The following is a 288,358-nucleotide window of genomic DNA, read 5'->3' on the forward strand; positions in this document are numbered from 1 at the left end:
CAGATTTTTCTTAACTTTCTGCAGCATTAATTTAAATGTAAGAATATGGGCAAAGAATTCAGCAAGGATGGTACATTATATAAAAACTCAGGAACAGAGAAAACTGAAAGGAATTAACAGATTTTACCAAATCAAAATGAAAACCTTATTTGAAAAGTAAAAAAATACAGTAAAATAGATTATAAAGCTCAGAGTGTTTATATGTCTTATACAAAAAGATCTGTAATAAATGTATAATAAAAGTACTTTATAGGAAAACCAGGTAGAGGATATGAACAGAAGAGGAAATGTAAATGGCCAATAGACAAATGAGAAGATGCTCTAATTTATATCAAAAAGGTAACAAAAAACAATATGGAGGTTCCTTAAAAAACTAAAAATAGAGCTACCATATGATCCAGCAATCCCATTCCTGGGTATATATCTGGAAAAGATGAAAACTCTAATTCAAAAAGATTAGTTTTTAGTTAAAACTAATGTGTTTACATCAATGAATTAGGTGCTAAATTGAAATTTACTCTTATACTCTGGAGATACGCTATCCAATATGGTAGACAATATAGTCACATGTAGCTAATGAGCACTTGAAATGTAGCTGGTTTAATTTGAGATATGCTATAAGTGTAAAATGCAGACCAGGTTTAATAATTCTTTATACATATTTCATGTTGAAATAATAACATTTGGGGTATACTGTGTTAAAGAAAATCTATTATTAAAATTAATTTCACCTGTTTAAAAAAATGAATTAGCTGTGATAAATATACTACAGAATTGAAGATTATAACAGGGGAAACTGTGTTCAGGTTATATTATATAAGAACTATCTGTATCATTTTCACAACTTCCTTGTAAATATAAACCTTTTATAAAGTATAAGGTTTATTAAAAATGAATCGCTTATTCCACTTAAAAAAAAAAGATACATGCACCCCAATGTTCATAGGAGCACTATTTACAATAGCCAATACATGGAAACAACCCAAGTGGCCAAAAACAGATGATTGGCTCAGGAAGATGTGAGATATATATATTACCATCGTATATCATATTATATTACTCAACCATAAAAAAATAAAATATTGCCATTTGTAGCAACATGGATGGACCTAGAGATTATCATACTAAGTGAAGTAAGTCAGAGAAAGACAAATATTATATGATATTAGTTATATGTGAAATCTAAAACATAATACAAATGAATCTGTATACAAAACAGAAACAGACTCACAGACATAGAAAACAAACATGGTTACCAAAGAGGGAAGAGGGGGAGGAATAAATTAGGGGTATAGGATTAACAGATACAAACTAGTATACATAAAACAGATACGTACCAAAGACTTACTATATGGCACAGGGAACTATATTCAAAACCTTATAATAACCTATAATGGAAAACAATAAAATATACATATATATATCTGAATCACTTTGCTGTACACTTGAAATGAACACAATATTATAAATCAACTATATTTCAATTTTTAAAAAGATGATCAGTGAAATGTATACTCCACAAAATACTGCTTTTCACTCATAAGTCCAGCAGATCTTTGTTTTGAAAACGATAACATCCAATGATGTTGTGGTCGTGGAGAAATAGAGTTGCAAATAGAAACTGGTGCCATCTTCTTGGGTGTTAATTTTGCAGTATTAATGAAGATCAAAATGTAGATGAATTATGGTCCAGACACCCCACTTATAAGAATGTACTCAACAGAAAGATACGTAAAGATTTTTTACATATATAATGGTATGTAAAATATGTTTAATGAGGCATTGTAATAGCAAAATGATAATAATAATAATAATACCTGAAACAAGCAAATTACCCATAAGGGAGAGGTAGAAAAATTATGTTGCATTCACGCACTGGCATACTAAGCAGGACTTAAAAGAATCAAGAAGATCAATATTCAACGATCTGGAAAGAAGGATGTCTATATATGCTAAAAACAAAACAAAACAAGACAAAAACAGTTGCAGACCAAACGTATGTCTGCAAAGACATGTCTGTTATTGACATAAATACATCTGCATTATGTGGGGGAAAGAGGAAGTTCGCATCCCAAACGGCTGCCTGAGATCCCTTTGGACCATGAGCCTGGATGGCCCAGGTGCAGGCAAGGGACTCTCCTATCTAACGTCACAGAATCATGCCCACCATTCCAGAACAGCAGGGGATCACAGGACATTTTAATTTTTGGTGGTTTTCTCTATTTTTCAAATAAATGTTTAAAATCTTCTTACCATAGTACCTGGCACAACACAGATGTTCAAGAGAGTAGCCATTATTTTGACCATTATTGTGTTTTGTGCAAGTAAAATTTCATTCTTCTATAGCATACATGTGGCTGGCTGCTGTTTTCCAAACACTACTGTCTTCTTAGTGACAGGCAAGGGTGAATTTCCCACTTCTCCCTGAAGACACTCAGTCTCCAACTTAAGGCTTTGCTTCCCCTTCTCCATCCCCCACCACCCACAGAGTTGGTGTGTTTCCTTTCCATATATCAGAAGACACAGGAAACAATTGGTGGCGTCCATGACTTTGCTAGCGTCTTCATGTCACGTTGGCGGCAACCTTTAGGAAGACAGCCAAACTCCAGATGACAGCAACAAGCTCTGACACGCAGAGACTTCGAGCAGCCAACGACCCACCTCTTTGGGCTCTTGCTTCTGAGGCTTCCTGGGGCACTAGGGTGACCAGCACATCCCAGTCGGCCCTAGACGTTCACCGTTTTAGCACTGAAAGTTCCACCACCCTGGCACCCCTTCAGTCCCATGCCAACCTGGGCGGCGAGTCATCCTTTTGGACACCCATTATATCTGGCTCCGTGCTAAGCACGGGAGGTGGCTACAAAGGTGAACAACCTCAAACTGCCTGGTCCTCTGAACAAGCAACCCCTTCTCGTCGGGAATCACCTAGTAGAGGCACACGTGACGTGCCCTGGAGAGAGACCACAAGCAGGCTAACTCTGCCTTCTGAGGCCTGGTCTCTCCCACGGTCCCCTCCCACTATAACCTCTTCCTCGTGCTGGCTCAGCTCCTGGGACCCTCCTGCCACGGCACCTCAGGCCCTCGGAGAACAGCTCCTCCAGTAAAGCCAGCTGCTGCCTGTTGGAGAGAAAGGGGGTCAGGCCCCAGGGGTCACTGCAATAGTCCCAGATTTCTAGGTGTCTCCCTTTGAGGGCCACCCTAGGGATGATGCCTTGAAAGACTGGTCCCTGAGCTCCAAAATTTCAACTGGTCCAGCCACACCCTCCTTACCCTCTCCCTGGAAGCCTAATTAAGTCATTTGCATCCCCTCCCAGGGTTCAAGACCAACTTTCTTTAACAGGCACGGTCATCTCTTAGAGACAATCGTCCCAAATTCATCTCCCACCTCTTCCCTGTGTTTGCCGCCCCTCCCCGTCACTTACGCATTAGCAGCAATTCTCAGCCCTGGGCATCCCCCACCCCCACCCCCAACCAATTAAATCCGAATCTCAGGAAAGGGGTCGAGGCATTGGTATGGCTGAAAAGCCTCCCAGGTGATTTTAATGTTCAGCTAGGGCTGAACTCATTGCCTAAAGCTCTTCTGCTTTGTTAAAGGGTAAACTGTCCAGGTGTGGTGCCTACAGTGCTATAGGGCAGTGGTTACGCACCTTGGCTCCTCCTGTTCACTAGACGATTTTGAATGCTGTGTCTTCTCGTCCATAAAATGTGGCTAATGCCAGCATTTGCCATGAAGGATGGTCAGGAGTGTTAAACAAAATAATGGAGGTAAAAATACCTAGCACAGTGCCCGACACACGATCAGCACTACGTTAGCTATCAGTCACTTACTCTTTAGTATGAATAAGTGTGTGACCCTTTCCTGACAGATGATCTTGAAAGGGGGAGGGGGAATGAGGAGCCTGTGTGTCTTAGGGAGGCAGCATCCCAATCAGGGAAAAGGTGAGGCAAGGACCGAAGCCCAGCTTTGCCGATGTCACAGGTTTGGCTCAAGGATGTCATGTGCAGTGATTTGCTTTGTCACCTTTTTGTGTCACCTTCCTCTCTGCTTCTTTCATTCTTGAAGGTAATAGTATTCCTGAGGTAGAGAAAATGATGAGAACCAATGTCTTTTCTAAGGAGAATTAATAGCAGGTCTGCGCTGGTGGGGGCTTCTCATTTCTCATTTGTGAGGTCATTCATATGGACAAAGAGAAGAAACCAGAACTTGGCCTGCCAGAGACCTGGAGGCACCAGGCCAGTTCTGAGCTCAGTTTAATTTGACCAGCAACGAAACTTTTTCAATGTCGTCCAACACATTACAGGCACTTGATGAATATTAAACAATAACAACAAATCATTGTCTTCCACCTATAGAGACCCCTTTCAGCGCCAAAGCCAGAACTCGGTCGAGAATTTTTGTAAGCAAATCCTGCTTATATATTTGTCTTCCCAGCGCTCCACCCAGGGGCAGAGAGCTCCCAGGCTACGGGGATTACAGACCACAGCCTTGACCCATGCTGGACAGGGGCCAGCCTCTGCAGAAGTGGGCAGGCACCCAGGGAGGAAAGAGAAAGAAGCACAGCAACGACCACAAGGTCTGCTGCCCACGACCAGAGCCTCTTGGTCCCGTAGTCAGTCCACGAACCCCACCACCATCAGCCAGAATGCCTCCTTCTGCCCAGCCGCCATTTTGCCCCGGCTTCCCCACCATCCAGCGTGGCCGACTCATTTCATCTCACCTGTCGATGCTGATCCATCACTCATGGTTGCCCGGGGAGCTGGATCAAGAAAGACTTTGGAAGAAGCTGTTGGTGGTGATTTCCTTGGGGAGGGGTGTGGGGTGGCTTGGGAAGCCAGGATGATATCAAGCAGGACCCAGTGGGGCTCTTGGGGACAAAAGCCTTTCTGTGTCCCCCATTTCTTTGATTACAGGAAATAGGCTTCATTCAGTCTCCATGACCAGTTGCTAATTAGGGGAGGGAGGGGATGCGAGACGAGGGAGGAAGAGTCAAGAGAAACATAGTGCAGGCTTGGGGCAGGGTCCTGGTTCCCCATCGAGGGAGACACACAACAATATCTTCGAACTGTTCTGCAGACACTGAAAACCCCAGAGAAGTTCACAGTAAACGATGGGTACGCTGCCCACAAGCAGGTAAACCAGACCAGCTGGAACCAGGTTGATGGTGCTGACTTCCACTGGCCTCACCACCAACCCCTCAGAAGACTGTCCGCGAGCTGGTCGTGCCTCCCTCTTTGAACCATTACTGTGAGACTCCTCACAACCCTCTCCGGGTGGGGACACGCAGTTTTGAGGGCATTAGCTCACTGTGGCCCCCTTTGCCTGGCAAAGCAATATAGCTATTCTTTTCTACTTTATCGAAAACTCTGAGATTTGATTTGGTGTTAGGGTACAGAGGCGAGGTTTGGCTCCAAGGAGGGCAGAAGTCCCTCTTCCCGGCATGTCCTTTTGCATCTTGTTGAGGTTTGCGTTGTTTGCATGTATTCTCTCTCAAAAAAGCTAAAATTCAAAGGCTTTAAAGAAAGGATGGAGAAGTCGCCTTTAAGACAGATGAGACAGAGAACTGTGTTCTGTTACAAAGCCAGCCATTGTGGGGTGAGGGGGCAGAGATTCGCTGAATTTTATGTTCTTCTTAATGGTTAACCTGAAAAAAATCCTGGTTGAGCTACAAAAGGCAAGGTGTGTTTTATCTTAGATCCCACCCCCGTCGTGTGCAGACGTGCAAATCACTAGACTTGTCACCCATCACTGATGAAAGTACCCCACCTCTGCCCGGTGTTTCTGCTTCTCCCTCCATGCTCAGGAGAATAAAGGATAGAAGAAATATTCCAAACAGGGAGACGAAAAAATAAAAAGGTTCAGAAGAGGCAGGAAGCGAGGGAGACCAATGTTCAGAGTTTAGAAAATGCAAGAATGTGTCACAAAGAAGCAAAGGAAAAAAAAAAAAACCCAGTGCCCTAAGGCATCAGCCGCATGTAGTGAATTCACTTCTCTCCTCTGCACCCGGAATGGTCCTAGTTATGAACCAGCCTGAGCAGAGTTGAGAAAATTGTCACTCAGATCACTTCGTGTGTTCTGTGGCTCCCAGGAGGAACCCAGCAGAGAGGGGCTGCATGAGAATGTCCAAATAAGCAAACGGGGCTCATCCACACGGGACAAACCCAGACCTTCCCTAGGAGCAGGGGGCCACGGGACAGAAGCAAGGGTGACAATTACGGAACTGTCACTCCTCTAATGAATGTAGTTATTTATGTCTCTTTAGGCTTCCTCTGTGTCTCCTCTAGACTAGAAACTCTGTGGGAAAAGGCCTTGCTCACTGCGAATCCCCCAGCACCGAGCCCAGCACAGGGAACACAGGAAGAGTTAAGTAAATGCTCATCCGTGGAGATGAACAATGGTCTGGCATTGGCACATCTGAGGAACACAAGGATGCTCGGTGTTGCTCAGCTGAGGGACCCAGAGAAACCCATTTTATAGATGCGAAAATGAGGCCAGATATATAAAGCAGTCTCTCTCCCCTCCAACTAGCCAATGAGCGCCTTGTAGATGGTGACACATCCCCTAAACCCAGCCAGCCCTTGGCATCCACCTGTGTCAGTGGGACCTGTAGGACATGAGGTTCAGGGAGAAATCCAGGGAGAGGGACGTGGCCAGGGGCATCACCGTGATCTTGGATGGAGGTGACGGATGGAACCTCAGGCAGCTCGGCCAAGGCCAGGGAAGAGCCCCTAGAAGAGTCCAAGGGGTGAGAGGAATTCCTGGCCCCCATGGCCCTTCCGTGAGCCCCACATACCTCCCTTTCTGCAGACCTTAAGTTTCGGGTGCTATAGAAAATGAGCTTTGGGCTGGGTGTGTGTGGGAGAGGCCCCAGGCTCAGGCGCTTCTCCCCAGGATGTCAACGCCGCCCAGGCAGCAAGACAGCCCCCGTGGGAAACCAAGGAGCCTGCAGGTGTGGTTGAAAGGAAGGGTGTCAGGGAAGATGAGGCCCCAGAAGGACCCCTGTGTGAGGGAGTGGGACTCAGCTTGTGGGGGGCTGGTGTGGGGCAAGACAGCCTGAGAAGTTTGCTGAGATCAGAGTCAGGCAAGTTCAAAACTGACCTGGATTTGACTCCTGAAAGTCATGCCGTGGCTGTGTGATGAGGATGGACAACCTGGGGACAAGGCGGGGTGACTGGGAGCCCGAGGCAGGCAGAGGGACACAGCGGGAGGACCTGGCTGGGCCCTGCCAACGAGCCAGCCCCGCGGGAGGAGCCTCTCTTCAAGCCCAGACACACCCGCGGGACTCACTGACCCTGGCCAGGCTCAGTGACGAAGGCAGCAGAGACGATTTTTCTCCCTGTTTTACAGATTTGAAAACTGAGGCCCTGAAGGGTGAGATAATCTGCTCAAGGCCACCTGGCCAGCAAAGAGTAACCAGGAACACAGGCCTGGGGTCCCTGGTCCCCGCCCTCCTGCGGGGTCTCCCTGCCCCTCGGCCTCATCCCCTCACCCTATCCCCACCTCCATCCAGCAGACACTTCCAGGGTGCCTCCGGTGCCCGGCACCCCCTACCCAGTGGATGGGTCACCCAAAGCCCATCAGCCGCCGTGGGCCTGGGCTTAGAGCAGCAGGAAGTCCCAGTGGCTCTCAGCCCACAGCCCTTTGGAGTCGACCTGATGGGAGCTGTCCCACCCTCTACCCAGAGCTTAGGGTCCCTCATTCTCGACCCAGGGAACTCAGGACATGGCTCCTCCCCACCTACCTTCAGCACCTGGGGCAGATGTGGCCCTGGGAAGCCCCAGCTCAAGGGTGCACACAGGGCCCTATCAGGGGCGCCTTTGCCCCCACAGGCACAACCAAGGACCTGTGTCTTGATTACCAGGCCCTGAAAGGCCACATGGGGCTCCCCAATCTGGGGCTCTCCCAGAAGTGGGAGCTCAGACCAGCTCTCAAGGGCATCCCCTGATGCCCCACAATCCTGTTGGCAGGAAAAGGGTCCTTCCCTGTTTCTGAAGGTCACACTCTCCTTAAAGGGATTGCGGTCTCTGACACAGAAGCAATGCCTCAGGAGGACGCAGGCTCCCAGCCAGGCCACCCGACCACAGGCTGGGGCCACAGCCTGTGTCCCTCACCCTCACCCCTTGCCCCACTGGCCAGAGTGATGGAGTCACCTCTGAGCTCATTCTGTCACCACCTACCCTTCCCTGGTGGCCACGATGAGGTGTCATCTCAGCTCTCCCAGCTCCCAGGAGACACTGTGTCCAGTTCATCTCTGCTCCCCATCTTAGCTGGTCCATAAGCACATAAGGATGCCTATTAAAGAGGATCCTGGGAAACTTCAGGTGATAAAGAGAAGGGAAGGCTGGCAAAGCTGTGTATTCATTAAGTTCTTTCTAGGTACACGATGAAAAGCCCTTTGTCCTCGTTCAGTTGTCCTGACAATTTATTGACGGGGGACTGCTCTTATCCGCATATTGGGAGGAGAGAACCAAGGGAACGACACACAGATAGGAAGAGCCTGGGCCGGGGTTCACAGCCAGGCAGCCCAGCCCCAGCTCACATGCTCAGCCACACACCATAGCCCTGCTTTTCCTGCCAAACAAAGGACAGATTCCCGGGGGTCTGTCTTTTTCTAAAAATAATCATGACTCTGATTCGTTTTAATTTGTCTGGCACACAGTAGGTGTTCTTTGTATATCTATGAAAGATTAATAAATGAATGACATAAACGTGGACACAAAAGCAAACACTGGGGGAGGAAAGAAACTAAATATATACAGCCTCCGTTCTGAAACTTTCACAGCAACACCTCCCTCGCTTTGTGCTCTGTGTGTGTGTGTTATATACATGTGTGTCTCATACACAAACACATGCACACACACACGTCTATGATCTCAAATTTGAGAAAATGAATATTAATCACTTCTACATACAAAAAATATTAGAGACACCTCCATCCTTCAAGTTGTGCTTGGAAAATGTTCCCATAGTGAAATTCAACATTGCCTATGCTAATCTTGCTAAGTGGACTAGAGCTAATGGCTCTAAACCTCTGCTGTCTTTATATAGTGGCATCCAGGTCTCGGCAGAACTGCAGGAGGTGAAGGCCCAGGGCTTCTCCGCAGGCCTCCGTGGGATCTGTCGGGCTCCTGCCCTCTCCATCTACCTGTGGGAGCCCAGTAAGGCCCGCAGCATCCGGGGACCATGGCTCATACCTGCACTGTGAGGCTCACAGCGGACCCCTTCAGGTTGAGGGAACTCTATGCTCCCATCGTGTGGGGGTGTGTGCATGTGTGCACGTGTGTGTGTGTGCAGTGCCTGCATGTCCCAAGGAGTCCAAATTAGTCCCACATTTAAATATTCTCTCTTGGACTTCCCTGGTGGCACCCTGGTTAAGAATCCGCCTGCCAGTGCAGGGGACATGAGTTCGATCCCTGGTCCGAGAAGATCCCATATGCCTCGCAGCAACTAAGTCCGTGCGCCACGGCTACTGAGCCTGTGCTCTTGAGCCCGTGAGCCACAACTACTGAGCCCACACACTGCAACTACTGAAGCCCCCGCACCTAGAGCCCGGGCTCCATAACAAGAGAAGCCACTGCTCACCACAACTAGAGAAAGCCTGCGTGCAGCAATGAAGACTCAGTGCAGCCAAAAACAAACAAACAAACAAATAAATAAAAGTTTATAGCAACATAAAAAAATAAAAAATAAAATAAATATTCTCTCGCCATTCCCTTAAATATGGCCATGCATGTCAGAAACATATATCCAAATTTGGGGTTCAGCAATGGATCGCTGCCCCCACTGGACTGTGTAACATCCTCCCCCCTCACTCTATGCATACTTAAACCGTTAATAGAGTTTTAAAATGGGGACAAGCAATCTATAAAAGCAGAGCCCCAGGAAAAAAAATTCAGACAGAGGGGGAGGCGGTAGTTCTGGAATTCTCCAGGACAGCGCTCACTCAGCATCTTCCAGGTCGAGGGCCACCGGGGAGGTCTGACTTGGCCACTCAGAGCTCCTTCCAAGGGCCTCTTCCCCCGCTTCGGAACGAGCACCCTGTCTCCTCACTCCCTCCCAACACTGATGCTCTGGAAACAGAGATCTTTCCTCTCCCTTTTTAAGAGGTTTGTAAACGCGAAGTTCATGTCACTCTGCCCAAACTCCTACTTGCTCCCTTTTGCTCCCTTTGACTAGAGCCCAGCTTCCTGTCCTGACCCTGAAAGGCCAGTAAGAAGCTTATGGCACTCCGCCACCCTGTGGCCACTTGGAGAACTGCACTTTCCACGCAGGTCCGAAGCCGGCTCTGGAACAATGAGGTCTCAAAGCCGAAAACAATTTTTTAATCTATCATAGAGACGAGCACCTCCTAAAAGGCTCCACTGTAGTTATTAATTGGACTAGAAATTGCCTGTTTTCGTACAATTATCCAAAAATATTCTTGCGTTGAAAGGGACCAATTCGTCTCTTTCTGAGTGCTTTGTTCTGCAGAAGAGTATGGTTAGAAGCCACCTCCAGGGTCTGTCCAGTTAATCCTCCTGCCTCAGGGAAGGATGCCCTTCAACCTTTCCAGGAAGGCCATTTTCTGAGGAGTATCTGGAGGGAATGTCACAATCTCCTGCTAACACACACGCATGTGAAGGGCAGGGAGTCGGAGGTTTTCTCTGAAGTCAAACCCAAACGTGAGCAATCCTTTTTGAATCAGATTACGTGAGTTCAGGTCAGCGTGTCAGCACTTACCTGCTCTGAGCCTTGCTCTTCTCATCTGTGAAGTGGGAGGGGTAAGCGTTGTGCCTGATGGTTGTATCAAATGACATGTGTGCAAAAGTACATCGTAAAGCGCAGAGTGCACTGGACACGAGGCTCCTGGTCATTCCCATCAAATGTTTCAAAGGGGCAGAAGTAATTCATACAGGGGTGGGTGGCTCAAAATTAGGTCCTCAAACACAGAGCCGGGAAAAACAGAGAATGGAGGAGACATGCATCACAACCTCCTGCTTACAGAGCGTGCTGAGGGGGAGCCCGCCGACCAGCCAGTGACCTGTTAATTAGAATTCTCAGTCAAGAGGAATCACTCTCACCCATAAAACGCCAATGTGGAAGCAACACTGGCAGGGGGCAGGGAGACCCAGAGGCTCTGTGACAGAGAGCTTGCCCTGATCAGGGAAAACATCTGTTCTGGATTTTCTGGAGTCCTGGTCTCAGATATTCCAGTCTATTGCTCCCATAAGGATGTATGTGTTTGCAGGGGTCTGGCACTTGTCATGCAGGAAATACAGTCCCCAAAGCCATGGGATCTGTCATAAGTTATCCTTGCAGTGCCCTTTTGAAACAAAGAGACAGAGACAATCGAAAATGAAAAACCCTCATCGGGGTTTCTGAAATCCCAGTCCTGAAGTATAGGGCTCTCACAGACCCCACACTCCTCAGGGAGTCAGAGGGTGACTTCTTGGGGGAGCCCTGAACCCCAGGCTGGACCCAGAATCCTCCCAAGTCTGTAGCTGGCCCCAGCTATCTCCTTAGACCAGGATGAGAAAAGACCCCTGCTTGGAGCACTGGCGCAGCCGGTAGCTGGGCGCTCTCTAGTGGAAGATGAGGGAAAGACAGGCTGGAGAGATGCAAAATGAAACCTAACCCTGGCAAGCCAAGAGAGTTTTTCTCCCAGATTTTCTTTCCTCTGCTACAGAATTGCCAGCACACATCTGCTTCCACGTTGACTGGTGAGCGGACTCCGGTGCCTCCTACGATCCAGTCCAGGGAACGACCTTCAATTCATAACAAATCACAGAAACCTTGGAAATTTTTCTGAACAGCAGCTCTCTCCACCTCCAAGAAAAACAATGAAGTTGGGTTTTGGGAAGCCTGGCTGCCTTGATGTGTTTCTCACATGGTTCTCCTGGTTCAGGGAACTTTCAAGTCTGGGCATCAAATCCAGGCACAGCCCTTTCAAATAGGAGGTCTGAAAACCGAGACAAATAGTGGCTGTTCTTTTTAAAACGGATCACTTCATTTGCAAAGCGTTTTGGTCTTTTTATTAGTCCTTTTAAAGCATAAAATCCACTCTGCAGGGCGCACCCAGTCCTGTGAACTTGCTTCCAGTAATGCTTCAAGCAGATGCACCCTTCCTATTTTGTGGGCATGCACAGAGGTGGGCCTGCATTTTCATGTAAGCTTAGAATTGTCATCAAAATGGAATTATTTAAGCAGTAGGTAAGGGTTATTAATCTTTGTTTATTATATATTTTTGCAGTTAATTTTTGTAAATTAAATGTAATAAAAAAGTATTTGAATATGGATATTTAACAGGAATATTGGGTCAAATTATAAGATCAAAGACCACTAGGATTTAATTATTAGCCATCTTATACTTGGTTCCTCCAAGCACTGAGCACCTTGCCAGGCAGACACATTACATACACAATCTCGTTTAACCTTCCCAACACCTCCATGAAGCAAGTATTATTATTTGCATTTTATTGCTAAAGACACTAAACAGAGCCACTAAATAACAGTGCAGGGATTCACACCCATCTGGTAGAAAAGCCTAGGATCTTCCCACTCTGCTTTACTGCCTCCTGTGTAAACGCTATCAATGCTGGCAAGGACAGCCTACTTCCAAAGTACCCTAAATCAGGGACTTCCCTAGTGGTCCAGTGGGTAAGACTCCTTGCTCCCAATGCAGGGGGCCTGGGTTTGATCCCTAGTCAGGGAACTAGATCCCGCATGCATGCCTCAACTAAGAAGTCCACATGCCGCAACTGAGAAGTCCACATGCCGCAACTAAACATGCCGCAAAGAAGATCCTGCATGCTGCAACTAGGACCCAGTACAGCAAAAATAAATAAATAAGTAAACTAACATTAAAAACAAAAACAAGTCACCCTAAGTCAGAGGATGCTGACTGGACAAAAAATATTTTTTAAGACAAATAGAATTTCAAACCAGAAAAGTCAAATTAAATTCTAATCCGACCACAACAGCATGAAACTAAAAATCAACTACAGAAAAAGAAATGAGGAAAAAATGATTACATGGAGACTAAATAACATGCTGCTAAAAAAACCAGTGGGTCAACAATGAAATCAAAGAGGAAATGAAAAAATACCTTGACAATGACAATGAAAACACAGCCATACAAAATCTATGGGACGCAGCAAAAGCAGTTCTTAGAAAGAAGTTCATAGCAATAAAGGCTTTCCTCAAAAAAACAAGAAAAATCTCAAATAAATAACCTGACCTACCACCTAAAAGAATTAGAAAAAAAGAACAAGGAAAACCAAAAGTCAGCAGAAGGAAGGAAATAATAAAGATCAGAGAGGAAATAAATAAAATAGAGATGAATAAACAATAGAAACAATCAATAAAACCAAGAGCTTGTTCTTCGAAAGGATAAAAAAAAGTGACAAATCTCTGGCCAGGCCTACCAAGAGGAAAAGAGAGAGGACCCAAATAAGCAAAATAAGAAATGCAAGAGGAGAAATAACAACCAATGCTGCAGAAATATAAAGTAAATGCTTAAAAGGAAAAGATTGTAGCAATGACATTCAGCAAAAGGTCTTCACAGAGAGATGTCTTCAGACAAAAGATGTCCTAAATAGTGTCTCCAATCCAAATTACACAAATACACTTGAAACCTTGAAGATCAAAATTAAACTGTACACGAAACAGTGGTACGTATTCCCAGGAGGACACAGCATCCAACTTTACCAAAAACACAGCTTTTGAATAACAGATTTGAAAACACAAATAGATGGTCTTTGCACAAAGAAGACTTTGGCTTTTCTTTGGAGCACTTTCTAAAACATTATAAATAATGTAAAAAATAACTTAACATGATTAATTAATCTTAAACTTCACCTTTCCTAAAATTAAATGCCTCCAGCCTAAGGGCCTGGCTGCTTGATCTGGGAGGAATTTCGTTAGCATTTATAAACTGTCAGTGTAAATAGCTCTTCAAGAGACACATATGATTATTTTAATTCAAGAAGCCAATTCAGCGTTTATAAAAGGTAACTAAATCCGTCAGCATGCCTGTCCATTTTCTTTTTGCATTAGTAAGACTGTGCTTCCTAATTTAATTCTGAAGTGTACAATTCAAGTGTGTTTAGATTAACGATAATTACGTACATATTAATATATACGTTTACTTTATGGCAATAGGGAAACGTTAATCTCAAAATTTCAAGAGCAATGAAAATGAGGAAGTTTCGCTACACCTGATTGTTCTTCCTTACCTTGGTGCCCCCCTTAGGCCCAATGGCCCAGATGAGCAGAGACTGGTTACTCCTGCGTCCCCAGGCCAGTGCAGGGTTTCATACATGGTTAGCGCTCACTGACTGTTTCTTAACTGACCTGTGCTAACAACTTCTGGGTTGCCGTTTTGATCGCTCATAAAGTCTCTATATGTCACTAAGGACAAACATACCTGCCATTCTTTGGAATACCTCCAAGCTCATTGCAGCCAGGGCTCTTTACTCCTGGGTTAAACCACTCACCCCACCAAAGGGCTGGCAGGGCTTTTGGAACCAACCTGTCTGGTCCCCATCCGGTAGACAGGCCCGGAGAGGTGAGGGCAGCCCTGAGACCCTACCCAGGCTTTCCCACTGCACCCCGGTGCTCCTCTCTTACGACTGTGCAGCTGGGGCCCCAGGGCATGCCCACATCCCACAGAAGCAGCATCTTCAAGATAAAGGCCAACAGCTCTTCTCTTCCACAATAGCTAGACAGCTGCCACATTCTCCGAGTGGGGCAGTGCAGGCAAACACAACAAGCAGGGTGGCGGGCCTCACTTCATGCTGGGGTAGGTGAGTGCAGAGTCTCTTCTCAGCATCTGGGAACTGGGAAAGGGGGCAGATTTAAAAAAAGGGAATTTGAGGGAACCGAAGTGAAAATCAAAAAGTGCAATCGAATGCAGGTAATGGAGATGTGTCGGAGCCACCCCTAATCACAGCCTCCACCACAGCCTTGTGTTGGGCTGGGTCTCCTGTGTGGGTGATCGGCCCCATGAAGACAAGACCCATTCTGGAAACAGACGTGCAACGTTTCTTTATGTGAAGGCACTCCACGTATTTCTGTCCCGGGAAGAAGAAAAGACATGGCAAGCTTCCTCAGAGAGCAAATGAGGGGAAGATGATCTTCCTACAGGAGGCCACATTATCCGTGTTTATCTCTGTTTTGACAAAGACGTTGAATCAAAAGCAAACATTTCTAGAAGCAACAAGCTAACTGCCCAAAGCCCTGGTTTCTTAATTAATTAATCGGCTCAGCCCAAAGACATGTCTGTTTCAAATATGTGGGTTCTGCTTTCGAAGAGGGAAATTTCCAGTGGAAATGTTTAAGCAGTGGCTAAACTGAGATATGCTTGGGGCTGGGCTGCCAACGTAAATGCTGATGAGGGCCCGCAGAAGGTCAGGAGCTTTCGGAATTCAAACCAGATTCCGGTCAGGCCATACTAGATCCAGAAATATTTTCTTACCCAGAAAACCTCCTTAGCGTGGAGCGCCGAAGTGATTCAAGCCAGGCCTCTGCTCTATCAATGAAATTAAAAAGTTAGGTAGAGCTAATTAAGAGTGTAAAGTATCACTTAAATTACCTTTCAAGCATTCTCAATTACCCTAGAAGCAGCAATTGACAATCGTTTGCTATATGAGATATGAATCAACTTTAATTCATTAAAGTAGGTCCCTCAGAGCCCTGGCCAGACCATACTTTGATAGCCTAGTTTAAGTGACTGAACCATTTGTACCTGAAAGTAAAAGAATTGACTTTCCTTAAAGATCGCCTTCCGCACAGGCTGACTTTGTGTATATGTATTTCATTTGACAGCATATCTATCTTCAAGGAAACCAGTTCCCGCGTGATGTGTAGTAGCAGACGTCTGACTTCTTTTCCGGGTTCCCCTGGGCAGGCCCGCCTCCCCCGGGACTGAATTTTTCGCTCTGTAAAACGGGGGGCCTCATCTCCCAAGTTCACGGCTCCCCTGTGTTGCAGCTGCCGTCCCACGTCAGGATCAGAGCCAGCCACTCTGCTGCAAGACCCTCAAATGTCAGAAATCTCTAATGCCAGCTTCTCCAAAATGTCAGAAATCTCTTGGGAAGATCGATTTCTCTGGAGGAAAAGAATATCTGTCCTGACGGCCAGTGTTTGGGGAACGTGAGGAAAGGAGGAGACGCAGGCTGGGCTCTGCTTCGTTAAAAATGTTCGTTCTTCCTGAACTCCCTGTTTTCCGTGTAGCACCTCAAACTGAGGTGAATTTCCCCAGGGCACTAACTGCCTCACCCATCACACTTCGGCACACCTGCCTCCTTCAAAGTCCGGAGAAAGGAGATTAGCTGGCTGTGGGAGGCTGGAGAGGAGAGATGGGGACCTAATTACTCATTTTAAGACTTTCAGTGCATCCTCCTCTATTCAGTTCCAACCAAAACGCGGCCTTCTTTTCTTTTTAGAATTAATTAATTAATTGGCTGCGTTGGATCTTCATTGCTGCACGGGGGTTTTCTTTCGTTGCAGTGAGTGGGGGCTACTCTTCGTTGTAGTGGGCAGGCTTCTCATTGCAGTGGCTTCTCTTGTTGTGGACCATAGGCTCTGGGCGTGTGGGCTTCAGTAGTTGTGGCACGTGGGCTCAGCAGTTGTGGCTCACGGGCTCTAGAGCGCAGGCTCAGCAGTTGTGGTGCACGGGGTTAGCTGCTCTGCGGCATGTGGGATCTTCCCGGACCAGGGATCGAACCCATGTCCCCTGCATTGGCAGGCGGATTCTTAACCACTGTGCCACCAGGGAAGCCCAAAATACGGCCTTCTTTACTCTATAAGCTTCCCAGTGTTCCTCAGTGTAATTAGCTGCTCACTACTCTCTGGCATCCTCCCAGTCCCCACGAAACCATCCAAGTGTCAGCCCTATCCAGTTTGCTAAACCAGTTATGGTCAAATTGTCACTTCTCCAGGGCTGTCCTCCCCTTGTAGGTCTGTTCCTTTCTCGTTCCTTTGCTGTTATCTGGGTGGGGGGAGGGGGGAGAACAGCTCCATGCACGGCTCCATCTTGCTTTGTTTAAACAGACATCCCCAGAGTGGGGTCCATTATGTATCTGGTCCTTCCCCTCACTCCTGCTTTCCCTCCTTGACATGTGCGAAGACCCAGAGTCACTTCAACATTCTCTGTCTCCCCCAGCAGCCTCCCCTCTCACCAGGAGCCCCACTTGCAGGTCAGTCCTTTCTTTAGAGAATGCATGGGGCTCCGTGGAGAGAGAAGGCCCTTCCACATTCTGAGCTCCCTTCATCCAGGGCTGAGGGCGTCCAACTTCCCCAGCTGTGCTAACAATTCTTCAGTCCAAATATTATCACGGCCACCAGGCCATGCTTTTCTTCTCTCCCTCTTTCCTTCCTCCCTTCCTTCCTTCCTTTTAAATGTGAAATGTTTTGTGTATATAAAGTGAGAAAAATAATCTCGTAAATACGCGTGTCCTTATTACCTGGATTGAACAGTTATCAATATTTTGCCATTTTGCTAACAATCTATCTTTACTTGTGAAGAACAAATCATTGCAGATATAACTTTCTGGGTTCAACTTCCTGTTTCTTGAAGATCATCCTTTAGTAAATTTAAAAAAAGGATCTGAAAGTGGACAACTTATTTTTCCTGAAAATGGGATTTAACCCTCATTCTTCAACAATAATTTAGCTGATTAAAGGCAACTAGGCACACAGTTGTTTTTCTCTCAACAGTTTGTAGATATGTCCTTGCCTCCAGGATACTATTGTTGCAAGTTCTGCTAATTGTTGATCCTTGTCAGTCATCTGTTTTTTCTGGTTGTTTTTCAATTTTTCTCTTCCTACTTGCACTGCTATAGTATCAATCCAATGTGCGTTAGGTTTGGATTTATTTTTATTTACCCTGCTCTGGGCTCACTTTGTTTCCTGCATTTATCAAATCAAATACTTCTTAAATTCTTCTGGAACACCAACCATTTCTCTATTCTCTCCTTTTAGGACTTAGATTAGGAATACATTGGATATTCTGTCTGTCCTCAAGGTTGCTTAACTTCTGTTTTATATTTTCCATTTCTTTTTCTCTGCTGCATTCCAGAACATATAGAGTCAGATCTATCTTCCAATTCACTAATTCTTACTTTAACTGTGTTTAATTTACTACTGTGGCTGTCCACTGATTTTTTTTTTATTTCAATGATATTTTTCATTTCTAGAAGATCTATTTGGTTCTCATTCTAATTTGCCTCTTTTTTTAAAAAATAGTATTCTGTTTTTAACCCTTCTTTTAAAGGATATCCATTTAATTTTTTTTATTAATTTATTTATTGACTGCATTGGGCTTTCATTGCTGCACATGGGCTTTTTTTCTCTAGTTGCAGCAAGCCGGGGCTACTCTTCATTGAGGTGTGCTTCTCTTGTTGCAGAGCATGGGCTCTAGGCGCACAGGTTTCAGTACTTGTGGCACACGGCCTTCAGTAGTTGTGGCTTGCAGGCTCTAGAGCACAGGCTCAGTAGCTGTGGCTCATGGGCTTAGTTGCTCCACATCATGTGGGATCTTCCTGGACCAGGGATCCAACCCATGTCCCCTGCATTGGCAGGTGGATCCTTAACCACTGCACCACCAGGAAAGTCACCATTTAATATTTTTTATTGGATATTTCTTTTTCTAGCTTCTTGGTAATTTAATCCTACTCTTTTGTTGATTTGGTAAAATAACCCATGCAAATTAATCCACATGGGTAACATTTACAATCCTTTCTTCAAAGCAAGGAGTCCAACAAAATTTCAGATGACAGGGCTGGGCAGCAGGAGAGTCTTCTGAGTGGGTGATTGTCTTAGTCCATTTGGATTGCTATAACAAAAATACCACAAACTGGGTGCCTTAGAAGCAATAAACTATTTCTCATCATTCTGTAGTCTGGGAGTCCCAGATAATGGCACCAGGAGATCTGCTGTCTGATAAGAGCCCAGTTCCTCACAGACAGGACAGTGCAGGAAGCGGGCAAGGGGTCTATTGAGGTCTCTTTCATAAGGGCACTAATCTCACTCATGAGAGCTGCATCCTTGTAACCTAATTCCAAAGGCCCCAACTGCTAATGCCATCACCCTATGGGTTACAGTTTCGACATCTGAATTTTGGGGACTGAACATAAACATTCAGCCCATGATAGGGTTATCTCATGGGGAGTCCAATTGGCCTGGTGCTGCGTGATGACTGCATTACACAGCCTGTATCCTCAGACAACAAAAGGGCACTGCTGAGGGTGTGGCTCTGAGAAATAAGAGCAGGATTCCATTTTCACAGCAACAGGCTGGCTCTAGACTAGGCCTTTTCTCTTCACAGGCCATCCAGGGGGCTTGTTTTAGCCCTCTGCCCTCTCTATACCAGACCATTCTCACACACAACTAGCAACACTGTTGCACACTTCCTCTTCTTTTTCTATTAAAGGCTTTGTGATTAAAAAAAAAAACTCATTGATCATTAAAAATATATATTTAATTTCTATGGGGATATTGTGGGAAAGAGGGAATAAGAACTCTTTCAAGTAACACATCTCACACTTCAAACTAACAATGATAAAATCCATCACTTCGTTCATATCTGTAAAATCTGGACAGAGCCGATAGGCAGATCTGGCCCAGAGGTCTTATTTTCAAATGAAGAAATTGAGGCTGAGAGAGGTAAAGGTGGTTTTTTCAGGGTCTTTTGATTTTTAAATTTATAGTACCACACAAATTCACTCTTACTTTTAGTAAAAGAGATAAAAGGGAGAACAACATTTCTTGTATAAGTAAAAGTTACAAGAGTAATAAATTATAATCATGAGGAAAAGTAGTACAATAATGGGGACATTTTACTTTATGTAATTACTTTAATAGGTTGGGATACTTATTACTGTTAGAAAGGTAGCAGAAAACATGGGATTGCCCAAGGACCACTCTGCCTAAGTTGTCTCTGGCAACACTCATTCAGATCAGGTACCATATCTGAAAGGGACACGGATGAACTGTTGTATTTAGGGAAGGGCCATCAAGATTGTGGGATGGCCTGAACTTAGGTCTAATCAGGGATGGTTTAGGTAGAAAGAGATGAGAACTTGAAGACTTACATGCTTTACTGAATGAATGGCAGGACATGAGGTCAGCCTTCAATTCTATCACTCAGTGCTTCCATATACAGGCTTCCATTCATACAAAGTTGTTGTTCTAAAGAATCACTTATTAAAGGTTGGGTGGTCTTATCCAAGGTCAAGAAGATGGTATATATAATTTCGTAAAGATTCTATGGTTCTATAATGAAAGACTTAAAATATCTGTGACAGAAGGGACTTCCATCACTCTTACAAAATTAACAGAGTTACTAGGTAGGCTCAGTATCCAGTATTTAAATTAAAGCCACTGGATTTATAGCTAGAATTAGGTCTTTAATTTTTAATTTACATAGTTGAAGGTTTTCACCTATTTATGTGGGACTAGAGAGAGTAAATGGTTTCCAAGTCTTCAATTGTAAAAATAAAAGTTCTCAGAGTTTAATAAACATTCTCTCACGGAAAACAAAACTTTTATTTCTTCTCTCTGAACTATAAATACATGTGCGCTCTGAGGGGAATGCATCCCATGAGAAGGACATCAGCCAGGAGAGGAAAGAGCAGTTATAACTGGACTTTAAATAAAAGGTCATCCTTACTCTGCAGGCCCCCAAAACTGGGACTAAGTTCAATGGATGGCAGCCACAGGAAGACAGATATATGCTTAATATAAGGATCTTCCAACCATGGACTATTTTTTTTAAAACTTCTGTTTTTACTTATTTTTTTAATTAATTAATTTGGTTGTGCTGGGTCTTAGCTGTGGCAGGCAGGCTCCTTAATGTGGCACATGAGCTCGTTAGTTGCAGCAGGTGGGCTCCTTAGTTGAGGCATGTGAACTGTTAATTGCAGCATGATCTAGTCCCCTGACTAGGGATCGAACCCAGGCCCCCTGCTTTGGGAGCACAGTCTCAACCACTGTGCCACCAGGGAAGACCCCAACCGTGGACTATTATAATTCTATGAATTTAAGTGCAACTAAAACAAAGACCCCCAAGGGAATTATTTTCTCCAAAAAAATGAGTGATAATACTGATTAAAAATTAATCCACTTGACATAAAAGTAAGCATTATTGGTGCTTCTAAAAGAGCTGCATTATAATTTAACATTAATTGATTGAGTCATTAGTTTTCAATAGAATGGGCGATATATTCTCATTCATCAGTCTGTGTCATGGGTAATCAGCCTTTATGGCCCTTACAGAAACAACGTTTTCAATAGTATCCACTTACCATCTGGATTGTAATAAGTCATGCAAAGTTTCCACTCCGTTCATTTGGGGTCAGCTCCAAAGGAGCATTTTCTAGGTCTCTAAACTTTAAACCAAAGGAATCTTTTACATGGACAAGCAGTTATTTCCTGCAATGTATGTGCAGTCAATAATTCCAGATATATTAAAATGTCACAGAGACCTTACAACTGTTCCAGAATCTCTCAGGAGTATGACTCCCTTATCTTGGCTTAAAGGAAAAAAAAAAAAAAATCTGCTACTTTTATTACACAGCTACTGATATTCAAATGACTGCAGAGTCCAGGAAATCTTTAATGAAAAAGTTAACTCAGCTATACTCTAATTCATGCCCCCCTCCCTTCTTTCCCCCACTACTTTTGAAAGTGTGAATCACCCAGAATTGAATGAAGTAAGGAAGATTTGATCAGAAGTGCCAAAGTAGGTTAAGAATCTCTAAAAGAGCTCCATAGGGAACGGAGATGTGCCCTGTTCAAGTGTGGCTTCTTAATTTAAACCATCAATAAGTGCCTGCTGAACTGATTCACAGCAGCATCTTCTGGTGAAGCTGAACTGTTATAGCTTCCACTCGAATTGCAATCTTTCAACACCTGCTCATTTGTTACATTATTACTCTTTAATATGACCTACTGTGCTTAAAAAAATATAACTTCTTCCTGTGAGCCCCTAGCTAGCTGGGATAAAATATGCATCTTGGGCCTTTTTTTCATGGCTCTGACATCAGTAGAACTTTCTAATCGCTTGATTATGGTATAAGGCCATAACCACATATTTGATTCTTTGTTCTGACTGTGTGTTAGAAATAGAGACAAGTTTTAGGTCCTAGCCAAAATGTTCATTTCTTGATTTTCACACCTCAAAAGCTATATGTTAGTAAACTGTCACAGTAATACTAGATCATATGTAAGAATTCTCTAGAGAAAAAAAAATTCAGACAAAGGGCTGGTTTAGATTTCAAGTGTTACTATGGGAAGTGCTTGTGTCACTGTTAGACCTAAAATACAGAGGAGGAGAAAATACACAGATAATGTTGGGAGAAGGGTACACAGTTCTAAAAGAAATCCAAGAAGCCAGCATCGGCCGTGTTCATTCAATATTGACACAAGTATCCTCATTTCTCAGAAGAAAGGGAAAGATCTGGAAATAAGACAGAGAAGCTGGTAGGTGTTGAATCCTAATTTCTGCATGCATCTCACCATAAGATCTTGGATCAATCATTTAGTGTCTTGTTTCTGTCTCATCTGTAAGATTAGTTATATAGTATAACATAGAGGCTGATGGACTTCTGTAAAGTTTCGGGAGAGTGAACATTTTAAATTTTGCTGGCCATATTGTCTCTGTCACTATGACCCCTTTCTGCCACTGTACTGTGGGAACAGCATTAGCAATGCAAATGAATGGCTGTAGCTATGTTCCAATAAAACTTTATTTACACTCCCTCTGGCAAGAGCACCAGAATTACAACTAACTACTGAACAATCATCGACAGAAAGACACTGGAACTCAACAAAAAAGACACCCCACATCCAGAGACAAAGGAGAAGCCACAATGAGACGGTAGGAGGGGCACAATCGCGTTAAAATCAAATCCCATAAATGCTGGGTGGGTGACTCACAAACTGGAGAACAGTTATACTGCAGAGGTCCACCCCGTAAACTGAAGGTTCTGAGCCCCATATCAGGCTTCCCAACCTGGGAGTCCAGCAATGGGAGGAGGAATCCCCAGAGAATCAGACTCTGAAAGCCAGCAAGATTTGACTGCAGGACCTCCACAGGACTGGGGGAAACAGAGACTCCATCCACTCTTGGAGGACACACAAAAAAAGGTGCTCACCAGGACCCAGGGGGAAGGAGCAGTGACCCCATAGGAAACTGAACCAGACCTACCTGCTGGTGTTGGAGGGTTGCCTGCAGAGGTGGGGGGCAGCTGTGGCTCACCGAGGAGGCAGGGGCACTGGCAGCAGGGGTTTTGGGAAGTGCTTATTGGTGTGAGCCCTCCCAGAGTCCGCCATTAGCCCCACCAAAGAGCCTGTGGGCTCCAGCACTAGGTGGTCTCAGGCCAAACAACCAACAAGGTGTGAACACAGCCCCACCCATAAGCAGACAAGCAGATTAAAGCTTTACTGAGCTCTGCCCACCAAATCGGATTAAAGCTTTACTGAGCTCCACCCACCGAGCCCTACCCACCATCAGTCCCTCCCATCAGGAAGGGGAAGCACCCATGAGCCTCCTAGACAGCTTCCTCCACAAGAGGGCAGGCAGCAGTATCAAGCAGTATCAGCAGTATTTCATCTTGTGGAACTGAAAACCACAGCCACAGAAAGATAGAGAAAATGAAAAAGCAGAGGACTTTGTACCAGATGAAGGGACAGGATAAAACACCAGAAAAACAACTAAATGAAGAGGAGATAGGCACCCTTCCAGAAAAAGAATTGAGAATAATGATAGCGAGATGATCCAGGACTTTGAAAAAAGACTGGATGCAAAGATCGAAAAGTTTACCAAAGACCTGGAAGAATTAAAGAGCAAACAAACAGAGATATGCAACACAATAACGGAAATGAAAAATACACTAGGAGGAACCAATAGCAGATTAACGGAGGCAGAAGGGCGAATAAGTGACCTGGAAGACAGAATGGTGATAATCATGGATGCGGAAAAGAATAAAGAAAAAAGAATGAAAAGAACTGAAGACAGCCTAAGAGACCTCTGGGACAATGTTAAACGCACCAACATGCGCATTATAGGGGTCCCAGAAGGAGACGAGAGAGAGAAAGGACCTGAGAAAATATTGGAAGAGATTATAGTTGAAATCTTCCCTAACATGGGAAAGGAAATAGCTACCCAAGTCCAGGAAGCACAGAGAGTCCCAGGCAGGATAAATCCAAGGAGAAACATGCCAAGACATACAGTAGTCAAGCTGACAAAAATTAAAGAGAGAAATGTTATTAAAAGCAACAAGGGAAAAACAACAAATAACATACAAGGGAACTCCCATAAGGTTAACAGCTGATTTCTCAGCAGAAACTCTGCAAGCCAGAAGAGTGACACGATATATTTCAAGTGATGAAAGGGAAGAACCTACAACCAAGAATACTCTACCCAGCAAGGATCTCATTCAGATTGGATGGAGAAATCAAAAGCTTTACAGACAAGCAACAGCTAAGAGAATTCCGCACCACCAAACCAGCCTTACAACAAATGCTAAAGGAACTTCTCTAAGCGGGAAACAGAAGAGAAGAAAAGGACCTACAAAAACAAAAACAAAACAATTAAGAAGATGGTAATAGGAACATACATATCAATAATCACATTGAATGTAAATGGACCAAATGCACCAACCAAAAGACACAGACTGGCTGAATGGATACAAAAACAAGACCCATATATATGCTGTCTACAAGAGACCCACTTCAGACCTAGGGACACATGCAGACGGAAAGTGAGGGGATGGAAAAAGATATTCCATGCAAATGGAAATCAAAAGAAAGCTGGAGTAGTAATAGTCATATCAGATAAAATAGAAGAATAGGACCTACAAAAACAACAACAAAGCAATTAAGAAAATGGTAATAGGAACATACATATCAACAATTACCTTGAATGTAAATGGACTAAATGCACCAACCAGAAGACACAGACTGGCTGAATGGATACAAAATCAAGACCCATATATATGCTGTCTACAAGAGACCCACTTCAGACCTAGGGACACATACAGATGGAAAGTGAGGGAATGGAAAAAGATATTCCATGCAGATGAAAATCAAAAGAAAGCTGGAGTAGCAATACTCATATCAGATAAAATAGACTTTAAAATAAAAAATGTCACGAGACAAGAAAGGACATTACATAAAGATCAAGGGATCCATCCAAGAAGAGGAGATAAGAATTATAAATATATATGCACCCAATAATAGGAGTACCTCAATACATAAGGCAAATGCTAACAACTATGAAAGAGGAAATGCAAGGCAGAAATAGACACACAGGTGTAGAGAACGAACACATGGACACCAAGTGGGGAAAGTGGGGAGGGTTGGGGGGGGAGTGAATTGGGAGATTGGGATACCAAATTGTGCCCTCTAAGTATATGCTGTTTATTGTCTGTTAACTGTATCTCAATAAAAGTTCTTAAAAAAAAACACCTTTATTTACAAGAACAGATGATTTGGCCCATGGGCTGTAGCATGCCAATCACTGGTATAGTATCTACTTGATAAAGAGAATTCAATCATATCCAGAGAGGTGCCATTCAAAAGATAAAGAAAATAACTGTATAAAGAAGGAAGGCTTAGAAGATGACAACAGAGGAAAGTAGTGCAACAGAAAAACTAGTATTATAAGGTAAAAGTTTTCTATAAAAATAAACAATAAAACCCAAAGACCAAGATCTGAAATCTTTCTTTGATGAAAATTACTTATCATGGAACTTAAATCACAACAGGGGAACTTGAAGCATTATAGTCAATCTCTGGAGAAGTCACTTGGTTATTCTTCAAGTTAAAAATAATACTAAAGAATTACATCTTCTTTGCAAAGTGTTCACTATTATCTTAGTGGATACGATCAACCTAGAAGATCATACTGACTTATTTCATTAACATTCTAATTATTTTCGCACCAGAGGTCAGTTCCAAAAACTTTTTATCCACCAGATATTTACTTAATGAATGCACAGGGGACAGAAATCATGACTATGCTCCTCTCTTTTGTGTTTTTTCTCCTGAGTTGTCATGAATTTTTATGATCCACCATCATACGGCAATGTCTCGGTCTCCTCTATGTTGACACCAATTACTTTGAGCACTTTATCAAAACAATTCGTCAGCATAACCCAAACGAAACACTGATATGATCTGAAGAGGGAAGAAAATCCTGTTGTTCCTCATGGCTTCTCCTATAGTTTATGACGTTCCCAAAATTCAGGAAGTAACTTTAATAAACTGATAATTTTGAGGTTATACAGATCTACAACTTCTTATCTGAAACTCTTGGGACCAGATGTGTTTCACAATACAGAATTTTTCAAATTTTAGAAGGGCAGTATGGTTCATGGACCACAGAGCTTGTAAAGTCTGGAGCAGCACCTCATAATCAAGGATATTAATTCTGCTACAGCCAAAGTCATTTACACAAATAGAATAAAGACCACACGTAGCCTCAGTCAGTTCAGTTCACATTTTGCTGTCAAATGTCTTTGCTGCAAACTTATAAAAGATCTTTTGGCTTTCAAAGCTTTTTCAGTTTTTGAATTTTGGTTAGAGACTGAGGCCCCGTGGTATGTAAAAACAAAACAAACAAAAAGTTTTTCCGAAGGCTTTTTCAGTTCAAAGAGACACACTCAATGTTGAGTATTTGAATGATACAGCCTTGCAACTGAAGCATAAATTCAAGAACAATAAGCCTAAATTCTATTATAGGTGCAATTACTGAGAAAATGGGCTCCCTCTGTTCCAGGGAGTCTCAATTTCTTTTCAGAGCCAATACACACATAGCACACAGAACCCACTTTCATCAGTATTAACCCTCATTCTCGCAGCGATTCTCAACCAAAAGTGCTTGTCCCTCAGGGATAGATGATTTTGATGCGAGTAATCACCTATCCCTTAAAAATCTTTGGTTTTCTCCCCAGTAAAAAGATGGTTCTTCTCGCTCTGGCAGTAATTGTGATTCTGTCATTTAAGTGCAGAGCGCTTCAAGGGTTTGACTACTTTAAATCCAGAGCATTAGTGTTTTAGTCCCAGCTGTACCTTAGAAATACACATGGAGCTCTGTCAAAAATACAGATGTCCAGGCAGCACCACAGCAGTACACTTAGAGGCCCACAGCACCAAAAAGGTGACAGGCTCCTCCCTTCTATATAATTCAAAATAAAAGCAACACTAAATCATGAAATACATGCAAAGAAATCCATCCGAGATCAGATTTTTCTTATGAATCTTTGATTTTTTTGTCCTTTTTTTTTCTTTTCATTTTGATGCTCCTGTTTGGCTACATTTCTCAGCTAGTGCCTGTTCTTCCTACTGGATAACCCAGTACCGGGAAAGCCTTCAGACTTGTATTCTGAGCTCCCAGTGGGAGGGGGTGGAGGGCGTGAGACAAAAAAACCGAGACAGAGACAGATTGGGTGGAAGCCTCCCAGACTGCCATGCAGTCTAAAAACGGTTCTGCAAGGCCACTGAGGAGGCTTCAAGCCGAAGTCAGGTGTCAGAGGAGCTCCTCATCTCCCAGGAGTGCGGCCTGCCCCAGGATCCTTGCCATACACAGTTAGCGACTGACAGAATGCATGGAACATATGGTAAAATGCAGCCCCAAAATCAAAGTGGGGCAGCTGGGTCCATGGCCACATCTGTCTCTGTTTCTCTCAGTATTGAAGATCTGTGCTACCGATCTCCAATGTGGTAAAGGGGCTCCATACCCACAGGAAAAACCTTTTCCTGCCTAGCATCTTTTAAAGCTCTCTGGAACTATATTCAATATCCTGTGACAAACCATAATGGAAAAGAATACAAAAAAGAATATACATATATATATATACGTATATATGTGTATAACTGAGTCGCTTTGCTGTACAGCAGAAATTAACACTGTAAATCAACTATACTTCAACACAATTTTTTAAAAAGCTCTCCATAACTATGAGTCTAATTTCTCATAAGTGAAAGCAGTATTACTGAATATGTAACACAAACCCACAAAGTCTTCACATCTGTAAACAATGCACCAAATGTTTTATTTCTCTCAGTAGTTCATATGCAAGCAGTTGACTCTCAAAGCATTGAAAAAAAACACAATAGACATTATTACACTTTACTAATGAATTACTTCTGTCCCAGGGGATTAAATCAAATAAAAATGGTACAAATATCTGGAAGTTTATTTCTAAGCCAAATGAGACAATGAATTTATGGGTTTCTATAAATTAATTGTTCTTAGTTCAATGTTTTGTATCTGCCATCATTCCAATATAGTTACCTAAATATTTTGGATATTGTCAATAGCTGTGATTCATATGAAAAATATAATTAGATATCTCAGATTTCTGATTAAGTCAGTTTTAAAGACAAAAAATATTAGTACACTTGAATAAACTGCAATTAACCATTGATACAGAAATTCTGCTTAAAGCTAGAAGTTTTGAATATAATACTTTTCTTGACAGAAAAAAAAAAGTGATGCTGAAAAGGCAAAGTGATCCACTATTCTCTATCAAATATTTAGGGCATTAGTTATTATACCCTTTGTTTTGGAGTCAACAGTAAATTTATAACTAGGAAATTTTTTTTAAAGTTTTAAGCCCAGTCTTAAAAAGCATGAATAAGGATGGTAGAAACATTACCTCACGTATCAACAAAAACAGAGCAAACCAAGTTTGTGCACAACTTCATTTCATCACTAATTCGGTGATTTGAAGTAAATGCCATGTTCAAAACCATGAGCAATTTGAAGATTTATCCAAAGAAATTAAGTACCTATGAGCATTTTTAAAAAAGCATTAATAGGCAGTGCATCTCTGACCAGCATAAATGAGATGCGGCAGAGAGAACAAAAATGAGAGTGTACTGAGCTGATTCTCACAGGCCCACTCGCTCAAAGAACACAATGATTTTCTACAGTGTTGTTAGATGCCTTATTTTTTATATATAAAGCAACTAGGGAGTTTTCATTCTTCCTACTATTTAAAATACATTTCTAGGTATGCATTAAAATTAAGTGTTAATTTATGATGCCCTTAAAAGTCTTTCAACTTATAAAAAAATTCTGGAAATATAAAAATATTGAATTCTTCATATTTCTGACTCTTGAAAAACCTAAAGTACAATATTTTCCTGCATCAGCACATTATAATTGTGCCATATAACTTCATCTTGAAAGAGCATGTAGATAATTTCTAAAACTTCTAGAGAACAGAGTATAGGTATTTTAAGGTTTGATTTTCCATTTGTCTCTATATTACAGTGCAAAGAGGAATAATAAGTATCAAATCAAAACATATTTTTATTAGGAGAAAATAGGAAACATGTCATTTCTCCCTTCGTGGTTTTTCTTAAGTCAATCACCTGGTTTACCAAAAATGTTGTATCAGTTCAATTATTGACCAAAATATACGACGTTTGTCCAAAGACTTGTCCAAAAAGCTCTCAGAGAACATGAGTCATTCGAAGCTCCTTTCTTATTTTTCAGTAAGGACTTTAATTAAAAACAAGCTCATTACCCTTTGTCCACAATTTTAACATGAATGGAAATTTCACTCTGAGTTTGAAGTGGCGTTTCTTTAAGGGTCTGGCCCATCCAGGTGGCAGGGTAGAAGTGGACGGCTATCATGCACGCAGCTACAAAATCAGAGCCAAAACTAAGGCAGGGAATGGAAAATCCAAAACCAACTACTCTAGAAAAAAATTCCAAAACTGAAGGATTCCTTGAAAAAGTCTCTTCAGCACGATAAAGAAGAATGGTTTACAGACAAGACTGTGATTGTTTTTTCTCCCCGCAGCAGCCCCCTGGGATCTGTGATTAAGATGGTATTTGGGGCCTGAGAAGTTTCAGTGATGACTGCTTCATCAATTTTTGCTGATGTCTTGTTGACTGTGCATCCTCAATGGCACGACATGCTCTCTGGAAAACAAAATATTTACCATGGATAGTAAAGACAAGTACAGGCTCACGTGGTGGAGGAGAAAGACACAAAACCAAGAATATGAGCTCTCCACGCAGGTCCAAAGACAAGAATACACAGTCAATACACGTCATGCTAAGACCCTTCTGCCCTATTAAGCTCACAACATGTTATTTTAGGCTTATATATCCATCTGAAGCTATAACTTGAAGATCTTTTGGGAGACGTAATGAGTATTGTTGATTATAACAGATTTTTTCTTTCATCTTTCAGCTAAAAAAAATGAGGGGACGTTGTTTAAAATAAATCGTTTACCTCTGCTGTGGCGGGATTCTGCAGGTAAATTTTCTGAACATAGCCTTGATTAGCACTGTCTTTTTTTTGGAACAGACCTTGTTTCTGTTTCAAAACAAACAATGACAGAAAAGAAATTATTATGGGGAAGAAAAAAAAATCATAACATTTAATTGAGTGCTTAAATGTCAACTCTATTTTATAATCAGTGGACTAACCAAATACACATATTCAGGTATAATAAGAAATAAATCATTTTGGTACAAGGATAGTGGTTCCACATGTGAGTTGTTAGAATTTATGATACTGGATGAGTATATATCTATCTGCATAAAACGATGCCTTTCTGCAGGCAATGATAAATAGCCTACAGAAATACCACTTGATACCTCATCACATCTGACAAATCAAAAAACCCCTCCTTCATTTCCTTGGCCGATAGATAAAATTCTTACATAATGTAAAATACATTGAGTCAATTCTCACCACTGATGTGAAAGAAAAGTGATAACTGAGGAAACTGTATTATATATGCATAGTGACAGTCTTTCCTAGTCTGAAAACGCTGTTTCATGTACCAAGGCACTCCTTAAATTTTGAAACTCTACAACGAGGTAAGGCTGAAATACAAAATGGCATGGTTTCATGGTAGTTTCTTTTACTTGTAAACTTCTATGAAAAGAAAGTAAATGTAAATTAAAGGATAATAGTACTAACATCTCTACTGAATTTTATGATAAATATTTTTCATATAGTTTCAGTAACAGAGATAACAATTATTGTTTAGGAAAAATACAGAAACTATCATCTTTGGAATAATAATTTCTAGTTTTTTTAAAGGGGGAAAATACATTTATATCATATATAATAAAAATTATACATTTCAGTATAGTGAGTCTGTGAACTAACAAAACACGGGTTATCATTTTTGCTAATTACTTGCTATATAATTAAAGTGTTTCCATAAAAAATGGAGAGGAGACATGAAAGAATTATTACATACTTAAATTGTAAACAGCCTTCTATAAATGCAAATATTATTCAATGTGAGTGTTTTAGACATAATATATATAATAATCTCCTAAAAGCCTAAAATGGGGAATCGTTCCAGAAGTATCTAAGAATATAGCAAAATAGTATCCATATGAAGTAAAAAAAAAAAAAAACCAAAACCCAAAAAACCTTCTATTCACTAATGCTTTATTCTACCAAAAAGGAAGTATCAGCAACCTATTTCTTTTGGTGAACAGACTTAGTATTTTACTCAGTGCAATCAAGGACTGTCAGAAAATAAAGTACAGTAACACACAGATTACATCTTTCCTTACTTTTCAGCTTATAATAATAATAATAATCCTTCAAACATTTTATGCAGAGTTAACTGTAAAACAGAGTCAGAAAGCACTGGTTTCCAATTATTTAACAAATTCTTGGCTCTAAAGGTGTGATTCATGTTTTCTTACCTCAACTGAAATTTTGAGCAGATTTCCATCGACAACAGGAGGCCGTACAAAATCTTCAAATGGATACTGCCAGTCTATGGACATATGGCCTAGGATTTCAACTTCCTTTATACACAACACTCGCCTATTTAGCAAAAGGAAACAAAAACATAAAGACAATTAACTATTCTAATATTTCACTCTGCTGGATGTCATAGTTATTACTTGCTCAGTAAGCAATATAACCTGGCACACTAAAAAATCTAGGCTTCACATTAAAAAAAAAGAAACTGTCAAATAAAGAGCAAACATGGCACAACTAACAAAGCAGACCTTCAAAAATCCCCTTCTGCCAATCTTGCAAAATTCAGAAAAGTGTCATTTTTTTTAACTGACCATAAAACTGAAATCGTTCTCTTTAAAACACGTAAGGCACTGGCTATACTCTCACCTGGGAAGCAACAAAGGCAGAAGCCCCTGAAAATGTTTTACTTGGAAAATTATTAATTGCTTTTTACTGTCAATCACGTATACCTTCTAATCAAGAAAAAAATGTCACCAACCTCAAATGTCAGCAAAGATTCACTGATATTTATTAGGCCTACTAAGAAATATCAGGTTTGAACACTTTAATACTGATGTACTATATCACAGAGTGAGTATCCCATTTTACTCAACAGCAATTAAAAAAAAAATCACAGAATCCTTAAAGGGCACCCACATTGATTTCCCAGTGTATGATTTCAGATTAGTTACTGATATAACTATATTTGATTCTAAAGTTTCTATTACAGAAAGCGAAACTAGGAAAGCAGAACTGTTCATTCTACGAATGTGTATGGTGCTGGGTTTCTGCTGGAGAGGTATGCATAGGCTAGAAGGGGAAATAAACATGCAAATAAATGCTACAGTGCAGTTAGATAAGTACAATAGCAGCGTGTGTGGAAAATTCTTTTGGCACAGAGAGAGGGACTGACCGTGTTGATAAAGCATGTAGCGTTAAGAGCTGATTCTCCAAAGGAAGAAATTCTCTAGGTAGGAAAGGGAAATTATACTCTAGATAAAGGAAATAGTGCATTCACATATATAGGAGTACAAAAAAGGGAAGATTCATCTGAGGAATGTGGAGGTCTGTAGCTGGAGTACTGGATATATACAGAGGTGAGAAAATTAGCTTAGCACCAGATCTTGAAGGGTTTTTTTTGGGGGGGGCGGGGGCGGGGGAGAGGCTTTTAAGAAATTTTGACTTCAACCTACAGATGATGGGAACGACACGATAAACTTTCTTATTGAAGAGTCATGGCCAGTGGAGGAGAGATCGGGTAGACAATCAAGGTGGGAAGTAACTGCTCCAATTGGGAAACAGTGAGAGCCTCAATTAAGGCAGTGACTGTGAGAAGAGGAAAGAGCTAGATTCCAGATGTTTACAAGGTAGAGTTGAATGAACTTGGTGACCAATGGGGCGAGGACTGATGCAGACCCTTGGCACTGTATTTTTCAGCACAGGTGCTACTGAAATTACGGGCCTGTTTGGGACCCTGTTGTGCACTGTAGGAAGTGCAGCATCCCTGGCCCCAGCCTACTAAGTGCCTGCAGTGCCTCCAATCACTGCGACAACCTTCAACACCCCTACACATTCCAAACAGTCTCTAGGAAGTGGACTCCAACCCCCACACCTCCTGCCCGGTAGAGAATCACATGACAGAGCTAAGAGTTAAGGATTACTATTACAAATCACTGTGCCAAACGCAATTCATCATTCTCATTGTCTTGAATACCCTTGACCATTCCAACAATATTATTGTTCTCTTGCCACCTTCAATCTCCTTCAACTTTCTTCCTCCTGCACCATGTTTGCCAGAGCTCAAATCTTGGTCTTCTGTTGAACATATTCTCTCAAGATGGTCTCTCAGATCTCAACTCCAGATCTTTATCCAAGCTCCAATTATCTATACCTATACCTGTATCTATATGTCTCCCTGACTACTGAGGCACCTCTATTTTGATATCTCAAAGCTACATCAAACTCATTAAGTTCAAAACAGAAACATCATCTTTTCCCTCAAATTACTGTAAATGGTACTCAAGCCAAAAACCAAAACAAAGTCATCTTGTATTCCCTTTTCTTCCATATTTGGTCACCCAACCCTGATCTCTTAAGGCTACCCCCTCATTATCTAAGGGAGATTGTCATTGCACTGGTCAGGAACATTATTTTTCTAACTGCCTCCTGAAAATCTCTAATTGATAAGATTTCAAATTACTATGATTTTTCAATTTACTTGATGAAAAACAGATGTATAATTTACACATTAATATTCCTACCAAATGCCTGAATCAAACAAGTACTAAAGTATTACATATTACCAAAAAAAAAAAAAAACCTGATTTCCATTGTTTAGTGCTGAATTACATAAAAAGTATAAAAGCTATAAAACTATAGTGTTGAATTACATAAAAGTATAAAAACTAAAAAGTTCACAATCTAAAACATTTTAGATTGTTTTGCGAATATTTTTACTTCTTAAGTAATGGGCAAATCAGAAGACTATTTAACTCTCTCTTAGAAACAGCTTGTAGGTTTAAGCTTGAATCCTAATGCTTTCCTTTCTCTCCTTCCCACCTAGATATATTTAAATGCAGTAGTAAGGAATCTAATGCAGATGTTATCTACTGTAAGTGCTTTGCCTTAGCCTCACAAAATACATAACTTGGAATGTTTTGAAAATTATTAATCTATAATTAGAATCAGCGATGTAGGGTACATTTCAGGAAAATAAATTCAGTAGTTTAGTCCAAGTTCTTTTATTGGGAAAAATTATCTACTGCTCCCAAAGTACTTATGAAAAAACTGGAACACAAAGAAATAATACCACCCTTTTAAAAAAGGTATGCTAATCATCCAAAATAAAACCTGGCGAGAAAAAGTGACTCATGAATCACCCTCCATAACTGGATTTATAATTCACATATAAAGGTATCACTACTGCACTTACAAAGTCTATTCTAGACTCTGTCTCAGAAGTTGTGTAACTTGGTTAAGCCCCCAAACCATGCTGAGTCTCAGTTTCAACATCTCCAAAATGAGAGGGTCAGAACAGATGATCTCAAAGGACCTATCCAGATGTGTACTTCTGTGATTCTATGACAATGAACATTCTGCAGTTGAAGCACAGTTCTCTAAATCCTCTGCCATTTTAATCTCCAAAATTCTTATAATCTATCTAGTTAGCATTTGAAAAAATGCCACTTGAAGTCAATACCTATTTGTAACCATGAGGTTTGTATTCTTGCTTCCAGGAATAGCACAGTGGTATCGATAAGTCTCTCCTTCTAACTTTTTGATATGATTCTGAAAAGAAAAGAAGACTCAAGATTTGGGTTGTACATGCATCCAAATAGCCTTTCCAATACTCTATATTAGCTAATCATAGTAACAGTGCCAGTAAAGGAAAAATTATTAAAACCAAGAGCACAATTCTACAGATTGGCACATGAAGCTGGGAAAACATTCATAGCATATTTATAAATTAACTTTCACTGCACCTTAAAAGACAAATAAGTATTAAACACTTACTAAGTGATCTTCTAATAAAATACATGTTGTTGCATGATAACTCAAAAGCTTTGAAATATGTACCAGAAATAATCACACATTTTCATTAATATGAACCTACACTAACATAAAACTGGACATCAACATTACAGGGGTCCTTCACCTGGGGTCCATGCAAGGACTTGAGGAGGCCTATGAACTACCATAAAAGAATATAAAATTTTGAAAATGTGTTTCTGAACTTTTTGCAGAGGACAGTTCATGTTTTTCATCAGATTTTTTTAAGGGGTCTGTGATCCTTCTCAAAGGTTAAGAACCACCGATTTACAGAGACGTAGATATACACATAGTAAAATTCCAAGATAACTGATATTTAATATTTTTGAGTATTTGGTCTTATACATTCAACATACATGAGAAGTACAAGTGTGTATTGAATTATATTCCTGGTAGAAAAGAAAATTTAATGACAATCAATACAAACATGAAGAATTTCTAAGATTTCAAATAGCTGGCACAACTTATTACTAAAGACAATTACAAGCATATAATAATTCAAGTATAAATAGTAGCACGTTAAAATACATTTATTTTTTTAGCTATCTCAAAACTATTGTGACTTTAGTCAACACATATTAAAAATCAAGTTATTTTTATAATTAATGCTAATGAAATACTGGCATTATATACAATGCAAAATTAAAAATCAGATGAGATAACATATATAAAATATAAAAAATAAACATACCTAATAAATAAAATATTAATTTTATAACCAAGAATACAGCATCAATATTATCAAAAGGATAATATAATCAATAATAATCACAGGCAGAGAAAGCATACTTGTTATTATTTCAATACTAAAATACACATTTTTTTTTAAAGATCCTTGGTTCCTAATCATTCCTTGACAATTACAAAAAGCCATGAACAAGGAAGATGAATCCCCAAAGAACGGGGTCTCAACCTCAAAAGGAGTCTCAGAGAAAAGTGGAGTTTATAATAGTCACTTGTTTCACATCTTCCCTGTGTGAATTAGCTAAAATCTTTTAACATTTATACCTTAATTCCTTTAAAGAGAATATGGGAAATGAATATAAGAATTTAGTACATTTATTTTCAGCTTTGAAATTTAAATGTTAAAATATTTAGATTTGAGATGAAATGTACGAGAAATACTATCCACTTTCCATCTCGTATACATTTTCATTAGTTATCAAGCGTTGCAGTTAAAGAAAACTGAAGCTTTTAAAGTATATTTTATCACCATAACACATTATAGATACCTGGTTTTCAGAACTTCTAAAACCCAATACACTCTGAGATTCAGTCTCTGTGACAGATTAGTTTACAAAATACTCACTCTTCCTCCCCAAGATACAACTTGAAGAATTTACAATATTTAGCAAAAGCATTCAATTTTTTCAAGTAAATTCTAAGGAAATAATACAAGATATGAAAACAAAGATGTATAATGATGTTTACCACAGCATTATTACTGTTAGTAAAGTAACAAACAACTTCAATGTCAAGAATTGGGAACGGTCAAATATATGAGGTAAAGTTACCTCAACAGATGGTAATGCAAGAATTAAGAATAAAGCATTTCTAAGAACATGGAAAAATATAAAAATGAAAAAGCAAGAACACCATTTTTAATATTATACAATCATAACTGTGAATCAAGATGAACATTAAATAAAAACTGGCAATGTATATATAAATATCACATATGTCTGTGTGTAAATATATCTATGTGTGTGTAAATGCTAATTATTCTAGGAGAACAGAGGATAAGTATAAGAGTATATCCTATGAAAACACAGTATATAATTCAGCAACTTTCAAAGCTCGGTATTAAATTAAAGAATACAGAGCAATGCTCAGGAGAAAAAGAAAATGGGGTAAATCAAAACATTCCCAAATCAATTATTTAGAATGTACCCATATTACAGTAAGTACTACGAGGACATAATTTACCCTCTAATGCTCTTTAATATTTACACATTTTGTTATACTTGGTCCCTTAAGGACAGAAGTCTCATTTCTTTTGTATATTCAGCACAGTCTAGATAATCAAATACTTTGTACCCAACTAACTGATTATAGCAAGATGGGCAAGGGATGAAACAGCCTAAATTTCTTAATTGTCCATGCCTACCTTTACTACCCATGGAAGAAAATTACCAAGTTCTCTCAATGCATGATCATTCTATTTCTTCCAGTTCTTATATCTTAACAAAAATTACTAAATCAGACAAGATGACTACATTTAGCTAAAATAATAAAGCTTCTTAAAGTTTTGTGTTTACTGACATGCAGTTGTAAAAAGGGAAATCATGAGGAAAAGAATAACAGAAAGAGCTAAACAATCAAAAAGTAAACAATAAAGAAAAATTTTTTAAGAAGTTATAAGATTTCCCAGAATCCTCATTAAAACTGTAATATATCCAGGAAAATTAAAAACCATTACTTGTACCTAAGAAGGAAGAATAATTATGAGTGATGATTGAAGACAGAATCCTGAATTAGATATTGCGTGTGATTCTCAGACACTGTACATGGGGCAACATTTCTGCCAACCCTCAATTATCCAGGCACAAGAAAAGTTTGTCAGCTACAGTTTTAGGCTAGTCTTTGGATGTTATTCTTTCTTCTTTAAAGTGCTTGTTTCAAAAATGAAGCATTCAATTTATTCTTTGGATAACTATAGTTTAAAAATTACATAATCCAACTGAGCAGTTGTATGTTAACGGCTTCATTCTTGTTAAATGTACAACATATTAAATCTAAGTCTGTACTTTGTTTTCAATTTTGGGAGGAAGCATGAAAGTTGCTAGATAAAACACTGCTAAATCAAACATTTCTATTATTTGTAAAAAAGAGAAATCAAAACATGTTATACTGAAAATTAACTATGGGGCCACTAATTTTAAAATGATGGTTTATAATTTTTTTTGTTTTCATTAGGATAATGAATCCTCTCGCAGGATTTAAAAGCAAAAGGTGTTGGTTTTTGAAAATAAAGACATCTATAAATTCAAAAGCCACATAAGCAATCTGCTTAATTACACGTTCAACTTCTATTTACATTAACTAAAACTAATAATTGTGAAATAAGCATAACCAATAAGGAGACAATTTTTAAAAAGTATAAATGCTAAAGGCTAAGAATGTATACAACATAATTAGAAAACGACTGCCATTTATCTAGCAAGAGTACCAAGGAGTGAAAGAAGAGAAAGAGATTAAAGGAACATATTCTCAAAATTCATGTGCCAACTCTTATTTGAGGTCTAGGGACAGACCCAGAGCAACTGATACTTCATTTCTTAAAACATATGCCCCAGGCAATAGTTCTGTAAATTGAGTAAATTTAGGGTGATCTGTAAAACATAGTTATGTAATTCTATCAGCAGGACTCACACACATAAAGAACACATAATAGACTGGACATAAGAATTGCTCTTTTTTTTTTTCCAACTTTACCAGAAATGCGCATGAATACCGTAAGAAAAGATAAAATGCTCAAAATGCGAGTAAAAGTATCCACTTGTGAGTTCAATAAAGTGTTCCTCAAACTAAATGTAAAAGAGAGTTGATTTCTCGCATCCTTTCACTTTTTATATCGACCTCTTATTCCTGTACAGTATTACCAGGAATATCACAATTTTTAACTGTAGTCAAGCCACTACTAAAAAGTTCAGATAGAGGTGAGAAATGTAAAGAAAACTTCATTAAAAGGGACTCTCACTCTAAATAAATCAGGACAGTCAAGTAATACCACAGTTTGTTTTGATTTTTAAGGATGAAATCAAGTAGTAGTATAGAAAACATTTACTCCTGTATTTCCAGTTCTTGCTGTGTAGGCAGAAAAAGAAAGAAAATAAAGTTAGAAGCATGCAGAAAGATAAAATGTAATTACATACTACAAAAACCAAAGGCTAAGAACAATGAAGAGTCATTTTATTTTAAAGTCAAAGAAGGAAAATATTAATATTTTTATTTTGGAGGAAAGCTAGTCATGGGAAAATAGCATTTTACATATGTGTATATTATTTAAATACAGTAAAGTTAAAGCTAAAATAAAAGCCCCCAAAAAAATCCTTAAAAAAGTTTTTAAGGTTTAACAAGATTATAATTGTACATAATCTTTTTTTCTCTCCTCCAGCTTCTGTTTCGCTAAATAAATCTAGATTTACAATACAGTCCAAATACATTAATATGGTTGGGAGAAAAGGAAGCAGTGAAATTCCAATAATTAGCTACAAAGCAGGAGACTGAAGTTAACAACGTAAACTAAAGGAGCTACCATACAAATAGCAATAAAGCTTCCGACTTCCTTAACATTATCCTTTCTGCACTAAAAAGCTTTGATCCTGTACAGAAAAAAAAAAAAATCATGCGTTACTCCCATTTAATACATTACGCTAATATAATTAAACAAATAAATAATCAAATTCTACCCTACAAACCATTGTTCCCTGAGTAATCCCTAAAGAAGTTCACGAATCAGGAACTTTAGGAACCACCCATGAAATCCTGATCCTAGAAGTCTTTAAAATTAAATCTCACTCACGACCATGAAGAACAGAACTTATACCTCAAACAAATCATAGCCCTCGGATTCCTGTCTGTCATACGGGCGGATGATGCCGTCCTCACGGATCAGGCGAGGGGTGCGGAGCCTGGCCACTTCCTCGGCTGATTCCGCCACCCTGTGTAAGGCGGCAGAGCGAGTACATACGAGAAAACACGTGACAATCTTTCAAAACACTACAAATATACGTGTTGACTAAACACTGTACTACGTAGCACAGTATATCAATATTTGATAAACACACAGTAATTTTAAATAACTTGCCCCAAATCATGTGACAAATATCAAAACCAAGTCAGTTTGACTCCAACATCCCCCACCTTTTTTTAAAGAAAAGAAAATGTCAACATAACAAAGGCCATCGTCCACTCTCTGTATGCGTGGTATCTAGCACAGTGCCCGGCATACAGCAGGCACCAATAAACATTTGTTGGATAAAAGAGAAACTGGGCCGTAAGAAACGTCCCTTCTTACTCCTTTCTGGGGGCGCTCTACCTTGTGAACCCATCAGAGCTTCCAATCAGACTTTAAGGTCCTTAAGAGCAGGCAGAGTATTTAAGCTACCATGCACTCCCAGCACAGGGAGCACGCGGACACACAGCTGGCACACGGTGCGCACTCAGTTACCTCTGGATTCCCTGGAAGGTGCTGCTGGCCATATCTACGATTCCGCCGGTGGGGCGAGCCACAGCACCCACGAGCCCTTTCCCAATTCCTTTAAAGAATCCAGCAGCTCCCTCCTTTCTGGCACCTTCACAAAACCAAAGACAAGGATTTTAAAATAAGCAACTTTGAACTCAACAAAAGCCCAAGTCAAATACTGAACTCTTTTACCCAGGAAGCTCCTAGAATTTGACTTTTAAAGAAGTTGAATTTAATCCTAACATGTGATACAACAGCAGTTTTCAAAGTGTGTTAAAAATGCAAAGTATTAGGCCCCGCTCCCAGCCAGTAATCTGTGCTTTAACAAGCCCCCAAGATAACCCCAAGGCTCAAGTTTTACAACCACTGATTCAGTTTAGTCAGTACCTATGACTGGAAGATTTAAGAATGGACCAGAAAATACTTTTTTTTTTTTTTTTTTGCAAACCATCAAGAGATTTTTCAAGAGTTCACTTTTTAAAACGATATAAGAACTTTATTAAAATATAATTCACATACCTCATAATTCACCCATTATACAAGTTAAATGTTTTATAGTATATTCAGAATTGTGCAATTATCAACATAATCAATTTCAGAAAATCTGTATTATCTCAAAAAGAAACCCCATGCCTATTAGCAATCATTCCCCATTTCCCCATAAAGCCTCTTCCCAATCCTATGCAATTTACCTCCTCCCTCCCCACCCTGCAGACCCAGGCAAACATTTATGCACAAGTTTTTGAGCAAACACAGCTTTTCAGTTCCCTTGGGTATATACTTAAAAGTGGAACTGCTGGGTCACACATATAAACTCTATGTTTACATCCAGCTGTCCCAGCACCATTTGTTGAAAAGGCTATTCCTTCTCTATGGAATTATCTTGGCACCCCTGTCAAAAATCAACCTACCATAAAAGTAAGGATGTATTTCTGGAATCTGAATTCTATTCCATTGATCTATATGTGTATCTGTATGCCAGGACCACCTGTCTTAGCTACTTTAACTTTATAATTGGGTAGTGCGGGTCCTCCAATTTCACGCTTTTTTTCCCAGATTGTTTCGGTTGTTCAGGGTTCCCCTGAAGTCCCCTGAGAATTTTAGAATCAGCTTGTCAACTTCTGCAAAACACCTAACTGGGATTTTGATAGGGATTGTACGGAATCAAGTAATGTGCTTTTTTTAATAGGATAAAAAACAGAATCAATTGGAATTGAGGGCCCAACGGGTCCAGTCTAACTACGGCCCTGTTGAAAACAGCACCCAGAGTCTGACACACAGTCTAATACTTAACCTCTCCACATTCTGAGGGAAGTATGCTCACTGAACAACACTTCACCTCTGAACATAAAACTACTCAGAAACCTCTCACGAACCTACTAACAGTAACGTCTATTATGTTTACCACGTATCAGCTCTTCAGACTTTGTACAGGAAGGAAACATCCTCAACTCACCTTCCACCGGCTTTGTAATTATCCCAGTCACTCCACCGACGACTCCCTGAGGGAGAAATCAACCAAGTCAAGCTCACGAGCAAGGTGCTTAATTTTAAACCAACCACTAGAGGTCTCTACAGACACGCTAGACATGGCTGTTTTTAATGAGTACTTGACAGAGAACAGACATGCACCTATAAATGAGCACTATGATTTTTAAAATACTACATCACAGCAAATTTTAAATTTAGTGCTTTGTAAAAGCAGAACTTTAAAACAGACAGAAGAGTAGAACAGGTGAGTTTTCTACATCTGACTGACACCAATCAGCAGTGGATACAATCTGTTTAAGCCTCAGTTTCCATATCAATAAAATAAGAGAGTAGGGAAAATTACAGATCTAATTATAAGTTCTAATGAGATAGCTCTATAATTCAGTGAAAATGTGGAAAACTGAAAATCAAGGGACCTCTGAAGGATAGCAAATAACCTGACAAATAAAGCACTTAAGAGGAGACAATATACAACATTACACATCACTGGCACCAACACAGCAGTTACAGTCTCCTGAATTAGTTCCAAAATTTAAACAATAATGCTTGCACGTTCTTTAAATAACTGTCAAGTAATGGTAGGAACTAAAAATACCTGCATATTATAAAAACACACAGAAAAGGAACTGAAGGACATATACTCTATTGAAAAGATTAAATGCCTCCTGGAAGAGGTGAGGGGTAATCAGAGTACCTTTACAGCCTTACCTATGTTTCCATTACTTGTTTGAAAAAAAGAACTTATAAGTTCCTATAGTTACTTATAAGGAGGATAGTCATATATCACCTGTATAATTAAATCGTATTCGTATATAATTTACAATACCTATATAATTTTTAAAGTCCTAAAAAGTAGTGAAACTTGACACATAACCTGTACACCTCACCTCCATAGAAACCGACGGTTTACGATGACCTGAAGAACTCCTCCTCCCTCCAGTCACCCCCCACGTTGCTCTGCTCTACTTCCTCCCCTTCCACACTAGTGCTAACCTGCTATCCTTACCGTTTTTCACTCCAGCCCCAGAGCCAAACTGAGTCTAGGATTTGGGCGGTAGATCTGATGGTGATAAAGGGGAAGGAGAACAAAAAAGAAACAAAGTCCACAATTTATCACTACTGCTACCCTGACAGACCTTTACTCACAAACAGTATTCCAAGTGTCAAACAACCAGTACGTATTCTAAAGTGTATATAAAAGTTAGCATTTCTTAAAGATTCAGCAGGAGACTTACACGTAAGAAGCCCTTTCCGCCTCTGGCCAGGCTGTCACCAAAATCTTTAGGCTGCCGGCCCATCTCTTCTCTTCTTTTTTGCTGATACTCTTTGTCCATTGTAATTGCTGCCAAACCTTTTCCAACAGAACCAGTGATTCGAGATACAACTCCTGCTGCGCCACCTATCAAAAGGCCCAGAGAAGTAAGCCACACTGTTTCTTCAAAGAGCATTTCCACAATACACAGCATGCAGCTGCTTTAAACTAACAGGCGCTTAAAATTCTGTCTCATATACAAAAATGCAGACATTTATTTTTTCCATTTCCCACTTAGCAAGAAGAGGAATAACACTATTTAAATTACACTGATTCAGGACCTCCCTGGTGGCATAGTGGTTAAGAATCCACCTGCCAATGCAGGGCACACAGGTTTGATCCCTAGTCCGGGAAGGTCCCACACGCTGCAGAGCAACTAAGCCCACGCACCACAACTACTAAGGCTCAGTGCTACAACTACAGAATCCCACACACCTAGAGCCTGTGGTCCCCAACAAGAGAAGGCACTGCAATGAGAAGCCTGAGCACCCAACAAAGAGTAGCCCCCACTCGCCACAACTAGAGGAAGCCCACGCGCAGCAATGAAGACCCAATGCAGCCGATGAATATATAAATAATAAACTTATTTAAAAAATTACATTGATTCAACACAACAAAGACATATTAAAAAAAACTCAGTAGGTGAGTGTTAAATTATTTTCCATTTTAGAACAAGGGAAGGCATCTTTTAAAAGGATTATTATAAAACAAATCCCTCTTTTATTAAACATAATCATTTGTTTTCCATAAACAATGCATTTTAAAATAACTATAATAATACACACACACACACACACACAAATATGTGACACATACCTACTGTGTGTCCAAAGAGACTTCTTACTCCAATTACTAACCCCTCAGCAAACTCTTCAGGGCCTTGAACAGCACCCTGGCCGAAAAAAAAAAAGTTTGGTACTTAAAATTTAAATAAGTTTAAGACTTTGAATCTAGTATTTCAGGGTTTCCACGAAGATACGGAATCTGTAAAGATACATTAAACATTGTGGTGACAGTTGTCACCTTCTAACCCAAATACTGATGGAATACCTATTGTGTCTGAAGATACTTTCAACCCACACAATCTCAGCAAACCCTTTAAGATGACAAAAATTGGAGAGGAGTAAATCACTGGCTTCTGTCACAATCTGAAGCTGGCCTGCCAGGACCAAGTGCCAACAGACTGCTAAAGCAAGCTGCACTGACAAGACTAAGAGCCCACACAGTTTTGGCTCTCTTGTTCTCCCCATTTATTCTCTTTGCTTTGTCCTTCTAAAACCCTCACCACACTGGGCTCCTGGATCCTTAAACGGAGGAGAACAGGTTAGAGGAAAGCTTGACTATGAAATAAAGTCAGCTTTTAATGCCCCATTAGTCCTTTCCATAGTGGTGAAACAGCCTTGAAATGGTCTCAATCTACCTAGCACTCTTCCTTACAACTACATTATATCCTAGAAAACGTGGGGATGTTTTATTACCCAGACACTAGAAGTGCTCAATTAATTCTAAAACAATCTTTTAATGTCATCTCTAGCAATTTAAAAACATATATGTAAAATTGATGATATATTTGTTACTTGAACATTATCCAGTTCCCAGATAAAATTAAAATACAAATTATTTGTCACAAAACATAGAACATCCATTTTTCTATACTACACTTAAAATAAATAAGAGATCAATACCTGGAAGGGTTCATAGAATAAAGCTTCAAATCCTTCGGACAGACCTCTAATTAATCCAAATGGGTTTCCAAGCACATCTAAGCCCAATACAAGGACATACATCTGTTTCAAGAACTATAGGGGAAAAAAAAATGAAGTCCTTTGCAACTACTGTAAGAAACAACATCATGGTGAACTAAGAATAAAGTGGGATACTGACTAAATTAAGTTGTTAAAGGAAAGCTCTGCAGAATAACCAACCATTAACTGATCTTTCACTCTGTGCCAGGCATTATGTTAGTACTTTACATGGATCTTTCAAATTGGACAGAACAGGTCTGAGGCAACGTCTGCCATTTGGCAGTTACATAACCTTGGACAAGTCACTTAGTCTCTACAGGCCTTCCTCTTCTCATCTATAAAATGGGACATCTATTACATTGACCTTGCATGGCTGAGTATGCATATTAAATTAAAATATATTTGATTAACTGGTACTTATTTTTGTTACGTTATTATCACTACTGCTGTGAACTACATGGGTTAATAACCAAAACAACAACAAAAAAGAAAAAATATCCTTATTTGAATATGTAAAAAACATAATGTCTATACAGCATAAAAGAATGGACCTTCCAGCACAGGAAGGAAAGAGGAATGTCACCGTGGAGTTCCACAGTATAGCAATGGAGCCCTACTGCCCCCAAACAACGACTATGTCTGTGCACAGAACTCGGATCACAGACTAAGAGGCACAGGGAGGAACCTGGCTTCCCTGCAATTCTACTAGACTGTGCTTAGAAACTGCAGTCACTGCAGGAATAAAAGGTAATGACTCCTAAATCACTGTTCTCTCCCAAAGTAGTAAATGTATAATTTGCAAAGGGAAAAAACACGAAGGGAAACTTTTTTTAAAAGTTAATATTGGGGGGGGGGGGAGAACTAGAGAAATAGAAATTAATCATGCAAGGAAACTACTAAGTAATGAGATTGTGAATTGCAGTAAATTCGGTAAATGTCACACACTGTACAATCACATACAAATGTTTTGTTCTGATACTTTATGAAGTATATTCCTTATGAGTTACTATGACAGGAAATTACCTGTTCACTGTAATGTCTAACAACACTCCACATGAGCTGATCTCTGTTGTAAAACTGATACCGAATTTCATAATAAGCAAGTCTGGGAGGAGAAAAAGTCAAAAGTACTAAGATTATTTTTTGAAAAAAGAGACATTTTAAAATTTCAATGATAAAGTAATCATTGCTAATTCACAATTAGGTTTGTACATAAAATTTGAGATCTTAAATAACAGGATAACAAAACTATTATAAAAATAGTGCATTCTCATGCAAATCTTTCATAAACACATGAAAAGTAAAAAGGTTTAAAAAAGTTGACCATAATCCCACCACACAGTGGATTTTTTAAGTTTTTTCTTCTCATTTCCACTTTGAATTCTTTTTTTTCTCTTCTGTGCAACTGAAAAATATCAAAACACTTTGTATGCTTTTTACATTCAACATTGTAGATAAATATTCTCCTATGTTTTCAAAATTCTACGTAACCATTTTTAATAACGCATAGCATTCCATCATGTGGATGTGTCATAACAATTTTTCCACGGTCAGACATTTCTAAATTTTGACATAATAATTAATGTTGCTATGTGTATCCTGAATACAACTTTGGCTGCATTTCAAGATTATCTGTTGGACTGAATTCCCGCCCCAAATAATTACTGAGTGAAAGACTACAAAAATTTAAGGCTCTTGATATATATCCCTATCCACTCATACAAATAGTAAAAAAAAAAGTACCCATTTCTTAGATCCACCCCTCTCTAGTATTAGGATTTCTCATATTTTGAAATCTTTGATAATTTGTTTTACTTCGTATATATTCTTTGATAAATAATAAAGCTAAATATTTTAATATCTACTAGCCACGTATCTTTCCTTTCATGAATTATCTCACATTGTCCTCTGGCACCTATGACATTGTAATTTTTAGGTTAAAAATTAAGACTATTAATCTTTTGTTAAACTTGTCATCAGATTTTTCCAGTTCTTTGTTTTTTAATTGTTTTCACTAATTTTGTTATGAGTTTAATTTTTTATGTAGTTAAATCAACTTTATATTTTTCCATTGGGATTTTTTCCATTGCTTTTAAACACAGAAGGTTTCCTTTTATTCAGAGATTTGAGAGCAATTAACTTCTATTTTTCCTTAGTCTTTGTTTTTCTATTTAAATTTTATGTTTAAGCCTTCCATTCCTATGAAATTTGATAGTGTACAAGTGAGACGAATATAATATTAATGAATTTTTCTCCAACACCATTGCTGAATATTCAATTCAACAAACATTTATTGAATTTATATGTGTCTGGCACACACAGATATTCTTATATTAAACGCAGCAAGGAGCTATTATCTATACTTTGCAATATAATTATACTGAAATCTAATCCTATTGCTACATATTTCTAAATATAATTCTGTTTAAAACATGGTCAATTTATAATGTACTACTAAAATAATTCAATGTTTATACAATATTCATGTATTATCTCGATACCAATAACCTTATCTTTATGAGTAAAATAAAGTATACCTAAGTATACATAAAAAGCATAATTAGAAAGGGACCAAACTATTCAAGTATAAGTAGTAAGAATTATCATTTTTCTAAGTTAACATTCTAGCACAAATGGAGAGAATTAACATCCAGAAACATCATCCTGGTATAAAAACCTCCCAATACACTTTACCATAACTCTTACTTGAATATAAGGTCATCCACATCAGTCAGAGTAGCACCTATGCTTTTCAACAGCAGATTGACAGAATGAATTGGAATCATTTCCTGTTTTCCTTGGTTTGACTCTTCATCACCAGAACCCAAAGACAAACTCAAGTGCAACTAAAAGAAAATAAGTTCAATAAATGAAAATGAAAAACAAAAAAATTTACATACATAGAAGCCAGATCGTCCAGATACAAACAAATGTTGTATCTTACAATTAGAGTCCTAAAGAAAACTATTATTTGCTACTCTACATACTCCACAGAACAGCTCTGATTCTCACATTTACTTTTTGATAAAATACAAATCAGTCTGTCCCAAAAACTGAACAATAATTTTATTTAAAGTCTATAAATACCATTGTGTTTACATGGAGGAGACCAAAACAATTTGCAAAAATAGCATAATCATTTTAAGAAAAAAAACATGTCAACTGGCCCACAAGTAGTCTAATACTCAAAATAATGGATAATCATTTATTTTAATCCAATAAGATAAATAACTTTTGGTAACAATTAACAACAACTGTGGTATTATTATGCAATAATAACAAGTAAAAATAACATGACAATTATGACAACAGTTAGCAAGTTCTAAATAAATTTTTAGAAGAGTAATAAGGTTTTCAGCTTCCACAGACCCTTCAACTCAGTATTTAACCATGAGATTTTCACATTTCCATTTAGCTTCTGCTACTTTGTGCTGCATCATCGTTAGTGCAGCAGTGCCGGAAGGCAACACTGCCAGAAGACATAGGCGGAAGGTATTCAACCTGCGTTAAGTAAAGCAGATAACTCTCACTTCTCATCCTGCCATTCTCCAGGCCCTCATTCAATAGAGAGGACCTGGGGTAAAGCCAGGAAAGCCTGTTGTTGGTTTTTTTTCTCTGATGTGGACTTTTGCCCATTTGCAGTCAGAGAGATCTGGGATCCAGGGACAGGTAATCTTAGGTGAAAAGAGATCCAGCCTTTTCCTAGGGCAAAGTCACCACAGAATAAGAAAATGACCATGGTTCACAATCCTAATTATTCAACTTCATGGCACAATTCCCCGTGCACCTAAAAATATGTATAGGTAAATTATCAGTCTTTAATACTCCCTAGATTATAAACTCCATGAAGTCATTTTACACCTTCCACAGCAACTCTGATAGCAGGCCTTCAGTAAATAATTTGTTGAAGGTATTGTTTGATCTCATAAAGAACTGACTTTCATTCAATAATGAAAGAGAAATTGTGCATCACCTACCACATAAAACAATACCAACTTTAAACCTAACACTATGGATATGTCCGATACCACCAAACTAATGTATCAATTTAAAATAATAACCGCATTTTATAAATCTATTCATTTAGCTGAATGGATTGGTGAATGCAACTGAAAATAATGTGCTGTAAACAGTTTCTGAGAATGTAAAGGATCATCAATATTTTTAAAGAGTTACTTAATTGTAAATCTGGCCCATTACACAAGTTTAGAGCTCTATGGTTGACAGCATTTGTGAAATCTCTAAGCAGTCACCTTCCCCTATAAAAGCTAAAAAGAATAACAAAAGGAGATAAGGAAATGGGTTCTTAAAGTACAAAATCAGGCAAGTGAAAGGTATCTAATTTTCCACTCCCTTAGTTACAATCAAATTTTGCAAGGGTGAAAAACACCACATCAACAGTATAATACCTACTTCAGCGTTTTCATATTCTGGTTAGGGCACCCATTATAGCTTTCTGTTCAGACAATGACAGTCGTTACAAAGTGCAACCAAAACATTAAACCTTGGCGAGCACTTCTTTGCTTAATTAAGAAATGCTTTTGTCAGCTTCTTCCTTGAAGAAAGGGGTTATTAATTCAAGACTAGAGATCATGCTCTGGTGGTTTCTCTGTGGGAATTATGGTTGTACATATGTCACAGAGAATTGTCTTAATTATTTCAATTAATCAAACAAAATCCCCACCAAATACTTGATGCAACAAATTAAAACCCATGTTTGTATACAAATCCTTTAAAAGTTCTACAATACTGATGTCAAATTTTTAAAATTAATAATTATAACAAACCTTAATAGGAGAAATATGGAAATGTTCAAAGAAACTAAGAATGGATGTGTCGGTCACTGAGGTCTCCACTAATTCTGTGTTTATAGCATCAGATTCTTCCTGGATTAATTCTGTCTGAAAAAAATTAATCAAGAATTTCTATTTTAATTTTTTTCCTACTACAATTAGTGTAAAGAACGTCTGATTTAATTTTCTTATTTTATAATCTTCCCGAGAAATAAAAATTATTACCCATTTTCTTTCGACTTCAGGGTGAGCTGTTGGGGTAAACAGTGCAGTAATAGCTCCTAGAAACCCCTGATCAACTTTTAAGGCCATTTCCTGAATGAGAACCATAAAATACCTGAGGAGAAAAAAATTTTTAAGTGGAAAAGGTTTTTTAAAGATGGAGAAGGCTGTCTATCAAACCTTGTAATTTTCCATGTTAAAACTGGTTTTGTTCCTTGATCTCTAAAAAGAAGGGTTATGCCAGTAAGATCAAAGTCCACTTAGACTGAGATTTCATTTGAGGTAATACTGCTGTATTAACACTTAGCATTTAAAGTCCCAAATTCCATATTTATCATGTTATAGAACAGACAAAAACAAAGATGATGCAGCATGTATTATCTAATTTTTAAAGTCCACAGGAATTGCTTTAAAGAACACACCTCACAAACATACTTGTAATTTCTATTTCGCTGACTATTTTATATTCTAATGGAAGTTACAAAGGGGAAAAGTGGTTGAAGGAATTTTACACTTTAAAATATATATTATTTAAAATAAGTTTCAACACAGAAAATCACTTCATCAAAAGTAGATCGATATATTCAGGTGGAAAATAATTTTTATATAGAAGTCACTTTCAAAAGACTAAAACTTACTTTCGAAATAGATTCTCATTTTAAATTCCTTTAGATAAATAAGGGAATCTTTACTTACTTGAACTGTAAGACTTTACTGTACTCATTAAATCTTGTGATGACACTCACATCAATGAAAGGTTTGGGCTCTAAAAGGAAGAAAGAAAACAGATAAAAGGCAATCAAGCTTTATAGTAGGTCAAAATAATGTCTACTCAACTTTTATATATAGGGTATATCTCAATTTAATTTTTTTTTACCTGAATCCAAAGCAACAGATTTTGGAGGAGCCACAGGATGAAATACAACAGGGAACACTGTACCTGGTAATTGACTATCAACCTGGGGTAAAAAACAAAAAGAAAACTGATTCAGCAGAACTTAAAATAATTTAAATTTAAGCTTTTGTTTCAGAGACAACATTATAGAAGATGCCACTAATTACATCATAAATAAATGCATGTATGTGTGCTACTATTAAAAGTTTCACTTTAAAATTCTTATATATCTCACCAAGAACAAGCTTTTACATAAAGGAATATATAAATATGCTCATAATTGCATTAAAATTGTGCAGCATGAACACCATTTATGTGAATATTTGTACCTACGGATCATGTGAGATTTCAACTATCTATAATTTAAATAAAAATGTAAGTGTAGACTGGATATGAAATTAGAGGTTAGGTATTAAGAAAAAAATTAAAATGTCCTAAATAGTGGTAATCAGTTGTTAAAAGCAAGAGATGGTGGAAGGCAGACAGGGAGCAAGCAAACAAGCAGACAAAAATAGCCTCCAATAAAGCCCTGCTCATTCCCATAAAGAAGGACAAAAGAAAATCTTATTTTGGGATTCTGCAACAAATTCAAAGGAATATTAAAAATAATAATTTCAGTGTAAGAAAACACTCTGGCAGGCTAACTGGTCACATTAAATCTCAACAGTCATTTAGCCTTGGATGGTAAGTATGGTAAATCTACAGGACATGTGGGAAAAGGAGAATAAATATATAAACAAGAAGAAAGGTACCAATTATGAGGCATGATAGAACTTTGCAAAAAAAAAAAAAAAAAAAAAAAAAAAAAACTCAGACCCAAGATTCCCAAACTGATTATTTATATCTATTGAATAGGATGATAATGTTACCTGAAGCCAATACAATCTGGCCCTTAAACTTCTTTGGTGAGGAGACTGCTTAAATTCAACCTGAATTCCTGATAAAAAATCTCGTTTTATAGGGCACCGAAAAGGAAGGCGAATTTCCATTGGGTCTTTGCCAAAATTTACCTGGAAAAAAAAGCACACGTGTTTGTGATAAACTGCTATTAGCGGTGTAGCCCATTTTAAATATCCACTTACAAACTGAAGAGGAATAATATCTTAATCTCTAGGTCTCATCAAAAGATCTACCTTAAGATGATCTACAGCTGAGATATCTGAAGCGGAATCATCACTTTTCTACCAAGGTTACGAGGAAAACAAGAAAACAGTTGGAGAACTTTTCAACTATATAAACTGTACTTAAAAGAAATAACCCATGCTTCTTATTTTTTAAAAACCTCAATAGTTATGGATAATTCTAGATAATACTTAAACTTTGTTTTAATGAAGTTAAACAATGAATAGTTAATAGCTTATTTATGTCTGACACTAATTGTATAGTGTTTTTTCACTTGAGCATGACCAACACTTTATAGGGATGGGGTGGGGGTAGGAAGCATATCTGGTGACAATGCAAACTCCACCATCAAAGACAAAGAGTAACCCAACTGTATGACTGAACCTGCGGTCAAGCTTCTGGGGTCTTCTAGGAGCAAAAGTGACTTTCAGTTTCAACACCGTAGGGGCCTGTGTAGAGTACATGTTTATTTGTGGACATCTACTCATGTCCTACAATCATTCACATTTAATGAATTTCATTAAGCAAGTTTTCTATAGGGTTTTCATCACTGAGATATACAATTTAGCAGTATATATATATATCACTCAGAATATAACAGGAAAAGTTTCAATAAGCAATCTTAATTTCTCCATAATCTTCCTAAAAACAAGTTACATGAAACTATCTGCTTTGCCAATAAAGGACACTATAAAAATGCAGATAAGAAACATTTAAAAAATGTTTAATAGTATACAGATTCAACAATATACTTTAATTTAAAATGTACTAATAAATTTTAGTCATGCCAATCCTGCTAATAAATTAGCTTCTGCATACACATTTTTACTTGGATAGTGAAATTTTATTTACTACCACCAGCAGTGACAAAATACATGTATAAGACAAAACAAAATAATTTTGGCATACCTCAAAATTATCATCTAGTTTAATCCAGCCAAGGTCTCTTGATTCTAGATATTTCTTATAGGACTTTTCCAATAAAATTATCTGCTTTTGACTAAATGGCTTCCATTTCCGTTTTGGTTTCATCTCCCAAACAACACCAGAACTAAAATAATTCACAAAGAAAATTGATTAAATTAAACACATATTTAGGTTGTGAAATTGTCATTCAACTCCAAACTGTTGCAACTGTCAATCTCCTATGAAAATCACATTTATACAAGAGTTTTTTTTAAACACCAACATATATCTGTGTTATAAAAGTGCATAAGGAAAAGAGGCAGGAGAAAAAGTTTTTCTATCACACATTGACATCAATGAACTAAGTTACTGGCAAACTTTTTTCATATGGGGATATTTTATAGACTTTGTGGGCTGACACAAAATCAAAGTTATTATGTAGGTACTTAAATAACAAGAGAGAAAAAATACTTCTACACATTTTTTAATTGATGAAATTCAAAATGTAAAAATGGCTACAATGGCTACAACTGGCTACAATTTTTAAAAACAAGTCTATTAACCAGAAAAACACTTTCTGCGTCCCTCTCTCTCTCTTCTTTTCTCCCTCCCTCCCTCCCTCCCTTTTTATCAAGGTATAGCTGACATATAACATTACTTAGTTTCAGATATACAACATAATGATTTGATATTTGTATATATTATAAAATGATCACCACAATAATAGTTAACATCTGTTACCATACATAGTTACAAAAAATTTTTTTTACACTTCTTTTGTGGGGGTGACAACTTTTCACTTAATTAGGGCTCAGTGTTAGTGTTCCCTATTATCAAAATCTATTGCAACTGTTCATCTGTTAATGCTGATCTGTAATGAGTATCTTTGAAAATGTCCTTTCACGCAGAGATATGGTCAAATTCTGATCTCAGTCTAAGAATATTAGTTTAACTGAGGATATGTATCACTTGTAATGCATTTGTAAAATTCTATTCTACATTAGACAAATTCTAGATCTAATTTTAAATTCTGTTTCCTACTCTATTAGATTCTTCTTTTGATTGTTGCCTTTTACCATGTCATTGCATTACAAATCAATCACTTCCAATTGAAGGTTAGGTAGAAGCTCTTTCATTAATAGTTAAATGAATTTTGAAATGTGGAAATTTTCTTTGTACTTGCTTTGAGGTTGAAAAAAATGCTGTTGGGAGTGTAGTTGCAGGTCATAGAATGTATTCACCAGCTCCAAACCTGTGTTGGGTTGGAGATCTCACTTCTTGTTTTAACTTTGGACAGCAGAGGACGTATATAAAATAGACTGACATTACTTGTGATTCAAATGTTAGTTTGTCATCAAAATAACTTTGCTGTTTTACTCTCTGCTTTTTGGTTCAATTTGCTATCATTCTGCAGCAAAAGCTAATTTCCAAAGCCAGTCAGTGTTCAATAAAAGTGGCTGAGGGTGGCTCTTTTTATTTAGAAAAATTTTAGTCTTAACCCGGAACTCAAAAAAAGTACAATGGAAAATATTACTGTTACACAGTCAAATTGCTGTGTGTTAAGTCAGGACATCCAGCTTCTATTTCTGACCAAAAAAATCGCTGAACTAATGATGCTTAAGTCCACAAGAGTGAATGAAATTCCTTTTTGGGCACTAATGGTTTGATAACAAATGATCAATTCAAATATTTTCTACAAAATACCTGCTGACAAACAACATAATGAAACTATAGACATTCAACACCACATTTTCACAAGCTCTGTGAATCTGTCCAACTGTGTCTTTTTCTGTTCCACACATTTTTTTCTCGTCATTAGCTGTAATATATTTTAGAAGATTCCACTTCATGTACTGAATTAGTATTTCTTCAACTTGTTTGAAAATATTCTCACCTGTAGTTGTTCTATGCCGACTATTTATAGAGGCTAACTCTTCATTCATTCACTTTCAAACTCACTACTGGCTTCTCAAATATACAACTGAAAATATTAGTAACATGCATTCACTCATCAAGAGCTAAGGAAAATCACTCAAAATTATTTGCCTGTTTTCTAATCAACTATTGATGTTGCTCTAAATGTCCTCAATTCAAGGGACATACCATGTTCTTGGATTGGAAGAATCAACATTGTGAAAATGACTGTACTACCCAAAGCAATTTACAGACTCAACCAATCCCTATCAAATTACCAATGGCATTTTTCACAGAAAGAGAACAAGAAATCTTACAATTTGTATGGAAACACAAAGACCCCGAATAGCCAAAGCAATCTTGAGAAGGAAAAATGGAGTTGGTGGAATTAGGCTTCCTGAATTCAAACTATACTACAAGGCCACAGTGATCAAGACAGTATGGTACTGGCACAAACATAGAAAGGAAGATCAATGGAACAGAATACAGAACTCAGAGGTAAGCCCAAGCACATATGGGTACCTTCTCTTTGACAAAGGAGGCAAGAATATACAATGGAAAAAGGACAGCCTCTTCAATAAGTGGTGCTGGGAAAATTGGACAGCATTCTTTTACATGTAAAAGAATGAAATTAGAACACTTCCTAACACCATACACAAAAATAAACTCCAAATGGATGAAAGACCTACATGTAAGGCCAGACACTATAAAATTCCTAGAGGAAAACATAGGCAGAACACTCTATGACATACATCAAAGCAACATCCTTTTTGACCCACCTCCTAGAATCATGGAAATAAAATCAAGAATAAATGAATGGGACCTCATGAAACTTAAAAGCTTTTGCACAGCAAGAGAAACCATAAACAAGACAAGAAGGCAACCCTCAGAATGGGAGAAAATACTTGCCAATGAAGCAACGGACAAAGGATTAATCTCCAAAATATACAAGCAGCTCATGCAGCTTAATACCAAAAAACCAAATAACCCAATCCACAAATGGGCAGAAGACCTAAATAGACATTTCTCCAAAGAAGACATACAGATGGCCAACAAACACATGAAAAGATGCTCAACATCACTCATCATCAGAGAAATGCAAGTCAAAGCCACAATGAGGTATCACCTCACACTGGTCAGAGTGGCCATCATCAAAAAATCTAGAAACAACAAATGTTGGAGAGGATGTAGAGAAAAGAGAACTCTCCTGCACTGTTGGTGGGAATGTAAGTTGGTACAACTGCTATGGAAAACAGTTTGGAGGTTCCTTAAAAAACTAAAAATAGAACTACCATATGATCCAGGAATCCCACTACCGGGCATATACCCAGAGAAAACCATAATCCAAAAAGAAACAAGTAGCATAATGTTCATTGCAGCACTACTTACAATAGCCAGGACATGGAAGCAACCTAAATACCCATTAACAGATGAATGGATAAAGAAGCTGTGTCACATATACGCAATGGAATATTACTCAGCCATAAAAAGGAATGAAATGGAGCTATATGTAATGAAGTGGATAGACCTAGAGTCTGTCATACAGAGCAAAATAAGCCAGAAAAAGAAAAACAAATATTGTATGCTAACTCATATATATGGAATCCAAAAAAAAAAAAAATGGTACTGATGAACCCAATGACAAGAATAAGGATACAGATGCAGAGAATGGACTGGAGGACACGAGGTTGGGGGCACGGGGGGTGAAGGGGAAGATGGGACGAAATGAGAGAGTAGCATAGACATATATATACTACCAACTGTAAAATAGCCAGTGGGAAGTTGCTGTATAACAAAGGGAGATCAACTCGATGATGGGTGATACCTTAGAGGGCTGAGATGGGGGAGGGGGGGAGTCACGGGAGGGAGGGAATATGGGGATATGTGTATAAATACAGCTGATTGACTTTGGTGTGCCTCAAAAACAGGTACAAGACTGTAAAGCAATTATATTCCAACAAAGAGCTAAAAAAAAAAAAGAATTCAAAATGATTATAGATAAGCTCCATCCGACCTCACCAAGCATTTAAAAATAATAATAATAATAAAAAATAAATGTCCTCAATTCTTCAAGCAACTGTTCTCACCAAAAGGCTAATGCTCCTAAGTTTATATTCTCTGGACACATTTCTTTAGCTGCTACAATCAGACAAGACTGAATTAATCCACCATTGCTAAAAGGCTTTCTCTGCATGGCTAACAAATGGGTCACTCCAAAACTAACTTTGGTTGCAGCTTCACTTTTTTTTTTTTTTTTATCTTATGAAGAAATTCTTTTGTGATGAGATATTTTGTCTTATATTTTCTAATTTTTCTGGCCATTGATTTCCCATGAGTTGGATATATTCTGATGTGTACTTAGTTTGGAAATGTCAATATATATTGTATTCTTTTACTACATATATAGTGTCATTACATAATAAAATAATGCTTTGCCATTTCATTTGATAACTGTGTCCTACAGGAGAGACATTCAAAGTCCACTTTTCTCTTCTTGTTTTGACATGATGACTCTGCATTAATAATAAAACATAAATAAAAGCTGCAGTAGAGCTATATGTGTAGCACTCAAACATTCTCAAGTTACACCTACATCACTGTCATTTGTTACATACTAAGCAGCAGTACAAAAGCAGTAACAGACATGCAAAAGAACAAACAAGGCTATTTTCTAATAAAATTTTCCTTATGGGCAACAAACTCTGAATTTCATATACTTTTCATGTGCTACAAAATATTATTTTTCTTTTCATTTTTCTATCATTGAAAAGCGTAAAAAAAAATCACTGTTAAAAAGACACTGACAAAAAAAAATCATTGTTAGGTCAAGGGCTATACAAAAACAGGCAGCAGACTAGATTTGGCTCTCAGGCCATACCTTCCTGATCCCTGACTGGAGAATGTTTGCATAATGATAAAATATAACTCCATAATGCTTTAACTTATATAGCTTGTTGATACTAGTCATGATAGTGTTAATAATGTCCTCACTACACAACATGTTTAAGGGACACCAGCCAATGAAGGTAACAAATAAACTATCTACTATAAATTATATACATTCAACATGACAAAAGCTTCAAAAAACTAGGAAGAGAGGGGAACTTCTTCAACTTGATAATACTTAATGGTAAGAAACTAGATATTTTCTTGCTAAGATCAAGAACAAAGTAAGGAAGTCCACTCCCACCAGTCCTAGTTAACACTGTACTGGAGATCCTAGATAATGTAATAAGACAAGAAAGTGAAATAAAAGGTACACAGATTAAGAAGAAAGACATAAAGAACTGATAACTTTATTCTTAGATGACACAAATGTCTATGTAGAAAATCCCAAAGAATCAACCAAAAAACTCCTGCAAATAGTAAGTTTCAAAATACAAGGTTAATATAAGAAAGCCAAATACTTTCTTATATACCAGCAATAAACAATTGGAAAGTGAAATAAAAAACACAATAATGTTTACATTAGTACCAAATAAATGAAATACTTAGGTATAATAAACAAAATCTAACAAATCTGTATAAAATCTACATGAGGAAAACCATAAGAGTCTGATGAAAGAGATCAAAGATCTAAACAAATCAAAATATCCACGTACATGGATATGAAGACTCAATATTGTCAAGATATCAGTTCTTCCCACGTCAACCTATAGATTCAATGCAATCCCAATAAAAATTCCAGCTAATTATCTTATGGATGTTGACATGCTGATTCTCAAGTTTATATGGAAAGGCAAAGACTCAAAATAGCCAACACAAGATGAAAGGAGAAGAATAAGTTGAAGGACTGACACTACCTGACTTCAAGATTACTATGAAACTAGAAAAATCAAGACAGAGTGATATGGATCAAAGAACAGACAAACAGATCAAGAGAACAGAATTGAGAGCCCAGAAATAGACCCAACCAGTCAACTGATTTTTGAAAAGGAGCAAAAGCATTTCAGTGGAGAAAGAACAGTCTTTTCAACAAATGGTGATGGAACAACTGGAGATTCACAAGCCAAAAACATGAATCTAGACAAAGAGATTACATATTTCACACACACACACACACAAAACCCCTCACAATGGATGACCTAAATATCAAACACAAAACTATAAAATTCCTAGAAGATAACATAGGAGAAAATCTAAGTAACTTTGAGTTTGGCAATGACTTTTAAGATATAACACCAAAAGCACAATCCATGAAAGAAAAAATAGATGTGGGACTTTATTGAAATTGAAACTTTCTGCTCTGTAAAAGATACCATTAAAATAATGAAAAGACAGGCCATAGGCTGGGAGAAAATATTTGAAAACACATATCTGATAAAAGACTGATATCCAAAATATACAAAGAACTCATAAAACTCAATAATAACAAACAATTTCAAATTGGGCAAAGATCTGAACCTCATTATAGAAGATGTTCGAGTGACAAATAAGCATATGAAAAGATGCTCAACATCATACGTAATTAGGTAACTTCAAGTTAAAACAAGGAGATATCGCTACAGACCTATTAGAATGGCCAAAATCCACAACACTGACAACATCAAATGCTGACAAGGATGCGGAGCAACAGGAACTCTCATTCATTCCTGGCAGAACTGCCGAATGGTGCAGCCTCTTCAGAAGACAATTTGGCAGTTTCTCACGAAACTAAACACACTCTTACCATATGATTCAGCACTCATGTTCCTTGATATTTACCCAAATGAGGTGAAATCTCATATCCACACAAAAATCCTGCACATGAATATTTATCGCGGCTTTGTTCATAACTACCAAAACTTGGAAGCAACCAAGAAGTCTTTCACTAGGTGAATGGATAAATCAACTGTGGTACATCCACACATGCTACATTACTCAGTGATTAAAGAAAAAAATCAGCTATCAGAAAAAGACATGACTAAAAGGATATTACTAAGTGAAAGAAGTCAATTTGAAAAGGCTACACGTACAATTCCAGTGATATGATATTCTTGAAGGCAAAACTTTGCAGACAGTAAAAAGATCAGTGGTTTTCAGGTGTTCGAGGGGAGGGAGGGAGGAATGAATAGGTGGAGCACAGGTGATTTTTAGAATAGAGAAATTATACTACACGATCCCGTAATGGTGGATACATGTTACTATACAGTTATCAAAATCCATAGAATCTACAACACAAACAGCAAGTGCAAACAACCTAAACAATAGACTTTAGAAAATAATAATGTATCCATATTAGTTCATCAATAGTAACAAGATGTTACTAACAGGTGAAACTGGGGTGGTGGGTAGGAGGAAAAGAGAAAATAGGAACTGTGTACTTTACATTCAATTTTTCTGTAAACCTAAACCTGTTTTTTTAAAAGTCTATTTTTTAAAATTATGTAACTGTCTTATTTTCCTCAGTACACATCCTACTGAACATGTACTGAATGTGTAGTGTGTCAGAAAAAGGTAATAAGTCCTTTTAGATGAAATTTTAAAATGTCCTTATAAATAAAGGTCAATCTAACAAAATATACTAGCATATATAATATTAGAGGAAAAATAAGTTATATCAAAGAACAGGAGAGTGGAGAAAACTGGATTTATATGACTTAAAACAGATTTTCATATTTAGTTCAAAATACTATACAATAATAAAATGTACAGCCAAGAGAATATACTACTCATATATACATAAATGTATTAATATTACATTAATGGTATGTGTAATACCATTTATTGAACCCTTAATTTCTTAGGTGTTGTGAAAAAAGCACCACATACATGATCTCTTTATTTACTTAGTTTTCTGCATCACTGAACACATGATGATCGATAGACCCTACGATGGTTATACTCGGTAACCATTCCCTGCAACAGCCTCCAAAGAAGAATGAGTCTTTTACCAAAGTTAGTGTGATTGAAAAAACAAAATAGATAAATTCAAATATTTTTCTTAAATAGGCATAAGCAAAATCAGAGGAAATAACTGGTTCCATCGTTATTAAACAGTTCTAAGTAACCACCCAATAAAGATTATGTACCCAGTCAAATACTGCCTCCTCTATGAACCTTTTTCCAATTTATGTGACTCATTGTTGTTGGCTTCGCCACCCACACCAGTTTCTCCAGCCTCTACAGCACCACTGCACCTGCACATACTTCTCTGTAGCTTTTCTTGGTGTGTTTATAATTCATTTTAAAAAATACATAGGAACAACAAAAAGAAAAGCAAACCTCTTTCCTCCCCCACAAACTATTGAGTCCTGTAAGGGCAAAGATATGTTAGCCATCTTTCTATCTTAGAGGCTTTTCAACTAGCAGTGAAAACAATTATTCAGTAAGTTTTGCTGAAAGAATAAATTCAGAACAGGTATCTGTCTATACTCATCAGACTTGATATTATGAACTCAATGCCTTTTAAAGATTTCTAATACCTTATCTTCCTTCTTCCATACCTGGTTATACCAATATATGAAACTTCTTGCTTGTTTTCATTGTTAACCAGTGAAAGCCCAAGACTATGGAGAGAAAAAGTTATTTCATGATTGGCCTGCTCCATTTCTTCTGCCTGCAGTGCTTTGGAAACCAAGGCAACATCATCGGTGAAAAGCAAAACTCTCTGGCGCCCATCTAGAAATGATACCCAGTGTATCTGGATGTTTGCATCATATGGAAATTGTCCACATTCATCCTGCAGGAAAGAGAAACTTCATATTAAATCACAAACAGTAAGCTTTTATTACATAAAGCTGAACTGCAATAGCTGAGAAAGCATGACTATAAATCAGAAAATTATCAAAATAACAAATTAATTACAGTTGAAAATCTATTTTAAAACATACCCAGATATTCCAACCTAAATGCCCATCAACAGATCAATGGATAAAGAAGATGTGCCACATATATACAATGGAATATTACTCTGCCATAAAAAGGAATGAAACTGAGCTATTTGTAGTGAGGTGAATGGACCTAGAGTCTGTCATATAGAACAAAGTAAACCAGAAAGAGAAAAACAAATACCGTATACTGACTCATAGATATGGAATCTTAAAATAAATAAAAAAAAGGTACTGATGAACCCAGTGACAGGGCAAGAATAAAGATGCAGGTGTAGAGAACAGACCTGAGGACACAGGGTAGGGGGCAAAGGGGAAGCTGGGATCAAGTGAGACAGTAGCACTGATATACACTACCAAATGTAAAACAGATAGCTAGTGGGAAGCTGCTGCATAACACAGGGAGATCAATTCGATGATGGGTGATGACTTGGAGGGCTGGGATAGGGAAGGTGAGAGGGAGTTGATGGAGGGAGGGGATATGGGGATATATGTGTAGATGCAGCTGATTCACTTCACTGCACGGCAAAAACTGGCACAACAGTGTAAAGCAATTATATTCCAATAAAGGGCTTAAAAAATAAAATAAAATAAAATAAACATACCAATTTTTTCAAACAGTAACAAAGATTAATAGTGCTTAATCTTTTTAAAACTTAGTTTGAGTTACCTAGTAAGTGCTCAAAGGGCACTTAGCAGGAACAAGAGTATCCTTCAATAGCGCCAATGCCTAAGATGCTTACTTGTCTCCCAGGTGGAGAACAGAATGATTTAGAAGTTCATTGGAAATGTAACCTCAGGTAAAACTAATCTAGTTTATTTTTTGGTTTTAATAATTTATAACACTCCAAATACTCATATAAATCACACTGTCAAATAATCAAACCATGGTGATCAGTCTGTATTGTTTCATGTCTTCAGAGATTTAAATAATAATTTTTCTTCATTCTGGACTTATAAATACAAGAACAGTTCATTTCAACAGGGAGTATAAATACTTAATATGTGCTTTTCATTTCATGCATTCTTGGACAACAAAAGTCAAAAACAAATAAATAAAGGATGTTACTAAAAGCATAGGAATGGTTGGCATTTGCTGTCTAAAATTTATCTATTGCTTCTAACATATGTCAAAGTAGACTGTCTAATTTTTTTACTCTAACGTGATCAAATTTTGTAAATGTTTCAGAGATACCTACTAAGAAGGTGAATTCTCTTCTTGTAAACTACAAAATTTGATATGTATCTTGGTTCAGTCTTAGTTACTATTCAAATATTCTCTAATCCCATTTGTTTTTCATCTATTTAATCTGTTAAAAATTAAATGAGGTGTGTGAAAACATCCTTAGGCAATTGTGTTTCAGTTGACTTCCAACATTTTAAGTTTCACATTTTGATTCAGTGTTACTCACTGCATGAAGGTTTATGGCTATCGGGCCTTCTCTGTCACATTCTCATATTCTATTTAATGACTTCTGCTCTGAATTATTGCTCAGAAATTAAAATCAACAACCTTCCTTTCTTTTTGCTTTTGTTTGCCTGTTAAATCTTTATCATCTCTTCATGCTTTTAATTTTTTGTATTGGTTTGGTTAAAACAGATCTCATGTAAGTAGCATTTGGTTAGAAACTATTTTCTAACTTAATCTGAATGTGGTCTTTTAATAGGATAATTTAAACCATTTTCATTTACTGATATAATTGATGGGAAGCATGGTTTAGTGGGAAAAGTCCACGGACTGTGGAGTCAGACAGACCTGGTTTTGAATTCTAACCCGCAGTTCTAAGTTCCAATTATAAGAATTAGTGATACTATACGACAAGCATTAATACACGATATACACTCAATAAAAGGTATTAACCACTTACTATCTACTTCCTTAGGTTTCCTTCTTTTATTATAAGAGCAAATTTTTATTTTCATTTCCTCAATTGTTTTAGAATTCTTTTATCACTGGTTTTAGTTCTACTAATTGGCATCTTTATTAAAAAAACATCATCTTTGATTTATATTTCCCTAATTAAAACTTAGGATTAAATGGTGTTAATATACTGTATTCAGAATATATTGTTTCTCTGCTCCCCTTTCATTTTATTTTGTTGTCTTTGTCTTTTATTTCACCGTCTTTCTCCTATTTCATAGTTGTTATATCTTTATAACTTTGGGGATCTCAGACATACATTCTGAAAATTTTCTCTGGTCCTCCTTGCAGTAAAAAAATTTTCGTAAGTATAATCGGCCTCCAAATCTTCAGGATAATGTTACGTTTTTCCCCTGGACTATTTTTTTTTCATAAACTCCATTTTTTTTCCTGTTTATTCACATTCAATGAGGAAAGTACTTTCCAATACTGTGTGGATTTTCTTTGAATTCCCTTCTCACGTCCACCTGGGTCTGAGCAGAGTTTCCTTCTCAGAACAACCTGGGGGACAAGGAAATGGATATCTGCCTTGCTTCTAGCTCAATTTTCATAATCTGGCAGACTACCTGCTGATGAGGCACAATTACCTACTTTTCTTACTGCTGATTCTCTAATACCAAATAGAATAGAGACATTTAAAACCACAATCCTGTGAATACACTATTACCAGGATTCTTTATGATTTTGCATTAATTTATAGACCTTGATATCCTCCTTCAGGATGGCCTCACCACTTTCTCTCCAGTGCCTGTGTACCACTTTCTGGGAGTTGTGGTTGCTGAGAGGCATGAAATGTGAGGAGAAGAAAAGTAACACCAGCATAGTACAGGGATCCCTGGTTGAGCTACCATGTTTCTGAGCCAGAAACCTAAGAGTAACAGAGAGTTTAAGCTTCTCTCTACCACTTATAAACCTTGAAGTTTTCTCTGTTGTAAAAAGTAAAGTGTAAGCAGGCAATAGAGCTCCATCAAACTATCATGGCGAAAATCACTCCAAGAATCTCATAACTATCAGTCTGATTTTTCAAAGGTGGGTAAGACTATCTCTTTCATGGGTATTTCAGAGGGAATACAGGAGAGGATAATTCAGTCACTATTGGCCAATTACTATTTCAAATAACCATTTTTTAACAACTAGCATTATCAGACAATGGAATATGACACTGTATGAACTTTTCAGCATAAAACATATTCCTACAGAAACTGGGTGCCACTCATGGAGGAGCAATGCCTCTATTGGAGGGAGGCTGGCAGATGAATTCTTAAGCCCTTCCCAAAGTCTAGGAGTCAAGGAAACAACATATTTAATTAATTTAGCTACCTAAATATTGTTTCAATAAATACTGCATTAAATTTCTTATACGGGATAATTTGGATACTGTCAGACTCCTTTAATTAACAAACCATACGGCTTTGACAAGGAAAACATGCTTAAAAAATCTCACAGCTAACAGTGGTATGCATATGTTCAAAATAAAGCTGTTTTCCACTTGGCTTCAAAATTCTTTCCTTTTAAAAAAAAAGTAAATAAAAAAGTACTTTTCTGGTCATAGGCAAGCTGAAACAGACCTATTTTTTTTCATTGTAAATAAAGTATTTTGACTGATCTAGGACAAAATACTGGCATGAACTATTTGTAATCTAAAGCCCAAAGGGAACTTATTTTGAAAATACTTTCAATTCATTTTTAGTTCAGTAAAGACAAAGGTGACTGTGCGAGGCTAACTTGTCTACTTCCTTTGTTCTCGGGTGCTTCACACAGCACTCATTCACATCAAATGATACCTTTAACAGATCATGTTCCCCAACATTTGCTGCATAACTCCATGTAAGTTTTCTGGTACCAGTGGGATCTGCCCAGGCGAAGAGTCGAACTTGTCTTGGCAGCAATACCAGTTCTTCCTGTGACCCACTGAAACACAAGCAACAGAGGGAAGATTAAAATATCCTGGCCTTGAGAAACCGAGAACTGTGGTTTATTCAGGAAGGGACTGGCGCAAACATCTCATAGAACCAACTTTGTTAATAAAACACAACTCTGCCTAAAAATAGGTTCCCTAAAAGGTCCAATTAAGTAATGACTTGGAAGCTTGAGGGAACAGTATACCGCCCTTGCTGAAGCTGCGGTATACTCTGAACTGATCCAGGCAAGATCACACTAACGACATTCATTAAGTAAACAGACTGGTACATAGAGCTCATATATAGAAAAGGCTGTGAATAGTACATTTTTTAGTAGCATAAGAACTTTACTTGGTGCTCAAATTTAAGATTTTAATCAAATGCAATGAATAAGAAATAAGTCTCGGAGGAAAAAAGAATTGGGTCCGTACCACTGCTACTCAAAGCGTGGTCTGTGGACCAGTAGCATTAGCGTTACCGGGAAGCTGGCTGCAAAGTGCAAAATTCTGCCCGCCCCCCATAACCTACTAAATCAGAATCTGCATTTTAACCACATTACTAAGAGATCTCAATATTGATACTTAAGTTTAGGAGGTATTGGTCTAGATAATACAAAAGACTTTCCAGAGAACGAAAATAAAACAAAAAGTAACCCAATTAGGGTTTAACACCAATCTATGCTTTTAAATCTGTCAGCAGATTCAAGCCATGTGAGTTAAGAATACATTAAATCTGCAAGGCATTATTTTATATACATATGTGTGTATATATATATATAATGTACATTGTTATTTTATATTTTATATATATATAATACAATGCCTTGAAGATTTATAACAATAATTCTTTGCAAATATATATTACATATTTTAAGGACTTAAAGCTATCTGTTATATCATTATTTAATGGCCTCACCCAAGCCAAATGATAGCACAGACAAGAACAACAAAATTCTTATCAGCCTGTACTATATATAATACGTTCAACACCACTATTTAATCTTCTACTTTAATCTTTCTTTAATCTTCTGCCCTCTTATTTAATCTTCTACTATTCCTACCAAAAAAACTAGATACGGTTTATAGGGAGGGGTTCACTGAGCATCACCAGACTAAAGAATGATAATGCTTAAACATGTTCACAATTCCTTATATACAATTCTGAAATTTAAAAAGCTCCAAAAGTTCAAATATTTTTCTCTAAGTTTGGTGTCAAAAGTCATATGGGAGATGGAGCTATATGTAATGAGGTGGATAGACCTAGAGTCTGTCATACAGAGTGAAGTAAGCCAGAAAGAGAAAGACAAATATTGTATGCTAACTCATATATATGGAATCTAAAAATGGTACTGATGAACTCAGTGACAAGACAAGAACAAGGAAGCAGATGCAGAGAATGGACTAGAAAACTCGAGGTTTGGGGCGGGGGGTGAAGGGGAAGCTGAGACGAAGTGAGAGAGTAGCATAGACATATATATACACTACCAACTGTAAAATAGATAGCCAGTGGGAAGTTGCTGTATAACAAAGGGAGTTCAACTCTATGATGGGTGATGCCTTAGAGGACTGGGATGGGGAGGATGGGGAGGAGTCGAGGGAGGGAGGGAATACGGGAATATGTGTATAAATACAGATGATTGAACTTGGTGTACCTCAAAAAAAAAAAATGAAAAAAATGAAAAACTGTGACTTTAAGCATAATATATAGAAAAAATATATATAAATAATTTATGACCAAAAAAAAGTCACATGGCAAGGAGATCAACTTGAGGATGGGTGATGACTTAGAGGGCTGGGATAGGGAAGGTGGGAGGGAGTCGCGGGAGGGAGGGGATATGGGGATATATGTATAAATACAGCTGATTCACTGTGTTGTACAGCAAAAACAGGCACAAGAGTGTAAAGCAATTATATTCTAATAAAGAGCTTAAAAAATAAAGTCATGTGGCAGCAAAACTTAACCTGAACTGATATGAAACTATTAATAGTTTCATTTATTCCACTCATCATGAACGTTCACAAGTTCTGCTGCAGGAATACTAATGTGTTTAGTTACAGAGTACTACCTCAAAACCTACTAAGGGTATTAGCAATAAACATCATGTGTCCCTATTACCTTTCTGAAATCTGAAAACATGTGGAATGTGAAATGCGTCTAGCTCCAAGTATTTCCTAGAAGGGGTTGTGGACCAGTAAAAGCAAATCAGATTTTCTAAGAACTCTTTTTTTTCTCATACCTTTGTTTATATGTGAGGACGTCCCATGGTGTGTGGTTTACTATTAGGGCAGGTGCAGATCCCTCGTGGTAATCAGAAAACCTTACGACAGTTGAATGTGGAGCAGTATCTACATCCACCAAGATACCCCCATTCTATTATAGAGAAAAACAGTATGTTTGAGGTACTAATTTAAATTGCATTTAGAATTTACATTTAGAATTTCAACCACTTATATAGATATTTAAAAGATTGTTTTCTTAACTTATTACTGAAAAGCACACTGGCTCTGATCGCTTATAAATATACGTACAGTATTATATATTGATATAGTTAGTATACCTTCAATTAAGTATCAGTATATTTTATAATGTCTTAATAATTTGAAGCAAACTTTAAAAATCAAAGACATTTTATTTTAAAACAGGAAAACTTACCAGATCTTCTAAGCTCAATAAAGTGCCATTATCCCGCTGGTTATAAAAGAATGGCCTGGAGGATCCTTCACAGCCCACCACTCTCACACAAAGTTTGCCTGCAAGTTTTTCAGGCCAAAATGGAAGGTACTGAAAATATAAAAGTTAATATCCGTCTTAAAACAATACTATGGTATAAATAAAACAGTGGCTAATAAAGTTTTCAATTCTAATTCAGATCATGATTCAATTATTACTGTTTCTTAAAACACTCCCTCTACAGCTCTTATTAAGATTATTGACAATATAAGGATTATTTATGAAGCCAAAGAAACTCCATCAGAAGAACAGACATATTAGTCTTCTCATACTTATGGAATAATTACACTATGAGAAACCGAAGTGCTATTAAGAACATCTCAAGTATCTTAAATATTCAAAAACTGTAATCTCAATAACATTTGCTTTTATGTATATCCCATTTTAATTCTTTAATGCACTATGAATTCTTTCACAGAGTATCTTATCCTAGATAAAACAGAAGACAAATGAACGCAGAAGACCGTGCTGGAAGTCCTGACACTATCCTCCTAGCTGTTTGATCTTAATTAAATTGTGAACCTTTTTGAGCCTCGATTTCCTTATTTGTAAAACTGAGATTTTAGTTCCTAAACCAAAAGTTTCCTCTGTTATAGAATACTGGGTAAATTCTATTTCTGAAAAAAATACTACTGCTATCAAACTCACATCAAAGATAAAAAGATAATGAGTATTTACTTGTTGCCAAGTCTACGGAGATCAGTTTGTGGAGATCATTCCCGGTGCCTTGGGAAGCCCATGCCTCTTAGAGGCCTAACTTTGTTTGTATTGTAATTGGAATCCCTCCTCTTAAGCTTTTTGCAAAGTTGTGTGTGTGTGTGTGTGTGTGTGTGTGTGTGTGTGTGTGTGTGTGTGTTTTGAAATATTTATTTCTTTATTTGGCTATGCTGGGTCTTAGTTGCAGCACGCAAGATTCTTTTAGTTGTGGCTTGTGGGCGGGCTCTTAGTTGCAGCACGCAGTATCTAGTTCCCTCACCAGGGATCGAACCTGGGCCCCCATGCATTGGGAGTGCAAAGACTTAACCACTGGACCACCAGGAAAGTCCCTAAGTATTTTTAAAAATAATTTTAGAACTTTTTTTTTGAGATGTACAGAATTCCTTATGTCAGCTGGTTTGGTTGAAAACTTGGGCAAACTCAAGCACTAATGCTTGTCTTTGCACCTGTCCTCTCCCCGACTCTTTGCTTATTCTCTTCACCTTACATCTTGTTGAGTCTGCAAAGTTTAGTTCAAATGCCAGCTCTTCTATGAAACTTTTTCTTGTGATCTAGACCACAATGATTTCAACCACCAGTAACTTTACTGACCTAAAAAAGTATGAGATTCAATTTCCTTCTCTGTAAAGTAGAAGGTGGTTGATTTTTGGAATTTTTCAAGGGAACTTCCAGCTCATCTATCCAGAGTGTCTATAACCACCTATACCTTACCATATACTATCTTCTTCTCCATGTATTAATTTACATGAGTCTTAAGCCTTCCAACAAGATTAGATTCTTCTTGAATACAAGGACATTTTCTTGACTATTGACAGAATACATAGTACATTATCTTCATGTACATTTTACAGTACATATCCATGTTTACACATGTAGGAAGAACTAGAGAATGAGTGTTAACAGTCTAGACTGAGTTAGTGGTAAATATTGGCAACAATTTTTTTCTTTTTTAGCATATGCTTATAGTATGAAAGAAAATTCTTTCAAAACTGGCTGTCATATTTTAACACACAAATACAGTAGCAAAGTAAGTATGACAAAGAGAGATATATAATTCTTATTTATATGTCTACATTTATTTGTACATTTTAGGAGCCAGTTGTATTAAAGGAAAATATTACCTCTGAAGAAGCAACATAGTTCCATTTATTAGTTGGCATTGAGCCATCAGATGCAATTTCACCAACTTCTAGTTCTAATGATGACTTGTTTTCAATGGTATAAAAGGGCGTTAAAGTAACTATTCGTGTAAGATTAAAACTGCTCATTTTGATGCTAACACCAACCTGTGGAAAGGAAACAAACAAGCTTATCATTTCCCAGTACTTTACATATAGCTTGAAATACACACACACACACACACACACCCATTCACATACAGGCTTCTTGAAATACTTTAAAATAAGATTTCTTAAATAAAGTAATTACTAAGAGCCATATTCCATGACTGATTATCTTCTCACTGAGCAGAAAAATTTTGGTTTCTTAGTTTGGCTCCATCAGAAACCAATTCAAGGAATATCAATCAGTAATTTAACTGATGATGACTTGTAATAATAAACTTAATTTTAAAAAATCCTTTACTTTTTAACATTTCAAAATAAATTGTTTTAAAATCACTGTACAGGCTCAATTTCTGCTGCTTCATTATCTCTGCTATCAATAAAATAAAATAAAAATTTCAAGATGGTGATAAAACAAGTCAACTAATATCAGATGATTCAAATTTTCACAGTCAAATTTAAGACTTAAGAAACATTTGGCAGGGGGAGGTACAGAATGTGGATTCTAGCATATTCTGAATATTTACCAAGTTGCTTACTTGTATGGATTCCACTCACTGTCTTAAACTTTGACAAATTTAGGTTTTGCTTTGATACTAGCAGTCCTAGAAAACAGTCCTCCACGTAACACTTTGAATTCATGTTTCTGTACCCCTTAGGATCCAGCTCATCTACTGGAGAAAAGGTGAATGAAATCAGAGGTAAATAAGCAAGCAAAGCCTTACCAGGTATTCCATATTGTTGGCAGGACACTTGACACACCCATAACTTCCCACTGTATCCAATGAAAAACCACTGGACCACGAACTAGTGGAAATTTTTAATTGCACCTATGCCAGAGAACACAAACAATCATATAAGAAATCTAAAACACTACATTAATTTTATTTGATGGAAAGTTGCGAGACCACTAGAAATTTATTTAGTAACATGAGACACAGAAAAATATAATCAAAGGCATGCTGCAAATGAGTAACAGAACCACAGAAACTCTAGGGGACAATATAATAAAAGCAGAGCTCCTCCCATTCACCCATGTGATAAGTACACTGAATTTAAAGATGTATGCCAATGAGACCTTCTGTTACCTAAAAAGGAATTATAATGTAAAATGATATTTTCTACTCTTAGACTTTTGATACAGAGCTAACGAATTCTTAAAGTTTTAGCACACAGAGAATTTATGCTTTTAATATTATTCAACAAACAATAAATGAAAAGTGTTTTGATAAGCAGAATGGAAGACACAATTCCTTTCTTCGATGAGGTTCCAACTAAACAGAGAGAAAGGAAATACATACTAATAATTAAGATGCAAGACTCTATGTGATAACAGCCATATAAGAGGGGTAAAATGCTGTCCCTAAGGTGCGAGGGTAAGAAGTTTACTTCTAGTTATGGGATTCAAATAAAGTTTTATAGAAGAGATCTAACTCTGCTCCTGTATTAACCTCCATCTACCCAAGAGACTGTAAAAAACCCGAGTACAACCAGAGGTCAGACACATAAACAGGTACAATATCAAGCATTAATGAACACTCTAAGACTGGGGTTCTCAAAGTGTTGTCCCTGGACCAGCACCAACAGCGTCACCTGGCAATCTATGGAAAATGCAAATTCTCAGACCGTACTCAGACCTACTGAATTGAACTATGGGGGTGTGACCCAGCAATCTGATTTCAAAGCCCTCTAGGTGATTCTAAAGCACACTGAGATTTGAGGAGCACTGCTCTAAGGGAACATGGATGGGATATCTAGCCCCACTTTAGATGGTCAGAAAATCCTTCACACGTCAGGCTGGAGCAGAATGCCAAAGGATGAACAGTGGATAACAGAAAACATGAGGCAGACAGGGAAAGCATAGGGCAAGAGGCATTAAAGGCAGAAGTGCAGCAATACAAAGGCCCAGAGGTAAGCAATACCAAAGTCTGAAAAGTCTGAAAAGGAAAGAAGGGACCAGAGCATAAGGGATCAGGCCTTAGGCATGAGGTTTCTCTCTTGAAGGCCTGCCTTAGTGCTTCACACATAGGAACGCTCAGTTAAAACAAATCAAATTCAACTGCACTATCTTTCGAAATGCCATGGCATCACTGGTAACCTACAGAAAATCAAGCTTTCTACCTGACACTATGTCAAGAACAGAAGTAATTCTAGGGGCACCAGAGAAAAAGGTAACAGCCTTGGGACACTACTGATGTTAGTTCCTCATACCCCATTTGACGATGTGTTCCTTAAAAGCCTCTTGGACCTAATTCATACCAATGACACTGAGCAAAGGGGTAAGCATGGCATTAGATACACAATAAATAGGTAATTTGTTTTATCAACAAAAACACACCTTATTTTTACTAAAAATGTTCTTCTTCTTGAAAGAGAATAAAATGATTTCCCTAAAATCAGCCGGATGTTTCACATGAATATCTTCTGAACGATACTGGAGAACCCGAGAAGTCTTGTTGATTAGCCAATAGGGACTAAAGATGGATAGCTCCATCTGGCTGCCAATTCGCTCGACATGTATTGACAGGTCAACTGTCAATGCCTCTGTGGAGTCAGAAGAAAAACACACAAGAAAGAATTCGGGAAGTGTATCACATATACGGAAATGTCCATTCCAGTTTTTGCCCTGATATTTCACCAGAACTAATTCCATTATTTCTCCACTGATTCTCGAATGTAGAATATTGGCAGCACTGCCTTCTGCTAGCTCATGAGTTTCTGCTGTTCCCTAAAAACAAACAAACAAAAACTAAATTTGCTTACCAATTTTTTAAAATCTCTGCAATAACATCCATATTTTACACAAATACTAAGTAACCTATAAGATTTGCTATAATCGACAAGCCTTCTAGGTACCATCTTTACACATTATGAATATCCAATAATTACTAAGCCTAAAAAGAAAACACTATATCATAGCCAAAGGCAGAAATTGTCTTCTGGCTATTAGCAGGCCAATGGCTGTAAGTTTTGAGAAAAAGTCAGACATGTGCCAAGAATCAAAGGCCAGATTCAGGAACACTGGCTGTTCTCCATTAAGAGCGATGTCATTAAATGAGCCACTTAACTGCCTGGGCTTCAGTTTCATCCTTTATTCACATACTACACCTAATGGTTCTCATACAAATAGAATAAGAAAAGTGATATCAAACTATTTTGACAAGCTATCTAAGGTGGAACTACTTTAAAAATGAGTAACAGCAACATAATAAATTAGGCTTCCTTACTGAAAGCTTCTCTTGTATAAATACTATTTAGTTCACCTAATTTCATTCTTCACAACTCAGGGAAGGCTCATTGTCAGATAAAGAAAAATAATTTAGGTTCTGAACTCTTTCCAGATTTTTGTATTTGGAAATGTTGTGGCATGTACAAATTTAAAAGTATTTATCATATTTCATTACTAGAAAATGTTCCCTAATATTTCTTAAGACAGCAATTATATCTCAGTTCAACAGAAACTTGATCCAAATAATCATTTTAAAACAAAAACTTTAAAATTAACTTCATAATAAATTAAGATGAAGTGTTTTCTCACTGGTGTTTCTGCTATACTTTCGCTAAGAAAATTATACTTAGATAATAAAGAGACTATTATAATTATTAATTTATAGCAGATACAGCAGAGTCCAGTGGTGGAGAACAAGGAACCAAACTGCTTAGGTTCAAATCCCAGCTCTACAATTTATTAGCTGTGGAATCCTGGGCCTGTCACTTAACCCCTCTATGACTCAGTTTCCTCATCTGTAAAATGGGTCTAATAACAGTACCTTCTTCAGGAAGTGATTTTAAGGACTAAATATGTTAATACATGTAAAATACATGACATAGTGGCTGGCACAAAGTAGATGCTATACCAACTTTTGCTATTATTAATATTATTAAAGCATTACAAGTATCTGATGTAAAACACTGACCTTGACTTAAAATACCATAAAAAAAAACTAGAATTCACTCCATGCAATAATAAAAGTCAAACAAAATGCAAGAGACATACCTCAAGTAAATATCTTAGAGAATATGGTAGAAAATTCCGCAAAGTGACAGTAGGGTAAAGATGAATGATGTAGGCTGGATCCCAGTCTTCCCCATGTGCACATATATAGCTTAATTCATCAGGCACAGCAACTGTACTGACTATGAGAGGTAAGAAGTTGGCCTCTGTTGACGGACACTGCAGCATGCATCTGACTTCCATGCTCCGATGAAGTTCTTCCTTCCAGGAAATATAAGTGGTGGATTCTTTGTACTGATTCTCTAAGATACCAGCTGGCTTAATGAACAACTGACATCTACAGAAGTAGAAAACAGAGGGGGAAAAAAGTTTTTATTGAGAACTTAAGAAAAAGAATCTCATTAACTCTTCTTGATAACTCTATAAGTACTATTATTGCTATTTTTACAGATGAGAAAAACAAGGCTAAGAAAGCTTAAGAAACTTGCCCAAAGTCACATAGTTGACTCATGGAGGCACCTTTTGGGAAAAAATATTCTGTAAAAAATGACAACTAAAAAAAAAAGTCATTTCAAATACAAAGACAATCTAACAAAAATCAGTCTCAGAAAATTCTAAAACATCAAATACACAATAAGAAATTTTCATCTGGTAAATTCAATAATAATATAAATATATTTCCCTATGTGTCTTAAAACTGGCTTTTATTGATCTTTAGATAAGAATTATTATTATGTAGAATATAGACACTTTACTTTTTTCTAGAATATAGATCCTAATTCACAGAATTAAAAATATATATTATGAACCTTTTATAGCTTAATATCAGTATGTTCAAGGAAGTATCTACCTATACGAATCTAAGGGAACATGGAACTCCTCTTCAGGTCTGGCCACTCCAATGCACTCCAGTAGCTTCACATTCTTAACACATTTATAGATGAAGAAAGCAATAGAGAAATGGTTTTTAATCTGTTGGACAAAAAAAAAATATACATTGTTTGAAAAGATGCAGACGTTCAAAAGAAAAATGTGAGCCTCACACAATTACTTTTTTATTTTTTTATTTTTTTTTTATTTTTTACTATTTTGGGGGTACACCAGGTTCAATCATCTGTTTCCATACACACATCCCCGTACTCCCTCCCTTCCCCGACCCCCCCCTCGAGTCCCCCCAACCCTCCCTGCCCCAGTCCTCCAAGGCATCTTCCATCCTCGAGCTGGACTCCCTTTGTTATACAACAACTTCCCACTGACTCTCACACAATTACTTTTAGATCTAAAAAGTTTCAAGCCCAATATTGGAAGATATCTTTATGGCTATTGAAAAATTTTAAGATATTTAACTGCTATATATTGATATATGAAACTTGATATTTAAGTGGAAGTTAAAAATTATTAGGATATTCACATGTTCATATATTACACACTGATTTTCTTAGTGCACATTATCTTTCAAATATGTATTAATCTTTGAAGATTTCAGCCATAATATTTTCTTCATTACAACCTTCCTCAGTGCACCATACGACTACACAGAAAAGGACAGCAAAGAAAATATGAAGTAAATGAATATAGCACAATCCTTCCTTAACTACAATGCAATATAGGTTGGAGCTAATACCAAATTCAGGCAATAAATGAGCCAAGTTTGAAATCCTTTCATTTTCCTCTGAGGTTACAGGTGGGAAGAAATGTTCTTTTGCTGACCATATGCTGAAATCTGTAATATCGCGCAGAAGAAGAAAAATCGATAAAGCCTCAAAGGTGGAAAAAATATTTATACCGATTAACATACTAAAATTTTTTTTTCTTGGGAGATCATTCCAACATTCCTTCACACGTACTTGAAAAATACACTACAAAGAGGATGGAATGTTATCCTATTTGACAACCAGCTATTATTATAATATTCCTCAGTTCTGAATCTTTAAAGGAAAAGACAGAAAGTTTCATTAATTGTAAATCCAGGAGACAACAAAAATTGTCTTCAAATTAACAAGGGCATTTCATGAGACATTTAAAATGAAGAATATTACAAAAGAAAGTTGGGCAGGAAACAGTATCCAGTTCAAACTATTATTTATTTCTGAACAATCAGTACTGACCTAATGAAGTTTTATTATATTCCTATATTCAGCCAAATGATTTAATATTTCTTGATATTCTTAAAGGAACACCGTTCACTTTAATGCATTACCTGCAGAGGAGAACGAAGGGTAATTACTTTATTCCCTTCAGTTGCATCAATTTGTACCACGAGTGAGTCAAAATGACTGGCATTGGGATTCCATACGTTATATAATCGCCGTCCAGGTCTGGAAACAGGGACTTTCGCAACTTCTGTATATCCATGAGGTGCTAAGGCAGAGCATAAATAAGAAGCATTCCAAATACTAATTTACCTACATTTTTTAAAGATAGAATCAGCAGCAGCACCTCAAAATAATGACAAGAGGAGTCTTCCTCATGACTAGACGTGATGACTACACAAAAGCCTTTTCTAAGACACAGGAGCTAACAAAGAAAGGACACTAGTTATCATTATAAAATTCTTTGACCCAAAACAATTTCTCTTGGGGTTTTAAATGTCTTAAAACAAACAAAATCCAACTTGTTCCTCATTTTCTCAACTATATAACAATAAGAAGCGCCTTTTTTTGAAATGATGATAAATACTGTCAACATTTTAAGACTTCTGAATATAGTTATTTTCTCTCCTCACTGAACTCCAGTCCTTTCTGAAGCATACTACACACTGTACTATTTAGGCACAAAGAAATAACCTAGTTTTCTAAGGTAATTCTTAAATTAACCAAGTTTATTTTTCTCAAGTTTAGAGGAAGAAAACAAAAAAGTTTATCGACTATTTGTTTCAAACCTTTAGAAATGCTGTCTCTCAAAGTATCTGCAGCAAAGTATTTTTCCATATTTGATCAAAAATAAGCCAACACCAATAATTCCCAAGATACCCTTAAAAATAAATACAGCATACCGAAGGTCAGAGAGAAGAGGGAGCTCTCCTGACGGCTCAGTATAGACAGTTTCCCTTGATGTGAGGGTTCCATGCTGGCATATTCCAACTCCAAACTCTGACCGGCATCAACATCACACGCATCTCTTTTCTCAAGTGAGCCCATCACTCTGAGATTATGATTGGGCTGCACCTTAATGGGAATACCTACAGAATTTGTTACTGTAAAAGGAGCCCTGTCTTTCAAAGAGTAGTCAAAAGTAGAAGCTGTCCCCTCTGAAAAACCCTGAAAAGGAACACAACAGCACAATGACATTTTTGCAAAATTCAAACTTTTTTTCAAAAACTAAATGATGATTACACATTTTTTAGAAACTAATGTTGATGACATTAGTAAAAAATACTGCACACATTTCAATTTAAAATTCCATTTGAAATAGCACAAGCAAGAACCAAACATACTTTGGCCAAATTGTTGAAAACATTAAGACAGCTTTTGGATATTGTTATATTCATTGTATCGCATGAAGAAATATCAACTTCTGTTTGTGGCTCAGGAAGTAGAATAAAATAATCTCCTGGCATCAAACTTTTATCCTGGACTGGATTCTTCTTTACCTATGAGGATAAATACATAACAAATTTATGAGCCAATGAATAATAAAATTAAAATATTCTCGACAGAGTTACATTCTCTTAATCTCGTCACTTTACCTTAAGGCTCCCGAAAAGTCTCATTTTCAAAATTATTCAGTGCTTCACCTTGGTTTAGCACAGATCAGCATTCTTTGTTTTGGTGTGTAGTCCGTGCATAGGGAAATGTTTAGAACTGTGCCGTGGAAGCACGCCAAGTGAGTTACAATATTTGTCTCTTGTGCATTCCCCAGCCTCACCTGGTCATTTTATGTTGATGAGCACTCCAAGAGGACCCTGAAGTCTAAACTGATCCTCATTGGAAGTAACATTTGGAATTCCTTCTACTTTATACCAGTAACATCTATAAATAAGTAATATGATGGGCTTTCAACCAGCCATCAGATCCCATCATAGTTTTGGTTCTAAAGGCATTTCAAAAATCTTGTAAAATATTCTTTGTTAGCCTGCCTATTCCAAAGAGAGGTAGGTCAGAAATATTAATGAAAGGAAATTGGGACACAGGTTAAGTGACTTCTCATCTTTAAAATAAAAATCTGCTGAGTCAATGTCAATGCCTCACACTTGAGTCAGGCTGCCCCAGAGAAGTGTGCTCTCGTGAAGGGTATAGAACTATGTTCCTGTTAATCTACGAAGATGTGCTTCAGTATCTAGGACTCTGAAGGGTTCTCAAGAAGTACCATAAAGAGATCAAACAAAGAATTCATGAACCAGAATAGCAGTTCTTGAAATTTTGGTCTCTTAAAACGATTGAGGATTCTAAAGAGCTTCATTTATGTGGGTTATTACCTATCAATATGTGCTCTGAGAAAATTGAGAAAATTTTAAACATTCATTTAAAACCAACAATTACATGTTAACATAAATAATATTTTAATAAGAAATAACTAATAAAAATACATAGTGAGAAGAGGAGCATTTACAGGTCTCTTTAGTGCAAGCCTGAAGAGAAGACAAGACATGTGGACTCTCATTTCTAATTTTGTATTCAATCTGTTGCAAAATTACATAGACTCTGGAAAATTCCACTATATGCTCATGAGAGAATGAGAATGAAAATGATATAGAATGTCTGAATAGAATACTATTATGAAAAGAATTTTGATCCCACGATCCTCTTAAAGGGACTCAAGGATCCTGGACTACATCTTGAGAATCTCTGAACAAAAAAAAAATATGTAAAAGCGAATGTACACAATGACATTTTATGATTTCCTTACAGCAAGCCTCAAATTCCACGGTCTCTTCCCCTCCACTTTCTCAATCAGTGGCTCCCAAACAGCATGGGTCTCATTGTAATAATGAACCTGGAAAAGCACAGAATTATAAGGAGAGTTTTAAACTTTAACTATGTATTTCTAGAACCAGTAGGAAAAAATATTACATGTCAATAACCATTTTAACAACACAAGACACAAAGAATATACATAAAGAGGGTGCATTTTATTTTACTCTTACTTTGCTCCATAAACAAATCACCTCGCAAAAGAACTTCTAAAAAGAAATGACTAAATAAATAATACTATACATCAACAAATTAAATGTTAGAGTGTATTATCTATTCATATATATACTTGCCATGGTCATGCACACACAAAAAAGCTCACTTCTTAATTCTTCAATTGTACTTTTAAGAAGCTGCCTCTGGAGGTAGGTAATAATTCATGTGGTCATACCTCTAGTGTCATGTCCGCAGAAGCAGCCATTAGGGAACTCCAATTTTTAATACTTCCTGAAAACTTAGACTCTGCCAGTAATAAAGGTACAGTTCGATGCCCAAGGCCACATTCTAAGGTAACTTGAACTGACTGGACAACAATAGCACAATTTTCCTCTATCAATGGATTTTCAGTGCCTCTGAAATTTTCTGTTATTTCTGTGGCCATGTCAACACCAAGAAACCAAGTGTTACAATCACTAATAGATTTGATAGCCCAAAGATCTTCCGTTTCCTTAGATGTATCTTTGGATTCATCTTCTTTTGTCTTCGGAGACAGAGCAGCCATTATTGTCAGCACAGTATTAAGAATTATGGGTGAAATCTTTAAACAAAGAAAGCAGAAAAAAAATTAGAATAAATTATTTCCCAGAAGAGAAGAATTAATACATAATACGCAAAATTTAAAGTAACTAATTAAAATTTTAAATATATGAGGGTTAGTCAAAAATTATCCACACTCTGGCTATAGAATTTATAGAAGTTTTAATATAACTGGGGCACAGATAATTTTTGACTCACCCTCGTATTAAATTCACAACTAAGGAAAACAAAACAGAACACACAAAATCATGTGTCAAGTCAGCTAACCTCAAAACTGTGATTTCTGCCCAGGTTATTCTAGAATTCAGTAACTAATGTGCACGTCAATTGTTGAAAACTAAAGTTAAATCAATTAATTCAGTGAGATAGTGTTGTGTGAACAGAAAAATGTAGAAGTGTAACTGAATTTTTCATTTTTCAACCAGCTGCATTAAGTAAGCCAAAGCATGGGATCCTCATCAAGATACATACACACGGTTTTCACTGTCTTACTGAAATAGGACACCTGAGAATCACCACAGACCTCCTTTCACCGTAAGATTTGAAAATTCCACCTCCTATTATCTTTGGATAGTATCTTTGCTCACCTCTTCATCCCTACCACTGTGCCTTAGTTCGTAGTAATGATGATGTCTTCCATGTCCGGTCAGCACTGTCTTGGCCCATCCCCCACATGATTCTTCTGAAACCCAAATCTGAGCATGTCATTCCTATGCTTAAAATCTTCAGCAACTCCCTGTAACTTTCAGGATAAGATTCAAACTCTCTTTAGCTTAGCACACGAATTTCTTTGTGACCTGATGCCTAATCAATTAGTTACCCATGGTTTCCCAAAGTTTGAGCAATACTGGGTTAAATAAATTAAGTGGATTCCTTTATTGTTTACTTCTCACAACCCTTACTTGCTTAATATGCTAAAGAGATATGATTAAATCACCAAAAGAAGGATCTAGTACGCAGTGCTTCCCAAACTTACCTGTCAACTGAATCCTTTTTTGCCTTGCCTTATTAATGCCACATATAATGAGTGCTCTCGGTCCTACAACTTCACCACACCACTCTAATGGGATTGCCCCTCCAAGTCCTTAAAGGATTTTTCAAACCTTTGCCTTAATGCATATTGTTGGTTCTGTCTAGATAACCCTTTCCCTTTCTCTCTATCTAACCTCCCTCAGATTTTCAAAACTTAGTTCAAGTAGCCCCATTGCCAGACAGCTTTCCCTGGTGTCCTAGTCTGAGCTGGAGGCTCCTGTCTGCACCCCCTACACACCTCATGTGTGCCCCTAGCACTCAAAGCTGTAATCATTGATTTACTTCTTTCTCTCATATAAGTTGTTAAGTTTTTTGAATGTAGGGACCATGTACCCCCCAATGCTTTGTACAGGACATTCTTCATACATAGTAAAGGCTCAAAAAAAGGCTTGCTCAATAAATAAGTGATATACAAAGAGATGGGAAAACAATCCCTCAGCACTAAACCCAGTGTTTCAGACAAAGTGCATACAAATCCAAGTTTTCTCCCCATTTAGCATTTTAAGTCTTTAGAAAAATAAATCTGTTAACAAAATACCATCTAAGACAGACTAGCATTTTAAAATATTGAGAGAATATTACATTGTTATTTACATGGTAATTCAAATGACATTATTTTGAACCTTGGTTTAATCACTATTCATTATTTACCCACATAATACAGCCACTATCTGAATTACTATTAACCACCTCAATTTTGTGTCCTTTGGACAGACAGAGAAATAGATTTTGGAAAGTATTCTGTATCTTCCCTTTGTAATTGGCCATAAAGTCATAGTTAGAGAATATGAAAGCCATTGGAGAACAGATTGCTTTTTCAATACTTCAAATGTAACAGATTAAAAAATTCTAATAATTTATTTCTAGCATACATCTGTCATCATAAATATTTTATAAGCCAAATAAAACACTGAATCACATAATTCTTAAATTCAACCAAACTGCACCTCAAATAAAAGCCTAAAAATAACATCGAAAATAAAATAACAACCTCATTTTTCCATCCTTCCTTCCCTTCTCTTCCCACTTCATCTCTGCCTCCCCCCAAACCCAATCTGCAACACACACATAAATATACTAGTTAAAAACTACCCTGATCATTTGTATACATTTAAAAGTACAGTTCACTCTGAACAATAATGGGTTTGAACTGCGGGGGTCCACTTATATATGGATTTTTCTTCCATAGTAAATATTATGGTACTTCACTATCTGCAGCTGGTTGAATCTGCAGATGCAGAACCTCTGACATGGAGGAGTGCAGATTCTGTGGAACTGCATATACCAGGGCTGACTACTAAAGCACTCCTCATCCCCGCACTGCTCAAGGTTCACTGGCACTCTTTCAAAGAAAACAGAAACAAACATTTGCATTAAAGAAAATATATTTTGGACTTCCTAGGTGGCGCAGTGGGTAAGAATCCGCCTGCCAATGCAGGGGACACGGGTTCGAGTCCTGCCCCAGGAAGATACCACATGCCGCGGAGCAACTAAGCCCGTGCACCACAACTATTGAGCCTGTGCTCTAGAGCACGTGAGCCACAACTACTGAGCCCATGTACCGCAACTACTGAAGCCCATGCGCCTGGAGCCCGTGCTCTGCAACAAGAGAGGCCACCGCAATAAGAAGCCTGTGCACCACAAGGAAGAGTAACCCCCGCTCGCCGCAACTAGAGAAAGCCCGTGTACAGCAACAAAGACCCAATACAGCCGATAAAATAAATAAATAAATAAATAAATTTATAAAAAAAAAGAAAAATGTATTTTAATATTAGAGCTATTTACTGATTACTAAACATGTGACTAGCATTAACGCTCTATATATGAGAGTCATCAAAAGATAAGAAAAATAAGAATTGACTTTCACCCAAATAATAATAGGCACTAACCTTAATTATAAATTCTTTGACTTCAATATTTATATCTTCTTTTCCTGAAGCTAGTGTACATTTTTTCATAAATAGAGAACAGGGCTGTAAGACCTAGAAACAAATAAATGAAATTTACTTATGAACGTGTCTTACTTAATTTGAGATCTTTAACTATAGCCTACTACTAAAAGCAAAAAGGCAAATTAAATTATCTGAGAATCTCTTGTGAGGGCTCCTCCAAACTATGAAGTCTAATGACCTCGTAAAGGACTTTAAGCAGTTCTGATGAGCTCCTTTATGCCAAATTCTTAAGTAGTAATGCACATTTACTATTAGAAGTTTAAAATGTTTCCTTTTGCTAAAATATCTTTTAAATGATGCCCTGTGTAAAATACACTTTTAAGATATCTTATAAAAACGAGCTAAGGATTATGGTAAGGTCTTACATTTGCCAAGAGGTAAATGAGGAAATGGAAATGATTATAATTTTTATGATCACTAAATCACTTAAAATTGTTATTCTAAACAAACAGTTCTGTTTGTTACACCTGTTACAGTTCTGTTAACACATTTTTTAAAAAAAGACTATAGTAAGGTAGGTAAATGAACAGTTTCCAGATAATTAACTAGTCAGTCTTGAATTTCCTGTAAGGTCCTTATCAGAAGAGATTTCAAATCTTCAAACTCAACAGTTTATTAAAACCATGAAGCCTATATTATTAAATATCATTAAAGAAACAAATAAAATGCACCTGAACTGAATGGGGGATTGAGTACTGTATAACTTTCATTTTTAAAAAATTAGGATGAGCTTTAAATGGAATGATTAATATAACTTTCTGTGACATGTCAAAAGAAAATGATCCTACTAAAGAATGTTTTATGATAAAGTATAGATTAAGCTTACCACTGAATTTCTTTTTCTTTTTTTTTTTAATATTTATTTATTTATTGGCTGTGTTAATATTTATTTATTTATTGGCTGTGTTAGTTGCAGCACACAGGATCTTTCATTGCAGCATGTGGGCTCTTCACTGCAGTGCGAGGGCTCTCTAGTTGTGATGCAAGGGCTCCAGAGCATGCAGGTTCAGTAGTTGTGGTGCACAGGCTCTCTAGTTGTGGCACTCGGGCTCCAGAGTACGTGGGGTCTGTAGTTGCAGAACACGGGCTCAGTAGCTGTGGCATGCAGGCTTAGTTGCCCTGAGGCATGTAGGATCTTAGTTCCCCAACCAGGGACTGAAACTGGCGAACCCTGCACTGCAAGATGGATACTTAACCACTGGACTACCAGGGAAGTCCCAGCACTGCATTTCTTTACGCAAGTCACTTTGTCCACAAATTTTTTTTAATTTAAAAATAACACTGCAAATGAGTCACATTATATAATGATGCTCTTTAACATAAAATTATCAATTTAATATTAAAAAACAGGGACTTCCTAGGTGGCGCAGTGGTTAAGAATCTGCTTGCCAATGCAGGGGACACGAGTTCGATCCCTGCTCCAGGAAGATCCCATATGCTGCAGAGCAACTAAGCCTGTGCGCCACAACTATTGAGCCTGTGCTTTAGAGCTCGTGAGCCACAACTATTGAGCCTGTGTGCCGAAACTACTGAAGCCCACGCACCTAGAGCCCATGATCCACAACAAGAGAAGCCACGGCAATGAGGAGCCTGCTCACCACAACAAAGAGTAGCCCCCACTCTCCACAACTAGACAAAGCCTGTGTGCAGCAACGAAGACCTAGCACAACCAACAAATAAATAAATTTATTAAAACAAACAAACATTAAAAAACGTTTGGTACAGGGACTTCCCTGGTGGTTCAGTGGTTAAGAATCCACCCTCCAACGGAGGGGACACAGGTTCGATCCCTGGTCAGGGAACTAAGATCCCACGTGCCTCGGGGCAACTAAGCCTGTGCACCGCAAGAATGGAGCCCATGTGCCACAACTAGAGAGCACATGTGCTGCAACTACAGAGCCCACGCACTCTGGAGACCATGGGCCACAACTAGAGAGAAGCCTGTGTGCCACAACTAAGACCCAACGCAGCCATAAATAAATAAATAAATAAATAAATAAATAAATAAATAAAACATTTGGTACAATAACTAATTAACTAAAATCATATTTTTCAACTATAATGTGGAAGCACAACTGAAGTAATTTGTAATAAAGCGAAACATAATCTCTTTTGGGCACATGACTCCAATGAAGTTTTTGGTTCATTTATCCATTCACTCATTGGATATATCGTGGTGAACAAAAGCAACAGCTGAAAGGAATGCTGATTTGCATTAAAATACTTTTGTTCAACAAAAGATGGTACAATGAAAGTGAGTCTGGAGGTAGTCTACAGTTCTGTCACTACAGACGTGGCTAACTCATTTAATGTCTTTGGAATTCAACATGCTCATCTGTAAAATCTCAAGCTGGAGTAAATACTCTCTGAAGTCCTACAGAGCTTTCACATTCTAGGATTCCATTAATCAATCACTTCTGCCATCCTTCAATCCAAGCTTAGGATATAAGGTTATGCTTACTGTGGTAATGTTTTCTCCTCTCTTTTCTCTGAGAAAAGGGCAAGCAAGCACTTTAAGATCTCCCACAGAAGCTTTCATTATCTGCTCAAGTTTGGATGTTGACAGAGAGAGGTTACACTGGAATGAGGCTGTGAGAGCAGGAGCATCAGCCTTTGTCAGGTTGGCAACAAACACCACTTCTGGGTCTGTGATCTTGGCGTTTAAAGTCATATTTGGTCTTACAGAGTCATCTGAAGAAACAAAAATAGGAACCATAAACATTCTGGTAAAGTAAATCTTGTCACCTGGGTACATGTTACCTGTAAGTTGCTAAGTTGCTTCTAATATCCAGCTATTGCGGATATGGTAAAAGTAACAATATTAATAACTGACTGATTAAGACTAACAATAAATGATTACTAACAAATGCTGAATAAGTGGGATAATGCAATCCTGATCCCTGCTGTAAATAAGTAGATCATTCCCACTTTGACCTAACAAAAATAATCTTGTTTTGAAGTTCTTTTTGCCAGAATTAATGCGTATATGCAATGCAAGTATATACATCTGAGTGTGTACTATGCTATGTTGCAGGAACAAGGAAGGGAAAATAGGCGAGGGGAGTATCAGGAAGAGGACAGGAGACCCGGATAAAGTACACAGACCATTATTACTTGTTTACTTTGATTTCACCCTAAAGCGTATAGTCAGTGTCATACAATCTACAGTATAAATATAATGTATTTATATTTTATCTACAGTCAGAGTGTGGATAATTTTTGACTCACCCTCGGATATATGAAAACAGAGATATCATATGATTACTGTTTAAGAAAGGTAAATGGAAAAATAAAATTCTGACCTTGCCAGTAAATGGCAGTTTTCTAATCTTGCTGAGTTGTACATTAGAGAGAAAAATGCCTGACCTTAGACAATTACAACTTAACAGAGAAAATCACTGATCTATTTGGCAATGCTGGAATAAATGATTTATGGGTCAGGGAGTGGCATGAACACACAGGGAGACCAGACCTGTGCAAACCCTCTGCTAACTTTAAGGAATCTAAGGTGATGCCCAGGGGTGTCATGTTGGGTCCTCCAATAACCCCACCCTCTGCTTTTATCTGTTTAATTGCTCTTCAATATGCTTTAATTCATCCAAATATTTTCTTTGAATAAAAGATTCCCTTTCTATAAAACAGGCTATATTTCTGGATGAGTAAAGAAATGCTAATGGCAGAGCTGGAAACCAAAGCAGAGCTTTCTTCGCCCCTGATCTGATACATATTCCTACTCCACCTCTCTCTCAAAAAAGTCTAGGCTTACTAAGGTTTTTCTACTGAATACATTTAAATTTGAAGGAGTAATTTTACATTCTTAAATTCTCCATTTCTCTTTTTTCCTGTTTGTAATTTTGATAAAATATACGACAAGTTGTCATCTACAACAGATAAATTCTGCTAACCTTTCTCCATCTTGATTTTGGCTAAGGCAGTCTGTCGCAGTTGAATCTGTGATTCTTTAGCCATATTTTCTGGACTCTGAGGTACAGCTTTGATAAAGAAATCTGCCACAGTCATCAAAAATTCCACACTGGCACATACATACAGCTTGTCAAGAACAGCATCAATATGACTTGCATTTTTATCTTGTTTGTAACTTATGTCAATCATAGACCTATTGTTATCTTGGCCATTCTTCTTATCAATCATTCTGAAAAAAAAATATATATATATTCATTATTTTATTCCTGCTAAAACAATTAAAAAGATGAAAAATTTCCTATACATCTTAATAATTTTCTTTCACCTTTCAGTTTCCAATCTGAATAGAAAACAGATCAGTGTTAACTGGTAGAGTGTGATTAGCTAATCAGCAACAAAGACATGGTCACCTCATCTTCACAGCAAGGTTCATATTACTAAGTAATTATAGAATATTTTATAATTATAATGCAATACTAGAAAAACAAATCAATGACTGCTAAAAGGAAGTTCAGCAATTAACAAAACACATTAATATGGCCCCACAAAATTTAAAAGACAACCTCTTTATATTATTTTACAAAATAAAACCTCCCCAAAGGAATTTATCTCCAAAGATCATCCTATGCAGCTGGCTCCCAAATTATTCAATGTATTTCAAATCAGGCCCTGTTCATCAAAGATATGCAATGACAGCTCCCACACATTCTCATGTGTACTGCAAACAGCAGGCTATGAAACAGAAGGATGGCCTTTATCACCCTTGCCTACACTGCTACCCCAAGACATGAAATTTGCAAATTAGAAAAGCTGGTTGCATGACAGCACTCTTTCCTCATTTATTTATCTCTTAGAAAAACAAAGGGCTCAGAAGTATTCAGTACAAATTCAACAGAGTCCAACTTCAAGTAGCAGAATAGTCTTTCTCCAAAAACCATCAAGGACAAAAATATTACGTGAATCATTATTTGGGAAAGGAATAAAAATATAATCAGGCTACTGAGTTGGATTTTTCTTAATTATAGTAGTGTGATATAAATTAATCTTTCAAAAATGGGTTGAATAATGTGAAAACTAGGGATTCCATTTCTACTAAAACTTTTTTTTTTAATACTGTAGGGTCTTTTTTTTTTAAAGTATAGTTGATCTAGTAAAATTTTTAAAGAAATTTCACAGAACTGTTTAAAAATATATAGACAGGACAAAATGAAGATCCATAACTTTAAGGCTTTTTGGAAAAAGGATTCTGCCTGCTGGGAACAATTTAGAAAAATATATCACCAACGAACCATCTCATGTGGATTTAACTATCAAAACTCTTACATTTTCTTAGTTCCCACTTTTAAGACAATATTTTATTATTAAACCTGCCTTTAATTCAAACTTTAAAGCAACTGAACCTGAAATTAGCACTACTTCTTGACACACTTTAAACTGAAATATGACCAAAGACCTCTTTTGATAATCGTAAGGAACAGAATCCAAAAAAGATGATCAAAAGACCCCTTCTGACAATCTTAAGCTGAGCAATCAATGCCTGGTAGCAATGTCAAGTGCCATGTTAACCTTATATAATGTGTGGCAAATTCAGAGATGACAAACCTTGATGTTGCTCTCTCAATTCCTTCTCTGAGATCATCAAGGGTGCATGTCTTAAGTTTGATATTGACATCCATTGAGCCATCCTTAAACATCTTCCCTGAAGAGGCCATAAGATGTAGTCTGAGTTCACCAAGTTGGAAACTGTCATTATGTAATGAAAGTTTGGATTCCTGTGGTACATTTTTTCGAGCAAAAGAATCAGTTATCTTCAGGTGTTATGTAATTACTTTTAAACACATTTCTTCACTCAGAAATTAAAAGCAAATCCACACCACAAATTTTTAAAGTATGGGCACTAAAACTGGAACAAAGAATAATTTGCATGTTTGTGATTGCATATGCAAATACAAATAAATACATAAGTGTGTGTGCTGATATTCAACAAGGGTTAATACACAAAAATTTGATTTACGATTCAATGCAAATAAAAAATTCAGGAAATTGTCAATCAGTCATTCTAACATAAATATTTAATGAGCTCTTCTGTAAAACACTCTGTGAAAGGAACTAAAGGCTTTATGAGAAAGGATAAGGCATGGCAGGTGATCTCAGTGAGCTTGTACTCTAACTGAAAAAGCACAATTGAGATACATTACGAGGAACATCACAAGGAGATGCTATAAGTTGTAAATAATTTAAAAATGATATCCTGTCACTTATTTGTTCATACTTATATCTTCCCATATTCCATAAAGGATATTAAGTAATTACATAAAGAATATAAATAGCAAAAGCTCATAGGATCAAAGAGATCATTGTGGGCTGGGAAAAATTCATGAAGAAGGTAGAACTAATTGAGCTTCAGGGACTGAGTGGAATCAGATAGGCTAAGAGGGGTAGAAGACATTCTAGATGGGGGAAAAAAGCAAACAATTCAAGATGCTCTGAGGGCACAAGGTACATACCGGCTGGCATCTTAGTCTTAAATATTCCAATAAAAAAAGGTACAGAATGATGTTTGGAAAGAAATGTGGAGGCCAAATCATGGTCTCAAATCCCAAACGAAAGATTTAAATTTTAAGGAAAAAGAACCTCAATCTTTATCCACCATAACACACAGCTCCAAATTCTGTAGGTGTCCTGAGACATTAAAAGAACAAAACCCACTCAACCAACCAACCAACCAACCAACCAACCAACCAACCAAACAAAACACTTCTTCAGGGAAGTAAAGATTACCAGTTCAGTCATTTGCTCACTACAGACCGTGGTACTGATACAAGAGTAGTGGTGATGGTCAGTTCTCTGCACAGTGGTTGTAGCTCCCTATCTTCTCTCACTCACAAGAGTACAATACATGTAAGTGAGTCAGGATGAAATCATCACTGGAAAACTTGGAATGCCTTTAATTTATAAACATGTAAATAATTTACAAACTCGTGATCTGTATTAATAGAAATGAGCAGTGACACATCTACTGATCACAATATAATAGTGTTTGTGGTATGGTTACTGATGTAGAAAATTTGGAGTGACCGAATTTTTTTTAACAAGTTAAAATTCACATAACACAACACTGAATGCTTTCTAAGTGTAGAATGGTAAGTTGTAAATGGCTACATGAGATTAACTGAGGAAACTGAACTTGGGCCAGTGTCCAGGATGGATGAAAGGAAAAAGAGCAACAAACAAGGAAGACACTTCAGTATTGTGTGAGCTGAGAAGTTTCTAATAAAGCAGCAGTGAGAAATGCCAGGAAAGAACAAATGTTCACTCAAAGGAAAAACTGACAGTACTCAGTGTCTAAATGAATAAAGAAGGTCAACAAAGAAGGAAGTAAAAGAAGACACCAAGATTCTAAGGCTGGGGAACCTGCAGGATGGTAGTACCTTAATCGAAATGAAGAATACATTTAACTGTTCATTTTCCATTATGTCATTTTCTGATCTTTTTATTAACATTAAACATTAGAAATTAAGGCAGTCACCTCACACTGGTCAGAAAATGTCTACAAATAACAAATGCTGGAGAAGGTGTGGAGAAAAGGGAACCCTCCTACACTGCTGGTGGGAATGTAAATTGGTGCAGCCACTATGGAAAACAGTATGGAGGTTCTTCAAAAAACTAAAAATAGAGTTGCCATATGAGCCAGCAATTTCACTCCTGGGCATACATCCAGACAAAACTATAATTTGAATAGATACACACACCCCCATGTTCGTAGCATCACTATTCACAATAGCCAAGACATGAAAACAACCTAAACGTCCATCAACAGATGAATGGATAAAGAAGATGTGGTATATACATACAATGGAATACTACTCAGCCATAAAAAGAATGAAATAATGCCATTTGCAGCAACATGGATGGACACAGAGATTATCATACTAAGTGAAGGAAGTCAGAAAGAGAAAGACAAATACCATATGGTATCACTTATATGTGGAATATCAAGTATGACACGAACACATCCACAAAACAGAAACAGACTCACAGTTATAGAGAACAGATTTGTGGCTATCAAAGGAGAGGGAGGGTGGGGGAAGGAAGGATTGGGAGTTTGGGATTAGCAGATGCAAACTATTATATATAGGATGGATAAACAACAAGGTCCTACTGTATAGCACAGGGAACTACATTCAATACCCTGTGATATATCATAATGGAAAACAATATTAAAAATATATATTTGTAAGACTGAATCACTCTGCTATACAGCAGAAATTAACATAACATTGTAAATCAACTATACTTCAATAAAATCTGGAAAAAAAAAACTGAGGCAGTCCATTGCACAAATGACAGATTTTAGCTCAAGGCCCAATGGTAACAATATATGAATATTGTATAAGTTCAGAAAACAATATGAAACATAAGAAAACATAAATGGACATAAACAACAGATATAATACTTATCAGAGCATGTTATGGGTATTATCATATTATATGTATGAGTATTATGATATATTAATTGATATAATCAAAAACATTTATTAGAAGATACTATCTATATAATAAAAAATTAACTTTCTAAAATATCAATGACAGGGCCTTCCCTGGTGGCACAGTGCTTAAGAATCCAGCTGCCAATGTAGGGGACACGGGTTCCATCCCTGATCTGGAATGATCCCACATGCTGCGGAGCAACTGAGCCCGTGCACCACAACTACTAAGCCTGGGCTCTACAGCCTGTGAGCCACAACTACTGAACCCCTGAGCCGCAACTAGTGAAGCCTGCACACCTAGAGTCCATGATCCGCACTGAGAAGCCCATGCACTACAACAAGGAGTAGCGCCCACTTGCCGCAGCTAGAGAAAGCCCGTGCGCAGGAATGAAGACCCAACGCAGCCATAAATAGTAAGTAATAAATAAGTAAATAAATAACTATAAAACAATGACACATTATGTGGTTCAAATCATAATGGCATTAGACCTTGGTTCCTCAATTCACTATCCTTAATATATATCTACTGCACAGACAATTTATTCAGGAGAAATCTAACTAATGCTTGTATATCATGGATGATCGTGAGCTTAAAAGCAATCCTCCAAGGCTCCAAAGCCACCACCACATCATCTTCCTTAAATAAATACACACGTATATCTAGCTATGTACTAAAGTTGCACAATTAACTACTCAAATATAAAATTCTTTTCCTAGTGACAGGGAGATAGGTCTAAGAGTTTTAGTGCTGACATTACTTGGAAAAAAGTAAAAACTTTTCCTGAGCCTAGTAAGATTAAAAACACTGATAAAGTGAAAACAGAGAGCAAGACCCACGTGCATTCTGTAGGTCAAACAGAATTTAACAGACATATCCATTTTGAGAAGAAAAGTCACATCAAAAAAAATGACAACATTCTAAAGTTGAATATCAAGAGCTAAGGACTTCTTCCTAGATACAGACATTAACTACATACCTGGCTGGGGTCACTGTTATAAAGTACAATAGAAAGAGATTCAAAGTGAAAGTCAAACCGGAGAGTGACATTCTGGTCCAAAGAAAGCTTTGAGCCTGTCACATCTTCTTGTTCTGATGGTTCAAACATAAATATGAAAATTAACACTTTGTTGTACAGTAGAAAGTAACACAACATTGTAAAGCAACTATACTCCAAATAAAAAAAATAAAATAAATGAAAATTTAAAAGATTGTAAGTATGTACATGACTTTATTCATATTTTAAAAGCTAGGATAATAATTTATTATTCTAAGTTTATATCATTCTTTCAAGGATTCTTTAAATTATTATGAGACAATTAGCAAAAATGGCAATGTATTCCATATATATTTAGTACAGGGCTTAAGTGACAAAGGCAGACTATCTATATTAAAAATAAAAAGAGACAGGGCCCTGCAAAGAGTATCAAGACAACTTTTTTAAAAAAGCAGAGCAAGACTACTTCATCATAGTTTACAATTATCAAAGGATTTCACTTAACTGGTTACAAGCTATTCTCAAGAGATTATGAAATTGGAGGCAGAGAAAAGTAAAACACTTTGTCCTAGAACAGACAGCTAGTCAGTAAAAGATCCCCTGCTACTGTAGTTCACGTCTCGCTATCTTTAATTACCTATATCACCCAATCCATTACCTTTACAAGAAGAACAATATAATTCAAAAGCAGAGTTGAAGAGAGCTCAAATATAACGTGGGACAGGGAGCCTACAGAATTCTGAGGTGAAAGAGACTTCGAGAAGTAATTCAGTCTTTTCCCTCATCTTTAGGCAGAAACTTTTTAGACAAAGAGGAATAGATATTGCTTTCAATCACTCCTACAAAGTGATTCTGCAGTCTCTTTTGGAGACTGATTCTATTCCTTTGGTCATTTACAGGAAAGTCTATTCTCATTGTACAAGTTACTGGAAAAGCAAATGCTGCACAACTTTAACCACATAAAGGCTACTCCAAGTTGGAAAACTCTAGGGTTTTTTCCTTTACTTTTCCTGAAAATAATTTACATCCCAATCTTCAACATCTTTGTAGCTTTTTCGTCTGAACTCACAAGTTTTCCCAAGTACCACATTAACCCTATAGCTTGAACCAGAGACACGAATGGACCATAGCTGAACATAATGAGATCTTCAATCACATAAAGCTTGTCTGCTACAGTTTATTCATCTGTACATAGCTCCTGTCTAACCAGAGCAACCATCTACTTATCTAGCATTTGTCTATACAGTGGCATGAACTCAACCTGGGGAGAAGATGCTGGCCTTACTAAATTCAAGTAGTACTCACAACTGTCCTGAACCAAAAACCTTATTTTTCACACTGCTCTAGTCTTTGTTTCGTGATTTCAAAATACACCAGACCTAACTATAGGAGAAGCAGTGCTGGTTTAGTATTATTAACTGGCAGTTTTACTGACTGTTGTCATAAGTAACACCTGAGCATTATAAAAGCACAGCAGTCTGGGTCCATTTATTAAATAGACAAACACTTCATCTCTTTTTAGCCATGGAAATACTAAACTATTCACAGCCTAAAATAAAATGTATGATATTCACATAACAATTTTAAATGATGAAAAAGTGAAATTATAAAATTATTCCATATAATTGTTCAAGAAAGCAAAAAGGAACCTTATATTTTAGAAAAGTTTCCTTTTAAAAATGGCTGAATATATAAAAGGTTCAGTGCTTTTGAAAGATTCAATTTTAATAATCTGGAAAACTCCCTTATGTATCTGACTATATCACTCCCCAATGAAGCCAGATTAGCACAGCTCTTACTAAACAAGAATCTTCCTATTTCACGGACCAGTCATCTGAGTATGACCCCAAGGTCCTTTTCTCTCAATTATTTTGGGACCTTACTATGCTGCATGCCTACTTTGCTTTTTCTCTCAAAGTATACCACATCAATGCTCCTTGAATTGGGAAAATTCAGCTTTCACAAATAAAGGGCAAACACACATCACGCAGGCAACAAGAGGTGGGCCTTCCCCATAGAGCAATGAGCCCACCTCCTTCCCCTGGGGGCTTCAAGGCAGTCCCAGCCCCAGCTGATTTTCCACAGTAAATAATGCAGTATTGCATCAGTTCGCATCACATTATGCTGGACAACTAAAATATAACACTGTAAATAAATATGGCATTAACACTAATTTTTCTCTATAATCAAAGCAAAAATCTCCATCAATTTATACCTTTGAGGTGGTCAGGTCTACTGAAAATGTCTTTTCTTACTCTTACAGCCTCCTGGGCAGACTGTGGAGGGCTTGGCTCTGAAGAAGCTTCTCCAAGATTCTCTAGCAAAATTTTCATTAAAATTGTTAAGTCATCTTTACTGAGAGCAACCTAGAAATCAACAATAGGTTGTTGTTAATACAAAGTAATAAAAAATGCAAAATATAATATCTATGTCTTAATTTATGGTCCCTCAAATTAAATAACTGTACATTTAACTAAGGAAAAAAAAAGTGAGTTGGGGCCATAAATACCAGTATAAAAGTATTTCATCTTGTATAGTATTAGACATTACTACTGTGTGTAAACACGTTTCTGCCTCTACTCATATCCAAGGCCCTGCCTTAACTGTTACTATCTATCTCGTCCTATTCCTGGACCTGTGTCCCTCTCCCCTCACCCTAGCTCCTCATCTCCACTCTGCTACTCTCTCTTCTCATCCACTACCGGCTTCCTCCTCCACATTATTTACTCTCCACCAAACTCAATACAGGAAGAGTGCTGTTTAGTTTGCAGTCTCTACCAAGCAGGAAAAAGATGCTCTCCTGCAACGTAGCTCTTATACTCAGAACATCCGCATCTGCAAATACTTAAATAATTTGTTTAACTTACCAAGATGATGCCTCTGAGAACAACAAATACATTTACAAGGAATTTTTAAAAACCAAAACACAGACCAGGATATGAGTATCTTGCTAATCTCCAACCTTTATAAAGGGGGATATGTGGCAAAAAGGGAAAAAAAAAAAAAAAAAAAAAAAAAAGCAAGAGCTTTTGAGTCAGGCAGATCTATATCAACTATACCACTTTCAAGCTGTGCTGCTGGCTGTTTCTTAGCCTCGACTCAAGTTTCTTAATCTTTAAAATAGGAATAATATCATCTTTCTCATAGGTGGCTGCAGAACAACATGAAGCTGCTAGAACAAACAAGGATGCCACTGGCTGCTAAGATCCATTAAACCTTTTAATCCATCTTTTGTGCACTTCCCCTACACATATAGTGGTTCAAAAGGCCTTTTTCAAGTACCTAAACACAAATTCACACAGGTGCATTCACAGCACCTTTTCTTCTGAACACCACACTACCCTATGTCCCCCAAATTAGGCCCCTACCACCGAGGAAACTGCCTGATTCCCAGCCTAAATGAAACGGGAAATATTTTAGCATGAGATAATGACCAGGGATTTCTTATTTGCAACAAGCTCCAGTCCTCAGATAACAGATATCACTTTAATTCCCTAGAACTTCTCTGTATATTCATTCCTACTTGTGATACCAACCAAGATATCACAGCTGCCTGAAGAACAGCTAACTTCACCACCTCCTAATATTTGGAAAGGATCAAATGTTAGTTCTGGGATCTAATCTTAGCAAGGGAGAATTTAAGAGAATATTCCCATATTCTGGAATAGAAAAGTCTCAGTCAATCCCCTAAACAGATGCTCTTCTTCATATAATGTATCTACTTATACTACAGGCAGGGATCTTTCATTCCTACAGCAAATTTCAATTTTAACATCTTCCCTAGCAGAACTCTGCTCCTTTGACCCTTCTTATCTTAGAACTAACTCCGAAATAATCACAGATATCAAAACGTACTAACTACTAAATTTCTTTCACACATTCTGTTTAGTCACTCTCCCTCCCTTACCCTATCCCCTACTGTTTGGCTTCAATAGTTTCACACATAGGTACACAAGAATCATAAGATTCCTAAACTTCCACAACCATCTTCAACCAGTATCATCTCTTTCTGTGAGCCTACATATGACCTGCTAACTACAGTATTAAAAATACTGCCATTTATACACTTACCAAATAAACATATTCACCTATTAAAAAGTTCACTTTTCTAATTAAAAGAGTGTTTCTATATGTTAAAAATACTACTAAGGTACTTTGAATGTGGTACCTAAATATCACTTTACAGTGTCTTATAATTTAACTGCCTTAAAACTTTAATAGAATTTTCTAAAATTATTAAAATATTTTCAGTAGACTCCATAGCTTTTAACCTCAGAGTTCATGCTGGCTTTACCAAATATCCGACTAATATGAAATAAAGAAAAGTTTGGGAAACGAGGATAACTTCATTTTCGGTTAACAACACATTCCCTTTAAATGTATCATCACTTCTCAGGTACACTAGAACTACACTCTGAGCAACAATAAAAGCCTATCTAGCAATTTTCACGTATTTTATACATATACTTACCTGCATAGGTTTTAGTTTTCCTTTTATCTCCATCCCTGGAATTTGCACATACCATGATGCTGCTAAATTTCGCTGCACAGATAAAAGCATGTTGACTGGTTTTAAAATTTCAATGTCCTGTTGCGGTAAGTCAGCCTGCAAAATTGTTCTGAAAGATAAACAAGTATTTTATATTTCTAAAATCTACATCTTGAAATGAAGACTATCATATTGTGTAATAGTTTCCACATAGCATTTTTCTAAATACTAGAGGCTGCCATCGGAATTCTTTTAGAACATGCTTCTTTTCACAAATCAATCTGAATCAGAATGAATCAAGTTTACATGCAAAGCTATGTAAACAAAGCCTATATAATACTGATTCCACAGAGACAAATTCAAGAAGTATGACTACTGCACTATTTATTATCTTTCACAAGGACTATTTAATAATAGCAACTAGCCCAATGTCAAACAAATGAATGTTACATCCTCCTAAAACTGACAAAGTGATACTCTACTTAGCCCTTAGGTTTATGTCATTAGTACTTCTCCAAACTCAAAGGGAAAAACTCACCAAACCTAGAAGTTAAACAAGCATATTGTAATGGTCATTTCTAGCCTGTCTGCTAACAAATATTTGAATCACCAAATAATTTACTCTTGTCATTCAACAGAACCAACACTTTCCCATTTGGATTTGATAATCTATTAGATATCTCCCTGAGAATTCCTAAATGTGACAAGGTTTAGAAATGAGAAATAAATCTTAAATTTTATTACATTTTAAGAAGTCTCTGTCCATGTACAGAAATGAAAAGAGCTATGTGTAAATAAACTAATAAATATAAATCTAAATTAAGTATTACTGAGTAAACTATAATTTTATAATAGGAAATTTTTATAGAGTGAAAAAAATGCTATAAATTTACTAAGACAAAATGTAGATTCTGTGAGGTCCACCACTATCAACCACTAACCAAAACCCGACAGTCAAGGTTTCATAAGTATAAGAAATAAAGAATAAGAACTATAAATCACCAGAGTGTTTTACCCTTGGCAAAGATTTTATGAAAACTCTATTTCTAGTAAGTAATTCACCACTGCATTATTTATTTTTACCTGGACAGCTTCAGCTGAGTGAGTTGGATGTTCATTTTATCGATGACTGGGGGAAGAGAATATTGTTCCACAGAAACTACATTAAATTGGTTTTCAACTTTGATTAAACCCAGATCTGCTATAACAGCATTAGGTGATAGTGAAGACTGAGGAATGATAATAACTGGTGCTTTCAAATTGATATCCATCAAAAGGCGGAAGCTCTTTTCAGCCAAGTCTTTCATGCCAGAAGCAGCTCTTTCTGCAGCCTGGACTGTAGCTGTGCTCAAAGCTTCTTTGGCAGTTTGAAAATTGTTGAGGAAGTTCTGTTAGAATATAACTGGTATTTAGAGTTCCCCTCAAAACAGGATTTATTTTTAAAAGGAAAAACTTTAAAAAAGAAAAACTAAATAAAAGAGGTGATATAAAAGAGATGTTATTTATGATTGTGTACATGGAGTGAAGTCTAGAAAGATACACTCTGAGATAATTAACAAGTGGAAGAAAGAGTCCTTTAACTTTCACTTTATTTATTTCAGAACTATTTGTTTTTTGACAAATTTTAGTAACAATTCTTTTTAAAATCTCCCTTTTACTCATGAATGTTGGTCATTTTAACTCAAATGTAAATAGAAAGATGGAGGAGAACTCTTTACGCCCCCTAAAGTAGCTCCAATTCTGTACCTCTAGGTTACAGGAATAAAGTCTAGTTTTAGAAACTAAGGTTTTGCTTATTCCTGAAGATTCTTTTCTTAAGGGTACTCCAGCACAAACAAAGGTGCTTAAGTGTTTGTAATACTGCAATCATTAATAACTCAAAAATTCTTTATTTAGAGTAAGATACCTTTCACCTCAATTTCAACTAAAAACAAAGATTTTTCCCAATGGAGAAAAGAACTGGAAGCAATATTCTTCCATGAATAACACAAATGGTTTATTTAGTTTATTAAACTAACCCCCTCCAAATAAATTACTTTCCAGAAAAATAAAACACGATAGTTTAGGTAGAAATCCATGACTTGAAAGATTTGATTAACAGCCCTGCTAAAAGACACAGGCAAATTTAACTCTTCAGCCCATGACACTTACACATAAATAAATAATTAAAAGAATTTTATGGACTTGTTCATCGTAATTATAATCAAAAGCTGTAAGTTCCAGTATTAGTCTTCAAATACCTGATGACCTCCTTAAAAGACTGTTTTAGCTAAATACGTTTTAAGGGTATCTCATAAAACAACACTGAAAAGTCCTAATTAAAACATCAGAAAGTACTTTCAAAATACATAACGATGGAAATGTTAAAGAATGACCATTCACAGGTTCAAAATAACGACAACAAAAATTCATTTAATTATCCACCATGTAGAGGATTTCCTTAACTGTAATATTCTGTTCAGCATTTGGAGTTTATCGCACAGCCCTATTAGTAAAGGTTTTGACTATCTAGATTCAGATGTATAGGCAAAGATATTTAGGCTTCAATGAGAACTAAACATATTTAAAAAATAAACTTACCAAAAGAGACATGAAGAATTTATGAACATAAACAACTTGAATACAACCCACTTTGAGACTAAGTTTGCCATCTACTTTAGACATATCAGCATAGGCCTTTCCTTCTGTGGCGTCTGGATAAAGAGTCATTTGGAACCTAAAGACTTCATCTCCCAAAATAGAGACAGCCTAAAAGTATTAAATTAACTGGTTATTACATCAAAAGAGCTGTATCACTGTATTATAAATGTTTCCTTGTTACAGAATCCCTGATATGTAAAGAGGCATCATTTAAATTCAACCTCCAACAAATTATTAGTTAAAAACATTTAACCTGACAATAACTTTTTCCTAAAGCTATTTAAAAAAAAAAGTTTTATCAATGGCAATATCAATCACTTAATTGGTTAGAAATAACTTCTATAAATCAAGTAGCCTACATACAATGTGAAAGCAGATGATGGCCACATTCATGGCCAATCCCTAACAAAATGCATGACAGACAATAAATACACACTGAACAAATGATTAAAGGCATCTGAAGCCTGAAAAACAAACATACATTTCAATATAGAGATGTATTTTTTAATTACCTTTTTGTGAATGGAAGTCACATCAGCATCCCTAACTATGATATTCTTAAGTCTGGCAAACATGTCGGTCTGCTTTGGCCTCACAGAAACAGAGGCATCCATTCCTGTGGGAAACAGGACACTTTTCATGTAATCCACGTGAACTAATTCAGTGGTATTTAAATTCAATAATATACTACCAAAATAGAGAATAGGTAAAAATTTCTCACTGCAGACATATTAAAGGTAACAACTTCTATGTATGAGATACCTAAGAAAGATTATTATACCTTTAAGGGCTAGAAGCATCTCATACATAAAATCTGTGGAAATTTTAAAAGAAATCAAATTTCAAAGAAAATTAATCACAGGTCTCCCAACACAAGTATCCTGTGCATTAGTAGCAAAATCAGAATTGGTCATTTAGGACAACGCCTAACATTTGTTAAAGTCATTTTATAAACATTATGAATGAAAATTATTAGTCTGAAAACTAAGCATAAATAAGCATAATTTGATGAATACTATTCTCCGTGCAATAAAATGTATCTAAAGCACAATCTTTTAAAATTTCTCTTCAAAAAAAATGTTTGTCATTCTCATGATCTCTAAAGGCATGATTTCTAAAACCACTCCTCAGAGTGAATGAGAGAATACCTGCAGCTAAGCCTTAATAATGAACCCAAATCATTACCATTTTACCCATAAACAGGTACTCAGTAATATCTGTTGAATGGAACTGATTTTCTAACCCCCTGTTAGCTGCTTATTATGTACATATCAGGTACTTTTCTTAACATATATAAATCTGTAAACTTAATCCTCACAACAATCCCATGCATAATTATAACTATCTTCATTTTATAGAGGAGAGAACTCAGGCACAAAAGGTTAATTAATTTGCTCAAGGTCAGTCAGTAAGTGTTAGAGCCAAATCTGAACCTTGGCAGGCTGGCTCCAGAACCTATGTGTGATCTGAACTCATCTTTGTATCAAGCTGCTGATGAGTAAAGCTTGCAAAATTTCTTTTAGAAACCTCTTTTTCTGAAACTATATACGCACAAAAGACAAGGGAAATTGGATAATGACATTTTCTTTACTCAGTGAGATGTTATGATATTCATTTCTCAGTTTAAAGTTATATTATTTTGAAAATGCAAACAGAACATAAGAGATTAAGCCTTGGACTGATTCTGAATATTTTTTTAAAACATAAGGAATGTCCCACATCAGTCATGAATCATAACAAATTTACTTTTAACATTTCAAAGCACATCTTCGAAAAGTTTGCAGGAATCTTCAATACAAGTAAACCAAAAGATGACTTATGAGAAATCTACCATGCAACAAGCTCATTCTTCCTGAAGATCTATGTAAAGACACAGAAACACCTACACCAAGGAAAAATTACTTACCATGTATTCTAATATTTGCAATGTTACACTTCTGATCACAGACAAAGACATTAAATGCATTTAATTCAGCTTCGACCTTTAAACCAAACACATCGTCTTGAGAAGCGCTGCTGGATACTGAAAAGTCATAGAATCCTTGTGATTAGCAAAGTGCAAAGATGACAAAACACATAAAGTAATCTCAAATTCACTAAAATAAAAATACATTATGAACTATGAAGAACCAAAAAGGTCTCCATTAAGATTACATACAATATTATTTTTAAATCAATTTTCAAATGCCAATCAGATAAAAACGAGCATGTTTCCATTCAAATTAAAAATAAAGGCAACCTTCACTGGCACCTTATAAGTATAATTTTGCTAGATGGAAATTTTTCTTCTGGGAAAAAAGAAAACCCCCTATATTAGAATTCTAAGATTCCATCAGTGCCAAATTTTGATTTGGAACTCCTTTTCATATCATATATTAGATCAAAGAAAAAAATTCATGAATAATTGAAATAGTGATGAATTAGTAAAATATGTATTATTAACTATGACACATACATGTTATTAACTATAGAGCCAATTTCTCTAGATTGTATTAAGTTTCTCCATGAAGAATCTTAAAGTTTATAAGAAATGAACATAAAGGACTACAGTTAAGAAAAAAAAAAATTACCTTATAATGTGTATTTGTATCTGTGTACATGTGTATAAGAATCACAATTAAATGGATTCCCTTAATCTACTTTAGTCCAGGTCCTGGTTCATAAATTTAAGATATGATTTCCTACAGATTTGTCTTGACTGAAGGAAACACTTTTTCCTATAAAACTTTAAAGTATGGGCACATCAGTCCTTAATAATCAAGATGATAAAAGGTCTTTTATCTCCCTTAAGATTTAAAGTAGCAAAATCAACCCATAAAAAAACAACTATACAGCATAACTAGAAGACTGTTTCTTTGGATTAGTATTTTTTGTAGTTTACTGTGAATTTAAGCATTGCTTTTTCATTCATTCAACTCTGTGCGTGTGTGTGTGTGTGTGTGTGTTTGTATGTATATGTACATATACGCTATGTATTTTCATGGATATTAATGTAACAAGTACATTAAAGAAAAAGAAGGTAAAACTCTTTTACTCTAGTTTATAGCAAAAATATTGCTCTGCTCCCTCGTTAAAAAAATTAATAGCTAATGGTCTGAAAATTAAATTACCAGATGTTAGATACTCACATCATATGACATCAAAGAAAAATAATTAAAATGATATTTAGCTTAAAAACAGGCCCATGTTCACTCAGGCTACACCACATCTAATACGTCGTGGCATGTGCCCATATCTGTATGTGCCTTAAATACAGTTTTGGTTAGAGACCAACGTGAGTCTGTCTCTTCCATGAGATTGTTCCTTTTTTGTCTTGCAAAGCTGAAAACTGTTGAGCACAAGATAGCTTTAACTGACTGACTGAAATGGGCCTCCGTTACTACACATGATTGTGTTCGTATTTTAATTTCTTCTTTTCTCACTTTCACTGGAGTGAAGGCTACAGAGACATCAATGCAAAGTACATACAACTTTATTTTCCATAAAGCTAGGCAGTGAAATCAAATATAAATACGTGATTAATATTAAACACTTATTTAAAATCTCTCACTAAATTACCATATTATACCATAGGGATAAAATCTGCTTTCTTCTGAAACCAACCTAATCTGTCAAAGCAGCTAAAACATTAAGATGCTAAATAGTTATCTTAGCTCGAAAATACAAGCTACTATATGATTATTAAAGTTCAGATGGAAAGTATTAGACCATGACTCAAAAGTTAATACCAGTTTTGGCAATGATGCTTCTGGACTCCCCCATAAGTGGTTTCAGCTCCGATTCCTTCTTAGAAGATTCAGAGGATGGAACAGCAGATGATAAAAAATCCATGAAGGACAGTAAAGCTTCCAAATGAAGAACTAAGTCTAAGGATGAAAATGAAACCTAAGATAATGAACAATTAGAGAGGCAGATTTCAGATATGGAAACATTTTTATGTCAAACTTCATTCAACATATATAAGTAGCACAAGAATAGTCCAACTAAGGACTTTTCATTTGAAAAAGAACTCACTATTACTTTGTTAACCTTTATCAGACAATAAAACAACACTGCCCACTCCCACACCTGACCATAATTCTAACCTCAATGGAACTTGATGGGCTTTAAGTAAAGATACAGGAAGTATTATCAGCCTTAGGTCGGTCCCCTTACAGACAGTACCGAGACAGACTATACACACTCAAATGGACTGTCAGCAATCTCTGTACTAAGCCATACTTTTAGCCTTACTTTTAATTTTTTTTTAATCCTAAAGCCAATTAACAATTCAAATGTTTAATGCTTCCATCCACACGACGCCAAATAACCACAGTGAATACAATTTCCTTAAAAAATATACTATTTCGTATACAACAAGGAATCATTAATTCATATCTGGGAAACAAATAGTTATCTTAGGAAATCAAATCAATTTTTGTAGTAATTTTATTTAAACTCTATAGCCATTTCTTTTATCTACAAAATTACCTCTATTATTATTACCACCTTTATTCTAATTTTAGAACTCACAATCTCACAACTGAAGATGGCTTTGAAGCTAGATTTAAGCATTACTATATAACCTGGCCTTATAGTGAATTAGAAAAGATTTACCTGAAGTCTTTGTTTGGTATTCTCATGAATGGTTTTAAATTCTGGTCCATCACTGTCTGCCTACAAATAATGATGGATTAAGCCACTGAGTTGCAAACACTAAAAATTCACACATTGAAAATATATATATATATTCTTTACTTTTCAAAGTATGCTATGAAAACACTATAAACATATTTCTAAAAGGCAAAGAAGAACATGCCAAAAACATGACCACATAAACATTTTTCATATTCTACAGAAGCAAAAACCCAAACTCCTTATCTTACTTGGGAGGAAATGCTAAAGGTAGAGGAAACTGTGTGTATCTAGATTATAACAGATTTTGCTTCAAATTACAATGGAACTTTGTATACATCTACTTATTCAAAAACATAGTGTTAACTCAGAAGTTTATTGAAATTATCCAGGATTGTCAGATGCTTGCATAATTCACTACAATCAACCAGTTTTAGGATGAAAAATTTTAGGGGAGAAAACAGATATTATATACAGGGGAATTTCATAACTTTATATATACAAATATTAAAGAATCCTAGAAACAAAACCAGGTACCTTTTTCAATAACATTTTCAGAAGGGGTTCATCTGTTACATTAGAAGAGTTAACAATGTGAAGAGGTTCTCCTTTAGAGTCTAAAAGAGAAAAAGAAAGGCTACATTCATTAGATAGTTTAGACATTTCAAACGTGTTTAAAAACAGACCAGCGAGTTACACAAATATACATATGTCACACTCAGTTGTACGCTAAAAAGGGTGAATTTTACTGTATATAAATCAAATCTCAATAAAACTGGCTTTGAAAAAAAAAGTACACAACTTCCCAAAAAGAACCCCCAAAAAACCAGCACCGGCCAATTACAACTGCTGTAACATATAACTAATGGTGTTACTTATTTGAACAAATCAGAATATATTAAAGAACAAAGCTATAAAATACTCAAACTAGTGATTATTCTCAATACAAGTTTGCTTTACCTAAAGTTACCCCACAGAGTTCCTATAAACTTTAAACACCCATACCAACTTTAAAAGTTGGTTTGGGGCAATTAAGAACGTGAATTTGAAAGGCTGGAGAGACTACAAGGTGATGTTAAGTTTTTCCTCTACATACTTCTGGACTGTTTAATTTTTATTTTTTGCAAGTATATATTAATGTCACTAAACACAAATAAAAAACATGATGCAAGTTTTAAAATAAATAAAAAACCAAAGGAAAAAAGTTACTTCCTAGTAAATTAACGCACCTCTCACAAAGGGTCCCTGTGCTCCACATCTGGGTATTGCACTTGGTTCCTAACATATCAGTTCTCAGAGCACAGTTATAATGTAATACTGTCTTTTATAAGTACTCAAGTGTTATGTACTGAAGACATATGCCTCATTTTTCTTTTAGATATATTCTACTTTGTGCTAAATATTTAGATATAGACTTTATGATAAATAACCACATAATGAATTTTAAATATCAAATTACTTCATATTAATGTAATAAATTTAAACTAAATAATTATTGTGACACTACTAAATATGTTTAATGTTGATAAAAAGGTAGGGACCATCTGCCTATTACACGCACAATATACAGAGACTATACTTCACACTTACCTATGAACTCAAAGCACCGCATACTAATTTTTTTTAGATAAGCTTCAGCAATCAGGTCATAGGCTTTAACTCTAGCTTCCAGTCCAAGCTGCAGGACATTTAGTTCATGTAAAGGCCTTCCTTTCTTTTCTGCTTTTTCCATCAAAGTAATCACAACCTAAAAAAGGTACCAGTATTACCACAAACTATTTCACTAATATACAATGAAGATAAGTGAATAATTTAAAAACCATCCAGAATGATATTATCAAAAAATTCACACAGTGTAAAAATGTTCACTTCTACTTGTGCCTGGAAATTACCAAGGGTTATTTACTTTGGAAGGCACACTTACTTGTTCAGACTTTTAAAGCACTGTCACTATATTCTAGTGGGTTTCAAGATAGTTATGAAAAAGAAAAAAAAGTTGTTCTGCCTAATTCCCAGAAGTCCTAGTCTGATGGACAGTGTCAGACTAGATCTGAAAGTCTGAGATAAACAGTCAATTTTTAAACTACTCCTAAGGCGAGCTTTCTCAATCCTGGCACCACTGCCATCTGGGGCTGGAAAATTCTTATAATTCTTTCCAGTGGGAGTAGTCCCATGCACTGCAGGCTGTTTAGTGCATCACTGGCCTCTAGCCACTGGTTGCCAGCAGTCCCCTCTCTCTGGATAGTACCAACTGAAAATGTCTTCAGACTATGCCAATTATCAGCCTGAGGGGAGAATGCAAATTGCGCCCCCCCCCCCATCCTACTCACTCTCCTAAGGGAAGGGAACTGTAATTATACGTGTTACAAACGATATTAAAAGGGACTTACAGGCCTTCCATGTACACGTGTTAATGAAGCCCACTTGTAAACAGAATAATTCCTCTACCAATGTTTCTTTTTTTCTCCTTTTAAAAAGAATTTTATTGAATATAACGGGCATACAATAAACTGTATATATTTAAAATGTACAATTTGCTATTTTTTTCTTCTGTCACCTATTTATCAATGTTTCAATTATCAAAGCCTAAAAATCTTCAATAACTAACATTAACCAGAAAAACAGCAGAGGTTTAACATGAAGGAAGTTAGTTTCAAAGCATATATTTCAGATCAAAAAAGTAGCACTAATTTATTTAAAAGTTTATTATTTATTTTTTAAAATAATTTTATGTATGTATGTATGTATTTATTTTTGACTGCATTGGGTCTTCGTTGCTGTGTGTGGGCTTTCTCTAGTTGTGGTGAACAGGGTCTACTCATTATTGCAGTGCATGGGCTTCTCACTGTGGTGGCTTCTCTTGTTGCAAAGCAGGGCTCTAGGCATGCAGGCTTCAGTAGTTGCAGCACATGGGCTGAGTAGTTGTGGTTTGCGGGCTAGTCTAGAGCGCAGGCTCAGTAGTTGTGGCACACAGGCTTAGCTGCTCCGTGGCATGTGAATCTTCCCAGACCAGGGATCAAACCCGTGTCCCCTGCATTGGCAGGCAGATTCTTAACCACTGCACCACCAAGGAAATCCCAAAAGTTTATTATTTTTAACTCAAAGATAGAACATAACCGCTACACAACTATTTAACAATGAAGGGATTTTGGAGGAAGTTCTTGTAAGTCCCTGTATCTACGATGCTTTCCCTCATACACACACATTTATGCCTGTTCCTCTTTCTACCCTGTCCCAACTCCTTTCCTGAACCCCTTTCTCAGGCTGTATCTTCTTCTTCTTTAAAAACTCAACTCAAAATTCACTTCCTCCAGGAAATCTTCCGAGACCTTTTCAGACTGCTTAGATGCCCTCTTCCTACCATCACTGCCACGAGCTCCCTGGACACATTTTTAATGGGAGTACTTATAAAAATTTCAATTGTTTTCGTGTTTGAGTTCAGAGTTTATGCCTTTTACCTCTGTATCCTTAGCACTTAATACATGTAATGAATATCTGTTATGTGTGTGAACACAGAAGAGGAAAATTCATTTACTCTTTCCTTAATCTGCAGATGGAAAGCAGATAATGGTAATATAACATTTTTTAAACGCACACATATTATGTTTTATTCTATTAATGATTTCTAAAATTTGCCAAGAATTTCTTTGTTATTTTTTCCTTTCCTGCCTTTCCTATATACAATCCAAAACAGGCCACATTCCAACTATCCTAAAATCATTTGAAAAGCCTGTTATAGGGCATATTATCATTTTCTCTATAAAATATTATATCCCCCAAATATAACTCATCTTTAAAAAACTCTCAAATTTTTAAGCATTATTTCTACATACAAATAGCCAAAGGTTTTTTTTATCCATATCAATAATCTACAAGTTTACTTTAGTAGATGTAATTCCAAATATCCATTATTTATTCACCTCATTTTATAAAAACAGATGAAAATTACACACCTCTTTGATTTCAAATTTCAGCAGCATGTTAATGATGTCTACAGATCTAATTTCTTCCGCGCCAGCTGTTAAACTATCTTGTGAAACATGCACATCTTGTTTTAATGTAGAGATTTCAAGTGGCTCTTTAATTTCACCTAAAGATGTTTAAAAGAAATTCATTCACTTTCTGTTTCTTACATGAATACTCAACAAGGACTTTTACAAGTACTCTGGACCTGTATAAGTGCAGGCATTGAAAATTCACAAATCAATAATACACAGCTCCAGCCCTTAAAAAGCTCAGGGCTTGCTAGAAGAGGCATATATATTTAAAATACAATGAGAAGTCTCCACCTAGTCACATTAAATGGACAAATGTTAATAGTCTTCATGCAAGGTACACAGAAAGCACAGAACTAAGCATGACATTGTCATGAGAAGGTCAAGAAAGTCTGAATAGGAGAGTTATCATTCAAGCACAACTGAAGGATGTCCTCACACAGAGAAGAATAAAATAAGAGGTAGTAGAAAACCAGAGAGAGAACACATCGGGATAGGTTTTGCAAACAGAATGGAGTTTGATATGGTTAAATCCTAAGGAGCATAATAAGAGCTAAGGCTTGATATGAAAGAAGGGGGGTGTGGGGGAGTTAAAGCCTCTTACACCATACTGAGAATCAAAAGTAAAACCATATGACCTTGTTATCCTGAAATTCACGCACCCCGAAATGCAGTAAAACTGCTTTCTAAACTGTAATACACAACACTAACAATAGCTATCACTTGCTAAGTACTTACCTCTGTGTTGGATGCTGTGCTACCAGACAACATGGACTATCTCATTTAACTCTTATAACAATACTCTGAGGTAAAACCTTTCTTGTCCTCATTTCACATGTGAGCAAATTGAGGTCCAGACAGATTCAGTACCTTGTCTAGTGTCTTCCATATGGAAAACCACTGCTGTTAATTATTACCTTTGAGAAAGCAACGCACAGGGCAAGGTTTCTTAACTATCACCTTATTTCACCACTGTTCCAAATATAATGTGATGCAGGGAAAACAATTCTAGCAAATATTTTGCTTTTACAAAACAATTCCTGGAATAGGCAAAGATTTCTTAAATAGGAAATAAAAAGCTCTGATCATTTTTTAAAACTATGTATGAATTCATTAAAATTAACTCTGTTAAAAAAAGACCCATTAAAAGAGTGAAAAGGTAAACCACAGATAGCGAGAAGATATTTCTACACATATACTAACATGCATACTTAAAACAAGTATAACCAGCAAAGGGCTCCTAACCAGAACGAATAAAGAACTCCTAACACCAATCAGAAAAAAGACCACACCTCAAGAAAAATAATAGTCAACAGACTTGATCATGTCACAAAAGAGGATATCCAAATAGCCAATAAGCATGTGAAAAGGTTTTCAATTTCATTAGTTACCAGGGAACAAATAAAAACCATAGAGAATCTACTACATAACCACCAGGATGGCTAAATTTTACAAGACTGACAATAGCAAGTACTGGTGAGTATGTGAAACAAATGCAACTCTCATACATTGCTGGTAGGAAACTAAATTGGTTCAACCCCTTGGAGAACTGTTCAGTATAGCCTGGCATAAGTTACTGAAGCTAAATGTAAGCTAACATATGACCCAGTAAATCTACTCCTAGCTATATGTCCAAAAGAAAACAGTATATACAAGTGTGCCCAAAGACTATACAATGACATTTGTAACAGTCAAAAACTGGAAATAGGAATAAAAACTAGCACTACATACATCAACATGGACAAATCCCACAAACAAAACGTTGAATGAAAGAAGCCAAAAATGAAAGAGTAAATTCTGTATGATTCCATTTATGTGAAATTCAAAAAGCGGCAAAACCAATTTATGTATGATTTTACAAATTAGAATGGTAGTTACTTCTGGGTGGATTTGGGGGCAGGGTGGATATTTGATATTGACTGGTAAAAGCATAGGGAGGGCTCTAGGGTACATACTGCAAAAAAAAGGTTTTTCGCCCCTAGTTTTTTTATTGTATTTTTTTTGAGACATATATAATATTACATTAATTCCAGGTAAAAAAGTTTTTTTTAAATTGAAAAAACACAGTGAGATACCATTTTTCACTCAGTAGCAAACTGGCAAAAATTTTTTAAATTGATAATATACTGTGTTAGAAAAGGCACAGAAAAACAACCTGATGGGAACACAAAATGAGTGTAAGTTCTATGGGGGGTCAACTGGCAGATCTGTCAAAATGTTAATGAAATTAATTATATTAAATGTATTGATTAAATTATTATTTTAATTTAATAAAAACTAAATACCCTTTAATCCAGCAGTCCTGGTATTTCCCCTACAGATAAACACGCACTTGTAAAAGTGTATGTACAGGGATATTTAATGCAACATGATAAGAGTGAAAGACTGAAAATAACCTCAAATGTCCATCAGTAAGGACTTGGTGACTGAAGTATGATACTTCAACAGAATTTAATACCAAGCAGCCATCAAAAAGAATGAGTTGGCAATGATGGGTGATGCCTTAGAGGGCCAGGACAGGGAGGGTAGGAGGGAGTCGTGGGAGGGAGGGGATATGGGGATATATGTATAAATATAGCTGATTCACTTTGGCTCTTAAAAAAAAAAAAAAAAAAGAATGAGTTGGGCCTATATGCAGCATATATATAGATAGGGAATGAACACCAAGATACACTGTATGTGTGTATAATACATACATAAGACAGCTTAAAAATACGCCTGGTAGTTACTTTGCCTTTAAGTCAGAGCCATTGTACCTAATAATTTAAATACTATTTGCATTTTTATTGCCGTACAATTTTTTCAGTATCTTTGTTCAGTGGTAATTTATCAACCACTTCAGTCTGTACAGCTAAAAATCAGATCAAGGGACTTCCCTGGTGGTCCAGTGGTTAGGACTCCAAGCTTCCACTGCAGGGGCATAGGTTCAAGCCCTGGTAGGAGAACTAAGATCCTGCATGCTGCATGATACGGCCAAAAAATTGTTTTAAAAATTAAAAAAAAATCAAATCAAGTATCAAGTATACTACATAGCCTAGTGCCAACTTAAAGTGTTTTTTTTTTCTATACATGCAGATTCAAAAATTATTCCAGGAATTCACCATTGATCTCAAACACTTCTTTATGGTCTCCTCCTAACTCGTGCAACTTAGAAATAACTGACGTTGCTTAACTTTAAAGCAAACTATGGTTTTATTCAATAGCATTTTATTTGTTTTAGTGGTAACACAAATGCAATCTGTAAATATATATTTGTTTACTTCATTTTTATAGTTTGTAAAAAACATGCATTGCACCACCTACCGTCAGCCTCTTACCTGTCTCTTGCATTCTTGGTTTCACTTTATTCAAGTCTTCAGTAGCCTCACCGAGATTTTCTGCTAGTATTCTAAATAAAAGATTAAGATCTTCTTGATTTAGTTTAACCTGTGAAATATGATGTTCCAAGAAAAGATAAAGATATTTCATTTTAAAATGAAACAATTTTAATACAGAAGATAAATCCTTAGTAACAAAACACTAAGGACAGGATACTCTTAACACTGACTAAACAGTTATATAATCACTATACACTCAAGTATTTCACTACTTATTTCATGTTAAAAATTTCATTTTCAAAGATAAGAAGTGTTTGGAGAAAAACAATGTGATTTATGGGTCAGTATTAGTTTCATCTACTTAACCAATATATCCTTAGTGAAAGTTAATAATTATTAAAGAAATTAGATCACTTTTTTAACTAAGTGACTTTCAGAATACTCATAAATTCCACTTTTTAAACAATAACAATTTCAGTGTAATAAAAAGGCCATCTTCAATATGAAAAATAGGCATGTCACTCAATGCTATAATTATCTTAGGAGTAATTACACATTCCTAAAATTAAAAGGGTGTGTATATAATATACAGAATGAGATATAATTATTATATACTAAAAACAGATCTCTGCTAGCATCTACATATAACAAATTTAAAAGCTAAGTAACACTTAACTGAATATTAAATTCTACTAAAAATAATACAGATCCTGCTGGCAATATCACACTGAAATTTTTCTTACAACAATCAGTAAAAAATCCACATTTCATGTGGATTTATAATGAGAAAGTCTTCAAAGCCTGAATTTTCAATAATAAAGTTTTTTTCACTCATATACTCACATTCATTGACTCAAGATGCCCATTAATTTCCACAACAGGCACCTTGTGGTACCAAGATGCAGCTAGATTTCGATTTACAGAAAACTCCAAGTTAATTGGTTTCAACAGCTGAATATCAGGATGGGAGATACCTGGCTGGATCACTGTCCTAATAAAAAATATAATTGATATACATGTATAAACATAGGGGTAAAGGCAACATATCATTAGAAAAAGACAAAGTCCAAAGTTGCTGCTCTAAACACTGATTTGAAACAGTGCTGTTTCACCATTTTCTAAACTTGGTGTATATAATTAATTTAATCTACAATACACTAGCATGGACAGATTAAAATAGATTAAAATACAGCTGAACCTTGAACAACACGGGGGGCTAGGGGTGACAACCCTCTACAAAATCATGTAACTTATAGTTTGCCCTCCGTATTTCAGTTCCTCAGTATATGTGGTTTCTTCATAACCACGGTTCCAAACAACCACAGATTGTGTAATACTGTTTATTTACCACTGGAAAGAAATCTGCATATAAACAGAACCATGCAGTTCAAACCGGTGCTATTCAAGGGTCAACTGTGTATGATATACGATTAGGCTTTAAGAAAAATTTTTTCTTTAAACAGAAGATAGATGACAAACAATAAATTTTTAAAAGAAATTGATATTATTGAAGATATGGGGGAAATCATCAATACAGTTGATCAAGGACTGATATATGCGCTGGTACAGAGATTAGAGAAAAAATGGCAAGATGAAAAGTAAGCTATTTCTAAGTTTATGAAGCTCTTCACCAGGATTCTTTTCTGGACTTGCCTTGTAATCATTCCTTTTTTATCCAAGATAATTAAATCTCCTTGGATGGGGCAGAAAATGATTTAAAAATGAATGTACACACTCTCAAATGTCCTCTGGTGTGAGCCCTAGAGATACAACATTACTTACACAGCATTCCTGCCAAAAAATGTATAAGCTCAATTAAATCATGAGGAATCACTCAGACAAAACTAAATTGAGAGTTGTTCCATGAAACAACTAGGCTGCACTCTTCAAAACTGTCATCATCATGAAAAACAAAGAAAGGCTGAAGAACTATTCCAGAATAAATGTCTATCAGTACAGAAACCCCCTCACTAGTATAGGATATAATTAAATGCCACGTCATCCTGGATTAAGGGAAAAATTCTTGGAACAACTGGTAAAATCTGAATATTGCATGCATATTAAATAATAGGTTATATCAATGTTAAATTTCCAGAATTTGATAATTGTGGTCATTATGTAAGAGAATTAATGTCTTTGTTCATAGGAGACAAACGCTAAAGCATTTAGGGGCAAAGTATAAGATATCTATTCTCAAATGGTTTAGCAAAAAATTTTTTAACTTCCAGTTACAAAATGAACCTTGGGGATGTAATGTATAGGATGTTGACTATAATTAATAATACAATGTTGTATATTTGAAAGTTGCTAAGAGAGTAGATCTTAAAAGTTCTCATAGCAGGAAAAAAAATTTCTGTAAATATGTGTGGTGACGGATGTTAACTAGACTTCCTATGGTGACCATTTTGCAATACATAACAAATGTCAAATCATTATGTTGTATATCTGAAACTAATATAACATTATCTGTCAATTATATCTCAATAAAAATAAATTTTTAGTTTTAAAATATTTAAAATAATAACATGTATATACACAGAGTTAAAGCAAAGGTAAATAACTGGTGAATCCAGGTGAAGGACTGTAAGTATACTCATGGTACTATTTTTGCAATTTGTCTGCAGGCTTCAGATTTTTCAAAATAAAAAGTTGATTTAAAAAACTGTTCTGTGCAATAGAAGTATGTTGAGCATGAATTTCAATAGTCATAAAATTTCACAGACAATATTAACTAATATTTAAATACATAATTATTGAAAGAGTGTACCTAGAAAGCTTAAGCTTTGTTAGCTGCACATCCATTCTATCAATTACTGGAGGATCTGAGTAGTCTTCACCAGATACCAGACTGAACTGGTTCTGAACTCTGATTAACCCAAGATCTACCACTACTGCATTGGTGGAAATGGAAGACTGTGGGATGACTATAACTGGTGCTTTCAAATCAATATTGATAGAAACACGAAAGCTTCTCTGGGCAAAATCTTTCACACTTGTGGCAGCCTTTTCTGCAGCCTGAGCAGTGGCAGCACTCAGAGCCTCTTTGGCTGTCTGGAAATTGTTCAGGAAGTTCTGTGGACATAAAATAAAAGGAGAAATTCAAACACAAGGACAAGCACCTCATTTCTAACACCACCTTTTTATTTATGTGCTAATTTTTTTCCAATAAGTAACTGTCAGTTGAGTCCTATTTTTCTAGAGTGAGGAAAGAATTACTGATTATGCATCCATATTTATGAGCTACCTGACAAGGGCTAATTATAATTAGAGTTATATGACTGAGGAACAGAGAAAAAAACATTTTTAATAGTTTTTGCATTTGGGAATTTGGATTCATTATGTTCTAGCAAAAATAATTCCAGTTCTAGACAATGTTAAACAAAAATCATTAAATGATTCAGATTTCAACTGTGAAAGAGAGGTTTTGACCTCTACATTAATCCATAAATACCATCAATAATTATATCAATGCACGCCCTAAAATTCAAAGTATTAAGATTTGCAATCATAATTATCAGACTTACTTAAGTATTTCTAAGTCAAAAAAGCCTATATATAAATAATGACTTTACCAGAAGTGACATGAGGAATTTATGGAGATAGACAATCTGAATACAGCCAACGTTCAGTGATACCACACCATCCACTTTGGACATGTCAGTATAGGAATCCCCCTCAGTAGCATCCGGATACAAATCCAAGTTAAAATGAAAGACTTCATTTCCCATTATTGACACAGCCTGAAAAGCAGAGATTTGAATGCACTCCATTCAGTGGACAATGACAATACAAAAGAAAATCCTAATTTAAAAGGGTTTATATTTATAATCATTATAGAGACATTTTCTACTAAAATAATTTCATTAGAATTTTTAAAATACCTTACATTCGCTCATCAAAAAATATTAATGATTTACTATCACCTACTTTTTTATGAACTGTCTTAGGATCAACATCTGTGACAATAATATTTTCCAATCTGGCAAATAGTGATTGTTTTCTTGACTGAAGAGAAAGGGAAGAATCAAGTCCTGAAAAAAATTACATTATTATAATTTCTATAGATACCATAATAAGATCTCAGGATTTTTCTTCCATTGCAGAACTTTATTTTGTAGGTGATATTTCTATAAATTTAGCAATGTTTGAACTCCCAAGTGATAAGTGCAAATATTAGATATTTTTAGTTTTATAAACAATGAAATCTATAAATTCATTAAAAAATTATCTGAATTTTCAACCTTGTGAAAAAACTACGTCTAGTGCAAACACATTATCTTAGGATTTTAGTAAATTCTTTATGCCTTATATCCAGTCATTCACATGGAGACTATAAAAGTTTCATGAATCAAATTCAGACTAGTAGATGCACTGACAGTTTAGAAAGGAACAAAGAAAAATCCTAGTTTTCTGGGTTTTAAGTTCTTCAAGAATTTTATTAAACGTATTCTTTACCTTTACCAGATCACGATGAGCTGGTAGAGATAGAGTCAGAGGAAAAAGCTAGATTCATTTTAGCAGCTTTTGCCTAAAAGAACATAATGGGCTCATAGGATTTGTTCTTCATGACAAGGTTGTTTTGCATTTGTACCAAGATAAAGCGTATTCACAGACTTTAAACTGAATACTGGGTTGACATTTATTTCAGCTCATCAACAGATCCCTACACTGACATTAGTATTCCTTTCACCTCTGAGACAACTCTGAAAAAGGTCCAAAACACCAGTATGTGTGGTTCAACTCTCAAAGAGTTAAGAAAGCACGCAGTCCGATTATGTCATAAAATAAAATAATACAATTTTCACTGTTCAGAGCCTTCTATTTGTATATATGCTTTAACACTACAAAAAAAAGCTTATCTTTTAAACAATTTTTAATATCATGAGAACTTTTACCTTGAATCTTGATTTCAGCAATATTGTTCTTCTCATCGCAAACAACAACACAGAAAGCATTCAACTTGGCAAACAGCCTGAAGTGAATAATGTCACTGTCTTTAGAAGATACAATCACTGCAAATAAGCAAAGCAATTCTATCACAGTGGCATTCTAGTAATATATACTCTACTAAGGTTTCTTCTCTATATTAAGTGAACTGCAATTCTGCAATTATGGTCCTCAAGTTCTCAAAGATTTCAAATACTTTTTTTTTTTGCTTTATATATTCTGTAGTTTGTATTTTTAATAATGAGATGTGTTACTTTTATAATATAAAAGCAAGAAAAAACGTAAATAAAGATAAGAACATTGAAACTCAAGGAAGTTAAATAATATGTCTGTGGTCCCATAGTTTAAGTAGCAGAGTCAAGATTTGAACTGAGTGCTTTCTGATCCAAAAGCCAGACTCATCCAATTTGACACTGTCCCTGCACCCTGCCCCTCATATCTCTGGGTCTTGATTTCCTTATCTGTAAAATGTTAGGGAAGATTAACCCTCTATGGAGCTCTTTCGGGAGCCACTGAGAGAGGAGGAAGAGCTCAGAATAAAAACAGGTCTTCTCCCCCCAACACCCACAGAAAGGAATCCCATCAAAACAAGAACAAAAGCAGACATTTTTTTAAAAAACAACAGTATTTAATCACATTTATCTTACATATCAGACATGCACATGTGACTTTGAAGGAAAGAACAAAAGTAGGAAAAATGGCCTGTAAAAGATTAACTAGATGGTCTCTAAGATTCCGCATTTAGCTCCACAATTCTAAAATCCTTTCTAACTAGAAATGATACAATGTTTTTCTTTTTTGTTTGTTTGGCTTTTTTTTTTTGCTGTTGTTGTTGTTTTAATTTTTTTATTGTTTTTCTCTTTTATTTCTTTGAAAGAGTGTTTTTCATACCTTTCTGCAGAGCTGAATTTTTTTGTTGCTTTTCAGCAGAAACTTGTACTTCCTTGGTATCACCCATATTTTGGCCATCTGACGGGATAATGGTTGTCAGGTAATTAATAGAAGAGAGAAGAGCTTGTGTATGCAGCAACAGGTTTAACGATGAAAAAGCCACCTAGAAATATTTTAAGAAGAGAATTATTTTCCCAGGCCAATTGTACCAGTAGTCTCCATGATGGATGCAAAGGGCTCCTAACTGGGCTTGCATCACCACCTCACACCACTGGGAAGGAAGAGAGAGGAGAGGAAGGCTCACAACCTATAGTCAGTCCTTAAGTAGGGAATATATGGAGAGTAAATTATACTTACACAATTTAGGGGTTCATCTGAGTATCAAGGTAACCTAATTAGTCCACTTCTCAAGCCTAATTATCATAGAGCCTATAATCTGCCTGTCACGGCCACTCCAATATTCAACATATACATGGCTTTTTTGTATCTTCAATGACTCTTTATTATGATTATATAAAACATGTAAGTTAGAACATGAAATTAAAGAATCACCATGTACTACCACCATGCTAAGAAATGATTTTATATGTAACATTCATAAGATTTAAACATAAAAAAATGCAATTAAGAGTGAGTTCTCAGTCACTAAATAATCTTCTAAAACCACAATTATGGTCCTATCATTTTAAAAAAAGGCAAAGAATATATAGCTTACAAGAAAAAAATACTATATTTTTAAAAACAATAACTCCAGAAACTTAAAATAGCAATACAAATTGCTTTAAAGAATACATGATTTTCCAACAGCAAACTGAAATTTTTTAAGAAATCACTTTTTATACAAAAGAACTTCTTTTCATTGCTTCAAGACACTAAGCGGGTATAAAAATTATTAAAAGGAAGATTCAATATTCAACAGATTCTCCTGTCTCTCAAAAGTATAATATAAAACTCATTTCTCTCATTTTCTTTTTAATGTATCCTAAAACTACATTTTGCCTCTTCTTCCTCTACTTGACTACCTTAGTATGTCTCTAGAAGTACTCAACATCTCTCCTTGTATTTCACATACTTTCTAAGCCCTGCATTAAAAGATAGTATCTAGTTTGGTTTGTTCAAAATTCTGTTGGTTCTTTGTAAATCGAAGTTCGCGCATCTACACCATTCCCTCCTTTAGAAATAATTAGGATGTGATACAGTAAGTTAAAATAACAGTATCATTATCCTGAATCATAAACACAGGGCATGGTAGGCATTCATGAGGTTAATTTATAACTTCTAATGGTTCCTCAAAGGATACTGAAGACTTTCAGAGTAAGTTATTTTCAAATAAGATCTATTCTTTTAATAGAATTTCTTACCTTAAGTGTTTGTTCAGTTCTTTCAAAAGTAGTTTGAAAACTGGGTCCATTCTTATCAGCCTAAAAAAAAAAGAAAAAAAAAGTTCTAAAGAAGAAATTAAGACCAAAGTAACTCAACCATTTACTTATAATCTGTACTTTATTTCTATTCAGTTATAATTGTATTTTTAAATACATTATATATTTAATTTTATTATCATTATTTTAAAGTTACATCCAAATTTATTTCTTTATTATAAGAGTATAAATTTGTTCCCCTCTTCAAACAGAGGAGAGCATGGCATAATTTGCTTTTGGGAAACAGCAGCGAGGGATCAAAATGATGAACTCGGAGGGTTAGAAGGTTTAAAGGTAGTCTAGCCCATCTATCACCTAATGTTTAAATCCCTTTAGAAAGTTTTCAGCAAGTCTATTTTAGGATACCTCCAGTGACAGAAACCCCATTTTCTCAGAAATCCAAACTTTAGAGAAGTTTGATTTAATGAGGTCTTCACACAATCAAAAATCCATCTCCTGGGACTTGCTTGGTGGTCCAATGGGTAAGACTCCATGCTGCCAATGCAGGGGGCCTGGGTTCGATCCCTGGTCGGGGAACTAGATCCTGTATGCACACTGCACCTAAGAAGTCTACATGCCGCAACTAAAGATCTCATATTATGCTGCAAAGAAGACCCCACATGTTACAACTAAGACCCGGTGCAGCCAAAATAAATAAAGAAATAATAAGCAAATAAATATTTTTTAAAAAATCTATCTCCTATCATAATTACCAGTTGGTTCAAGTTCTGTCTCTTGGGAACATACATAGTAAATTCGAAGTTTTACCTCCTGTAAGAAGCCTTCTGCCTAGATCAATATCACTGCCTCTCTGCTCCCATAATGTTTTGTGTTCTCCCTTATTAAAGAATCAAAGACATTATATATATACACACACACATATATAATCATATATATATATATGAATATATATATTTTTGTCTGTGTTGGGTCTTTATTGCTGTGAGTGGGTTTTCTCTAGTTGTGGTGGGCTGGGGCTACTCTCCATTATGGTGCGCAGACTTCTCATTGCGGTGGCTTCTCTTGCTGCAGAGCACAGGCTCTAGATGCACAGGCTCTAGATGCACAGGCTTCAGTAGTTACAGCACACAGGCTTGGCAGTTGTGGCGCACGGGCTCAGCAGTTGTGGCTCATGGGCTCTAGAGCACAAGCTCAGTAGCTGTGGTGCTCGGGCTTAGCTGCTCCACAGCATGTGGGATCTTCTCGGACCAGGGATCAAACCCATGTCCCCTGCACTGGCAGGCAGATTCTTAACCACTGTGCCACCAGGGAAGTCCAAACACATTATATTTTAATTTTTGTTTACCTATGTCCCTAGTGGTCTATAAATTCCTTGAGAATAGAGAATGTTTTTCATCTCTATCCCAAATGCCTAACAGAATGTGACACAAAAAACATTCAACAGTTATTGAATAATTAAACAAATCAACTAATCTTGAATGAAGCTAACCACCACCAGTTCCTTCAGCATTCTTCATATAACATATTTTTGAGTCCCTTCCAAATCCTGGCAATTCTCTACTGAACCAAATACAATTTGACTTTATCCCTTTTGATGTAGGATACTCAGCCAAACGTCGCCTATACATACAATGAATATAGGTAGGTAAATGCGCCCAGAAGATAGGAGTAAGACCTACTTAATCCTAGACTTCCATCTTTGTGGACAAAAAGTTTGGCTTTGTAAAATCCTAGTCCTGTCACTTGAGTGAAAAAGAAAGAAGGTGTGCAAATGGAAAGAGAAACAGTAGCTTTCTGTTGAATCATACCCCTATGATTCAAAGCTATGATACACAACAAGAGCCTTTAATAAGCTACTGTCATCTTTTCCCTTCCAGAGCATAGTTTAGAGTATACAATAAATAAACATTCTATGACCCTTACCTTAATGCATTCCACTTTTAAAAGATCTAATCCAGGTTTATCAGAAGAGCTAATCAAGTGAAGGGGCTTCTTTTTGGATCCTTGATTAAAGAAAAAGAAAAAAGGTGTTCTAAATAAATTGTTCTTTTTTAAGTTTGGAATTTTCAACATCTTTGTCTTTTTAAAAAAAAATTGTTAATTAAGCTTTAAAAGACTATCTGCACCTATTTTCCCAGTTATTAAATATTCAGGTCATCACTGGTAAAGAAATAAACCAATCCAAATTCTTACCTTACCTCTGGCATCCAATTTACTTAAAAACATGTATTTATCTTCTTTGATCTTACACCTATGTTCAAAAGTAATCAAAACTTCTCTAGATATTTTTAAGACCATATGTACATTTGTAAGGCAGCAGAAAGACTACAGGTATAAGAATCAGGAAATATAAATTCTATTTCACCTCTACCTTTACAAAAAGCTATTTAACTTCAGTTTTCTCAACTACATAACAATGAGGTTGAACTAGAAAAACATCCAGTATTCCACTGAGCTCTAAAATTTCATTCATATTAACGAAATTTAAATAAGTTTCCTTTGTTTAGACTAACAGAAGGCTTACACAGAAGAGGAAATATTTTTTTGAAGGAAGGGGAATTGTTCAATTTCTTTAAATTTAAAAACCACAGGTACTACCAGATGTCCTCTATATCCTCATGCAGATGTACCAAGGAACTGCCTCCAGGAGCCGTGGAGAGGGAAGCGATTTATCCACCCTTTTATCCACCGTTTCTTATTTGCAGTTTTATAACTCCTGTTTCTGAGACATCTCAGAATTTTCCACTGAAATAACTTTCTCTAAAGGAAAAAAGAGCCTAGCAAATTTATTACTTATATTTTTTTCCCCTTAAGACAGTAAGGTAAACTCCATCTCTCCACAGTGCTTATAGGAGCTTCCTAACACACAAAAACATTTTTCTTCTAAGCTGAAGTTAATTTTAGTTAGAGCTATTAAAAAAATTTTTTTTGAAATAGGTCTTTATATTTGACTAAAATATTAGACAAATATTAGGTAACTTTAATTACTGTGGATTCACCCATTCCTTCATTCCTCAAACATCCAATGAGTACACAAGATGTACACTGAAATGCATAAACCATAAAAGCTTCTGAAAGAATTAATTTTACGTCCCACCATTTTTATTTTTATAACCAGATGCTGCTTCTGATACGTGAACACTACTGAATTGAAAGAACAAGGACTTCGGTATTTTAAGACCAGAGATAAATTCTAGGTTTTGCCATTCATAAGATGCATGATCTTGAGCAATCCAGTTAATCTCTCTTTGTTTAACTTTCCTTTGTTTGTAAAATGGGAATAATACTCCCTGTATAAAGGGGATTTATATGGACTCTGAACAGATCATAGTAGTTAAGAATACAGACCACCGTAAGGCCAGACTTCTAGGGTCTTAATCATGGTTCAGCCACTAACTAACAGTGTGACCTTGGGTAAATTATGTAACCAACTTACGACATTATTTCCTCTTGTGTAAACTGGAGATAACAGCACTGCCTCTCTCACAGAATTGTTATAAGAATTAAATGAGTTATTATTTATAAAATGCTTAGAATACTGCTGTTATTTATTATAATTATTACTATATAAATGAAAGTATTTCAGACACTCAAAAGTGATACTAAATCTGTTATTGTCTATTATTTCTATTTTTATGGCTGTTACCTTGAATTTCATGATAATCCAGGCTGATTTTCTTTAAATAAGAAACCACAGTTAAATCAAATGTTCTCATTGTAGCCTCTGTTCCTAACTGAGTAACATTAAACACTAGAATTGTATCTTCTTCCTTCTGTTGTTTGGTAAATTCCAAAATCACCTAAAACAATCAGAACAACCAATGAAAGGTTGATAAGTACTTTGAATCATACTTGAAAATACAAAACCCTTCTTCACGTACATCATCATGACAATCTTAGAAATGTGCACATAGTCTTCTACTACCATCAAGTTATTTACCACGATTGGAAGTTATCGTCTTAAATTTTATTACTGAGAATATAACTACATCTATCTAAAAATCATGATGACACTTTAAATATATGTAGTTTATTGTAAAAAAAATACATAAAAATCATGATGACACTTTATATCCTTGTTGATTTACTTTTTTAATTTAGTAAAAATAGGAATGTATGAATTCTTCCTTAACATGATTTTTTAAAACCTTTATCTCAAACCTAAAAGTCATATCTAGTGATATAAAAATCATCTCCATTAGTGTCACAAAGTAAGACAACGACATTTACTATTACACTACTATTCAAATTTATTGTAGAAATAGTAGCCAGTATATTTACCCAATGAAAAATAAAACATATATGTGGCCATTTTTAAAACATGCAATTTCTTTGATCTCCATCAAGAGATGGAAGTCTTCCCCACCAAACACTAAGAATTTGGCCAGGGTTGTGATTGCTTCAATCAATACTGTACAGAGGAAGTGATACTATAAGGATTTCCAAAGCCAAAAAAAGCCATGAAACTTCCACCTGGGATTTCTCATTCTGGGGTAAGTTAGTTGCCATGTAAAAAGTTCAACTACCCTGAAGCCGCCATGCTCAGGAGGCTACGGGTTGGTACTGTGGGCAACAGTCCCAGCCGAGCTCCCAGCCAACCTCTGGTATCAATTGCCAGCCTCATGGGTGACCCACCTCTGAGACGCTCTGAGAGTTCAGATCAATGCTATTCCAGTCAAATCGGACTAAAAACATGTGAAAGACTTCATGCAAAAATAACTAAGCTGGGCCCTTCCAGAATTCCTAACCCACAAAACTGTTAGCAAGATAAAATAGTTGTTTTGAACAACTACATTTTGGGAAAACCTACAAGCCAGCCATAGTAACTGGAAAAATAGAAATGCTGAAAAAAAGCAAAAACTAATATTAGCAGTGATGTAATCATATACCTAAGAAAAACCAGGAGTGCCAACTGAAAAACAGAAACAATAAAACAGTACAGTAAAATATTCAATATGGAATTGATATACAAAAATAAATTTCAAATAAATCAATGATTTAAATGAAAGCATTAAAATCAAAACAATAAATAGAATCATGGGTAAATATTTCTGAAATGAGGATAATTTTCTACACATGCACTAAAACTAGAATATAAAGAAAAAATTAGATAAATTTCACTATAGAAATACTGAAAACTTCAGAACGGCAAAAAAAAAAGGTCAAATTGGGAAAAATATTTCAAACAGCACTACTATTTTTTCTTAGATGATTTTGATTGTTTACCACTTTAGTTCATTCATTCCATACTCAATAAAATATTTACTGAGCATCATCTCCCACGTATGAGGATGTGTCAGCCACTACGAACATCAAAATGACCACGACAGACAAGGTCCTTGTCGTCATGAAGCTTACATTCTACGGAGGGTGGGGAAAAGCAAAGGTTGCTATCTTGCGTTGTGTGGTCAGGCCTTTCCAATAAAATGGCATTTCTAAAGGAAGAAAAGAATCTAGTCATGCAGGAAAAGAGTTCTCCAGGCAAAGGAAACAGCAAGCACAAAGAATATGCTTTGGTACACACAAGAAAGAACAAAAGGCAACTATAAGCTCCATGAGGCAAGAACTTTGCTCACTACTGTAGCTCTAGTATCTCAAACAATGCCTGGTACATGATGACACTTAATAAATATTTTTCGAAGGAATAAATGAAATATGGCTGGAGCAAAATGAGCAAGGCAGAAGAGAACTGCAGATGAAGCCAAAGAAGTCATATGGTGTGACTTGTAGACCATGTGAGGCCTTGTAGGCCATGGCAAGAATTTAGCTCTTTACTGTGAGTGAGATGGGAAGCCCATGTAGGGTTAAGAGCAAAGCAATGGCATGACCTGATTTTCCTTTTAAAAGGATCACTCTAGCTACTGGAAAACAGAGTCCATGATGGAAGCAGAGAGACTGTTAAGAGGCTACTGTAATAGTCCAAGCAAAAGATGATGGTGGCTTGGAAAGTGCAACAGCAGTGTAAGGGAAGGGCAATCATTTGAATATATTTTGAAGGTAAAATCAAGGGGTTTTCTGATATGTTAGATGGGAGCAGGAGAGAAAGGAGGCTAAACATGGAGAACGTATCTTTCTTTAAACAAATACCAATAATACTAGATATAAAGTAGTCAATAAGAAACACCTCCTTTTCATACCTTTGGTATTTTATTTCAAAGCAATGCAAACTCATTAAAAAATTTTCAATACATATAGAAGCAAATAGGCAAAAATGAAAACTATAATCCCACCACACAGAGAGGAACACTGTCATTTATTTTTTTAAAAAGTATGTGTGTGTGTTTAAACTCTAAATGGAATCATAATACCCTTGGAACTGTAATCTCTTTTTTATCCCCAAATAAAGATATACTGTGAACACCTCTTCATGTCAATGTCTCCTTTTATCATTACATGACTTTTAAAGGCTGCAAAAGACATGTTTCAAATTTAGGTTGCTTACATTTTTCTAAATTATAAACATAACAATAAACTATATTCTTTCGCTTAAAAATTGAAAAAATTAAACGTCACAGAAAATTTCTACAGAAAAGAAAATCCAAATTAAGAGTCTCGAGCTTTTCCAGGATAGATCAGATATACTATAGATCACACTTATACCTATTTTTACAAAATAACATTTCATTTTCTTAGAACTCTGTGTGTGTGTGTGTGTGTGTGTGTGTGTGTGCGTGTGTGTGGCAGCAGGGAAGAGAGAGTACCACATATTAAATATACTTAATGTTTGGGTCTAACATGAGATAGTTTATAAGGACAGGAGTAACAACAACATATTTGTTTATGGACAACAAATATATACATACCTCTTTAACTTCAAACTTCAGTAGAAGATTAATGAGCTCCTCATTTGGGGCCTCAGCAACTTTTTTTATGTCTGACCCTTTCATACTTTTACACACAGTCTGTGTGTCTCCATCCTCAGCATCAAAATACTCATCTTCAGATTCTAAATGAAGAAGACAATTGACTTGAGAGAACATCCATCGAAAACTTCATAAAACACTCAAATTGAAATCTCTCAAAAGTAAACTTCATTTATTAGACACAACCTTCCTATTCAGAATCAGAATATAGCTTCCTTCTAACTCCCACAAAGTGACTCAGCCTGGCACTGGATAACCATATATAGAATCAAATCACCTTTCTATTTTCTTCTTCAACATTTCTGTTTTTCACTTCATTCAAGTTTCAATAAAATATTTATTGGGTATCATCTGTCACATATCAGTCTGTACCAGCCACTAAGGACATCTGAGTGACCAGGACAGACATAATCCTTGTCCTTATAAAATTTACATTCTAGTTCAAAATCAAAAAAGATCAGGCAGATAGGATTAAGATGGCGGAGTTGGAGGACATGCACTCACTCCCTCTTGCAAGAACACCGGAATTACAACTAACTGCTGAACAATCATCGACAGAAAGACACTGGAACTCAACAAAAAAGACACCCCACATCCAGAGACAAAGGAGAAGCCACAATGAGACAGTAGGAGGGGCGCAATCGTGTTAAAATCAAATCCCATAAATGCTGGGTGGGTGACTCACAAACTGGAGAACAGTTATACTGCAGAAGTCCACCCACTAAAGTGAGGGTTCTGAGCCCCACATCAGGCTTCCCAACCTGGGAGTCCAGCAACGGGAGGAGGAATCCCCAGAGAATCAGACCCTGAAAGCCAGTGGGATTTGATTGCAGGACCTCCACAGGACTGGGGGAAACAGAGACTCCATTCTTGAAGGACACACAAAAAAATGTGCTCACCAGGACCCAGGGGGAAGGAGCAGTGACCCCATAGGAGTCTGAACCAGACCTACCTGCTGGGGTTGGAGGGTTGCCTGCAGAGGTGGGGGGCAGCTGTGGCTCACCAAGGAGACAGGGGCACTGGCAACAGGGGTTTTGGGAACTGCTTATTGGTGTGAGCCCTTCCAGAGTCTGCCATTAGTCCCATCAAAGAGCCTGTGGGCTCCAGCACTAGGTGGCCTCAGGCCAAACAACCAACAAGGTGTTAACACAGCCCCACCCATTAGCAGACAAGAAGATTAAAGTTTTACTGAGCTCCGCCCACCAAATTGGATTAAAGCTTTACTGAGCTCCGCCCACCCAGCCCTACCCACCATCAGTCCCTCCCATGAGGGAGCATGCAAGAACCTCCTAAATAGCTTCCTTCACAAGAGGACAGACAGCAGTATCAAGCAGTATCAGCAGTATTTCGTCTTGCAGAACTGAAAACCACAGCCACGGAAAGATAGAGAAAATGAAAAAGCAGAGGACTTTGTACCAGATAAAGGGACAGGATAAAGCCCCAGAAAAACAACTAAATGAAGAGGAGATAGGCACCCTTCCAGAAAAGAATTCAGAATAATGATAGTGAATATGATCCAAGACTTTGAAAAAAGACGGGATGCAAAGACCGAAAAGTTTACCAAAGACCTAGAAGAATTAAAGAGCAAACAAACAGAGATATGCAACACAATCACTGAAATGAAAAATACACTAGAAGGAACCAATAGCAGATTAACCGAGGCAGAAGGGCGAATACGTGACCTGAAAGACAGAATGGTGATCATCAAGGATGCAGAAAAGAATAAAGAAAAAAGAATGAAAAGAACTGAAGACAGCTTAAGAGACCTCTGGGACAATGTTAAACACACCAACATGTGCATTATAGGGGTCCCAGAAGGAGACGAGAGAGAGAAAGTACCTGAGAAAATATTGGAAGAGATTATAGTTGGAAACTTCCCTAACATGGGAAAGGAAATAGCTACCCAAGTCCAGGAAGTGCAGAGAGCCCCAGGCAGGATAAACCCAAAGAGAAACACGCCAAGACATATATTAGTCAAGCTGACAAAAATTAAAGAGAGAAATGTTATTAAAAGCAACAAGGGAAAAACGACAAATAACTTACAAGGGAACTCCCATAATGTTAACAGCTGATTTCTCAGCAGAAACTCTGCAGACCAGAAGGGAGTGGCATGATATATTTCAAGTGATGAAAGGGAAGAACCTACAACCAAGAATAATCTACCCAGCAAGGATCTCATTCAGATTCAACGGAGAAATCAAAAGCTTTACAGACAAGCAACAGCTAAGAGAGTTCAGCATCACCAAACCAGCCCTACAACAAATGCTAAAGGAACTTCTCTAAGCGGGAAACAGAAGAGAAGGACCTACAAAAACAAAAACAAAAAAATTAAGAAAATGGTAATAGAAACATACATATCGAAAGTTACCTTGAATGCACATGGACTAAATGCACCAACCAGAAGACACAGACTGGCTGAATGGATGCAAAAACAAGACCCATATATATGCTGTCTACAAGAGACCCACTTCAGACCTAGGCACACATACAGACTGAAAGTGAGGAGATGGAAAAAGATATTCCATGCAGATGAAAATCAAAAGAAAGCTGGAGTAGTAATAGTCATATCAGATAAAATAGACTTTAAAATAAAAAATGTTACAAGAGACAAGAAAGGATATTACATAAAGATCAAGGGATCCACCCAAGGAGAGGAGATAACAATTATAAATATACATGAACCCAATATAGGAGCACCTCAACACATAAGGCAAGTGCCAACAACTATGAAAGAGGAAATGCAAGGCAGAAATAGAGACACAGATGTAGAGAACAAACACATGGACACCAAGTGGGGAAAGTGGGGAGGGTTGGGGGGGGATGAATTGGGAGATTGGGATACCAAATTGTACACTCTAAATATATGCTGTTTATTGTCTGTTAACTGTATCTCAATAAAAGTTCTTAAAAAAAAAAAAGAAAAAAAGATCAGTTAAGGACTTCCCAGGTGGCACAGTGGTGAAGAATACACCTCCTGACTGGAAGAAAGATTGCCACGAAGTAGAAGGACGTGGAATGCATCCCTCTCTACAGATGCATTAGGAATACACCAAAAGATGCAATAATTCCCCCAGAGAACCAGCTAAACACCAGAAAACGATCTCGGACACCAAAAAGGACTGCAAAGATCCCGACATAACCAATAGGGAGACATTTGCGACACTTCAAAGAGGGTGAAGCGGCTGAGCTGTGGCAGACGGGAGGGAGTGAGAAACACACGGTCGGTCCACACCACGGCTCAGCATGCCCGGACTGAGACATCACTTCACAGCTGGAAAGGGGGTCTTGAAGCGGGAGCATGGGAACCGGAGAGCTGGTTCAGGGTGAGAAACATTGTTGGTGGTGGGGAGACGGACCGGGGTGGACAGGAGGGAAGAGGCCCGCAGTGAGGAGTGCCTACCGCAGAGAGCTGTGAGACCATAGTGGCGGCTCAATACTGATGACCCACAAGCAGGGGGTAGGAGCTGCGGGCGCAGCCTTTCTCTCCACGCCTGTGACAGACAGAGGAAGGAACCTGGTGGCCAAGCCAAGACATCAAGGATAACAAAGGCCCCCGGGCGGGGCTGGCTTAGAGTGCCTGCAGCCGAGAACCAAAAGTCCCACAAAGTGGCCCAACTCTGGGACACTTGAGCCTCCGGCGTCCCTCTGCAATAGGCACTGCCACACCCGGCTGAACCGCCGTGTCCCAGACAGGGCGCCACTGCTCACTCACTCCCAAGGGAAGGAGCCACTATTGTACCCTCTCCCTCCCCACACACCAGCGCTTACAGACGAACAATAAAGGAAGTTCTGCTGGATGCAGGATAATACAAAAAACCCAAGGTGGGTAGAAGGATACTTACAGTTGAGACCCCAAGGAAGCAGAAATATTAGTATTCATTCTACTGAACTGGTCCATTTTGGGGTCAGTTCTAGTTTTTTTTTGTTTTTCTGTTTTTTTTAATTACGATCTTAGTCCTAAGGGATCTACAAGTTTTATAACATTTTTTATTCCATTTTTCATTCTATTTTTATTTTTAGCCTTTTTCTATATTTCTATTTCTAGCTAAGTTTTTTGTAGTTCTAACTGTATCTCTCCTACCTTCTTTTCATTTCTATCTTTTATACATTTCTATTTCTTTCTTTTTATTTTCATATTTCCAGTCACACTATGCTCTTCTGTTGCCCTGTCTTCTATCTATCCGTTTTTAGTTTATCTTAATATACTCAGAAGCAATATTATCGATCTGCTCTGTCCCCTTGCTTTATTCTCCAGATGACATATTGCTTTGGTATTTATTATTAGGTTTTGGTCTTTATCTTAGTTCTAAGTATAATTGTCTGATTTCATTCTGAGAATCTTCAGTCTGTCTGGTGGTACTCTAGCTCTTTATTTGATCCTAGCTTTCACTATCTCCCTGGATTTGTGTTCATGTGTGTGTGGTGTTATTTGCTTGTTTGTTTTTGCTTTTGTTTGTGTTTTGTTCTGTTTTGGTTTCAAATTTCTGTTGGTTTTCTCTTTGAATGTCTGATAGCATACTGGGGTTCTTATGTCAGGTCGTTCTAATGTCATGTTCTGTTGGATTCAGTATTTGTGTGTCTTACTCAGGTATGTGTTTCCTTAACTTAGTATTTGTTTGACTCAACACTCTACCATTAGCCTGGGGCTTGGACAGTCTTCTTTAAATCCCTTTATTGCCGGGACAAGCAACCTCTGAAGTTTGGACTACCATGAGAAAACAAAGAAACAGCATGCAAGCAAATGAGCAGGAAAAGAACCCACAAGACCAAAAAAATGAAGAGGAAATAGGAAAAATGCCTGAAAAAGAATTCAGAGTAATGATAGTAAAAATGATACAAAAATCTCGATAACAAAATACAGAAAATACAAGAAACAGTTAACAAGGACTCAGAAGAACTAAAGAACAAACAAACAGCAATGGACAACAAAATAACTGAAATTAAAAATACTCTAGATGGTATAAACAGCAGAATAACTGAGGCAGAAGAACGAATAAGTGAGCTGGAAGATAGAATGGGGAAAATAACTGCCACAGAGCAGGAAAAAGAAAAAAGAATAAAAAGAATGGAAGTCAGTCTCAGAGACCCTGGTGATAATATTAAGTGCACCAACATTCAAACCATAGGCATCTCAGAAGAAGAAGAAAAAAAGAAAGGGTCTGAGAAAATATTTGAAGAGGTTATAGTGGAAAACTTCCCCAACATGGGAGAGGAAATAATTCATCAAGTCTAAGAAGCGCAGAGAGTCCCATACAGAATAAACCCAAGGAGAAATACAGCGAGATGCATATTACTCAAACTAATGAAAATTAAACAAAAAGAAAAAATATTAAAAGCTGCAAGAGAAAAGCAACAAATAACATATAAGGGAAACCCCATAAGGATAATAGCTGATCTTTCTGCAGAAACTCTGCAGGCCAGAAGGGAATGGCAGAATATACTGACAGTCCTGAAAGAGAGAAACCTACAGCCAAGAATACTCTACCCAGCAAGAATCTCATTCAGATTCAACAGAGAAATCAAAAGCGTTCCAGACAAGCAAAAGTTAAGAGAATTCAGCACCACCAAACCAGCCTTACAACAAGTGCTAAAGGAACTTTTCTAAGTAGGAAATACAAGAGAAGGAAAACACCTATAAAAACAAACCCAAAACAAATAAGAAATGGTAACAGAAACACACATGTCAATAATCACGTTAAATGTAAATGGATTAAATGCTCCAAACAAAAGACACAGACTGGCTGAATGGATACAAAAACAAGACCCTTACATATGCTGCCTACAAGAAACCCACTTCAGACCAAGGGATACATATAGACTGAAAGTAAAGGGATGGAAAAAGATACTCCATGCAAATGGAAGTTAAAAGAAAGCTGGAGTAGCGATACTCATATCAGACAAATTAGACTTTAAAGTAAAGACTATTACAAGAGACAAGGAAGGACACTACATAATGATCAAGGGATCCATCCAAGAAGAACATATCACAATGGTAAATATCTACACACCCAACATAGGAGCACCTCAACACATAAGGCAAATGCTAACAGCCATAAAAGGGGACACCGACAGTAACACAATAACAGTAGGAGACTTAAACACCCCACTTACATCAATGGACAGATCATCCAAACAGAAAATAAATAAGGACACACAAGCTTTAAATGACACATGAGACCATCTCGACTTAATTGATATTTACAGGACATTCCATCGAAAAATGACAGAATACACTTTCCTCTCAAGTGCACATGGAACATTTTCCAGGATAGACCACATCTTGGGTCACAAATCAAGCCTTGGTAAATTCAAGAAAACTGAAATCATATCAAGCATCTTCTCTGACCACAGCGCCATGAGACTAGATATAAATTACAGGAAGAAAACTGCAAAAAATACAAACACATGGAGGCTAAACAATACACTATTAAACAACCAAGAAATCATTAAAGAAATCAAAGAGGAAATCAAATAATATCTAGAAACAAATGACAATGAAAACACAACAACCCAAAACCTATGGGACACAGCAAAAGCAGTTCTAAGAGGGAAGTTTATAGCAATATAGTCCTACCTCAAGAAACAAGAAAAATATCGAATAAACAACCTAACCTTACACCTAAAACAATTAGAGAAAGAAGAACAAAGAAACCCCAAAGTGAGCAGAAGGAAAGAAATCATAAAGATCAGAGCAGAAATAAATGAAAAAGATAGGAAGGAAACAATAGCAAAAATTAATGAAACTAAAAGCTGGTTGTTTGAGAAGATAAACAAAATTGATAAACCATTAGCCAGACTCATTAGGAAAACAAGGGAGAAGACGCAAATCAACAGAATTAGAAATGAAAAAGGAGAAGTAACAACCAACACCACAGAAATACAAATGATCATGAGAGATTACTACAAGCAACTATATGCCAATAAATTGGATAAGTAGAAGAAATGGATAAATTCTTAGAAAAATACAATCTTCCAAGAGTTAACAAGGAAGAAATAGAAAATATGAACAGACCAATCACAACTACGGAAATCGAGGCTGTGATTAAAAATCTAACAACAAAGAAAAGCCCAGGGCCAGATGGCTTCACAGGCGAATTCTATTAAACATTTCGAGAAGAGCTAACACCTATCCTTTTCAAACTCTTCCAAAATATAGCAGAAGGAGGAACACTCCCAAACTCATTCTATGAGGCCAGCATCACCCTGATACCAAAACCAGGCAAAGATGCCACAAAAAAAGAAAATTACAGACCAATATCACTGATGAAGATAGATGCAAAAATCCTCAACAAAATACTAGCTAACAGAATCCAAGAGCACATTAAAAAAATCATACACCATGATCAAGTGGGGTTTATCCCTGGAATGCAAGGATTCTTCAATATATGCAAGTCAATCAACATGATACAGCATATCAACAAACAAGGATAAAAACCATATGATCATCTCAATAGATGCAGAAAAAGCTTTTGACAAAATTCAACATCCATTTATGATAAAAACTCTCCAGAAAATGGGCATAGAAGAAAATTACCTCAACATAATAAAAGCCACATATGAGAAACCAAAAGCCAGCATCATTCTAAATGGTGAAAAACTGAAAGAATTCCCTCTAAGAACAGCAACAAGACAAGGGTGCCCACTCTCACCATTATTATTCAACATAGTTTTGGAAGTTTTAGTCGCAGCAATCAGAGAAGAAAAAGAAATAAAAGGAATCCAAATTGGAAAAGAAGAAGTAAAATTGTCACTCTTTGCAGATGACATGATATTATATATAGAAAACCCTAAAGACTCTACCAGAAAACTGCTAGCACTCATTGATGAGTTTAGTAAAGTAGCAGGATACAAAATTAATGAACAGAAATCTCTTGCATTCCTATACACTAACAATGGAAGAGCAGAAAGAGAAATTAAGGAAACTCTCCCATTCACCATTGCAACAAAAAGAATAAAATACCTAGGAATAAACCTGCCTAAGGAGGCAAAAGATCTGTATGCAGAAAACTTTAAGACATTGATGAAAGAAATCAAAGATGATACAAACAGATGGAGGGACATACCATGTTCCTGGATTGGAAGAATCAACATTGTGAAAATGACTGTACTACCTAAGGCAATTTACAGATTCAACACTATCCCTATCAAATTACCAATGGCATTTTTCACAGAACTAGAACAAGAAATCTTAGGATTTGTATGGAAATGCAAAAGACACTGAACAGCCAAAGCAAAGGAAAAATGGAGTTGGTGGAATTAGGCTTCCTGACTTCAAACTATACTATAAGGCCACAGTGATCAACACAGTATGGTACTGGCACAAAAATAGAAAGGAAGATCAATGGAACAGAATAGAGAACTCAGAGAGAAGCTCAAGCACATATGGGCAGCTTATCTTTGACAAAGGAGGCAAGAATATACAATGGAGAAAAGACAGCCTCTTCAGTAAGTGGTGCTGGGAAAACTGGACAGCAACATGTAAAAGAAGGAAATTAGAACACTCCCTAACACCTTACACAAAAATAAACTCCAAATGGATTAAAGACCTACATGTAAGGCCAGACACGATAAAACTCCTAGAGGAAAACATAGGTAGGACACTCTATGACATACATCAAAGCAAGATCCTTTTTGACCCACCTCCTAGAATCATGGAAATAAAATCAAGAATAAACAAATGGGACCTAATGAAACTTAAAAGCTTTTGCACAGCAAAAGAAACCATAAACAAGACAAGAAGGCAACCCTCAGAATGGGAGAAAATACTTGCCAATGAAGCAACAGACAAAGGATTAATCTCCAAAATATACAAGCAGCTCATGCAGCTTCATACCAAAAAAGCAAATAACCCAATCCACAAATGGGCAGAAGACCTGAATAGACATTTCTCCAAAGAAGACATACAGATGGCCAACAAACACATGAAAAGATGCTCAACATCACTAATCATTAGAGAAATGCAAGTCAAAGCCACAATGAGGTACCACCTCACACCAGTCAGAATGGCCATCATCAAAAAATCTAGAAACAACAAATGTTAGAGAGTGTGTGGAGAAAAGGGAACTCTCCTATACTGTTGGTGGGAATGTAAGTTGGTATAGCCACTATGGAAAACAGTTTGGAGGTTCCTTAAAAAACTACAAATAGAACTACCATATGATCCAGGAATCCCACTCCTGGGCATATACCCTGAGAAAACCATAATGCAAAAAGAAACATGTACCGTAATGTTTATTGCACCACTATTTACAATACTAATACCCAGGACATGGAAGCAACCTAAATGCCCATCAATAAATGAATGGATAAAGAAGATGTGGCATATATATACAATGGATATAAAAAGGAATGACATGGAGCTATATGTAATGAGGTGGATAGACCTAGAGTCTGTCATAGAGAGTGAAGTAAGCCAGAAAGAGAGAAACAAACATTGTATGCTAACTCACATATACAGAATCTAAAAAAAAAAAAAAAAATGGTAGTGATGAACCCAGTGACAAGAATAAGGATGCAGATGCAGAGAACGAACTGGAGGACACGAGGTTGGGGGGGCGGGGTGGCGAAGGGGAAGCTGGGACGAAGTGAGAGAGTAGCACAGACATATATATACTACCAACTGTAAAATAGATACCCGGTGGGAAGTTGTTGTATAACAAAGGGAGATCAATGATGGATGATGCCTTAGAGGGCTGGGATGGGGAGGGTGGGGGGCTGTCGAGGGAGGGAGGGAATATGGGAATATGTGTATAAATACAGCTGATTGACTATGGTGTGCCTCAAAAACTGGTACAAGAGTGTAAAGCAATTATATTCCAATAAAGAGCCTTAAAAAAAAAAAAAAAGAATACACCTGCCAATGCATGGGACACGGGTTTGATCCCTGGTCTGGGACGATACCACATGCCTGGAGGCTGTGCTCCACAACAAAAGAAGCCACCACACTGAGAAGCCTGTACACCTCAACAAAGAGTAGCCCCCACTCGCCACAACTAGAGAAAGCCTGCATGCAGCATCGAAGACCCAACACAGGCAATAAATAAATAAATATTAAAAAAACTAGCAAAGATGAGTTATTAAAAAAAAAAATCAGACCAGAGACAGTGAAAAGAATCAAGTAGAGATTGGGGCAAAAAAAGTACCTTATTTAGAATCTTAAAACACAGTCAATCACAAAAATACATTCAAACAAAGAAACTTGGATTTAAACAAAAATAAATGACTCAAAGTCTCACTGTTGGTTAGTAACACAATTAAAAACAAAAGCAGTAAATTAGTATAACACTTTCACAGTTTCTTTACTTTCTGAAAATTTTATCTCTATATAATAATTTATAGGTGTGGTTTAATAAAGAACATTTTACTTTCCTTACCTGACTCCACTCCATCTAGCAACAGTGGTGTACCAAGTAGGTCTTTTGTCCTAGCTGGTATAATAGGAATTGAGGATACCTAGCAAACAATACAAAAAGTTTTCTAAACATACTAATTTAGCAGGGTTAAATGTACCTAAATGAGAGAAATCCTGAAAAAGTAACAGAAGATAGAGAAAGATAGAAGGACACATACACAGGACACAACTCTTCCAACAAAGCACTTTATGCAATTAACTAACTAATGGTTGGCTAAAGTTTACTTATTATTAAGACTACCACCTGCATTTACAAGGGCAGAACTATGTACAACTCTAGTAGGTAAGTTTACCTATCACTGTGTGTCATTCAGTTGCTGTCTATTACAATATTAACTATACATCTTTTTCACAGGTTCCTGGAAAATGGTATCAACATTAGCTGGCTCTCTCAAATTTCATTTCCAAGTAAGTGGAAATCCAACATTTATTTTATGCTATAAAGATCAGTTCCAAGTAAAGTGATCTAGAACTTTTAAGTCTAACACGTAAGAAAATTTTATAATGATCATTTTGCTTCACAACATTTTAAAGAAGATTCCTATATCTAGTTTTATTTAAAACACATTTCCTAAATTTGAAAAATACTTTTCCTTTCACTTACATATCTTTTTTTCCACTATTTCCTACAACACTTTCTACCACCACTCCAAAACAGCAAAAAAATAGGCTACAGTCTTTATTTATTCAATGCAATATGCAGGTCTGTACAGAATCAACCACATTAAACCTCAAAAATGTACCAAATAAGTGAAACTGGCCCTAAACAAAACTGAAAAATGAAAGAGCTCACAAAAAGATGAAAAGAACTCATCCTATTCACCACATACACAAATGTAGAGATATTTAGCATTTTTATTTTCTCCATTTACCTGTCTCTCCGGAGACTGTGCAGATGATTTCTGTGGCAAGGGTATACTGTTAATCAAAGATAGCACATCTTTCATCTTCTGGTCAGAAATTTTCACGTGCATCAGAGGAAGCCCTCCGGATACTTTAAATCTAAAAACATAGTGAATTCAACCATAAGGTTTCAAGGTCCAGCTTCTCTACACTATGGAGGGGGGAAGGGAATGGAGAAGAGACTACATTGTGGGGTCAAAGTTACTTTGGATATGTTTTAATCGAATTACATTAATGCCTCAATATTATCTGGAAATGGGAAGTTCTACATAAGCCAAGTTTTGTATCCTCCTTAAGCAGCCAAACCTTAAGTTAACTAATTTTTAGGAAGATATTTTCAAACATAAATTGTCTATGTTTTAAAACTTAAAACACTATACATAATTTACTTCCTGGTATCAAAAATTTCTCATTCTAAACACCAAAGGGTATCTACCTCATCGTTATCTATCCCCTCACCTCCCTTTAATTTCCTTTTATAGCATTTGTCAGCACCTGACATAGCATATGTATACTTGTTTATTTTATGTCTCCTCTGGTTGAAACACAAGCTCCATGAGAAGGGCATCTGTTTTACTCATAGCTGAAACATGCTGTGCTTTCATCGGGTGCTTACTTTTCAGCATCTGCTTCTCTCCTGCTTCCCTATTCTACCTAACTGCCTGAGTTTGCCTGTCTCAGTAACTTCGTGGCAGCTATCTGATGCTCATAAAACTCTTTCAGGTTGTTTATCTTTGACTTCCACTAAGCTGTGAAGAGCTCAAGTTGACAGATGCCTATCTAGTAAACGAAGAATGACTTTGCTGTATAATGTAATCATTAATGTTCAAACAAGACCAGTTGGCTGTTCCTACCTCAAAGGATTGAACTTTCTGCGCAAGTACTCTGTAAACTGAAAAACACTAAAAAATATGAGATGCTTCCTTATCATTTCTGAAACATGACATAAAACTAAAATCATCCCAAATAGAGCGACTGCATAAACCCTCCCACCTAAAATAACTAAACAAATGGACAAAATATGTAAAACAACTGTTTCAAAGACACTGGACATCAGTCAACAAAGGAAAGTTGAAAGGTGGGAAAAAATGACTAAAGTTCTACAAACACCCAATTTACTGACTGAAGAGTTTCAACATGTGTAGGGTACAGTAAAGCAGCATTTCAAGGGAAATTTAAAGCACTAAATGCCTGTATTGGAAAAGAAAAATCTCAACTCAATGGTCTCAGCTTCCATCTTAAGAAATTGGGAAAGTAAAACAAATGAAAACCAAAGTAAGCAAACCAAAAAAAGCAATATTATATGTGACAGTGAAAATCAACAAAATAAAAAACAAATACAATATAGAAAATAATTGAAACCAAAAGCTGATTCTTTCAGATCAACAAAATTGATAAACCTCTAATCAGACTGAACAGAAGAAAAAGAGAAAAGGAACAAGTTACTAACATCAAGAGTGAGGGAAACAGCATCACTACAAATTCTACATGTATTAAAAAGGTGAGATGGAAATATTATGAGCAATTTGATGACAATAAACTCAACAACTAAGACATGAAAGACAAAGCTTTTCTTTGCAATGCAAAAAAATAGATAATCTGAACAGCCCTATATCTATTAAAGAAACTGAATTTAAGTTAAAGAAAATTAATTTGTAGTTAAAAACCCTGCCCCAAAGAAGAAAACTCCAGGCCCAGGCGCCTTCACTGGCAAATTCTATCAAACATACAAAGAGGAAAAATACCAATTCCACACAACTTCTCTCCATGAAGCCTGATACACTGATGCCAAAACACGAAAATAAAAGCATGGATCGATATCCCTCATAAACAGATGTAAGGTTTTGAAACTTTATAACAAAATTTTAGCAAGCCAAATCCAATATTTTAAAAGAATAATACATTACTACTAAAAGAGTTTATCTAGTAATGTATGGTTGATTTAACATCCAACTGATAAAAGAGTATCAATGAACTACTGATACAACATGAATAAATCTCAGATCAATTATACTGAATGCAAGAAGTCAAAAAAAAAAAAGGAATTGAAACTGTATGATTTTACTTATATAAAATTCTGGAAAACTCTAACAAAACTGTAGTGTCAGAAAGCAGATCAGTGTTGCCTGGGGATTGAGGGGAGCAGAGTTAGCAGGTAGGGATGTGAGGGAGAGAATACAAAGGGGCACAAGGACTTCTGAGGATGATGTGCTCACTACCTTGACTGTGGTGATGGTTTCACAGGTAAACACTTACGTCAAAACTCATCAAAATGTACACTTTAAACAAATGTAGCTTACTAAATGCCAATAATACTTCAATAAGGCTGTTTTTAAAAAAAGCAGCAAAAATATTTCGTAATTAATCTACTTGAATTCAAAATTCAGTTTCTACTTTCCATTCCCTTATATTATTCTCAAGATTTTATATGGTTTTGTAATCAAAAGAGCCTGTATTGTTTATGGTTTCTTTCGCTGTGCAAAAGCTTTTAAGTTTCATGAGGTCCCATTTGTTTTTTCTTGATTTTATTTCCATGATTCTTGGAGGTGGGTCAAAAAGGATGTTGCTTTGATGGATGTCATAGAGTGTTCTGCCTATGTTTTCCTCTAGGAGTTTTATAGTGTCTGGCCTTACATGTAGGTCTTTCATCCATTTGGAGTTTATTTTTGTGTATGGTGTTAGGAAGTGCTCTAATTTCATTCTTTTACATGTTGCTGTCCAATTTTCCCAGCACCACTTATTGAAGAGGCTGTCTTTTTTCCATTGTATACTCGTGCCTCCTTTGTCAAAGATAAGGTGCCCATATGTGTTTGGGCTTACTTCTGAGTTCTCTATTCTATTCCATTGATCTTCCTTTCTATTTTTGTGCCAGTACCCTCAGAATGGGAAAAAATAATTGCCTATGAAACAACGGACAAAGGATTAACCTCCAAAATATACAAGCAGCTCAGGCAGCTTCATACCAAAAAAGCAAATAACCCAATCCACAAATGGGCAGAAGACCTGAATAGACATTTCTCCAAAGAAGACATACAGATGGCCAACACACACATGAAAAGATGCTCAACATCACTCATCATCAGAGAAATGCAAGTCAAAGCCACAATGAGGTATCACCTCACACCGATCAGAATGGCCATCATCACAAAATCTGGAAACCACAAATGTTGGAGAAGGTGTGGAGAAAAGGGAACTCTCCTGCACTGTTGGTGGGAATGTAAGTTGGTACAGCCACTATGGAAAACAATTTGGAGGTTCCTTAAAAAACTACAAATAGAACTACCATATGATCCAGTCATCCCACTCCTGGGCATATACCCAAAGAAAACCATAATCCCAAAAGAAACTTGTACCATAATGTTTATTGCAGCACTATTTACAATACCCAGGACATGGAAGCAACCTAAATGCCCATCAACAAATGAATGGATAAAGAAGATGTGGCATATATATACAATGGAATATTACTCAGCTATAAAAAGGAATTAGATGGAGCTATATGTAATGAGGTGGATAGAACTACAATCTGTCATACAGAGTGAAGTAAGTCAGAAAGAGAAGGACAAATATTGTATGCTAACTCACATATACGGAATCTAAAAATGGTACTGATGAACTCAGTGACAAGAACAAGGATGCAGATACAGAGAATGGACTGGAGAACTCGAGGTATGGGAGGGGGCAGGGGGGTGAAGGGGAAACTGAGACGAAGTGAGAGAGTAGCACAGACATATATATACTACCAACTGTAAAATAGTCAGTGGGAAGTTGTTGTATAACAAAGGGAGTCCAACTCGAGGATGGAAGATGCCTTAGAGGACTGGGGCGGGGAGGGTGGGGGGGACTCGAGGTGGGGGGGAGTCAAGGAAGGGAGGGAATACGGGGATATGTGTATAAAAACAGATGATTGAAGCTGGTGTACCCCCAAAAAAATAATTAAAAAAAATGTTAATTGCTAATCCAATAATCTAAACAGCTTGTGAAATTAAACTATTGCTTCCTTTTTCAAAAAAAAAAAGAGCCTGTAGTTCTTAAAGACTATTTTTCAACACTGAACCTTGAATTCGATCCATTCAAAAGCAGGGATAAGCAACTTTTAGAAAATGTAAAAGCCCAAATACTTCTGAAATGAGAGAGGTGATACACAATTCAAATAAACATTTTCTTAAAAATGTATTTCTGCCATAAGATAAGCATTTTTTTCTACCCTTCAGAAATCTAGCTTTGCTTGCTTAAAATTCAGTAACTGATGCACATATAATTCGTTTTGTTGATTTCATAATGTAAAGGAAACTCATACATTACCTGGCCATCCTAATGTCTTTTTCCACCATTGCCTTGGCCAACTCAACATGAATATCCATGGGTTGCAATATATGCATAGTTGATGGATGTTGAAATCGACACTTTTTCCAGTTTTCATCTTAAAAAAATTTTTTTAATTGAATGACGAGTATTTATTTATTAAATAATTATTTTTAGATTATCAGATGTTCTATGGAAAACTAACCTATTAGAAAATAATTAATAAATATATTCAATAATACCGACTTTTACTTCCTTCAACATACAAGCTAAATGACCTATATTTTTTAATACAGATTGACAAAAGGCAAAGACTATGATATAAAAATAATTCTAAAGATTTGGTGAATTTTTTTTTAAAAAATAACATTTTACATTTTAAAGCAAACAGGGAAAAGACCTAGGAATTTACTGCCTTGATTCCAGAATTAGAGATCAAGGTTGGGGGGTTGCTGTGAAAAAATGAAAAAATAGGAAAAAAAGACAAAAAAAAAAAGAGGCTTCTGGGGGTCCTAAGTGCAATAATTCTAAAGCAAAAATGAGTTTTATCAAACAAGATTTTATGACAAAAAACTATGGTGGTCACTTCTCTTCCAGATAAGAAGCTTCCAAAGACAGACTTCCAATAACCAACAGAACCCTACACAGATCTTAACTGACAGCAATGAGTTTACCTTTTATTGCTTATAATTCAAGCAATTACTATTAAGTACATACAAAAGAAAAGGCAGCTTTAGTGGTCTGTATAGGTACTTCTCTTCAAGGAATTAATAGGCTCAATCTATAAAACTAAGTAGAGCATTATATATTTACATCTTAATAAACCTCATCACTGACACTATAGTATACTACACACGGAAACTATGTCCCTTCCGCCAGTGCCCTAGCACAGAGTGATGTACTTAAGGATATTTTGCAAATATTTATTGCTTCTAGAAGCTAAAGAAATACAGAGAATCAACAATCTTCATTTAAGCAGTTGAAAACACCAAAGCTTTTGGAAAATAATTAAAATCACTACATGTAGGGTTTAAAGGCTAGATCCATACCTCCCAGGTATCTACAAAAGCAGAAAATGTAATACTATTCAAATAAAGGCTCGACCGATAGTAAAATATTTAAAAATAAAGGCACCAAGGGAAACAACATTGAGACATCCCAAACACACTGCGACAGAGGAACATGAGCCAACTGCAACTTCTATTTTGTGTCCTGGGCAGTTTTATGTCACATTAAAACAAACAAACAAAAAAAACAGGCAATGACTGGACTTGGATTCAAATGGTACTAAGTACCCTAAGATGAACAGACTCATCTCTATCTGTAATTGTGACAAAGATTTTCACTGATGGGCTCCTATTTGGTTCTCTTAAGTGACCAACAATGTATGTGTTCAAAATGTTATCAGGGTTGATATACACACAAACATACATATCTATTTACCGAAGCTACTCAACATAATTTCAAGATCCTGAAAACTGAGCAACAGTTTACCTGCTCTTGCAAAGAGTAGTTGCACACTTTTTATTTCAACATCAAACTTGTCATATGCCTTATCCATTATTTCTTCCAGAGATGAACTACTAGTCTTCTGCAAACCTTGATCTTTACTGTTAAGCTAAAATGGAGAAAAACTTTCAAATTTTTAACAGAAAAATCCAGATATCAACATACTTTAGTTGTGTTTTCTTAAAGCCTAAATAAAATTAAAACTCTGCCCTTAATGAAGTCACATTTTGCTTAATTTCCTAGCAAATATTTTATTAGGAATATACTATTTCTGCATACGGCTCTATTATGTTTGGCTAATAGGTGCTCAGCACATTTAAATTAATTATGAGATGAGTTACACAGTCATCTACCTCAAATAATCTGTCTAGACATGCAACTCTTCCTGGCTCTCAGGAGTTGTCACCACTTGTGGTTCAAGCTCCCCTACTAGCTACCCTAAACTCTTCACCATGAAACCTTCACCCTAAACAGAAGGTTTTATTCCTTCCTCGCCCCACTATGTAACTAGAATAATTAGGCCATTAGAATTCAGCTCCAATATCAACTTTCTTTCCCTCTTCCCAAAGGAAACAAGGATCAGTTCAGGACTTTATTTTTTGAAATCTTTACTTTTTCTCAGAAGATTGGATTTCTAGGAGGTTCAACACCCAAGCCCTTGGAGTTCTCCTATTCTACTTAGTTGCTGTAAGTGATTTAACAAACATATATTCATATCTGTATATTTTTCGATTCTTAAGATATATGAATAAACAGAGAAAACTATGTAATTAGATTCTGGAAACCTAGGAGTGCTTGAAAACTAGGAATGTTCCTCTCCAATTAGGAAAAGACAGCAGTAATCCAGTCCTCAATGTCAGATCATCCATCATTTCAGAAAATATTAGGTTTTTTTTTTTAATAGTCGTAAAATACATATAAACTACACAATCGAAGCTAGTCTTGACAAAATGCTAACAAGAAGTAAGTTTAGGTTTAGTTTAAATGAACCCTGAGGGAAAAACAGCAAACTGTCAGACAGTCAGCTACTGGGCTGAGCAAAAATGGGCAGACAGAAATGCATATACACTTACCCGAAATGTACCAAAATCTAAGATGAGAAGATCTGACTTTTCATGGTGGAAACCTGTCTGTGGAACTATTAGGTAAGAAGGTTTCAGATTTATTCTTAAATCAAGGACTTTCCGGGTTTCAATAATATGTGTAAGTCCTAAAAGAAGAAAAAGAAATGATGAAAGATTATACAGTTAAACTGAAAAATGTTATCATATTATTAACGTCGAGAATAAGAATATCACTTGACAAGTATGTTGGAGGAGTTCTTCTCGCCCATTTCTCCATTCAGTGTGTAAGATGAAACTGCATATGGTCAATGGGAAACAGTCATACCTTATAGTACAATAAAACCAACACGCTAGTGTTCTAACCAGAGATAGAAAAATTCATTATTTCTTTAGTTAAGTAACCAGATACAGGTGGCCTGAGTTTAGAGGCCATGATGCACAAAAGTATGTATCTTTAAAACTCGATTCACACACGGCATAGTGAACAGTCCCTTAAGAACTGAGACAGGGATGTTTTCCATCTCAGGCTCACTCTGCAGCACAGGTTCCTGAAGGTAACAGCAGACAGAACCATCTGTGCCCATATTATTCTCTTTCTCACCCAGTTTGGCAGGTGTATTTGACAAAAGCTACCTATACTATTTTAAATATAGTATTTAAATCAGAACAGAAAAAAATTTGAGAGTTTAGATGACGATGCTTATGCAAATTCTTTACCTGTAGCTGTTTTCTCTTTAATTTCTTCCAGCTTCATCAATGTAGCTGATGTTATTTGCTCAAGATCTAATCCTCTGTTTGACTGAAAGAATTCAACCACTGCATTGATGGTTTTCTGTAAAATTATTTAAAATATAAGCAAGTTATACACAGTACTTTCTATATTATAAATTTTAAAGTTTTCAGTTTAATCAACTCAGATCTCTGAACCGAGGCGGTACACCTCCAAAGATAATCTACCCTACTACGTCTCGCTCTGGAATGAAAGAAAATCTGAAAAAAAGTATAGCCCACTTAAGCTTATTGGAAAGGCAACAAATGTGTGCACATCATTAAGGTGACGTTATATGTTCTATGGTACCATGTTGATGTAGCAATGGGGCATGACTTCCAGTCTTAGCCTCCAGATTACAAGGTGAAACTCCAATACTGCAATTGGATTCCCCTGTGCTTTGAAGTTTAGAGAGGAAATGAGAAAGCTGTCCAGTCCTTACCTATACCCAAAATTTGAGCTTAAAAATCTTCTCGCAAGAAAGAATGAGTTCTGGGGATTGGATGTACAACAGTATAAATATACTCAACCTCACTGAATTATACACTTAAAAAATGCCTAAGATGGTAGATTATATATATGTTACCACAATTTAAAAAAAGTCGTAGAATACAATAAGTTCTGCCTTCCACCCACACTGTGAATTTACTTCTAAACTGTACTATAAAAATAAATCAGGGATCTCAATTACATAGTGGGACTAACCTACAAGTGATGGAATGAGTAATGAACCACACCCACCCTGCTGGCTAGCTCAAGATGAGTTAAGAGAGTCTGAATAAAGATGAAGCTACAGATATAGAACTGGAACCAGCATTTTCAATAACTCAGAAATGGCAACGCTTTTTTCTCATGTGAACAGTATCTAAAATTCTTCCATTTACTCCTAAGGTTCTTTAAATTGGTTCCAAACATTGAGGAGAAAGGGAGAATAAGCAAAAAGAAACTGGGGTAGGAAGCTGGTGTGTAATTATCTGCAAGTAGTTAGTTGGTATAATGAGCACAGGCTTCTTTAAGGGTACATTACATTTCTTAAAGACTTAACATAAGCATAGGTAATATACCTTACAGTAGGAATAAATCTGTAGCATGTGAAACATCAAAACTAACTGCTAAACATGTACTGCTATTTAAACAAGAAAAAAGTATCAGTAAACTGAGCTGCTAAGTAAATAAAGGTTAAATATGAAAAAGGATAAACAAGAAAACCATACGTCAGAGGCATAATAAAGATTCACTTTCTCCTTGCACTCACAGCATCGTAGATGACCTCCACAGGCTGAGACTGAACAACCAGAGTCTGGTCAGCAGTACTATTCTCTGGATTGGTTTCAAATTCAATTTTAAGCAAGGATGATGCAGTATCACCAATTGAAGCCACAAGTGATGGTATAATATCTTGCTGTCTCAGGCCTGTTATATACCAGTGTTCTAATTTTGCTTCCACCCTACAATCCAATGAAGGAAAAAGCAACATTACAAATAAGAGCCTCTGTAATATACTATGTTAAAATATAAATGTCCCTTTAAAAAAAAACTACTTTGAGAGTCAGGACCATTCCCATCACTCAGAGTTGAAGTCCAAACTCCTTACCCTGGCATTTAATTATGCATACAATCTGGGATGGTTTTCTTTTCCTGATTTGGTTTATTTTTTTGTTCTCCTCATCCTCATGAAAAATCCGCTTTAGGTAACTTCAGGACACTGTAGCACTGTTGCATGAACACGCTATACTTAACTCATGGAACTCATCTCCCTATTTCATGCCACCCTGAACACTCTCCCCCCTCATCCCTGCATGTGCTAGTCCTTTCCATTCAGTTAGCCTAAGTCCCAATTCTCTGAACCCAAGTTATTCTCTTCCACAACTGAGCTTGTGCAGCGTTAACTCTAAGGCATTTAACATTACAGCACCTTCTTGTGAGCTCTGAAATATTATACGGATCTTAAATTAACTTTCTGTGTTTCTTCTCTTGTGAACTACAGCATAAACACCTTGAAAACAGAATGTTATTGTTCCTACGCAGAGCCTTCATAGTAACAAATCTATGAATTAAATATAGTATGCAAAAAATATTTGTGAAGGAAAGAAGGAAGGGGATTACAAATGATGACCTCCTCATACAGTTCCATAACAAAACAAACGCAAATATAAAAGGACTATCTTCACACACAAAAGTAAAAAGAAATTAGAGATGAACTACTATTAATCATTTTTTTATGTTAAGTAACACTATATTTTTTTTGCCTAAAGTCATACTTAAAATAAAAATTAAAATAACTTTTTAAAACTTACTTAAGTGCCTGTGCTCCTGGACGCTGCGATACTTGGGTGCCAAGGCCAATTACCTGAATTTTCAGTATTTCTGGAACATTTCTGTTTTCTCTTATTGTAACAGAGGTGCTTACTAACCTCAGTGCCACTATATATGCAACATACTAAATGAAAGAATGAATGAAAATGGTTAAATTTTAAGAAATTACTTTAATAATTTTTTCATATTTAAATTAGTTACATCATAAAATGATCTAAAAAATGACCTAAAAAAACAACACAGTAGGTTTTTGCATCAAAATGTTCACTGTAAAAAAAGAACATTAAAAACTCAATACAAAGTTGCTTGCTCAAATAGGACATTTATAAAAGACTCAAAAATTTTTTTAATTTCTCTTAGTTTTAAAGGTAATAAACATGAAATGTGATAAAATATTTTGCAACCTAAAGATTCAATTCAGCAGCTTTCACTAAAGCAAATGAATTCAGACAAATCCTAGTTTGTTCTTTCACAGCTCTTTGAGGTGTAAAGTTACGTTGTTTACTTGAGATCTTTCTTTTTTCTTGATGTAGGCATTTATCACTATAAACATTCCTCTTAAAACTGCTTTTGCTGCATCCAGTAAGTTTGGTATGTTGTGTTCCCATTTTTGTTTGTCTCATGATACTTTTTATTTTCCCTTTTGATTTCTTCCTTGACCAAGGAGTGTGTTCAGGAGTGTGCTGTTTAGTTTCCATGTATTTCTAAATTTTGTAGTTTTCTTAAATTATTGATTTCTGGTTTCATTTCATTGTGGTTGGAAAAGATACTTGATATAATGTGTATTTTCTTGAATATTCTGAGACTTTTTTTTTGGTCCAATGTATGATCTATCCTAGAAAATATTCCATGTATTCCAGAAGAATAGTTATTCTTCTGCTATGTGGTGGAATGTTCTCTGTATTTCTGTTAGGTCCATCTGGCCTGTAGTGTTATTCAGATCCATTGTTTCTTTATTGATTCTGTCTGGATGATCTCTCTCCTGTTGAGAATGGAGTATTGAAGTCCCCAACTACTACCATATTTCTATTTCTTTCTTTTTTTTTAAGGAACTTCTTTTTATCTATCTATCTATCTATCTATCTATCTATCTATCTATCTACCTATCTATTTATTGGCTGCATTGGGTCTTTGTTGCTGCAGGTGGGCTTTCTCTAGTTGCGGCGTGTGGGCATCTCATTGCGATGGCTTCTTGTGTTGTGGAGCGTAGGCTCTAGGTGCGTGGGCTTCAGTAGCTGTGCACATGGGCTCAGTCGTTGTGGTTCACGGGCTCTAGAGCACAGGCTCAGTAGTTGTGGCACACGGGCTTAGTTGCTCTGCAGCATGTGGGATCTTCCTGGACCAGGGATCGAACCCATGTCCCCTGCATTGGCAGGCGGATTCTTAACCACTGCAATACCAGGGAAGTCCCTGTCTATTTGTTTGGGTTCTGTTAGTATTCAATTTATACATTTATGTGCTCCAGTGGGTATATAATGTATTTACAACTGTTACACTTCTTGATGGACTGCTCCCTTTATCATTATATAATGACCTTCTTTGTCTCTTCTGACCATTTTTAACCTAAAGTCTATTTTTTTCTGACATAAGTACAGCTACCCTGCCTTTTTTCGGTTAATTTTTGCTTGAAATATCTTTTTCCATCCCTTCACTCTCAGTCTGTGTGTGGCCTTAAAGCTAAAGTGAGACTCTTGTAGGCAGCATATCACTGTATCTTTAAAAAAAAAAAAATCCATTCTGCCAGTCTCTGTCTTTTGATTGGAGAATTTAATTCATTTGCATTTAAAGTAACTACTGAGAGGGCTTCCCTGGTGGCGCAGTGGTTAAGAATCCACCTGCCAATGCAGGCGACATGGGTTCAAGCCCTGGTCCAGAAAGATCCCACATGCCACAGAGCAACTAAGCCCATGTGCCACAACTACTGAAGCCCGCACACCTAGAGACCATGCTCTGCAACAAGAGAAGCCACAGCAATGAGAAGCCTGTGTACCACAATGAAGAGTAGCCTCCACTCTCTGCAATTAGAGAAAGCCCATGCACAGCAACAAAGACCCAACACAGCCAATAAATAAATAAATAAAAATTAATTCATTTAAAAAAAGACTGCAACATCAACTTTAAAAAAATAAAATAACTACTGATAGATAAGGATATATTATTTACCTTTTGTTGTTTCCTGACTCTATTTCATAGACTCTTTGCTCCTTACTTCCCCTCTTCTGGTGTGGTTTGATGACAATCACCTCTCTGGTTATCTGTTCTACCTCTAGTCTTGACCTATCAATTTTCGGGGCAGGATTTTTCTCTCAATGTCTTATTAACTCTCCAAAGTCATCAAGCAGATGTTCTTTGTATTTTGTTCAGTTTTTGAGGTAGAGGATTGGTCTGAATTAATTTGCTTTAGTGAAAGCTGCTGAATTGAATCTTTAGGCCACAAAATATTTTATCAAATTTCATTTTTATTACCTTCAAAACTAAGAGAAATTAAAAAAATTTCCCTGATACCAAAACCAGACAAAGACACCACAAAAAAAGAAAACTACAGGCCAATATCTCTGGTAAGTATAATCACAAAAGTCCTCAACAATATATCAGCAAGTCAAATTCAACAATATATAAAAAGTATCATACACCATGATCAAGTAGGATTTACTCCAAGGATGTAAGGATGGTTCAATATTCACAAATCAATCAATGTGATACACCACATTAACAAAAGGAAGGATAAGAATCATGTGATCATCTCAATAGATACAGAAAAAATATTTGACAAAATTCAACATCCATTCATGACAAAAACTCTCATCACAGTTGGTACAATGGGTACATATCTCAACATAATAAAGGGCATTTATGACAAACCCACAGCTTAACATCATACTCAATGTCAAAAAGCTAAAAGCTTTTCCTCTGAAATCAGGAACAAGACAAAAATGCCCACTCTCACCACTTCTATTTAACATACCATTTGAAGTCCTAACCACAGCCATCAGATGAGAAAAAGAACTAAAAGGTGCCCAAATTGGAAGGGAAGAAGTAAAACTATCACTATTTTCAGATGACTTTACACTATACATAGAAAACCCTAAAGCCTCTACCTAAAAAACTCTTAGAACTAATATATGAATTCAGTAAAGTTGCAGGATAGAAGATTAATAAACAGAAATCTGTTGCAAGACAAGAAGACAACCCTCAGAATGGGAGAATACTTGCCAACAAAGCAATGGACAAAGGATTCATCTCCAAAATATACAAGCAGCTCAGGCAGCTTCATACCAAAAAAGCAAATAACCCAATCCACAAATGGGCAGAAGACCTGAATAGACATTTCTCCAAAGAAGACATACAGATGGCCAACACACACATGAAAAGATGTTCAACATCACTAATCATTAGAGAAATGCAAGTCAAAGCCACAATGAGGTATCACCTCACACCGATCAGAATGGCCATCATCAAAAAATCTAGAAACAATAAATGTTGGAGAGGGTGTGGAGAAAAGGGAACTCTCCTGCACTGTTGGTGGGAATGCAAACTGATACAGCCACTATGGAAAACAGTTTGGAGATTCCTTAAAAAACTAAAAATGGAACTACCATATGACCCAGCAATCCCACTCCTCAGCATATACCCTCAGAAAACCATAATCCAAAAAGAAACATGTACCATAACGTTCACTGCAGCACTATTTACAAGAGCCAGGACATGGAAGCAACCTAAATGCCCATCAGCAGATGAATGGATAAAGAAGATGTGGCATATATATACAATGGAATATTACTCAGCCATAAAAAGAAATGAAATGGAGCTATATGTAATGAGGTGGATAGACCTAGAGTCTGTCATACAGAGTGAAGTAAGCCAGAAAGAGAAAAACAAATACTGCATGCTAACTCATATATACAGAATCTAAAAAAAAAAAAAAAAAAAATGGTACTGATGAACCCAGTGACAGGGCAAGAATAGGGATGCAGATGCAGAGAATGGACTGAAGGACATAAGGTGGGGGGGGGGGGGGGGCGGGGGGCAAAGGGGAAGCTGGGACGAAGTGAGAGAGAGAGATATATACACTACCAACTGTAAAATAGATAGCTAGTGCAAAGTTGCTGTATAACAAAGGGAGATCAACTTGATGATAGGTGATGCCTTAGAGGGCCAGGACAGGGAGAGTGGGAGGGAGTTGCAGGAGGGAGGGGATATGGAGATATATGTATAAACACAGCTGATTGACTTTGGTGTACCTCAAAAGCTGGTACAAGAGTGTAAAGCAATTATATTCCAATAAAGAGCTTAAAAAAGTAAATAATTAAAAATAAAAGGAATATAATTAGCAAAAAAAAAGAAATCTGTTGCTTTTTTATACACTAGTAATGAATGATAAGAGAATGCAAGGTAACAATTCCATTTAAAATCACATCAAAAAGAATAAAATAGCTAGGAATAAACTTAACCAAGGAGGTGAAAGACCTATACTCTGAATATTATAAAACACTGATAATGGAAACTGAAGGTGATACAAAGAAATGGAAAGATAACTCATGTTCTTAAATTGGAATAATTAATATTGTTAAAATGGCCATACTACCCAAAGCAATCTACAGATTTAATGCCATTCCTATCAAATTACCCTTGATATTCCTCACAGATCTAGAACAAATAATTCTAAATTTTATATGAAGCCATACAAGACTTCAAATTACAAAAGCAATCTTGAGAAAAAAGAATAAAGCTGGAGGTATCATACTACCTGACTTCACAGTATACTACAAAGGTACAGTAATCAAAACAGTATGGTACCTGCATAAAAACAGACACAGAGATCAACAGAATAGAGAGCCCAGAAATAAGCCCACACACTTATGGTCAGTTAATCTACGACAAAGGAGGAAAGAATATACAATAGAGAAAAGACAGTCTTCAATAAGTGATGCTGAGAAAACTAGACAGCACACGTAAAAGAATGAAATTAGAACATTTCCTCACCCCACATACAAAAATAAACTCAAAATGGATTGAAGACCTAAATGTAAGAGCTGAAACCATAAAACTCACAGAACAGAACACAGGCAGAATATTCTCTGACACGACTCATAGCAATAATTTTTTTGATACGTCTCTTAAGGCAAAAGAAACAAAAGCAAAAATAAACAAAACGGGACCTAATTAAATTTAAAAGCTTTTGCACAGCAAAGGAAACCATCAGCAAAATGAAAAGGCAACCTACCATATGGGAGAAAATATTTTCAAATGATATGACCCATAAGGGGTTAATATCCAAACTAGATAAACAATGCACACAACTCAATATCAAAAGACAAACAACACGATTAAAAAATGGGAAGAATACCTGAATAGACACTTTTTTCAATGAAGATACACAAATGGCCAAAAGACACATGAAAAAAAGTTCCACATGGCTAATCATCAGAGAAACGCAAGTCAAAACTACGAGACATCACCTCATGCCTGTCAAAATGGCTATCATCAAAAAGTCTACAAAAAACAAATACTGAAGAGGGTGTGGAAAAAAGGGAACCTTTCTACGCTATTGGTGGGAATGTAAATTGGTGCAGCCATGGTGGAAAACAGTATAGCTGTTCCTCAAAAAGCTAAAAGTAGAATTACCATATGATACAGCAATTCCACTCCTGGATGTATATCTGAAGAAAACGAAAACACTAATGCAAAAAGATACTTGCACCCCAATGTTCACAGCCGTATTACGTACAATAGCCTAGATATAGAATCAACCTAAATGTCCATCAACAGATATAGAGAACAAACTAGTAGTTACCAGATGGGCAAGGGAAAGGGGAAGGGGCACAAAAGGGGTTTGGAATTAAAAGGTACAAACTATTATATATAAAATAATAAGCAACAAGGATATATTATATGTCACGAGGAAATATAGTCATTATTTAGTAAGAACTTTAAATGGATCATAATCTATAAAAGTACTGAATCACTATGGTGTAACCTGAAACTAGTATAATACTGTAAATCAACTATACTTCAATTTAAAAAGATTAAGCAATAACTTCATATGGAGGGAAATACACTGCCAATTCTCTTCAGAAAAAAAAAAAGAAACCACAATGAGATATCGCCTCACACCTGTCAGAATCGCTATTATTCTGTACCAATTTACATTCTTACCCTTGTACACTATGAGTGGGAATGCAAATTGGTATAGTCACTATAAAAACCAGTGAGGAGATTCATCAAAAAATTAAACACAGAAGTACAATATGATCCAGCAATTCCACTTCTGGATATTCATCTGAAGGAAATGAAACTAATAACCCAAAGAGATATGTGCACTCCCATGTTGACTGCAGCATTCTTCACAACAGCCAAGATACTGTAACAATATAAGTATCCATCGATGGATGAAAGAAATAAAAATGTGGTGTGGATATACACAATGGAATATTATTTAGCCATAAAAAAAGGAAAGAAATCCTGCGACAATATGGATGTAGCCTGAGGACATTATGCTAAGTGAAGTAAGTCAAACAGAGAAAGACAAATACCATATGGTCTCACTTGTATGTGGAATCTAAAAAGACCAGACTCATAGAAACAGAGAATGGATTGGTGGTTGCCAGAAACAGGGAGCAAGATGTGGAGGAAACTGGTGAAGGTAGTCAAAGGTACAAACTTCCAGTTACAAGATGAATAATTTCTAGGGATGTAATGTAATTTAATGTAACAAATACATAAAAGACTCCCACAAGCCAGTAAGAAAGACAACTCAATAACGAACAAGAGACGCAAAGCCACTTCAGGAAAGAAGATATCTATCAGGCCTACAAAGATACAAGAGTGAAAACCTTCTTCAGTCATCCAGGAAACGCAAATTAAAACCACAATGAAATACTACATATTCACCATTTAGCATGGATAAATTTAAAAGTCTGATAATGGTAAGAGTTCGTAAAGATGTAGAACAAGAATCTTCATATACTACTGATGCAAATGTTTTCCAGATTGGAAAAGCATTTAGCAGAATCTATTAAAGTTAAATATACTCATACCCTATGATACAGCAATTCCACTCCTAAGGATATACTGAGCAGAAAACCTCATATGCCAACTAAAAGACATTTACAAGAAGTTAACAGCAGTATAACCACCAAAAAACAAACACAACCCAAATGCCCATCAACAAAATCATGAATAAATAAGTTGTGGTATTTTCAAATGAAAATACCTGTACAGCAATGAAAATTAGCAAGATATATCTAGGGAACCGCGACAGTAATTACACAGCTGTTCTTTATGACAAATCAAATGAGCAATACATTTTGGTTTTGCTCACTCTTTTATACATGAGTTACATTTCACACACACACAATTTTAAGATAAAATTTTTAAAAGACTTAATTTACCTCTATAATAACTATTTTTATCAGGTTATTCTCACACTCACTAAAGCAACTAAATCTGAAGTTGGAGACAGTTTTAATTAGTAAGGTCTGACTAAAACATTCAACAAACTGTGGAGCAGAAACAAATTGTAACATTTGCTGTTGTTTTTTTTTTTTGTAACATATTTTTATTAGTACCTTTAAAAATCAATAACTTGTTAACCTAATTCAAGATAATACAGAAGAATGAAACCACCTAAATAATTACCTGCTTGGGTAAAGTTAGGTTGTGGGTGCTCTCACTATAACCAATAGCCGTGAAGAGCTTATCTTTTTCCTCTGGTGTCATAAGGTCATCAATAGCTACAAAAAGACAATATTTTAAGAAATCAATTGCTTCAGTCTTACAGATATAATGAAAAAAATCAAAACAAACTAACAAGTGGCCTAAAATCAACAGACACAAATGCTAAAAGCAAAAGCAGCAAAGTAACTTCCTCTAATACACTAATTTGACTTGCTAAACAGGTCAAGAAAATGCAGAGAGATACCATTAAGGGAATTCAGGTGTCACATAACAATTTTATAATTCCCTAAGTATTTTTAAAATTAAGTGAAACATCTAATTAAATATCTACACAAAAAGTAACAATAAGGAATGCTACATGTGAGATTTCTGAATCTCAACTTTTAAAATTTCACACAAATAATTTTTCTCAAAAATACAAAGTTTTATTTCAGTTAAAGACAGAAACGTTCCATCTTGATATATTTGCTTATATGTTTACTATACTGAGCTATTTTTATTTCAAAAATACTATGAAATAAAATTCAACTAACTGGCTAAAACATATTTTACACATTTTTTCCTTATCAGTGTACAATATATTATCTGTCTCAGAACTTACTTTCAGGAATCAAAGATTCTTCATCTTTTTTCTTAGATTCCTTCTTACCCCAAAACCCACTAAACCAGCCTCCACGTTTCTCGCCTGTGTCACCACACTTTTTCCTTAATTTTTGCCCAGATCGAATGACCTGAAAAATAAAAATCGAAACATTTAATTAAAGAATAACTGCTCTTGGACTTCCTAGGTGGCACAGTGGTAAAGAATTCACCTGCCAATGCAGGGGACACGGGTTTGAGCCCTGCCCTGGGAAGAATCCACATGTCACGGAGCAACTAAGCCTGTGCGCCACAACTATTGAGCCTGTGCTCTAGAGCCCGTGAGCCACAACTACTGAGCCCATGTGCCACAACTATTGAAGCTCACGCACCTAGGGCCCGTGCTCCACAACAAGAGAAGCCACTACAATGAGGAGCCTGCGCACCACAATGAAGAGTAGCCCCCGCTCACAGCAACTAGAGAAAGCCCATGTGCAGCAACGAAGACCCAATGCAGCCAACAAATAAATAAACAGAATAAACAAATAAATTTAAAAAAAAAAAGAATAATTGCTCTCTTCACTTTCAGGTGTAGTCAGGTAAGAACAATGGTTAATTTTTAACACTACATTAAATTCAAAGCAGTCAGTAAAGCTAGTTCCTTCTGAAACGATTCTCAACATTATTTGGTTAATATAGTCTATTAATTTATATACTTTCCACACCTACTGATAACTTTCTGACGAAGTTACATTTTGTGAGTGATTCAGTTAAGGTTTCAAGTGAAGTTCTCCTGAGCAATGTCCTCCAAATTTATAAGGTAAGGAGCCACTAGGACAGCAGATTTTTTAAACGAAAAGTTCCCTGAAAGGAAGATACTTCCACACTCAAAAATAAAATTTAACAATCCTATTCCATAATTTACACATATTGTTGACTTGCTAATTGTGAACATGGTTGGGGGACAGAATATAAATAAAATTAGAAAGTCCTCAAAACTCATTTCATCCTCTTTCTCGACAAATCCTGGCTTAATTATCTGCTGCTCCTTGCATATACCCACTTTTCAGTGAAACATGGACAAATAACTCAACAGCGGAAAACGAAAGGATAAAGGGAATAAAGGGGGTAAGTAACTGAGACTCTATCTTCTCATTCCCTGAATAAGTAAATAATTTTCCCATTTTAAATTTAAAATATTTTAAATTGGTAGGGAATTGGTAACATACTGTAAGCTTCTGTGTGTACCAAAAAGTGAAATAATCCAAAAGAGAAGTTAAAGAGCTGAATTCCGCAGTAAAGAGAATACGTTTGATTAACAACAACTCAGTTTAAACTAAGTTATCCTTGACAACCAGACACTAAATAACAGGGGAACAGGTCAATATCTGCCACAAAATCATTGATGGTCCCAGTTACATCTCAGCCGTAACTATCATCTGTCAAGCTTAATCCATTTTCAGTAGTCATAAATGTAACTGGTAAAAAAAAAAATTTGCTGATTAGTTTATACTCCATACAAAATAACATTTCACTTCTTTATTCTCCTAGCATAGATTAGTATGCTTTATTTTTCACAGTAAAATATATCTATATGAGACCAAAAATAAACTTTAAAATGTGTATAAAACCTAATATGAAACAGAATGAGGGAGGAGAAAAAGCTGGCGGCGAAGCAGAGAGACGTGGAGTGCATCCCTCGCCACAGATGCATTGGGAATGCACGGAAGGACGCAGTAATTCCCACAGAGAACCAGCTGAACACCAGCAGATGGCCTCCGACACCAGAAAGGACCACGGGGAGCCAGACATAGCCGGTAGGGAGGCATCTACGAAGGCTCAAAGAGGGTGAAGCGGCGGAGCTGTGGCAGACGGGAGGGAGTGAGAAACATACGGAGGGTCCGCAGCGCAGCTCAGCGTTCCCGGACCAAGAGATCGATCCGCGGCTGAACGGAGGGTCCAGGAGCGGGAGCGTGGGAACCGGAGAGCTGGTTCAGGGGGAGAAACATTGTTGCCGGTAGGGTGACGGACCGAGAGGACAGGAGGGAGGAGGTCCGAGGAGAGGAGTGCCGGTCCCTGAGAGCTGCCCGGCCATGATGGCGGCTGGAGGCTGCAGGCTCACGGGCGGGGGGGAGGAGCCGCGCGCATAGCCTCTCCCTCTCTTTCGGTGCCTCTGCAACAGGCAGCGGAGAGACGCCCTGCGGGCCACCTAAGGCGCTCAGGGATAACAAGCACCCTCAGGCGCTCGGGCGGGGCTAGATTAAAACTCCTTGCAACGCAAGCAGCAGGGAGGCTGCCGAGAGAAAAAAAAAAAACCAGCATCAAAAAGAAAAAACCCCGAGAGAGGCCCAACTCTAAGACTTTCTGTGTACACCTGAGCCACCAGCGCCCTCTGCAACAGGCACCTCCAAGCCTGACTGAAACAACAGTGCGCCACTGCTCACTCACTCCCAGGAGAAGGAGCCACTATTGTACCCTCTCCCTCCCCACACACCGAGGCTTACAGACGAACAATAAAGGAACCTCTGCTGGTCACAGAATAACGCAAAAAAAAAAAAAAAAAAAAAAGGCAAGGAGAAGGACACTTACAGCTGAGACGCTAAGGAAACAGAAATAGTAGTATCAATACCTACTGAACTGGTCCATTCTGGGATCAGTTCTGGATTTTTTTTCTTTTTTTCTTTCTCTCTCTCTCTTTTTTTTTTTTTTTGATTTATTAAATATGATCTTAGCCCTAAGGGATCTACAAGTTTTACAACATAATTTTTTAAGGATATTTTTTATTCTTTTTTTTTTTTTTTTTTTTTTGCCTTTTTATATACTTCTATATCTAGCTAAGTTTTTGGTAGTACGGACAAAATATCTTTCATACTTTCCTTTCATCCCTTTCTTTTATACACTTCTATTCCTTTCTTTTTCTTTGCATATTTCCAACCACATTACGCTCTTCTGTTCCCCTTTCTTCCAGCCATTTTAAGTGTATTTTATCTTAACATACTTATAAGCAACACTATTGGTCTGCTCAGACTCCTTGCTCTATTCTCCAGATGATGCACTGCCTTGGTATTAATATTAGGCTTTTGTCTTTATCTTAGTCCTTAGTACAGTTGTCTAATTACATTCTGAGAATCTCCATTCTCTCTGGTGGTACTCCAGCTCATTTCTATATTTGATCCTACCTTACAAAATCTCCCTGGATTGATGTTTGTATGTGTAGGGTGTTATTTGTTGTTTGTTTGCTTTTGCTTTTGTCTCTGATTTGTTCTGTTTCAGTTGTCAATTTCTGCTGGGTTTCTCTTTGAATATCTGATAGCACACTGGGGTTCTGTCAGGTCTTTCTAGAGCCTTATGTCCTAACGGATTCAATAATTGTGTGTCATATACATGTATGTGTTTCCTAGACTGAATATTCGTTTAATCCAATACTTGGACATTAGTCTGAGGCTTGGACAGTCTTCTATAAACACCTCTATCACCAGGACAAGCAACCCCAAAAGCTTGGACAACCATGAGGAAACAAAGAAACCCCATGCAGGCAAAGGAGCAGGAAAAAACCCCACAAGACCAAATAAATGAGGAGGAAATAGGAAAAATGCCTGAAAAAGAATTTAGAGTAATGATAGTAAAAATGATACAAAATCTCGATAACAAAATAGAGAAAGTACAAGAAACAGTTCATAAGAACTCAGAAAAACAAACAGCAATGGATAACAAAATAACTGAAATTAAAAATACTCTAGATGCTATAACCAGCAGAATGACTGAGGCAGAAGAACGAATAAGTGAGTTGGAAGATAGAATGGGAGAAATAAACGCCACAGAGCAGGAAAAAGAAAAAAAAAATAAAAAGACTAGAAGACAGCCTCAGAGATCTCAGTGATAACCTTAAACATACCAACATTCGAATTATAGGCATCCCAGAAGAAGAAGAAAAAAAGAAAGGGTCTGAGAAAATATTTGAAGAGGTTATAGTGGAAAACTTCCCCAACATGGGAAAGGAAATAATTCACCAAGTCCAAGAAGCACAGAGAGTCCCATACAGAATAAACCCAAGGAGAAATACACCAAGACACATATTAATCAAACTAACAACAATTAAACACAAAGAAAAAATATTAAAAGCAGCAAGAGAAAAGCAGCAAACAACATATAAGGGAAAACCCATCAGGATAACAGCTGACCTTTCTACAGAAACTCTGCAGGCCAGAAGGGAATGGCAGGATATACTGAAAGTCCTGAAAGAGAGAAACCTACAGCCAAGAATACTCTACCCAGCAAGAATCTCATTCAGATTCAACAGAGAAATCAAAAGCTTTCCAGACAAGCAAAAGTTAAGAGAATTCAGCACCACCAAACCAGCCTTACAACAAGTGCTAAAGGAACTTCTCTAAGTAGGAAACACAAGAAAAGGAAAACACCTACAAATACAAACCCAAAACAATTAAGAAAATGGTAATTGGAACACACATGTCAATAATCACTTTAAATGTAAATGGATTAAATGCTCCAAACAAAAGACACAGACTGGCTGAATGGATACAAAAACAAGACCCTTACATATGCTGCCTACAAGAAACCCACTTCAGACCAAGGGATACATATAGACTGAAACTGAAGGGATGGAAAAAGATATTCCATGCAAATGGAAGTCAAATGAAAGCTGGAGTAGCAATACTCATATCAGACAAATTAGACTTGAAAGTAAAGACTATTAAAAGAGACAAGGAAGGGCACTACATAATGATCAAGGGATCCATCCAAGAAGAACATATCACAATGGTAAATATCTATGCCCCCAATATAGGAGCACCTCAATACATAAGGCAAATGCTAACAGCTATAAAAGGGGACATCGACAGGAACACAATAACAGTGGGAGACTTGAACACCCCACTCACATCAATGGACAGATCATCCAAACAGAAAATAAATAAAGACACACAAGCTTTAAATGACACATGAGACCATCTCGACTTAATTGATATTTATAGGACATTCCATCCAAAAACAAGAGAATACACGTTCTTCTCAAGTGCACACGGAACATTTTCCAGGATAGATCACATCTTGGGTCACAAATCAAGCCTTGGTAAATTCAAGAAAACTGAAATCATATCAAGCATCTTCTCTGACCACAGCGCCATGAGACTAGATATAAATTACAGGAAGAAAACTGCAAAAAATACAAACACATGGAGGCTAAACAATACACTATTAAACAACCAAGAAATCATTAAAGAAATCAAAGAGGAAATCAAATAATATCTAGAAACAAATGACAATGAAAACACAACAACCCAAAACCTATGGGACACAGCAAAAGCAGTTCTAAGAGGGAAGTTTATAGCAATATAGTCCTACCTCAAGAAACAAGAAAAACATCGAATAAACAACCTAACCTTACACCTAAAACAATTAGAGAAAGAAGAACAAAGAAACCCCAAAGTGAGCAGAAGGAAAGAAATCATAAAGATCAGAGCAGAAATAAATGAAAAAGATAGGAAGGAAACAATAGCAAAAATTAATGAAACTAAAAGCTGGTTGTTTGAGAAGATAAACAAAATTGATAAACCATTAGCCAGACTCATTAGGAAAAAAAGGGAGAAGACGCAAATCAACAGAATTAGAAGTGAAAAAGGAGAAGTAACAACCAACACCACAGAAATACAAATGATCATGAGAGATTACTACAAGCAACTATATGCCAATAAATTGGATAACTAGAAGAAATGGATAAATTCTTAGAAAAATACAATCTTCCAAGAGTTAACAAGGAAGAAATAGAAAATATGAACAGACCAATCACAACTACGGAAATCGAGGCTGTGATTAAAAATCTAACAACAAAGAAAAGCCCAGGACCAGATGGATTCACAGGCGAATTCTATCAAACATTTCGAGAAGAGTTAACACCTATCCTTCTCAAACTCTTCCAAAATATTGCAGAAGGCGGAGCACTCCCAAACTCATTCTACGAGGCCACCATCACCCTGATACCAAAACCAGGCAAAGATGTCACAAAAAAAGAAAACTACAGACCAATATCACTGATGAATATAGATGCAAAAATCCTCAACAAAATACTAGCTAACAGACTGCAACAGCACATTAAAAAAATCATACACCACGATCAAGTGGGGTTTATCCCTGGGATGCAAGGATTCTTCAATATACGCAAATCAATCAACGTGATACATCATATCAACAAATTGAAGGATAAAAACCATATGATCATTTCAATAGATGCAGAAAAAGCTTTTGACAAAGTTCAACATCCATTTATGATAAAAGCTCTCCAGAAAATGGGCATAGAAGGAAATTACCTCAACATAATAAAAGCCACATATGACAAACCAAAAGCCAACATTGTTCTCAATGGAGAAAAACTGGAAGAATTCCCTCTAAGAACAGGAACAAGACAAGGGTGTCCACTCTCACCACTGTTATTCAACATAGTTTTGGAAGTGTTAGCCACAGCAATCAGAGAAGAAAAAGAAATTAAAGGAATCCAAATTGGAAAAGAAGAAGTCAAATTGTCACTCTTTGCAGATGACATGATATTATATATAGAAAACCCTAAAGACTCTACCAGAAAACTGCTAGCACTCATTGATGAGTTTAGTAAAGTAGCAGGATACAAAATTAATGAACAGAAATCTCTTGCATTCCTATACACGAACAACAGAAGAGCAGAAAGAGAAATTAAGGAAACTCTCCCATTCACCATTGCAACCAAAAGAATAAAATACCTAGGAATAAACCTGCCTAAGGAGGCAAAAGATCTGTATGCAGAAAACTTTAAGACATTGATGAAAGAAATCAAAGATGACACAAACAGATGGAGGGACATACCATGTTCCTGGATTGGAAGAATCAACATCGTGAAAATGTCTGTACTACCCAAAGCAATTTACAGATTCAATGCAATCCCGATCAAATTACCAATGGCATTTTTCACAGAACTAGAGCAAGAAATCTTACGATTTGTATGGAAACGCAAAAGACCCCGAATAGCCAAAGCAATCTTGAGAAGGAAAAATGGAGTTGGTGGAATCAGGCTTCCTGACTTCAAACTATACTACAAGGCCATAGTGATCAAGACAGTATGGTACTGGCACAAAAAGAGAAAGGAAGATCAATGGAATAGAATAGAGAACTCAGAAGTAAGCCCAAACACATATGGGCACCTTATCTTTGACAAAGGAGGCACGAGCATACAATGGGAAAAAGACAGCCTCTTCAATAAGTGGTGCTGGGAAAATTGGACAGCAACATGTAAAAGAATGAAATTAGAACACTTCCTAACACCATTCACAAAAATAAACTCCAAATGGATTAAAGACCTACATGTAAGGCCAGACACGATAAAACTCCTAGAGGAATACATAGGCAGAACACTCTTTGACATACATCAAAGCAACATCCTTTTTGACCCACCTCCTAGAATCATGGAAATAAAATCAAGAATAAATGAATGGGACCTCATGAAACTTAAAAGCTTTTGCACAGCAAAAGAAACCATAAACAAGACTAAAAGGCAACCCTCAGAATGGGAAAAAATAATTGCCTATGAAACAACGGACAAAGGATTAACCTCCAAAATATACAAGCAGCTCATGCAGCTTCATACCAAAAAAGCAAATAACCCAATCCACAAATGGGAAGAAGACCTAAATAGACATTTCTCCAAAGAAGACATACAGATGGCCAACAAACACATGAAAAGATGGTCAACATCACTCATCATCAGAGAAATGCAAGTCAAAGCCACAATGAGGTATCACCTCACACCAATCAGAATGGCCATCATCACAAAATCTGGAAACAACAAATGTTGGAGAGGGTGTGGAGAAAAGGGAACTCTCCTGCACTGTTGGTGGGAATGTAAGTTGGTACAGCCACTATGGAAAACAATTTGGAGGTTCCTTAAAAAACTACAAATAGAACTACCATATGATCCAGTCATCCCACTCCTGGGCATATACCCAAAGAAAACCATAATCCCAAAAGAAACTTGTACCATAATGTTTATTGCAGCACTCTTTACAATAGCCAGGACATGGAAGCAACCTAAATGCCCATCAACAAATGAATGGATACAGAAGATGTGGCATATATATACAATGGAATATTACTCAGCTATAAAAAGGGATGAGATGGAGCTATATGTAATGAGGTGGATAGAACTACAATCTGTCATACATAGTGAAGTAAGTCAGAAAGAGAAGGACAAATATTGTATGCTAACTCACATATACGGAATCTAAAAATGGTACTGATGAACTCAGTGACAAGAACAAGGAAGCAGATACAGAGAATGGACTGGAGAGCTCGGGGTGTGGGGGAGGGCGGGTGGTGGGGGGGGGGCTGGGAGGAGGCGAGGGAGTGGCACAGACATGTATGTACTGCCGACTGTGGAATGGTCGGTGGGAAGTTGTTGTATGGCAGGGGGAGTCCAGCTCGAGGATGGAGGATGCCTTGGAGGACTGGGGCGGGGAGGGTGGGGGGGACTCGGGGGGGGGGGTCGTCGGGGAGGGGAGGGAATATGGGGATGTGTGTATGAAAACAGTTGATTGAACCTGGTGTACCCCCCCAAAAAAAAACAAAAAAAACAAAACCCTAATATGAAGAGATGCATAACCCTTTCATTTTTTCCTAAATATCACCTCTGCTGCCTTCACTTCCCTTCCCTGTCCAACTAAGAGGCCATGGTAAATAACTTCAGCCAATCCTCTGACTACATTTTAAACTCTCTGGCCCTGCAGATTTTCCACTATAACAAAAAAAAAAATCAATCCTGAATGAATCTAACGGCCTTTTCTTCGTCTGCATCCCATCCTTCTTTAGCCACAGCAACCAATAATTTACCCTCTTCCTTCAATTTTTAAGCAACTGGTAAGTGTTATTAAGAACACCCAATTAAACTAAAGTAACTTAATTTAGGGGTAATTGGAATTATCTGTTTCTTCTGGCAAAATATTCCTCTAATTCATAGGAACAATCCATAGAAATAGCAAATACCTTTTAAAATATTCACACTCTCTGAGCCACCTTGGGGAATTTGTCCTTAAGAAAATAAGAGATGTTTGTCATAGGCAGAACACTCTATGACATACATCAAAGCAAGATCCTTTCTGACCCACCTCCTAGAATCATGGAAATAAAATCAAGAATAAACAAATGGGACCTAATGAAACTTAAAGGCTTTTACACAGCGAAAGAAACCATAAACAAGACAAGAAGGCAACCCTCAGAATGGGAGAAAATACTTGCCAACGAAACAACGGACAAAGGATTTATCTCCAAAATATACAAGCAGCTCATGCAGCTTAATACCAAAAAACCAAATAATCCAATCCAAAAATAGGCGCAAGACCTAAATAGACATTTCTCCAAAGAAGATATACAGATGGCCAACAAACACATGAAAAGATGCTCAACATCACTAATCATCAGAGAAATGCAAGTCAAAGCCACAATGAGGTATCACCTCACACCAGTCAGAATGGCCATCAACCACAAAATCTGGAAACAATAAATGTTGGAGAGAGTGTGGAGAAAAGGGAACTCTCCTGCACTGTTGGTGGGAATGTAAGTTGGTATAGCCACTATGGAATACAGTTTGGAGATTCCTTAAAAAACTAAAAATAAAAAAAATAAAAAAAATAAAAAAAACTAAAAATAGAACTACCATATGATCCAGGAATCCCACTACTGGGCATATACCCAGAGAAAACCAGAATCCCAAAAGAAACATGTACCATAATGTTTATTGCAGCACTATTTACAATAGCCAGGACATGGAAGCAACCGAAATGCCCATCAACAAATGAATGGATAAAGAAGATGTGGCATATATATACAATGGAATATTACTCAGCTATAAAAAGGGATGAGATGGAGCTATATGTAATGAGGTGGATAGACCCAGAGTCTGTCATACAGAGTGAAGTAAGTCAGAAAGACAAATATTGTATGCTAACTCATATATACAGAAACTAAAAATGGTACTGATGAACTCAGTGACAAGACAAGAACAAGGATGCAGATGCAGGGAATGGAGTGGAGAACTCGAGGTTTGGGGGGTGGGGGGTAAAGGGGAAGCTGAGACAAAGCGAGAGAGTAGCACAGACATATATATACTACCAACTATAAAATAGATACCCAGTGGGAAGCTGTTGTATAACAAAGGGAGTTCAACTCGAGGATGGAAGATGCCTTAGAGGACTGGGCCAGGGAGGGTGGGGGGGACTTGAGGGAGGGTGGGGGGGGAGTCGAGGGAGGGAGGGAATACGGGGATATGTGTATAAAAACAGATGATTGAACTTGGTGTACCCCCAAAAAAATTTAAAAAAAAATATTTAGGAGTAAGAAGAAAAAAAACAACTCGAGGATGGAAGATGCCTTAGAGGACTGGGATGGGGAGGGTGGGGGGGAGTCGAGGGAGGGAGGGAATACGGGGATGTGTGTATAAATACAGATGATTGACCTTGGTGTACCTCAAAAACTGGTACAAAAGTGTAATGCAATTATATTCCAATAAAAAAATAAAATAAAATAATAAAAAAAGAATATATATGTATAACCGAATCACTTTGCTATACACCTGAAATGTAAATTAATTATACTTCAATTAAAAAAAAGAAAATAAAAAAAAGAAAATAAGAGATGTTTGAGAAAATTTAAAGACAAGACTACTCATTGTAGTGTCATTTATAATTAAATGTAGCCAGTAGGAAATAGTGAAGTAAATTCTGGTATATGAACAGAATGGAATACTAGTTCAGTTATTAAAAATTATGCTGGATAAACAATTTTATGGAATACTATATAAAACAGAACACTATAAAATTTTTTAAAAGAAAGAAAAGCAACTTACAAAACCTTTTCTTGACTCCACAATCCCCACCAGTTGCCACTTCCTTTATCTTGTTTTCCACTTACAGTGAAGTACCATAACTGTCTGTACTCACTCTCTCCAATTCCTCATGTTCCACTCTCTCTCATTCGTTATCAAATTTCTACCCATAATATTCTATAAAACTTGCTTTTTAAATGATTTCCTTATGGCTAAATCCAATGGTGAACTTTCAGTTCCACGATGGCCTAAACCCTCTACAACCCAATCTTCATCGCTTATTACAAGAAGTTCTGGACAAAACAAAAAATAACTACCACAGACTCTGAAAAGTAAGCAAAGCAGGCAGATGGTGGAGGGAAGCCAACACTTGGAGAAGTGACCCCAATAGTGAGTCCCTCACATTTTTTTTCACATGTTGTACTCATTCCCCACCTGCCCTGTAACTTCTCCCTCCTGGTGTTCTTACCCTTGGACACTCTCCTTCCCTTGAGTGTGGGCATGACCTGTGACTTGTTTCTAACAAACAGGATACGGCAAAGGTGATGAGCTATACGTAATTATGTGCACAGAACTGTAGCAGCTGTTTTGCTAGAATCTCCCTCTCCCTTTGAAGAAGCAAGCTGCCATACTGTGGGCTGCCTAAGTTGGGAGGCCCATTTGACAAGTAACTGAAGTGTTATTTATGAGCTGAGGGCAGGCTCTAGCCAACAGCCAGCAAGAAACAAGTCCTCCATGCCACAGCCACAGGGAGCTAAATTCTGCCAACAAAAGCAGATTCCTCATCAATTATGCGTCAAATGAGACAACAGATTCCGTATATGTGAGTTAGCATACAATATTTGTCTTTCTCTGACTTACTTCACTCTGTATGACAGACTCTAGGTCTATCCACCTCATTACAAATAGCTCCATCTCATCCCTTTTTATAGCTGAGTAATATTCCATTGTATATATATGCCACATCTTCTTTATCCATTCATTTGTTGATGGGCATTTCGGTTGCTTCCATGTCCTGGCTATTGTAAATAGTGCTGCAATAAACATTATGGTACATGTTTCTTTTGGGATTATGGTTTTCTCTGGGTATATGCCCAGTAGTGGGATTCCTGGATCATATGGTAGTTCTATTTTTAGTTTTTTTTATTTTTTTTATTTTTTTTATTTTTAGTTTTTTAAGGAATCTCCAAACTGTATTCCATAGTGGCTATACCAACTTACATTCCCACCAACAGTGCAGGAGAGTTCCCTTTTCTCCACACTCTCTCCAACATTTATTGTTTCCAGATTTTGTGGTTGATGGCCATTCTGACTGGTGTGAGGTGATACCTCATTGTGGCTTTGACTTGCATTTCTCTGATGATTAGTGATGTTGAGCATCTTTTCATGTGTTTGTTGGCCATCTGTATATCTTCTTTGGAGAAATAAAAAACTGAAGGTGGGCTCAACAGTAAAATGGAGATGACAGACAAAAGAGTAAACTTGAAAAGAGATTGATTGAGAAATTATCCAATCAGAAGAACAGAGGAAAAAAGATTAATGGAAAAAAATGAACATGGCCTCAGGAACCTGTGGTATAACATCAAAAGGTCATATACATGTATATATGGACATATTTACGTGTGTGTGTGTGTGTGTGTGTGTGTGTGTGTGTATTTTTAATTGGAGACCAAGAAGGAAAGAAGAAAGAAATAGGGACCAAAAAATTATTTGCAGAAATAATGGCTGAAACATCCCATATTTGGTAAATCCTCAGTCCTCATTTCAGCTGACCACTCAAATGCATCTGTCACAGCTGATCACTCCCTGTTCCTCAAAATCCTTTCTTCACTTGGCTTTTATTTTTAAATTTATTTATTTATTGGCTGCAATGGGTCTTCGTTGCTGCGCATTGGCTTTCTGTAGTTGCAGAAAGCCGGGGCTACTCTTCGTTGCAGTGCATGGGCTTCTCATTGCAGTGGGTTCTCTTGTTGCAGAGCACGGGCTCTAGGCATGTGGGCTTCAGCAGTTGTAGCACGTGGGCTCAATAATTGTGGCTTGCAGGCTCTAGAGCGCAGGCAGGCTCAGTTGTTGTGGTGCATGGGCTTAGTTGCTCCGCAGCATGGGGGACCTTCCCAGACCAGGGCTCAAACCTGTGTCCCCTACATTGGCAGGTGGATTCTTAACCACTGTGCTACTAGGGAAGCCCTTCACTTGGCTTTGAGGTTATTACATTCATAGATCTCTCCACCTACATCTCTGGCAACTCCTCCATGCTCACTATTGCTGGCTTTCATCTCTCTGACCTGTTATAAACAATACAAATACTTTGGGTCTTTGAAGCCCTCTTCTCCAGCTACTCTACCTTCTTAGGTGATCTCATCCAATGTCATGGCTTTAAATAACATCTATGTGCTGACCCCTTCTAAATTTATATATCCAGCACAGACTTCTCTCCTAAACTGCACATTCATGTATCCAATTGCATACTCCCTATCTCCATGTTAATGTCTAAAAGATAACTAAAACTCTCAGTCCCAAAATGAACTCCTAAACTTTTCCCATCACACCCAAGTGTGGTCCATCCAGTCTTCCCCATCTCATTTTATGGCAACTCCATCCTTCCCAACTGCTCCAAGCCAAAATTCTTAGTCACTTTCAACTTCTCTCTCATACGACCCACATCTAATCAGTTCGGAAATACTGGCTCTACCTTCAAAATACATCCAGAATTTGACCCTTTCTCATCACCTCTGTTGCAACTATTCTCAGCCAAGCTTCTACTATCACTCACCTCAAATCTTTCAGTAGCATCCTTACTGTCTTCCCTGTTTTCACCCTTGCTCTCCCTCTATAGTGTTTTCAAAAGAGCAGCCAGAGTAACTTTTAAAACCTAAGTTGGATTACATCATTCTGTTCTCAAAATGGCTCCTCAATTCAGAATAAAAGTCAAAATCCACACAACTACTTATAAGACCTTACACAATCTGGCATCCTCTCCAACTCCCACAAGCATCCCTCCCACTCCTCCACTACCTTACTTCTCTGACCTCATTAACCACCAGTCTCTCCTCTCTCTCACTACTCTACTTCGTTCCCCAAATGAGTCTGATGTGCTCCTACTACAAAACCTTTTAGCTTGCTGTATTACTGCTGCCTCGTATACTTTTCCCTTAGGTATCTTTCTGGTTGACTCCCTCACCTTCTTCAGCTCTTTGCTGAAATGCATCCTTCTTAGTGAGGCTTTCCCTGACCACCCTATTTAAAATTGGAACCTCCATCAACATCACTGCCTAGTTCTAGCACTCTATATTCCTTTTGTTTGTTTTGTTTTTAATGCACAGGTTTATTTTTTGAATAGTTGTACCTTTTCTCATCTTTAACATTTTAGCAAATATTTTCCAACATTACTGAAAACTTGCCATTAGCATCAAAAGCTTTGAACAGTTAGGATGTTTCTAATATTTTGAAGTAAATGCTGCCCCAAGGATACATCTTTACATAGAGATTTCCATCTCCCCTTTAATGACTATTTAGGCTAGATTCTCCAAAGTGGGATTTCTGGGTCTAACTATTTGAAAAAACAAAAACAAAAAACGCTTAAATCTTGATTTACATTTCCAAATGTTCTTAATAAGGACTGGACTAACATGAACTCCATCAACAATGGAAGGAATGCCTGTTCATTATACTCTTGCCAGTCACTATTCTTTGAGACAAGGTGAGAAATTGAGGCTCAGGGACAAAGTGAATTTCACTTATTTGACAGGGAAGAAAAAGAATTTTTTCCTTCTGCAAGCTTGCTTTATTATTCTTGTCTTTGATTACTTGGTTTTACTTTTAAATATGCTTGCCATTTGCATTTCTTCAATTGTAGATTTTCTGTTCAAGTCCTATTGAAGACATCGTGGGGGTTTTTTTTATCAGATCTTTATTGGAGTATAATTGCTTTACACTGTTGTGCCAGTTTCCGCTGTACAATGAAGCGAATCAGCTGTATTTATACATATATCCCCATATCCCCTCCCTCTCGAGCCTCCCTCCCACCCTCCCCATCCCATCCCTCTAAGTCATCACCCGTCATCGAGTTGACCTCCCTGTGTTATGCAGAAGCTTCCGACTAGCCATCTATTTCACACATGGTAGTGTATATATGTCAGTGCTACTCTCTCACTTCGTCCCAGCTTCCCCTTCCCCCCCTTCCATGTCCTCAAGACTGTTCTTTACATCCTTTATTCCTTTCTCCTTTATTTGTGCCTATGTTTTTGTTTGTTCTCCTCCTTCTTACTAGAATGTAAGGGATTTCTGTCTGTTTTGCTCACTTCTGTAAACTAATGCAGATGATGCTGATGAAGAAGAAAACAGTCACTTAGTAATTCCTTTGCGCCAGCCACATAATGGTCTACATGGTTTATGTGGTTTACCGTGCACTCCACACGATAACCCTATGATGTAGGTACTATGCATTAATCTTGTTTTACAAATGAGGAAACTGAGGCTCATGCAGGTTAAACAGTCAACCCAAGGTCACACAGTAGCAGATGGCAAAGCTGGGATTAGAATACAGACCATCTGACTCTCAAGTCCACAGCCATAACAATTATGCTAGTACAACAGGCACTCAATGAGCATTTGCTACGTATGTGAATGCACAAGTGCGTATGCTTTGATCCCATTTAAAAACATGAGTATGTGTATAAAGATCTATGACTATAAAAAAGACTAAAGGAATACATAGAAAGGTATTAACAGCAATTATCTTTAGGGTGTGGATCTTTATTTTCTAACTTCTCTATAATGAGTTTATTGCACTTTTAATTTATTTTTTTAATTACCAAAAAAGGCATGTGACGGAATAATAGAAATGACATGGGACGATGAGGATAAGTTACCAAGTGGGATAAATCAGCAATTATGAAACATTACAAACAGATTGAGTCCAATTTTAGAAAAAAAGAAAAGAAGGAAGGAAGAGAAAAACAGAGGGAGAAGAGGGAAGGATGGAAAAAAGAAGACGGGTGAAGGAAAGGAGGAAGGGAGGGAGGGAAGAGGAAATAAAGGAAAAGAAATGGGGGATACAAAGCATAAATAACCAGGTACATATGCATGAGAGAAAAACTGGAAGCCTACACAGCAAAATGTTAACACCAGCATTCTGTGCTGCTAGGATTATGAATGACTTTTACTTACTTTCTTTTGAGGGATTAGCGAATTTTTTGTTATAAAATTAGAAAATGTTCCCCTTCATGTTAGTGGGGCTTTTTTCCCAATATTCCAATTTTATTTTCTCCTGCGACTAAATGAAGCCATGAAAATTCAACTTTTATTCTCACTTGAGTAAATCTAAACAACTTCCCATGAGACTTAAATTTCTTGATCCCAGGTTGAAAGGAATAGTATTAATATGTTTAAAACATAAAATCAGCTCATAAAAATGATTACCTCAACTTGTGCTTGTTGCCTTGCTAAAATTATGTTAAAAACATCTAGAGTCTTCTCCAGATCCTATAAAACAAAGAGATACTTGTAAACAAAATGTTCATTAGATTAAAAAAATTTTTTTCTTCTATGATTTCTAGGCTTATTCTAGTCCATGAATAGATAGCACTTGTGATCTAATGAAAGTATAAGAACAAATTTGAACATACACTTGGCTTTTACATTTTTACTTTTTTCAAGGTGAGAAACAGTTTTCCAAGAAAGTCAATTTTCATTAAATACAATATGAAAATAAGAATTTTAATGAGACCACTATAATACAGAGATAGCCAGACATGCAAATGGAAACAAAAATATTTTGGAGGGGGACCTGTTTTAGGTATTAAGCCTTATGGTTGTTACTTCTGACTCCTTCTTTTCTATGTTACTTAACAATCATTGTACTAAAGGCACCTTAATAAAACACAAAATTTAAGAAGGTAAAGTTCTTCAAATCAAGTACACTAAGCAGAAACCAACTTGGGGAATTTATGTAAGAGTAATCTAACATGTACTGGGTGACCTGTGTGTCAGATGCTCTATGTGTTATTTCATGAAATTCTCACAACTCTGTAAGACAGATACTATTTCCATTTTATAGATGAGAATACCAGACCTAAGATGTTGAGAAACTTGATGCTTTTTCTAATATATTAATATTTGTCATATATTTCAGAATAACAATTTGATTAACTGTTTACATTATGAATTTGTGGCAAAAACGGTGATATCAAGATCAGTTGATATTAAGCTAATTATGTATTCAGTATGGTGTTTTTCTATATTTCAGAAGTGGGTAAATAAGACTCCTGTCTTGAGGAATAAGATTTTTTTACAAATAATACTTTGAACTCTTTAAAAAAAAGCCACTTACAAAACTAACAATACACATCTAGCTAATAATAAACACATATTTGAACAGTTCTGATATTGATTTTCTAAATATTATTATAAAAACCAAACACATTCTTCCAAATAGTTTATAGTAACCTGGCATTAGGAAGGTTTTATTTAAAGAAAAAAAATGCGGGAAAAACATTCTGCATTTTCCATACAATTCTCTCAAAAAGAGCTCAGTTCTGTTCTTTCTAAAATTATACGTTAATTTAAATTTAGAAGAATTAACATTAAAGGATGATTTACCAAATAATAGTTTTCACCAATATATTCAAGATATACCTGAATTTGTTTCTGCATTTCTTCTGGGACTTTAGTCTGGGTTAGCTTATTTTTGTAGGCACTTTTATAACTCTTGAGCAATTGCCTGTGTTTTTTTATGTTACTCCATGACCACATCCGTGTATACCTTCTTATATGAACTTCAAGAACAGAATCAATTGCATATTTCCACCTGCAAATCAAATTTTGTTAACGCACATTTGAATATGAAAGTTTAAGAAAAAGCAGGAAAACAGCTTTGACATATTAGAGCTACACTGTTACTTTTTTTTGTTATTAACTGCATTCCTCTAAAAGCTCAGAGATAACATTTCAATTCCCCAGTACTTCAATTCTCTGACTTAAACAGATTATGAAATGAGCAAACCACTCCAGGAAGAGGGTATGCCAAAGCAAAATCATAAAGACACAAAATGACATGTTGTGTGAAATTAATAGTAACCCAAAATGGTTGCAACACTGAGTTCATATGCATGACTGAAGGGCAATAAGATCAAAAACATGTCGAAAGTCTTGAATGCTAAGTTAAGAATGTGGGAATAATCTAGGAGCAGGAGTACAAGAGAATGTGTTTATTAAAAAAAGTAACAAGGACATAATATAAAAGATAAAAAAAAAAAGTGACACCATCACATGGCTTTAAAGGTTTCTTGGCTCTGAAAGTCCCTAACTATCAGATTACACGGTTCTCATAAAACATTTTTTAAGAAATTCTAACTTACCATTGTCGACCATTGGTATGAAGCGGTAAATAAGGCTTATATTTCCTGTAAGGAGCATTTCTAAACATATAATCCACTGACTCCAAAAGGTCAATCATACTTAAGTACTATTAAAACAAAAACCAAGTTACATTTGTTACATTGCACACCTGAATAAACACATATCACAGTTGTCTGGTAATTCAATAATGTATTTCATCAAATTTAAGGCACCACCGATTATAAGTTGTAAGATAACTTTAAGTTCTACTACAAAAGAAAACAGTACTGCCAATTAAACTGTCATACCACCAATGATAACGTACAACCTATTTTCAAATATATTAAAGCGTGAAATAAACGTAAATCTTAGAACCAATGAAATATGGTATCCATAACCACTGACATGAAACATGCTTATTTCTGAAACTATATATTTTCCTCTGGACCATCATTTCAAGCTGTGACTATCTATAAGCTGAGTCTCAAATTGCTCCAGAAAATTATTATGTATCTAAAGCAAGATAAAGCTATTTAACCACCCATCCTAACCACTTATACAACAATTCTCTATGTATCTGGTGAACAGCTCAAATGGCGGGTAATACACACACACACACACACACACACAACTACAGGTAAGATAAAGAAAGAGGAAGTCTACCTTCTTCTTCTCTATTTTTCTTCATGCAATTCTACCTTGGAGTTACCATGTGGCTATACAGTACTTAACATGTGGAAAGTCTGAACTTAAATGTATTTGCAAGTATAAAATATACCCCAGATTTTGAAGACTTAAGAAAAAAATAAACTGATATAAAATATTGCAACAATTTTTAGTTTTGATTACATGTTGACATGATAATATTGTGAGTATTTAAGTTAAATAAAACGTTATTAATTTTAGTAACGAATATCCTCTTCTTACTCTGCCAATGTAGCTACTAGAAAATTTAAAATCATACACATGACTTGCATTATATTTGTACTGGACTGCACTGGACTAAAAGCTCAATTAGCTAAATCCCCCCTCCCCCTTTCATTTCCGGTTCTCCAGATGGGTTATCCAAACTCCTGAGGCACGTAACCAAACTTAAGAAGTAAGTGAAGGAGAAAAAGCTGCCAACATAGTTGTTAAAAATTGAGTGAACCATACTTACTGTAAGAGTGTCTGCTATTAAAGTCTGAGGAAGGAAAAAACCATTAAAAATCCTCCATCTAGAACTGGGAATTAAATGGGAATCATGTCATTCACTATAATAAGATTCTCCACCAGTAAGGGAAAAATCAGGTAAAATGACGGAAAACTATTTCTTATATGTGGTATTTATTTTCTTTTAAAAATATACATATTTTTAGGAGTCAAATCTCAACATAACAAACCAAAAGAACCACCAGAGCACTGAAGAAGGAATAATCACAGAGGACAAGAGCCCTCACGATTCATGGCTAATCAAAGCTATAAATATCCAAATGAATCTTACCTGAGGTTTGGTCAGTTCAATGGCAATATTTTGTACTTCTATATTCCAATCAAGTTTAGGTGTTTTGAGCTCTGCTTCTGCATAAGGATTCATGTAGAGTTTTGCAGAGGCTGATATTGGCTGGAAAACTTATATAACATGGGAAGACATAAGTTATGTTTATATGCCCTCACATATGAACTACTGCAAATAATTATGACAACACTGTTACTCTGAAAGTAAAGAAAAATGATCAAAAATATGTAAAAAAAAAAAAAAAAGGGTAAAAAAGACACTACCAAAAACTATTTAAACATCTATTTATCTGCATAATACAAACTGTCAAACTCAATGGTAAAAGTGGAATCTCCAGGGAGGAAACTGGTGTTCTATGCTTCTAAGTAAGAAACGTGTAAGATAAACACAATCTAATCTTGATTATTCACAGTCTGTGTAAAACTATGTTTCTCTTCCTTGCTATAAGACATTTAATGATTTTATTATTCATTAAAATAAAAATACTATTACAAGGGGAAGGGATAAATTGGGAGATTGGGATTGACATATACACACTACTATATATAAAATAGATCATTAATAAGGACCTACTGTATAGCACAGGGAATCCTACTCAATACTCTGTAATGGCCTATATGGGAAAAGAATCTAAAAGAGTAGATATGTGTATATGTATAATTCATTCACTTTGCTGTACACCTGAAACTAACACAACATTGTAAATCAGCTATACTCCAATAAAAATTGTAAAAAATAATAAAGTATTGCCTGAGATGCCCCCCTTTCAAAAAAAACTAATACAAGATAGGAAACAAAATTTGATTACTTTCCATCTTATATAATCATAGTCAGAATTTAGGAACAGAATCATGAATGAAATTCATATTACCCAGAAAAAAATTACCTATTACTTTATAATTTTCAAAATGATCATTACATGTATAATCTGAGACTCAACTAAGACAACATTCTTGAAGTTGAGAAGTAGTAGGAAAAAGAGTATTAGGAAAGATGACAGAGCAAAGTAATGTAATAAATTTTAATTGTGAATAGTATTAATAGTATATAAATTGTGATATCTTACAGTATTTACAATTTGCATAAAATTATATAAAAATTTTAACTTAGAGGTTATTTATAAATGGAACATGCCTAAGAATAAAGCTGTAGATTTTTCTGAGCAAGTTCTTTCACGAACGAAACTAAATGCTCTCACAAACTAACAGCATCTGAAAACTTGGTCATCGTTAGAGAGCTCTGTGGATATAAAGAGAGAGTGCCATCTCTCATACAAAGGCAATCAGCTATTAAAGGGTAAGAAGACAACAACAGTGAGCCAGAGTAGCATGGAATATAGAAGAACATGGACATGAAAGCTGAGAACAAACATAAAGAGGTACACTATATAAAAACAAAAGAATAGGATCTTTAGAACAAAACTAAAAAGGGAGAAAATGAATGGGATAAATAAACACACAGGCAGCTTTGTTAGAGATCTATTCAAAAATAAATAAAGGTGAGGCTGCCAAGGAATAGAAAAGCTTACTTAGAAAAGATCTCTGCAGAAATTCAAATCAAAACAACAATGAGGTACCCCTCACACCTGTCAGAATGGCGACCATCAAAAAGTCTACAAATAGGGAGGGGGGGCAAGGAGAAGATGGGACAAAGTGAAAGAGTAGTACTGACATGTATACACTACCAGATGTAAAACAGATAGGTAGTGGGAAGCAACTGCGTAACACAGGAGATCAACTTGATGATGGGTGATGACCTAGAGGGGTGGGATAGAGAGGGTGGGAGGGAGGCTCAAGAGGGAGGGGATATGGGGACATATATATAAATACAGCCTGATCTTCTTTGTTATATAGCAGAAACTGGCACAACAATGTAAAGCTACTATACACCAATAAAGATCAAAAGAAAAAAAAAAAGTCTACCAATAACAAATGTTGGAGAGGATGTGAAGAAAGGAGGCTCCTCAAAAGACTAAAAATAGAACTACCATATGACCCAGCAATTCCACATCTGGATACATATTGTGAAAAAATAAAAACACTAATTTGAAAAGATACATGCACCCTAATGTTCACAGTAGCACTATTTACAATAGCCAAGACATGGAAGCAACCCAAGTGCCCATCAACAGACAAACGGATTAAGAGGTGGTACATAAATACGATGGAATATTACTCAGCCATAAAAAAGAATGAAATACTGCCATTTTAACAATGTGGCTGAACCTAGAGAGTATTATGCTTAGTGAAATAAGACAGAGAAAGACAAATATTATATGATATCACTTATATGTGGAATCTAAAAAATAATACAAATGAATGTATATACAAAACAGAAACAGACTCACAGGTATAGAAAACAAACTTGTGGTTACCAAACAGGAGAGGGAAGGAGAAGGGACAAATTAGTGGTATGAGAGTAACAGATACAAACTACTATACATAAAACAGATAAGCAATGAGGATTTACTGTATAGCACAGGGAATTACACCCAGTATCTTATAATAATCCATAATGGAGTATAATCTGTAAAAACACAGAATCGCTATGCTGTACACTTAAAACTAACATAATATTGTAAATCAACTACACTTCATTAAAAAAAAAAATCTCTGGAGTAGTCGGTTTGTCTTAACACTGCAATAGTAACATGCTCAGGGTAACCTGAATATCAAGATCTCAGAGATTTCGTCATTAAAGAAACAAAAGAAAACCTAATTCCTAAAACAAAGTAGATGATAAGAAGGTAGGAAGAAAACATGGAGGTCAAGGGGGGTAACTGCTGGGAGTGAACTACAGCCACAGTGCCCTTCTCACTCGCCAGTGGTGTGTTAGACACCAAATATGCCATCCTAAAACTAAAATATAAAATTAACACTTTCTCTTCGTTAAAATAACTTTATCAGAAAAACCATATTAAAATAAAGTATGCAATTCCATGCTTCCTACAGCATGAAATAAACTTTTACCATTACTTACTGTATTGATGGTTTGGGGGTATATTGCTACTTGTAAGAATTTCACTTTTCAGCTGATCCTAAACAAAAAATGAGAATTATAATATGAGAATGAAAATGAAAACATACATATTTAGCCACCCACCCACCCCACATACACAATTTGGTTCTAAATCAATATCTTTATTCCCAACTTAGTAATTATTAGTCCATAAGAAAAACATACTGAGCACTATTTATAGATATATTTCTTTAGAATATTACTTTAGTAGATAATTTTTATAAATTCTAAATATCTAGAAACAACATTATAACACTGTGTTCCTCTCTGACTTAAAATGTGTATATGTGTATATATATATACACACACACATACACACCCATCCATGAATTAGGATTTCAAACACTTTCTAGACAAAGGCAAATTCACCATTATAGTATCTTTCTGAGAAATAAAAGATAGAATCTTTTAATTAAGTCAGTTCAGAAAATTCAACTGTTCTTCCTTTGTCCTCTAAGTAAACAAACATGACTAGGCCTGGCTTAGCACGCTTAGTTTTGAATCAGTCATTCACTATTCAAGAATGCATTATCATGAATGCTTAAAACATTTGCTAAGAACACATTTTTTTTAGATCTAAAAGGTATATTTCTTTACAATACTCTTCAAGTAATCACTCATATGAAACTCCACAATGCAACAAGAATGCCATCAAAATGAGAGTGTAAAAAACCCATAAACACAGCTTTAATTTGATAGTATGGGTCCTCAACTCACTGTCAAGTGAATGATTTCACGGAGATCTTCAAAAACAAAAGTTTTTTTAAAGATGGAGTGGATTCCAAAAACTGTGTTGCACACTTCTGACTTAGTTACATACAACTTAGACAAATGACTAATATCCTGTCCTCATTAAAGACAGGATGTAAAACATTAAAGACCCACTTATGTAAAACAAATTTAGGGAGTGTAGTTAGCTCTTCAAGGTACAAACTGAAATTACCAAGATCTGTTCCCTCGATCCCTGGTAAGACATGCTGCAGTTAACATTCCAGTAGGCGCTGAGACTATCAAGTCGTATAAGCTGTAAAAGAAAACTGGAAGAGGTCAGGCAACTAACACATTGAAATTATGAATCAATATTAAAAGATTATTCTCATGTTCACTACCCCAAAATTACCCAATTGCCATTTTGAACTTTTAAAGGAAAGAAGATAATGCAAAAATGGAGGAAAGTGTATGTATGTTCTTCAGAGACGTTATTATTAATCTAGCATTTGCTAAATTGTGTTTCCAGGGACACTATTCCCAAGGGGATTCATTTATTCAATAATCAAATATTTACTGCGAATTTAGCATTTAACAGACTCTGTAAATATTTCACTGAATAAGAAAGACAGAATTCCTCCAGTGGATACAAATGGCTGTTTCAACGGAGGGGTGACGAGAGAGGATTCTATGATCAACAAACGTGGGGAAAGCTACACACTAAATATCTCTCTTGAAGATTCACAATGTTTATTAGCATATTTAAAGTATTGTGAAGTCCTGGAGTTTAAAACAAAATAAAACATACCTGTTTAACTATGTACAGCTTTCTGTTTCAGTCAGTAATCTTACTTGACCTGAGAATATTTTTTACAACAAATCTAATAATATCTCAATTACCTAATGCTCCATGAAATACAATTTGGGAAACATTAATTTTATGCAGTTTATTCCAGGTGAAGAATCTAAACCGGAGAATATGTAAGTGATTTCAGAAGGTCACGTAGTAACAGAGCCAAAACTGGACCCTAAACTTTTGTCTCACATTCAAGTGGTATATTCTGCTCCACCAAGATTTCTTGAAGAAAATACACTGTGTTTGTGCTTAGGAAAATAACTGGATTAAAAAGTCTAGTCTAATACCTTGTATATAATTTTTTCTGCTTCATTTAATATGCATGGAGCCCAGTGTTCATTTGCAGTCTAAAAGAAAAAAAAGAGCGTAACTGTGAAATGAAGTATATGTACCACAAAACAGTGCTCTAATAACCATACCAAAATAACTCAGGAATAACAAGACATCTAGCTAACGCTGGTTAATGTTAGTTATCGGTTTCTTTACATCTTTATATTACAAAATCAAAGGAACAGTGAAAACAGAATTAAGGAGGTTCTAATTTAACTGAGTTCATTCATCCAGAAAATAATTACTGAGCTACTCTGTGTCTGACTGTGGAAGGAACTGGGTATGAATAAAAGCAGAGAGCTAGCCTATAAGCTATGAAAGAAGATCCACATTCTTGAAAAATAAATAAATAGATAGATAGATAAATATTGCAAACTAGGAAGAAAACCAGGAGAATATGAAAATCACAGCATGACCATGTTTCTACAAAGTTGGTGTGATCAGCAATGCCAAAAGCTGCTATGAGTTATACTGAAATTCACTTCCTGAAGCGGCCAGGGCATTGCCCATGACCTTGTTAAGAACAGTTTCAGTAGAGCAGTAGGATAGGAGTATAGTGGGCAGGGAGTCATTAGGAGGTAGGGAAATAAAGATAGCAGAGATAGAGAACTCTCTCAAAAATTTAGTTAGAAAGAAGAGAAGGAGAAGGCAGTAGTTAGATGGGGCCTGGGTCGGGTGGGAAAAGGTTAAGGAGAAGCTTTTCAACTTTAATGTAAAGGAGTGACTTGAATGCATTTAAATGCTTAGAAGGAAGAGGTGGGGGAGGGAGAAGAGGGAAGAAGAAGGGCTGAAGATTTAGGAAAGAGAAGGAAATTGACAGAAATAAGGAAGAAAGGGCAAAAGGTAGGAGGGAGTGAGAGAAAGAGGGGAAAAAGGCTCCTAAGGACTTGGGGGAGGATGGGATCCAGATCAGAGATGGGAAGATTATCTTAAATATAAGTTTGTAACTGGAAAGATGGAAGAAAAAGAATGGTATAGCTACAGAAAGAGCTAAGTTTGCTATTATTGTTGTTATAATAGTCAATCGAGTAGCTGAAGCAGAAACTGAGCCAATGTGCCAAATGTTTTACACAAACTAATTTAATCATCACGAAAACACTAAAATACAGGTACTATTGTATCAATGAATGAAGGCTGGAGAGGAGGAAATCAACATGGTAACCAGGACAGCACTGTGTCACAGGTACTTTGATAAAATACAATGGGGAGCATAAAAGAAGGAATGGTAAATTCTAAGAGTGAAGTTAAAAAAAAAAAAAAAAAAGAATGAGAAAGACAGTAATACCTCAACGAAATATCAAAACCTGAAGAGACTCACCAGGCAGATTAAGGGAAAAGAATAACACAGGCAAAGAAAACCACATGAAGAATCTGAGCAAAGATACAGAGGATCAAACAACAGCACACACTAAGGAAACTACACATGGTCCTTATGCCCTAGTACTCCTGTTATCAGTCAATGGGAAGTACACGTCTATTTTGTATTTTTCATTTGGTCTGCTAGAAGCTCCACATTGAATAGTGAGCTCACTTATAACTAATATTGTTAGTCTCATTTTTCTGGAAGAGTTATCTCTCTACCTTTCACAACATAGATTCTGAATTCTTTAAGTGTTATAGTATTGTTTCTTTTTTATTGAAAGCTACTTTAAATTCATTCTGGAAATAAGCAGAGGATAAACAGTGTATTAAACACTAGCTTCCTGGACTCCCTTTCCTTTGTTTCTCTGGTATCTTTTCTTTAATTTTTCTGCTCTGATCTTCAACTGATATATATTTCTACTTTTCTGCATGCATGAGAAGGAGGTTCAAGTTCCTAAGGACTCCATGTAACAATGTCCTTTTTCTGTTTAATAATCTACTTCTCTTTCATTTTTTCTTCTCTATCTCCTAAGGCCCTCCTCATATAACTAATCAAAAGGCAAAAATGTACCCAGTATGATTTACTGCTCACTGTCCTTAACTTTAAAACATGTTTCCTACCACTTAGTTGTGCATAATAGAAAAAAATGTCCAACCTGAATATACACACTCTATATCCTTAAAGACCTTTAAGAGAAAAACCAAACTGCATTATAAAATACTTAAAAAAAAAAATCTTATGTACATTTCGATATAATAAATATACACATACACATACATATAAACATATACATGTATAAGCTATTTGGAAATTATACCCTGGATAAGAACATGACTCTATGGAAATGCATCTTCCCCTAATTTACTATACATTTAAGATACAGCTTTTAATACTTTCAAAACACTTGCTCTTGATATTTTGATATTTGTTAAATTCAAAGATAAATCAAAATAATTAGAGAATATAATAAAAGTATCACTAAAACTGTAAATTTCTGGAAAAGCTGTAGAAAGATTACACCTAAAAATAAAACAGCTATTTGCAGCAATAGCTGATTTTAGGAAATTCACCCTGTGACTTGAGAATAACATTTTACAGGTTCCAAAGAAATTTTAAATAAGGTCAACTTTACCAATAGACTAAGTTCTCCCAGTGTGACACCAAATGAAAGCGGCCGCTTTGGATCTGTGACCTATCAAAGAAAAAAAAGTGGCATTAAAATATACTGATAGAGTAAATCCATTCTCCACTCTACAATGGACAACATAGGACAATGAGTTTACAAGTAAGTCACACAACCCAAATGGATTTGTGGAAAAGAAGGGGAAGGAAGACAGTAACACGGCTGGGATTTTCCATATTTTGTAGGCATGACACCAACATGATACTTTCCCAATGGAACTATTTTCTTACTAGAAGTGAGAAGACTCGCTAACTAGGACTAAAGAGACTCTTGTCTAGATGGTTTAAAAAAGACAGTCTCTTTATGTATACCATTAAAGATGTTCTCCATAGATTAATAACACAAGGAGTTGCAGATAAAACTGTGCCACTAAGTTATTTTTAAAACATTTAAGATTTTCACGTTTAGAAACGTGAACTGTCTCTTTAAGCCTTTAATTTCCTTGACACTTTTAAAATGGTTTGTTAGAAGATACTCAAGATTCTTAATATTTAATTTCCTCAATCCCTTAACCTCCAAATCTGCCAATGTTAAACTTCTGATCTATTTCTGATCTTCAATACATAAATTATACACAGTGTTTAAACTGTGCCATGGTGTGTATGATGTCATTACTTTTAACACCTCAGAGATGTCCAAAAGTCAGCGTTTTTTAGGTCATGAAAGAAAACAGGGAAATGAGAGAGAGAAGAAAAATCATAATGCTCTAAATCATCCACCAGGGACTTGAGTTTAATCACATATACCCTTCTCCAACAGGAAAAATGCGTGCTCTGGTATAGCTGCAAAGCATAAAGAGATTTGTGAGCTTTGCTTTTATTACCATATATATTATGATCTGTGGCAAAACGTATTTTCCTTCATTCCCATATTTATCTTTTTATACCTGTGGATATCTAACTCAAAATAACTTGCAGCTATTTCAGAATGAACTAATAAAACACAACTCAGCAGCTAACACACTACGCATAAATTACTGCTATCATACAAAGAGCATCTTTGTGATAAATCATTATACTTCCCCACCCCCTTTCTATACTTTTCACTATTCTTCTAGACATAGTAATTAAGGTAATCACATTGAAAGAGGCATGATATAAGGAAGATCCCTTTGTGCTTTCAATTTTTTTCCTTTAGATTATTTTAATATATTTTGTCACTGACACCAATTTAAATCCAATTGATGTTACTTTTCCCACTCCTATGCATCTCTGTATTTTTTCATTAAAGAGACAGAAATAATGTACATTTTGAATCGTATTTTCTCAATAAAGAGAAGCTTAGTTTAAGTTTAAACTGAGATTATGATTCATCAACATGCCATTAGCTTTAAGAATAATTCTTGGACTTGAAGACACGGGGTAGGGGGCGAAGGGGAAGCTAGGACAAAGACAGAGAATAGTATTGACATAGATACACTACCAAATGTGAAACAGCTAGTGGGAAACTGCTGCATAAAACGGGGAGATCAACTTGATGACGGGCAATGACTTGGAGGGATGGCATAGGGAGGGTAGGAGAGAGTCGCGGGAGGGAGGGGATATGGGGATGTATATATAAACACAGATGATTCACTTTGTTGTACAGCAAAAACTGGCACAACAGTGTAAAGCAATTATATTCCAATAAAGAGCTTTAAAATGTGAAAAAATAAATAAAAATTTAAAAATTTAAAAAAATAAAAGAATAATTCTTTTACTCCCATGACGGGTTGAGTCGATTTCATTTTCCTAAGTTTGTTTTAAACAAGGTGATTTATGAGCCATGTTTTTTAGATATTTATTTGTTAGCAAAATCCAGTCTAATGACTACAGAAAACCAAAAGATAAAGTCAGTGTAAGACAGAGATGGTGTATCTTAAAAAACTGCAAGTGTCTTACTAAGTTACAAAAGGAACTTATCAGGAAAGTAACATAAATTCTATACATGGCAGGACGACTTTAATTCAATCCAAACTTAAACTAAAAAGAAAAAAAGAAAGCAAGCTCATTTTTGGAAAAGATGAAAAAGCATTTCCAATTTGTTAGGTAAATGAAAAAATTCAAGGCTTCGCATGTATGTTTCAAACTTTAAGATAAAGCAGTGCATATTAAGTTCAAAATATTTATTACATTTTAACTAAAATTAATTAGTAAAACAGTTCTTAATCAACTAATGTTAAACTTCTTGGTTATAAATGAAGTGTGGTTTCTAAATATTGCTGCACTTGTGCGTGAGTAGCTGTGGGTGTTAAAATCCACCGTGGTGGAATGTAAAGCAAGACCAGCAGCCAAGTGACCAGGTTTTAGTCCCCTCTCTACCACCTACCATTATAACCAATTACTTCATCACCTCTGGAAATTGTATTGTCATTATTAAAAAAAAAAAAAAAGTTCCTTAACGTTATATTAGTCTAAGTCTTTAAACAAAATTCAAAATAAATAATAGAGGAAAACCCAAAAAATCTCTTCAATTAGCTTTAGAAAGGAACATATGGTGTTTTATAATATTTACACACATTGATGCCAGATGAAAAAGCCTAACATGAGTAAGGAGATATGGTAGTGTACTAAGGAGGAAAAAAATCTATCTTGGATTTAAAATTGCCTTGTATGGGCAAATCAAGAATCAATGTCATAAAATATACTTAACCATACATAACTTAAACCAAGTAAACTAAGGTACTTACATCATCTTCATATTTAATGTGAATGTCTGTGATTTTTACTTGTACATTTTTAATTACTTGAGTTGCCAATTTTTCCAAAAATGTATCCTTTTTGGCTTCTTTTGGTTTATCTATAAAAAACAGAAAAATACAAGTTCAAGAGTTGAAATTCTCACATAGTTCATAATCAATGACCAAAGGATAGCTAAGGCACTACTCAATGGAAATTATAACCTATTCCAGTGTCCTTGTTCTACTTTAGATTTTAGATTTTAATATGCATTTCCAACTTAAAACTTAATTTGTGAAGTTACACTGTAATCTAACACTCATTTTACCTCTGAAGACAGAAATCAAGTGGCAATGTGTATAAAGAACACACGGCATAAAAACTACTTTTACCTACCTTTTGAGCGATCAAGACTTTTAAAAGGTTTCTTAAAATGTTTTTTGTGCTTTTTACGTTTACGTCCTTCTCAGTGGAAGCATTTTAGTGAGAAAAGGATAAAATTCAAGTTAGCAGACTAGAGGACAGAAAAGAAAACAAGAGACTTCTTCCTGACAGCAAATTTTGATACAATTCACCTTACTTTATTCTAAACTGACCTGTTATTTCAATACAAGCAGAAATTCACAAACTTTCTTTAATCTAGAATAATCTTCTTTAATCTAGAAAATAACCTGGCAAGTGCAATTATACAAAACTTGGATAAAATATCCATACACAATGCCCTTCGTAATACTTACGACTTCTTACAATATAAAGTTTAATTTTTTCATTTCAATGTTACCAAAATATTGGAAATGTAATAACGACAGGATGTAAGACTTTCAGGGAAAGGTTTTGATAAATGTGTGGTAGAAACACAAATGAAATGAATGGGTAGGTTGCTGGCAGATGACTTCCTCTGGATGATACAGCTCACAGGCAGAATCCTTTAACGACTTGAGGATATAAAGAATACAAAAAGGGCAAAAAATGTACATGGAATTGTACACTGAAATTAGCTTAATAATTTCTTTAACACCTCATCCACTTTTATTCGGCACTGCCTCACTTCACAGCATTAACCCAAACCTATCTTACCCAACTTAGAAATCTTTACATTCCACTGCCAACTACACATCAGCTCCAGTGCACACTCTTGGGGCAGCCTCTGTATGGTCTCCCCTACCTCCAGTCTCCACTCTTACCTCCGACCTAACGTCCTTCTATACTGCTACCAGACTTACATTTCTAATACTATTCATGGCCTGTTAATCTCCTGCTCAAAATTCTTTTAAAGGCTCTCTGCAGCCTGACATAAAAATGGGAAAGTGTTTGCATGACACAAAGAAGGTCTTTTCACAATCCAACACCTACCTCCCTGTCCTGTTCTATCTCCCGCCACTTACCCTTGCACTGGATACTTCAGCAATGCTACTTACGCTTTCCAAACATAGCTTTCTAATGCCTAATGCCTCTACACGTATCATTCCCTGAACTTGATTTCCTCTCCCTTAAGTTCTTCACCAGGCAAATTCCTAGGAGTCTTCCAAGTCTCAGGTCCAGCACTACTGCCTGTGTAAAGACTTCTTCGACTCTGCCAAGCATCACCAAGGCCATCTACCCCTGCACCTTACACAGACTTCTACTAAGCAGTGATTATACTGTACGTGAAGTGTGTGCACAACTGTCTTGTGACCAGGCAGGAGTCTTCATTAGGACAGGAATTATCCTAATATCTAGGCACAAAACACATGATACATGTGTGTTCAAAGGAATCAAAGAAATTCACATCTAAACATTATAATATGTAAGTTCAGTTAATGTTATATATATTTGAGAGAATATACATGATATTTAGCTTGAAATTTTAAATTTGTTCTTCCTTGATGTTTTAAAGCAAATAGTCCTGCCACTACAAGAACTAAGAATCAAATCCCGTATTTTAAGAATAAAACGTTAAGTTTCAAGAAGAAAATATTCAATAAACATATAACAAAATCTGAACTTTGCTATTACCAGTAGTTCTTGTCATAGTGATCTTCTCCAAATCTTTTTCATTTATAAATTAAACATTCAGAAAAAGACTAAGTTCTCAAAGAAATACCATTTGAAAAGAAACAGCTAAGAAAGCTAGAGTAGCCCTGAAGACCATCCCACTTTGGTAGAAACCTTTCGGAGACAAGAGTTCAGCTGCCTGGGTTTAAAGTCTACCATAACTCACTCTTCCCACCTGACCTCCTGTTATCTTTCTGGTTTCACATTTGTCCTAGTGCCTTGTTCTGTCTTTGATCTCAATGTTAGATGCACCATGTTTAAACATTTTCCAATAGTTGCAAAATCTAATCTGAATACTACATACTTCTTTAGAGAGAGTTTCTATTTAATATGACAGATAACAAATTTATGATCCCCAGTCACTCTCTAAAGTAGTTCTCAAATGTTTTAGTTTCAGGGTCCCTTTAATACACTTAAAATTTAAGAACCTTAAACAGTTTTTCATTAGTGTGGGTCACAGCTATTGATATTTACCATACTGGAAATCAACACTGAAAATCTTTTAATATTTAACTCATTGAAAAAACCCATTATGTGATAGCACAGGTAACATGTATTTATGAAAAATAGCTATATTTTCCAAATAAAAAGTCGTAGTGAGAAGACTGGTATGGTTTTACAATCTTACAAATGTCTTTAATGTCTGGTTTAGTAGAAGACTGCTGGATTCAGATATCTGCTTCTGCCCCTGCTCCTTTGGGATATGTTGTTTAGATTGATGTGAAGAAAATCTGACCTAACTACAGATGTGTAGTAGGAAAAGGAAGGAACATTTCAAGGTCTTTTCATGTAATTATGGATACCACACCAAACTCAACTAGTGACAGTTTCTTAAAGCTGCACCTTGGAATCTGAAACGCTTACCAGCGAATCTTTTGTCCGAATTAAAATCCATCTACCTTGCACTTCTATACATTCATAATTTTTTACTACACACTGGTAATATGGAAATACTGCTTCATTGAATTATGCAGATCTTACAAATCTTGTCACTTTATTATTTAATATCAAAAATCACATTGTTAATACCACCACAAATCTCATCAGAAAAGTCTTCAAGTATGGGAAGCCGTCAAGCTCAAGGTGGCAAATACAAATTCCCCCAAACTCTAATTTTTGTTCAAAAGCTCAAATCTTATTGCTGGCAACAAACACTGTCAGTTGTTTTTTCTTAAAGTTGTATTGTTGAAAGGTCTACCAAACACCCAAATCTGAGTAATAATAGTCTCTCAGCCATTCTTCCAAGTAAAATGGCTTTCCATGAAAAAAGCCACTGGTTCCACTGACAACCCAAACAACTGCACAAGGATTTTTCCCTGAGGCAGTTATCCTGCTCCCAGTCTGCAAAAGTGCCCTGTGTGTGCGTCCTCTCTTGTCACACAACTTCAAAGACACATACGCTCAAGAGCTGTAATTTATTAAAATTAAAATTTTTCTATTTCATCAATGACATTCTTAAGTAAAATTGGTGCCTTTTCCATTTTACTTTGTTTTTTACTGTGAGTGATTGGTAGGGAAGAAAACAATGGCTACTAGTAGCACAGTTTGGGGCCACTGTCTCAATTCACGCTAAGGCAGCCAGCAATTTCACAAAACACTGCTTTTGCACCATCAGTACCAATGTCAACACAATGAAAAATCAAATAACGTCTTAGCATTACCATGAAAACAGTTCTGACTTTTTGAAAACAACTGCTCTAGAATTTTTTTTTTTTAACGAGGAAGGAATATACACTCAGAAAACTGAAAAAAGAAACGAAAGGATTATAAAGTACACATAAAGTCCTGGACAACTAAATAAAGATATCATCAACAAAATTAACTATTCTCATTTCAGAATCATCTAATTCCATGCCTGGTTTTTTTTTTAATCCAGGCTAATAATTCCTTTTTGGAACAAGAGGAAACTCTGAATCAATGAGATTTTATTTTATGGTGACCTCTGTTTTGTTTTTAGCAATGCTGCCCAATGATTTTCTTACATATTTGAATGGGCCAGTGGAATTCATTTGTATCCTGGAGGCAGGGTGCTCCTAGTAGGATTAGCAAACACTGCCTCTGGCAGACTACAGAAAGCTGGTTCAATAACAGCCTACAAAATTGGACAGTGAACCATGAGTATTTCCACACTATCTTTTATATTAAACAAAATGACTCTAAGACAAATTAACATAGTCAGCCACACTTACTCAAGGGCCAGATTTGTTCAAAGAGAAACTGCTTTCTGGGTAATTTCATTCAATGCTCTGAAATTTGCCATGCAACTTATTCTTCCATTTGTCATAATGAACCTAAACATTAAGGAAGTTTCTAGCAGCAAAAGTAATTCTATCATAATGCTTATTGTTTACATTTTGAGATAGAGACCCCACTTGCCATTTAATCAAAACAAATTTTAAGTGTGACTGGGTTAATATAACAAGTTCCTAAAAAGTTTTAGAAAATATAGGTAAATAAATTATTGTTTAAAATACTAGAAAATTATTGTTTTAATGTGCTTGGTAAACTTCCTAGGATACAAAAGAATCCTACTGTAAATTCTAAGCAGTCAGCCTTCAAATTTGCCTTCTGTGAGGCTGTCCAGGACAGCAGTCTACAGGTGCCTCCAAAGCTACTTCCCTGAGATGAAGCAAATCAGGGAAGACATGAAAAGAAAGTCAGAAACATCTCTTATCAAGGTTCAAGTCTCATTCAAAAAAAAAGGTTCCATTTTATTGCTCTTTACAAATCTGAAAACCACTGCTATCAGAGAGGAACTGCTTAATTGAGAACCTACTATACTACAGAATTAAAGTCAAAAAGGCAGTCCAGATTTGAAAGTTATCTCTAAATCAAACTGTAAGCTTCGTAAGGGCAGTAGATTGTGTCTCTTTCAACCCGTGAATATTCAGCACCCAGCACTGTGCTTGCTACTAGAAGACATTAAGTATTTGGTGAATGAATAAATGGCTGCAGAAGGTAGAGAAAAGGAAATGATGGTAAGGGGAAAGACGCATTACATTTCCATATTTTCTAAAAGGATGACATGTCATTTGAACTCCGTTAAAAGCACAAGCATGGATAAGAATATAATTTTGTATGTAGCTGAATATAATTAACCATGCATACCCACCAGGCTTGACGTCCTTGTAAACAAAGTTTTCCAAGCCATATATGAACTCCCCTGAACGTGCGCCTGCATCCGCATAGCAGCAATAACCAAAATGCAAAGCATTTAAAAGACACCTTTAATTTCACACATAAAGTATGTCTAGACTCAATTCAAAGAATTAGAAATAACGTAACAGAACAAGTAAAATCCAGTGACACCAAAACAACGTACCTCTAAGGAAATTTCTCAGTGACACCATTTTCATTCTTTCAACCTACAAACTTTGTTTTCATAACATTAAAACAAAAATTCTTAACAATTAAAATTATAACAATAATTTCGAATTAAGCAAAACAGACAAATATCAATTATGGCTAATGTCTCACTGATTTGCCAAATTTTCAAAGAAAGCAAAAGTTTGCTGTGTTGGTTCCCTTTTTCCCCACCATTTTGCCCATTTTCAGAATGAAATATTGCTGTGATATTTATGCTAATTTTAGGGTCAGCTGAAATGAATTCATCTTACTCTAGCGTATGTTCCCTTTAAGACACATTGTCTGAATCCTTTCTATCCACCCTTGTCAGCGATGGCTAGGCAGCACCATCTTCCATTTCCCTCCTCACATCCAGCCTAGACACCACCACAAGCTTACCCTCCTAAAACACACCTGTGATCACGTCACTCCCTGGATTTTTAAAGAAAAAGTAAAACTTACCGACTTTCTCACTGACTACCCATTAAAGTTCATTACAAGGCAGAGTCGAGAGCCAGGTCGAGTTCAAATTCTAGCTCTGTCATTTTCTAGCAGCATAACCTAGCACAAGTTATCTCATGTCCAGCTTTCTCGACTATAAAATGGAAATAAAAGCCTTTACATCATAGAGTTAGGGCTATTAAATGAGTCAGCTGATATAAAGCATTTTGAAGAGTGACCCACAAATAGCACATTCTCAATAAATGTTAGCTGCTAGCTTATCATCATCACCATCACGGCACTCAGATCTCTTAAAGCTGACCTTAACTTAGCTTTCCAACTCACATCCAGCTGCACTATCAAACGCCCAGATTCTTAGCTGCTCCCCTATACATGGTCTATACTTTTTCATGACGCTGTCCCCTTTTACCTAGAATGCCTTCTCTCCCTTCTGCATCCTCATCCTTTAGACTCAGCTGAAATATAAACCTTCACAGTGTCCACCCTGATCTCTGGCTGAACATGATATGCCCATTATGAACTCTGTAACACTCTATCTATTCCTCTTTGATGAGACTCAACACTCTCTCCTATTTATCACTGTACACAAGGTCTCTGACCGTAGGCTCCAGGACTTTTCTAATTTTTGTGTTTCCAACAGTGTGTCGAACGGACTGGCATCAGACTTCTCAAAAGTACTGGGAAGTTAGAAGATTTTGCCTTCAAAATTCTAATTTTAAATCCAGCATTCTATCCCCAGCCAAGTCAAACAAGTGTGGAAGTAAATTACAAAAACTTTCAGACTTGAAAGGATTTTTACAAATTATATCCAGTGCATCCTTTCTTAAAAGCTATTAGAAATGCTCTAGCAAAACAAAGGAACAAACTAACAAAGAACAAAAGGCAAGGGACACAATGAATTAAATACAGAAGAGCAGTGAAGACCAGTTCCAGGATGACAATTATATAGCAGAACTGAAACAACAACCAGTTCAGAGAAAGATCTCCAAGAGGGAAAGGGGTACAGGGAGAGGACCAACAGATGGGTTTGAGCAATTAGAAAATAACACTGATAGTCATATGATAGGTAGATTTCATGTAGTACACAAAAAGAATTTGAGATAATTTACACAGAAGACCAGGCAAATAGGAAAGAAGCATTTACAAATTCAAGAAAAACAAAAGGCTGCAGAGCAAAGGAAATATATTACATTATTTGACCTATGCAGTGAACAAGAATTACACTGTCATAGTAATATAAATTTTGACTCGTAATTGGCCAAAAATTATGATATAACCATATTATGAGAAGATAGGGGAATTTAGGGTGAAAAAAATGGTAAGAGAGGTAAACTCCTTAACTACCTTAATGGGAAATCCAAGATAGTGCCTTACATTAATAAATTAGACAACCACAGAATGTTAATATTTCTAAAATGATGGTTCCCTCTAAGGAGTGGATCTAAAGAGTAGAGCAGTGTGGAATAGGAAACTGACATTTTTCATCATAAGTCTTTTTGGAAAAGACATGGATTTTGGAGTTAAATGTTAACTCTAAAATGTTTGTTTTTTTGATAAAATTAACACTTTAAAATACATAATCTACACAGCATTTGAAAAACCTTTTGGCCTCATTAGGAATTTAGTATTTCCCTTTACTTTACAATAGCCTTTTCAGGAAAATAAACTCACTACAATGAAATAAAAGAAGAAAAATATCAAGAAGTTTATTTTTACAGTTAAACTAGCTCTCTAGAGATGAATTTATAGTTACATTTCAATTTTCTTTTTTTCCCACATAATAGTGGGCAGCACTCTGTTTTAACAAATGAAACAAATCAAGTAAGAATACTTTTTTAAAGCAGATCAGCCTGAGGACTCCATTTTCATTTTTATCATCTACTGCTTATATGTGAATCACTTCCTCTCCTTACCTCCTGGTCTCTATACACATGCGATAGTGCTTCTGTGCTTTTAAAAGCAAGAAATAAGTGGAAAAATAACAAGTATGAAAAATAAAGTACGGTAACCAAATCAAAACTATTAATTAATAATGGTGAAATGGCAAGCACCTAAAGGCCAGGGCTGTCTTTTATCTTCATAGGAATAATATTATATGAAGATAAGATCCATATTCACACAAACTAGAAAAAGAAACTTAAATGTAATCATGATGTATTTCAAAAATGTATTTCTTGACAATTAAGGGGAAAAAATCTCTTATCAACTTATTTCCCATTTCCTGAATTTGTCTCTTTTATACTTAGAACATTTTTCTGACAAATCTAATGTAATAATGTTAAAACTGAGTTTCACTTTCTGAATTTTAGTTCTAGCCCAACAAAACCTAAATTTTATCATCGAGGAAGCTGCAATGCAATGACTATATACTATATAAGCCTAACAGCCCCATTCACACAAGCTTAATATGTTCATCCCTATAGAGTAACCAAATCACCTTTAATAGCCTCTCTGTCAGACCCATTCATATAAGTATTGAAAACCCAGGAGTCAAAATTTCATAGGCACTTAATATTGATGATTGGTGATGACCTAGAGGGGTGGGATAGGGAAGGTGGGAGGGAGGCTCAAGAAGGAGGGGTTATGGGGATATATGTATAAATAAATACAGCTGATTCACTTTGTAAAAAAATAATAATAATAATAATAAATTTTTTTAAATGTATAGCAGGTTATCACTTTGCTGATTAAACTGTCAACTACTAAAACAGGAGAGAGTATATACCATGCTTTTTCTTACAGTTCACCGGAAACACTAAAATATTTTGTAAGCAATCACAGCTATTTCCATTCCAAAAAAAAAAAAAAATTCAGTTCGGGGTTTGTTTCTAAAGAGGGAAAATATAACTTAATTATACATATTATAAATTATAAATGTATTACTACATGTTACAGCAATATATCCAAGCATATATAAATACACCTATTGATGACTATATATAATTACATACATGTGTGTTAAGAAAACAGATTTAATCTGAACTGATTCAAGAAAGAAATGAAATTCTAGTGCTCTCCAAGCCTTTTTCCTCATTTTCATAAAACTACTTCTAATTAACCAAAATTGAATAAAAAGAAATACTCACACTGAATTGTCATAAAACAAAACCACTACCACCTTGCTTAATTTGGCACATAAAAGTAATAGAAATGAAGAAAACTGCTTTCATGGAAATACAGGTGCTTAAGTTTCAGCAGAAACATAAGATATGCTTAAATATGAAAAGAGAAAGGAAAACAAACGTTCAGGCTTTTTAAAATTTCTACCATTAAGATAGCCTCTGTATTTTAAGTACTTTAGTATTGTTTTTGTAAAAGAATCAATAACTCTGAATAAGACAAAAACACTTGTGGCAAAAAGAATTAGAACCATGCTAAAGAATTTTAAAAAGTAAGCTATTTTTAAGAGTGATTTCTTTTGTGTGTGTGTGATGTGTCTTTTACTTTTTTATTTATTTTTTATTTATTTACACTTCAATAGTTTTTTTTTTATTTTTTCACCTTTATTGGAGTATAACTGCTTTACAATACTGTGTTAGTTTCTGCTGTACAGCACAGTAAATCAGCTATATGTGTACATGTATTCCCATACCCCCTTGCTCTTGAGCCTCCCTCCCACCCTCGCTATTTCCACCCCTTAGGTCTTCACAAAGCATCAAGCTGATCAAGTGATTTCTTACTGACTTAAACATCAGCAACTTAAGCTAGAAAAAGATATCGTATTATAATATCTAAATATAATTTCTGTCATTTCTAACTCAACCTTTGCCATATCTTTTAAGAGAGACCAAAGAGAAATGCCTTAGCATTTCTAGTACCATCTTCTTTCATCACAGAAATATATAGATACACTACCAAATGATGCAAAAATGATGTAAAATGCTATTAATTCTTACTCCCCATCAGCAATCAAGGTAAGATTTGACTTGAAAGAGAAAAACAAACTTGGAAAGGCTTGGAAAAATCCTTCAACTCATCATCCTATAGACTACTCTTTTTCATTCCATCCTTATTCTTCTTCCATAAATCAAATTAAAACAGTCACTAGATTTATTTTTAGATAAAAACAAAACATTAAAACTTAAGATGTTAAAATGCTGATATCTGAAAACTCAAGTTTTTAAAAAATATCCTGTATAATATAAAGAGTTAAAGCTAAGAAAAGAATTATAGCACCATTTCCTCTAAATATTATTTTACTATATTAATATACTGAACCAACAACAGGTGACAATGCAGACAAAGAAACCATTAACCTTTGGCAAAAACAAACAGGCCTGCAAGACTCAAAGAACCTGGAAAGTCTCCATAAAGTAGCATAGTAGAAATGACTGGGAAGAGAGTAAGAAAATTTAACAGGCAGTGAGATAAAATAATCACAAAGACAATGATTCCTAAGTGTGTCATTAAAACCTTTACAATCAATACTGTTAGGTATGTTTTTTTTTAAGAAAATAAATTTTTTGTTAGTTATCTATTTTATACATATTAGCATAAATATGTCAACCCCAATCTCCCAATTTATCCCAACCCCAACCGCAGCTTTCCCCGCTTGGTGTCCACACGTTTGTTCTCTACATGTCTCTCTATTTCTGCCTTGCAAACCGGTTCATCTAGAAAAACGGTACAGATGAACTGGTGAGATATAATTTTAAAAGAAGATTCTTTCTTGGGAACTACAGCTTATGAAGGCCGATGAAAGAATCCAAGAATCCTCTTTATAGACCATTAACTATATCTAAAATATAGGTATATATACGTTTATCTAAAACATAAACTTATTGTACCTTTCTCTGCTGCTTTTTGAAGGGCTTCTTCAATTCTGGATAACTCTTTCTGTTTAATATCTTGCAAGGATTTTTCTTCCTTTTCAGCATCATATCTAATACCTAAAATATACAGTTAATTCACACATCAAGAAAGGCAATTAATAAATAAACAAAAAAGAAAGTTCAGCCTCATAATATTGTGTGTGTGTGCGTAATAAGTAATTTTTTGTAAGTCAAAAAATATTTATTTTCTTTAGATTGGCTTTACAAAAAGTTTAAACATAAATGCTTTATTTACAAAGCTCGTATCAAAAGGAAAAGGATGGAAGGACAGGAATTAAAGGGAGAAAGAAGATAGGAAAAAGGATAATTGGGGAAAAGAGTGAGTACGAAGGTGAATGGAAGGAATAAAGAGAAGGCAGAAAATACACCAAAGAATGTTCAGTTATTATATCTGAGTGGTAAAATTTTGAGTAACTACAAAAAACATGTAATATCCAATACCAGCTGGTATCAATGTAAGATTGATAAAAAGACTTTCAGAAAGTAATTCAAGAATATGTGTCAACAATCATAAAATATATATATCCTTTTAATCTAGTAATCTCATTTCTGATCAATTATCTGAAGGAAAACATAGAATGAGAAAGATATCTATAAGAAGGAGTTTCTAATGTTCACTGTAATAGCAAAAAAGTTGGCAGCCCCTAATGGAATATCATGTAGCCTTTCAAAACTGTCACTATCACCATGAAAACTGTGAAACATACCAAATATATATGTTAAGCAAAAAAGCCAGATCCATGTTGTATAATATATATAATGTGATAAATGCTACATGAAATCAAGTATGCATACAGTAAAGACTGGAAAACAAAAAGTAAAAATAAAAATTGTGTTTCTTTTATGGTTGAGAAAATATAACTTTTCCCTAAACTATCCAAACTTTTCTTAACATTATATTGTTCTCAAACTGAAAAAACATTAATAATGAAATATATTACTTTAAAAAAAGTCACTGCTTTAAAACATTCATTAAAAATTAAAATACTATAATTTATAATGAAAAAAATTACGTACTTTACACACATTTTTGAAAGAACATTCTCTCAAAATCAGAAGCAACAAAATGGGGAAAAAATTTTCCAATCTGTAGATTAACACATTTTTTAAAAACTTACTTTCATTTCCAAAAGTAAATCTGTCTAATGCATCTCAACTTAATAGGAAGCCTTAGTTGTAAAATAATTATTCATAGAGAACAGAATAAATTTTACAAATGGTTGAAATTATTCTTTCCAACAACAGCATAAAAATAGTTTACATAAAATGTGGCAATATATACGTGTGTATATGCAAAATGTATGTATTGTATATGTGTACATATATGAATATGATTAGTTTATATTATCTTCTATTTTACTAAACATATTAAAATACTTTACCTAGGTAACTACTTAATTTTACTATGATGTTACTGAATGGTTATAACCTGAAATAACATACTTGCTCCAGGGACAACAAGCAGGTATAATCCCTCTAGGGTTGCAACAACAGCTTCTCCATAAAGGTTCTTCCAAGGGATCTTCAAAGTTAATTTATCTAAAGAAACATAATTTCAAACTTCTTATTTGGAAGCTCAAGAAGATATACACTCCTCATTTTCCATTAAGAGAAAAAGTACACAATACCCTTCATACATACACTATACACCTCACTCAGAAAAAAGAAAAAAGAAAAAAAAACCCCAACACAGTTTAAAACATCTTTTCCATATTATATTACTATTAGAAGTGACTATTCACATTGTGCTTTATATTTTTCAAACTTTTTGATAACTATTATTTTATTTAATATTTCCAAACTGTAAGAAAAATGAGGCAACTATTACTTCAGTTTTGGAAAAAAAAAGAAAACTCAGTCCCAGACAGGTTAAATTATTTGCTTAAGTCCACCCAAGTCATCAATGGAACCAGAACTGATGGTCTGAATACTGTACATGCTGTTCTAGCCACACCTACAACTTGATCTCTACAGCATTAGTGTGAATAAGTATCTTTTCAAGATCCCAGTAGCTGAAGCAGAAACACAGAGAAGAGTACCAAAGGAATAGAATTTTGACAGTATGCCAAGTTGCTACAACTAGAAGAGGCCAACCCTAAAGGCAGGGTATACTGTTTTATGAATACTAGTATTATGAGTTATAGGAGTTCAGACAAGTTATATTCCAAATATCTACTTATAAATCACATGAAAGGCAGAACACATCTTCTCTCCTAGAAACAATTGTATTAATATTAGTTCCTTCAGAGACTTGCCTACAGAAACTTTCTCACCTGTAAGATAGATGAACTATGACCCTAATTGTCACTAAGCCAAGTCTGGAGTTCTATTCTCAGCTAAACTCTGAAATGGGCAAAATCTGTCCTTGGTATCTTTCCATTTAGTTCTTTACTCTCTTCCCAGTCTCTGGTATGCCCTCTTTCCAGGTCTCCAGGCAGCCAATATCCCAATCTGCCCTCAACTGCAATTCTATCCAAACCTTGTCTACCCCTACAATTTTCCATGTTCCAAAACTAAATACCTTCTCTCATCACAATTTAAAAAATAATGATGCTATAAAAGCTATAGTTCTCTCAGTGCTGCTGATTAGACTCTCAAAAGAATCAGATCCGACTAAGTCATGCTAATGTGTGAATGACTAAGCTACTTATACCACCAGAATCACTGGCACTTTTAAATAAAGACGCTCAAAGAACTGTTAAACACGATAAGAAGCTGAAGAGAAATAAAATAATGCAGCGTAAGGGAGGATATCTTGATTCACCTGGATGGCTATGGAGGCAAGCCAGGTTTAGCTGGGAATCTTACCAAGGTTAAAATCTCCAATTATTCCTCCAGCTAAATTTTTACTTTTCTCCAGCCTATAAACCTGATGAGTTCCTCATATGGTTCCCACTTCAGAGGAGCCTAAAGGTAATGCCAGTATACTTCTAGGTCATTTCTAAGTCTATGGATTTTATAGTGAGTACCACATATATTTACAATAGATAGTGTTATATTTTTAATTAACTCATCAACTCCTAAAAACTGATTTGATTGCCTTCTTGGTGAGCATGAGACTGAAATATTGGGAAATGCCCCTTTAACATACCAAAAAAGAGATTATCTGTTCTCCAAAGCTTTTCTTCTCTCCATTTACCCTAACTCATTATCCTCCCATCCTTAATTATTCTGAATTCCACTGACATTAAGTTAGTTATATTACTGCCTTCCTTTCACAGATCAGGAAATTTTAAATTTCTAAGTAAAAGGAGTATCCACAAATATGTCTAGCTCTTAGAAAACCAAAACAACCTTGAGCATACTTAACCACATGAACTCTATAGGTTAGGTGTAATATTTAACCTAAGAGTAATTTAATAACTAATACAAATGCCCCATAAACACCAAAAGAGGGATAAGTATAAAGAAAATATGCAAAGGGTCTCTCATAACTCAGTGAGTAACCCTGAAGGAAGCCATTAAATTCTTATAATACTTTAAAAGTAAAGAGAATAAATTCTGAACTGTTAGATAACTTCTTCCAAAATATAAATCTAGTTGTAATAATATAATGAATAATGTGTAAGTTCTTCAGTCAAATATAACTCACCCAATACCGTGGAAATGAGACTGCAATATTCTGTCCTAATTTTAGATCTCTATAACCTTCTTTGAGGACAAAGATATCATATTTACCCCTGCTGCTCCCACATCTATGTATGTCGAAGGGAAAAGAATGAATGAATGGCTATAGCTTCACTCGAGGATTTCAATTAAGCATGTAGTGCTACAATATTATAACAATCCAGAACACTGCTCAACATCACCACCTCACAAAGGACAACGCTCTGTGTAACAAACAAAAATTATAATGCGTGCCTTAGGGATACTTTCAATCTAAGGGAGTATCTCCTGTTTCAAGAGAGAAAAAAAAAAAAAGAAAATTTATATTAAAATTTTTAAACTCATATAAAAGGAACACAGACATATGATATAATGTGGATCCACAGAAGTATTCAAGTAATTACTAAGAGATGCTGGAACAGTAAAAGGCAAAGCCTCCCTTGAGTACAAAATAATGAATGAAGAAGGAAAGTGAGGTGGTGAAGTAGCAGGGTGATGGGGTTGGAAGGAAGGATAGTGGCATAAGAAAATTCTAAGAGTAAGTCATTTAGGGTTGTAATTCTTATTAAAAAAAAAAAAGTAAAAACCAGGTAGTATGGACTAGTTGAAATGATTTGATGTATTAAACTTCTTATTGAAAAATTTCTCCAACAAAGATACATACTTAGTTATGGATGATCTTAGCGTAAGAGTTTAGCTGCAAAGAAAGACTTTGTACTTAACAAAACACATCCTCTATACCTTCAGTCCCCAACATTTTCAGCACCAGGGACCAGTTTCATGGAACACAATTTTTTCATGGACTGGGCGGGGGAGGAGCGGAGAGAGAGTTTCGGGATGATTCAAGCGCATTACATATATTGTGCACTTTATTTCTATTATTATTACATCAGCTCCATCTCAGATCATCAGGCATTAGATCCAGGGGGCCGGGGAACCCCTGCTCTATACCACACTGCTGCACGATATATCACGTGAAATGGCTGAACAAAACATGACAGAAACAAGCTACACCTAAATTCGCTTTACTAGAGTTTGCAAATTACTCTATTTTGACATGTAAAAGAAAAAACACACACACCATTTTCATAGCAATTTTGAAAATGAAGATATTTTTGTGTGGTGGAACCAAAGCCTTGAAAAATATCACTGCAATTCAAATGTCCTTCCACCTTAAAGGGTAATTTTCTATTCTTTTGTCAAAAATCTTGATGTATCTACTAAGGTATGGTATACATTAGGTTCAGAACCCAGAAAGCTCCAACCAACACAGACCAAAAGTCTCTCACATTTTTGTTCAAGCTAAAAAAGATGTTTGAGATTAAATAACAGAAAACATAAAAAACTAAAAGGACGAAGAATAATTCAAATGAATAGGGAAGTACTCACCAATTTGGCCAGCCTTGACTTTAAAAGGAACATCCAATCCACTCTTCAGAAGGAAGAAAAAAATTAAAGAACATCTTAAATTATTAAGCGCCCTCAAATCACCTCTGTGTCATCACTTAAATACACAATCATCTCTAAGAAAAAAAATAAATTTTGTATATTTGACTAACTCATAAAGGATATGTTTGATGGCTGAAAAAAGGTTTTTATGAACTTAAACTTAACTTTGAAGAAAGAATTCACAAAAGAAGCAAAATTATAAATAAGAACAACAGAAAGAGTTTGTAGTTAAAGAAAATAATTGAGTAAACTGGTTATTTGTTTTAATACACCAAACCAAGCCAAATGAAAATTTCATGGACTTTTAAAATAACAGATGGACACTGCTCATGTGAAATACTAAACGAAAAGAAAAGGAAGATTCTTTTCACTTAAGTTGAAAACAAAAACTGAACAATGACTCTTTCTCAAGTAAAATATTCAGTAAATGAATAAACAAATCTTAAGAGAAAAGGCAGATCCCCAACATGCTATTCACCATATTGCCATTTACTTTAGATAAGTTACTAACAAGTACCAATCAATAATAATGAACTTTTACTCATCTAGGTTTCAAATCACTACAAAGTTCAAGCAACTTTTTTATTCACAGAGTACTAAACAATAACTGATATTCACAATGTTCACTTGAATCTTTAGAATTATTAAAAATTCAACAGTCAGAATAGCCTTTCTGTTAGGTAGACCTTCCACGTTAATACTATAGAAAATCTGGCAACTGAAACACATACTTTAGGTAACAACTAACCAGTTAATAATTATCTAAAATAATCAATTTACCCACTCATCTGATTCCTCAAGATGAACAGAAACTTAACAAAACACTAACAGATTTTGATAATAAATCTTTTTTTAGACCCAAACAAAAAATCCACACTGGTGACGAGAGAGCAGCTCAACCCTCCAGGGACTGGGCAGGGGAGGGGGACAGATAAATTCAAGGGTCTTCGTACAGGATACAAATTGAAAATTATACACTTCCATAAGTATGGTCTCACACTCATTTTAATCCTGAAATAATTTTTCACACAAAATAAATATAAACGACCCATATCAAGGTAAAACCTCACCAATCCGGATTAACTGGGAAAAGGGGGCTAGTATTTAATCATAACCAAAATTCAAATTAGTCTAACACAGAGTTTAACTTGTCACCTAAGTTATGTTAGATACATATATACTATAACCACAATTCTACTTAGACTTATTATCTTCTAAAATATTTTTGTAAGTAGAGAAAAAAATAGCCTTTACTCCAATCTCTAGCAATGGAACCTTAAGTTCTAAAATTTTGGATAAATTTTAAGTTACAGCATCCTATATAAAGAGAGGGAAAGGTAATTTAAATATTTTGAGATGTCACTACTTGCCAGGCTCTACTTTTTATCTTATTCAAGCTGCAAAGGCACAGAAATATTATAGGTTTTTGTATTACTAAAAATGATTAAACTGATGCTCAAAGAAATCAAGAAACTTGCCAAAAGTCACACAGCTGGTCAAAGGCAGAGCCAGCACTCAAACCCAGGCTGGCCAGAGTACAAGGTCCATGACCTTTCCACTATGCCTATAACAAAATAAACTGTTACTTTTTGAGTTCTACTCCTAGATCTTCAGCATCCAAAACTGGCTTCCCTGAGACTAGTCATGGGACCACTTTGCATATAAGGCTCTCCCTAATTACACATTTCATCATGTAGAAATTCAACCAGAGGTCAAAGCTAGGATACAAAACATAATGTAGGTTAATTATAAATCTGACCTATTGATTAAAGAATAAACTAATTCTTAAGACATGTCATAACCTCAAATTAAGTCCAACAGGCTAAAACCAAAGGCGGGTGGGGTCTTGGAAGATGGGGAGTTTTGTTTTCAGCTCAGTAGTAAATGACCCAAATCACTCTCTAGAGCTAGATTCCAAAAAATCTATTTTACCTCTTAATATTACCATAGTATTATAAGGTTGGACTGCCAATATATTTCCAAAAATACAATTATTTATTAGACACATTGCTAAAAGCAAGCCCTTCTTTACCTGAGAAACATGTGAAGATAATTCTGAAGGAAACTATTTCATTAAGACAAATGTCTACTACAAAGCTATACAGTCAAATTAGATCAGGGCAAAACATTCCATTTTCCAAGAGATACTATTTCGATCATCATTAGGAAAAAAATTTTTTTCTAAATCTTTAATCTCAGATTTTCCTAGAGCAAATGTTAAACAAGTAATCCTTCTTTGAGTGACTCAATCACGGCATCTGGCACCTGGTACCAGATACCTAGTAACCAGGGTTTCTAAGAGCTTAACAAATTAACTGAATAGTCAACATAGTAAAAAAACAAACAAAAAACCCAGAAAACTTACCAGAGCATTTTCTTTTATCTGTAGATTATCTAAAGCCACATTACCTTTAAAAAAAGAAAAAGACAAAAAAAAAATAAAGTTAATACACCAATTAGTATACCCTGTCTTAATGCAATACCAAACACTATGACACTATGCTAAATGCTAAGAAGTGAGCAAAGCAAACTTCAAGAATTTAAGAAGCTACTGGCACAAACGAGTTGCTATTTATAGACAAGAAGTTTAGTTGTAGAATACTTTAGGTTAGCCCAATGCAAAAGAAATTACAAAATAGTTAATCTGGCTAACATTTAAATAGACAATGAGAAAGAAGTTGACTTTCATACTGAAGAACTTTGGAACCAAAGAAAGTATCCATCATTTTGAATGACTAAGCCAAAATCTCAAAAGAAGGAAATAAAGAGGTGACTATTAGAACAGATCAATTACCCTGTAACCCAGGATTCTTTCCTTAATCGTGGTGTCAGTGAATATTTTCTACAAGAACACAGTGTTAGTCTTTTAAAACTTAAAATATCCTACTTTCCCAGTAATTACTGTTTATCATTCTAATATTCTTTCATTAGTCCAACTTTTTAAAAGTATATTCAGGTATGAAGTCATAAAAACTAAAGCCATAATGACACTATTACATGACTCAAATTTTAAACACTGCACCTATATGTTGATACACAATATGTAAGAATTCTTGCTTACATAAAAACTTAAGCCCAAGAAAAAAGTTTTCATTTCACTTAAGTTCTCTAAAGGTTACTAAAACTAAAGTTTCAACATTAAATACAAGTATAAATTATTGCTATGCATTTTCTTAATCACTCACGACACATTTACTTTTTAAAAATATTATGCTTCCTATGCTCTCCAGAAACTTTTTTCAATAAATTAGTTTTTTTCTCATAGTATTTTGGAGTGAATTAAAAAGTATATTTAATTCTAGTATGCCATTGTCAGAGATTTGCTTTTCTTCCCCAGATCTCAAATGTATTCAAACAAACATTTATGAAACATCTGCTCTGAGTTAGGTGCTGGAAAGAGAGAGAACAACATCCCTGCTGGTGAAGAAGCGGAGGAGGAGACTGAATTTCTAAAATTTGGGAAATATTCTATTGGCATTCCAATAGAAGCGTACATAAGATGCAAAGGAGGAACCACCTAACTCTGCCTAGGGAGATTAAGAGCACACAAATGTTTGGGCTAGAAGACTGAAGAAATATTTACTGGGTGGATAAGAAAAAGAGGACAAACAGACAGGCCTGAGTAAGATATATTTTAGAAAGCACATGTGTCTTGTTGCAGCTGGAGGATGTGAGGAAAGGGTAGGAGACAAGGTCAGAAAGGTTGGCAGGGGCTAGGTTAACAAAGAGTTTTTGGGATGAAAAGTTCAGACTGGCTACAACAGAGAGATGAAATATGTATAATAGGGATGATAAAATCTGAGCTAGAACCATTACTCTACTGTCCTACGAAACAGATCTGTCCAAACATTTTAGCTACAAAGATATTGCAATATTGGTTGTAAGAGCCAAAAGGATTGATGGGAGGGAGGAAAGGCAGGAAGGAGAACCTAAAGAACTATTAAGTATCCAGGAAGATGGCATAAATCACAATAACTTATAATACACAGCAAAAAAATGTGGAAAGACATGGGAACCTGTTCATAAAATGCTAAGTTTTAATATAAGGTTAGAGAATGCCCAGATTGATTCATATATTTAAAATTATATATATGCACATATACATAGATAACAAACAACTATAAGACTAGATATCATAATAATCATAGCTGTTAGTTATGCCATATAATAAAGTTCATTTTCTTTGTATATGCATATTTTAAATTTTCTAAAATAAACTTAAAAACTGCCAGAAAAGGAAAGTAGGAGGTAAGAAGCCTCACAAATGGGAAGAAAATACTACAGCATAGTAATAGGAGGAAAGCTACTACAATATACTGAAGAGAAATTAAAACCTAAGTAGGCAGTAACTTCAGAGTCAAAGAGATAGATTAAAAAATTATTTCAGAAGTAGAACTGACAAGATATCATCACTGACCAAATGTAGGGATAATACAGTAGTCACGGAAATCTGATGTGTTTGAGAATTGGGAAAAAAAATTCTTAAAAAGCATTCCATACATAAAAATTACATAAAGTGGAAAAATATTCCTGGATTTAATTCTGTCAGATGACGAATGACAAAAAATTACAATTAGGAATTTTATTCAGTTCAAAAGAAGTGATCCACACAGAAACTAGTGCATATTTGAAGCAATCCAAAACAGTTTAACAAGCTCTAAGACACATACGGAGACTTGCAGACTCATGAATTTTGGTTGTCCTACTCATTAATTTTCAACTAGTGGGTCAAGGGTCACCAGGAGTGCTCACAAGTAACCTGCAGTAGATATGAAGCATTTTCTGACAATTATTAAGGCACTGACATAATATATGTAAAAACATAACTGCCCTCATAAAAAACACACTTTGTACTGTGTGACAGTGACATTCTGGTTCTTTAATAAAATAATAGATGGTATTTAAGATGTGAAATACTGAAAACTACCAATATGGCTAACAGAGCTAAACAAGTGCATTTAGAAAGGCAGATTAAAAAAAAGGTAATAGTGATTATTACTAGGAGGTAGAATTAAGAATTTTTGTAATTAATATTCTTCAGTATTTTCCAGTTTTCACAATAAACAGTTGTTACTTTTATGTTAAAACTCTTATACAAATTGTAATATGAAATGGGGAAATAAGATAAATTCTAACATCAATATGACCTTAATGTTTTATATAAATTCCTCCTATATTTATCTTATCTATAGACACATAAAAGAGATCTACTTCTACTACTTGAAGTCCAGCAAACAAATGCATACTTTCTCTCTGAAAAATGTGAATGTTATCTAACAAACAGTAAATATAAGAATGAAATAAGAATAAGATTCTATAAATTATTTGCACTGAAGGAGGAGCCACTAGTCCTAACAGGAAGAAAAGGGGAGGAACAGCAGCGTATTTCTGATTAATACCAGGGTAAAGTGCATTCATTCACTCAAGGAGTAGATGAGTACCTTATCCAAGTAAGGCGCTGTGCTAAGAAGTACTCTTCCACTAAAATGCACGCTTTTCTGCAGATACAGAAAGCAGACTCCCTCCCAAATATCAAACATCTTATATTTAACTGAATACTGAGGAAAAAATTAGGATTTAGTTTTCCATTTCTATTCAAGATAACATAATTCTATACACATGCAAATAACATTAATAACTATAATCAGATCACCCGGGGCTAAGAATACACAGAGGCCATAGGAAGTTCCTGAAAACCTAGAGGAAGGGTAAATATTTGTGTCTAATCTTTAACAACAACCAAAAAGAAAAGGGGGGGAGGGAGGGAAGGAGAATGACTAATAATTGGAGATGGAGAGACTTCACTCTGCCAGCAAGGCAGGCACTAAAGCCACTCCCAGGATCAAGTGTCTCTAATCCCATGAATTTCTAAAGAGAGCAACTTGAGAGACAAGTAAGGCAGCTCTGTAAAATGGTTTCCTTCTATGATGGACTAGCAAGCCGAAAGGATGAGAGCAAGCAGAAAGTGCAGTCCGGCTTCAGAAGGCAAGGTTTCTGATTCTGCCCCTCTAATGATGCTCATAAATAAACAGAAACATTTTGGGTGAGCGGACATGACTAGAGAGTTACATATAAAGTTTCAAAGCTAATTGTGAAGGATATTTTAAGAAGTATTTTAAAAGAGTAAATCCTAGATCAAAATGTATCTAATAATCTTTATGAATGAACCAGAAGGGAGAAACGAAAGTAAATCCATTAAATTAGCAAACGAAACCAAGGCAGGTAGAGTCGCAGCCATCGCAAGAAAGTTCAACAGAAAAGGAAATGGTTGCTAAATGATAGAAAATAACAAGGTTAGTATATTTGGGAATAAAAATCCAATGGTATTGGCATAATTTGGAACAAGCCTACCTCAGTCCAAGAACTGCTTTTAAAACACATAATGGCCTACAAAACAAATGTGAGAAATATACTGCTGATGTTAAATACCTGCAGTCGGGAATAGCCCATCGGAACTTTCACAGAAGCTTCGCTACGCCTTTTCTGTGGCACTTAACTCTTAACTGTATGAATCCCCAACCTGATTATAAACTCCTTACCGATCCTCCTTATAGTAGGTACTCAACAAATATCGACTCAATTAATTAGAATGCATATTGTACTGAGATAGAAATGACTACCATAAGAACATAAACGTTTCTATTTTAGAAAACACTCTCAGAGCGATTAGGTTACCTGATCCTCACAGCCTCCTGGTGAAGGAGGCAGGACACAGAAAGAAACTGGGGCTTAGAGACGTTCAATGACTGGCCTAAGAATACAGTGTCAACCTAGTAAGTGGTAGAGTCAGGGCTCAACTCTCCTGATGCCCAATGCTGTCTTCAGAACATTATACTATCTCCCAAAGAACAGAGCAGAAAGGGTAGAGGATTCTAATTCTGAACATAATTCTATCTTCCTTGAAAAACGTAAATCCCGTACAAGAACTTGACTCCACATTGAGAGGCTGGGGTAGCTGGTAGGCCCACTTTTGGTCTCTGCATTTTAAAACAGTGTAAAGAAATCCAAAAACAAAAATGGTAACTCAAATCAGTACAACTAGCAAGGACACAGCCAGAAAGGAAGTTAAAGTCGGGGTTTATGTCAGGAGGAAGGGTAGTGTCACAGTGGAAAACTCAAAAGCAGGAGATGGCATTTCAAAAGGGTCTTCTCAGTACTTTTTAAAATCTACCTTTTTCCAAAAGCAAAAGACAAATTCACAAGTTATGATTTAGAACTTCTCAGGACCATAAAGATCTTAAAACCTAATCCCCTCTCACTTTATACATAAAGAAACTGGAACCTAAAGAGATCAGGTGGTTTATCCAAGACTATACAATTTATTTGTAGCAGGGCTCAGAATAGAATACGTCTCCAAACTCCCTGGTCAATGTTCTTAATATAAAACGTAGAGATTAATCCAAAACTGTGGTTAAAAACAAAAAACCAACCAACAGACAAAAATGCCATGCCGTGATTCATGAAACTAGCTTTGCATATTGTAAAATAGTGAAAAAATAATATGCGGCGCTGTGTATTTCTTATTTAAGATTTCCTTTGTTGATATGTAACATAAACTCATCATTTATTTGAAAGTATATCAAAATATTCAAACGCATTCATCTTCCAAGGACATGAGCTAAATTAAATGAGTGAACATTTTTTAAAACAAATCAAATTATTTTAATAACTAATGTTTTAGTAAAGAATACTTAAGAAAATCTTATATCAACTCATTTCAACTGAATCTAGGTATTTAACCCAAATTAACCCATCTAGACTCCTTCTAATAGGAGTTCACAGTAAGTTTACCTTGGGAGGGGAAGCTGGGGAAAGGAGAAGAAACAATTGACTCTCACTCTTCCACTTCCCTATTGAAACAGGAAGTCTTGACAAAGAAATGTGGATAGCTGCCATGTCACCACTGAACTTTCTCCTTTTCAAGTACATTTCAGGGCTCTCCTAAGAGTGAGCAGTGTGGCAGAGCCTCCCAGCAGAATGGGTACCCAAGTACCAACTTCCAGCTCTACTTGTAGAAAGGGGTGAAGTTTTAATTTATGATACTATTCAAATAAGTGCAAAGTTGCTTTCGATAAAACTTTAAAGCATTGTTTTAAATAATGATAACTGAGCCGAAGTATATTACAATACTGAACCTTTTTGTTGTGTACTTTACATGCTATAGGACAAACTAATAAGAAATGTGGCTTTCACTATGCCAAATGTTGGCTGGGAGGAAAGGAATTAAAAAAAAATTCCTCAGCAGGTTTAGAAATATTTCAGTACTGCTGTGTTTTATGGGTCAAGGTAAAAAGAAGCAGAGAGGCCTGTTTTTTTGTTGCATTCTCAAGCTGCCCTACAGCTACCTGTTAAAACAATGTAATATATAGATTTGGATTTGCAGATATCTGCTTGAGGCCGAAACTTTATTTTTCTTGTCATATTTCATGACTGTGGCTCTCTGCTCACCAGCACTGAGTGAAGAACAAAAAGGAAAGAAACATGATTTGACCACCATTTCTCACCATGAATGCACAGGAAGTGGCAGCATGACTTAATGAAGGAGCTCACACTGCTCTGGCCTTATTCGTCACAGAAGTTCAAAGTCAGAAATGACCTTGCCTCACCTCATTTACAGATAAGAAGCTTGTGGTCACTGGTCAGTGACTTGCCAAAAGCCAATGAACCAGGCAGTACTAGACATGTAATTAGATCCCAGGCTTCCTCTTTCCTTATGCTGCTGCTCCAACAACATCTGGCAGCTCTGGAAAAGTGTCAGGGGTGGAGTGAGTAATCAGCACGGGTTCAGCCTGGCTTGCAGAGCTACAAACTCTGAGGGCACTCCATCTGGCTCCTAATCCTACTGATGGCCAGCAGGTTACCATAGCCACCTCTTGCATTCAACACATCATAGCCTCTATGTACATTCTACCTGTCAAATGAAAGTGAGAGCACCAGAATTCTGAACGGAGATTTCCTGATGACTTCTCACAGTAAATCGCTTTGAAAAATCAAATTGACAAAGGTTTCTACATTGCAACAATTCTACTTAAACCAAATTGCAAAAGATCTGGTGTTTCAACATACCTTTTTTAATAGATGTTACTCTAAAACAGTTAAATCCTGGACACACCTCAAATAGCTAAGGGCTTTGCAATTATCTCCTAGTACCAGTTTGTGGGGAACTTAAACCTAGATAAGCTTTCTGACCCGCACAGGCAGTAACATGCCCACCAGGCATCTTCCTGAACCTCTGAAAAGCTGACTGACAAAATAACTGGTGGTAGTATAAGTACGGTAAGCATAAACTCATAAACAAATAGTCTGTTTTCTTTTAAGAACAATTTTTAGAAGGTATGTTTAGATATGCGGTGTTTAGACACGTGGTATGAGCTCTACACAAAATCATCACATTTCAGAATGTGAAAACCCTAGAAGAAACATACTCTTGAAAATACAGGCACAACCTTATTTTATCGCACTTCACTTTACCGAGCCTCACAGATACTACGTTTTTTGCAAACTGAAGGTTTGCGGCAACCCTGTCAAGCAAGTCTACTGGTGCCATTTTTCCAGTGGCATTTGCTCACTTCATGTCTCTGTGTCACATTTTGGTAATTCTTGCAATATTTCAAAACTTTTCATTATTATTATGTTTGTTATGGTGATCAGTGACCTTTGATGTTCCTATCGCAAAAAGATCACAACTCATTGAAGGCTCAGATGATGCTTAGCATTTTTTAGCAATAAAGTACTTTTGAATTAGGTATGTACATTCTTTAGACATAATGCTATTGCACACTTAAAAGACTACAGTATAGGATAAATATTAACTTTAATATGCACTAGAAAACCAGGAAATTCATGTGCCTTGATTTATTTCGATATTTACTTTATTGCAGTGGTCTGAAACCAAACCCACAATATCTCACAAGCAGGCTGGTGTCCATCATTTGTTCAGGTTTATCATCACTATCAGCATTAACAATTTAACAATTATAATTTCAAAGGATTTTCACATGATTTATTTGAGTGTTATTTCCCCATTTTAAAATAAGGAAACTGAGGCTTAAAGAATTAAAATTCTCCCATGTCCCACAGCTAGTAAATAATTTTTCATTTTTCTACAAGAGCAAGAATTTTTTAAAAAGATTATGCTCAAATCACTTTTAAAAAATACACAGGATGTGTAAAAACAGATGATTGAACTTGGTGTACCCCCAAAAAATAATAAATAAATAAATAAAATTAAAAAAAATACATAGGAATTGCTTGGCATCAAAAAATCTTTAAAAGAATAAAAAACAGAAGGAAAATGACAAAAGTTTCCTTTTTTTTTCTCTTCTCTAATTTAAGGTAATAGCCACACTATACCTCCTGATTCTAGACATTCCAATAATTTTCCCCATCCTTCTCACTCTAATTTTTTGTTTATTGTGGATTTCACTGTGAATGCCTATATATATGAATACATGCACAGCATGTTTTTCAAATTATGTCAACACATTTTGATTTCTAAAACTACTTCCTGATATCATCCAAGCAAAGACTATGAATTTCTACAGACATGATACCAAGTCATTTCTTAAGACTTATGTTAATCTTAAATTATAAATCTCATGAAGCATATAATTCCTCTAAGTCCATTTTTACTTCCTACTACAACCAAATGCAGAACACAGTCTCAATATTCCCCTTAGACCAAGGTTTCTCAACAAACATTTTGGGCTTGAGTAATTCTTCGCTGTGGGGATGTCCTGTGCATTGTAGATTACAGTATTCGAGGGTTCACCCACCAGATACCAACAGCACACCTCTTCCCACAGCATGACAATCAAAAATGCCTCGGACATACCAAATATCCCCTTGGGGGCAAAGTCATTCCTGGTTGAAAACAACCGCCATAGACTAGTCAAAGAAGTATCAATTTATCCCTTGTTTGTAAAGAATAGTAAAAAATCAGCTGTGTGAAATTTTTGCAGGTTGAATTCTTCCCTTTCTCAAGATTTGAAAATTTAACAAGAAAAAAATTGAAAAAGCCAAACTCTATGACTCACAAACCTTATTTGCTAAAGCAAATAGTTTTCAAGTAAGATCATATAAAATTTTAAACTCTTTATAAAACTCATCAACATCATAGATGTCATATCAGCTTTTTTCTTAAACAACTTAATAATCCCACTTGTTTACTATAGTTTAAGATAAATTTCTTTTAAGAACAGAAATAGTCAACTCACATTTTGCCTCTGCATTTTAATGAGGGAACTAGTGTTACAAAGAAAATATCTGAGCAATAACTGTAAAAGCTCATGACTTATTGCTTCCTTTATGACTATCACAAAAATAAAAGGCAACAAAACTTTATAGAAGCTCAGCTATGGGCTGATAAGCCTGATTGGACTTCCACTGGAGGCATTTTCTAAAAGAAATGAGTTTATTTGCTCAGGCCTATTATAAAGGTGATGTTGGCCATGGGCAGAATACCTTATTGTAAAAAAGAAAGTAAAATGAAAGAAAAATTTCCTTTCCTACATTTCACCAAAAAAGAGGGGGAGAATGATGTAAAATTATTATTATGGCATTTTAATTTGTCATGAAAAAATTCAAAGTCCTCAAACAGTACACTTCACAATTTCAGTTTATTTACAATTAGAATCACAGTATTGGCACTGGAAGGACCCTTAGATGTTACCTAGGCCAACCCCTAAGTTTAAAGAAAAAGGAAAATAAGATACGGGAGGGAAGGAATCTTCGAATGTATCCATAAACTTTAATTTTTAATAATCTGAGGGAAACAGTAAAACGTTTTAACTTGGGAAAGCAATTGTGACTAGCGATTACATGGGAATATCATATTTTCTGGTATGATTTTTTTCTATTAAAAGTGATATTAAGAATTGAAAGCCCACGGACATAAATGGATTCTTGAACATGGCAACCTCAAACCCAGGTTTTTGCTAAATGCTAGCCCAGAGCCTTTTCAGGTTGCAAACAATGTTTACAAACTACAAAGAATAATTTGTATTATTAGTAGTCTGAAGAAACACTTGATATCTGCAGAGGGCACTGGCCATTTAATTCCTTCAGTGTCTCCTTTGCTTCTCTTTCTCTTGCACTAAGTGTGAGCGGAACGCAGGTAAACAAAGTATGTACTGCTGGACAAACCACTCGGAACCCATAAAAAGATCAGTAACCTACTAAAAGCAGGCGCCTCACTAATTTAGGGCAGCACAATTGCTCAATATAAATATATGGTCCAATATATGTAATTATAAATTTCAGGAGTCAGATTTTTTTAAAAAGTAAAAGAAACGGGGGAATGAATTTTAATGGTATATTTTATTTAACCGAACATATTCAAATATTATCTCACCATGTAATCAACATAAAAAATTGTTGAGATATTACACTCTTTCTCCTACTGGTATTTTCAAAACTCGGTGTATACTTTATACTTCTGGAACACCTCAATTTGCACTAACTACATTGCAAGTGCTCCTATAGTGGCTACCCTATAGGACAGACCGATGGGGCTATAACTACTTGTTGACTGAATTAAAAGCAGTTTCATCCATTTGTGTAGTTCTTTAGATTTCCCTCCAAAGCTGTCAAAATTCCCAAAAGTCTAATGCAGAGTGAAAAAGTATCCCCAATGTCCCCAAAGCTTAACATGTAAATAGTGCAAATAATTAATCTTTTTGAAGAGCGGAGAAGCACACTACCGTCTACTTCTACACACAACCCCCTAGGGGAGAAGCGCTGGAGTAAATTCTTCGGCGTGCAATCAAGCAGGACCTAATTAATGATGATGCTGGTCGTGGCCTGAACCTCCCTCTACTGCTCCAAAACAAAACTGAAAATCCTCTTCTTATTGAGACAAAAAGCAACATCAAAGGAAGTTGCCACTTTCTCCACAGCTTCAAGTATTACGAGCAACAATCCCTACCGACAAGCCTTTCGTAATGACCCTTCCCTGCCTGCCAGTCCTCTCCCAAACCCTGCAATGTGAAAGAGAAGCCAGTTCCTGCAAGCCATCAACTGCCAGAAAAGATAACTGCGAAACACGATTTGCTTTTTCTTCTTTGGTGCCACCTTAAGCGTGTGTGACCACGCAGCCATCCTCCCTCCGCGCGGTGCGGGAGCAGGGAGGGGTTCTGATGCCGAGGCGCCAAAGGGGCCAGGCTGAGAGCAGGGAGAGGTCCCTTCAAGGTGGGCAGGTGGCACCGCGCAGGGGCTTCGGCCTCAGCGACGAGAAACCTGGGAACCCCGGCAGCGCGGGCGCGATCCGGCCGCGCCCCCCCACCGGCCCCCCCAAGCCCGCGCGGGCGCCCCGGGCCCCAGCGGCTGCGGAGGCGGGCCCACACCTGCCCACGCCCGGCACTTGCGGCCCAGGGACGGGGGCCCCGCCGAGCGCCCTCCCCGGAGGCGGAGTTTCAGGCGGCGAAGGGCGCAGGGCCAGGGCTGCAGCCGGCACGCGAGCAGCCCGCGGCGTGAGCCCCGCGGCCGCGCCCTGTCGCTTACCGCCCCAGATGCCCAGCTTCAGCTGGGACTTGTTCAGGTTCTCCACATAGTCCCCCAGGAAGCGGTTCAGCAGGTCCGCGACCACCGACTCCAGCACCATGGCGGGGCCCGGGCGCGGGAGCGGGAGGCGCGGGGAGAGGGAGGAGCCGGAACCGCCAGGCGCAGCGGAAGCCTGCGACCCGCGCCGCGAATGACAGCCCCCCGGGGCTCCGGCCCGCCCCCGCGCCGCGCCGCGCGTGACTCGGCCTGTGCGCAGGCGCGCCGCCGCCGCCGTTGCCGCCGCCGCCGCCCGGGGAGCGGGAGGTGTGTGGACGCGCCGCGCGCTCGCGGTCTCCTGGCCGCTGGCTGCGCGGGCGTCCAGGGGCGCGCGGAGGAGCCGGTTTCGGGCCTGCTGCGGCGGCCTTCGCCAGAGGAGAGGGATGTTCGAGAAGGAGAAGGGAGGGCAGGAGGTCCTGAGCACGGGGACATCTTTGCGGCCGCTCTGCTTCCCCGCCGTCGCCTTCTGTTGACCTCGGGCCCACAGGGCTCAGTTATCCCGGCGGGAAGCAGCTCTGCGGTGCCGGAGCCGACCCGATGGGTGCCCGGCGCGTCCCATGCCTCCAGTAAACCGTGAGCATCTCCTAAGTAACCACCCCTTCAGGAGGGGAAAAAGGAGACCCTGCGCCCTCGTCCTGCTACACTTCAGCTCCGCCTGCACCAGCTCTCCGCCTCCTTTTGCATCCTGAAAACACACTTGAATAATTTACAAGTGGGAGGAGGGGGAACAGAACCTCACCGTGAGGTGGCAGGTAGAATGGAAACTGAACGTGCATTTCGTTGACTCATTCTTTTGCTCCCTTCTGTACCCGATTGGCTCTTAAGTCAATTCATGAGCCACTTCTTAAAGAACAAAACGACGTAGTACTTCCTTTTTTTTTCTTTAGGTGTGGATTGGCTGTTATTTATCTCTTTCGTGCAGTCACTGAACTGTTTCTGGTGTGGCAAGACTTTGACTGAAAGTGGGGCTTTTATAATGCAAGGACTTTTACGTGAGTAAAATTTAGCCACCCATTGACAAGCCAGTTCTCTTTAGAGAACAGGACTTTTTTTTCCTAAAATTTTTTTCACAAAATTGTTGAGATACTGTAAACAGACATAAACCTAGGAAATAAGATTATTTGTAGTCACAAGTTTATTGAATGCTTTGCTACACATAATGTTTGCAAAACGATGTGTGAATTGCGCTTAAACAACTGCCATGGACGGTGTGTACCCCCAAAATTCATATGTTGACATTCTAACCCCCATTGCCATGGTATTAGGAGGTAGGGCCTTTGGGAGATAATCAGGTCATTAGGTAATTAAGCAGAGCCCACATGGATAGGATTAGTGCCCTTATGAAACAGACCCCAGAGAGCTCCCTCACCCCTTCTGCCATGTGAAGATATAGCAAGAAGACAGACATCTATGAACCAGGAAGTGGGCCCTCACCAGACACTGAATCAACTGGCACCTTGATCTTGGACTTCCTAGCCCCCAGAACTGTGAAAAATAAATCTGTACTATTTTTAAACCATCCAGTCTATGGTATTTTGTAATAGCAGCCTGAATGGACTAAGAGGATCAAAAAGAAAGCCCATTGGAGAAGAAAAAATTCAAAATGTCTACAATTGGTATCATATAAAATGGATGTAAAAGAAGGAACCAATACTAACCGGTACTGGTGCCATCAATAACCACCTCCATCCTTTGCTCCTGCACACAGAATGTAAAATCTTAACCATTTGTTTTTCCTAGCTTAGTCACCCTGACAAAATACCTAGGATGTATTTTGAAGCACTTCACACTTCTTTCCTTCACCATCCACCACCACTTAACAGCCAAACCTGGCTATTCTGCTTTTGCCATATTTCCTAAATTCTCTTTATATCTCATGCAAACTATGCAGTCACCTTCTAACTGGCCTCCTGGCCTCCAGTTTTTCCCTTCTTCATCCATCTGCACACCGTCACCACAGCTAATTTCCCAAAGCACACGTAAGCTCAGGTTAGTCCCCTGCTCATAAAGATCCAATAACTTTCCAGTTCCAGTGTTCAGAAAGCCCTCTTCAACCTGTACCAAACTTGTTTCTAATCTGTCCCCAACAACGCCTCCTCCCTTGTACACATATACCAACTATGCACTGAGGAGAATGCCAAAAAAAAAAAAAAACTGTATAGATAGGTAGGATAGATAGATAGATATAGATATATAGATACTTGGGTGTTCCAGGCACAGGGCCTCATCCTGTTACACCATCCTCCCAAGCACTGCATGGCTCATACTTCTGCAACAACCCCTCTCCCCACCAACTATACATTGAGGAGAATGCCTATATATATATGTATGTATGTATATACGTGTATATATATGTATATACATATATATGTATGCATATATATTCTTGTTGGGATAGGCATGCACCAGAGAAAGTTAAACAACAAACAATGCAAGGATGTATGAATAACAGTGCAAGATGATATGAAAGATGCCACGGGCAGAAGAGTGTGGTCAAGCAAATGGCACAGGAGGGATAATCTGCTGGGGAGAAGTGGCCAATACTGACCCTTGTGTAATAATAACTTCTTGTACTTTTATGGTACTTTCCACTTTCGAAAGAATAATGCATGTGCCTACCTTTATAAGCATTATTCCATTTTATTAATACTTCTTCAGTTATACCTCCTGCGGTATCATGCCATTATTATGCCAAGGTATGCATTTTCAAGTAATCCTCACAAAAGACCTATGAGACAAGTCATGCAGGTAGTAGGATTGTCTTCATTCATAGGAAAATTAAAGTCAGTGATTCACATCAAATTCAATGATTTACATAAATCTACACAGCAGGTATTTCTTTCCTTCAGCTCCCTGAGCACTGCTACTTTTTCTCTTTTAATAAGTAGAGTTAAATCACCACTAGGCTAGTAATAATTCTCAGAGATCTTGCTTTGAAAGGGTAATGACAGAATGGAAAATCTCAGGGTGGAAAAATTCAGCTCAAAATTGTCAGTGCAAATAATGCTATTATCATATAGGATAAAAAGCTTTTAAGTTTTAATATTTTACTTTTTAAGTATGTTTTGAGGGATTGGTTGTTATGTGCACAGAGTAATGCCCCAAATTTCCCAAACTTCTTGAAAAAGTTCTGATCCAAAACAAACCATAACTAATGTCAAGAAACACCATTAGGACTCTGATGTACAGCACTATACCAAAAGGAATTGGGATACAAAGGTTAACTAAACAAAATGAACATCCAGGACTTCCCTGGTGGTGCAGTGGTTAAGAATCTGCCTGCCAGTGCAGGGGACACGGGTTCAATCCCTGGTCCATGAAGATCCCACACGCCGTGGAGCAACTAAGCTGGTGCGCCACAACTACTGAGCCTGCGCTCTAGAGCCCGCAAGCCACAACTATTGAGCCCACACGCTCCAACTACTGAAGCCCTCACACTCTAGGGGCCCGAGTGCTGCAACACTGAGCTCACTTGCTGCAACTACTGAAGCCCTCAGCACTTAGAGCTCATGCCCTGCAACAAGAGAAGCCACCGCAATGAGAAGCCCATGCACCGCAACAAAGAGTAGCTCCCACTCGCCACAACTACAGAAAGCCTGCACACAGCAATGAAGACCCAACGCAGCCAAAAAAAAAAAAGAACATTCTAGTAATTATGGCTCTTACATTATGGCTCTTACATTCATTCTGGCTTCAGAACAATGAGAAGGATAACAAAGGAAATTGCAAAGCTAAACTGCAAGGCGGGATTGAGCAAAACAAAACAGATGAGTGAAATGTTTAAAAAAAAAAAAAGTCAAAATTAGGGACACTTTTTAAAAATTAATGACTCTTGCTTAAAAATTGAAAAATAAGAAAATATAACATCACACTATTACCTCATACCCACACTCCATTTCTCAAGTTTGTTGAAAAAAGTGAAAGAGATTTGGGGGGAAAAGGCAATAGAGGAGAAAGCTAGAGAATAAGCGTGACACCATGGATTTTCAGAAAAATTAGGAAGTTTAACTGGAAGAAAGCACCTCACTGGACTGCAGAATGTCAGAGACAGAGATCAAACATCATCCGGTTAATCCAACCGCCTCCTTTGACAGATGGAGACACTGAGTGGGAGAGAGAATTAAGGGACTTGCCAAAGTCCCACAAGAAGTTAGTGACTATCAGAGTTAAACCCAAGTGTCCCAACTCCCCAGTCTATGTACTTTCCCTTACTCCACACTCTAGTTCTGTTGAATGAGATGGATGTCAGAACACCAGTATTTTATTTTGTTATAAACTCTCTTCTTGCTTTCCTTGACACCCAATCTCCTATATGTTATTTTTCAGGTCTGCTTTAAATGGTTCTGTCTCCTACTCCAAGAGCACCTCTGACCTCGATGGCGTGTGATCTATTTATGCTTACTTCGCAGAATTGTTTTCCAGCTTCACCACTGAATGTTCCCATAGCTGCAAGCTTGGAATGATGACAGTCTCCCTCCGAGTAGATTTGGGTGTTCCAGGCACAGGGCCTCATCCTGTTATACCATCCTCCCAAGTACTGCATGGCTTATGCTTCTGAGGTAAGTAAAACATAAGGCTTAATGTGGTCACAGGGGACCAGCCACATGAGGGCATGTCTCTGCTGTTTTCAAGAAATTTTATACAGGAAATGCTTCCGAAGTGTTATTGAAGAAGGTGAATTATTAATAAAAACAAAGTAAACCTACTTGGCTTGGCCAGAAAGAGAAATGTTTTTAATGGAATCCGTGTGTGAATCACCTAATCCCTAGCCAAGCAGTTCCGCATAATAATAACAGCTACGTGATAGCCAGCCAGCACTTATTGTGTGCCAGGCATTTCGAGCCAATTAACCCTCACAACAATCTTGTGTGGTAGGTATTATAGCCCCCATTATACAACTTCGGATCAAAGAAGTTAATTAATTTGCCCGCAGTTCCATAGTTAAAAAGTTGCATTACATTTGAACCTAGGATAGATCAACTCCAAAGTCTGTTTCTTTACCCCTACATCATCTCTCCCTTCACCACACAGCTTTGCTTGACAACTTCTCAAACAACTTCTCAGGTTGTGAGCCTCACCATTTTCATCCAGGGCTCTCTGGGCTCTCATTTGCAGAACTAACAGCATCTTGTCTCCAGAGAAAAGATGAGTCAAAACATTCACTTGACCCTCAAGTATATCACTTGGTAATCATTCTCCCATAGATTTAGCACTAGCCCAAGACTTTTGGCCAGGAGTAGAGCTCATATAAAGACAAAGAAGTGGCTAGTCAAGGGCATGGCAAACCCAGGGACTCACCAGCCCTGCTCCCAGACTAAATATATAAATAACGTGCAATGGTCTCTTCTCATTTATGCCTCAGCCAGATGGAGTTCAAATATGTCATCCTCATCATTCCATTCCTCTTCTGACAGGTGTACACAGCTGATATGATCTTGTACAGCCTGGGTCTTCCTGCCTTGCATAGTGGCTGCAACCCAGGAGGCATTCCGTAAATACTGCTTTGGATGAATAAATGGACTAATGAACATATGCTCTCTTCTGTAGTAACAATAAATACCTGACATTGTGTATAACAGGCTCTATGCTAAACTTTTCATCTGCATTATCTTATTTCATAGATATATAAAGAGATACTATTATTATCAGAAGGGACAAGGGAGCTAGCCTGGGTTTCTTTTATAAGGTCACTAATCCCATTACCTCCCAAAGACCCCCCACCTCCTAATTTTATATTTGATACCGTGGCTCGGAAAGGTTAAGTTCCTTGCTCAGGGTTGCATGTGGGTAGCCATTGTAGAGTCAAAACCACTGATTTCAGACCTAGTTTTCTTAACCACTACAGTCTTCTACCTCCTTTCTATTTTTATTAATGATAATAGTAACCACTGCTTCTGTGTATTTAGCGCTTACCATGTTCCAAGCACACCACTAAGTATTTTACCTTATTCGAGTTGTTTGATCCCCAAAACAACTCATTATGCCCCTCAGTATGTATTTTCCCCCCATTTCCAATCATTAAGTGAACTTGGATACCTTACTAGGAGTAATCATATTTTGCAGGGTTTATGTGACAATTCTAGAGACTGTGTGTAAACCATCATGTACAGTGGCTGTGTATGTATATATCCTGGAAACAAAATGCATATGCCCCATCCTGAAATCACCTTTGCATACATTATTTGGATAAACAATTAATTTGCAAGGCAGTATCTTAGAAATAGCATACCCAAACACTGAACAAAATGCCTCAGTCTCTTTCAACCTAAGCTAGCTGGAAGCAGATCTCTTACAAAGTGAACACAGGTCAGTTTTCAAAACGAAGGAAAAGGATCTCTCAGGTGGGCACAGCCTAGAAAAGGCCAGATGTGGTCAGGATGCCTCCAAAGGATGGTTCCAACAGCCCAATTGTATGCAGGAGTATATTTTCTCAATTGAAAAATCAGCACACCACGTTTAAGAAGTGGGTATTTTTTAAACTGAGATATGAGACAATCATATCTAATCTTAAATGTATGCTAGATAATTTTTTTACACATGGATACACCCCGGTAACCCCACCCCAGATCAAGATACAGAATATTTCCAGCAGCCCATAAGGTTCCCTGTATCCAGAGTGGTTTGTAATCAACAAAGAAACTGAAAATCAGAACAGAAAACCAGAAGGCAGGTAAGGAAATTCGAAAGCTGGGCAAACTAAAGGCTGGATTTGGGGGGGAGGATATTAGGTGAGAATAAGACAAACTCGACTTCTATCTCCTCTCCATGGTGGGTGTAGAGTACTTCTGTGATTCGCATTCCTTATGCCCATCGGTCCTCACAATGATGCTGCCATACAGTCAAGACTTAGCCCTTTTTTGCACGTGAGTAAACAGAAACATCCCCACCTGAAGCAGCAGACAAAAAGAACTGGATGTCTAGAATATGCGCTGCGGATCCAGCCACGTGGCAGCGGGAAAGTTGGAAGGCCTGGCGTCAGGTTACCTAGCAGTGCCAATCCAGCCCGCCCATTGGCGGGCGTCCCAGACCCCAGGTATAAAGGCTCAGGACGACTGCCTTTAAACCGTCCTGAACCCCTCTGCACGCGCTTTGGTCTTCCCGGAGGCTGTGCGCCTCTACAGGTTGGTGCCCCAGGCGGAACGGTGCGGAGACCTATATGACGCTGGACCCCAGGTACATTAGCAGAGACCCGTAGCCTTGCTGAACTCCCCCAGAGACTCGTTCGCGGCGCTTTGCGCTTAAACGGGGGGAGCAAGTCGAATATCTTGGAAAGCATGATAATTATTTTATTTCTCTCTGAGGATTAGAGTGCAATAATCCAAGGATTCAGGAAACTATTGCACAAGCACAGTGCCTCTTGGCACCGAGGACAGCGCATCTCCGCCTTTAGGCTAGCAAGGGCTGGTCTAGATTAAGGCAACAAACCCAAAGTGTACACTACTACGGAATAGAGAAGAACGGCTGTTTTACCGTACACTGAAACTTCTGCAATAGCAGCGTGAGGGGCAGTGTGCCTGGTTCCGGGGGAGGCAGGAGGAGCAGCCCGTAAGTAGAAGAGGCGGGAATTGCTGAGGCCTGCAGGGCTCATTCTGACGATCCGTGTGTGCTTGTGCTTTGCAGGCTGACCAGCTCCAGCAGAGCTTCCTCTGGAAACGGCGTCTGCTGCCTGATGTGGTGCCTGGAGCGGCTCCGTTTGGGACCAGGGCACCTCCTGCGGGGCAGAAACCGGCTCTTCCAGGATCGGGCCGGCAGCGCCACGGCCCTCACGCCGGCCGCAAACGTGCTCACCCCGGACCGCATCCCCGAGTTCTGCATCCCCCCGCGACTCGCGCCCTGCCGGACCCTGGCTGCAATCCGAGATTCCTGGGGCGAGCGAGCCGGGACAGACGAGGGCGCGGGGCGCACGGACTGGGACCCGCGCTCGCAGGCCGCGCTCTCGCTGCCGCACCTGCCCCGGGCGCGCACCGCCTACGGCTTCTGCGCGCTGCTCGAGAGCCCGCACACCCGCCGCAGGGAGTCGCTCTTCCTCGGGGGCCGCGGAGCCGCCGCGCTCCTGCCCGCGCCCCGCCCCCGGGCCCGCACCTACGGCGGCGGCGGCGGAGACGCGCCCCTCGCGCTCCCGGGAAGAGGCCCCGCGTCGCCCGCCGCGGCCCCCGGCGGCCCCCGCCCGCCCCCGGACGCGCTCGCCCCGCGGCCGCGCGGCCGCCGCCTCCTGCGCGCCCCCGAGGGGCTGCTGCGCCGCGCGCTGCGCGCCGGGAGGAGCCGAGGCCTGGCCCGCGCGCGCTCCGTCTCCAGCGGGGACGGGGATGACGATGAGGACGACGAGCGCCGCGCCGGCTCTCGGTTCCCGGCCGGGGCTCCCGCCGCGTCGCCGTCGCCGCCCCCCGACCCGCGGCCCGAGCGCCTGGAGGCCGAGGGCACCGTGACTCTGGGCCGCGCGGGCGGCGCCCTGCGCCTGGCCGCCGAGTACAGTCGGGCCAGCGGGCGCCTCCGCGTCCGGCTGCTCCGCGCCGAAGGCCCGGCCGGAGGGGCCGCCGAGCCCCGCGCCCCCGTCGGGTGCCGCGTCAGCTTCGTCCTGCAGCCGCCGGGCCAGACGCGCCGGCCGCGGGGCGCCGTGGTCCGGCGGAGCCGCCGGGCCGTGTTGGAGCAGGACCTGTGCTTGGACGGGCTGTCGGAGGACGAGGTGCGCCGCCTGGCCGTGCGCGTCAAGGCCGAGGACCGCGGCCGCGGGCCGGAGCGGGGCCGCCTGCGGGGCCAGGGCGAGCTGCTGCTGGGCCCCCTCCTGCTGCTCTGAGGGCGCGCTCTGCCCCTCGGGCCTCTCGGACGCTAAGAGAAGCTTTGTACAAAATAAACGTGTTTTTATTCTTCTACTGAGAACCTTTGTTTCATTCCAGTGTTGGCGGAGATGATACTGGATTAATTACTACGGTAAAGGATGTTATATTTTGTGTTTTCAGTACACGGTTTGGTGTTTTGCAGTGGTGTTTCCCAGTGAAGTAGCCAGTGGCATTTCATGCCCTTTGAGTGATAATGAATCACATGAAGTATTAAAATTAGAGGGTTTCTTGGCGATCTGTTTGCCCCAGTATCCTCATTTTGAAGTTTGTTCATTCCACAACATCCATTGAGCCCATCTTAGAACATGTATTACTTTTGAAGCATTGTTTTAGACCCTGGGCAAGAAAATGAGACACAGAGAGGAAGTGACTTGTTCAAGGTCATCAGTGAATTATCAGTAGGAGCTCCAATCTGATACTTCTGGCTACATCTTGTTGGAAAGGCATAGGAAGAAGTGAAAACATCTTAATATTCTAAGTTTAAATAAGAATTATAATAGTTTTACAAATTTCAACTTAATTCTTAAAACAACCCTAAAAATTGGTACGGTTATCCCCATTTTACAGATGAGGATATGGAGGCACAGAATAAAAACAGAAGTGGGATTTGCACCTAGGTAATCAGTAATTTACTCATTACTCTGAGTAATACTACAATGTCTGAAAGGCTCATCTTACTAGTGTTGTGGAACTTCATCTTATATCTGAAATCGTTGACTCTCAGGTTGAGGTCTCCTCACATTTCTCACCCTCTAGTAGAAAAGCAAATGGATTAAAATGAGTGATTTATCATCTCAAGCTATTGACTTCAGGCATTGAGATGAGCTGGGTCTACAACTGACTGAGGTGGGAGCTAAAGACCTTGGAGCCATAGGAAAAGAAGCACCAGCCTTATTGGCACTAGGTGAGCTAATGTGCCAGGGCAGAGTCAAGAGTACTTGTAACATTCTTCTACCTCCTCTGGCTTCTGATAGTAATAATAAGTTTACTATGTTTTAAAGGCTGATTTTCCTTCATCCCTCAAATTTATTGCCTGCCAGGCATATTTATTCCTGGAGCAAATAGGAGGAAAATGTGTCCTAAATGAGGGTTGAAAGTATTTAAATATGTGGTGCACTGTTAAATATGACATTTTTCAGTCTGGCTTCAGAAATAGTTTCTGCTTTCGCTAAACTGCTGACAATTTTATCCATTGGTGCTCATGAAAAATGTCACTTGGAAAAGAGTTTCAGTTTTAATAACAGCTCAAGCATAAACTGAAAATGGGTTATTGTAGTAGATATTTATAATGACATTCATTGAACAAATGTGAAGACTAACTGAATTAATTAACTGTCAAAATCAGTCACATCCAGAAGCTCAGAATGGTTGACCAAATGAGTGATGACATCACAGTAGTTCAGATCTCTAACATGCTCCTTTATCTACTGTAAGCCACCATTTCCTTGGTCTTCAAGCCAATAATTAACAAAAAAATATATGTATAAAATATTGGGTCACATATGTAGTATCTTAAAACAAAAATAAATGGAGAGTGAGAACAACCTGGGTATTTACAAGATCATTGTGGGGTTTTATTTTTTTGTTGTGCTTTTTTTAAAATAAAAACAGATTGCATTGATGGCTTAAATCATAAAATATATTCCAGAAAACATTGCAACCACTATTGTCACTGGATTATATACAAGTAACAGTTTGGGGGAAGAAGTGTCATTTTATTAAGAAGGAAAATCAATGCATATCAGGGACCTAAGTTTTCCACAAAATACCAGTGGGTATTTCCAAGCAGAATCTCCATTAATGTCAAGTTATGGTTGATTGAATAATGTAATAGCCTAATCAACAAGATTTTACATGACTTAAATGGAATCATTAATCATAAAACCATGAAATTTTAGAGTTGTAAAGAATGCTGAGAATCATTTTGTGCAAATCTGCATATCGTAGAAGGGGGTCAGAGAGGCAAATTGTAGATTGCCCAGTATCACACAATTAGTGAAAGGACTAAAACCAATTCTATTTTTATTTTGCTCTTGGACCACTACTTCCAAGAAAGGAGAAATACTTGTGCATAAATTGTTTTAGATCACTGAGCTGATTGGAATTTTTTGCATTTAAGAAATCTTACTTTCTCTCTCTCTCTCTCTTACATTACAAATTTTTGTGATAATACAATAACGAGCCTTTCTGGGGGCAAATTTAAATTTAGTTTGCATTTTGCTGCCCTCTAGTGGATCCCTCTTGTGTTTTGTCAGTGAGTCTACTTCCTATTAGACCATCTCAACTAATCTAATGCCAGAACCCAATGATTTTGAAGATGTGTGCTAATATCAGATTACAGGAAGAGTCACATCACAAAATAATTAAATATAGCTATCTGGGCATAGAAGGTGCCAAAATATTTTAGATTAAAAAGAAAAAAACACTTTCCCCAGTAATAATGAAGCTGGGCATGTATGGCAAATATGTTGGTTGCAGAAAACTGCTTTAAGAGTTTTCATGTTTACCATTGTGCTTTAGGTACCCATATCTTTTATTTAAAAAGTATTTATTTATTTGGCTGTGCTGGGTTTTAGTTGCAGCATGTGGGCTCTTCGTTGCAGCATGCATATGGGATCTAGTTCTCTGACCAGGGGTCAAACCCAGGTCCCCTGCATTAGGAGGGCAAACAGCCACTGGACCACCAGAGAAGTCCGTGGTACCCATATCTTTTCCACAAATGACACAGCGTAATCTTGTCTCCTTGTGGTTTAAATATCTGTACATATTCAAAGAAAACCCCTATACAACAATGGGGAATATGTCAGTTTAACTGCATATTTAAAATCAAATTGTTTTTGTCACTTAGTCTTAGAAAGATAATGCATTCTACACCTAAAATACTAGCTTTAATATGACTAAAACGTGCCTAGAAGTTTGTTTCTTTAGAATCTAATTTTCTTTTATCCACACTTCAATGATTTGCAAACATTTTCCCCATATCCATCCCCAGGACCTAGGTAAAAATACTCTTTTGGTCAATATGTGAAAGAGCAAAAAGTGGGTACTATGTGATCTCTATGACATTAAAGCAATAAAAATATATAAGTGGATAAAAAGGTATCCAAAAGTTTCATTTAGAACACCTATCATAGTCAAGATTCTATGTTTATAGCTGTAAATAAGATACAAAATGTCCTTGCTCATATGGAATTAAGTTTTCAAAGGCAAGGGAGGAGATAGACAGTAAACAAATAATTTCAGTAGTGTTTCAGAAAATAAAATGTGGTAATGGGAAAGAGTGGACTAGGGTGAAGGTTACCTTAGATTGGATGGTTAAGAAAAGCCTGTATGAGGACCCAGCACTGAGCCACTTTTCTATGGTCACGTACATATTGCTATCATATTTTAATCCGGTGTGCCGATCAGGGGACTTCTGAGCCCCCAGGGGAACATGACAAGTGTTTTCCTAGGAATTGTGCTAGGAATTGTGTATCACTAGTGAGAAATACTTCCTGTGGGGTTCAGCCCTGCTAAGTAGAAGATCTGCCTCCAAGCTTACTAGTTCAACAGATGGAATTGACCTGAAGCAGCCCACGGGGTTTACGTCACAGTTTTATCACTACCGGGCATAATTAACATTGCAAAATCCCAGAGCTAAGAATTTTATTATGATGCCATGATGGTTCTGGCATTAATTCGAGAGGATTACAAACTCTGGTCAGATTAGGCCTCCAAGACATTAGGAAGCAAATAGCAACATTTTTTTTTTTTTTTGCACTGTTATAGTTTTCAAGCAAATTTTTATCCTATATATGTTTAAATCTTCTCAAAGACAGTTTGGACTAGTTACTCTTATTGTACCTGGAGTAGATGCTGTAGGTTGGCTCCTTCAACACACGGTCCAACCCCTCGTTGCTTTCTTTTCTGTGCTATAGAGGCTAGAGAACAAAAACTTGCATTCCCAGGCCCCACTGCAGCTAAGGATAGCCATGTGACTCATCTATGGCCAATGAAAGATGGGAAGAAGTCAGCTGATGGTGCCTCTTCCTCTTCCTCCCTCTCCCTGCTGGATACACAAGTTGCCTGAGGAATGGTAGCCATCACTAAGGACAGTAAAATGATCTTGGTTTCCCAATAACGTCACTGATCCTCCATGCCAGTGCTGGACAGCCTACACCCAAAGTTTGTGTCCGTGAGACAAATACATCCTTTACTTGTTTCAGCCATTGTTAAGTTCTCAGATATATATGAACACAATGCTGATAGAGACAATACCGTTTTACAGAGAAGGACGCATCTATTCAGAAGAATTAAATAAGTTGCCTGAGATCATGTAGCAAGTAAATCATGAATTTATTACAGACCTCTCAGATCTCTGGGCTCACTGCTTTTTTCACATCTCACGTTCTTTCCTCATATAACCTATTTTTTAAAAAAACTTTTTTGAAGTACAATTGACATACAGTAAATTGCACTTATTTCAAGTATACAATTGCATGAGTTTCGACATACACATACACCCATGAAACCAATACCTCTGTCAAGGTAACGAACACATTCATGACTCCCAATAGTTTCTTCATGCTCCTTTGTAATCCCTCTCTCCTGCCCCCTTCACCTCCCCTCTCTGGTCCCCAGGGAACCATCTGCTTTCTTCACTACAGATTAGTTTGCAGTTTACAAAATTTTATGTAAGTGGAAAATGTATATATTGGGGGGGGGTGGCTTCTTTCACTTAGCATTAGTATTCTGAGGTGTATTCATATTTTTCCCATATCAATAGAGCATCCCTTTGTCTTGCTGAATGAAGGGCTTTTGAAGGGATAAACCACTATGCTTTTATTCATTCACCTGTTTGTAACTATATTCTATTCCTTGTATTTGTTATTTGTTACTTGTTTGCCCTTTCCCTTCTCTTTCCCCGTTGTCTGGTTTTAACTGAGCATTTTATAGGATTTCATTTTCTCTTGTCTCTCAGCATATCAATTATATTTCTTTAAAAAAATTTCTCTAGTAATTGCCCTGTTGTTTGCAGTTTACATTTACAACTCTACATCCTCTAAATCCACTTTCAGATAACACTCTACTGTTTCGTGGGTAGTAAAGGTCTGTTATAAAACAGCATTCCCAGTACCACTCTCCCATTTCTGATAACGCTGTTGTCATTCATTTCACGCATCCACGTACTGTAATCATCCAAAATATCCGTACTATTGCTACTTGGAACAACGTTATCTGTTAAATCAGTTAAGAAAGAGTAAAATATTTCACTTTGTCATCACCTATTTCTTCTCTGACACACTCCCTTTCTTTATGTTAATCTGAGTTTCTGATGTATTTAATTTTTCTTCTTGAAGAACTTCTTACAACATTTTTTTGCAGGGCAGATTTGTTAGCAATGAATTCTTTTAATTTTTGTTTATTTTTATTTCTTCTTCCCTTTTTTTTTTCTTCTTCACTTTTGAAGGATAATTTCACTGGATATTGAACTCTTTTTTTTTCTTTCATTACTTTAAATATTTCATTTCACTCTCTTCCTGCTTGCATGATTCCTGACAAGAAGTCTAATATAATTCTTATCCTTTTTCCTCTATAGGTAAGGTATTTCCCCCTCTTTGGCTTCTTTCAAGATTTTCTCTTTGTTTTTGGTTTTCTGCAGTTTGAATGTGATATTCCTAGATATAGATTTTTTTCTAGTATTTATCCTGCTTGGCGTTCTTTGAGTTTCTTAGATCTGTTCTTTGGTATCTGACATTCATTTTGTAAAATTCTCATCTATTTTTACTTCAGATACTTCGTTAGCTCTGTTCTCTCTTCTCTTCCTGGTATTCCAATTGCTCATGCGTTATAGCTTTTGAAATTATCTCACAGTTCTTGGGTATTATGCTCTGGATTTTTTCCCTTCATTATTTGTTCTCCTTGTTTTTCAATTTGGGAAGATTCTATGGACATATCATATAGCTAACTGATTTTTTCTTGGCTGTACTCATCCTAGAGTTGAACCCATGAAAGGCTTCCTTCATTTCTGTTACAAGGTTTCATTTCTAGGATTTCCTTTTGATTTTTTTCTATCTCTTTGCTTGCATTACACATCTGTTCTTGCATGTTATCTACTTTTTCTATTAGAGCCCTTAACATATTAACCACAGTTATTTTAAATTCTCTGATCATTCCAAAATCTGTGTGATATCTGAGTCTGGTTCTGAAAGTTTTGCTTCTTCAGACTGTTTTTCTCATCTTTTAGCCTGCCTTGTAAATTTTCAATTAAAAGCTACCTATGATGTATCAGATAGTAGGAACCGAGGTAAAGAGGCCTTTAGTGTGAGGGTTAAGTTTACCTGGTGGAGTCATGCTGTGTTTATTTAGGTTTGCTGTAGCTGCAGGTGTCTAAGGCTTCCGTTTCCTTTAATATTCTTACTTTTGTCTTATCTGTAGTCTTTGGGTTTCTCTAAGATCACTTCTTAAATAGAGTATCTGCCTTGCAGCTCTTTCAGCTGTTATACACTATTATTACATTGGGGCCCTAAACTGATGTGGTGGTAAGTATTGGGAAGGGGAAGCAGTCTATAATCCCATGATTACATTTCGGTCCTTTTGTAGGCCTTTGTACCTAAGCTGAGAACTTCACAAATGTTCTGCTGTTGCTGTGTTGTTTTGTTTGTTTGTTTACTTTTTCCCCCTAAGTGAGGTGGGAAGGATGGAAGGAATGGAGTTGGGTAACTGCCCTTTCCCCCAAGTCAATAGGCTCTGGTCAAGTCTTTTTCCCTATAGCGTAGGCTTTTGTTATGGAGAATGTACTGGGAGTATTTCAAAAGGGTTACTACTATGGATTTTGCTTAGCTCTTCACCAGTGCAACCTGGTGGGGTTCTTGGACATGAAAGTATATCCGCCACAAGCCCCCCTCCTCCAAGACTATGTATCCCAGGAGTATCTCACTCCCACATTAGTTCACACTTAGCTCCAGCAATCTGTCAAAACTACCACTTAAGTATTCCTGCCAGTTTATGGCTCCAGCAGCTTCTGTTCCACTCGTCTGATCTTGGCCGTGATTCTCCACACTCTCCTGTCTCTCCAGATTTCAGAGTGATGGTTTGTTTGGCTACCTCAAATCTCTGATTATAAAAAAAAAAAAAAAAATGTCATTAAGCCATGAATTTTTCAGTATGGCTTCTTTTCTCATGAGAATGGAATGACAACTTACATGCTCTTTACATACTGGAGCTCATTCCAAGCTAAAGAAAAGCTGACCCCAAATGGATAAGCAGCAAGGCCCTACTGTATAGCATCCTGTGAAAAACCTTAATGGAAAAGAATATAAAAAAGAATGTAGATATATGTATAACAGAATCATTTTGCTGCACAGCAGAAATTAACACAACATTGTAAGCCAACTATACTTCAATAAAATTAATTTAAAGAGAAAAAAGAGAAAAGCTGACCCCATTTAGGAAGCTGGACTTCCAGAATCAGCATCCATTCACCTATTGATGAAGATTTAGATTTTTTCCAGTTTTTTTTTTTACTATTCTGAATGAAGCTGCTGTGACTATTCGTGTACAAGATTTTGTGTGAGCGTATGGTTTCATGTCTCTTGGGTAAATACTTAGAGTAGATGGATGAATCATGTGATAACTTTTTAAGAAACTGACAAAATGGTTATATCATTTAACTTTCCCACCAGTAACACAGTGAGAGTTCTGTTTGCCCTATATCCTTGCCAAAACTTGCACATATAAGGACCTTTTGAAGAAAACATATACTCAAAGTTTCTATTTTTTTTTTTACCTTTTACAAAGTTTCTATTCTGTTACCTATGTGTTGTTACAACCATGAACCTCAGTGCCCTCAAGAATATTGATGACAATTTTACTTTAATAATTAAAAAGTAGCAATAACAATTAGGCAAAGGCCCTATTTAGGGCAGAATTTCAAAGTCACATAACCATTATTATCTTGGTATAAGATATCTATAAAATATCTGGATTCATTAAAAAATCCTAGAACATCAGAATTTTAAAAATATTCAGTGCCGATTCAATAGCTTTCAAGTTTCGTAAGAGTCATTGAGTTTCCTGCCCAAAGCAATTTAGTCATTTAAAATCAATTCAGATAAAAGAGATCTATCATAGATCAGGATCAAATTTTGTGAGAGTCAGCTAAAGGAAATAACAATTATACCACTACAGAAAAGTGTGACTAGAGATGAGGCTTAGAGACACTCTTGCTTTTCTTCTAGGTAGGTTAATAGAAATTACCTTAGTCGAGAAACCAACAATCTCTCCTTTCCTTTCTGTATCACCCTGAAGCTGGGGGAGCGGAAATATGAACTATCTGGTGCCCTCAAAGCTAGAACACTGCTGCAGAGCCAGTTTCTGACAGTCATTATTCCAAGATGCCACTCCACATACAAATCTGAGCCTGAGTACTCTGCAGCAGCTCTCCAAGTGTCAGTTGCTGATAGTAAATTCATTTTTTAAAAGGGGTGTTTGTATTCAAAATCAGAGGGATGTGAGTTCCAGATCTCAGCTGCTGTTTATTATCCATGTCTCTTGGTCACATCAATTAGCTTTTCTAAATGTCATTTCTTTGTTAGTGGAGATGCAGTAATATTAGCTACCACATGGGATTTGTGTAAGGATTAAAGGAGATAATGAAGTCAATGTCCTCCACACAATGTCCACCTGGTAGGTAGAACCACTCAATAAATACTAGTTCTATTTTTGGCTTCTTCATAATGGATGATGTTTCTGGACTTTCCCCCAAGCTTCTAGCATGTTCAATAGGTACTAATCCTGTAGCTGGGACCCTACATGTAAGGGATGTAGTAGGTAAATTATACACGTATGAGTCATTTGAAGAACAAAGTGCCAAAGCAAGCAGACAAGGGTTCTTTAAAAAGCATATTGAAATGAGAAATGAGAAAGGCTCTGACATCTATTTAATACTGATGTTCCAGACATTATACCAGAGACACATTCAGTATTAGACATCTTTGTGTCACTACCATGTGAGGAAAGACTTTAAAAGTAGATTCTGATGCTCAGAGAAAACGTATGGTCATATGGCTGGTAAAGGGGAAGACTTTGATTTGGAATCTCGTACATGTGACCACACAGCTTCTGCTAGGCTTCGGGTACCCAAGAGGTGGGCTGGATTTGGCTTTAAAGAGAAAAAGGAGAAAGGCAGCCTTAGAAAAGGAACTAAGTTTTGGATCCAAGATAAGTAAACTATGTTCTGGAAACACTGCTTCTTGGATCCCCAACAGCCCCTGGAAGCATCTTTGGTGATCACGTCCCACCTGTGGAGAACTCTGACTTGCTGACTTCCTGGCACATAAAACTAAAATATAGATATCAGTCTGCCTTGCAACAATTAGAAGAGAGCGTAGGATGAGAGAAGCTCATCCTATGTCAGCAGTCATGATTTATTCACTTATCACATCGCCCTTGGACAAGACTATTTCTCCATCTTTTAAAGATATTTTACTGTGTGATTAATTATGTATTCATCAGTAGGTTCTAAGTATGAGCTTTTCTGAAAAATGGATAAATCAAAGCTTTCTGCTTAAGAAAAAATGACTGGTTTTGAGCCAAGACAAATATATTACTTTTTATTTTCTATAACCCATTTCTCTAAGCTTGAGATTGAGGCTTGAGAGTTTCTTTTTTTGGTCCAAGGTCCTGAAATTTGACAAGTATTTACCATCCTTAAACATTTTTAAACACTTTATTTTTTTATTTTTTATTTTTTAAATTTTTATTGGAGTATAGTTGATTTACAATGTTGTGTTACTTTCCGCTCTACAGCAAAGTGAACCGGTTATACATATATGCGTCTACTGTTTTTTTAGATTCTTTCCCCATATAGGTCATTATAGAGTATGAGTAGAGTTCCCTGTGCTATGCAGCAGGTCCTTATTAGTTATCTATTTTATACATAGTAGTAAAACACTTTCAAATGTCAATTTAAATAAAGAAGGTAAATCCATGAAGATAATAGAATTTAGATCAACTTAGAAAAAAGTTGCTCAGTGTCTTCATTTTATAGATGAAAAAAGTGAGATAAGTGAAAGGATTTTGCAGGGTCATATTGCCAGTTAGTGACATATCCTGACTCCCAAATTAGAGCCCCTTCTGCCTTCATCTGCCATAATACTAACTACCCTGGTAAACTCTTAATTTTTTGTATTATTAAAGAACATTTTGAAAAATGATGACCATCAAAACACAACCATTCTCCTGCCACCCTGATCTAAATTATTCTTGTCTTTATTCACTACTTTCCAGTTTTTGTTCATAATAATACCAGAACTTACGTACGTGGGTGAGTCAAAAATTATCTGCACTCCAATTATATTAAAACTTGTGTTGGTTGCACTGTCTTATCAGCATTTTCCTTCAAGTCTACTGTCTCCCCAGTCACTGCTGTGCAGGTGTGAACATGTTATATCAGTTCATTTGTAACGGCAGTGTGAGCAAAAATGGATGCCCCACTTGATTTGTGTGAAAGAAGAGCAGCGTGCCGTGATTTGTTTTTTGTGGTCTGAGGGTGCACCTGGTGTCATTATTTATCAAAGACTTTGTGCGCAGTATGGAGAATGTTTTGTCATGGAGAAGTGTGTATGAACAGATAGAGATGCTTATTGAAGAGGTGAAGCCTAAACTTTGGATTAAACGCAGAGGACTGCCATCTGAATGTGTTGTGATCTTGCATGACGATGCACGTCCGCCCACTTCTACCCACACTGTGGACACTCTGCAAAAACTTGTTTTGAGGTGTTAAAGCATCCTCCCTATAGTCCCGATCTTGATCCATTGGACTTTCACCTGTTTGGTCCCCTGAAAGCAGCCCCATGAGGATGAAGATTCACTTCTGATGAAGAAGTGTAGCTCGCAGCTCAGCCTAAAACATTTTTTAATGAGGGAATATGAAAGCTTGTTGATAGATGGACAAAGTGTACCAAAAAGCAAGGAGATTATGTCAAAAAATGATGTATTTGTCTTTTCTAAAAGTGAATTAAAATAAATTCTACAGCCAGAGTGCAGATAATTTTTGACACCCTCTTAGTGAAGAGGAAAATTAGAAACTTGCACTCAGCTACAAATAACTCCATGATCATTCTGCTTTTGTAAAATACTCTTGCTGTGCCGAAAAACAAAAACAGGATGACCTGGCAATCAAATGTAACCATAAGATGTTTTGCTAAATATGGAATGTTCTGCACCTGCTCTTGTAAGTTTCTGTTTGGAAACTTCTGTGCTCTGTAAACCAAGTAACAAATCTACCAATGCTAACTGTAACCATGTGCACTGACCCCTATAAAAGTAAAGCTCACCCTGAGCTCGGGGCCCAGAACTTTAGAGCCTTAGCTCGTCTGGGACTGTTGGCTTAATAAACCTGAGTTCTCCCACCCTGCGAGTGTGGTGCTTGGTTTCTTGACAGACTGATTTCTGCAACATTAGTTTCAAGAATAGTGTATAGGGCTTCCTATGTGGCACAGTGGTTAAGAATCCGCCTGTCAATGCAGGGGAAACAGGTTCGATCCCTGCTCCAGGAAGATCCCACGTACCATGGAGCAACTAAGCCCATGAGCCACAACTATTGAGCCCATGTGCTGCAACTACTGAAGCCCATGTGCCTAGAGCCCATGCTCCGCAACAAGAGAAGCCACGGCAACAAAGAGCCTGCACACCACAACGAAGAGTAGCCCCCACTCACTGCAACTAAAGAAAGCCCACACACAGCAAAAAAAAAAAAAAAAAGACCCAACACAGCCAATAAAATAAATAAAAATAAATTTTAAAAAAAGAATATTGTATATACACATAGCATTTTAAAAATATTTTTATTTATGATTATGATTTGAGTTGTTCATGTTGCCATTGGCCTTTGGTATCATAGTCCTTGAAGTAGATATATAATAATTAATATCACTATGCCCCTATTGTTGAACATTTTTCACTCTTCCCAATTTTTTTTCTTCTCGTGATTCTTTTCTTGAATAAATTCTAAGTGATGTGATTTCAGGAACAAAGACTATGAACAAGGTTATGTCCCCTAATACACCTTAATAAACTGCCTTTTGTTATATTTTATATAATAAATTGCAGTTTTATATTTTCTTTCACAAAGTGAAATGGGGAAGAGAAGTACTGTGAAGGGAGGGAGAGAAAAACCCTACATTTAACAGGTTTGTAACTAAAGAACTGAACATGCTTGTAGAAGGCACTGTGTTTCCAGAGATAATACACAGCAAGTGAAAAGGAATGAGTATGTCTTGGTTGCTATGGTAAGTAAAACTATTGTTACATATTAATGGATATTAAGGATGCTTTCTCAAAAAGTCTGGCCAGGGCTGCTTCTGAGCAAGGGTTCCCTTCCTCTCCAATCTCCTTTTTCCTATGTCAGGGTCTAGTTTACAACAAGAGCCTCCAAAGACCAAAGTGCTATTTCTGTTGGGATTTTAAAAACCTTACTGTCTTTAATTACTATTTTATTAAGTACCCTTTTAAGTGCCTGGAGAAAGAACCAGGAGGAAAAATTTGCTCAGATGCCTCAAATTCAGTCTTAAATAATTTGGAGGAGAGTAAACTAATTTCAGGCAAATATGTTTTAAGATTGATGCTTTTTAAATCTAATTTTCATTATGAATGTGATTGATGCATTTTTTCATATTTAACCTACCATATTTAACCAGGAAGCTTTTGTACAACTACAGACTCTTTCCATTTGTATGGCTGATATAGATTATGACAAGTGGTGAGGGGGGTATGTTTTTTAATAGGTTTGGGATATCCTTTGTGGACCTCATTATAGAAGGAAAAGAGTTTGAAAGCTACAAATTTGAATTGAACTGTCAGATAATTCACAACCGTGAATTAAGCTGTCACCCTGCACAGACCCAACAATATTAAATTACAATACCAATACTATTGTGAAATACTCTGCTTTCCAAATACCTGAGTAAACACAGCTCTAAGAAAAATCGTCATAAGTGTTTGTTGAGCACCCAGTATGAATTCAGCAACTGTGTCAGGCACCCTTGGGGATATTAACAACACAGCATATTTAGTGATACTGAAGAGAGAAGATGACAAGAAACAGGAGACACCAATTCCAGTTCTGGCTCTGCACTCCATGAGTAAGTCACTCCCTCTTTGGGCCCTAATTTCCTCATTTGGAAAAAGAGAGGCTTGGAGTAGATCCAGGATAACAAGTGGGTTTTATCTCAGGTGTAAGCTCCACTGAACCTACAGCGGTGGCCTGGAGTGCTATGGTGAAAAGAATGCTAAGACAACATGTGGGCTCAGAGGGACAGAGCTCTGTGATTGATTAGCTATGTCTGTATAGGTTCACACTGAACTATGGATACATGGTTACGACTTATTGACCCTGGGCTCATAAGCTCTCCAACTCTGATATTCTTTGATTTAATGAAGATAATATTCTTGCCCTAAGTAACTTAAAATCTGTATGAAGAAATAAGACCAACAACCAGAAATTAAGTAACTTGAATAAATGGAGGTGGATAATTATAAGGGCTAATTTGTGTGGTATGGATGATAAATGTCAAAATTCAGAGAGAACAAAGATGAATCTGTCAATTCAGACTTGGGTAGTCAGGGATATTTTCTTGGAGGAAAGAACACTTGAATTGGGTCTTGAACAGGGCAAGATAATAATATTAATACTAAAAAAGATCATATATTTATGATTATAGCATTTTAGAATTTATACATCATCTTGGCACACACATTTTGAGAAGATTCCAAGTGTGTTTCATATTTTCAGGATGTTTTATAACTTACAGAGTTTTCACAACCATTCTAACATTTAATCTTCACAATAATCCTAGAACTAGGTGTCATTAACCATATCTTACAAATGAGGAGCCTGACATTTAGTAAAGTTAAGTGACTTTTTCAAGAAATGTCCCAAAGTTAACACGGGACATAGTGGGAAACAGACCTACAGTTCAGAACTAGACTAAGGCAGGTGTATTGACTAGGTTTGAGCGTTAAAAAAAAAAAAAAAAAAAAAGTCCCCTGTAACTTAGGAAAAGATTGGTATGTAACTACGGTAATGAGAATTCGCAAAAACTGGTTTTAAACCTGTTTAATTGATCTGCAACTTGCCTCACGGAACATGCTTCTGCAAGCCAACCAACCAATCAGTATCAACTCTCACTTCTGGAAGCCAGCCAATCAGAGATGGACTCACTTCGGTAAGCCGGCCTGAGTGACAGCCAATCAACAGCAGTCTCAGCTGAGTGAGCAAGCGGCTGCAGTGTTGCCTCTAAAATTCCTCAAATTCCTCCTCTCCATGGTTCCCCAAACCCCTAAAAGATATCAGTAGCCTTCTCTGCTCAGAATGAATGTGCCTGACCAACGTGGCCCTCCCTTACTGTAGTAACCAATAATCTCAGCTTTGTTTTGTTTTGTTTCAGATATTCAGTGGTGGTCTCATCACTTGTTGACGAGGTCCAGTCAAAACGAAACCGCATTGGGTATTTCAAACAAAGATAAGAAAATACAGCGATTTGCTTCCACAGGGTGGGAAGGATTGTGTCTGCAAAAAAAAAAAAAGGATGTTGAGGTGACCCAGAGATGAATAATTCTAGATGAGGTGCAAGCTTCTAGAAGATTGTTTGCATGAACGTATGTAACTCATGCCAAGCCTTCTTCCAGGCACTGGAATACAGAAGTGGGCCAGGAAGAGAGGTCCCGGCTCCCATGGGATTGGAGACAGACAGTAAGTGAGTTTTTTTTTTAAACAGCTAAACAAGGTACGGGAAGTAACAGGAAATGACGCAACGGAGTGATATCGATAGATTGGGGCCAGGGAAGCCCTGTCTTAGGTGAAGGTGATGATACGGAGGCTGACGCAGCTCTGGCCGGCCCCCGCAGCTAGGCCGGGGGGCAGGGCGTGCCAGGCCGAGGGCACAGCCACCGCAGCCCTGACCACTCATCCTAGAAGGAGGGGCACCATTGTAGGGCTGTGCCCCCAGCAGCCTAATGTTGTCCCTGTGGGGCAAATTGTTCACTTCGAAACATCAAAGTCTGACATAAGCATTAGCAATTCCTTTGTGGCTTTTTGTTTTTGTTGTTCTTTTTGTTTAAAGTTGGAAACAGGACAAAGCCCAGGAAGTGTCTGTATCTCTGGCCGGCTAATTAGCCAGCTGTTTTTCCCAGAAGATACCATAAAGAAGAGAAGAAAAAAAAAAAAAAACCAGAAAAATTCTGGGGACGAAAATACAGAACAGATGGTGATGTTTATTACTTCATTAACCTTTGCATATGTGAGAAATGCTTGCGAAATTTCTAGGAACTGGGCGTTACCAGAAGAAAAAAATATATATATGTAAGGTAATTGCTAGCAATAACAGCATCAATAAGCCTAATCACACCTGAGGTGGTTGAGCTGGAAACAGAAAACCCAGCTTATCACATACTTATAAACCTGTCATTTGTGGTAACCAGGGCTTAAAAAAGAAGGCGGTGGGTGTGGGGGGGAGGCTTTTCAGAGAGCAGCTCCTTTTAGTTTATCTTAGCAGTGACACTCTTGACTGGAATAAGTGTGAAATGCTTCTATTAAAGCAGGTGTGAAGATTTAAGGAAGGAGTAGGGAAGGCATTTGGGCGGCCATGACGAGGCTAAAAGAGACTGAAGAAAGCTGAGATTCTGAAACAGGAGAGAGGGTTCCTCTTCTGGTTCTGCTCTAACCAGACATGTGACTCCCCTGGGCCCAGGCTCCCTAATACATGTAAAAGGAGCATTGAACTGGAGTGGTGGTTTCTAAGTGGATTTTTTAGCTGCTGAATCCTTTCTTCAAATGGACTCACGCAGACACCTAACATCAGTGCTCATTTTAAAGATGAAGTTGCTCTGGTTGATGAAGAGGCGAGGGACCCAGAAACCCATTCATTCCTTCGTACCCTAGATTCAACAAATATTTTTTGAAATCCTATTACGTGGCAGGCAGTGTTCTAACTGCCTGGAAAACATCAGCAAGCAAAACACATGAATATCCCTGCCCTTATGAAACTTACTTTTCAGCAAGGGGGCAGACAAACAATAAACAGGGTAACTCAACACCTAGTAAATATGTATGGCATGTTGGTAAACCATGGTAAAACAACGGTAGGTGAGAAGGTGATAAATGTAGCAGGAAGAAGAAAAGTAAGCCAGAGGACGGGGAATCCAGAGTGCCCAGCTGATGTGAGGAGGACTGCAGTAGAAAAGCAAGTCAGGGACGTTCTCACAGAGTAAGTGAGGTTTGAACAAAGATTTGAGAAGAGAGGGAGGAAACCACCAAGCAGGCGTCTGGGAGAAGAGCATCCAGGAGACGGAGCAGCCTGAGCAGAGGCCCTGCATGGAAGCACCCCTGCGCAGTGAAGCAGAGACGCCGGGAGGCAGGAGGGCGGTGAGCAAGGAGGAGAGGAGCAGGAGGACAGAGTGGAGAGGTAAAGGGGGCTGCACACTGCAAGGCCTTGAAGAGCCTGGCCAGGAGCCTGGCTCTTACACTGAGTGAAATGGGGAGCCACTGCAGGGCTCTGAGCCAAGGAATTGCCTAATGTGACGTCTGTTTTAACAGGCTCACTGTAGCTGCTGTGTTGAAAATAACCTAGATGGCAGTGAGGATGAAAGCAGAGAGACTAGTTCAGGGCAGAAATGAGGTGGCCCCGGCTGAGGGCAGTAGCATTGGAAATGGTGAGAAATATGTCTGGGGTCTGGACGTAGTTTCAAGGTCCCACCCCTCAGCCTCCTGCTCCCTCCCATAGCTGCTTCTGGGGTCCTCCTGGAATCCCTTGGACTTCTAGAGCACAGTTTGCAAATCCTTGGGCATTCTGACCTGCTGGTGTCCCTACGGGCTCTGGACCCCATCTCCAGTAGAGCCAGAGCACTAATCACTAATGTTCAAAGAGCTGCCCAGGGGATGGTATGATCTTCTGGACCTAATTTTTTCTCCAGCCGAAACATTTACATTTCGGGTAATGAGAAATATTTTGGCTTATAATCATTACCAGAGTCTACCTCAAGCCTCCACACCAGTAGTTCTGGCTTGGAGGACAGCCTCGTGTGCCTCACTGCAGGCGAGAACTCCAATGAGGGCCTCAGATGTGCAGCAGGCCCTTACGGGCATGTTCCATCCTTCCTCTTCCTCTGGGTGACAGAAAGGACCAACATGCACTCAAGACCCAGATCCCTCCACAGACGGCCTCTGTGCTTTCTGCACTGCCACACTGATAGTGACTCCATGTATTACATACAGCAAGTTCTCAGAGAAAATAGATTGTGTTGATTCAAATCCGTACCAGTAGCTCCACATAAAAACAACATTATAAGCAGCAAAATTGCAGAGTCATAAAGGAGGATGGATTTTTCTTTTTGTCCACTTTAGTCAAACCTTATAGACAGCTGCTTGTGATTTGATCTGAGGGACACATGGGTCCCACCTGGCTGAATTATTTATCCCAGAGGCTTCTATTATTTCTCCAATTATCCAAATTTAAGCCAGGATGACAAATAGGATTTATCTCAAGTACCAAATGTGATCCATTAGTGAAAGCTGTCTGGAGCAGTGTGTTGAGAAGGATAGAGAAGCCACATCCAGGTGCAACAACAAGGGAGAAAAAGAACTGTAATTGATGAATAGTGTCTGCCATGGACGTGGTAAGAAGGTATTGTCACACATTTTATCCCCATTGTAAGCCTTTCTCTTATGTTTGAATGCCCTGTGTTTAGAAGGTATCGTCTAAAATACAAACAGGGACAGAAAAAGTTACCAGTAATGAAACCACTTGAACATCCATTCAAATGTTATGTCTGTTTTGAGGGGTAAGCTCCATTTCTTAAGTATGTATCTGAATCCTTAAATTGGTTGTAGCCTGGCCCAAATCTGCTTGATTAGGAAATAATTGTTGAATGCATATCTGGTAACACCCAACCCAGCTGTTTTGTCTATTGCCTTTTGGCATCATATCTTTCATGGAAGTTACTTTTTGAGCACCTAGTGTTTTCAAGGTGCGGTTTAGGTGCTTTCCATATATTATTTCAAATTCTCACCATAATCCAGCAAAGTAGGTGTGACATGTCTGTTTCACATAGAAGACTCTGGGTTGTCACACAAGTACAGGTGGCAGATAAAGGTCCTGAACCCACCTCCAATGCTTCGCTCTTTCTTTTCAGATTTGAAATTGGCGCTATGAGCTCATGCACATAATTTGCAGAGGTAAATTACCTGCTAATGGATGTCACCAGCTGACAAATGATGAAGTTGTTCATCTCAAAGATGACTCTAGTAACGTAAGCCTGGTGATCTTTGTGATTTCACTAAGTAAAGCCCCAAGGGCTATTAACACTGATTCAATAAATGCTGAAGCCCTTACCCAATCATCTGTTTGTATCTCTTCAATAAAATGGAAATGTCAGCTGGACGTGAGGTGCCTCATTCTGCTGGTGATATTTTGAAAGAGATGACTGTTTTCTCAGAGCTCATATTTCCTCTCCAGTCCCCTCCCTTCCCCCCTCCTCCCCAAGCCACCACCTGTTGGATGGTTGCTGGGAAGAAGGTCAGGTTTTCAAATGCTGAACCAGGACTGGGAAATTTCCCTGAAAGTGTGCCTGATATTCACATCTACACTTCTGATTTTATAGGGCAGAAATATCTAATTGCAGGTTTCCACTGTCACAGATAATATGAATTTAGGGCATAAAAAGCAAAATTCCAAATGAGCATTTTTGCCTTATGCATCTTTAATAATGCTTGTGAGAGGGGACACTGAGTCAAAACATAGCAGGCTTCACCCACAAGCATTTAACCCATAAGTGGCTACTGTGTGCTCCTCCTCACACACTGTGTAATGGAGTCATCGGCCTCTTTAGAGGATGCAAAGGGGACAAAGGATCCAAGGTTCACAGATCTTAAACTCTACCTGGAGAGGCAACGTGGACACCAAAAACATTTGGAGAACATCAGGATAACAAGTAACATTTATATAGTAAGTGACAGATCCTGCTCTAGATGCCTTACATATATTAACATGTTAATACATGCAACAACATCAAGAACTAGGTACTGTTTTTATTCTCATTTTACAAACGAGGAAACTGAGGCCGAGGTCACACTGCCAGCAGAGGTCAAGCTAAAATTTGAACCCAGACTCTTAACCACACTCTGTTGCCATTTATGTTAACCACTTGGTGAAGTGGCCATAAGGGTAAATAAAGCTGAGACAATAGGGAATTTAATGTACCCTGCGTAATGCAGGAGGGCTTCAAGGAGGAGGCATGAATTCCTATGTCTGCATCTCTTGTATTGGAATCTTAGAAACCTGACTGAGGCTCTGGGGTGCAACTTCCTAACTTTGAATGCCAGCTCTGCCTCTTCCTAGCTTTGTGAGCTTAGACACATTTCTTAACTTCTCTGTGCCTGTTTCCTCAACTATGGTAGTATTTCTATTAGGCTAGACACATTCTGGAGTGATTGTAAGAACAAAATATGACACTGAGAGTAAAGAGCTTAGCATAGCTTAAACATCATACAAGCTCAGGGAGTATTCACTGTTATTGCTGTTACTATTATTGTTTACAATTGAATACAGGGTTCAGATAACTATTGCCTTATGTGGGCAAGAAGGGTGCACAGGGTATTGTCAAGCAGGGTGGGAACTTAGATTTTTAAAAGATATTTGGCCATAGCAACCACAGTCTTGTGGTTCTCTCTGCCTCTCACTCCATCTCCACCTCTCTTACTGTGAGCAGGTTTCTTCCATCGAGTGGAGAAAATGGTGGGTGGAGGCCATGGCTGTCAACATTTCCAGTGTATATTAAAGTAGCCTAATGACCCCAGAGGAGAGAAGAGCAACACGATCCCCAGGGAAGCTTCTGACTGGCTCGACATAGTCATGGGACACTCCCTGGGCCAATTACCATGACCAAGGAAGGGTACCACTGTTGGCAGTAGAAGCAAGAACCTCATGGAGCAGTAGAGGGGCAGTTCCTCCAAGGAAGGGGGTGTTATCCCAGGAGAGAGAGCACAGGGATGCGAAGCAAAAACAACAGATGTTAGTCCTCCAACACTCACCCCTAGTACATAAAAATAGGCTTACTTTGCCACACGTGGGAACATAACTTTATTAATAACCAAATACCATTATTTGTGGTGAAGGAAAAATTTACTACGTTTATCAACTTGGAAGCTAGAAACCAACAGCAACAAAAAGTAAAGAAAATATCCTGTCAATACAAAACAAACTTTAAAATGTGAATCAGATCATTGATAATTTTATAGCTTCCTTTTTTCAGCTGCCTAGCTTTTAATTCTAAATTGTTAACTTGTAAAATGTTCTTGTCCTCCAGAGTTCCTTAAAGAGTTTTCATTTGGGAAGAGAGAAACTCTTCTGCTAGTAATGCAAGTTGTCAAAAATAAAACTTGCAAAGAATATGCTTCAAAAAACCTTGCCCTCATTTCATGGTTTGTAACACTATTGTAGCACAGTTACAGATAATTTCAGTTTCTCTTTTTGATGATCTTGGGTGAATGAAAATGATGTGCATGTTATTTGAAATATGTCTCTTGTACCTTTTGTTGAATTTGTATTGCTTGATTCAATGTATTTTTCTTGAAGTTATACTATGTTATTTTCACCAATTTAAATGACATCATTTAGAGTCTGGAATGTGAGCAAGTCAGTACTGTTCTAGCCCTTGAACTCTTATGACTTGCTGAGTGGTCCTTTGATTTTATTAGTGCACTTTAATCATGAGAACAGTACTGAAGTGCTTCTAAAGGAGAATATGATTGTTGTATTTATGTCAAAGAACTGATTAAAGCCATAATTTTTTCTTAGTTTGTAGTTTTCCCTGAGAAGTGCACGTCCTATGTGAATTTGTCAGCTGAAAAATAAAAGCTGCTCACCAGGAAATCACTGGGAAAAAATGTTCAGTAGACACTCTAAAAAGTGATACATCTTCCAGCTGGCCTCAAGATAAAATTGAGTCTCTTACAAGGCAAGAGATTACGCTTTCCAGCAAGATTCAGATTCCAAAGCAATTATGTTTATGTAGGAGAAAATCATGTAAGCCCCAATTTTTACAGTGTCTGAGGTGCTTACATCTTTCTCCAGATCCTCGTATCTCACACAATTACTATATTGGTAGGAGACCAGTCGAATCCCTATTGGAAAACCATCAGCAATAAAGTTAAGCAAATCATCTACATCAAGTTGCTAATCCAAAAGCAGCAGCCAGGGAAATATACAGCACACTTTCTTTTCACAAACTTAAATTATGAGTTTCTCGAGGGGCCATGTCTTAATCCCTTTTATGTTTCCCTCTCAGGGCTGAGCACAGAGCCTTACACGTAGTACGTAACTGATAGGTGCTTGTTGATTTAATTCAGAGTCAGAAAGATTACAATCAGAAAGATTACAATCAGCAGTGACAAAGAGGTAGCCATAGCCTGAATCACAGACAGAAAAGCCCAGGGCTGCCTCTAGGTTTGAGCTGATTGTGTTCTAGGGAGGGGGAGGGGAACATTCACATTGTAGACTGTACAGATCTGCGGATTTATCATGACAAAATCAGCACGTTAGGGCATTTTCCTACGAAGCATCTTGGGGGTGCCTGTTAGTAATTTACAGGGAGTCACCATCATCACCATCATATGGGCCAGCAAGGCCCTGGACAGAGGAACTGATGGATGAACATTCAACCTTGAAGAGATCTTGAATTTTTGCATCACTGGAAGTGGGAGGAGCAGCAAGAGGAATCCTGCCGAATAAGCAGTTGTTACATTTGCGGTAAAAAGTTTAGGAGTCAGTATGCATCCTCTCGCCGGGTACGTGATAGAAACCGCTGCTCCTCCCTCTCCCTGGCTCACCACCCAGTCGGTGGACTCTGTGCCCCTTGCCTTGAGGGGGAGGGGGAGGGGGTAGCTGAGAGAGTGGGATGTTGATGACGTGCAGAACCGCAGCCGCGGGGTCACGTCCCGGGAAAGCCGCACCAGCCGGGCGCTGGGCAACAGCCGTCCGCTCAGCCCCCGGGGTCGCACCCGCGTCAGAGGCGGGGAGGGAAGACGGGCTCTTTGGCAGAGCAGCTGGGTAACAGGCAAATTAGATCATTTCATGGCTTAAAGCAGTGGTTCCTAATGGGATGATATCATATCTCAGGGGGCATTTTGGTAATTTGAAGAATGGCTTTTGGTCAGCACGGTGATTTTAGAACACTGTCCACATGTGGTGGATAAACTGGGGATCCTAAATGATCTGCACCTTGACAGTCCCAGACAGCAAAGAATTTTCCCAAGTCTGGCATAACTGTTGAATGTTCCAGCAGGTATTCACGGCAGTTGGTGGAAAAACCTCTTTGTCATTATGTGAGCCTATAACCTACCTCTGTTTTTACATCTAACATGAGGTAGATTTTTCTGTTTGTTTTTTATTCTTTGTCAAGTTCTTTTCCCATTTAGGTTGTTATGCAATATTGAGCAGAGTTCCCTGTAATATACAGAAGGTCCTTGTTGGTTATCTATTTTAAATATAGGGGTGTGTACATGTCAATCCCAAACTCCCTAACTATTCCTCACCCCAGCCCTTCACCCCTGGTAACCATAATTTTGTTCTCTAAGTCTGTGAGTCTGTTTCTGTTTTGTAAATAAGTTCATTTGTATCATTTCTTTTTAGATTCTGCATATATTTCTCTGTCTCTGTCTGACTTACTTCACTCAGTATGACAATCTCTAGGTCCACCCAACATGAAGTAGGTTTTGTTTTGTTTTAATAGAAACACTGATGTTCCATGAGTACAACTACCATGCAAATCAGTACTCTGTTTTGTTTGGAAATATATCAAAAGTTGTTCATCATTGTGAAGAATCACTCCACTTGCTGGCTTTGCATTGCACACACCTGTGTTAGTCTGTACTTACAACTGTCTTGTGTAAAAATGTAACAAAAGACATTTGAGGCTTCCTTTAGCAGTTAGCAGATTCTTAAGCAGATGTAGATCCAAATATTAAAATATGGATATATATTAAATGCATAAACATCATGAAATTTCCTTAATAAAAGTTTTTTTTAATATTTACAATTTTACTATCACTTATTTATAATTTTTTTAGAATAAGAAATCTAGTATTGCAATTATACATTTAGGGTTGCCTGGGTTTTTTTCCATCTTACTCTACTAATGACCTTCACTGTCTACTCTTGAATGACTCTTTTTCTTCCAGTCTTTTACCCTCCATCACCTGAAGTATATGGTCCCCAAAGTTGTTCTTATGTACTAGAGATGGGATTAAAAAAACAAACAAACAGACAAACAAAAACCTTGACATGTGGCAGGATTTCAAAACAGGAAGTTTTCCATAAAACTCTGTCCATCCTCAGTCCATCTCATAACAAAAGCAACAATTGATACTACATTTATAAACGTCCCAGCTTATTAGGGAGATGGTGTCACACTTCCTCATTTTCTCCATTATGTTAGTATGTAGTTTATCTTGGCATGTTATCCTCCCTACTTCAGTTAAGGTTACTTCCCGCTTTCTCTTATCACAGATAAATGACTCTGGTCTGCTGTAATGTATCCTCACACTAGTTCCTCCCTCAGCCTCCTCCCCAGCTACTATTGCTCTTTTATTCTCCCTTATATCTTGTATATTGGGTGGTATCTTATCTGCTTCCTTCTGTTAAAGCCTGACTCACTTATTAGGCATAGGTGCAACCATCTGACCAGTTCACTGTGTCTTTTAGTGAGGTTATTCCTTACCATTTCAGTGTTGAAGTAAATTGTATCATTATTACATTTATTTTATTTCTCCGTTATAGTTGTGGTATTATATCACCTTTCTAAAAGTATAAGTATAGGTAGGTTTTATTATCTATGAATTTTATTTCAGGATCTATTTTATCTGCTCTAAAATCTAAAGATATAAACTGCTAAGGCCAGGTGAAGAATACAGTTTGGCTGGAAACTGCTGAGTATCTTGGATTCTTGTCCTTCCTACCACCAGGTAAGAACTTTATCTGGCCCACAGTCACCGGATGGGAATTAAGTATGGGTCAGTGACAGTGGTGGTGGAGCACTTCCTTCCTTCCTTCCGCATGGTTAGCAAGATCCAGCTAGCTCTGTGCTCCAGGCAGTGATGGGAGTCTACTGCAAAGGGTCAGACCTGGAGAGCAGTCAAGATGCTGCTTTAGAAATAGGTCGCCTGAGATCCAGAACCCGTATTCTCCATCCCACCTGCATGTCAGTAGTTCCTCACACACTTGATTGTTTACCCACTCACTCGGCCATACTTATTTATTTTCAGGGAAACATGTAGCAAGGCTTTCCAGCTGAACCTCACTGGGATTCAGAGAATGGTGCTGGGCCAGTGGCCCACCCACCCCATGGACTCAGGCAGGGTCTAACCAGGAAAACAGAAATGACCCTGTTTTCTTAAAATGACAGGACTTTAAGGCAAGGAATAAATCACACATGTATTGAGAAAGCAAGGTGCCAATAGAAGGAAGTGTTTTAAGAACAAGCAAGCCCAGGAGAGGCAAACCCCCCCTCCCCCCCCCCCCCCCCCCCCCGTATCTCTTTGCATGTGTTAATAAGCAGTGAACGAAGAAGACCTGGGAGGAGGAGAAGAGGAGAGTAGAGCTGGAGATGGCAGTTTATCAACCCTCTAAATTAAAGATGTCTGAGCCAGGGACCGGGAATACGACTAGGATTTTCCATGACTTAGTACTATTTTCTCAGTAAACAGAGCTATGACTCAGCCCTGGGTGATTACATGTGACAGAAATTCCTCCAAGCCGGCCATACAGAGGATACTTTCTCTGGTTTCAGAGTTGATGTGCGTCTTCTGCGTGTCTTCTATTTTTATCTTTCTTAGATCATTTCAGTCAGTTTCTAGGACACATGCGCAGTTGGACATTCATTCTTTTGCCTCTCTCTTTCCCAGTATTCTCCCAAGAGATCCAGATCCTCCTGTATTCAGGGCAAATTCCCAAACACCCACGTCCAAAGAGTTAAAATTTCTTCCTAACCCAAATTAACAGATATTTAGAGAGCACTTTATTCTTTGATTATTTTTTCATTAAAATGCTATGCATAAGGTAAAGAAGGTGAGTCCTAAAGTGAGATATTTGCAAGTGGTGTGATGGTGGGCACACCAGAGCATGGCTTTAAACCTTAGATTCCTCGGTGCTAAATAGGAATAATAAAGCTTACCTTGCAAATAAGTTATGGGAAGTAATTTCCACAATGTCAGGGATGTAGTGGGTAACCAACAAACAGTAGGTGTTACTACCAAAATGAGCTGTGATAGTGCTTAATTTTCACTGAAAGATTGGTGGCAATAGATGAAAACAAATATTTGGTAAAACCACCTTAAAAGCATAAGAGTCCTGGGGCCTCCCTGGAAGTCCAGTGTTTAAGACTCTGCCCTTCCACAGCAGGGGGGCATGGGTTCAATCCCTGGTCAGGGAACTAAGATCCTGCTTCCTCAAACCCAGTGGCTTTCTTTTTTTTTTCTTATCAAGACCCGCAACAAGTAATACATTTATATCCTAATACATTTCATACGTGAAACTAAAACGAATGTTACATGGAACATTCCTACTCTTACTACATGTGAAGGATGCTGATGTTTTCCATTCTATGCCATTCCATTCCATTTACTTAAAAAAACAAAACAAAACCCAAAATTCTGATCATGGCTCAATATGCTTTACATGAATGGAAAATTCTAACTCATTAGATTCTTTTTTTAAAATGTGTTTAGAAGGAAGTCTGCCTAATTCACTGACGTCAGAGGAAGTCATGCAGCCATGGACAACTCAAAAGGAGGTTATTGCTCACCAGGAGCTTAACATGAATGTAAACCCCAACCTTAGCTACACTCACTGGGTTTTACCACCAGAATACAAGTTCTAAATCATGCTTTACAACTGCTTGTCATGTCACATTTGGGCAAGCTCAGAGGAGTCCCATTGACAGGGACTTGTCTCTGGCTGAGTCATTAAAAATGGCATATGTCCCAACATCTCTATTTGTGTCCACCAGGAGAGTGTTAGTGATTTTTCTATTTTAAGCAGTGAAGGATGCACCTTTGCATTCAAGGTGATTTCTGAGCCCTGTAATTGCCAATAGGTTTGGTGTGATAAGTATGCACTTTGTGAAGTCACATTATAAAATGAGTTGCTCAAATATTTAATCAGCTGTGCGTAAAGCCCAGCCACATGGTTCCTTCTGTATAGCATTCTATCCACCATGGGGAGGAGTTGCTATGGGTTACAGCTCCCCTGTCAAACATGGAAAACCTGGATTTGGGAGATGAGTTCCAGCAATGGCTTCCTCTTAATTGAAGAAAGATTCACAGTAAGACTCTTGGGCCAAGAGAACAAAAGTCATGGGTTCTTTTTTTTCTTTTTTCTTTCTTTTTTTTTTTTTTTGGCCACACCTCGTAACATATGGGATCTTCCCCAATCAGGGATCAAACCTGTGCTCCCTGCATTGGGAGCTCAGTGTCTTAACCACTGGACCACCCGGGAAGTCCCAGGGATTCTTCTCACACATAGCCTTAGTAGTTTTCTGGGAATCATCAGTTTTTTTCCTCAGCTCATTCATTCAGAGGGAAGAACATGTATTCTGTACCAAGCATGTACTGAGAGCTTTCATAAAGGTTAAAATAATTTGTCCAAGGATATCTAGCCAGCCAGTGAAAGAACTGAGATTCCAAGTCTGTCTGTCTTGCGTATTTTGAGTGCGCTTTCAGTTGCCAGACATTGTTGGAGAAGATGCAACATAAGAAAGAGCTTTTGGAAGAGCTTGAAGTCTAGTGCGGAAGGTAGATCCATAAACACACTGACAGAGACTTAAAAGGGGGCCCTCATGATTGGAATGAGCAAAGTAGCATGGCGTTTTCTTTTTTTTTAATATTTATTTATTTATTTGGTTGCAGCAGGCAGGCTCCTTATTTGTGGTATGCATGTGGGATCTATTTCCCTGACCAGGGATTGAACCCAGGCTCCCTACGTTGGGAGTGCGGAGTCTTAACTACTGCGCCACCAGGGAAGTCCCTGTCATGAGTTTTTCTTTTTTTTTTTAGATTCTGTATATATGAGTTAGCCTACACTATTTGTTTTTCTCTTTCTGGCTTCCTTCACTCTGTATGACAGACTCTAGGTCTATCCACCTCATTACATATAGCTCCATCTCATTCCTTTTTATAGCTGAGTAATATTCCATTGTATATATGTGCCACACCTTCTTTATCCATTCATCTGTTGATGGGCATTTAGGTTGCTTCCATGTCCTGGCTATTGTAAATAGTGCTGCAATAAACATTACGGTACATGTGGTATTTTTTAGGTCTTTCGCATTTGTAATTTGTTATGACTTCTTTTCTCATTGTAATTACATATTCATATTATTATTTATGTATTTGTAATTATTGTTCATTTTCTTAAAGAGAGCACCAAAATTGTACAAGCTAAAGACCTCACGGGACCTACATCTGTCCCTGGATTTCTTCTTTTGTCAGGGCCCGGAGGGTGGCCCAGAGCTTCAAGCCCACTTCCAATAGTCCCAGCAATTTCTAGCCAGACATCCTCACACCATAAACCCAAGAAGGAGAAAGTGTCTATGGCCCTGCATTCCCAGCTTAATTCTCAAAGTCACTCTTCTTGGATAAGCTTAATTGCCCTCCCCTTGAATCAACCATCCTATGTGGAAGGGACATGTTGACTGGTTTAAGCCAATCCTAGCCCAGTCCTGGGTTGGGGGTGAAGTCAAGCCCACCAAAACCACACAAATAAGAATAGAGACGGAGGGGTAATCTTTCAAAGAGACTAGTCGTCCTGGTACCAGGGAGGAGGGGACTAAAGGTTGGAGAGAAAGCAGTAGGTATCCCAGAGATGAGACTTGCCTTGGATGTGAAATTTAAAAGGGTACCAAAAACTCAACAAGTTAAATAATATTTTAATGCACTATTTTAAAAAACTGAACTGGCAAACTACAACCTTCAGGCTGGCTGCCTTAAAAAAAAAAAGGAATGCTTCACACATTTGCATGTCATCCTTGCACAGGAGCCAGGCTAATCTTCTCTGTATCTTTCCAATCGGAGTATATGTGCTGCCAAAGCAAGCACCTGGCTGCCTTTTTGCATAAGTAAACTTTTATGACAGTGGCTGAGCTACCTCCTCTGGTTGGGAGTTAGGCTCTGCATCACCACTGCCTACAAAATGATTGATGTTCTAGAAAAAACTGTCTGAGCCCTGAGGCTTCTTGGAACCCAGGAATTGAAATGTTCGTATCCTATGACAGCTCTACATCGGCCTCCTGACTCAGAGAGGTGTGGGAAAGCAGAGGACGCCCCATTTCCCTAACAATTAAGATCATTCCCCATATTAATAGCACAAGCCATTCACTTGATTTTGAAGAAAGAAGAACGGTGGGAGGCCTTGGACTCGAGCTAAGTCTCTGCCCAATGTCTCTAGCCCCACACTCATGCTCCTCCGCCCCATGCTGACGAGGGCAGGCTCAGCCAGCTTGCTGGAGATGCCACGTGAGATCCGCTGGGGACAGATGGAGGAAGAGGCAGATTCTATCCCGTTTGCTGCCAGCCCAAGGCAGGCATTGCTATTCTGTGTGGGTACGTTATGGCTTCAGTTACTGAGCCAGGTTTTATCCTCTGTGACAGCTCATAAAAATATCAACCCAGTCTTATGCTGTCAGAAGCTTTTGCCTAGAAACAGCCCCAGGTGTTGGTGAAAGGGAGAAAGGCATCTTTCCTTCTGATCATGTATGTGACTAGAAAGCCGGTATTTCATTAACAGGACCACAGGTAGCCAGTAGAAGTGACTAGCAACTCATAGGCGATCCAAACATGCCATGTTAAATAACAATCTCTATTTACTCTAAGAAACACATTCCTGGAAATGTCAATAAGAGTCATTTGTCAGTTCTGTAACCCTGGTGAGTCAGTTGGACACTTAACCATTTGGGTGCTTGGTCTCTCCAGGTGTGAGGTGAGGGGCAGGACTTGAGTGATCATCTCTGAGGTCCTTTCCAGCTCTGGCATGCTAAAGTCCTACCAGATGGGGGTCATTTTCCTTCCCTCCCTTCCCAAGCGGAGGTAGGCAGCCCCAAGAGAGCTGCGGTGCCCGGCGGACCAGGGCAGGAAACATGGTCAGGGCATAAAACCTGTCTCTACTGGCAAGTAGCACTGATGTGCAAAATAAATTTGGACTTATTTTTTGGAAAAAAATCTGTCACCTGCTGTTAGAACTTAGTTTAAAATAATCTCAGGAGTGTATTACACTCCCAAATAATTTTTGCTCTGCATGCTTGTGATAGTTTGGGTTCTCTGAGAAGCAGATGCCAAGAGGGGAGGGAAACACCTGTGAGGGAAAAGGAGCGGGGGAGCCGGGGGAGGTGGAGAGAACCTCCAGGACCCAAAGCAGGTCTGTCACCTATGAAGGGAGAGGGGGACACGGGAAGGCTGGGGAGGAAGGGTCTCAGACTGTAGCACTGTGCTAAGACCACTTCAGATAGACTGCAGTTTGGGTTTCCACTGCCTGGTGTCACTGTGCCCGAGAGCTGGTGTGCCAGGAGCTGGGGTGGGAAGGGCACCGAATGGGTCAGCCTCTGCCCACCAGGAGCTCCAGGCCAAGGGGACGCAAGCGACGTCTTCCAAAGCCTCGTGCACACAATAGCAGCCACGTTACCACGCCCTGGTTAAATCAGGGCCTGGAGGCAAGAAAGACTTGTTATGACTTCTCAGTCAGTAACAAATATAAAGTCCCACGAGGACAGCTTCAGAGACTCACAGTCATCCTGCTTTCTCCCTCAGTTCTTGCTTGCCGGAAGCTTAATCTACACTTCCTCCAGCTGCAACCAGGACGAATGACTCAACTCAGATTGCTGTGTGAGCCCCTGCAAAGGCCGAACCCCAGTGCTAGCACGTTCATTTCTACAGTGCATCCCCAGCTGCCCTCCAACTTCATCTGGCAGCTACCATCTTGGCCATGTTCAAACCTCCAACGTCATGGAAGCACATTCCCCTCCTAGTTACAGCAGAGGGAAGAAAGGCGACAGGCTCGATCCTCTGCCCTGATGTGAATGTGAAGGAAAGACCATGCTTTTCAATTTCCGTTTTGCCTTTTACCAGGCAGACCACTTGGAGCAAATTATTATTCTCTCCACATCTCAATTTCCTCACCTGTAATGGGGAAGTAATAGTACCTACCTTGCAAAGTTGTTGTTGTGAGGATTAAGAGATCACACAGGTAAGAACGTCTCCTACCACAGTGGGTTTGTAGTGGGTACTTTATACATACGGAGGCCCCCCGCCCCCTGCCATCATCAGAAAACTATTTTCTCTAGAGTTAGAACAAAAATTCTCTTGTCAAAATCACTGGGGAGGGACTTCCTAGGTGGCACAGTGGGTAAGAATCCGCCTGCCAATGCAGGGGACATGGGTTCGATCCCTGCCCCAGGAAGATACCACATGCCGCGGAACAACTAAACCCATGGGCCACAACTATTGAGCCTGTGCTCTAGAGTCCGTGTGCCACAACTATTGAGCCCATGTGCTGCAACTACTGAAGCCCACGCGCCTAGAGCCCGTGCTCTACAAGAGAGGCCACTGCAATGAGAAGCCCACGTACCACAACGAAGAGTAGCCCTGGCTCTCAGCAACTAGAGAAAGCCCATGTGCAGCAACGAAGACCCAACACGGCCAATAAAATAAAAAAATAAAAATAGAAAAAAAAATCACTGGGGAAATCAGAAAACTCCAGTTTCCATTGTCCTTGAAATTCTCCCTTTCTACCCCATTTATACACCTGGGAGTCTCCACAGCAGCCAATACCTGATCTCCGGGAAGGTCCTGATGTCAGTTGTTTCCACCTCACGTGAATTTCTACTTCTCCGGACAGTCCTTCCAGAGGCATGGCATGATAACTGCTCAGCCTCATCAGAGAAAAGAAAGGCTTTCCCTCGTGGTAAAGAAAACCACGTCCATAAGCAAGGACCTCTCTGGTGGCCTCAAATCACACCAAATATGTGTCCCCCTCTTACAGGGGTGGCCTCCGCTGGAAAGGCAGTAGAAATAGGAAGGACTGTCACCGTGAGGGGCTGCAAACATTTCCAGTAGGAAACACCTCTCTTCTTTCAAACTAAATCTTACCCTAGATACTGATATTTGTAAAACAGAAACGTATGCTATTTCACTAACATAAAACATTTCAGTGCAAATGTATATAACCGTTGCTTATTGTAACCCCAAAATGTATGAACAGGAGACTGTTGAAATGAGGACATTAGATGACAGTTATATTTTCTACCACCTTCAATAACTTGTTTGGGCTGCTCAGGAACAAGGAAACCCTGCCGCACGCTGTTAATGGTCCCAATCTTTTAACAGCTCTTCTGTCAATCTTGGGAGACACTTTGAGAAAACCATCCCTGAAGCTTGAAGATATGTATACCTCTATAGCAATAAGCACCCAGAAAGCACAATCATTGCTTACAACATCCGTAACATAATATTCTCCCATTGCAACATGGTTGCGATTCACTAGTTATCGCATAAGTGAGAATTATTATGCAATGATGCATCTGAGCGTGGTGCAGCCTTGAATCCAGTGTGGTCCACGGGGCTGTGCTAAGATACATGCATAGCCTTGACTTTCACACAAGAGCAGTGAGGAGTGGCAACCTTCCAGGTCAATACACCTCTACAAGAGATTTCAATATATGCAGAGCGGAGATGTTCTGACAAGATTTTTCCAAGGCCACAGAAAAAGTTCACATGGAAATACAAGTTAATGTGCTCATACCACCTGTGGTTAAAATTACAATAATCTGTTTGATTATTCTGTCTTTTATTACTGTTTAAAGCCACTTTCATTTTTTAATGCAATTTGACTCAAGAGTTTGCAAGTTCCCCGCAGCATCTCTGCAAGATCCCCGCAGCATCTCTGCAAGATCCTGATCCCTGCCCAAGCTGAGCCCAAGATAGTCGGAGGAATGAGGCCCAGAGAATCTTGCCCAGCTCACGAAGCCCATTAGTGACATAACTAGAATGAGAGCCCGAAACTTCAGCCCCCTTGGTGGTCAGTGCTCTTAGCACGACACCAAAGTTCCGGGAGGCTCCCCGTGCCCCACAGTAAGGACAGTGGCAGACATCAGCAAGTAGCCAAGTGTGAAATCCTTTTCCACAGGGGAGAGAAAATTCTCGAAATGACCGGTGGCCTTTATGACTCAGCCTGTGCTGTGGAGCATGGAAAAATAATAGTTTGGTTTGGTTTAGTTTTTGAGAAAGAGCGAGGCCAAGCTATATCACACCAAGATGTGGCCATGCTGGGTCTGCGCTGGGCCCCTCGGTGAATGTGGGGAGGGGATGCGGCCACTGTGGACTGGGGCAGAAGGTGGGGAGTTGGGGGTCGGCTTTGAGTCTGGGCCAACAGAAGGGCAAGCCCAGGAGGCCTGGGGCAGCAATCTCTCCATCTGCCAGACAGTTGCAATAGCTATTCTAAGCACTGGCCCGAGGCCAGCCTTGATTGATTTCAGCAATAAAATAACATGTTCCAAAGCTCATCTGTTTTGGACCATAAATGACAAAGAGAGCTATTACAGAATGTCAAATTTGTCCCTCTGTTGGGAACACATCTCTGTATTAATACTTGTTTGGCCTCTACAAATGATTCATGTGGGGCAGCAGAATGACTAAGTCACTGTCAGAATAATTTACTCACATCTCTCTCATCATTATTGTACATTCTATCCTGGAGCCAAACATTAATCATGTGTCTCTCTGACCATATGAATATTAATGTCACCGATGGGCTCTGTTTTCTCTCAGCTGAGCTGAGACATGGTAAACAGGAGAATAAACTGTGCAGCATTTCCAACGATGGTTATGAAGCCCTGTGGTTAAAGGGTCAACCCACCTTTTCTAATCATGGAACAGAGAAACAACAATCAAACTTGGAATTAACAAAGAAATTCCACCTTTGTCCACACTGCAACTATTTCAAAGGTCCTTCTGGTTGTTGCCTCAGTGAAGCCAATTTCCCCATCCTGCCCACAGGCATTTTCCCACTGCCCTGGGCTCAGGAAGCAACTGTGCACTCTCCTTTGTTCAGACTTCCCTTCCTTTAGGCAAAAGAACAGAAACCCTCTCCAACTAGCTCAACAAAAAACAGGGACTGTTAGAAGGAAACTGGGGTTTCTCTCAGGAAGCTGAGCTCATGAGGAGATAGGACATACACGGGTAAGCAAGAGTTCATTCTCTAAAGAGGTACATTTTCAACAATTTAAGGAGACATGTTGGTAGGAATGTCACTGAGCTTGTGTTGGAATGTTAGAGACAGAAGTTTGATATTGAGCCGGAGTTTGACATGAAGGTTAACCCCACCTGACACTGCCTGGTGGGGAGGAACTTCCGCAGTTACGTGACACATGAAACCAGCACTTCATCTACTTCTCCCTGTGCCAAGTGGCCATTCTTCTGTTCAAATCTAGTTAAAAGCATGGACTATGCTGCACCCCTGTGATCCATCCAAACACAAGGACTGCAGCCTAAATTCCAAATACTGAAACCTTCGGCTCTGCCTAAGAGAACAGCTCCATCCATTTTGTACAGGGCATTCTTTATACTACTTTGTTGTGGTTATAAAGCAAGTAGCAAAACAGCTTACATTTGTATTTATTTTCTCTTCTATACTTCTCTGCGCCAAGTTTTTTTCTCTTCAAAACCCATTTCTTTAAAGAAAGAAAATAAATCTGTTGGAAAATTATGTGTTAAAAAAGACCAAACAACAACAAAAACCTGTCTAACAACTGACACGCCAATGGTCAAATCTGTGGCTTGTAGAGAAGGTGGTCAAACAGTGGCACAAAATGTACCTACATCCACCCATTAGCACTTCAGGGCCTGCCCTCAGCCAGGCCCCAAGCTCGCCATCAGACACTCAGGGCCAGGCTTATTGATGTGTTAGTGCTCCCCAGGGTTAGACTGTGGCTACACTCTGGTCCCCAGAAACCTCCAAACTGCCTAGAATCCAGTTAGCATCTCTCTTTGCTTTTCTCAATTATTTCTTAATAGCTTGCCATGTCCTGTTCATTTTGGGGGGCAATTTTGTGACTTCACACACAAGTAGTCTTGCTCTACAATTGCCCCCAAAATGGAAGACCTAAGGCTTGTATAGGAGGATAAGGATGCTTTCCATCATGAATGCAGCACACACCAGTGCTGTTGTGGTGTGTTCTCTCCTGCTGGTGGGGGTGACCCCCATGCATTTGGATTTAAGGATTTGTTTCTTCAAAAGCTGAGTGTATTTTTCCAAGACACTCCTAAAAATATACATGGAGAATGTTCACGAGTGGAGGAGAGCAGTGCCCGTTGCCTGGCTGTCTGCTGGGCAAAGGGTATGGGGGGAGTCTGAGAAGAAAGGGGACATGGGAAGGACAAGAAAGTTGGCCTAAATGCTTGTTGCCGCAAGGAAGATGGCCAGTGTCTAAACTCAACGTGCCTTCATTGCAATGAAAATGGAAGTGAGGGTTTTTGGTTTTTACCCTCTCCTGAGAACAAGGAAAATAAAGGAAACAGTGAACAGGCTGGAGAAGAAACATAACCTGGCCTGAAAGAGTTAATCACTCATTTTATTTTAACTGTTACTAATCTGTAGTATCTGTAACTAGATGTGTACTTCACAGAGCTCACCTACCACGCCCTGACACTATGTAAATTACATCCTGCACCTATTACCCGCTAACTCTGTGTGAGTTACCTCCTGCACCTGTCACTCCCTAACTTTTGTAAATTACATCCTGGTCACTCCCTGTGGCTTTTGCATTTCAGAAAGAAGGTCACAGGCTGAGAAACCAGAGACAATCGGACCCAATTACCAGGCTGCTGGGCCCAATTCCTGCGCTGCCTGATGCCCCTTTGACTGTTCTGAAATAACGCAAGGAGAAGAAGAACGCGAGACCTTCACTGCTTTTATCCTTATCATATACCTGGGACTACAAGCCCACATATAAAATCTTCTCCCATTTCCTGGGGAGAGAGGCACAGTTCTTGAGGCGCTAGCCTGCTGTGTCTTCCCTTCTGCCTGGCAGAGGAATAAAGCCATCTCTCTTTTCCTCCAAAATCTCTGTCTCCATATTTCTGTTCAGCATCGGTGTGCAGAGTGCCAAGATGTTTTGGCAACACCATGTGAATAGGAGAGACAGAGACATCTCATTTGAATCAACACCCCTGGAGCTCCAGGCGGTTTCCTTGAGGGGTAGAGGGTGGTTAGGTACAGCCACCATGTTGCTGGAGGTGGTATTTCATCTCCTGCACAAGGGAATAGTCTATTGAAGTAATGGCCCTGGTAGGACAGCTGGTGGCCTTGACCTGCCAGCCATGGATCTGTAACCCCTGGATCCACCCTCTTTGTCAGGTTTTCCTACAGGAGTATTTGCCCCTAACTCTGCTTAGAAACGGGGCACTGCATCTGGCTTTGGCCAGCCTATCACAATTGAAAAAATAAATGGAAAAAAAAAAAAAAAAAAAGGAGGACAGATAAACCAGGGAAGGGAGAAGAGCCCAGATGAACTTCCTTTCAAGACTCCCTCTGTGCCAGGCACGTGCTTCCCGTGGGGCACCTGAGAATCCACTACTCTCCCAACAACACGAGAGGTGGCGTTATCATGCCCTTCAGGCAAGAGAAGAAAGAGAGGCTCAAGGAGTTAAGTGACTCGCCCAGGGACACAAAGCTGACGAACGGCGCTGCCAGGATTCCACCCAGATCCTCTCTGACTTTAAGGCTCATGAACATCCATCAGGGTCCCCACTCCTGGGGATGATCTCATTTTTCTTGCCTGGCTGTCAAGGAGTAATTACCTTACGTCTCATTCTTTCCATTGGCAGCACCCTCACACGTCAACGCAGATCAGGCTCTGCCAGCCCGCGGTCAGCAGTCGCCCCCTGCTGATGGCTGTGCCACCATTGCTCCTTTAGGCCAGCACGCTCCCTGGGCATCCCACCCATTCTGCCCAGGCCGTCCCCATGACCTCCTGCTCCCACTCGCTTCTGCTCTGCTCCCATGTCCACTGGAGTCCCGACGGTCAAAGAGGACAGCTACGGGGACAAGTAATACACAGTGACCAGAGCTGTCCGTGACCGCCTCCCCCAAATCCATGAGAACTAAGGGACAGGCCCATGGTGGGCTGGAGGACAGCACCTGCAGCGGGGAGAGGGCCTGGAGCCCAAGAAGTGTGCCCTCCCAGCTTTGCTCTGCTGCCTGTGGCTGGGGCCTGCTCAGCCCCCTATGGGAGAGGACCTCCTGTCTATAAAGCCTGGCCCTGGCGCCCCTTAGAGGCCACCGACCCCAACCCCTATTCAGTCCAGGAAATGACTCTGCCACCTCGTCTATAAGGGGTTCTTCAGCCTTGTTAATCTGACAGCTCCACTGACAGGGAGCTTACTACTTCTTTCCATTGCCAGACAGTTCCCACCATCAGGAAGACCACACCGACATTCTCACTCATATCTAGTCCTGGCTTTCTTACCCAGATTTATGAATACAACTCTTCATTTTTCCACAGGTCTTCTCCTTCAGAAGCTAAGCATTTCCAGGGCCTTCAATAATCCCTCGTAGGGTGTTTTCAGGGCCCCAGGACATCCCAGTGTCTGTTCTGGGATATCCTCCAGTGTATCGAAGTCCCTTTTAACTCTCAGCACCCAAAACTGAACGCTGTGCTCCAGAGGTTGTCTGCCCCACGAACAAAGGATGGAATATTTTGCATCCAAACATGATACTTCTGTTTTTTTTTAATATCATTAACGATTTTCTGGCTATTGGATACAAATACTTCCAACAAGATTTCGAGGTCTGAATTCAGTTTTCTGGTAGCCAGAACATACTGTTGGCTCTTACAGAGCCCCTCATCAACCAGTGCAAGACGTTACATTTCCATCCGTGACCTTCCACCTTGTCGAGTTCAGGCTGCTGTTCCACCTTGCTGAAACTATTTTGGGACCTAATTCTACCATCAGACTATCATTCATCTTTCTATAAAGCTCAAACTTGATTAAGACATACAGCGTGAATCCAAGTCACTGACGTGAACACTGGGCATGACTGTTCAGGATCAAAGCTCTACAGAGTGCATTTAGAAACCTTCGTCCAGGGACTTCCCTGGCAGTCCAGTGGTTAAGGCTTCGCCTTCCAGAGCGTGGGTGTGGGTTCAATCCCTGGTTGGGGAGCTATGATCCCACACGCCTCATGGCCAAAAAAATAAAACATAAAATGGAAGCAATATTATAATGAACTCAATAAAGACTTAAAAAGAAAAAATGGTCCACATCAAAAAAAAAAAAATCTTATGAAAAAAAAAGAAACCTTCTTCCAGGCTGTCACTCATTCTTCAATCAATAATGTTTTAGGTTCCATCTTTCAAAGTGTCACAGATTAATACAACTCTCTCGTAACGCAATCAGCATTCTTCATCTCGTCCATTTAATGCCTCTTTACAATCCAGGTACACCATACCTGTTGCATACCCCCAATCTGACTGGCCATTAGTCCTGTTGAAAGGGGAAGTGAAGATCACTGGGTATGATTTACAGCAAGCCACCACTGGCTCTCAGTGAATTTCTACTCACCAGAGTAAAAAATCACAAAACATTCATTTAACAATTACCTAGAGAGTTTCTAGAGTCCACCTTCTTTCCTTTTTTGACAATTGGGATAGTGTTTTCTTTAAAATTTTTTAATTAAAAAAATTAATTAATTTTAATTTTAAAAAATAAATATATTTATTTATTTATTTATTTATTTATTTATTGGCTGTGTTGGGTCTTTGTTGCTGTGTGGGGCTTTCCCTGGTTGCAACGAGCGGGGGCTACTCTTTATTGCGTTGCGCAGGCTTCTCATTGTGGTGGCTTCTCTTTGTTGTAGAGCACGGGCCCTAGGCATATGGGCTTCAGTAATTGTGGAACATGGGCTCAATAGTTGTGGCACATGGGCTTAGTTGTTCCACAGAATGTGGAATCTTCCTGGACCAGGGCTTGAACCTGTGTCCGCTGCATTGGCAGGCAGATTCTTAACCACTGTGCCACCAGGGAAGTCCGAGGTAGTGTTTCCTTATCTTCAATCTTTTAGTACTTTCCTGTTTTCCACAACTCCTCGGAGATGACTGACAGGCATTCTAGTCCATTTACCCACAATTGTCCTGAACCAGGATATGAACTTATTCACAACAGTTAGGTGCGTTTCCCTCATTCCTTCCTCTATCTCGAGCTTCCATTTCCTGGTCCCCATGTTTTTCACTGTGTCGATCATTAACCTTGATAGAATGGCAAAGTTAAAAAACAGTTGCGTTTTCTCTTTGTCACATGTAAACATGACATCATCTACCCCAAACAATAGGCTCATGCCTTTGTAGTTCTTCCTGCTCTGAACCAAATAAAAACAGTCATTGTTCTAGTTCTTCAAGTCTAAGTTCACCTTGTACTTTAGTCATCCTGCCTCGATCTTTACAAATTTATTCATTTTGGATGAACTTTTATTAGGAAATCTATATCTTGTCCCCCAGTAAGAGAATTAAAGTAATTACATCTTAGTGACACATTCTCCTTTTGCCAAATTTTGGTATTTGCTTCTACACACTTTCTCAGCACCCAGAATATCACATATCACTCCTTTGGATATAATTAGGGGGAAAAAGTTTGCTGGAGGAAAAAAGAAGTATAGTCCATATGTCAGTGCAGGAGTAAAGGTATTTACAATGCATCCTGAAGAGAGATTAAGAATGACAGGAAAGTAAACTCTGGCATTTTAACCACATTCCCCCATCTGTGAGAAGGAAGAGAGTTAAGGCAGGCATTTTAATTAATTAATTAATTAGGTTGCACCAGGTCTTAGTTGCAGTAGGCAGGCTCCTTAGTCATGGCACATGGGACCCTTAGCTGTGGCACATGAGCTTCTTATTTGTGGCTCAAGGGCCCCTAAGTTGAGGCTCACTGACTCCTTAGTTGAGGCATGTGAATTCTTAGTTGCGGCATGCATATGGGATCTAGTTCCCTGACCAGGGATCGAACCCGGGCCTCCTGCCTTGGGAGTTTGGAATCTTAACCACTGCACCACCAGGGAGCTCCCAAGGCAGGCATTTAAGTGGCTTTCTTCTGGGACAAGTTGGGAGTGGATGACAGCAATCACTAGTTTCAAGTCATAAAATCAGACAAAAACAAAATACCTCTAGGCATGCGTATAAAGTAAATGCATACACAAGCTTCTCACTGACACTGCAACAGAGGCAGATTCTGAAACATTTCTAAGGAATTATTACTGAATATGTGCAAAAATATTACCGATGGTTTAGTAATGATATAGTTCTTGTTATTTTACTCAGTGAACTGTAAACGTTAAAATAAGTGTGTTTTGTAGATCTGTGACCTCATTGTCTCCAATTCTACGTGTCACTTAAAGTCTTCAGCTAAATTCTCCCATCCTATATCCCATCCCAGGGGTTTCAGGCGCCTAGTCCTTGGACGTAAGGAGTCACTGATGTGTCGAAGCCACGTGGGCACAGGAGTTGGAGGAACCGATGAGAGCCCAGTGAGTGAAGAAGATTCTCAGGGGCAGCAGCATTTGTAATAGACCTTCCAGGGTGAGTGGGAGGGACTTCCCTGGTGGCACAGCAGTTAAGAATCTGCCTGCCATTACAGGGGACACGGGTTCCAGCCCTGGTCTAGGAAGATCCCACATGCTGCAGAGCAAATAAGCCTGTGTGCCACAACTACTGAGCCTATGTGCCACAACTACTGAAGCCCGTGTGCCTAGAGCCCATGATCCACAACAAGAGAAGCCACCGCAAGGAGAAGCCCATGTACCACAAGGAAGAGTAGCCCCCGCTTGCCACAACTAGAGAAAGCCTGCATGCAGCAAGGAACACCCAATGCAGCGCCCCTCCCCCTCAAAAAAAAAGGTGAGTGGGAGATGAAAGGATGATCTGGGCAGGGGCCCCCCAGGTCTGTGTGTAACCCACGTGACACGGAATGCCAAGAGCTGACTGAGGGAATGAGTAGCAGGAGGGAAGGCCAGGCAGTGGAATTGTGCCCCTCCCTGAAGGGCCTCAAATGTCCCAGCAGGGAGCCTAGAATTCCCCCTGAGAGGAGAGGGGAACTCACATGATTTGTGAACCTTCTGGGTAGTCTATCGTGAGCCCACTTGTGATTTCAAAAGACAAGGCAGGCGACAGTCTGCAACATGAGTTCTCTGGGGAGCGGCTCTGGGAGGCTCCATGTTCTGCTTTGCTTCTGTTACATTTTCGTATATTATCTTTAAGATAACATTGACAGTCTGTTAGGCTAGGGCATAAAACAGGAATTTATTCAGTTCTGTCTCTGAAAGGCCATAAATCATTCTTTCTGGCTACAGTTCCCCTGTGTTAGGCCACAACAGTTACCTCCTAGCCAAGAAGACCTACCGTATTTTTGATGTCTTACTGTGTACAGGCAGGGTGCACAGGCAGTATCTCATTGAACCCTCAGACCAACCTTACCAGGGATGAACTATTACTATCCCCACTATACAGATGAGGAAACTGAGGCCCAGGAAGGGCATGTGACATCCCTTAGGTCTTCTAGGTGTAAGCAGCATAAGCAGGAGATTCCTTTGCTGAATTTCCCATTAAGTCGAGGGGTGATGGGTGTGAGGCTCCCCACCCCCACCTAGCTGGATTCTAGGTGTTCCTGTGGTTGTAGGAAGCAGTGGGAAGCCCCTTTCATTCTCCCCAAAAAACTATCACCTTCTGCACCATGTGCTTCCTTCCTCTCTCCTGCCAAGCCGGGGCTGTCATTTTGTGTTTAGAATGTGGGGTTACTGATTTTAGTTGCAGCCTCCACACCAGGCCTCTCTGGAATTCAATAGTTTGGGAAACGTAATTCAGCTCTCACCTTCAGCAACACTGTGACCTCGTTTGCCTTTTTTCCACCTACTCATCATGCCAATGATTCAGAAACGTGCTGTTCTTGTGGTAATTCATGCTTGTGCTGTTCTGTACAGGTGTTGACCGTGACTTCCTGTTAGTGCACTGCTTTTATTTTTGCCTGCACTGGGATTAAATGACTTCGCTTAGAGCAAAAGTAGAACCCAAAGTCCCTGGAAACCCCGAGGCAGAATTGGTCAGATGCATTTGACTTTATGATGTTTTCCTTTGATGGAAAATAAGGTAACATAATAATACAATTAAGAGGTGGCTGCGGTGTGATGGGAAGAATATAAAAGCTGAAGTCAGGAGACCAAGTCTCCTCCCCTCTTTCTGCCGAATGTGAAGTTGTTTTTGTTAATTAAGATATAGTTCACACTATATGTATAACTAAATCACTTTGCTGTACACCTGAAACTAACACAAAGTTGCAAATCAACCATATTCCAATAAAATTTTTAAAAATAAAAAAATAAAATAAAATGTAAAAAAAATAAGATATAGTTCACACACCACAGAATTCACCCTTTAAAAGGGGACAACTCAATGGTTTTTAGTATATCCACAAAGTTGTGCAACCAACACCCCTCTCTACTTTCAGAACACTTTCTCATCCCCAAGAGTAACTGCACACCCGCTCGCAGTCACTCCCCATGCCCTTTCCTGTGTGCCAGCACCACCTGGACTTGTTAGCTCCCCTCACCCTCCCTCTGCCCCCAAATCCCCAGTAACCACCAGCCAGCTCACCAGAGATGAAGTTCCTCTGGCTGAGCACAGGGCCAGGGTCATTGTCATTTCAATAACCATAAGGATGGCTCTTCTGTCCAGCACAATGTCATCCCCGATGGCAGAGAACCCCCACCACCTTGCTACAACGGATATCCAGGTGAACAGATAAAGAAGCAGTCAGAGCAGGATGGGAAGCCCAGAGCACGAGCTGGCCCTGACTGTTGGCATGATTCTCTGCCATCCAACCATGCTCAAGAGATGAACTGTCCAGCATCCCTAAGGTCAGCCTCAGGAATTAGGAACTCGGCGGCGCCCCTTGCCTGGGGCAGAAGTATCACTCGTGGAAATCACCCACATTTCTTGCCTTTTGCATTGCTCCTATTGAAGGGAACACTTATTCCGCAGCCCAAGTTTTCATCCATAGGAGGGAGTTCATGCTTTAAGCCGGAGAAGGTGTAATGTGCAAGAGACACCTCTCTCTGACCCCTCTTCCTCTCCTCCCCAGGGGAGGAGAGACTCAGCACCACCCTTTAAAAAAACGTATATATGGTATGATGTGATGTGATATGATATGATGTGATATGATCTGATACGATATGGTGTGATGTGATATGGTGTAATATAATATATGTAGTATATACTTATGCCTTTGTTTTTGTCTGTTCCTCCACTAGAACATAGAGTCCGAGAGAGCAGACAGCTGGTCCCATCTCCAGTGCCTAGAACTGTGCCTGAACACATTAGACGCTGTACGAATGTGTTGAATAAACAGAGGAGAGAGAGTTGGGAAAATAAGTGGCATGAGGTCAAAGGTCAAAATTGAACACAGAAGAGTTTGTCACTATAATATGAGAAGCTCTGAATACTGAGACTCACATTTCTTTAAAAGTTATATTTTTATCACATTTTAAGATGTTCTACTTCAGGACACTTAGCATAATAGGACCATCATTTGGCGAGCCCAATCCTGTAGCCAGTTAGCTGCTTTAGCCTCCTGGCTGCTCTTCTGGTCTCAGGACTCAGCTTTCAGCCCTGCCCACCCATGCTCAGCTGGACAAAAGGACCCCTCAGAGGCCCCTCCTCTCTGGCAGCCGGCCAGCATGCAGGCTCAGAACAGGCATCCTGGCTTTTCTTCCCAGGCGCTACTGATTCTCTCCATCAGGAATCACCAGCCAGTCATTCCTCCAGGGCAGCCCTCTATACAAGGTACTGAAGCCCCACTAGAAAAGCAGTGACGTGGAGGACATCACAGTTATAGCAACACTGTACTGTATGTCGTTATAAACTGCTTGAGGTAGGATATAGAACCTCAAGAAGTGTGCTCTGGTAATAACAGGCAGTAAACACCTTGGCTGCCATCAGAGTTTTGCTTTGCTGAGAGGGGTCTACAAATTTGGATGCACAGCTGAGTTGCCCAGACCAGAGAGGAGAGGCTCTTGGTGGAGACAAACCTGCCTCACTGCTCTTCCTCCAGGCAGGACACTCCTCCAAATAAACGTCCTAGAGCCCCTTCAAAGGGGCTCTAGACTGTTACCTTGCCCACAGTGTCTGAGCACCTTTGTCCACTCCTGCCTCCTCCCTCGTACTATACCCTGAAATGTGTCATTCCTCCTAATCCATCTTAACTTCCAATCATCTGGCCCCTGACCCCGTGGTGGTCTCAACCACTAAGAGCTACCACTGGGTAAAAATGACATTTGTTTTAGGCAAATTTCCTCTGAAAGAGTCTAATCTATATCTGATATTATTCAACAGCATCCCAGGCTCAGCCTCAAATTTCATTTCAATAGTTCCTAACGGAGTGATTGCACAATTCACACCAAGTCTTTGACCCAAAGGAACCTTTGTCTCTTGGCATCTGCAGTAACCTAAATCCAAATGTAAAAGGAGAAAGTAAAGGCCACGTGGAGCTCAGTCAGCATCCCTCAATGGTATTGATTCAGCACAGGATTTGGGTCAATGATATTTTGCCATGGTCCACATTGGGGTAGAGCCTTTCATTAGCCATGAAGCCTTAGGCAAGGTTGATTTTCTCGACCTCCCTAAATGAATGCATTTCCCCTTATCCCTGGCAAAGAGAGTGGAAAAACACTTTTAGAAGTCAGTCCACCAATTTTAGCCTGAACAGGTTGGGTGACTTACTTGGCCCTAGGTTTCATTGTCCACCAGTTGCCCAAGGGCATCTAGATGGCTGGTTTGCAGCCACCATGAGTTTGTTTATAGCCCAGGATATTTAGGATAGAGGCTCTTTATCTTCTTCCCTTACCTAAATAGCAGAACAAAAACCAAAGTGTATTTAACAATGAAAGAATGAGGGTAAGCAAATTTGATTTTAAGACCATGACGTCAAACAGGGCAAAAGATCAGTTTGGTGTTGCAGGTTTGAGCCTACAGGGTTCATGCAGTGTCAGACTGTGAACTCCTTGACCTCAGCCCTACAGATGCACAAGGAGAATCTGTTAGACTAGGAAGTGTATTTGCCCCTCAGGCAAATATGCAAGATAATCTGCTCCTGAAGATGTGATTGTGGCAAACATTGCTTTGTAACATTAGTCTTATAGCAGGCAGCAACATTCACTATGGCCTCCCCTTAACAAAGTAAATTCAAGCCCACAAATATTTCATCACCTAAAAATGTAAACTCTGGCTTGCCAGTACTAACTGGTTACTAACATTTTCCAGGATCTCTTGGTTATGAGGTTACTTTTTCCTTGAAGTTTCAGGTCAAGCAGTCTCCCTGATTCCCTTTTCTCTGTGTAGAATTGCCCACTTTGTTCCCCCATGGTACCCTGTATATGCCTTTACTGAAATGAACACTACGGACGCACCCAGTTTTGTCCGTCTCTCTCTTGTAGAAATTCTTTCTCTCTGTCCAGTGTGGAGAGGAATCTTTTTCTCTATGCAACTTCATTTCTATCAAATATATGTTTCTTGAATTAGTAAACAAAGTCTCTTGGAATGGTGCAGAATGTATGGTTTCTGCAATCATCTTAATCTTTTCCATTATCTAAATTGCAACCAATAATGAAGATTGAAAAGAGTTCAAGTAGAGACAGTAATAATTAACTTCCTATTTGCCATTTTCTTTAGCCACCAAATTTTTTTGCAACTATCCTTTTCCTTCAAAGAGCATTTATTTTTTAGATCCTTTTAAGATTTTGTATTACATAAGGCTGTAAATTATACAGTGATGGCTACAGTCAACAATGTGACAACAAGCTCTATTTTTGTCCAGGCTCTGACACTAATCACCTGAGTTGCACTAGGAAGGTCACTTCCTTGCCTGTTGAGTACAACTAGGGGTGGCAAATGGGTTTCATTTTAAGGGTCAACTCCAATCAATTGGTAGTGATCACATAAAATATCATGTTGGAGGATTCTGAACTCCTAATTGAGTTCTGTAGGAAAGAATTTCAGGATCGATTAGTGATACCTGCTGTGCGCTGCTGGTGCAAAATAGGCTATATATTTACCATCCTCATGTAAATAAATGATCTCAAGCATCTCTTCTTTCGAGGTCTAAACTTCTGATTATTTTTTAGTATTTCATAGACTGCCCAGCATCATTTAACACATGTTATACAACAATAATACACGTTATATACAGCTAGGTTGCATTCAGCATTTATTAGGTCCTGGCACTGCGCAAGGCACTTTGCCTAGATTACATCATTTTATTCCCACGACAGTGCTATGGGGCCTATGCTACAATTATTCACATTATGCAGGACAAGGAAACTGAGACCCAAAGAAGATGAGTGGCTTGCAAGATCTCAGGGTTCTAATAGTGAAATCAGGATTCACACTCTGAGAGTCTTTCCAGAAAGTGTGTTCTTAATCACTAAGTTGAGGGGGGCCTTTCCACTTTAGCTTCTTTCTCAACAAAAGACTAAGATAAAGTCTGCAATAGGGAAAAAAAAAAAAAAAAAGCCCGTTCAGAGATTAGGAAACTGCTTGTATTCTACTGACAGGCAATGATTTGCAACCTTAACTAACACAAGGCTGTACAAATATTGACTGTTCCTAAATCACTGATATTACAGGCAAGCTGTTTGAAATGCATGAGTCCCTGGGAAAATTCAGACACATGATCGTCTTTCAGTAGTACTGGTGAGTGAGAGAAGTTGTGATATTTTAGGTGAAATGAAACAGGAAATCACTCCTTATATCCCTTTTACATACGGAGAGAAGAGTTAAGAACATAACTTGGGGCCTTGATGCTATGAGGTGGGTCAGCAACTTCCCTGACCCACCATCCTCAGCCCCTCGCCGTTCCACACTCCCTGACGCTCAGCAGATGATCCCCTTTCTAATTTGCTCACTTTGATCCTAGTCCTTTAGGCCAAGTAGACTCCCCCCCGCATTACCACCCTGTCAGTCAGTCCCACAAGGCAAGCTTCACCTGCTAGCAGCTTCTCTTGGCTCAGCTCAAAAGAGGGTTCCACAACTTAGTACAATGGCTTACCAGAGATGGCTATAACAGACCAGTTCCCCCAAATTCAGCGACCAATAGGTGGGACGTGGGACCTGGTCACATTTCTTTTCATTGGAGCCTGAGAAGCACCCTCCCCCAACCTGCCAAAGTTAGAAAAAGGCATGCCCACTGGTGCCCAGTGCATGAAAGGGTGTGCCTGCTGCTTCCCAAGGAAGGACGCTCTCTTTTCTTGTACTTTGTATGTTAATTTCTTCTACCTTTAGTCACCACGACTGCATTCACTCCTCTCTATCCAAGACTAAACTTTGTGTCACCTATGCTCTGGACCTCGTCCTTTAAAAGAAGTTGCCTCCCTCCTGAATTGGGAGTTTTAAATTAATTTCCAATTATTCATTAACTACACTCATGGATGCTCCATTTAAGAAACGGATATTACAGATAAAGCTAAAGTCAGGTAGGTACTTGAGAATATGGATTTTGAAGGAGGGGACTGGGAATAATAGCTTAAGTGGTCATTGAAGTTGTGACCATCAGTGAGATTCTGGAAAGAATTTACTCCTCTATCTGAAACCCTTTTAAAAACAGTTTCTTTCCAAGATTATAGTTTTTGAGCGTGATGATGTCTCTCATCTATAGGTAGAATTGGCAGTCCTAACAATTTTACTAGCTTGAATACTTTGGTATGGAGTCCATGGTGTATACTTATTTTTGTGTGTGTACAAACATGTGCAAATATATTCTTATTCTTGAGAACAAAACAAAAACAAAAACAGAAAACCAGTTTCTTCCCCTCAGCTTAAATAGCCTCAAATCACTCACATCTTCAGAAACAAAACCAAGAAAACAAGCCAAAAAAACTCCCCTTTTCCTAAATCTTTCTCCAGTTATCACCTGCCTCTTTCCTTCCTCTCCTCCCATCCACTCCTTTTAAGGTTTTCTCTGTATCCTCTAACTTCTGCAGTTCCACTACGAAGTATCTTGTTTCTGTTTACATGGGTTAGACCTAACACAGAAAGCACACATTTACACCAAGAGTTTCAATAAAAACCCAAGCCTATTTGATTGTCACCTTCTACTACCCTTGACCCAAAGAGCTGGGAGTAGGAGTAGGGAAGCCAGAAGCCACCTGTACAGTTATACCCATCCAGCTGTGCTCCCAGCTAGACCAGCGGCGGACCCCCTAAATGTGAGGAGCAGCGCCTTCCTGCCAGGGGCACAAGGAGCATTCGTGTCTGGAGTTCCAGTGCTCCATCAGCACAGCTAGAGAGCTGGTCATTGCCAAAGTAAGCACTTGTTTTGTCAAGAGCTTGTTATAGCAGAAATTGGTTAAGACTGCTTCCAATATGCAAGGCCTTATTCTTTGAGTCCAGTCAGCCATTTTCTCAGAAATGTTACCCTTTCTTACTTAATCGCATTTTGAAAATGATTACTTTCTAATCAGAGCTGTACAATGCATCTGCTGTTTGCGTCTCTGAGGAAGCACTCCCTAACACTTCCTTCCTTTGTAAGCATTCTTTATTCTGGAAAGAAAGTCACAGTGTGATAGCCTCAAGGACAACTGGAACCCTCCCAAGACCGCCTGACACCAATTTTGACCACGTAGAAGTTTTCCAAAAGGAAAGAAGAATGCAAGCTTGCATCTTCCCTGCTCCTTATCTGCAGCACTCCCTTCCCCTCCTGAACTATAAGACCCCATCCTATTTTCTCCCAAGGGAGGGCACAGCCTTGAGGGTGCTAGTCTACTGGGGCCTCCTTTGCCTGGCAAAGCAATAAAAGCTACTCTTTTCTCCTTCACCCCGATCTCGGTCTCTGCGTTTCTATTCGGCACTGGCAAACAGAGGCCGGGATTCGGCAACAAGCTTATCAGGGTGTAACTGTGATTACTACCAGACGTGCCCAGCAAACTCACTTCTCTACTCCATCCTGGTCAATCAATCATACTTATGTGCTCACTCTTATGTCATATACCATCATAAAAAATTATTTATATTTTTAAGCCTAAGATCCTTCTAATTTATTCTGGTGACCCTCTAAGAGGAGTCTCAATATGACATATTAAGTCAGTAAGTCCCTGGACCAAAAGGGAAATCTCCTCTGTGTCATTATATATGCACACCCCCCCAAAAAAAATCAGAAAGAAATTCTCTTTATAAAAGAATAGTCAGAAACATCTATTTAGATTTTCTGCCCATTTTTTAATTGGGTTGTTTGTTTTTTTTGACATTGAACTGCATGAGCTCTTCGTGTATTTTGGAGATTAATCCCTCATTGGTTGCTTTATTTACAAATATTTTCTCCCATTCTGAGGGTTGTCTTTTTGTTTGTTTATGGTTTCCTTTGCTGTGCAAAAGCTTTTAAGTTTAATTAGGTCCCATTTGTTTATTTTTGTTTTTATTTTCATTACCCTGGGAGGTGGATCAAAAGAAGACATACAGATGGTTAAAAAGCACATGAAAAGATGTTCAACATCACTAAGTATTAGAGAAATGCAAATCAAAACTACAATGAGGTATCACCTCACATCGGTCAGAATGGCCATCATCAAAAAATCTACAAACAATAAATGCTGGGGAGGGTATGGAGGAAAGGGAACCCTCCTACACTGTTGGTGGGAATGTAAACTGCTACAGCCATTATGGAGAACAGTATGGAGGTTTCTTAAAAAACTAAAAAAAGAGCTACCGTGTGATCCAGCAATCCCACTCCTCAGCATATATCCAGAGAAAACCATAATTCAAAAAGATACATGCACCCCAATGTTCATTGCAGCACTATTTATAATAGCCAGGACTTGGAAGCTACCTAAATGTAAACCAACAGAGGAATGGATCAAGGAGATGTGGTACATATATACGGTGGAATATTACTCAGCTGTGAAAAAAGAACAAAATAATGTCATTTGCAGCAACACGGGTGGACCTACAGATTGTCATACTGAGTGAAGTAAGTCAGACAGAAAAAGACAAATATCATATGACATTGCTTATATGTGGAACAAAAAAGCTGCAAATGAACTTATCTATAAAACAGAAATAGAGTTACAGATGTAGAAAATAAGCTTCTGGTTACGGGGAGGGGGGTAGAGGGGAGGGATAGATTGGAAGATTGGTATTGACACATACTCACTACTGTATATGAAACAGGTAGCTAACAAGGACCTACTGTGTAGCACAGGGAATTCTACTCAATGTTCTGTAATGGCCTCCATGGGAAAAGAATCTAAAAAAGAGTGGATATATGTATATGCATAACAGAGTCACTTTGCTGTACACTTGAAATTAATACAACATTGTAAATCAACTATACCCCAATTAAAAAAAAAAAGGATAGCCAGTTGTCTTGACAAAATTTAATAAATGTTACCCATCCTTCTCCCAAAGATTTAACATATTACCTTCAACAAAAACCTCATTTTCAACTATGCAGAGCTCTGTTTTGTTTTGTTCTGTTTTTAGATTCTTTGATCTCTAATTATAATCCAATGTCAACACCATATGGTTTCATGTGCCATAATTCTTCATTTCATTTTGATATTTAGTAAGGCCTCCTTTGTTGTTCTTTTTTGACCAAAAATTCTCGGAAAGGGGAAACTAGTCTACACATTTTCTCTTCCATGTAAATGTTAGAATCAGTTTGTTAATTAAATATCCTTTTGTAATTAGCAGAGGGGCATACCAAATCAGTGAGGATAAGCTGGACTTGGTAATATTCTAGTATTGGAGATAACTGGAGAGCCATATGGAAAAAAGACAAAATTCTGTCTATATCTCTCGCTGTTTATCAGGATACTTCAGAAGTTTAAAGTATCAGAGATTTAATTTATTGGAGAAATAATGGGAAAAAAGGGGGACACAGGCCCTACCTTTAACCTCACTGGGGGAGACAGACGCCTATGTGTGGGCTGCAGCAAAGGCTACAAAGCAGGTTTGTGTAAAGCTCCATGGGAACAGGGTAGGGAGTATCAGCTCTGCCTGAGAACACGGAGAAGGCTTCAGAGCCCCTCTGGGTCGCAAATGAGAGAGTCAACAGGCTCAGGAGGGGGGCAGCAGGGGAGGTCACGCAGGGGCAAAGTTATGAGGATACAGAAGGGCACCTGCTAGATCAGGGAATTTCAAAGAATGAAGCGTATGTAGGTGGGAGGGCTGATGTGAGGTTGAGAGGGGGCTAGACTACGGTAGCTCACAAAGGGCTTTGACTCTGGACTAGGGAGACAGTCAGCAAGAGGGCTACAGAGCCCGTGTCTAGGAATTCACCCCTGAAGCCTTGAGGCCTCAGGAAACGCTTACCTGGTCCCCCAATTAGCTACTGCAGCACATTCACTGCAGACCAGAGAGGGGAAACGCCTCAACCCTGACACTCTCTGCGCTCTCCCCAACTCCCGGTTTTCTCTTAGCAAAAGCCCAACACAAGTGCCAGGGCGTCTGCAGCGTCTCTGTGACCTCTGCAGTGGGTACGACCTGGCCTGAGTGTTGGTTCCCTCTGCAGACTTCAGCACTATAGCAATAATCAGGAGACTTCAGGGATTTTCCTCTGGGTTCAAAACACTTCAGTTTTGCTTAGTGCCAGCACTTGCCAGCTCTGGACCCTGAAGCCTTCACAAACACATTCCGTTCAAATAACTGCCATAAGCCCCCTGCCCCTCTTAAACTAACAAAAACACCCTTATCTTCCAGCCAAAAGAAAATCCCCATCATTATTCAAATGCACCAACTTCCTATTTTCCCTGGCCTGCTGCCCCTTCTTCTTCATTTCGGTTTCCCAGCAGCAGCCAACATCCCCCGCAGCTTGAGCAGCAAAGCAGGCAGGTTCTACCCAGGTGTGTGCAGGACACTGCGTGTGGGAGGAGACACCCTGGCGGGCATAGCAGGGCTCTTCCCGGCTCTCCAAGAGCCCAAGGCATTTACAAGGCCCACCTGGGGAACCAGCCTGTGATCTCCTCTAAATAAACATTTCCAAACCTGGCTGGAGTCACTGCAAGTCATATGTGCTCAACATTTCAGAGTTTACGAAGCTCTTGTCCTATGCATTACCTCTCTTCATCCTTGCAACAACCCCGCCAGGCAGGATCTGATTTTTGTTTCAAAGATGAGGAAACCGAAACTCAGAGTATTTAAATGGCTTTCCCCAGGTCACCTGGCAGAGACTGGACCTGCGTTTATGACTTCTGCCTAAATCCTGTGGGTGTTGCCCTACTCCTGGCATCACAGAGAGGATGGAGGGCTTTGAGAAGCCCCAGGAGATGTCGCGCTCATGTACAAACACACACACACACACACACACACACATTCACAACTATCATGGTACCTGTGCCACTTCAACACCCTCATATTGAATGAGCCAAAGAACTGAGCACGGTGTCTTCATCTGGGAAGGAGACTGCCTTAAGATCACCATCAATTTTTACAAATGAACTTGACAGTATTTTATCACACTGAATGGCAATTATCTGTTTGCAAGCCTGCTCCTCTCACCAGGCTGTGAGCTACTCAGGTCTCCACAGTTATCAGCACACCACGGATCCTAAAAACACCTTTAAAAAAAAAGTAAAAAGAATGAGCGACTGTATAAACACAGCTGATTCACTGTGGTGTACAGAAAAAACTGGCACAACAGTGCAAAGCAATTATATTCCACTAAAGAGCTTAAAAAAAACCCTCAAAAAAAAAAAAAAAAAGAACGAGAGGCGTGAGGACAGGTGAATTGCCACTCCAATCACCTTGCTCAGGCAATTATGCTAACGTTAATGCTGCTCAATTAATATATGCTTACGGCCCCTCAGGGCAGGCCCAATATGATGGAGGTGCGTGGAGCAGACGGGCGGAGACACAGCTGGGTACCAAGCAGAGGGTGGGAGAGAGGCAAAGCCAGTACGGAGTCAGGAAATTCAGCAGGATATGACTTGAAAGGCACAGGGGAGAGGCACAAACTGAAAAATGGCAGTGCTGGTGGGCAATGCTTAGAGAGCAGTGGTGTGACAGCACCTGGCCTGGAAGAGAACCACATGCTAGGCAGACGGTCTGCCCACATTCACTAAGGTACAATGGGTGACCCTCCATCAGAGGAGGGTTCTCTCTGGTCCCCTCTTACTGAACATCATCCCGAAGGTGCTCTGCTCCCTCCGGCCCACAGCTCTAAGAGCAAAGGTATATTTGCAATGAAGCTATTAGGTCACCTAAGGGAAGTGGAGGCATTGATGACAACACCTCCCCCTGTCCAGTACTGGGAGAGATGAAAGTCTGAACACGATTAGACTAAGTAGAAAACCTCAGGCACTTTCACTCCATCATGCCCGGGAGAGTAAAGTGTGGGAGAAAATGGACTGGCTTCAGATAACTCAGCTATGAATCCCAGTCTTGTACCCAACTCGTGGGCTGAGATTTGACAATGGAATGATGTCAGTCTCAGTTCTGGCTGAGACAAGACAATTTGTCCAAGACAATAGGTGCCTATCACATGATCTGTATAGACAGCCTATGCAGGATTTGAGAAAAGATTCAGAGATAAAAGCATTTAGGAAAGAAAAGAAGTTTACTTTAAAAAGAATTCAAGGGAGGCAGGCTTCAGAAGGACAGGCTGGCAAAACAAAACAAAACAAAAAACAAAACAAAACAAAACAAAACAAATCATATAGCTATTTTAAGGAGGAAAAAACCCTCAGTATTAACAAAGTTACCTAGTTTACATCAGCTGTCATGATAGAAAAGCAGCAACTTTCTCACGTGATTGTCGTATCCTCAAAAGTCATAGCTTATGGTCAGATGTCAGCAGGGTAAAGTTTTTGTTCAAGTCAGGTAAGAATCAAATGACAGCCCTACCTCTGTTGGGAGAGGACGGGATTACAGAGGCTGGAAACCTATCTTTACTGGAGAAGGTCAAGTCTTTGGTCACTTAGGGGAGCAGAACCGCACATAGTGATCTATTTATTTTTGTTTATCTCCCAGTACAACCTGATTTCCACTTTTTTCCCTCCTGGGTTCTTAAAAAATGAGGTATACACTACTTAAAATGGCAGCAGGACAAAGTGTCAATTTTGCTTTCAAAGGAGGTAGCTGAACTCTGTTACTACTTAAAAAACCCAGAAAGTTAACATGGGAGAGCTGGAGGGCATCTCTCTGGAGAATTGCCAGTGAGCTGTGAGCCCTAGCCCTCCTGCCAAACAGGAAGGCGTGTGTGTGAGGTGGCCGGGGGGTGGGGGTGGGGAGGTGTGTTGCCGCGCATGGTGGGCTGCATTTGTCAGGAAGACATACAGCAAAAGAGGAAAGGTGTTGAAAGCAGCCTGGGGCAGCAGAAAGGGCTGCTGTTATGGTGTCAGTGCACTCCTGGAGGTCCCAGGATGTGTTGGCATCTGCCCAGGATCAGATGGGGGCCCTGGCAGAAAGACTTGACTGGAGACCTTGGGGTTCCACCCCGGGGTTCTCCTTGGAAGAACGAAGGCCAGAGTTGCACTGAGCAACAGAGGGGCGGAGGGAGGAGTTACTAAGTGACCAGCCAGAGGAGACTTTTCCACCGCCAACAGGGGAATGGCAGGGAAAGGATTTTTCAGCCTGGAAGCACATCTCCAAGAAATCCACCGAAGAGAAAATCATCCTTAAGCACTTGCCGGATCAGAGGAAACTGAGATCAGACAAGTACTGGTCAAATAAGACCCTTCCTGTCCTTTGCCGTTCCTTCCTCTCACCACTGCAACTCTGCAGTCATCCAAATTTAGAGCCAGTCTGATGTGGGAAGAAGCGGTGATGTCAGGAGAGCCAGTCCACAGCAGGCTTTGCTCCCACTGTAGGTCCTGGCTGGGGAGAGGGAGTAGATTTATGTTCAACGTTGAGGGTTCGTTTGTGTTTTAAAAATTAAATTACAAAGCACTGGACATTTTAATTACTATCTGAGACCATTTAAAGGGCTCAGGTGACTGGGGACTTTTCTTACAAAGGAGAAGTCATGGCTCTGGCATGAGATTTTATCTCAGGCCAGGGAAGAGCCAGCCCCACAGCAGGAGTGCAGTGAGAAAAGATTAAGTTGCTGTCGGATTGTTCTTATGAGTCCTGCCCTTTTGATGACCAGTTACAGCAATGTGTTAGTTTTCTACAACTGCTGTAACAAATAACTGCAAACTTCGTGTCTTACAACAACACAAATGTATTATCTTACCGTTCTGGACATTAGAAGTCCAAAGTGGGTTTTACAAGCTAAAATCAAGGCTGTGTTCCTTCTGGAGGTTCTAGGGGAGAATCTGTTTGCTTACTCTTTCCAGCTTCTAGAGGCTGCCCACATTCCTTGGCTTGTGGTCTCAAATCACATCACCGGTTCTGGCTCTCCCTCTCCTTCCATCATTACGTCCGTTGCCTTCCATCTAGCTGACCCTCCTGCCTCCCTCTCAAAAGGACCCTTGTGATTCCATTGACCTCCAGATAATCCAGGATAATCTCCCCATCTCAATAGCCTTAATGTAAAACTTCTGCAAAGTCTCCTTTACCATGTAAGGTAACATATTCGTAGGTTCTAGGAATTGGGGTGTGGACATTTCCTGGGGGCCATTATCCAGCCTACCACAAGCAGACAAGTGAACTTGAAAAAAGTTACTTTATTCTCTGAATCTCTCTTTTTTCCTCTGTCAATGGGGATAATAATACTTATTGTGCAAGATTACAGGATTTAAAAGAGGTTTAATGTGAAACGCTGTATAGCATCTCATGAGTGTTTTATAAGAATTCATACCTTTTAGGGGACATTCCTGGTGGTCCAGTGATTAAGACTCTGCACTCCCAATGCAGGGGGCCTGGGTTCCATCCCTGGTTGGGGAACTAGATCCCGAATGCTGCAACTAAGAGCCTACATGCTGCAACTAAAGGATCCCGCACACTAAGACCCAGAGCAGCCAAATAAATAAAATGGTTCAGAAAAGTGAAGCAATCACCTGGTTGATTCTGTCAAGTACAGATGATAATTAATCGAAGTGGTGGGAGGATCTCATTAAAATACTTGGCTTATATCTGCTTTTCAAGCAATGTTGGCCTAAGTATATGTACTAATAGGATACAGAAACTAAAATACGAAATATCATCATGCCATAGACATTTGTAGAGATTAATTCTGAGGCTTAAAGGGACTCAGCAGAGAGATGACTGCAGTCTGGAAGCAATTTAATATGTAGATGTACGGTACTAAGTTTAAGTCCTGGGCTCAGGTCTAAGGAGTTTATATCAAACCTTCCCTGGGTCCTCTAAATAGCGTTAAGCTAATTAAACAGGGAGACCATCAGACTGAAGTGGCTCTAATGCCAGGGCAGCCTGTGTAAGCAAAGCAAAGTCTACACCTGTGAATGTCTCAAGGCTACAAAATTGAAACCTAAGGACAACCAATCACAAACAGCCACCGAGGCTTTCAGTTAGAGCCGATCAATAATTTCCTCACTTTGCTTCCGCCTTTCCTCTATAAAATTCTCTCCCTGAGCTTCTGTTGGTGGAGGGCTCCTAACCACCTCCAGTGTGGCACTGCCCAATCGGAATAGATTTTTGCTCACATAAACTCTTAAAATTTCTGATATGCCTCCATTTACCTTTTAACAATGGGTACCTACTAGATGTTGAATCACAAAGTTGAGGCTGTGACTTTAGGGATTCTGGCTCCCCAGCTAGAACATGGAAAAAATATTTCATCAAATTAAGAAGCAACACGGGAAGGACAAGAATTCCTAGGGGGAAAAGAAAGCGGCCAAAGAATTGCTAAAAAGAGCACAAAAACTTTGCTGTTGGTAGGATTATAACCCTTCCTATCTAGAGGAATCTCAAAAATCAATACTGGCTATAATCAAAGAGGATGTCTTACTTCTAAGGAGCAGGAAGCATTCCATACACATTTTTTCCCCCTAAGCTTTGCTTTTTTTCACTTGGCAGTATACTGTATGTTGAATCTTTCTATTTAAAATAACGAGATACGGAATACTTTTTTATGATGAAGAAATCTGAGGATAGCACAGGGAACTATATTTAATATCCTATAATAAACCATATGGAAAAGAATCTATCTATAACTGAATCACTTTGCTGTATACCAGAAACTAACACAACATTGTACACCAACTACACTTCAATTAAAAAAAAAAGGAAATCTGAAAATGTTTGTGGGACAAGGAAAAGAAACCTGCAAAGAAAACGAAAAAAGCAAAACATGCCCAGGAAAACTGTAATTATGAAGACTGTAAGATGTAGAAATGTACAATACTTTTGGAAGCATACAACTGTAATTTTGAAAAATAAGCAAATAGAGAGGGAAGGAAATATGAAAAGGTTCTCATTGTTGTGATATGGTGGTAGAACTGTGGCTGATACCACCTCTCGGTTTTCTAACTTTCTGAAAAGTTAGCACCGTCTTCAAATGAAAATAATTTCAATAAGTTACTTTCAATAAAACAGTACAGACAAAGGCATATTATTTACAACTGGGGACCCTGAAACTTCTGATCGCATTTTGTAAGCTTTTCTACTAGGCAAGAGTGGTTTCCCACTCTTGCTCTCTTCATTCTTCAAATTTTTACTAGAATTCCTCGTGTTTTTATCAGACCTTCCCCGGCATCACATTAAAACTTTTTCTTATTCAGGTTAACCCGGCTCTTTAAGAACTATTTTTATTTTAATTAATAGACAACCTCTTTCACTCCCACATTTTGACAATTTTTGATTAAGCCCCTGAACCCCGAATAGTAACACAAATCCTCATTTGATACAGGTCCACACTGTACACACTGGCTGCACAACGATGTCATCAGAGTTCTTTGAAACCTTCGTAGTTCAAAATGTGCCATAAAGATACTATTTACAAAATACTACAAAGAGATGAAATTGTAACACAATTAGCAAAAAATCAATAGCAACCAAGAGCAACAGAGTCCTTGTTGCTCTGGGCAAGCAGAAAAATAGTTGCTTAAGAAATATGGTTCAAGTAGCCTGTTATCAAGGCCTGGAAAAGCATTTTTTTTTTCTGTTAAAACACATGCCCATTAATATCCAGTGGAAATGTAAATATCTTATCAGGAGACTAGGCTCTGCTCACGGCCTATCAGACATTTTATTGATGTCTTTCTTTACCTTTCAAAAAACAAAGCTGGCCTCAGAGGCCCCAACTATTATCTGACACAAGAGAAAAACCAAACAACATGTGAAATGAATTTAAAACGTTAGTGTTTTGTGCATGATCTCCACACATAACAGCCCCTCCAAATCCACATCTTCCCATAGCTGGGGTAATAAATAATTAAAATTATTTCTCTTACAATGGTATTGGCCCTTGGGCTTCTTAAGAGATAACTTTAATTACCTCCAATTCTGACAGCAGCTTGAAAGCATTATTATTGTCCTATTTTACAGATAAGTTGACTGAGACTCAGAAAGATAAGTAGCTTTCTATTGAAGGGAACAAAACCTGGCTAGGACTGTTTCCTCATTGCCACGCTGGGCATAGGTAGGCATTACCATGGCACTAACACGGAGTCTATAAACAGTAAAAGAATTGATGCAGGTGTAAATCTAAACTACTTCTTTATATTCTCCACTAGGACTTTCATATAGTTTCTTTCCACCCTCCAAGGACAGAACTATATCAAAAGTCAACCATGACATCTTGTCAGAGCTTTTGTGTCTCTTTGGACATTTTGCCTTTGAATCAAGACAACCCAACTCCCTCCTTTCCAACCCTCGTCCCAATTTTGGTCTGACTTCAGGGTCTCCCTAAGACGCACATCCACTCCTTGATTCCTTCTGCCTCTAGCACTTCAGGGCCCATCACCTTCTCTTGATCTCCCCAACCCTGCTCTGGAATTTCTGGCTGTGGCCCCTTCAAGGGGCTTCAGAGGAGAGGCCAACACCAAATTCTTTGGACTTCCTGGGCCTGAATGGAGATTCTTTCCTTCTCTCCCATTACCTCTGAATCACACCAAGCCCAAGTGTAGACCTCCCTTACAATGACAATCAAGGGGAATCAAGAAGGACTCCTGGGCCTTGTTCTATGCACCCAAACTGGTGGGATTCAGAAGTTCCAGGGGAGAGGGGGTCCTTGCGCATGAGGATTCTGGGAGACAGGGGACATGAAGTATCTGGTGAGCGAAACCTAAAAGGAAGGCACATGTGCCAAGACTGTAAATATTGGAGACTTGAGAAGTGGGGCAGAGCCTGGAGTACAGCAGTGCCTTCAGATCCACCTTCCAGAGGAATGCAGCCCATGGGGGTCTGTGGCAGGGAAGAATAAGAGCATCTCCAAAGTGTCCCTGACTTGACCATGAGCCATGCCGCCTCATATACTTCCCCTCCCCCAGGGAGGCCTCCTAGACCCTGCTTCCAGCTACACGATTATTCTCTTGCATTTGCCATGCAGGAAACCAGGAAAACAACTTCTCTGAGCATAGCCAAACTATTGATACCTAGAAGGTGATTTTTCAATCTTTTTTGCAACTTGAAGGAACAAAGACCCATTAACCCATAGCACACAGTCACTGGGCATCAACAAAAAGATGAGTGGTGTGCTTGATGGAGAGAGGTATGCAGCAGAGGACACAGGCCTGCGGGACTTATCACACTGTTACACTGTGATTCAAGGCAGCAGATGCTGGTACAGACTTTTGGACCCAGCTTGTTTCCTGGCCAAAGCTGCAGGATCCGCACCAGCAGGGTCACCCTTGTTCCCAGATCCTGGGCCCTATCTTGATCCAATGCAAAAAGATTTAATCAGACCAGCCACACATTGTGGAGTTTAGCACCAAGTCTTCTTAGCAACTGGTTTAGTCCCAGGTTTCATAACTGAATTACCGTCGATGTCAACCTGTCCCCTTTTGGAACACCCCAACTCTTACTCAGCTCTCATTTCCCGTGTATTTCTCATTCTACTCTAAGGCCTGGACGTTTCCTCCATTCCCAGGTACCTGTTCATGCCATCCACTTGTCCTCATAACCTCCTGAGTGTCTCCCAACCCAGATTCCCAGTCCACATGTTCTATCTACAGCTGAACAATGAATTTTGTGGGGCTCTTGTGGAAAAGCAGGAGCAACAAAATGATGAGATATAGTAGCTATTGAGACCCAAGGTTCTCATGTCACCCATGTGAGCATCACAACACCTGTGGCAGCTGCAGGGCATTGCCCTCAAAGTCATAATATCCCATTGAAAGTAAAGCCAATCATCAAAAGTCTACAAATAATAGATGCTGAAGAGGGTGTAGACAAAAAGGAAGCGTGCTACACTGTTGGTGGGAATGTAAGTTGGTGCAGCCACTATGGAGAACAGTATGGAGGTTCCTTAAAAAACTAAAAATAAAACAGATGGATAGACATACCATGTTCTTGGATTGGAAGAATCCACATTGTGAAAATGACTATCCTACCCAAAGCAATTTACAGATTCAATGCAATTCCTATCAAATTACCAATGGCATTTTTCACAGAACTAGAACAAGAAATCTTACAATTTGTATGGAAACACAAAAGACCCCTAATAGCCAAAGCAATCTTGAGAAGGAAAGACGGAGTTGGTGGAATTAGGCTTCCTGACTTCAAACGATATTACAAGGCCACAGTGATCAAGACAGTATGGGACTGGCACAAAAATAGAAAGGTAGATCAATGGAACAGAATAGAGAACCCAGAGGTAAACCCAAGCACATATGGGTACCTTATCTTTGACAAAGGAGGCAAGAATATACAATGGAAAAAAGACAGCCTCTTCAATAAGTGGTGCTGGGAAAATTGGACAGCTACATGTAAAAGAATGAAATTAGAACACTTCCTAACACCATACACAAAAATAAACTCCAAATGGATTTAAGACCTACATGTAAGGCCAGACACTATAAAAGTCCTAGAGGAAAACATAGGCAGAACACTCTACGACATACATCAAAGCAAGATCCTTTTTGACCCACCTCCTAGAATCATGGAAATAAAATCAAGAATAAACAAATAGGACCTAATGAAACGTAAAAGCTTTTGCACAGTGAAAGAAACCATAAACAAGACAAGAAGGCAACCCTCAGAATGGGAGAAAGTACTTGCCAACGAAGCAACAGACAAAGGATTAATCTCCAAAATATACAAGCAGCTCATGCAGCTTAATACCAAAAAAGCAAATAACCTAATCCACAAATGGGCAGAAGACCTAAACAGACATTTCTCCAAAGAAGACAAGCAGATGGCTAACAAGCACATGAAAAGATGCTCAACATCACTAATCATTAGAGAAATGCAAGTCAAAGCCACAATGAGATATCACCTCACACCAGTCAGAATGGCCATCATCACAAAATCTAGAAACAATAAATGTTGGAGAGGGTGTGGAGAAAAAGGAACTCGCTTGCACTGCTGGTGGGAATGTAAGTTGGCACAGCCACTATGGAAAACAGTTTGGAGGTTCCTTAAAAAACTAAAAATGGAACTACCATATGATCCAGTAATCCCACTACTGGGCACATACCCAGAGAAAACCATAATCCAAAAAGAAACATGTACCATAGTGTTCATTGTAGCACTACTTACAATAGCCAGGACATGGAAGCGACCTAAATGCCCATCGACAGATGAATGGATAAAGAAGAAATGGCACATATATACAATGGAATATTACTCAGCCACAAAAAGGAATGAAATTGACATGTATGTAATGAGGTGGATAGACCTAGAGACTGTCATACAGAGCGAAGTAAGCCAGAAAGAGAAAAACAAATACCGTATGCTAACTCATATATATGGAATCTAGAGAAATGGTACTGAACCCAGTGACAAGTTAGGAATAAAGATGTAGATGCAGAGAATGGACTGCAGGACACGGGGTTGGGGGGAGGGGTGGCGAAGAGGAAGCTGGGATGAAGTGAGGGAGTGGCATAGACATGTGTACACTACCAACTGTAAGGTGGATAGCTAGTGGGAAGTTGCTGTACAGCAAGGGGAGATCAACTAGATGATGGGTGATGCCTTAGAGGACCAGGACGGGGAGGGTGTGAGGGAGTCGCAGGAGGGAGAGGATATAGAGATATATATATAAATACAGCTGATTGACTTTGGTGTACCTCAAAAACTGGTACAAGAGTGTAAAGCAATTATATTCCAATAAAGAGCTTAAAAAAAAACAACTAAAAATAGGACTATCATAGGACGCAGCAATCTCACTCCTGGTCATGTGTCCAGAGAATACTGTGGTTTGAAAGGATACATACACCCCAGTGCTCATTGTGGCGCTGTTCACAATAGCCAGGACATGGAAGCAACCTAAATGTCCATTGACAGATGAATGAAGATATGGTACATATATACAGTGGAATACTACTCAGCCATAAAAGAAATGAAATAATGCCATTTGCAGCAACATGGATGGTTGCTTAGTTTATCATACTAAGTGAAGTAAGTCAGAGAAAGACAATATTCTGTGATATCACTTATATATGGAATATAAAACATAATACAAATGAATCTATATACAAAACAGACTCACAGACACAGAAAACAAATTTATGATTACCAAAGGGGTGGGGGAGGGATAAGTTAAGAGTATGGGATTGGGACTTCCTAGGTGGCGCAGTGGTAAAGGATCCGCCTGCCGATGCAATGGACAAGAGTTTGAGCCCTGCCCTGGGAAGATCCCACATGCCACGGAGCAGCTAAGCCCGTGCACCACAACTGTTGAGCCTGTGCTCTAGAGCCTGTGAGCCACAACTATTGAGCCCATGTGCCACAACTATTGAAGCCCACACGCCTAAAGCCCAGTGCTCCACAATAAGAGAAACCACTACAATGAGGAGCCTATGCACCGCAATGAAGAGCAGCCCCCGCTCTCAGCAACTAGAGAAAGCCCGTGTGCAGCAACGAAGACCCAACGCAGCCAATAAATAAATAAAATAAATTAATTAATTAAAAAAAAAAGAGTATGGGATTAACAGATACAAATTACTATACATAAAATTTATAAACAACAAAGATTTACTGTACAGCACAGGGAACTAGCACAAGGAACTACATTCAATATTCTGTAATAACCTATGATGGAAAATAATCTGAAAAAATATATATATAAACAAAGTATATATATATATATATGTATATATATACACATACACACACACACTTACACACAAAGTGTACATATATATATCACAAAGTGATATCTGAATCACTTTGCTGTACACCTGAAACTAACACAATATTGTAAATCAACTACACTTCAATTAAAAAAAAAAGACAGGAAAGCCAGACACTGGGTTGTGTAACCCAACTCTAGGTTTTCACCTCAGCCACCTGCTTCTTTAGAAACTGTCAACTCATACCAAAGTTCAAGCAGGTTATAATTCCCACAAGCAGCTGCATTTCCAATAACTAATTAGTTATCAAATTAACTCTCATCCTGACACCTGCCAGGCCAAACCAATTCACAAGGGTTTTAGAGAGCTCATGTTTTGAGATTTTGTTTTGCTACCCACGTTATTTTCAAAATCATGTGATTTTAAACACTTTTACTCTGGGTATCATGAAAGCTTTGTGTCTGGTGGGATTCCTGCATAGTGTGTGTATACGTGTGGTGGCTTTAAGATAACTCCATAATTCCATATTTAAACATGGTGAATTCAGAGTTTAAACCCCATCAGTTCAAGATTTCCCACCTTTCATTCCTCTTTCCAATGGGGAAGTATCTGCATGGAGAAGTGTTGTCAGGGCTGGCTGGCTGTGCTGAGTGGTGGCTTCGTGGTCCTCAGCTGGTCCTTGTTTTTATGAACTGGCCTCTCTATAGATGGTCATGCTTCACCACGGCCTCTGTTCACTGGGTCCACTCACTTTTCTTCTTTCTGGTTCCGATACCACGTCTTTCTGGGTGGACCAACTGGCTCTCAGTCACTGCTCAGCCCTTCTTTGGGTGCCCTGGGGAAAATTCTATGTGCTTTCTTGTGCCTTCTCACGCACAGTGAGCTTTCCCCAAGTCCACAGGCTGGCACTCCTCCCTCAGCCACTGCCGTCCTCCCAAGCAGGCCCCGAGACGAGGCATTCATCTGGTAACACATGAAGTGATTACCAACGTTGTCAGAGATCCAAAAAGGAAGTCTGTATAGATACATCAATATAGACACGTCTCCTTGCTTCCCTCAATAGTTTCCTGGAAATAACCTGACATGTATTTATCAGGTAATATTGATTGAATGCCTACTATGTGCCACGTACCTTTCTAGGTACTGGGGATACAGTAATAATCAAGACATAAATCCTGGTCTCATGGAAATTAGATTCTAACACGTCAAGGTAGACAATAAACAGGATCTCATTTCACAATGAAAACAGGGCTTATTTTAATTCTTACCTCCTAACAACCCATGAAATATTAAGCTTGCCCCCAAATTAGACACGCCTTAAAGCTCTGTAAATTCTGAGCAGTTCTCACGATGTGAGAGTTACAAATCCCCAGGTTTGTGCTGTGGATTATTTACCAAGGTATTAAAAGTACAGAAATGACCTCTTTTGAGACAACATAAACAGTTACCCAGCCCTAACTGCTTGCCCTCTGCCAGGCACCGTGCCTGGGTCTTTGCACGTATTACCGCTAATTCTTAGTGCAATCCTAAATTCAGTGGGTGTTATTATTATCTGCAGCTTCACTTTGCAAATGAGAAAACTGGGGCCGATACACGTTAACTAAATCACTCAGGTATTAAGTGGGTGAGCCTTAATGGGACTCAGATGGTCTGATATCGCTCTGCCTCCTACAAATCATAGGGAAATGCATAAAAAGGAAGGTAAAATTCTAAGTAGGAATTCTTGGAGTGTTCCTTTAAAAAAACCATGCCTTTATATTTAAGAGTGCGTACATGTGAGCTGGAAGAATTAGGGAGAAGGTTGGCTTGGAGAAGAGAGATCGAAATAAAGTTTGTTAAAGCTGAAGTGTGTGGAAACACTGATGATTGAGGACCAAACAGAAATGGTAGAACAGCTTAGGAAGCATACTGTAGGAAGGCATAAAAATAGAATCCATTCTGCAAATATTCGGCTCCCGTATAAGTTTCTGGGAACAGATCTTGAAGAGGTTGGGGAGAAGCTAAGGAAGCACCCCCAGGGCAACTGCTGTGTGGACAGAGATCCTGCACTGGGCCTTACCCCCCAACTCTCGTCCACACCGTGCTCTCCTCCCTTGTCCCGCACACCCCGAGACTGGGCGTGCCCTTTCCAGCCCCCAGGAAGCCAGCCTCCCAACAAGATGGCAACCTCTGTCCCTGCATGCTCGGTCTTGGCCCTGTCTCAGCCCCCCAGGCACCTGCAGCTTACCTCAGGCCATTCCACTAGCCCAGGCCTCCCCGTGCCCTGGGTTAAACTCTATGAAAATCAAAATCTCCACCAGTGTCCCCTTCCTTCATGGTGGCCTAGAGTGTGTGCAAGGAAAGTACCCTGGGAACTGAGTTAAATTCCATCGGGGCCAGTCTTGGGTGCTGCGTTTCCACTAGGGAAGCCCTGATGGAGAAAGCAGAGGTAAGAGCACAGACCAGCCCCACCCTTAGGGGGGCCTTGGAGCATCATCCCTTCAGCGTCTTGGCCTCTGCCCTGTTGGACTCTTTCCCTTTGTCTTGCCTTGTAGACATGCCTTCTCTTCCACAAGATTATACGTTTCTTGAAGGCAGCCCAGAGGAACTGCTCCATAAACATGCTCTCCTCTTTAGAAGAGGAGGAACCAATGGTGGCCTGTCGTCAAAGGAAAACTCAGTCCAGACTACCACATTCGGGGTAAGCTCAGGGTGTCAGGAAGCCTCCCTCTTTTCTGCCCTCACCATCTCCTCTTTTCCTCACCTGATCCTTTCCCTTTCTGGATTTCTGTTCCTTGGAACAAAAATGACATTGTGACCATGAACACATTACAATGAATGGAAACACAAAGAACAGAACTGATTAAACTGTTTGAAGTTTCCTGCCATGTGATGTACATGGGAACAAACCTGCATCAAATGTTCCATTCACGCCTCTTGAAGTTTTTTAGCCTCTTCTTCTGCACATTAGTTATTTTACTATTTTAATTTGTTCCCTTTCAAAGAATGTATCTACTTTTTATTTAATTTTCTTAAGTGTCCTTAAGATACCCATCTTCAGAAAAAATTTCTGGAAGATGGACATGCATTTGATTCCTGGTGTAGTATTGCACTAATAATATCTCAGGGTAAACTGCGTTAGGACATTCTCTCTAAGCCTTGATTTCTGCAGGATTTACTTTTTCAGGTTAGTGCCTGGAAACAAGTTGGGAGGTGGGTGAAGTTTGTTTTCAAATGCTCTCTCCTTTGCCAACCCACTGTCTCTGCCTGCAGCAGGCACCCTAGCCCATGTCTGGAGTCTTCCACAGAGAGCAACTAGGGTTAAGAGCTTGACCTCTCATGCCAGCCTGCCTGGATTCAAATCCAGGCTCTACCCCTTCCTGGTCGTGT

General features: G+C 38.0%; 2 protein-coding genes and 1 non-coding gene across 8 annotated transcripts; 1 reads left to right on the forward strand and 2 right to left on the reverse strand.

Annotated features, from left to right (window-relative positions):
- Window positions 1–28,012: 28,012 nt before the first annotated feature.
- Window positions 28,013–214,065, reverse strand: VPS13C (vacuolar protein sorting 13 homolog C). 3 transcript variants are annotated; one of them, XM_057722664.1, is made up of 83 exons: window positions 213,940–214,065; window positions 202,805–202,848; window positions 200,380–200,422; window positions 196,828–196,923; window positions 195,340–195,441; window positions 184,723–184,832; window positions 182,004–182,063; window positions 179,466–179,525; window positions 178,558–178,638; window positions 177,576–177,633; window positions 174,582–174,709; window positions 173,119–173,225; window positions 172,397–172,568; window positions 171,182–171,244; window positions 154,925–155,054; window positions 154,285–154,379; window positions 146,628–146,770; window positions 145,586–145,778; window positions 144,279–144,393; window positions 143,571–143,707; window positions 142,483–142,606; window positions 140,989–141,106; window positions 136,653–136,782; window positions 135,743–135,821; window positions 125,310–125,452; window positions 122,153–122,306; window positions 120,430–120,509; window positions 118,489–118,548; window positions 117,128–117,290; window positions 116,185–116,301; window positions 115,217–115,320; window positions 114,862–115,029; window positions 114,057–114,361; window positions 112,133–112,280; window positions 111,290–111,398; window positions 107,931–108,067; window positions 105,568–105,724; window positions 104,515–104,594; window positions 103,960–104,019; window positions 103,092–103,248; window positions 101,270–101,386; window positions 99,876–99,979; window positions 99,304–99,471; window positions 97,807–98,111; window positions 96,706–96,853; window positions 94,450–94,600; window positions 92,217–92,329; window positions 88,352–88,521; window positions 86,731–86,978; window positions 85,287–85,516; window positions 82,763–82,855; window positions 79,477–79,842; window positions 79,021–79,107; window positions 77,609–77,764; window positions 77,168–77,432; window positions 76,373–76,533; window positions 75,023–75,144; window positions 74,215–74,509; window positions 72,556–72,945; window positions 70,943–71,047; window positions 70,056–70,220; window positions 68,140–68,268; window positions 67,724–67,857; window positions 65,371–65,497; window positions 61,282–61,517; window positions 52,946–53,087; window positions 51,784–51,924; window positions 50,897–50,978; window positions 50,716–50,785; window positions 50,023–50,134; window positions 49,792–49,905; window positions 47,711–47,850; window positions 46,028–46,109; window positions 44,945–45,058; window positions 44,076–44,151; window positions 43,183–43,346; window positions 41,913–41,958; window positions 40,442–40,565; window positions 39,818–39,932; window positions 34,919–35,007; window positions 31,677–31,800; window positions 30,235–30,318; window positions 28,013–29,918 (listed from the first exon to the last, which is right to left on the reverse strand). In XM_057722664.1, exons 1-83 carry the CDS (start codon window positions 214,037–214,039, stop codon window positions 29,817–29,819), a joined length of 11,136 nt encoding a protein of 3,711 aa, XP_057578647.1. In that variant the 5' UTR covers window positions 214,040–214,065; the 3' UTR covers window positions 28,013–29,816. The 3 variants fall into 3 exon arrangements, with proteins under 3 accessions (XP_057578647.1, XP_057578650.1, XP_057578649.1); XM_057722666.1 differs by lacking the exons at window positions 28,013–29,918; window positions 30,235–30,318; window positions 31,677–31,800; window positions 34,919–35,007 and adding an exon at window positions 35,932–39,593; XM_057722667.1 differs by lacking the exons at window positions 171,182–171,244; window positions 172,397–172,568; window positions 173,119–173,225; ... (9 more) ...; window positions 202,805–202,848; window positions 213,940–214,065 and adding an exon at window positions 155,628–155,712.
- Window positions 214,066–218,359: 4,294 nt separating this feature from the next.
- On the forward strand, window positions 218,360–222,835 carry C2CD4A (C2 calcium dependent domain containing 4A). 4 transcript variants are annotated; one of them, XM_057722670.1, is made up of 3 exons: window positions 218,360–218,534; window positions 219,390–221,520; window positions 221,596–222,835. In XM_057722670.1, exon 3 carries the CDS (start codon window positions 221,645–221,647, stop codon window positions 222,767–222,769), a length of 1,125 nt encoding a protein of 374 aa, XP_057578653.1. In that variant the 5' UTR covers window positions 218,360–218,534; window positions 219,390–221,520; window positions 221,596–221,644; the 3' UTR covers window positions 222,770–222,835. The 4 variants fall into 4 exon arrangements, with proteins under 4 accessions (XP_057578653.1, XP_057578654.1, XP_057578652.1 ...); XM_057722671.1 differs by having other exon boundaries at window positions 219,390–221,148; window positions 221,283–222,835; XM_057722669.1 differs by having other exon boundaries at window positions 219,338–222,835.
- Window positions 222,836–250,831: 27,996 nt separating this feature from the next.
- On the reverse strand, window positions 250,832–250,938 carry LOC130847278 (U6 spliceosomal RNA). Its single transcript, XR_009052059.1, has one exon. It is a non-coding gene; the product is annotated as a U6 spliceosomal RNA (small nuclear RNA).
- Window positions 250,939–288,358: the final 37,420 nt, after the last annotated feature.

Source organism: Hippopotamus amphibius, chromosome 2 (assembly GCF_030028045.1).
Source record: "Hippopotamus amphibius kiboko isolate mHipAmp2 chromosome 2, mHipAmp2.hap2, whole genome shotgun sequence".
In the NCBI taxonomy this organism is placed as follows: domain Eukaryota; kingdom Metazoa; phylum Chordata; class Mammalia; order Artiodactyla; family Hippopotamidae; genus Hippopotamus; species Hippopotamus amphibius.

What these genes read in the sequence shown, in the direction of transcription:
- VPS13C (XM_057722664.1), bottom strand. Translation starts at nt 214,039, where the DNA reads ATGGTGCTGGAGTCGGTGGTCGCGGACCTGCTGAACCGCTTCCTGGGG. An exon ending in CTGAAGTCGAAAGAAAATGG is followed by an intron (nt 49,906 to 50,022) that starts GTAATAATTTTT and finishes AATTTTTTTCAG; the next exon opens with ACAGAATTAATCCAGGAAGA. An exon ending in AATTACAAAGCCGGTGGAAG is followed by an intron (nt 40,566 to 41,912) that starts GTGAGTTGAGGA and finishes GGTTTTGTGAAG; the next exon opens with GTGCCAGAAAGGAGGGAGCT.